The following is a 264757-nucleotide window of genomic DNA, read 5'->3' on the forward strand; positions in this document are numbered from 1 at the left end:
ATTGGAGAGAGTCCAGAGGAGGTTTGCAGGAAAGATTCCACGAATGAAGGGACTAACATATGAGGTCCGTTTGGCAGCTTTGGGCATGTACTCCGTGGAACGTAGAAGAATACAGGGGGATGTCATTGAAACCTATTGAATGTTGATAGGAATACATAGGGTGGATGTGGAGAGGATGTTTCCTATAGAGGAGCTATCCAGAACTAGAGGACACAGCCTCAAAACTGAGGGGCAACCCTTTAGAACAGAGGTATGGAGGAATCTTTTTTAGCCAGAAAGTAGTAAATCTATGAAATGCTCTGTCACTGACTGTGGTGGAGGCCAAGTCCAAGCAGAAGTTGATAGTTTCCTGATCGGCCAGGGCATCAAAAGATACGGCGAAAAAGCAGGTGTACAGGGTTGAATGGGATCCAGAATCAGCCATGATGGAATGGTAGAGGAGACTTGATGGGCTGAATGGCCTAGTTCTGCTCCTATGTCATATGGTCTTTTTGTCTTATGGTCTTACTTTGTCCAGGATAGAGCAGATTTTGCCAACCTTTGAGTGAAGTTAACTCAGCCCAGAGGAATCAGAAGTAATTCCAATAACACACTTTAGTGCTTCAAAAGATTCCATCAAAGGTTCTATACATGCATTGGCTTTGAATGTTTAGCATCAAGGAGAATTTGTTTCTGATTGTTTTGCCTGTCGGAAGCATTGGTTCTTTGAAGACACAAGAGACAGCAGATGACAGAACATGGGGCAACATACAACCTGCTGAATGAACTCAGAGTCTCAGCAGAATCTGTGGGAGCAAAGAAAGGAACTCCTGGCATTTTGGATTTAAAATCTGATTCAGGGTTTCAACATCAAAAGTGGCCAATTTCTTTCTGCCCAAGGATGCTGCTCGGCCGGCTGATTTCACCCTCCCTTCGAGCAGTTTCGTTGTGAGTCACTAACCTTGCTTTCACCTTCAGAAGGGACGGCCATGCAAGAATCGGCCAGGAAACTCGAGAGCGGGCAGCCGGGCAAGATGGTGCAGCAAAAAATCCCAGCACGGTTCTTGGACAAGACTGTTGTCCACAATCCCGACTGGCCGAGTGGATGTGGATAGCTCCAGAGGACAGAGGAGTTCGGAAAGAGAGCACGCAGGCAAAGGCACCAGCAGTGGGAGAGTGCAACACTGCATTGGTGACACAGGGGAAGGAAACTGAGAGGGTGAACAACGGTGAAAAGTTGGCAACTATGGTGCGTATGGGTGAGGAAATGAACTGGACATGGGCAATCCACAACGTTACAGATGGGAATAGATAGCACTCACTGGCACATACATCAATGTCGACAGGGTATAGTATCTGGTTACACTCCCTCAGTACCGAGGACACAGTGACTGTGTACAGGAACACTCCCTCAGTACCGAGGACACAGTAACTGTGTACAGGAACACTCCCTCAGTACTGGGGACACAGTGACCGTGTACAGGGACACTCCCTCAGTACCGAGGACACAGTGACCGTGTACAGGAACACTCCCTCAGTACCAAGGACACAGTGACCGTGTACAGGGACACTCCCTCAGTACCGAGGACACAGTGACCGTGTACAGGAACACTCCCTCAGTACCGAGGACACAGTGACCGTGTACAGGGACACTCCCTCAGTACCGAGGACACAGTGACCGTGTACAGGAACACTCCCTCAGTACCGGGGACACAGTGACCGTGTACAGGGACACTCCCTCAGTACCGAGGACACAGTGACCGTGTACAGGAACACTCCCTCAGTACCGAGGACACAGTGACCGTGTACAGAGACACTCCCTCAGTACTGAGGACACAGTGACCGTGTACAGGAACACTCCCTCAGTACCGGGGACACAGTGACCGTGTACAGGGACACTCCCTCAGTACCGAGGACACAGTGACTGTGTACAGGAACACTCCCTCAGTACCAAGGACACAGTGACCGTGTACAGGAACACTCCCTCAGTACCGAGGACACAGTGACCGTGTACAGAGACACTCCCTCAATACCGAGGACCCAGTGACCGTGTACAGGAACACTCCCTCAGTACCGAGGACACAGTGACCGTGTACAGGAACACTCCCTCAGTACCGAGGACACAGTGACCGTGTACAGGAACACTCCCTCAGTACCGAGGACACAGTGACCGTGTACAGAGACACTCCCTCAGTACCGAGGACACAGTGACCTTGTACAGGGACACTCTCTCAATACCGAGGACACAGTGAATGTGTACAGGAACACTCCCTCAATACCGAGGACACAGTGACTGTGTACAGGAACACTCCCTCAGTACCGAGGACACAGTGACCTTGTACAGGGACACTCCCTCAATACCGAGGACCCAGTGACCGTGTACAGGAACACTCCCTCAGTACCGAGGACACAGTGACTGTGTACAGGAACAGTCCCTCAGTACCGAGGACACAGTGACTGTGTACAGGAACACCCCCTCAGTACTGAGACACAGTGACTGTGTACAGGAACACTCCCTCAGTACCAAGGACACAGTGACTGTGTACAGGAAAACTCCCTCAATACCGAGGACACAGTGACCGTGTACATGAACACTCCCTCAGTACCGAGGACACAGTGACCGTGTACAGGGACACTCCCTCAGTACCGAGGACTCAGTGACCGTGTACAGAGACACTCTCTCAGTACCGAGGACACAGTGACCGTGTACACGAACACTCCCTCAGTACTGAGGACACAGCGACCATGTATATGAACACTCCCTCAGTACCGAGGACACAGTGACCGTGTACAGGGACACTCCCTCAGTACCGAGGACACAGTGACCGCGTACAGAGACACTCCCTCAGTACCGAGGACACAGTGACCGTATACAGGGACACTCCCTCAGTACCGAGGACACAGTGACTGTGTACAGAGACACTCCCTCAGTACCAAGGACACGGTGACTGTGTACAGGAACACTCCCTCAATACCAAGGACACAGTGACCGTGTACAGAGACACTCCCTCAGTACCGAGGACACAGTGACCGTGTACAGGGACACTCCCTCAGTACCGAGGACACAGTGACCTTGTACAGGGACACTCCCTCAATACCGAGGACACAGTGAATGTGTACAGGAACACTCCCTCAATACCGAGGACACAGTGACTGTGTACAGGAACACTCCCTCAGTACCGAGGACACAGTGACCTTGTACAGGGACACTCCCTCAATACCGAGGACCCAGTGACCGTGTACAGGGACACTCCCTCAGTACCGAGGACACAGTGACCGCGTACAGAGACACTCCCTCAGTACCGAGGACACAGTGACCGTATACAGGGACACTCCCTCAGTACCGAGGACACAGTGACTGTGTACAGAGACACTCCCTCAGTACCAAGGACACGGTGACTGTGTACAGGAACACTCCCTCAATACCAAGGACACAGTGACCGTGTACAGAGACACTCCCTCATTACCGAGGACACAGTGACCGTGTACAGGGACACTCCCTCAGTACCGAGGACACAGTGACTGTGTACAGGGACACTCCCTCAATACCGAGGACACAGTGACCGTGTACAGAGACACTCCCTCAGTACCGAGGACACAGTGACCGTGTACAGGGACACTCCCTCAGTAGCGAGGACACAGTGACTGTGTACAGGGACACTCCCTCAATACCGAGGACACAGTGACCGTGTACATGAACACTCCCTCAGTACCGAGGACACAGTGACCGTGTACAGAGACACTCCCTCAATACCGAGGACACAGTGACTGTGTACAGAGACACTCCCTCAGTACCAAGGACACGGTGACTGTGTACAGGAACACTCCCTCAATACCAAGGACACAGTGACCGTGTACAGAGACACTCCCTCATTACCGAGGACACAGTGACCGTGTACAGGGACACTCCCTCAGTACCGAGGACACAGTGACTGTGTACAGGGACACTCCCTCAATACCGAGGACACAGTGACCGTGTACAGAGACACTCCCTCAGTACCGAGGACACAGTGACCGTGTACAGGGACACTCCCTCAGTAGCGAGGACACAGTGACTGTGTACAGGGACACTCCCTCAATACCGAGGACACAGTGACCGTGTACATGAACACTCCCTCAGTACCGAGGACACAGTGACCGTGTACAGAGACACTCCCTCAATACCGAGGACACAGTGACTGTGTACAGGGACACTCCCTCAGTACCGAGGACACAGTGACTGTGTACAGAGACACTCCCTCAGTACCAAGGACACGGTGACTGTGTACAGGAACACTCCCTCAATACCAAGGACACAGTGACCGTGTACAGAGACACTCCCTCATTACCGAGGACACAGTGACCGTGTACAGGGACACTCCCTCAGTACCGAGGACACAGTGACTGTGTACAGGGACACTCCCTCAATACCGAGGACACAGTGACCGTGTACAGAGACACTCCCTCAGTACCGAGGACACAGTGACCGTGTACAGGGACACTCCCTCAGTAGCGAGGACACAGTGACTGTGTACAGGGACACTCCCTCAATACCGAGGACACAGTGACCGTGTACATGAACACTCCCTCAGTACCGAGGACACAGTGACCGTGTACAGAGACACTCCCTCAATACCGAGGACACAGTGACTGTGTACAGAGACACTCCCTCAGTACCAAGGACACGGTGACTGTGTACAGGAACACTCCCTCAATACCAAGGACACAGTGACCGTGTACAGAGACACTCCCTCATTACCGAGGACACAGTGACCGTGTACAGGGACACTCCCTCAGTACCGAGGACACAGTGACTGTGTACAGGGACACTCCCTCAATACCGAGGACACAGTGACCGTGTACAGAGACACTCCCTCAGTACCGAGGACACAGTGACCGTGTACAGGGACACTCCCTCAGTAGCGAGGACACAGTGACTGTGTACAGGGACACTCCCTCAATACCGAGGACACAGTGACCGTGTACATGAACACTCCCTCAGTACCGAGGACACAGTGACCGTGTACAGAGACACTCCCTCAATACCGAGGACACAGTGACTGTGTACAGGGACACTCCCTCAGTACTGTAGACTCAACGATTGGGTCTCAGTGGAACTGCTCCAGAATCCGAGGTGTGTCGTTCCCAGGATTTTCTCAGCTCCAACTCCTAATGCAGTCGTCATAATATAAGACAGTATCCATGCTCTTGCCTGTTTATCTACATGGCAGAACAGCTGTCTGTGCTCAAGCAGTGTATCAATACAAAATAAATCAGATTCATAAGAGGCCAAGGTGGCAAGCAGCCAGGGAGTGGATACCCTGGCAGTTAATTAGCAACTCATTAAACACACTGCTATAGCCAATATTAATTAAGTTTATTGGGAGTCACAAGATGGTAACAAAGTTGAAAACTGTATCATTTTCACTGCTTTTAATTAAACAAAACCAGGCAAGTAATTAGCCCTTAATTAGTCAGAGAAAAATTGGGATGGATTTATGGGGAAGTCTCTGTTTTCCTGGTTGTATTGGTTATAATTTTGTATCAGAACTTCCCTGCACCATCTCCCTCACCATACAGTGTGTGGTGACCCCCTTCGCTGCCTGAACCTCTCCGACACCCCCCCCCTTCAATTTGCCCCTTCTTCTTGGCATGATCCACCACTCCTGCTTGCATCTAGGGGGCACGGCCAATTGTCTGGTGCCCGTTGGAGGGCTCTGTGGGAGGCAAAAGTTAGATCGATCTTGAGGTAGGTTAAAAGTATCAGGATCAAATTCCAGTTTATTGTCCTCTGACTGTACATTTTTACAACCGTAGGGAAGATCGTTCCTCTGGAGTACTGTGCACCACCGGAAATGTATCACAAGCAGCACATAAGCCAAAAGACTACCATAAATAAGTTAATGAAATAGAATTCAAAATGCAGGTACTGCATAGCACAGGTAAACAGTAACCAGCTCCCTGTCCAAGTGATGAGACCTTGCGAGGTGCTGGGTGTCTCCTCCCAGGCTCCCCGCCCCCCCGCCGACCTCCTAGTGAAAGTCAAGTGAGAGTGGATGGGAGGCTTTGGGAGTTTAAGCTGGGACTTTCCCATCCCCTTTGTCAATTCTGTAGTTACTGGTCATAGGATATGGAACGTTGCACATCCTTCAGCCCACATCGTTCGTCAAGATGATTAAGCTCATGATACCTCATCTCCTCTGCTTGCATGTGGTCCACATGTCTCCATTCTCTGCACATTTATGGTGATACGTCCAGGCAGTGCATTCCAGGCACCCACCACTCGCTATGTAAAAATCTTCACTCTCATAGTCCTTTGACCTTTCCCCCCTCACTTTAAATGCATTGCTTCTAGTATTCGTCATTTTGACCCCTGGTGAAAGATGAAAAGCAATGGAGGAACTGTGGAGACATTGGAAAGGGTGCAGAAGTGCTTTACCCGAGTGCTAAACAAACACGAGATGCTGGAAATCCAAAGCAACATCACTCAGAATTGTTTCTTTGCTCTTGAAATAGCCCTTCACAACTCATACCTGGTTTTCTTGCACAGACCTGAGTCATCATATATAGCCCTCAGCAGATGATGAGCTCCTGGTTCATTCATGGCTTTTGGTTTGGGAATGTATAGCAAGTTTCTGTAGGGACACATCCATACAGACAGGCTTTAATGAAGTAAATAGCCACTGAGGCATACCTATCCTCACTACTGGTATTGCAGTCTTCAGTCTTTGCCTATACTCCGGGACTTCTCTGTGGATCGTTACCCTGTCGTGGTGGAGAAGCTTGTGTGGTCCCGTGATCTCCAGAGCAATGCCGTCTGGAGCTATGCTCCTGGTAGGGTCACCCATGGCGGTAAGGTCGAGGGTGAGGTCCCTGACAAAGAACAATCCAACCAAGACCTCAACGGTGGGACAGGTGGAGGAAGTTACTTCGAACTCAACGGCTGTGAAGGCGGATGAAGGCTGCAACAAATCGATCAGCTCCAATCATCGTGGTTTCCATGCGATTGGAATCAGTGGTTGATTTGTGAAGTATCGTGTGCTTCTTGGAGTGCAACATCAGGTACACGTTAAACAAATACACGCACAGGCGTCTTCGCTCTGTGGGCCACTTCTTCAGATCGAAGACCATCATCCTCGACCTCGAGGGACAGCCACGACGATACTCAGGGAGTAGAAATACAGCTAGGTGATCAGATTTTCTGAAGTGTGGGTGTGGAATGACATGGTAAGCATTCTTGACCGTGGTGTAACTGTGATCCAATGTGTTGCTTCCTCTGGTACTACAACTGATTTATCGATGATAGTTATTCAGTGACTTTTTCAAGCTGGCCTGGTTAAAATACCCCAAAGTAACAGTGGAGGTGTCAGAGTGTGCTGTTTTGTACATGTTGATCACATTGCTCAGATCATCTAGAGCCTGTTTGACATTGGCCTGAGGTGGTATGTACAGTGCTACCAAAATAATTGCAGAAATCTCCCGTGGCAGGTAAAATGGACAGCACTTAATTGTGAGATATTCCAGGTCTGGTGAGCAGAAATGAGACATCCCTGATACATTTGTACACCCAGAGGAGTTGATCATGAGGCATACATCCCCACCTCTGCTTTTTAGAGACTTGACAGTCCTAACCTAATGGTACAGTATAGTGAACCTACATAGGAACATAAGAAATAAGTTTTTAAAGATTTTTACGCAGAGAGTGGTGAGTGCGCGGAATGGGCTGCCGGCGACGGTGGTGGAGGCGGATACGATAGGGTCTTTTAAGAGACTCCTGGATATGTACATAGAGCTTAGGAAAATAGAGGGCTATGGATAACACTAGGTAATTTCTAAGGTAAGGACATGTTCGGCACAGCTTTGTGGGCCGAAGGGCCTGTATTGTGCTGTAAGTTTTCTATGTTTCTATGTGTCTGAATAGGAACAGGAGTAGACCATTCGGCCCGTCGAGCCCACTCTGTCATTCAATAAGATCATGGCTGATCTGACCATGGTTTCAGTTCCACCTACCTGTCTTTTCCCCATAACCCTTAATTCCACTACTACGCAAAAATCTATCCCACCTTGTCTAAAATATATTTACTGAGGTAGCCTCCACTGCTTCATTGGGCAGAGAATTCCACAGATTCACCACTCTCTGGGTAAAGCAGCTCCTCCTCATTTCCATCCTAAATCTACTCTCCCGAATCTTGAACCTCTGTCCCCTGGTTCTAAGCAACTTTCCGCCTCTATCTTATCTACCCCTTTCATAATTTTATATGTTTCTATAAGATCTCTTCTCATCCTTCTGAATTCCGGTGAGTACAGTCCCAGGCAACTCAATCTCTCCTCATAGTCTAACCCCCTCGTCTCTGGAATCAACCTGGTGAACCTCCTCTGCACCTCCTCCAAAGCCAGTACATCCCTCCTCAAACAACAGGAATTCTGCAGATGCTGGAAATTCAAGCAACACACATCAAAGTTGCTGGTGAACGCAGCACGCCGGGCAGCATCTGTAGGAAGAGGTACAGTCGACGTTTCAGGCCGAGACCCTTCGTCAGGACATCCCTCCTCAAGTAAGGAGACCAGAACTGCACGCAGTACTCCAGATGCAGCCTCATCAGTACCCTGTACAGTTGCGGTATAACCTCCCTGCTCTTGAATTCAATCCCTCTAGCAATGAAGGTCTACATTCCATTCGCTTCTGGATAGCCTGCTGCATCTGCAAACCAACCTTTTGTGATTCATGCACAAGCACTCCCAAGTCCCTCTGCACAGCAGCATGCTGTAATTTTTTATCATTTAAATAATAATTGCTTGGTGAAGCTTAGGAGACAATGGCGCCTAACGGTGACTACATAGCTTGCATCTTTGGAAACAACTCTATTTCTATCTTTAATATCTCCACTTTTCCCTTTCAGGGTTCTTTTGAAGACCCTGACCTGGAGTTACACGCTGACTTCTGTTCTTTGCGGGAATGGAACCCGCTCTCGAGGTCTCACAACTGGCCACTATTTGATATACCGAGGATACGGCCTAGAAGACTAGCGCACCTTCAGAGTTTCGGGATTTCATGGCTCTGGAGGCAGGAGGACCCGAGGTCGGTGCCTCTGCAGGAAATTGGTGTGTCGTGGGAGTACACGGAAGATCGAAAGCAGCGAGCTGGCTGCTGGCTGTGTGTCCAGAGATGGGAGTTCTTTGGGCACAGAGCTTGGAAAAAGTGACGCAAGGACAGCTAACATTGTAAATCAGTGAGATGTTTGTTATGTCTCCCCTCTCACTGTGAAAACAGAGACACCTCTTTTTCCCTTATTAAGGAGAGAGAGCATGTGGTTACCGGGTGAACGAGTAGTCTTTGGGGTACTGCAAGTCTGTGCCTTTGTTGATGCTTTGCTGCATGCTTGAGTGCTCAGTGGGGGGTGCAGATGCTTTTCTTGCTGGCGGGGGATGGGGGTCATTGCCTTGCTGCTGCTTATGCGTGGATGGGGGGAGCTGGGGGGGATTTGGGGTTCTCACATTTTAACTGTCATTCATTCTTTGGGGCACTCCTCTGTTTTTGTGGATGGTTGCAAAGATAAAGAATTTCAGGATGTATATTGTATACATTTTTCTGACATTAAATGTACCTTTGAAACCTTTGAATAAGCTGATCTTCCTTTTTCCCTTCCAAAGTGGATGACCTCGCATTTACAAACATTGCACTCCCTCTGCCATACCTTTGCCCACTCACTTAACCTATCTATATCTCTCTGTAGACCTGAATATCTTCTGCACAATTTGCTTTTCCACTCAATTTAGTGCCATCAGCAAACCTAGATACACTACACTTTGTCCCCTGTTCCAGATCATTAATGTATATCATGAAGAGTTGTGGACCCAGCACCAACCCCTGTGGCACACCGTTCACCACTGATTGCCAGTCAGAGAAACACCCATGTATCCCAATTCTCTGCTTTCTATTGGTTAACCAATCCTCTGTCCGTACTAATACATCACCCCCAACTCATGCGTCCTCATCTTGTGGATAAATCTTTACGTGGCACCTTATCAAATCCTACAGGCAATCCAAGAAAATAACGCCCATGTGTTCCCCTCTATCTACTGCACTCAAAGAACTCCAGTGAGCCTGTCAAAGAAGACCTGTCTTTGCTGAATCCACGCCTGATGGATCCATTTCTTTCCAGATGCTCACTGTTTCTCCAATCATAGCTTCAAGCATTTTCCCAAGGACAAATGTTAAACTAACCGGCCTATAGTTACCTGCCTTTTGCCTGCATTCTTTTTTGAACAGAGGCATGACATTGACTTTCTTTCAATCCGCCAGGACCTGTCCAAAGTCCAGAGAATTTTGGTAAGTTATAAGCAAACTGTCTGCTATAACCTCTGCCATTTCTTTCAGTACCCTGGGATGCATTCCATCAGGACCGGTGGACTTGTCCATCTTTAGGCCCACAAGTTTGCTCAGCACTACCTCTTTAGTGATAGATATTGTATCCAGGTCCTCACCTCCCATTGCATCCATAACATCTCTCTTTGCCATGTTAGATGTGTCCTCCACCGTGGAAACCAACGCAAAAAAGTCATTCAAAGCCTCTGCCATTTCCTAATTACCCAATATCAATTCCCCCTTCTTGCCATCCAAGGAACATACATTCACTTTAGCCACCCTTTTCCACTTTATATAATTGTAAAAACTTTTACCATCCATTTTTATATTTTGTGCTAGTTTATTTTCATAATCTATCTTCCCTTTCTTTATTGCTTGCTTAGTGGTGCTTTGTTGCTTTTTAGTTTTCCCAGTCTTCCAGTTTCCCACCACTCTCAGCGACTTTTAGTTTGTATGAGCTTTTAGTCTGATGCCTTCTTTTATTTCCTTAGTTATCCAAGGCTGGCTCTCTCCACCCTTATTGTCTTTGCTTTTAACTGGAATATACTTTTGTTGAGCACCATGAAAAGTATATTTGAAAGTCTTTCACTGTTCCTCAGCTGTCCCACCATATAGCCTATGTTCCCAGTCTACACTAGTCAAATGCTCCTTCATCTCATCGTAGTCTCCATTGTTTAGGCATAATACATGGGTTTTAGATCAAACTTGCACTGTCCATTTGTATGAGAAACCCAATCATACCGTGATCACTCTTTCCAAGAGGATCCCTAACTACAAGATCACTAATTTTACCTGTCTTGTTGTACAGAACCAGATCTATGATAGCACATTCCCTTGTAGGTTCAGTAACATGCTGTTCAAGAAAGCCATCACGGATGCATTCTATGAAGTTCTCCTCAAGATTGCCTCGACCAACTTGATTCACTCAATCTATGTGCGAGTCTCCCATGATAACTGCTGTTCCATTCTTACATGCCTCAGATATTTCTCAGTTTATTGCCTGTGCCACCATAATGTTACTATTCGGTGGTCGAGAGACAACTCCCACCAGCAAATTTCTTTCCTCTTACTATTCCTAATCTCTTCCCAGATGGATTCAACATTCTGCTCCTTAGATCATATATTGCCTGTCACTATCACCCCGATCTCATCCTTAACTAAGGGTGCTACCCCACCTCCCTTACCTTCCTGCCTATCCTTCCATATTACTGATACCCTTGGATATTTAATTCCCACTCTTCTCCACCCTGCAACCGCGTTTCTGTAATGGCCACTAAATCATACCCCTTAATACTGATTTGTGCCAGAATTTCACTGACCTTGTTTGAAATACTACAGGCATTCAGATAAAGTGCCTTCACACTCATTGTGCTTTTAAAATATGGTGATCTTTGTCTCTTTTGCACTTGACTTTTCTGCACCCACCATTACTTTTCTCTATTTTATCTTTTGCTTATACTTTGTCTTTATCCACACCTGCCTTTACCCATAGCTTTCTTGAACCTGTCAGTCTGAACTGCTGCATCTGGTACAGAAGAGGTTAACCAGGATTCTGTGAAGCAAAGGACACAACCGGTCCTAATGTCTCTCTGATACAGTACCCTGGCTCTGAGATCATCAGTTTTGTTTACTAGAGACTGTACATTGGCCAGGAATAGAACTGGAATTGAGAGCTGAAAACCCTGTTTCTTTAAATGTATTTGTTGCCCCGAGCGACAGTGAAAAGTTCAACCAAAAGTACGGCCACAATCGACATAATTTCCATTGGTTTTAAGCAGCAATAGATTGTTCAACATCTTTATTAACTGTGCAGACCTTGGATGCAGTTGTGGTCTCAGCTGTATCAGGCTGAAATAGAAAGAGTTAATTCTATCCATTGAGCTGCCTCAGAACGAGCTCGTGCAAGCATCCTGGAAGTAGCCTATGTTTGTTATTTCAATTCATAACTCAAGCCAGAATAACTGATGCCAGGATTAAGGAAGGCATTTTGTTGGTCCACAAATCAAACAGGCAATTCAAGGAACTTCTAGTGGGACTGGAAAAAATTGCATGGAATGGTTTCAAAATTTTCTTGGCAAACACAAAACATCAAACTCTGTGCTGCTGGTTGACAACATGCTTCAAGCATACAAAACCATGAAGTGCAATATGTCACTAAAGATTAATTTTCTGCATTCCTATTTAGACTTCTTCCTGTAAATCTTGGCACTGTCAGTGATGAGCAGGCTGAAAGGTTTCACCAGGACATTGCGGTCGTGGAGAAATGGTACTAGGACAACTGGAATCTATCAATTCTGGCTGTTGGACACATAAGTAAGAAGACTCAGACACTAAGTACAAATGAAAATCAGTAGCAGAACATTTTTAGCTTAGTTAAACTATTGCAAAGCCTCAGAATTGTTATGCAATTAAACACAATCAATTCAATGGAAGTTAATTTCTTGTTTCTCCAAATTCCTATGTGATACAAATAGTCTAAAATTATATTTGTGTTCAGCTTTCAGCGGTCTATCATAAACAAAAAAACAATTCAGAGGAAGCAACACTTGCGAAAACATTGGTTGTCCTGTGTTGCACGTCACAAGCCCATTATGCCTGGGTGAAGAAGGTTGGGAGCCAAGCGAAGGGCGAAAGTCAGTGTCTCGGGACAGACAGAGCTGTGGTCAGGGAGGTGGGAGGGGAACAGGACATTTAAAATGCAGAGCAGGTCCCAGGGATGGAGGAGGAAAATTAGGGAAGGAAACTTCACCGAGAGAGGTACGGATGTCTCCGCATTAGGGGAACAGGCGGGGGAGTGAGGGGGCGGATGTTCTGGAGGAGAGGGGATGAACTGCAGCTTGACTCAGAGCTGACATTGACAGGGCTGGCTGCTGTACGGAGGGGTAAGGAGGAGGGGCGATGGCGTGGCAGGGTTGAAGTAGGAAGCAGGGGTGGAAATGGCTCCTGTCCGGAGCACATGGTCAGCTCTCCCATGGAGCCTGCAGAGGAGAGGAAGAAACTGGGATGGTGGAGGGTGGGGATTTGAGAGGAGAGGGAGATGGGGAAGGGACATTTGGAAGGAAAGGGGAAGAGAGTCAAGTTATTGAGTTTATGGTCATGTACACAAGTACAGTGAGGTACAGGTACAATGAAGACTTACTGTAGCATCAGAAACACATAGATACAGACAACACACAGAGCATAAATTATACATGTATAATTTAGGCGTATGGAGGGATATGGTCCAGGTGCAGGTCAGTGGGACTAGGCAGAAAAATAGTTCGGCACAGCCATGAAGGGTCAAAAGGCCTGTTTCTGTGCTGTAATATTCTATGGTTCTATGGTTCTATACAAGACAATGAAGAATAAGACTGTATCAAACAAGGAAGTACAGCAAAAACAAAACACACACATACACAACTACATACTATGTCAGTGTATGTAACCCTGTAAGTGTTTTGATTGTGTGTGTGTGTGTGTGTGTGTGTGTGTTTACTGTGTGCATTGTGTGTGTTTGAGTGTGACGCATGTTATTATGAGAGTGCTTGTGAGTGTATGTGAATGAGTCTCAGGGTGAGTGTGTCTGTATACATGCTTGTATCTGTATGTGATTGTACTTGTGTAATCGCGTGTGTGAGATGTGTCAGTGTCTGTGGGAGAGAGAGAGAGCGCTTGTGTGAGTGTCTGAGTGTGTGTGTGGTTGTGAGTGCAGCCCTGCTGCCACCTAGCGGCCGCTCTTTCTGAATGTTTCTGTCATGACATCACCCTGCACCAATGAGGCAGAGCGAGAAGAGACAATGTGAGCCGGACTCCCCACGTTCCCTCGCCAACATCCCCCTACCAGCCACACACACACACACACACACACACACACACACACACACACACACACACACACACACACACACACTCACACACACACCACACTCTTGCCCAGCCACCTGATATATTCTCCTCTCCCCCTCCCTTGTTCCCCTGTTTCCACTCTATTCCTCACTCTCGTAAATCAGCGAGTTTATTTCTCTCAGAGAGCCCATCTCGCTCTCTGCCCCTCCCCCCCCCACTTCCCCAGCTCCCCACCCAAACCCCACAGACAGAGAGGGCTACAAGTTACAGGGAGGACCCGAACAATTTGCAGACAGATAGCGATAGGACTGGGAAGTGGCAAAAGGCTGGCAAATGGCATATAACGAGGGAAAACGTGAAAGTGTTAATTTTTGAAGAACGAACAGAAGAGTATTATTTAAATGGAGAAAAGGTCAGAGAAAGTTGCAGCACAGAGGTCAGGAAGCCAACGTACACCGGTATCAAGTCAGGGGGAAGCCCAGAAGGATGCTGGCCTCATTTCAAGGGACTTGCAGTATATTTGTTGTCAGGTCTTTTTTGTGTTTCAAAAATATGCATTATTCATGAAAATATAGATCGGAAATTTTAAAAATGGCAATCGGCATGCCTGTTTCCCAACAAATACGTCCTCTTTCCACGCATCAAGGTCGTTCATATTCGCTCCTCCAACAATCATTTGTGCAGTATTTAAGAGACAGGTACACAGCCCCAGAGACACAGAGATTCAGCAGATACTGGAAATCTGGAACTTCACACACTGGAAAACTCAGCAAGTTAGGCAGTATCTACAAAGGGGAATAAACAGTTGAAGTTTTGGGCAAGCACACACACACACACACACACACGCACACACACACACACACACACACACGCACACACACACACACACACACACACACACACACACACACACACACTGTCCTGGGAAAATGTACATGAAGGTCCACTGCACAGGATTGGAAAATCTGCAAAGGGATTTAAACTCAGAGTAACAATCATAAAATAATGGAGGACACAGACATTGAGTACAGGAATACAATGCCTTGGTACAGGAATATTGTGCTCAGGTATAGGGACACAGTGCCTGGGTATAGGAGCAGTACCCAGGTACAGGAACACAGTGCCCAGGTAGAGAGACACTGTGGCTGTGTACAGGAATGTGGTGCCTGGGTACAGGGACACAGTGCCCAGGTAGAGGGACACTGTGACTGTGTACAGGAACACGGTGCCCAGGTACAGGAACACAGTACCCAGGTACAGGGACACAGTGCCTGGGAACAGGAACACAGTGAATGGGTACAGGGACACAGTGCTGGGGACAGGAACACCGTGATTGTGTACAGGAATGCAGTGCCTAGATACAGGAACACAATGTTCAGGTACTGGAACGCAGTGTCCAGGTATGGGAACACAGTGGCTAGGTACAGTAATGCAGTGTCCAGGTACAGGAACACAGTGCTCAGCAATAGGAACCCAGTAACTGGGCCTAGAGAAAGGTAAGGCATCATTTAAGACCTTACGCTTTTCCTTGTGTCAGACCTGCTCTCCTGCTCATCATGAAATGCTGTGTCCTCATGCATAGCCTTGACTCTGAGAGGATCACTGGGGTCTCTCCCCACTATTTGTGACATTTACTGGGAGCACAGTATACAAAGGATCCAAAGTATTGTTGTAGACCCTACCACCCATCCCACAATCTCTTTGACCCTCTACCATCAGGAAGGAGGTACAGTAGCATCTGGACCAGGACTGCCAGGGTGGGTAACAGCTTCTTCTCCCAGGCCGTGAGACTAATGATAAACCTGAGACCACTGTGGTCTCATTACTACAACAGTGAGCTGTTTACTGTATACTGTACTGTACTGCATACTAAATGCATTTTTGAATTATATTTTATTGACATAAACATATTAACATACATAAACATATATATTAACATATAGTAACATATATATTCACGTAGACATGCTCAATGGTGGAGGGCTTTACTGGTGATGGACTGGGCCATAGTCACTACTTTTTTTGTATGATTTTCCGTTGAAGGGCATTGGTGTAATGTTGAAAGGCGTGGACAGAGTGGATGTAGCAAAATTGTTTCCCATGATGGGGGAGTCTAGTATGAGACGGCATGATTTAAGGATTGAAGGGCGCCCTTTCAGAACAGAGATGCGAAGAAATCTTTTTAGCCAGAGGGTGGTGAATCTGTGGAATTTGTTGCCACGGGCGGTAGTGGAGGCCAAGTCACTGAGTGTATTTAAGGCAGAGATTGATAGGTATCTGAGTAGCCAGGGCATCAAAGGTTACGGTGAGAAGGCGGGGGAGTGGGACTAAATGGGAGAATGGATCAGCTCATGATAAAATGGCGGAGCAGACTCGATGGGCCGAATGGCCGACTTCTGCTCCTTTGGCTTATGGTCTTATGGTGTTTCCATACCAGGCTGTGATGTAGCCAGTCAATATACTCTCCACTACACATCTGTAGAAGTTTGTCAATTTTTTAGATGTCGTGTGGAATCTTTGCAAGCTCCTAAGCAAGCAGAGACACAACTGGTGCTTCCTTCATAACTGCAGTTACGTGCTGGGCCCAGGACTGGTCCTCCAAAATAATAACACTGAAGAATTTGAAGTGGCTGACCCTCTCCACCTCTGATCCTCTGATGAGGACTGGTTCATCGACCTCTGGTTTCCTTTTCCTGAAGTCAATAATCAGCTCCTTGGTCTTGCTAACATTGAGTAAGAGATTATTTGCATGGCATCACTCAGTCAGATTTCCAATCTCCCTTCTATATGCTGATATATCACCACCTTTGATTCAACCAACGACATTCGTGTCTTCAGCAAACCTGGATATGGCACTAGGGCTGTGCTTAGCCTCACAGTGATAAGTGTAAAGTGAGCAGAGCAGGGGGCTAAGCACACAGCCTTCTGGCGCACCTGTGTTGATGGAGATTGTGGTGTTGTTGCCAATCTGAACTGAATGGGGTCTACAAGTGAGAAAATTGAAGATCCAATTGCAAGGTCAAGGTCTTGGAGCTTATTGAGGGGATGATGGTATTGAATGCTGAGCTGTAGGTGATAAGGTGCATTCTGATGTATGTATCTTTGCTGTCCAGACGTTCCAGGGCTGACTGAGGATTCAATGAGATGGCATCTGCTGTGGACCTGTTGCTCCTGTAGGCAAATTGGAGCAGATCTTTGTCTCTTCTCAGGCAGGAGCTGATAATGTTTCACCACCAACCTCTCGAAATACTTCATCACAGTGAGTGTAAGTGCAACTGGATGATAGTCATTGAAGCAGGTTACTACGTTCTTCTTAGGCACCGGTATATTTCAAGCCTGCATGAAACAGGTGGGTACCTCAGACTGCCAAAGTGAGAAGTAAAAGATCTCAGTGAACACTCCAGCCAGTTGATCAGCGCGGGATTTAATACTCGGCCAGGTTCCTCATCTGGGCCGGGTGTTTTTCGTGGGTTCACCTTCCTGAGGCTGTTCGCACGTCAGCCTCAGAGACTGAAATCATAGGGTTGTCAGGGACTGTGGGAGATCTTGATGGCTCCTCCATGTTTTACCGGTCAAAGCAAGCAAAGAAAAGCATTGAGCTCGTCTGGAAACGAAGTCCTGCTGTCACCTATGTCGCTTGATTTTACTTTAAAAGAGGCGATAGCATTCAAGCCCCGCATCAACTGTCAGGCATCCTTCGGTAATGCAAGTTTATTCTGGAATTGCCACCTCGCCTGCGAGAAGGCTTTCTGGATATCATGCCTGGTTCACTAGACTGGTGATCAGAGGCTGTGTCACCATGCCTCGGATCAGGCTCTCAGCAGACTGCAGAACTCATCCAGAGCTTGTGACTGGGGAAGATTCTGAATGATTTTAAGGGGACACGCTCGTCTACAGATGTTTCAACAAAGTCCGTTACAAACGTGGTATGCACATTCAGAGCCTTTGGGTGAGTCCCTGAACACGGACCCGTCCACTGAGTCGAAGCCGCTCCTCTGCCTCACGTGACCCCTCTTTGCTGTTTTAATCTTTGGAGCTTTGCTCTTTAACCTCTGCCTGTATGCAGGCCGGAGAAGGATAGCCAAGTGATCTGATTTGCAGAAATGCGGTCTTGCACTTTAAAACTTGAATGTTAAAAGCGCCGTTGACAGGTCTCATATTGGTAGGAGGATGTGCGGGGGAAGAGCAGGGAGGGAGCCCCTAAGTTCGGAGCTCTGGTAGCCAGTGCCGAGGCTCACAAATGGACATCGGCAGACCCGACGGGCCGAAGGGCTTGCTTTACAACCCTGTGAGTTACGAATCCCCCCCGCCACGTCCCAGCCCCCTCATCAACTCTCCATGTCCCGTTGAAGCCCTCCTCAACCCCGCTTGTCTCTGCCGCACGGGACGATTGCGGGGCTGGAACAGGAGAGGCGGGGACAAGGGTCCAGATGAGAGAATCAGAATCAGGTTTATTATCACCGGCATGTGACGTGAAATTTATTAACTTAGCAGCAGCAGTTCAATGAAATACATAATCTAGCGAGAGAAAAAAATAATAATAAATAAACAAGTAAATCAATTACGTATATTGAATCGATTAAGAACATACAAAAACAGAAATACTGTATATTAAAAGAAAGTGAGGTAGTGTCCAAAGCTTCAATGTCCATTTAGGAATCGGAAGGCAGAGGGGAAGAAATTGTTCCTGAATCATTGAGTGTGTGCCTTCAGGCTTCTGTATCTCCTACCTGATGGTAACAGTGAGAAAAAGGCATGCCCTGGGTGCTGGAGGTCCTTAATAACGGACGCTGCCTTTCTGAGACACCGCTCCCTGAAGATGTCCTGGGTACTTTGTAGGCTGGTACCAAGATGGAGCTGATAAGATTTATAACCTTTTGCAGCGTTTTTCGGCCCCTCCATACCAGATAGTGATGCAGCCTGTCAGAATGCTCTCCATGGCACAACTATAGAAGTTTTTGAGTGCATTTGTTGGTTCTGATCAGAGCCGCACACCCCGCCGCTCATGCCACAACAGGCCATTCTAGCACCAACCCCCTGCCCTCCAGTTTACCAACAATCCCTCTGCGATTTGAAGGAATCGTCGGAAAAACTCAGAGCCCTTTAGAGGTGAACGGCCTGCTGCGAGGCGAAGTGTCTTGTTGTTTTTAACGAAGTCGGGGACTTCGAAGGCAGGAAAACCACAACGCTCAAAGGCCCCACTCACATCCCGCCCGCAGCCTATCAGCTCCCGGGAGATCGAAGCTCCGTCGGCTGCTAGCGGCAGCGCACAGCTTCAACACCTTCCGTCACGGGACGATGTGGGATGAATGAGGGGAAGGGGTGGGGAGTGGCGGTGAGGAGGAGGTGGGCGGTGAGAGAGAGGAGAGGGCGAGCGAGCGAGCAAGTGGATGAGAGATGAGATCGATCCATATATTGGCGAGACCCGACGCAGACTGGGAGATCGTTTTGCTGAACACCTATGCTCTGTCCGCCAGAGAAAGCAGGATCTCCCAGTGGACACAGCCTGAATAAATACATGAGTGAAAGGGAAAGAGAAAGGAGCTGGGGTGATGGAGGAGGGAAGAGGAAGTGGTATGGAAGGAGGTAGAGCCGAGATCGCTATCGCTCTCGGGCTGCAAATACTTCACACTCTCACACCTCTCGGGCTTTGAAGTAACTTAACTGGCGCCGCTCGGAAAGTCCGCTGTTTGTGCCTAGGAAGCAAACGGCTGGGGATTCTGTCGGGGACACAAGTGCTGGGCAAAGTTCAGCGACACTGGGGTGGAACAGTGATCCCTACTCGTCCCCGATGTCGGGGCAGTACCCTCCGCCATCCAGGCAGTAACCAGTCCGACAGTCCGGCGCTCAATTGAAGAGGTGGGGGGGGGGGAGGAAGAGAGGGAAGCGAAAGTGATGGGGGAGGAGGTTGTGTGAGGTTGAGTGAGGGAGCGAGAGGGGGGTATGGGTGAGAGAAAAGGGGTGGAATGGAGAGAAAGAAGGAAGGAGGGAGAGATGAGATGGGAGAGAGAAGAGATAAAGTGCAGAGGAGAAAGTGAAAAAATGGGGAAAAGAGAAAGTGGAAGGGGGAGAGGACAAAGAGAAAGGGGAAGAGAGAGAGAAGGAAGGAGAGACAAGTGAGAAATTTGGGATGAGGAAGGAGACAAATAGAAGGAAGAAAGTTTGGGGGAGAGGAAGGAAAGACGAGGGAAGAGAGGGAGATGGGGAGAGAGGACAGTCAAGGGCAGAGAGGGTGACAAGGATGAAGGTAACGAGTGAGAGGAGCAGAGAGAGAGAGAGAGAGAGGGGAAGGGGAGAGAAAAATAATATAAAAATCGTATAACACTGAATTTCTGCAGGGTATGAGTTGGGAAGGAAACCCTCAGGGATGGTCCCAAAGGTGACTCTGAGACCCAGAGAGGAGACGGTGTCGAGGTGGGGGGTGTCAGTGAGGGGTGAGGATTGTTACTGAAGTGGGGGGAAGTAAGGGGAGGTCTGTGAGGGGAGTCAGTGAAGGGGGAAGGGGTTGGTCCATTGTATAAGAATGGTAGCAAGGGCAGGCTAGGGATCAGAGTCCAATGAGTATGAGTTCTGTTGTAGGGAAGCTACTGAAGGGAATTATGATGGACAAGGTCTACCATCACTTAGATAGTCAAGGCTTGATCAGGAATAGTCAGCATGGTTTTGTGCATGAGTGGTCATCCAACAAATCTTTTGGAGTTTTACAAAGAGGTAACTAAGGGGAAGGATGAAGGCAGTGCAGATAATGCTTTCTGCATGGTCCTTAGTAAGGCCCTTGACAAGGTCTCACATGGTAGCATGATCTGGAAAGTTAGGTTGCATGAGATCTGAGACAGCTAGAGAGGTGGATTCAAAATGGACTCAATGATAAGAAGCAGAGGGTGCTGGTTGAAGTCAATTGTCTAATAAGAAGCCTATGACTAATGGGTGTCCCAGGGGTCGGTATTGGGACCCCTGTTACTCGATATGTCTGTTAATGATTTGGATATGAACGTACATGGAACAATTAACAAGGTTGCTCATGATACTAACGATACTCATTAAAGTAATTTGGAAGGGGGATGGGAACTGGAGTGATAGTGCTGAGGATGAGGGAGTTGATTTACAAACAGTGGCAATGTGTACATAGAACATAGAATAGTACAGCACAGTACAGGCCCTTTGGCCCACAATGTTGTGCCGACCCTCAAACCCTACCTCCCATATAAGCCCCCATCTTAAATTCCTCCATATACCTGTCTAGTAGTCTCTTAAACTTCACTAGTGTATCTGCCTCCACCACTGACTCAGGCAGTGCATTCCACACATAAACCACTCTCTGAGTAAAAAACCTTCCTCTAATATCCCCCTTGAACTTCCCACCCATTACATTAAAGCCATGTCCTCTTGTGTTCAGCAATGGTGCCCTGGGGAAGAGGCGCTGGCTATCCACGCTATCTATTCCTCATAATATCTTGTACACCTCTATCATGTCTCCTCTCATCCTCCTTCTCTCCAAAGAGTAAAGCCCTAGCTCCCTTAATCTCAGATCATAATGCATACTTTCTAAACCAGGCAGCATCCTGGCAAATCTCCGCTGTACCCTTTCCACATCCTTCCTATAGTGAGGCAACCAGAACTGGACACAGTACTCCAAGTGTGGCCTAACCAGAGTTTTATAGAGCTGCATCATTACATCATGACTCTTAAACTCTATCCCTCGACTTATGAAAGCTAACACCCCATAAGCTTTCTTAACTACCCTATCTACCCGTGAGGCAACTTTCAGGGATCTGTGGACATGTGCCCGGAGATCTCTCTGCTCCTCCACACTACCAAGTATCCTGCTATTTACTTTGTACTCAGCCTTGGAGTTTGTAGTGAGTCTCCAAGCAAGGAGAGGCCGATGCTTGGGCAAAATTGCAGTCAACAGGATGAGCTGCAATGTAAAAGGTGGACAAAATCAAAAAGAATGAATACAGGATGAAAGGTGTTATATTTCAAAGTGTGCAGTATATAGAAACATAGAAACATAGAAAATAGGTGCAGGAGTAGGCCATTCGGCCCTTCGAGCCTGCACCGCCATTTATTATGATCATGGCTGATCATCCAACTCAGAACCCAGCCTTCCCTCCATACCCCCTGACCCCTGTAGCCACAAGGGCCATATCTAACTTCCTTTTAAACATAGCTAATGAACTGGCCTCAACAGTTTGCTGTGGCAGAGAATTCCACAGATTCACCACTCTCTGTGTGAAGAAGTTTTTCCTAACCTCGGTCCTAAAAGGCTTCCCCTCTATCCTCAAACTGTGACCCCTCGTTCTAGACCTCCCCAACATCGGGAACAATCTTCCCGCATCTAGCCTGTCCAATCCCTTTAGGATCTTATACGTTTCAATCAGATCCCCCCTCAATCTTCTAAATTCCAACGAGTACAAGCCCAGTTCATCCAGTCTTTCTTCATATGAAAGACCTGCCATCCCAGGAATCAATCTGGTGAACCTTCTTTGTACTCCCTCTATGGCAAAGATGTCTTTCCTCAGATTAGGGGACCAAAACTGCACACAATACTCCAGGTGTGGTCTCACCAAGGCCTTGTACAACTGCAGTAGTACCTCCCTGCTCCTGTACTCGAATCCTCTCGCTATAAATGCCAGCATACCGTTCGCCTTTTTCACCGCCTGCTGTACCTGCATGCCCACTTTCAATGACTGGTGTATAATGACACCCAGGTCTCGTTGCACCTCCCCTTTTCCTAATCGGCCACCATTCAGATAATAATCTGTTTTCCTATTTTTGCCACCAAAGTGGATAACTTCACATTTATCCACATTAAATTGCATCTGCCATGAGTTTGCCCACTCACCCAACCTATCCAAGTCACCCTGCATCCTCTTAGCATCCTCCTCACTGCTAACACTGCCACCCAGCTTCGTGTCATCCGCAAACTTGGAGATGTTGCATTTAATTCCCTCATCCAAGTCATTAATATATATTGTAAACAACTGGGGTCCCAGCACTGAGCCTTGCGGTACCCCACTAGTCACTGCCTGCCATTCTGAAAAGGTCCCGTTTATTCCCACTCTTTGCTTCCTGTCTGCTAACCAATTCTCCACCCACACCAATACCTTACCCCCAATACCGTGTGCTTTAAGTTTGCACACTAATCTCCTGTGTGGGACCTTGTCAAAAGCCTTTTGAAAATCCAAATATACCACATCCACTGGTTCTCCCCTATCCACTCTACTAGTTACATCCTCAAAAAATTCTATGAGATTCGTCAGACATGATTTTCCTTTCACAAATCCATGCTGACTTTGTCCGATCATTTCACCGCTTTCCAAATGTGCTGTTATCACATCCTTGATAACTGACTCCAGCAGTTTCCCCACCACCGACGTTAGGCTAACCGGCCTATAATTCCCCGGTTTCTCTCTCCCTCCTTTTTTAAAAAGTGGGGTTACATTAGCCACCCTCCAATCCTCAGGAACTAGTCCAGAATCTAACGAGTTTTGAAAAATTATCACTAATGCATCCACTATTTCTTGGGCCACTTCCTTAAGCACTCTGGGATGCAGACCATCTGGCCCTGGGGATTTATCTGCCTTCAATCCCTTCAATTTACCTAACACCACTTCCCTACTAACATGTATTTCGCTCAGTTCCTCCATCTCACTGGACCCTCTGTCCCTTACTATTTCTGGAAGATTATTTATGTCCTCCTTAGTGAAGACAGAACCAAAGTAATTATTCAATTGGTCTGCCATGTCCTTGCTCCCCATAATCAATATAGAACAAGGCCGTTGAACTTGCAGCACAGTTACAGATTGGTAAGTATGATGTTGCAGGCATCACTGAATCATGGCCGAAAGAAGATTATAGCTGGGAGCTTAACGTCCAAAGATACACATTGATTCAAAGGGACAGGCAGGAAGGCAAAGGGGTGGCATTGTTCTGTTAGTAAAAAATGAAATCAAATCATTAGAAAGAGGTGACATAGGGTTGGAAGGTGTTTAATCATTGTAAATAGAGCTAAGGAACTGCAAGGGCAAAAATACCCTTATGGGAATTGCATATGGCCCCCAAACAGTAGTAAGACTGTGGCTTACAAATTACAATGGGAGATCGAAAATGCATGCCCAAAAGACAGTGTTAAACTAGTCATGGGGATTTCAATAAGCAGGTAGATTGGGAAAATCAGGTTAGCGCTGGATACAAGAGGAGGAGTTTCTAGAATGCCAACACAATGGCTTTTTAGAGAAGCTCATGGTTGAGTGCACTAGGGGTCAACAATTCTGGATTGGGTGTCGTGCAATCAACTGGAATTGATTAGAGATCTTAAGGTAAAAGAGCCCTCAGGGGAAAGTGATCATAATATGAATGAATTCACCCTGCAATTTGAGAAGGAGAAGCTAAAGTCACATGTATCGGTATTACAGTGGAGTGAAGGGAATTACAAAGGCATGAGAGAGGAGTTGGCCAGAAATGATTGGAAGAGACCGCTGGCAGGGATAAGAGCAGAGCAAGCAATTTCTGGAAGCAATTCAGAAGGAACAGGATAGATACATCCCAAAGAGGAAGAAGTATTCTAAAGGCAAGCTGACACAGCTGTGGCTAACAAGAAGTCAAAGCTAAGATAAAACCAAAAGAGAGGACATACAATAGAGAAAAAAAAAACAGAGAGAAGTCAGGGGATTGGGAAGCTTTTAAATAACAACAAAAGGCAATTACAAAGTCATTAAGAAGTTAAAGATGGAATATGAAAGTATGCTGGCCAACAGTATTAAAGAGGATACCAAAAGTTTCTTCAGATACACAAAGTGTAAAAGAGAGGCAAGAGTGAATATTGGACCATTGGAAGATAATGCTGGAGAGGTAGTAATGGGGGAAAAGGAAATAACAGATGAACAGACTAAGTATTTTGCATCAGTCTCCACTGTGGAAGACACTAGCAGTACAGTGGAAGTTCTAGGTGTCAGGAGTCACGAAGCGTGTGAAGTTACCATACTAGGGAGAGGGTTCTTGGGAAACTGAATGGTTTGAAGGTGGATAGGTCACCTGGACCAGATAGTGTACACCCCAGGGTTCTGAAAGAGGTGGGTGAAGAGATTGCGGAGGTATTAGTAATGAACTTTCAAGAATCACTAGATTCTGAAATGGTACTCGAAGACTGGAAAATTGCAAATGAAAATTGCAAAAAATGCACTCTTCAAGAAGGGAGAGAAGCAGAAGAAGGGAAATTATAGGCCAGTTACAGTAGTCTGATCTTAGTGGTTAGGAAGATGTTGAAGTCAATTGTTAAGGGTGTGGTTTTTGAGTATTTGGAAGCACATGATCAAATAGGCCACAATCAACATGTTCCTCAATGGAAAATCTTGCCTGACAAATCTGTTGGAATTCTTTGAAGAATTAACAAGCAGGATAGACAAAGGAGAGTTGGCTGATGGTGTGTACTTGGATTTTCAGAATGCTTTTGTCGAGGTGCCACACATGGTGTTGGTTAACAAGTTAAGAGCCCATGGTATTAGAGGAAAGATTCTAAAATGGATAAAGTAGTTGATGATTGGCAGGAGGCAAAGAGTGGGAACAAAGGGAGCCTTTTCTGTTTGGCTGCCGGTGACTAGTGGTGTTCCACAGGGGGTGTCTGTGTTGGGACCGATTCTTTTTACATTATTCAGTATGCAATGATCTGGATAACAGATTTGATGGCTTTGTTGCAAAAATTGCAGACAATATGAAGATAAGTGGAGAAGCATTTAGTTTTGAAGAGGTAGAGAGGCTATAGAAGGACATGCATATTAAAAAAGAGGGCAAAGAAGTGGCAGATAGAATACAGTATCAAGATGTGTATGGTCTTGCACTTTGGTAGAGTAAGTGAAAGGGGTGACTACTTTCTAAATGGAGAGAAAATGCAAAAACTGTGGCACAAAGGGATTTGAGAATCTTGTGCAGGATTCCCTGAGGATTAATTTGCAGGTTGAGTCTGTGGTGAGGAAGGCAACTGAGAAGTCAGAATTCATTTCATGAGGACTAGAATATAAAAGCAAAGATGTAATGTTGAGACTTTATGAAGTGCTGGTGAGACCTCACTTGGTACTGTGAGCACTTTTGGGCCCTTTATCTTAGAAAGGATGTGCAGAAACTGGAGAGGGTTCAAAAGAGGTTCAGGAAAATTATAACAAACAGGACAAAATCTGTAGATGCTAAAAATCTGGGCAACACACACAAAATGCTGGAGGAACTCAGCAGGCCAGGCAGTATCAATGGAAAAGAGTACAGTTGACGATTTGTGTATGTCGCTGATGAAAATGATTCCACTTTTTAACGTCATATGAAGAGTGTTAGATGTCTCTGGGTCTGTATTCACTAGAATGTACCGTCTGTAAACCTATCCACAACAAGGTAAAAGGCCTTGATAGATTGGATGTGGAGATGTTTCTATGGTGGGAGAGTCAAAGACCAGAGGACACAGGCTCAGAATAGAGAGGTGCCTTTTAGAATGGAGACAAAGAGGAATTTCTTTAGCCAGAGAGTGGTGAATCTATGGAATTATTTGTACAGGCAGCTGTGGGATCCAAGTTTTTGTGTGTATTTAAGACAGAGCTCAATAAATTCTTGTTTGTTTGGGGCATGAAGGGATAAGGCAGGAGAAGGTAGGACACTGGGGCTGAGAGGAAAAATGGATCAGCCATGGTGAAATGGCAGAGCAGTCTCAATGGGCCCAATGGTCTAGTTCTGCTCCTGTATCTTATGGTTTTATGATACTAAGTTGGGGAGTCTTATTGATAGTGAAGCAGGTTACAATGAACTGCAAAGAGATCTTGATCAGCTACAGAGATGGGCTGAGGAGTGGCAAATGCATTGCAACTTAGATAAGTGTGAGGTGATACATTTTGGACATTCAAATCAGGGTAGGACTTATACAGTGAATGGCGCAGCACCGGACGAGTGTAGTGGAACTGAGGCAACAGGTAGTGGTGAAAGTGGCCATGCAACTGGACAGCATGGTGAAGAAGGCGTGCTGGCCTTCATCAGTCAGGGCACAGAGTTTCAGAGAAGAAACATTATGTTGCAGTTATGCAAGTCTCTGGTGATGTCATGGTCCGGTCCGTGAAGCCCGTATTCCAGTTCACGGTCCGGTCCATAGCTCCTTATTCCAGGGTTTCTGGTTTTCCTCAGTTTCTGTTGTAGGCACATGATTCTCATATTGGGGCTGAGATATAAATACCTCTGCAAACCAGGGATTCCCTGCTAGACTGACTGTTCCCCACCTTGTCTTTTCCCCCCTCGCCTGACTCTCTGCCTGGACACCTCGCCTGCACCACTGTCTAGTTCAATCGCCAGTGCAGAGATGGAACTGTCTGTTGTTCTTCACTGTTTGTTTCTTCTTGTCCTTGCCTCTGTGGGGTAAGTCAGGCCGTTCTGCCGTTGCCCTGCGGGGGGATCTGTCTTGCCTTGTCCTTGCCTCTGTGGGGTAAGTCAGGCTGTTCTGCTGTTGCCCTGCAGGGGGATCTGTCTTGTCCTCGCCTCCGTGGGGAAAGTCAGGCCATTCTGCCGTTGCCCTGCGGGGAGACCTGTCTTGTTTGTCCTCGCCTCCATGGGGTAAGTCAGGCCATTCTACCATTGCCCTGCAGGGGAACCTGGCTTGTCTTGTCTTGTCCTTGCCTCTGTTGGGTAAGTCCGGCCGTTCTGCTGTTACCTGACGGATGTTCCTGTCCCACCTTGGTGTGGAGATGAAGTTGAGTCCCGGCTTGTCTAAGTATAAGTCCTGGCTCTATGTCTATGTACTGCCCAGTCTCATGTTGGTGTCGTGTTAAAGATGAGTCCCAGCTTTTTGAAGGAAAAGTCCCGGCTCCATGTTGATGTACAGTTCCCAGTCTGTCTCCGAGCTCCAGCCTCCCAGTTATCAGCCTCCGCATTCCAAGACCCAAGACCCCAGCCTGCAGCCTCAAGACCCAAGACCCCAAGCCCATCTCCAAGCCTCATGCCTCAAGACCCCAAGCCAGTCTCCAAGCCTCAAGCCTCAAGACCCCAAGCCAGTCTCCAAGCCTCAAGCCTCAAGACCCTAGCCTCCAGTCCTGCAGTCATGTCATGTCCTTGCCTGGTTCTGGGGCTCGAGCCCGAGGCAAGACCCAGGTTCTGGGTCCTTGTCCAGTCTCTGGCTCGGTGTCCAAGCCCAAGTCTGTGCTCTTGTCCCTGCTCCTTGTCTGTATCCTGTCACATCCCTACTCTAGTCAAGTCCTGTTCCTTGTTCAGTGTCTGTGTCTTGTATTTGGGTCCGCCATCAACGCCCCCCACTGTGACAGGTGAGGCTGCACTTGGAGTATTATGTGCAGCTTTGGTCACCCTGTTAAAGGAAAGACACGGTCAAGCTGGAGAGGGTGCAGAAGAAATTTACAAGGAGGCTGCCTGGACTAGAGATCCTGAATTATACATAAAGGGAGACCACACTGGATCTTTATTCTCTGGAGGGTGGGAGAATAAAGGGTGACCTCATAAAAGATTATAAAAGCATGAGGTGTGTGTGGTTAAAGTAGAAAGTGATAGACTTTTCCCCAGGGTTGGGGAGCCCAAAACTAAAGGGTGCAGACTCAAGTGAAGAGGAAAGAGATTTAAAAGAGATCTGAGAGGTACCTGCCAGAGGAAGTGGTTGAAGCAGGTACAATTACACCATTTAAGAGGCACTTGGATTGGTACGTGAGGCGAAGGGGTTTGGAGGGTCACAGGATGAACGCAGGCAACTGGGACTTGTAAGGTGGACGCTGTGGTCGGCATAAACTAGATGGGATGAAGGGCCTGTTTCTGCACTGTATGACTCTGTGACTCAGGATTGAGCGGTTGCCTTGGCTCCTGCTATAGTGTGCCCACCTGCCAGTCTTCCTCCCCCCTCCCCCCGGCCTCTGTCTCCTCAACATCCCCCCACTGCCCACAACCTGCGCTCCTCCCACCCCAGCCCTGTGACGCAGCCCCGAGGCCCTGACAGGAGGCGGAAGTGGCTACTCCGTTCCTTCCTGCAGTCAGAGAGCGGCTCGACAGATAGAGGGGGAGGGAGGGAGACGGCGAAAGGGAGCGAGCAAGGCGGCTGCAGGAAGGGAGCGAGCAAGGCGGCTGGCTCGCCCCGTCAACACCCCCTACCCCCCACCCGGCGCAATCCCCTCCCCTGCCCTTGCTCACGGGCACAGGTGGGCTGGAACCCGGATCGGAGCCATGAGACGCCCAACTCTACCGGAGGACCCCTCGCTCCCAAACTGAGGTGAGTACTTTCCCTACAGGAGCTTCCCTCCTCCCTGACCTTGCAATGGGACCATGGAGGACCCTGAGGAGAAGCCTGACCAGAATTTGGGAGGGGAATGCAGAAAGAGAATCAGGGTTAAGAGGAGGGAATTGGATTTGATTGACATAGAGAGACAGTTGTAGGGTGTGTGGGAGCAGAGCAAGATCTCTGCAAGCTGGGGCAAAGAGCTAGGATCAGCCAGAGGGGCTGAATGTACTGCCTCACTGGGAGAGCTTTGAACATAGCTGCCCTTTGCCTCGCCACAACAGTCCTTGTGTCTCCTCCCCTCCTCTCGCGAAATGGCGTTTGCCTCCATTTTGTAGGTTGCAGTGTTTGTGGCCTGGTGCTGCGGAGAAGGGTGGGTGGGGCCACTGGGTCAGGTGAGCGGGAGGAGGATATGCAGGAGAGGGGAGGAACGGGGTTAGCAGGATAGTCGGGATTGGGGGAGGACTGTAGGGACCCCTTGCCTCTCCCCTGGAGACGCCGGCAGATCTCCCCGCCATGTTCGCGGTCTGTGCCTCAGTCACCCACCATTCCCTGCACTCCACCGTCGCTAACCTCCCCCACCCCCTGTCTTTACTTTTCCCACCCCTCTGCTGACTGTACAGGCCCTCACCACTTCCTCTCCTGGGTCACTGAGTCACTAGCCATCACCACCCATCCCACATTGAAAGACTCTCTTTCAATTCCCCGTATATCTCTCTGTCTGTCTCTTTGGCTCTTTGTTTATCTGTCTCTCTCTCCCGCTGTCTCTCTCTGTCCCTCTGTTTCTCTTTCCTCATCTCTATCTGTCACACACTCCCCCCACCCCTCTGTCTCTCTCCTCCCTCCCTCTCTGTGTCACTGTTGCTTTCTTCCTGTGTGTCTCTCTCTGTATGACTGTCTCTCTCTTTTCTTCTTTCTCTCACTCTGTCAAGGGATATCCTGCACCTCCCCTGTCTGACCAACACTAAACCAGTGTCCCCCTGGCGATTCAGAGATGGTTTTTGAGTGGGAAGCTTTGCCAGGGGCTGGGTGGGGAAGGTGGGTGGGTGGTCTCACATAGAGGGTGTTCTCCCTCCGGCGGAGGCTGGGCAGAGGTCTTCTGTGGATCTCCATATCACCCCAGGCTGGCTGATTTGTCACTAGGCACCTTCCCATCAGCCCCTCTGTGCCTGACCTTTCCCCTCTAGGTACACCGACCCACTTGCGGTTTCAGGATGGAAGTCACTGGAAGTCACCCCGTTCCAACTCCACTTCCTAATGAGGAACCTTTTGTCAACCTTTCCTCTGTCACTTTTCACTCCCCTCACACCAACCGCACCCCTCCCCGCCCCCCCGTCCTGTCTTCCAGTGAGGAGCAACACTTCCTCTTTCACTTCATGGATCAAAGGCCTTCTAGAGGGACTAATTTCTATGCTTCCAATTCCTCCTCTGACATGCCCTCCACCTCCCTCGCCCACAAACCCACACACACGCGACTCAACAGCAGGAATGAAAGTTGGAAGTAATTTATTCAGCCCCCTCCCCCTCCCCCCCTCAAACCTGCCCCACCAGTCACCTGGATTGTGGCCGTGTTTCCTGCCTCGCTCCCCCTCCCATTTTCCATTCTCATTATCCCTGGATTCCCAGACCATCCAGCAGTCTGTCACTTTCTGCTTCCTGTGACAGACTAGTGGTGAATAGTTAAAAACAGGCTGTTGTTTGCCAAGCTTGGTTCCTGGAAAGGAGAAGCGGTATTGCTGGCTGAGACGGGGTTGGCATCTCAAACCCATAGGCTCTGCTGGGACCCTGTCCTCCAGGCGCCGGGAGAGTGGGGAGGGAGGAGATCTGACAGAGACCCCGGGCAGCGTGGAAGATGTCTCAAATGGATCAGGGGTTTGGAGCCTGGTATACGTGGAGCCTTTTTGGAATGAGATGGGAACGAACTCTTAACAACTCCTGTTCTCATTAGCATTTTTGATTTGAACTCTGTCTTCTTTTGCATATTGAGTGCTTGTCAGTCTCAGTCTGGTTTTACTGTATATAGTTTTTGTTTTGTAAGTTCAATTGCATTTCTTTTTCACTATGAATACCTGCATGAAAGTGAATCTCAAGGTAGTACATGGTAACTTTGATAATAAATTTACTTTGAACTTTGAAATTCTCCACTTTGAATTCTCTCTCCCAGTGTGCTGTTCGAGTGGGGCCAATTGTCAAAGTTTTGGATAATTAAGGGATGGAGGGGACTGTGGGGGAGCTCAGTTTAATGCAGGAGAGGTCAGGAAGATGTTGAGTGACGCATGCTCCCACACCCGTCAATAAACAGTAGTCCATATGAAGTTGTAGATATTGAGTCACACAGCATGTATGTGCCTTTCGGCCCATCGCTTCTGTGCTGACTCTTGAGCATCTATTCAAACCAATCTCATTTTATTCTCCTCATACCCCCACTAGATTCTACCCCCTCAATGCCATGCCCCAGAAGGAATTAACCTGCCATCCCACACATCTGCAGTGTGTGTGAGGAATCTGGAGCAAACGGGGAGGTGGGGGCACAGTGGGACGAGCGCAGGTGAATGGTGCCGAGGGGGAGGGAGAATCTGATGAACGATGAGATAGACCGGAAGTACAAAATGGCCTCCCCTACTCCTGCTTCTTATGTTGTTGATTTGAGGGTGGCAACTCAATTGCAGATGTGAGTGGTGACACTGAAATAACTTCTGGGATGAGGAAGTCACACCACTAGTTCCTTACCCGTTTGGGCCTGTACCCCTTTCTAGACCCTGGAGTGGGCCTGCAGGCAACTGGGCTCGTGGGCAGTTGGGGTTGGGCCATAGATGCTGGGCTCACTGCCTCCAGTTCCAGAGCTCTGGCGCTGGCTGTGTGTGGAAGCTGGTACGTTCTCCTTGTGACCGCGTGGGTTCCCCCCGGACACGCTGGTTTCCTGCGCATTCCAGTGATGCGCAGGACAGTGGGCTAGCTTTCCACTAGTGTGTCGGTGAAATCTGGGTGTGGGTGGGGTAGTTGACGAGGGCCTGGGGGTGGGGGGGGGTTGGAATAGGTTACAAGGAGGTAAGTGGGGGAAGAGGGTTGATGGGTTTGCCTTGAGAGCTGGCTCAAACTCAATGGTTTGAATGTTTTCTTATCGTGGGAGGAAGTGAGAGACTATGAACGCATTGCGACAGTCGTGTCCTGTGAGGGAAATAAACAACAGTGACCCGGTGATGGATCTATGAGTGTCATTCATTTAAACTAGTCCATTGAGTCCTTCTGCTGTGCTGCACTGGTTTATGTTGGACCTCAGGGATCGTGCAGCAGAGATCCGCTGGGTTTCTGGGTCATACGAATCACACAGTAGTAATCTACTGGCTCACTGGCATGTGGGGATCAGGCCACATAGCAACTGGATCATGCAGTGTTCACTGGGTCACTGAAATCATGCCACTTGTACAGCAGGTTAGGGGGATCATGCAGCAGGGATCCACTAGCTCCCTGGTTGATGGATGTCATACGGCAGAGATCTACGAGCTCCCAGGGATCCTCCAGTGGTGTTCCAGTGGTGAGAGAGCTTTCTTGGACCACTGGACAATTGGATCTGTCAGGTCACTGGAACCTGTCCAGGGCATTTAGTGTGGAATCCGCCAGGAAACCAGCTGGAGAACCACCGGCAGGAGTGATCACCTCCACTGGCCGTTGATGGAGCTTGCTCAGAAAGAACAGGACGGTCACTGCTGAGCAACGTGGGGGGCCAGTCCCTCGCTGGGCAGTCGGTGGCTTTTTGCTAATCACCCGATCCCAGGCGTGGACATGGTGGAGGGGGTGTGGATGGGGTTGAAGTGTCCTTCCACTTCTGATTGGACATAAGACCCAGGGGAGAGGACATTGCCCAACAATAATCCCCTTCAATTGGCAGCTGAGCATGTCCATCATTGCCAAACCTCAGCTGGTCTGGAGGCGGAAAGGAGATGCTGTGGGGGGAGATCACAGAGGATCACACAACCACCTGGAGGGTTGTCAGAGCACTGAACCTCACAGAGAGGGATGGGAATGCCATCTGGATAGAACATTGAACATAGAACGTAGAAATCTACAGCACTTTCCAGGCCCTTCGGCTCACAATGCTGTGTCGACCATGTAACCTACTCTAGAAACTGCCTAGAATTTCCCTAGCACATAGCCCTCTATTTTTCTAGGCCCCATGTATCTAAGAATCAGTTAAGAGACCCTATTGGATCCGCTTCCACCACCATCACTGGCAGTGCATTCCATGTACCCACCACCCTCTGTGTGAAAAATGTACCCCTGACATCCCCTCGGTATCTATTTCCAAGTACATTAAAACTATGTCCCCTTGTATTAGCCATTTTAGCCCTGGGAAAAAAAGCCTCTGGTTATCCATATGATCAATGACCCTCATCATCTTGTAAACATTTATCAGGTCACCTCTCACCCTCTGTTGCTCCAAGGAGAAAAGGCCAAGTTCACTCAACCTATTCTCGTAAGGTACGCCCTCCAATCCAGGCAACATCCTTGTAATTCTCCTCCATACTCCATAGTATCCACATCCTTCCTGTAGTGAGGTGACTAGAACTGAACACAGTACTCCAAGTGGGGTCTGACCAAGGTCTTATATAGCTGTAACATTACCTCATGGCTCTTGAACTCAGTCCCATAGTTGACGAAGGCCAACACACCATACACCTTCTTAACAACACTGTCAACCTGTGCGGCAGCTTTGAGTGTCCTATGGACACAGACCCCAAGATCTCTCAGATCCTTCACACTGCCAAGAGTCTTACCATTTATATTATATTCTGTCTTCAAATTTGACCTACCAAAATTTCACACTTATCTGGGTTGAACTCCATCTGCCACTTCTCAGACCAGTTCTGCATCCTATCAATGTCCCGTTGTAACCTCTGACAACCCTCCAGAATATCTACAGCACCCTCAACCTTTGTGTCATCAGCAAACTTACTAATCCACCCTTTTACTTCTTCATCCAGGTCATTTATAAAAATCACAAAGAGGAGGGGTCCCAGAACAGATTTTTGTGGAACACCACTGGTCCCTGACCTCCGTGCAGAATATAAACCGTCTACAACCACTCTTTGCCTTCTGTGGGCAAGCCAATTCTGGATCCACAAAGCAAAGTCTCCTTGGATCCCATGCTTCCTTACTTTCTGAAGGAGCCTTGCATGAGGAATCTTATCAAATGCCCTACTGAAATCTATATACGCTACACCCACTGCTCTATCTTCATCTATGTGTTTTGTTACTCCTCAAAGAATTCAGTCAGACTTGTAAGGCACGATCTGCCCCTGACAAAGCCATGCTGACTATCCCTAATCAGATTATGTCTCTCCAAATTCTCATAAATCCGGCCTCACAGGATCTTCTCCAACAACTTGCCCACCACTGAAGTCAGGCTCACTTGTTTATAATTTCCTGAGTTATCTCTACTCCCTTTCTTCAACAAGGGAACAATTTGCAACCTTCCAATTCTCTGGTACTTCTCCTGTCCCTATTGATGACACAAAGATCATTGCAAGCGGCTCAGAAATCTCCTCCCTCACTTCCCACGGTAGCCTGGGGTATACCTCATCTGATCCTGGTGACTTTTCTAACAATGCTTTTTAAAAGCTCCAGCACATCCTCTTTCTTAATGTATATATGCTCAAGTGTTTCAGTCCACTGTAAGTTATCCCCACAATTGCCAAGGTCTTTTTCCCCGGTGAACACAGAAGCAAAGTATTCATTAAGTACCTCCGCTACCTCCTCTGACTCCATGCACACATTTCCACTGTCACACCTGATTGGTCCCATTCTCACACGGCTCATCCTCTTGCTCTTCACATACTTGTAGAATGCTTTGGGGGTTTTCCTTAATCCTACTCACCGAAAACTTCTCATGGCCTCTTCTGGCTCTCCATTCTTAAGCTCCTTCCTAGCAACCTGGTAATTTTCTAGAGCTCTAACAGTACCTAGTTTCTTGAACCTTTCGGAAGCTTTTCTTTACTTCTCAAGTAGATTTTCTACATTTTTTGTACACCGTGGTTCTTTAACCCTATCATCCTTTCCCTGCCTCAGTGGAACATACCAGTGCAGAAATCCATGCAAATGTTCCTTGAACATTTGCCACATTTCTGCCATGCATTTCCCTGAGAACATCTGCTCCCAATTTATGCTGCCAAGTTCCTGCCTAATAGCATCATATTTCCCCCTACCCCAATTAAATGTTTTCCCAAATTGTCTGCTCCTATCCCTCTCCAGTGCTGTGGTAAAGGAGATAGAGTTGTGGTCACTACCTGCAAAATACTCTCCCACCGAGAGATCTGACACCTGACCAGGAGAATGGAAGTCTAGACGATGGGTACAAAGGGGTGGGGAGATATCCTGGGTGGGACCACAGCCGGAAGTCAGGGAACAGCTTGCAGGAGGCGAGGCTGGGATGTGAAGAGGCAGAGGCGAGGGTGCTGGGAGGGTTGAGGTGGCACATACTCTAATGTGGTCAGCATGGATTCGACAGGCTGCACATTCTCCCCGCACCCCCTCCCCAATCCTCCTCCTGCCTCCACCAGCTTCGCTTCCCCGCCATCGCAATGAGCAGGGTGCTCTCCCTCGGCAGGTAGTCAGATCTGCGTGCAACAGGGTGCCACAGAATGCCTTGCAGTGCATGGATTGAGTGCAGTGTGGTCCTGTCTGGAAGAAAATACCACTGGCAATGCACTCCTGCCACACTGCGCAGGTACTGGAGTGGTTGTGAGGCTGGGGTCCAGCTCACTGTGTGCGCTGATGACCTAGTGAGGAGTGTCACAGTGACTACACCCTCCCACTCCCCACCCGGTGCACTCCTATGCAGCCCAGCCAAGCACCCCCACCTCGGCTGAATGCAAACAGTTGCAACACAATCTACAATTCAACAGCCTGCCGGGACCAGGGCAGATGGAATCAGCACTGGTTTAGTATTCTCATATGTACTGAGATTCAGTGAAAAGCTTGTCTTGCATACGGTGCGTACAGATCAAGTCATTAGTTCAAAGTTCAAAGTAATTTTATTGTCAAAGTACATATATGTCACCATAAATAACGCTGAGATTCACTTTCTTATGGGCATACTCAATGTCAATAATAGAATAATAACTGTAGTAGAATCAGTGAAAGACCACACCAACTCGAGCATTCAACCATTGTGTAAAAGACAACAAACTGTGAATACAAACAGAAACAAATAATAATAATAAACAAATACGGAATAAATATTCAGAACATGAGATGAAGAGTCCTTGAAATTGAGTCCATAGGTTGTGGGGGCGTAAAGTTGAGTGAAGTTGTCCCCTTTGTTTCAAGAGCCTGGTGGTTGAGGGGAAATCACTGTTCCTGAATCTGGTGGTGTGAATCCTGAGGCTCCTGCACCTTCTTCCTGATGGCAGTCATGAGAAGAGAGCATGGCTTGGGTGGTGGGGGTCCCTGATGGTGGAAATCTACAGATACTGAAAATTCAGTGCAACACAAAAAATGTTGGAGGAACTCAGCCACTCAGGCAGCATCTATGGAAAATAGTAAACAATGATCTGTTGAAGGTTCTCGGCCCAAGATGTCAACTCTTTACTGTTTTCCATAAATGCTGCCTGGGTTGTTCAGATCCTCCAGCATTTTGTGTGTTGCCCTGATGATGGATGCTGACTTTCTGCAGCAATGGTTTGTGTGGATGTTCAATGCTGGGGAGGACGTTATCCATGATACATTACACAGTGCATTAAAGTAAGTGCAAGGTAAAACAATAAAAGAAGGCAGAATAATTGTAACAGCCACAGAGAAGGTGCGGTGCAGGTAGACAATAAGGCGCCAGATTATTACCAGGTAGATTCTGGGATTTTATCCTACGAGGGAAACATTCAACTGTCTTACTAGAAGGTAGGGGCTGTCTTTGGATCTGGTGGTACATGCTTACTTGATTTGACCAGTTAGCACGGCAATATACAAGTCAAAAAGTTTTCCAAGTGAACAAAATATCTAATTTCCCGATTTGCTGATGATACTAAACTAAGTTACTGTGAGTGCAGAGGAGTACAGTGCCTTGAAATAGTAGTCAGCCTCCACAACTATTTTCACATTTTACTGTCTCATTTTCTAAATTTAAAATATATTGAAATAGGATATTTTGAGCTAATCTGAAAAACATTGTGCATCATGTAAAATCAAATTAAAATACCAAAACCTGTCAACAATTTACCAAAAGTTAAAAACCAAAATTCTGAGGCTGAAGAAGTATTTATCCCGTCGGCAATTACAACACTAACTTTCCCCAAGAGCAATACTGTTATTACCTTACCTACTCACCCAATTTGTTGATGCAGAAAATTGGAGGATCACCTGAAAAAAATACCCTCTCTCTCGGTAAGGTCCAACAGCGTGGTAGATTTTCAACAGGCCATACCAAAATGAAGGCAAAAGAGCATTCACAGCAAGTCAAGGAAATGATACGAGAGAAGCACAAATCTCGGGAAGCGTACGAGCCCATCTCAAAGGCACCTCGGAGCTCAGTGCAGTCCATTGTGAAAAAGTGGAAAAAAATATATACCACAGCCACACTGCCCAGGTCTGGTTGCCCCTCTAAAACTAGTCGCTGGAGAGGAATGGCACCTGCAAGAGAGGCGACTGTGATGCCAACATTCACTCTGAGTGAGCTGCAGAAGTCAGTGGCTACAACTGCCATGAAGTTCATGGCTCCACAATCTCTAATGCCTTGCACAAAAGGGGTACTTGTGCAAGAGTGGCAAGGAAGAAGTCCTGGCTGTAAAGACTTTTGCAAAGCATCACTTTAAAGATACTGCAAAATGCTGTGGTCAGATAAGATGAAAGTGGAACTTTTTGGCCTCAACACTAGTAGGTGTAGATTAAATCTAATCCGTTAGGGTGATATCATCCCTAATGGAAAGTGTGATGAAGGTAGCATCATGCTAGGGGGATGCTATTCAGCAGCAGGAACTGAAAACCTAATCAGGATTGACGGGAAGACGAACGCTGCTAAATACAGAGAGATCCTGGATGAAAACATATCAGCCCATGGCCTCCTCTACTACCACGATGAGGTCACACTCAGGTTGGAGGAGCAACACGTTAGATTCTGTCTGGGTAGTCTTCAACCTGATGGCATGAACATTGATCTCTCGAACTTCTGGTAATGCACCCCCCTTGATTTTTCTTTACTATTCCCCACTCCATTTCCTTCCCTCACTTTATCCCCTTACCTGGCCATTACCTACTTCTAGTGCTCCTTCCTCCCCTTCCCTTTCTTCCGTGGCCTTCCTATCAGATTCCTCCTTCTCCAGCCCTTTATCTTTTGCCAACTAATTTCCCAGCTCTTTACTTCACCTCTCCCCCTCCCCGGGTCTCACCTATTACCTACCTTGTATTTCTTCCTCCCCTTCCCCCACCTTCTTACTCTGACTTCTCATCTCTTTTCTCCAGTCCTGATGAGGGGTCTTGGCCCAAAACGTCGAATGTTTACTCTCTTCCATAGATGCCTGCTGAGTTCTTTCAGCATTTTGTGTGTGTTGCCTGGAGAAAAAACCTGCCAGCCTCTGCCAGAAAATTTAAACTGGCGAGGAACTTCATTTTCTCATCAGGACAATGGTCCAAAGCACACTGCCAGAGCAACTGTGGAGTAGTTTCAGATGAAGAAAATTGATGTCCTTGAGTGGCCCTTTCAGGGTCCTGACCTTAACCTGAGCAAACATCTCTGGCAAGACCTTAGGATTGCTGTCCACTGCCATTCCCCAACTAACCTGACACAGCTTGAGCAATTTTGCAAGGGGGAATGGGCAAATCTTGCTCCATCATATTGTGCAAAGCTAATAGAGACTTATTCAAAACAAGTCTGTAATAACTGTGAGGCGTGGTTCATCTAAGTCCTGAGCAAATTGGGGAGGAATACTTCTGAACTGCTGACGTTTCAGTTTTTGAATTTTTTGTTTTTTATGCTTCACAATTTTCCCTGTGGTTTTTTTTTGGTCTCCACTGTGAAAAAAAGAGCATGTAATTCACAAATAAGAATTCTCAGTTAAATTGATAAAAATCCCTCATTTCACTACGAGTTAATGTGAACAAAGGGTTGGAGCTGAATACTTTGACAAGGCACTCTATATCAGGAGGCTTCAGTGGTGATAGAGAAGCTGAGTGAGAGGTAAATTGGTTTATTGGCGCTGAGGTACAGTGAAAAACTTGCCAAATCATTGAAGGAGCACAGTGTAAATCAATAACAGAATGCAGATTAAAGTGCTACAGTTACTGAGAAAGTGCAGTGCAGGTAAAAATTAAGGTGTAAAGTCATAACAGGGTAGATTGTGAGGTCAAGAGTCCATCTTATCAGACGAAGGAACCATTCAATAGCGTCCTAACAGTGTGGTCGAGCTCAGCCCTATGTGATTTCAGGGTTTTGTGTCTTCTGCCCAACGAGAGAGGGGAGAAGAGGGAATGTCTGGGGTGGGCGAAGCCTTTGATTACGTTGGCTACTTTACCGAGGCAGCAACAAGTATTGAGAATCCAAGGAGAGGAGGTTGGTTTCGTGATGCACTGAGCTGTGTCCACAACTTCCAGCAGCTTCTTGTGGTCACAGTTGCTTCACCAAGTAGTGATGTGCCCCAGATAGGCGGCTTTCCATGGTGCATCGACAAAAACAGGCCAAAGGTTGACGGGGACATGTCCAATTTCTTCAGGTTCCAGAGGCACAAGAGGGCTTTTCTGGCCACACTATCCATGTGGTTGAATGAAGACAAGTGACTGGTGATAGTTACTACCAGGAAGTTGAGGTACTGGTTCTATCAGCAGGAACAAGTGCACCACCCCACCAAATCCAGAGGCCAATGAATACCTCTTTTGTTTTGCTGACACCAAGGAAGAGTTTCCACCTGTCAGGTCAGCACTGCTGGCCGAGCAGAGCCCAGGTTCGCTGCTGGGCGAAGGGGGAGCGGCAGACGGAAGAGGACGTAAAGCTGAAGTGCGGGGGGGAGTGGCATGGCAAGAAACAGAAGCTGGCGCAGCAGCCCGTGGGTGACAGGGGCACGTCCTGCAGCTGCATGGGCGCTGGGCTGCACGGCTGGCGGCGGCAGCTGGCAGTCCAGCCCTGCAGTACTTGTGGAGAATGCACTGCGGTTGCATGGCTGCAGGAGCCTGCGAGCGGAAAAGCTCGTCAGGATGCAATCTGAGCTGCATGGTGCAGGCAGCATCACAACCCACATGTATTACAGCTCTAAAAATTTCCTGTTACCCACACCAAGAGCAAAGTCTTCAGCTCTGGTTGCCTCATTACGAGAAGAATGAGGCTACTGATCCCATACCCAGTCACTGTGTCCTCAGTACAGTGTTCCTGTACACAGTCACTGTGTCCTCGGTACTGAGGGTGTGTTCCTGTACACAGTCACTGCGTCCTCGGTATTGAGGGGGTGTCCCTGTACACAGTCACCGTGTCCTCGGTAATGAGGGAGTGTTCCTGTACACAGTCACCATGTCCTCGGTACTGAGGGAGTGTTCCTCTACACAGTCACTGTGTCCTCGGTACTGAGACGGTGTCCCTGTACATAGTCACCGTGTCCTCGGTACTGAGGGAGTGTTCCTGTACACAGTCACCATGTCCTCGGTACTGAGAGTTCCTGTGCACAGTCACTGTGTCCTCGGTACAGAGGGAGTGTCCCTAAACACAGTCACTGTGTCCTCGGTACTGAGGGACTGTTCCTGTACACAGTCACTGTGTCCTCGGTACTGAGGGGGTGTTCCTGTACACAGTCACCGTGTCCTCAGTACTGAGGGAGTGTTCCTGTACGCAGTCACCGTGTCCTCAGTACTGAGGAAGTGTTCCTGTACACGGTGACTGTGGCCTCGGTACTGAGGGAGTGTTCCTGAACATGGTCACCGTGTCCTCAGTACTGAGGGAGAGTTCCTGTACACAGTCACTGTGTCCTCGGTACTGAGGGAGTGTCCCTGCACGCGGTCACCATGTCCTCGGTACTGAGGGAGTGTTCCTGTACATGGTCACTGTGTCCTCGGTACTGAGGGAGTGTTCCTGTACACAGTCACCGTGTCCTCGGTACTGAGGGAGTGTTCCTGTACACAGTCACCGTGTCCTCGGTACTGAGGGGGTGTCGCTGTACACAGTCACTGTGTCCTCGGTACTGAGGGAGTGTCCCTGTACACAGTCACCGTGTCCTCAGTACTGAGGGAGTGTTCGTGTACACAATCACCGTGTCCTTGGTACTGAGGGAGTGTTCCTGTACATGGTCACTGTGTCCTCGGTACTGAGGGAGTGTTCCTGTACACAGTCACTGTGTCCTCGGTACTGAGGGAGTGTCCCTGTACACGGTCACCGTGTCCTCGGTACTGAGGGAGTGTTCCTGTACACAGTCACTGTGTCCTCAGTACTGAGGGAGTGTTCCTGTACACCGTCACCGTTTCCTCGGTACTGAGGGAGTGTTCCTGTACACAGTCACCGTGTCCTCGGTACTGAGGGAGTGTTCCTGTACACTGTCACTGTTGCCTCGGTACTGAGGGAGTGTTCCTGTACACCGTCACCGTGTCCTCGGTACTGAGGGAGTGTCCCTGTACACAGTCACCGTGTCCTCGGTACTGAGGGAGTGTCCCTGTACACAGTCACTGTGTCCTCGGTACTGAGGGAGTGTCCCTGTACACAGTCACCGTGTCCTCGGTACTGAGGGAGTGTCCCTGTACACAGTCACCGTGTCCTCGGTACTGAGGGAGTGTCCCTGTACACAGTCACCGTGTCCTCAGTACTGAGGGAGTGTTCCTGTACACAGTCACTGTGTCCTCGGTACTGAGGGAGTGTTCCTGTACGCGGTCACCGTGTCCTCGGTACTGAGGGAGTGTTCCTGTCCGCGGTCACAGCGTCCTCGGTACTGAGGGGGTGTTCCTGTACGCGGTCACCGTGTCCTCGGTACTGAGGGAGTGTCCCTGTACACGGTCACCGTGTCCTCGGTACTGAGAGTTCCTGTGCACAGTTAGTGTGTTCTCGGTACTGAGGGAGTGTCCCTGTACATGGTCACTGTGTCCTCGGTACTGAGGGAGTGTTCCTGTACACGGTCACTGTGTCCTCGGTACTGAGGGAGTGTTCCTGTAAACAGTCACCGTGTCCTCGGTACTGAGGGAGTGTCCCTGTACACGGTCACCGTGTCCTCGGTACTGAGGGAGTGTCCCTGTACACGGTCACCGTGTCCTCGGTACTGAGAGTTCCTGTGCACAGTCACTGTGTCCTCGTTACTGAGGGAGTGTTCGTGTACACAGTGACCGTGTCCTCAGTACTGAGGGAGTGTTCGTGTACACAGTGACCGTGTCCTCGGTACTGAGGGAGTGTTCCTGTACACAGTCACCGTGTCCTCAGTACTGAGGGAGTGTTCGTGTACACAGTCACCGTGTCCTCGGTACTGAGGGAGTGTTCCTGTACCCAGTCACCGTATACTCGGTACTGAGGGAGTGTCCCTGTACACAGTCACTGTGTCGTCGGTACTGAGGTAGTGTTCGTGTACACAGTCACTGTGTCCTCGGTACTGAGGGAGTGTGTCTCGGTACTGAGGGAGTGTTCCTGTACACAGTCACTGTGTCCTCGGTACTGAGGGAGTGTCCCTGTACACGGTCACCGTGTCCTTGGTACTGAGGGAGTGTTCCTGTACACAGTCACCGTGTCCTCGGTACTGAGGGAGTGTCCCTGTACACGGTCACTGTGTCCTCGGTACTGAGGGAGTGTTCCTGTACACAGTCACTGTGTCCTCGGTACTGAGGGAGTGTTCCTGTAAACAGTCACCGTGTCCTCGGTACTGAGGGAGTGTCCCTGTACACGGTCACCGTGTCCTCGGTACTGAGGGAGTGTCCCTGTACACGGTCACCGTGTCCTCGGTACTGAGAGTTCCTGTGCACAGTCACTGTGTCCTCGTTACTGAGGGAGTGTTCATGTACACAGTGACCGTGTCCTCAGTACTGAGGGAGTGTTCGTGTACACAGTGACCGTGTCCTCGGTACTGAGGGAGTGTTCCTGTACACAGTCACCGTGTCCTCAGTACTGAGGGAGTGTTCGTGTACACAATCACCGTGTCCTCGGTACTGAGGGAGTGTTCCTGTACCCAGTCACCGTATACTCGGTACTGAGGGAGTGTCCCTGTACACAGTCACTGTGTCCTCGGTACTGAGGGAGTGTTCGTGTACACAGTCACTGTGTCCTCGGTACTGAGGGAGTGTGTCTCGGTACTGAGGGGGTGTCGCTGTACACAGTCACTGTGTCCTCGGTACTGAGGGAGTGTCCCTGTACACGGTCACCGTGTCCTCGGTACTGAGGGAGTGTGTCATGGTACTGAGGGAGTGTTCCTGTACACAGTCACTGTGTCCTCGTTACTGAGGGAGTGTCCCTGTACACGGTCACCGTGTCCTTGGTACTGAGGGAGTGTTCCTGTACACAGTCACCGTGTCCTCGGTACTGAGGGAGTGTCCCTGTACACGGTCACTGTGTCCTCGGTACTGAGGGAGTGTTCCTGTACACAGTCACGGTGTCCTCAGTACTGAGGGAGTGTTCCTGTACACCGTCACCGTGTCCTCAGTACTGAGGGAGTGTTCCTGTACACGGTCACTGTGTCCTCGGTACTGAGAGTTCCTGTACACAGTCACTGTGTCCTCGGTACTGAGGGAGTGTTCGTGTACACAGTGACCGTGTCCTCGGTACTGAGGGAGTGTTCCTGTACACAGTCACTGTGTCTTCAGTACTGAGGGAGTGTTCGTGTACACAGTGACCGTGTCCTCGGTACTGAGGGAGTGTTCCTGTACACGGTAACCGTGTCCTCGGTACTGAGGGAGTGTTCCTGTACCCAGTCACCGTGTCCTTGGTACTGAGGGAGTGTCCCTGTACACAGTCACTGTGTCCGCGGTTCTGAGGGAGTGTCCCTGTACGCAGTCACTGCCTCCTCGGTATTGAGTGAGTGTCCCTGTACACGGTCACCGCGTCCTCGCTACTGATGGGGTGTTCCTGTACACAGTCACCGTGTCCTCGGTACTGAGGGAGTGTCCCTGTACACGGTCACTGTGTCCTCGGTACTGAGGGAGTGTTCCTGTACGCAGTTACCGTGTCCTCAGTACTGAGGGAGTGTTCCTGTACACGGTGACTGTGTCCTCGGTACTGAGGGAGTGTTCCTGAACACGGTCACCGTGTCCTCAGTACTGAGGGAGTGTTCCTGTACACGGTCACTGTGCCCTCGGTACTGAGGGAGTGTTCCTGTACACAGTCACTGTGTCCTCAGTACTGAGAGCTCCTGTGCACAGTCACTGTGTCCTCGGTACTGAGGGAATGGCCCTGTACGCGGTCACCGTGTCCTCAGTACTGAGGGAGTGTTCTTGTACACGGTCACTGTGTCCTCGGTACTGAGGGAGTGTTCCTGTAAACAGTCACTGTGTCCTCGGTACTGAGGGAGTGGCCCTGTACGCGGTCACCGTGTCCTCAGTACTGAGGGAGTGTTCCTGTACACGGTCACTGTGTCCTCGGTACTGAGGGAGTGTTCCTGTACACGGTCACTGTGTCCTCGGTACTGAGGGAGTGTTCCTGTACACAGTCACCGTGTCCTCGGTACTGAGGGAGTGTCCCTGTACATGGTCACCGTGTCCTTGGTACAGAGGGAGTGTCCCTGTACACGGTCACCGTGTCCTTGGTACTGAGGGAGTGTGTCTTGGTACTGAGGGAGTGTTCCTGGACACAGTCACTGTGTCCTCGTTACTGAGGGAGTGTCCCTGTACACAGTCACCGTGTCCTCGGTACTGAGGGAGTGTTCCTGTACACAGTCACTGTGTCCTCGGTACTGAGGGAGTGTTCCTGTACACCGTCACCGTTGCCTCGGTACTGAGGGAGTGTTCCTGTACACAGTCACCGTGTCCTCGGTACTGAGGGAGTGTTCCTGTACACTGTCACTGTTGCCTCGGTACTGAGGGGGTGTTCCTGTACACCGTCACCGTGTCCTCGGTACTGAGGGAGTGTCCCTGTACACAGACACCGTGTCCTCGGTACTGAGGGAGTGTCCCTGTACACAGTCACTGTGTCCTCGGTACTGAGGGGGTGTCACTGTACATGGTCACCGTGTCCTTGGTACAGAGGGAGTGTTCCTGTACACAGTCACCGTGTCCTCGGTACTGAGGGAGTGTCCCTGTACATGGTCACCGTGTCCTTGGTACAGAGGGAGTGTCCCTGTACACGGTCACCGTGTCCTCAGTACTGAGGGAGAGTCCCTGTACACAGTCACCTTGTCCTTGGTACTGAGGGAGTGTGTCTTGGTACTGAGGGAGTGTTCCTGGACACAGTCACTGTGTCCTCGTTACTGAGGGAGTGTCCCTGTACACGGTCACCGTGTCCTCGGTACTGAGGGAGTGTTCCTGTACACAGTCACTGTGTCCTCGGTACTGAGGGAGTGTTCCTGTACACCGTCACCGTTGCCTCGGTACTGAGGGAGTGTTCCTGTACACAGTCACCGTGTCCTCGGTACTAAGGGAGTGTTCCTGTACACTGTCACTGTTGCCTCGGTACTGAGGGGGTGTTCCTGTACACCGTCACCGTGTCCTCGGTACTGAGAGAGTGTCCCTGTACACAGACACCGTGTCCTCGGTACTGAGGGAGTGTCCCTGTACACAGTCACTGTGTCCTCGGTACTGTGGGGGTGTCACTGTACACAGACACCGTGTCCTCGGTACTGAGGGAGTGTTCCTGTACACCGTCACCGTTGCCTCGGTACTGAGGGAGTGTTCCTGTACACAGTCACCGTGTCCTCGGTACTAAGGGAGTGTTCCTGTACACTGTCACTGTTGCCTCGGTACTGAGGGGGTGTTCCTGTACACCGTCACCGTGTCCTCGGTACTGAGAGAGTGTCCCTGTACACAGAGACCGTGTCCTCGGTACTGAGGGAGTGTCCCTGTACACAGTCACTGTATCCTCGGTACTGAGGGGGTGTCACTGTACACAGACACCGTGTCCTCGGTACTGAGGGAGTGTCCCTGTACACAGACACCGTGTCCTCGGTACTGAGGGAGTGTCCCTGTACACAGACACCGTGTCCTCAGTACTGAGGGAGTGTTACTGTACACAGTCACTGTGTCCTCGGTACTGAGGGAGTGTTCCTGTACGCGGTCACCGCGTCCTCGGTACTGAGGGGGTGTTCCTGTCCGCGGTCACAGCGTCCTCGGTACTGAGGGGGTGTTCCTGTCCGCGGTCACAGCGTCCTCGGTACTGAGGGAGTGTCCCTGTACACGGTCACCGTGTCCTCGGTACTGAGAGTTCCTGTGCACAGTTAGTGTGTTCTCGGTACTGAGGGAGTGTCCCTGTACATGGTCACTGTGTCCTCGGTACTGAGGGAGTGTCCGTGTACACGGTCACCGTGTCCTCGGTACTGAGGGAGTGTTCCTGTACACGGTCACTGTGTCCTCGGTACTGAGGGAGTGTTCCTGTAAACAGTCACCGTGTCCTCGGTACTGAGGGAGTGTCCCTGTACACGGTCACCGTGTCCTCGGTACTGAGGGAGTGTCCCTGTACACGGTCACCGTGTCCTCGGTACTGAGAGTTCCTGTGCACAGTCACTGTGTCCTCGTTACTGAGGGAGTGTTCATGTACACAGTGACCGTGTCCTCAGTACTGAGGGAGTGTTCGTGTACACAGTGACCGTGTCCTCGGTACTGAGGGAGTGTTCCTGTACACAGTCACCGTGTCCTCAGTACTGAGGGAGTGTTCGTGTACACAATCACCGTGTCCTCGGTACTGAGGGAGTGTTCCTGTACCCAGTCACCGTATACTCGGTACTGAGGGAGTGTCCCTGTACACAGTCACTGTGTCCTCGGTACTGAGGGAGTGTTCGTGTACACAGTCACTGTGTCCTCGGTACTGAGGGAGTGTGTCTCGGTACTGACGGGGTGTCGCTGTACACAGTCACTGTGTCCTCGGTACTGAGTGAGTGTCCCTGTACACGGTCACCGTGTCCTCGGTACTGAGGGAGTGTGTCATGGTACTGAGGGAGTGTTCCTGTACACAGTCACTGTGTCCTCGTTACTGAGGGAGTGTCCCTGTACACGGTCACCGTGTCCTTGGTACTGAGGGAGTGTCCCTGTACACGGTCACTGTGTCCTCGGTACTGAGGGAGTGTTCCTGTACACAGTCACCGTGTCCTCGGTACTGAGGGAGTGTCCCTGTACACGGTCACTGTGTCCTCGGTACTGAGGGAGTGTTCCTGTACACAGTCACGGTGTCCTCAGTACTGAGGGAGTGTTCCTGTACACCGTCACCGTGTCCTCAGTACTGAGGGAGTGTTCCTGTACACGGTCACTGTGTCCTCGGTACTGAGAGTTCCTGTACACAGTCACTGTGTCCTCGGTACTGAGGGAGTGTTCGTGTACACAGTGACCGTGTCCTCGGTACTGAGGGAGTGTTCCTGTACACAGTCACTGTGTCTTCAGTACTGAGGGAGTGTTCGTGTACACAGTGACCGTGTCCTCGGTACTGAGGGAGTGTTCCTGTACACGGTAACCGTGTCCTCGGTACTGAGGGAGTGTTCCTGTACCCAGTCACCGTGTCCTTGGTACTGAGGGAGTGTCCCTGTACACAGTCACTGTGTCCGCGGTTCTGAGGGAGTGTCCCTGTACGCAGTCACTGCCTCCTCGGTATTGAGTGAGTGTCCCTGTACACGGTCACCGCGTCCTCGCTACTGATGGGGTGTTCCTGTACACAGTCACCGTGTCCTCGGTACTGAGGGAGTGTCCCTGTACACGGTCACTGTGTCCTCGGTACTGAGGGAGTGTTCCTGTACGCAGTTACCGTGTCCTCAGTACTGAGGGAGTGTTCCTGTACACGGTGACTGTGTCCTCGGTACTGAGGGAGTGTTCCTGAACACGGTCACCGTGTCCTCAGTACTGAGGGAGTGTTCCTGTACACGGTCACTGTGCCCTCGGTACTGAGGGAGTGTTCCTGTACACAGTCACTGTGTCATCAGTACTGAGAGCTCCTGTAAACAGTCACTGTGTCCTCGGTACTGAGGGAGTGGCCCTGTACGCGGTCACCGTGTCCTCAGTACTGAGGGAGTGTTCCTGTACACGGTCACTGTGTCCTCGGTACTGAGGGAGTGTTCCTGTACACGGTCACTGTGTCCTCGGTACTGAGGGAGTGTTCCTGTACACAGTCACCGTGTCCTCGGTACTGAGGGAGTGTCCCTGTACATGGTCACCGTGTCCTTGGTACAGAGGGAGTGTCCCTGTACACGGTCACCGTGTCCTCAGTACTGAGGGAGAGTCCCTGTAGACAGTCACCGTGTCCTTGGTACTGAGGGAGTGTGTCTTGGTACTGAGGGAGTGTTCCTGGACACAGTCACTGTGTCCTCGTTACTGAGGGAGTGTCCCTGTACACGGTCACCGTGTCCTCGGTACTGAGGGAGTGTTCCTGTACACAGTCACTGTGTCCTCGGTACTGAGGGAGTGTTCCTGTACACCGTCACCGTTGCCTCGGTACTGAGGGAGTGTTCCTGTACACAGTCACCGTGTCCTCGGTACTGAGGGAGTGTTCCTGTACACTGTCACTGTTGCCTCGGTACTGAGGGGGTGTTCCTGTACACCGTCACCGTGTCCTCGGTACTGAGAGAGTGTCCCTGTACACAGACACCGTGTCCTCGGTACTGAGGGAGTGTCCCTGTACACAGTCACTGTGTCCTCGGTACTGAGGGGGTGTCACTGTACACAGTCACTGTGTCCTCGGTCTGAGGGAGTGTCCCTGTACACAGTCACTGTGTCCTCGGTACTGAGGGAGTGTCCCTGTACACGGTCACCGTGTCCTCGTACTGAGGGTGTCGTACACAGCACGTGTCCTCGGTACTGAGGGAGTGTCCCTGTACACGGTCACTGTGTCCTCGGTACTGAGGGAGTGTTCCTTTACGCAGTTACCGTGTCCTCAGTACTGAGGGAGTGTTCCTGTACACGGTGACTGTGTCCTCGGTACTGAGGGAGTGTTCCTGAACACGGTCACCGTGTCCTCAGTACTGAGGGAGTGTTCCTGTACACGGTCACTGTGCCCTCGGTACTGAGGGAGTGTTCCTGTACACAGTCACTGTGTCCTCAGTACTGAGAGCTCCTGTAAACAGTCACTGTGTCCTCGGTACTGAGGGAGTGGCCCTGTACGCGGTCACCGTGTCCTCAGTACTGAGGGAGTGTTCCTGTACACGGTCACTGTGTCCTCGGTACTGAGGGAGTGTTCCTGTACACGGTCACTGTGTCCTCGGTACTGAGGGAGTGTTCCTGTACACAGTCACCGTGTCCTCGGTACTGAGGGAGTGTCCCTGTACATGGTCACCGTGTCCTTGGTACAGAGGGAGTGTCCCTGTACACGGTCACCGTGTCCTCAGTACTGAGGGAGAGTCCCTGTAGACAGTCACCGTGTCCTTGGTACTGAGGGAGTGTGTCTTGGTACTGAGGGAGTGTTCCTGGACACAGTCACTGTGTCCTCGTTACTGAGGGAGTGTCCCTGTACACGGTCACCGTGTCCTCGGTACTGAGGGAGTGTTCCTGTACACAGTCACTGTGTCCTCGGTACTGAGGGAGTGTTCCTGTACACCGTCACCGTTGCCTCGGTACTGAGGGAGTGTTCCTGTACACAGTCACCGTGTCCTCGGTACTGAGGGAGTGTTCCTGTACACTGTCACTGTTGCCTCGGTACTGAGGGGGTGTTCCTGTACACCGTCACCGTGTGCTCGGTACTGAGAGAGTGTCCCTGTACACAGACACCGTGTCCTCGGTACTGAGGGAGTGTCCCTGTACACAGTCACTGTGTCCTCGGTACTGAGGGGGTGTCACTGTACACAGACACCGTGTCCTCGGTACTGAGGGAGTGTTCCTGTACACGGTCACCGTGTCCTCGGTACTGAGGGAGTGTCCCTATACACAGTCACCGTGTCCTCGGTACTGAGAGTTCCTGTGCACAGTCACTGTGTCCTCGGTATTGAGGGAGTGTTCCTGTACACGGTCACTGTGCCCTCGGTACTGAGGGAGTGTTCCTGTACATGGTCACTGTGCCCTCGGTACTGAGGGAGTGTTCTTTTACACAATCACTGTTTCCTCAGTAATGATTCCTCGCCAACTTTCCAACCATCTGTACTAAATCTGATAAACTGCACCCTTTCCATTTGTGGGATCTTTTTGTGTGATCCTGAATGGCTGGGACTGCCCGGAATGCAGCAGGTGCTCCGAGGGTGAGCTGGATGAGGGGAGCCATGCGGTGTTGTCAGGGAGAGGTGTTGGTGTCGCTCTATCTCCATGCTGATGATTCCCTTTCTCTCTTGCAGTGCAGGAGCAGACAACGGCAGCAGTAACGGAGATGGAAGGGTCGCTGGACCCAGGAACCCTGCTCACGGCCGCTGACCTTCCCCGACCAGATCCCGCGGGGCCTGCCTCAGCACCCAGGGGAGACGGAGGAGTGGGTATGTCGGAACCCATCGCAGAAGGCAGCGCGGCGCAGAAGGGGTTCCAAGTCTCCACCTACTTGCAGGTGCTGGATCCGCCCAATCTCCCTCCCGGAGGGACGTCCACCCCAGCATCAGCGGGTGGCGAAACTCCGGGTGAGGACGTGCCCAACCAGACTTCACCTGTTCCCGAGACTTTGGAGCTGGATACGAGCGCAGACAGCGGCCTGGTGAGTGTTCTCCCCCACCGCCTCTCCCCCTGCTCCTCATTGCAGCTCCCTTCCCTCCACCCACTCTCTCTAAACACATCCAGAAAGACCAATGAAGAGGTGGCAAACTGCTATTGTACCCTAACCATGCGACCACGTTCAAGGTAAAGTTTTGTGTATGTTAGGGCGATCAAGGGATGGTGGGGGGGGGCGGGGCGGTGTGGCTATGAGGAGAGGCACTCTAAGGAAAAAGGTCACCCACACCTTGTTGGACAGAAGATCTTGATGGGCCAAACAGCCTCAGCCTAAGGATGGGGTTAAAGTCAATGGGAGAGGATGGAGACCAGACTTCAGTGGCGGGAGGCTGAAATTCAGGAGCTGGGCTGCACTGCCCTGCAGTGAATTGGCCCCCAGTGACCTGCATCTATATAGTAAGTCTCGCATTAAGCTGGGTGTGGCCTCTGTCCTGAATGACCCACTGAGGCATGCCTGGACAGGACTTGCAACGCCCCTGGGTCAGTCCCCCGACCCGCCAAGCCAGGAAATACTTGGTTGGGAGGTATAAGGAAAGGTAAACGCGTGAAGTTCTCAAGACCATGTCCATACTTTGGGCTTTCCGTCTGGTGGGGACTTACCACCAGACTTGCCCAGTTTGCCCAGCTTTCTGCCCAGACACCACCTCTTACCCAGCCAGGTCATTGTTACCAACATCAAGCCCAAACCTATGGGCTTCACCTCACTGACCCTGGGGGACTCCTTCGCACACATATGACAGGGACAGGGCTTAGTGGCATGCCCTACAGCTGACTAACTTGCTCCTTCCCCTCCCCACCCATGACACCTCCTGGGTAAGCAATGTGCGGCAAGAGGTTCAGCTAACGGGTCCTGACACCCACGGGTGACCTGGTTTTGTGTGAACTGTGAAGCTTTAACCTTCTCAGGCGGGGGCTGGCGTTGGTCGCTCTCTGGGGTCACGTTGGTGGGGGGAATCCCCAGCCCTGCCAAGGCTAAAGGTCGCCCGATCATCAGCCAACACCACTCACCCAGCACAGGGTGACCGACTGTGGCTGGGACAGAACAGGGTCCCAGTGGGGGAGGAGGGTGCTGAGTGGATGTTGATCCTCAGGGAAGGGGAGGGGGTAGTGGATCTCAGGGCAGGAAGGACCTTGGGCTCGGAGGGATTCTGAGAGAGTGTATAACCATATAACCATATAACAATTACAGCACGGAAACAGGCCATCTCGGCCCTTCTAGTCCGTGCCGAACTCTTACTCTCACCTAGTCCCACCGACCTGCGCTCAGCCCATAACCTTCCATTCCTTTCCTGTCCATATATCTATCCATTTTAACTTTAAATGACAACATCGATCCTGCCTCAACCACTTCTGCTGGAAGCTCGTTCCACACAGCTACCACTCTCTGAGTAAAGAAGTTCCCCCTCATGTTACCCCTAAACTTTTGCCCTTTCACTCTCAACTCATAGGCAGGGGGTCATCAGGGGTGGGAAGATTCTGGAGTTGGGGGTCTCTCAGTGATTCAGGGGTCTTCCGATGAGTTGGGAGGCAGGTATCTCGTGGTTGCGTGGACCGCAGGGACAGAGAATCCCATGTTGGAAGCTTCCCACTCAGCTGGGCCCTCCCACTGCATCAGTAGCGGTCTACCAGTAAGTCTGGGGTCCCGCGGCTGAGGGTCTCCCAGAGAGTCTGAGTCGGGTGGAGTGGTTCTCTTTGGGTTGGGCTCACCTAGTGTCTGAAGTCTCCGGAGTGAGTAGGGCCCTTCAAGTGTCGGGGATGTCCTGGTGAGTCTGGGTTGTCCTGGTGAATAAGGGGTCTCCAAGTGAATCTGTTGTCTCCCAATGCGTTGAGGGCCTCTCCAGGGGAAATGGGACAGATACATCAATCTGTTTGGTCTCTGTGGTTGGAAGGATCCTGTGTTCAGAGGTTTTCCTGTGCATCTGGGGTATCGTGGTGTCAGGGATTCCTGTAGCAGTGTCCAGAGGTAACCCGCGAATCTTCCTCACCACAGACCGGGGAGAGCGAGGAGGCGGAGGAGGAGGAGGAGGGCGTGGGGGACCCCCGCCCATCGGCACCTCCTGACCCCGTGCAGCCATGCCAGCCGAGCAGAAGCCCAGACAGGGGCGAGGACGGAACCGGCGTTGCGGCAAGGGGAAGCTGCCGCCTGCAGGGTGTTCGGCACCTCAGCCTGGAGCCGCTTCTCACGTTTACCAATCACGGACACACGGTAGGCGCCGCCGGCCTCTCCCAGCGGCAGGCAGGGCTACGGGTTTACTGTGGGGGCAGGGGTCATCCTGGCTTCCTGCCCCCGCCCACACTGGGACAGGGCAGTGCACTCACTGTGAATGGGAGCCCATTGCCAGTGCACACTGCACTTGCCTGGCTAAATAGCCGCTGGTTTAAAATGCACCAAGATACAGTGAAAAACCTTTGTTTCAGATTCAGAATCAGGATTACTGTCACTGACATAGGTCATGAAATTTTTTGTTCTGTGGCAGCAGTACCATGGAGGACAGAAGATGTGGGTGTGGGGGGCCCCGGTAGCATGGCGGTTAGTGCCACACTGTTACTGCTGGGGATGTTGGAGTTTGGAGTTCAATTCTGGTGCCACCTTCCCCTGAGTGTGTGGGTTTCCTCCGAGTGCTCCGGTTTCCTCCCACATTCCAAAAATACACGGCTAGCAGGTTAATTGGTAAATTGTCCTGTGATTAGGCTGGGGTTAGATAGGTGGGTTGGTGGGTGCTTCCACTCGTTGGGCTGGAAGAGCCTGTTTTGCACTGTACCTCGAAATAAACATACGATAAATCGCCATAAGAACTAGGGAGGAAATGTTCATGGGTTCGCAGTCTGTTCAGAAATCCAGTGGCAGAGGGGAAGAAGCTACTCATAAAATATTGAGTGTGTCATTTACTGAGAGCATGAGTTGTGGAGCTCCTGAAAGTGAGCCTGTAGGACGGTTGTGGAATCAGTTCAGAGTTGAGGTGAGTGAAATTATCCACGCTGGTTCAGGAGCCTGATGGTTGTAGGGTAGTAACTGCTCCTGGACTTGATGGTGTGGGACCTAAGGCTCCTGCACCTCCTTTCTAACGGCAGCAGTGAAAAGAGAGGATGGTCTGGATGGTGGTGGGAGGTCTCCCTGATGATGGATGCTGCTCTCTTGTGGCAGCACTCCTTGTGGGTGTTTTCAGTGCGGGGAGGGCTTTGTCTGTGATGGACCAAGCCATATCCAGGCTTTGTTGTTTATTACTGTAACTGACACGTTGTGAAATCTGTCCGAATTAGGTTTATTATCTTCACTGCAGGAAATGAGTCTAGTTCCCAACTAGACAACAGGGTGATAGAGTTGCTGCTTTAAAACATCAGGGTCCTGGGTCTGATCCCAACTTTGTGCACTGTCTGTGTGTGTGGAGTTTGCACCTTCTCCCTGTGACCACGTGGATTCCCTCTGTGTGCTGCGACACCCTCCCACCTCCCAGGTCTGCAGGTTAATTGGCAACTCTAAGTTGCCCCTGATGTGGGTGAATGGTAGGAGAGTCGACAGGGATGTGAGAGAGAAGATTGAGATAGAGAGGTTGAGGGGGTGGGGGAGAGAGAGAGGAGAGAGTCATTGAGAGAGAGAGAGAGAGTGATGAGAGAGAGAGAAAGAGATATTAAGAGAGAGGGAGAGACATCGAGAAAATGAAAGAGAGGGAGGAAGGGAGAGAGAGACATTGATAAAGTGTATGAGAGAGAGAGGAACAGATGGAGAGAGATTGAGAAAGAGCATGAAAGGGAGAGAGGTATTGAGAGAGGGAGAGGGAAGAGAAAACATGGAAAGAGATGGAGACAGAGTGATTGAGGGAGGGAGAGACGCATTGAGAGAGGGAGAGAGAGATTGAGAAAGAGGGAGAGAATCATTGAGAAAGTGAGAGAGAAGGAGAGAGAGACATTGTGGGAGGGAGAGAGCGAGAAAGAGAGGGGAGGGCAACATTGAGAGCGGGGGAGTTTAAGAGAGAATGAGGGAGAAAGATGGGGAGAAAATGAGTGAGAGATGGAGAGAGAGAAGGAAAGAGAGACATTGAGAAGGAATGTGAGAGAGGGGGGGAGAGAGAAAGAGGGGCATGGAGAATGATTTTGAGGGAGAGAGGAAGGGAGAGACAGGGAGAGAGAGAGTCATTGTGAGAGACAGAGATGGGGAAGAGACATTGAGAGAGAGGTTGAAAGAGAGAGGGATAGAGAGAGCGACATTCAGGGAGAGAGATATTGGAAGAAAGATGTTGAGGGAAAGAGACGCTGAGAGAGAGAGAGAGTTAAAAGGGAGGGAGAAAGACATTGAGAGAGATTGAGGAAGAGAGAGGGGGAGAGAATGGGTTACACGGAAGTGTGTAGGGAAATGGGACTGACAAGATTGCCCAAATGCTTTAAAAAACACAGATGTTAGAAATGTGCAATAAAAACAGAATGCTCAGAAGGTCAGGCAACTACCATGGAGACAAAACAAGCGACAATGAATGCTTCATTTCAAAGACCAGTCATCAGATGCTTTGTCCTAGCCATTACCACTCTGCAGGTGAGTGGGTAGACTCTGGTAGGCCAGAATTCCTCAGATCAACCCCTTTAAATTCTGCCTCCTCACCAGACACAAGAAACCTGCCCCACTATCTGTGACCCCCTCCATCGCCCCTCCCTACTCCCTTACTCCTTGGGGCGTGCTTGCTGAGGGTCTGGTCCTGGACCCTCAAACTCCGGCGTAAACTGGGGGCAGTGAATGGTCAGGAGGTGTGTGTCTGACCCCAGTCACTTGGTCCTGGTTTGGAAGCAATCACCAATGTAACTCATTCTGGATTAAACCATATCTGGAGCAGGCAGAGCTCAGTGCGACAGCAGCAGTCCGGTTCCGTACAATTGCCCAGCACAGGCGCATGCAATGCTTCCCTTGTCCACAGCTCCTCTTACCTGACAACAGGATTGTCAGGTAAGATTTCCCTTAGGGAAACCATACTGACTTTGGCATATTTTACCATGTGCCTCTAAGTACCCCAAAACCTCATTCTTAATAATGGACTCCAATATTTTCCCAATGACTGAAGTCAGGCTAACTGGCCTATAACTTAATTTCTTTTGCCTCCCTCCTTCCTTAAAGACTTAAGTAACATTTGCAATTTTCCAGTCCTCTGGATCCATTCCAGAATCTAATGATTCTTTAAAGCTGACTGCTAATGCCTCCTCAGTCTCTTCACCTACCTCTTTCAGAATTGGGGTGTTGTCCATCTGGTCTCTGTGACTTCAGACCTTTCCGCTTCCCAAGCACCTTCCCCTTAGTAATAGCAACTACACCCACTTCTGCCTCCCTGGCACCCCTTGAATTTCTGGCATACTGCTGCTGTCTTCCACAGTGAAGACTGATGAAAAATACTTATTAATCTCATTTGTTATTTCCCTGTCCCCCCATTACTCCCTCTCCAGCATTATTTCCCAGCGTCCAATACCCACTGTCACCTCTATTTTACTCTTTACATATCTGAAAAACTTTTGGTATCCTCTTTGATATTATTGGCTAGCTTACCTTCATATTTCTTCTCTCTCCTTATTGATTTTTCATTGCCTTCTGTTGGTTTTTAAAAGCTTACCAATCCTCTAAGTTCCCACTAATTTTTGCTGTGCTATTTTGCTCCTTTGCTTTTATGCTGCCTTTCACTTCCCTAGTCAGCCATGGTTGTGTCATCTTCCCTTTAGACTACTTCTTCATCTTTGGGGTGAATCTATCCTGCATCTTCCAGATTGCTCCCAAAAACTCCTGTCATCGCTGTTCTGCCATCATCCCTGACAACGTCCCTTGCAATCGACTTTGGCCAGCCCCTCTCTCGTGCCCCTGTAATTCCCTTTATTCCACTGTCATACTGATACATCTGATTTTAGCTTCTCCTTTTCAACTTGCAGGGTGAATTATATCATTGTATGATTATTGCCTCCTCAGGGTTCCTTTATTTTAAGTTCCCTAGTCAAATCTGCTTCATCACACAATATCCAATCCACAATTGCCTTTGTCCTAATGTGATCAACCACAAGCTGCTCAAAAAACCCATTTTGTAAGCATTCTACAAATTCCCTCTCATGCGATTCAGAACCGATCTGATTTTCCCAATGCACCTGCATATTGAAATCCCCCCTCACTATCATAACATTCCCCTTTTTACATGCCTTTCCTATCTCCTGTTCTAACTTACACCCCACATACTGACAGCTATTTGGAGGCCTGTATGTAATTCCCATCAGGGTCTTTTTACCCTTGTAATTTCTTAGCTCTACCCACAACGATACGACATCTTCCAATCCTATACCACCTCTTTCTCAGGATCTAATTTCAATTTTTACCGACAGAGCCACTTCACCCCTCTACCTACCTGCCCGTCCTTTCGATATAATGTGTATCCCAACTATGATTTTCTTACAGCTATTACTCATTGATGCCCATATCCTCATACCTGCAAATCTCTAAATGCGCTACAAGATCATCTGCCTTATTCTGCGTACTATGTGCATTCAAATACTATGTAATACCTTCAATCAGGATTTATCACGCTTTTTGATTTTGCCCCAATATTACACTTAAACTCATCTCACTGACTGCAATTTTACCCTATCATCTGCCTATCCTTCCTCAGTCTCACTACACGCTGCCTCTGCTTGTATACCAACTGTCCCACCTTCAGGTCCTACAACTCTGGTTCCCATGCCCCTGCCAAATTACAAACGTTTGTAGTTTAAACCATCCCCAACATCTCCAGTAAACCTGCCCCCGAGGAATAACCCGTACTTTGTGCACAGGTTGTACTTTCTCCAGAAGAAATCCCAATGATCCAGAAATCTGAAACCCTGTGCCCTGCATGAATTCCTCAGCCACACGTTCATCTGCCAAATCATCCTGTTAATCTCACTGGTACGTGGCACAGGCAGCAATATAGAGCTTACTTTCCTTGAGCTCCTGCTTTTCGGCTTTCTATGCAACTTGCTACATTACCAGTTCAGGACCTCATCCCTTTTCCTACCTATGTTATTTGTACCAATATCTAGCACGATTTACGACTATTCAACCTCTCTGAGACATCCCTGACCCTGGCACATAGACAATATACCATCCAAATATTTCTATCATATCCACAGAATTTTCTGTCTGCTCCTCTAACTGTGGAATCCCCTATCACTACTGCACTCCTCCTGTGCAGAACTGAATGGGTGAATGGCTGTTCTTGAACCTGGTGGTGGTGGGACTTCAGGCTTCTGTACCTCAGTGCCCAGTGATAGCTGTGAGAAGGTGGCATGATCGGATAGTAGTGAACTTTCATGATGGATGTTGAAGGTTTGAGGCAATGCCCCCTGTAGCTACTACCAATGGCAGCAAGGGATGTACACGTTTTCAGCTTCCTTCCAAGTCCTGACCGACTCATTCATGCCCCCTGCTGGCCACTTTGGGACTGTTCTTCTCCAGCTGGTTATTTCTTCCTCTCTGGTTCTTATTCCAAAAAATTTGAACACAGATCCCACAGATTTCTAATAGATAGGTAGCTAGAGAGTTAGTTTACTGATCCCAAAGGAAATTACAGTGTCACAGTAGAAATACAAGTGCACAGATATACAAGTATACAAATATTAGAAGAGAAGTAAGAACGAATAAAAAATAAGTTACCTCAAACAGTCTGACAGGAGGGAGGGTCATCACTTCCCCAGCTATAGGTTGGCTCATTATAGAGCCTAATGGCCAAGGCTAGTGTTGAAATTGCAGGGGCCCTGGCAGATATATTTAAAATGTCGGTGTCTGCGGGTGAGGTGCCGGAGGATTGGAGAGTGGCTCATGTTGTTCCGTTGTTTAAAAAAGGATCAAAAAGTAATCCGGGAAATTATAGGCTGGTAAATTTGACGTTGGTAGTGGGTAAGTTATTGGAGGGAGTACTAAGAGACAGAATCTACAAGCACTTGGATAGACAGGGACTTATTAGGGAGAGTCAACATGGCTTTGTGCGTGGTAGGTCATGTTTGACCAATCTATTGGAGTTTTTCGAGGAGGTTACCAGGAAAATTGATGAAGGGAAGGCAGTGGATGTTGTCTACATGGACTTCAGTAAGGCCTTTGACAAGGTCCCGCATGGGAGGTTAGTTAGGAAAATTCAATGGCTAGGTATACATGGAGAGGTGGTAAATTGGATTAGACATTGGCTCAATGGAAGAAGCCAAAGAGTGGTAGTAGAGAATTGCTTCTCAGAGTGGAGGCCTGTGACTAGTGGTGTGCTACAGGGATCACTGCTGGGTCCATTGTTATTTGTCATCTATAGCAATGATCTGGATGATAATATGGTAAATTGGATCAGCAAATTTGCTGATGATACAAAGATTGGAGGTGTAGTGGACAATGAGGAGGGTTTTCAGAGCCTGCAGAGGGACTTGGACCAGCTGGAAAAATGGGCTGAAAAATGGCAGATGGAGTTTAATACAGGCAAGTGTGAGGTATTGCACTTTGGAAGGACAAACCAAGGTAGAACATACAGGGTAAATGGTAAGGCACTGAGGAGTGCAGTAGAACAGAGGGATCTGGGAATACAGATACAAAATTCCCTAAAAATGGTGTCACAGGTAGATAGGGTCGTAAAGAGAGCTTTTGGTACATTGGCCTTTATTAATCAAAGTATTGAGTATAAGAGCTGGAATGTTATGATGAGGTTGTATAAGGCATTGGTGAGGTCGAATCTGGAGTATCATGTTCAGTTTTGGTCACCAAATTACAGGAAGGATATTAATAAGGTTGAAAGAGTGCAGAGAAGGTTTACAAGGATGTTGCCAGGACTTGAGAAACTCAGTTACAGAGAAAGGTTGAATAGGTTAGGACTTTATTCCCTGGAGCGTAGAAGAATGAGGGGAGATTTGATAGAGGTATATAAAATTATGATGGGTATAGATAGAGTGAATGCAAGCAGGCATTTTCCACTGAGGCAAGGGGAGAAAAAAACCAGAGGACATGGGTTAAGGCTGAGGGGGGAAAAGTTTAAAGGGAACATTAGGGGGTCTTCTTCACACAGAGAGTGGAAACATCCCCTCGGCATCCACTCTATCAAAGCCTTTCACCGTTCGATAGGTTCTAATGAGGACACCCCTCATTCTTCTGAATTCCAGCGAATACAGGCCCAGAGCCATCAAGCGCTCTTCACATGACAAGCAATGTCCAGAACACAGACGCCCCTGGGCAGCACAGGGCAGCAGCAGGTAAGGATGCTGCCTCCCAGCTCAGAGTCCCAGGTTCGAGTCTAGCCTCTGCTGCTGTTCATGATAAGAACTACATACAAAGGAACAAACAGTCCAAAGCATTAACCTTAACGTTCATGCCTGGTGCATTCGGTAGGGTAAGAGAAAGCAGAAACAAAAACACAACACCCATTTGGCAGCATGGTAGCGTATTGGTTAGCGTAAAGCATTTACAGCATCAGTCCCCCCACTGTTTGTGAGGGGTTCGTATGTTCACCCATTGACTGTGCGGGTTTCCTTCTACATTCCGCAGATATACGGGTTAGTTGGTTAATTGGTCATGTGTGTAATTGGGTGGGTACTGTGCTCGATATCTGAATAAAACCAATAAAAAGCAAACATAGCACCATCGCCCCTCACGTAGCTCCCTGACGCAATGTCCATTTTCTGTTCGAGGGTCTTCCCACGTAACTCAGCCCCTTTGTGTGTGGCAGTGGAAGGAGCCCAGACAGCGGCCATTCCCCCAAAGCATTAATTCTAGCTGCACCAGGTTTCAGTACGTCCCTCAGCGGGTACCCCCGCAGCTCGGAGCGTGCCAGTCGGCAGTGTTCCCTTATGGACATCTCGTTGTGCTAGGAGACCAACGCGTCTCGAGCAGACTGAAGGGTTGATGATCTTCCAGCGGCACTCAATGTCTGTCCCTGGGGACGGCAAGTAGAGCAGAGAGTTACACCTGCATCTGTCTCCACCCCCTCTTCAGCAAATCCACCATCTGTAAAGAGGTTTATTCCCCACTGCAGCCATCCCTGAGCAAAGTGATCCAAGCCATCTGGCAGGACATCTCCTCTCCAGTTCGGACCAACGAGCACCAAGACATCCCTTGGTGCAACCTCCTCTCTGCTCCCCTCCCACCCCCCACCATTAGAACTTCCCTCTACAGGTGACATGTCAGGGACCCCCCCCCCCGCCCCACACACTGTATGCTGTCTGTGTGGAGCTTGCACGTTCTCTCTGTGACCCCCTGTGAGTTCCTCTGAGTGCTCCCCACTGTTTCCACTCACATCCCATCCCATGTGAGGTACCTCGTCACAGCTGAGTATAGTTGGGAGAATCCAGGGTCTTCTAATGGGAATATGGGAGAGAAGCTAAGTGTGGAAAACTAAGTTTATTATTGTCATATACAGTAAAGAGCACTTTGTTCTGCATACCATTCATCAGTGCATTGAGGGAAAAACCAAAAAAAAAGCAGTAACGAAAAGGAGAATAAAGTGTAACACTATAGTGCAGTACAGACAGGCAATGAGGTGAATGATCATATCAAGGCAGATTGTGATGTCAAAAAGAGGGGCAGCCTTTCTTTGACAGCCATTCCTTTGAGTGTGCCAGTCTTTAGGGTGGCTTTGGCTCATCAGGCTTGGGTGAGGCAGATTGTCTTGTAAATTACTCACTCTCTCTCTCTGTTCTTATTTGTTCATTCCACATCTGTTAGTGCGTGGTCTGGTGAGAATGGCTCCAGGGTCAGTATTTGGTACTGTGTGTGGGATGTGGGAAGTCCAGATAAACACATCTGCACCGTGTGCGCGGAGTCGCAGCTCTTGAGCGAACATATTAAGGAGCTGGAGCTGCAGCTCGATAACCTTCAACTCATTTGGGAGAATGAGGAGCTGATAGACAGGAGCTGCAGGGAGTTAGCCACCCCTAGCTTGTAAGGGACAGGTAGCTGTGCGACTGTCAGGAGAAGGAGGGGAGATGCACAGCGAGTGCAGAGTACGCCTGTGGCCGTTCCCTTAATAATAAGTATACGGATTTAGATACTATTGAGAAGGATCATCTAACGGCGGGGGGTGGGGGGGGGGGGAGCCACAGTGACCAGGTCTCTCACGCTGTCTGGTGCTGTGGCTCAGAACAGCAGAGGGGTGAAGAGGACTGCAGTGTGGATAGGAGATTCCTTAGTCAGAGGAACAAATGCGAGGTTCTGTGGGCATGACAGAGACATCCGGATGGTATGTTGCCTCCCTGGTGCTACGATCAGGGATAATTCAGTTTGTTTCCCTGGCATTCTCAAGGGCGAGGGTGAGCGGCCAGGAGACATTACAATTTTTTGAGGAAATTACAAGTAGGCTAGACAAGGGAGATGCAGTGGATGTTGTATATTTGGATTTTCAGAAGGCCTTTGACAAGATGCCACACATGAGGCTACTTAACAAGATAAGAGCCCATGGAATTACGGGAAAGTTACATACGTGGATACAGCGTTGGCTGATTGGCAGGAAACAGAGAGTGGGAATAAAGGGATCCTATTCTGGTTGGCTGCCGGTTACCAGTGGTGTTCCACAGGGGTCCATGTTGGGGCCGCTTCTTTTTACATTGTACATCAACGATGTGGATTATGGAATAGATGGCTTTGTGGCTAAGTTTGCTGATGATACGAAGAGAGGTAGAGGGGCCAGTAGTGCTGAGGAAACGGAGAGTCTGCAGAGAGACTTGGATAGATTGGAAGAATGGGCAAAGAAGTGGCAAATGAAATACAATGTTGGAAAGTGTATGGTTATGCACTTTGGCAGAAGAAATAAACGGGTAGACTATTATTTATGAAGCTTTCAAATATCAATAGAGGGCAACTAAAAAAAGTAATTAAGAAGGTAAAGATGGAATACAAAAGTAAGCTAGCTAATAATATTAAAGAGGATACCAAAAGTTTCTTCAGATACATAACGTGTAAAAGAGAGGCAAGAGTGGATATCAGACCACTGGAAAACGATGCTGGAGAGGTAGTAATAGGGGACGAGGAAATGGTTGATGCACTGAATAAGTATTTTGCATCAGTCCTCAATGTGGAAGATGACTAGCAGTACGTTGGAGGTTCCAGGTGTCTGGGGGCATGAAGTCTGTGAAGTTACCATTTCTAGAGAGAAGGTTCTTGGAAAACTGAAAGGTCTGAAGTTAGATAAGTCACCTGGACCAGATGGTGTACATCCCTGCGTCCTGAAAGAGGTGGCTGAAGAGATTTTGTGGGCATTAGCAATGACCCTTCAAGAATCACTGGATTCTGGAAGACTGGAAAGTTGCAAATGTCACTCAGCTCTTCAAGAAGGGAGAGAGGCAGAAGAAAGGAAACTATAGGCCAGTTAGCCTAACCTCAGTGGCTGAGGAGATGTTGCAATTGATTGTTAAGGATGTGGTCTCGGGGTACTTAGTGGCACATGATAAAATAGACTGTGGTCAGTATGGTTTCCTCAAGAGAAAATCTTGCCTGACAAATCTGTTGAAATTCTCTGAAGAAATAACAAGCAGGATAAACAAAGGAGAACCAGTTGATGTTGTGTACTTGGATTTTCAGATGGCCTTTGTCAATGTGGAACACATGAGGTTGCTTAACAAGCAACAAGCCCCAGGGCAGATTCCAGCATGAATAAAGCAGTGGCTGATTGGCAAGATGAAAGAGTGGGAAAAAAGGAAACCTCTTCTGTTTGGCTTCTGATGACCAGTGGTGTTCCACAGGGGTCTGTGATGGGACCAATTCTTTTTATGTTAAATGTCAATGATTTGGAGATGGAATTGATGGCTTTGTTGCAAAGTTTGCGGACGATAAGAAGATAGGTGTTTTGAGGAAATAGGGAGGCTACAGGAGGACTTAGACGGATTAGGAGAATGGGCAAAGAACTGGCAGATGGAATACGGTGTCAGGAAGTGTATGGCCATGCATTTTGGTAGAAGAAATGAAAGGGCAGACTATTTACTAAATGGAGAGAAAATCCAAAAGACTGAGAAGCAAAGAGATGTGGAGTCCTTGTGCAGGATTCCCTAAAGGTTAGTTTTCAGGTTGTGTCTGTGGTGAGGAAGGCAAATGCAATGTTAGCATTCATTTCAAGAGGACTGGAATATTAAAGCAAGGATGTAATGTTGAGACTTTGTAAAGCACTGGTGAGGCCTCACTTGGAGTATTGTGAGCAGTTTTGGGCCCTTTATCTTAGAAAGGATGTGATGAAACTGGAGAAGGTTTAAAAGAGGTTCATGAAAGTAATTCCAGGATTGAGCGTTTGATGGCCCTGACCTGTATTCACTGGAATTTAGAGGAATGAGGGGTGACCTCATTGAAACCTATTGAATGGTGAAAGACCTTGATAGAATGGACGTGAAAAGGATGTTTCCAGAGTTGGGAGTCCAGAAGCCTCAAAATAGAGTGTCATCCTTTTAGAAAGGAGGTGAGAAGGTATTTCTTTAGCCAGAGAGTGGTGAAGCTATGGAATTCTTTGCCACAGGCAGCTGTGGAGGCCAAGTCTTTATGTTTATTTAAGGCAGAGGGTGATAGATTCTTCTTTGGTCAGGGCATAAAAGGAGATGAGGGAAGGCAGAGATTGAGGCTGAGGGAAAATGGATCAGCCATGAAGAAATGGCAGATCGATAGGCCAAATGGCCTGACTCTGCTGCTATATCTTATGATCTAAGAATCCACCTGATTCTACAAGCAGTCTGTGCGTAACCTTAACAACAGTGGGTCAGAAATTGGCCTTGAGCCTGCTTGTTCATGCTTTCACACTTTGGTATCTTCTGCCAGATGTTTGGAGTGGGGGCGCGGAGAAGAGAGATTTAAAATACAGTCTAACAAAAGGTCTACAGCCTGAGAGGTTGACTGTTTCTCTCTCCCGTGGAGGTCAATCGTCCAATTGATCCCGTGGGATCCAACTGAGCTCGAGGGTTACTCAAAGATGTACCTGCCCTCTCTCTCCCCCTGCAGGCCACCATCGTGACCCCGGACTGCGGGGAGCGCGAGGTGCTCTTCGACTTGGTGTACGAGGTTCAGAGCCGGCAATTCAACGATCAGCGGTACTCCATCCGCAAAGAGATCCGGGATCGGCGTGGCTGCCACTCACTCCCCACATCGCCGCTGGATAGGATGCAATGTAAGGGAGCAAAGACCACCCCCCCCAACCCCACCAACCTGGTCTGGCACTATTCCCGGGTTCTCATACTGGCAGCTGATGGGGTGAGACCACCTCTGTAAAACATGCTGATCCCAGTGCTCCCTATGAGGACTGTGCAGCTCAGCTGTGGTCAGCCCCTGTCCTGGGAGGGTGTGATGGGGTAGAGTGGAAGGAGATTCACTCTCTCTCTAACCTGGGAAGGGTGCGATGGGGTAGGGTGCAGAAAGCTTCACTGTGTCTGACTCTGGGAGTGTGTGATGGGACAGGGTGTAGAAAGCTTCACTCTGTGTCTGACTCTGGGAGTGTGTGATGGGACAGGGTGTAGAAAGCTTCACTCTGTGTCTGACTCTGTGAGTGTGTGATGGGACAGGGTGTAGAAAGCTTCACTCTGTGTCTGACTCTGGGAGTGTGTGATGGGACAGGGTGTAGAAAGCTTCACTCTGTGTCTGACTCTGGGAGTGTGTGATGGGACAGGGTGTAGAAAGCTTCACTCTGTGTCTGACTCTGGGAGTGTGTGATGGGACAGGGTGTAGAAAGCTTCACTCTGTGTCTGACTCTGGGAGTGTGTGATGGGACAGGGTGTAGAAAGCTTCACACTGTGCCTGACTCTGGGAGTATGTGATGGGATAGTGTGTAGAGAGCTCTACTCTGTGTCTCTGAGTGTGGGATGGGACAGGGTGTAGAGAGCTTCACTCTATGACTAACCCTTATGATGAGAGTATGATGGTACCCAATGTGGTGAGATTCCCTCTGTTCTGGGAGAGTGTGATGGGACAGTGTGGAGGAAACTTCACTCTGTTTCACATTATAAACTGCATTTATCCTGTTGTAACACTGTGTTTTTATCATGTTGCATCCTGCACGTTAATTACTTTTGCCCAGCTACGATTTGCACACTTCCAATTTTCACAATATTGTCATCTCTGTGTGTCTGTATACAGAGTTATTTGTAACAATACAGAGGTGTGTACAGTGTAAGTACACTTGTGTGTGTGTGTGTGTGTGTGTGTGTTCATGTGTACTTATGTAGAGAGTGTGCGTGCATGTGTGTATACATAGGATTGTGTACGTTCAGAGATATGCAGGGATGTGTGTGTGTGTGTGTGTGTGTGTGAGTGTGTATAGAGTTCTGACCCTTGTTCTTTTGAACAGATTTCTTCCGCTCCATGTCCAACCTCCAAGCCGAGGAGTTCTTCAACCTGATTGCCCGGTCCCAGAGCCGTCACCTTGATGACCAGCAGGCCGACTTTGAGGAGTCGTCCGCCGGGGACATGGGTCCAAAGATCTGCGAGGAATACATGGAATACCTGGATCTATTGGGGACAGAGGGAGCCCAGGTAGACGGGCAGCAAGAGACAACCCTGTTTACCTCAGACAGACCTCGTTCCCTGAAAGAGGAAGGCATGGAACCCGTAGAGAAGGAGACCCCAGCAAAGGAAGGTGAAGTTCCAGTAGAGAGAAAGGAATCCCCAGTAGAGAGTGAGCAGGTTCCATCAGAGAAAGAGGAAATCCCAACAAACCAAGAGATGATACCAAAAGAGGAAGAAGTTCCAGTCAAGGATGGGAACACTCCAGGAGAGAAAGAGGAGTCCCGAGCAGAGGATGTGGAGATCCCAGCAGGACAGGTGCAAACAGAGAAAGGGGAAGCCCCAGCAGAACCAGCAGAAGGAGGTGAGGCTCCAGCAGAACTGGGGACAGCCCCAGCAAGGAAAGAGCAGAACTCTGCACCGAGAAAATGGACTGGAGGTGGGAAGGACCCGGATGAGGAGCTGTATAACACCATACTGAAGCACCAGGTATGGAGAGACGCTGAGTGGATGGAGTACGGGTGAGGGGGGAGGATCTTGGTGATCGGGGTGGAGCCCAGAGGATTCGTCCACCTGCATTGACCCTGGCTGCATTGGGTGTTGGGTGTCAAGTCATATCTCAGGGGGTTCATAGACCCAGTTACCACCCCCTCAGTGATGGGGGGGGTGGGGTTGTTTGAAGGGTGAAACCCTTAGGCGACACCAGTAAGATGGCAGATGTGTTCACCAGTCACAGCCCCTCTTGGGATCCAAAACGGAAGGGCAGGGGGGCACTACCTCGGGTGGGGCCAAACCTCCTTGGGTTGGGGGAACACTCCCTGGGTGGGGCCACTCTCCCTGGGAGTGGTAAAACTGTTTTTGGTTGGTGTGGTGGGGGGTGGGGGGCAGTCAGGAGTCGAAGAGGGGAGGAAGGTGGGGGGAGATCTGTGAAGGCAGTACCCTGGGATAGGTCTCAGGGACTTGAACCCACCCAGGATCTGAGGGGTAGGAGAGTGTTGGGGGGGGGTGGGTGATCGACCCAAAAACCCTAGACACCTCAATAACCAAGGGCAGGGCTCGGAGAGGTGAACAGTCCCAGGACTGACAGGAGGGAAGGGTGTCCAGAGGGAAGATAGGCCCTCAGAACCCAGACACAGGGGTCTGAGGGTATGTTGTCTGAGGACCAACAGGAGAGGGAGTGGGAGGGGAGGAAAGACGCACCCTCAGCCTCTTCAGTAACAAGGGGCAGGATATCTTGGGCTGCCGGCCAGAAAAGACTGGGGTGAGTTGAGGTGGGGATAGGCCTGGTTAGGTGGGGCCAGAGGTTCAAACTGTGCTGGAACTCATGGGGTGGGGTTAGGAGACGACCCAACCCTAGACCACTCAGTAACCAGGGGCAGGAGGCTTGGAGGTACAACTGTTCCACGTCTGACTGGAGATGGGGGTGGGTGAGAGGTGGGAAATAGACACACACTGGAATCTCTCAGTGACCAGGGGCATGTACAGAGGTACTACCTGCCCCAGGACTAGCAGGAGAGGGAATGGGGTGGTATAGAGCTAATTCTAAACTTTTCGTTATCCAGAAACTGAGGTTTGGAGGTATGAGCTGTCTCATAATTGACAGGAGGTTGGAGGGGTGTATGACCCAACCCTAGACTTTTCAGTAACTAGGAGCAGAGTGTTATGGACTCTCTATCTTGGGACAGGCAGGGGAGGGAGTTGGGTGTGGGGAGATAGACACAACACTAGATCCCTCAGTGACTGGGGGCAATGTCCAGAGGAATGAAATGTCCCGAGACCTAACGGCGGATGGAGATATGGGTCGGGGTGGTGTGTGGTAACTGGATCCCACATGCCAGGATTTCGGTTCCTGGGGTTCAGATCGTGAGCCCAACCACAGTAACACCCTGCCTGTCTCCCCCACCCCCCACAGTCGGCCAGAGCCCGGATCGAGGACCAGCGAAGCAAGCCACCGGACCGCAGCCCGCGCGAGTTCTTTGATCTGCTGCAGCGGCTTCAGGAGCGGCGGATGGACGAGCAGCGGGCAGCCCTCCCTCCCAGCCTGGGCCCCGGTGCCAAGCGGGGGCTCAGCCCCCCGCCTGGGGACCGCCGGCCCTCTGTCTTCACCCCCCTGCTGAGGGGAGTGTCCCAGAAGAGGGCCAACTCCAGCTAGGCCCCAGTGTGCAGGGTGGGGTGGGCAGGCCTAGGCCCTCACCCAGGATCCCTACCCCACTCTCACACCCAGGGTGCTGTGGTGAGCTGGTATTCAGGGAGGTAGAAGTAAGATGGAGGGGGGTAACAAAAATTCTGTGGGAGTGTGAAGTAGACAGGAGTCAGATGAGGCCAAGCCATTGGCTTCCACCTCTGAACCCTGGCCCAATATAATGAAGTGGTTTCTCCCCAAACCTCTCCCCATCCTCATTTAAGCCTGGGCTGTCAGTGTCCCAGACATCCCCCAACATACCCTGCTCCCTCCGCTGCTTTAGGCAATGGTCCCCTATCTCCCTCACCACTGATATCCCACCATCGCAGAGAGCATCACCCCCCCCAGTTCTCACCATCCTATTTAACCCCTCACCCCATCTCCCCCACCACTGATTTCCTACCATCTTGAACAGCAGTCCCCACTCCCTCACCATTCTACTTAAACCCCAATCCACACCCCCAGCTACTGGCTCTCGCCTTTCGCCTCCATCCAGAGGCGTTGTAGGGAAGCACTCGGGGACGTTGCAGGGTACCTTTGCACATGCGAGTTTGCATCAGTTCCCTCCTTGCCAATGTTCCCTTCTGACAAGTAGTCCTGCCTTTTCTCGAGTGAGCCCATTCAGGAGGTGCTGTCGAGGTAGGCCACAACAAGCCAGGCAGAGATGATGCGCACCACAGCCACTGTGTGCCATTGGGAGGGCCTAACGTCACCTCTAGTGTATCCTGTTCGCCCCTAAGTGTTTCATTGTATTGAAAGCGTACTGTAAATCTTGTACAAGTGATCCCTGCAATGTGGCGTCTGGCTTCTTATTCAAAAGTAAAGGTTATTCATGAAGATACACACGAGAAGTGCAGTAGGCAACCAGCGCATGGCTTTCTTGACATTAAATATGTCGTTCAGTACATCATTCAGAATGAAAAACCCGCCACCTACCTATCACTTGCCAGCCTCAGCTAATCTCTGCCCTCCTGCTCTGCCACACCTTCTGGCCTGCGCACCTCCCCACTGCCCTTTCATTCCAGGTGGAAGGTGTTGGCCCTGACCTTGACTGTCCACCTCCCTTGCAGATGTTGCCGGACCCATTCCTTCCCCATTGTTCAGCAAGACCACGGCTGCTTTTGTACCTCAGAGCCCCCTTTTCTGCCCTGACTTCATGTCCATCCATTCCATTCCTATCAATGCTTATCTGTCTGGAGTTAAAATCGTGAACAAGGGTCAAGGTCCCAGCCAGGCAGGGGATTCCAGTGATGCACCAAACTCTCGGAGAAGGAATTTACACTCAACTCCAAAGATTCAGATTCAGGATCCAAGATTGTTTAATGTCATTTCCAGTGCACAAGTGTAAAGGAGAACAAATAATTGTTACTCCAGATCTGATACAGCACAAAAAAAACACAATCAGATAAAGAATACAATAATAATAAAAAACACAATAAATAAATAAAATAGCTAATATACATAGATTGATTTTATGTCCATAAAGCGACGCTAGGCACAGGAGTGTCTGTACATATGGTGACTGACAGGAAATGATAAAGTAGTGGTGATTGGGGGTATGGACGGGTGGTTAGGGGGTGGAGGTGTTGATCAGCCTTACTGTTTGGGGAAAGTAACGGTTTTTGAATCTGGTGGTCCTGGCGCAGTTGTTATGTAGCCTCCACCCTGATGGGAGTGTGTCAAACAGTCCATGAACAGGGTGGGTGGGATCCTTCATGATGCTAATGGCCATTTACCAGTGCCTTTCTGTATATATGTCCTTTTTGACGGGTAGGCTGGTGCCAGTGATGCATTGGGCAGTTTAAACAACCCGGTGTAGCATCTTCCTGTCCACCACAGTGCAGCTTCCGTAGCATGCAATGACTCAGTTTGTTCGGATGCGCTCCACTATGCACCTGTAGAGTGATGGGAGTATGGATGTGCATAGTCCAGCTCCCTTCATCCTCCTCAGAAAATAGAGGTGTTGGTGAGCTTTCCTGACTGTGTAGCATGTGTTCTGGGACCAAGAGAGGCTCTGTGCCCTATTTTTTTTTATCTGCTGTTGTTTTGTTGTTTGTTGTGTCCTGTGTTGGTTCTGCCGAGCATTGTGAGCATATGCTATGTCGATACCTGAACGTTCAAAGTAAAATTTATTATCAGAGTCCATACATGTCACCATGTACAACCCTGAGATTCTTTTTTTGTGGCATACTTAGCAAATCTATAGAACAGTAATTGTAAACAATGAACAACAAACTGTGCAAATGCAAATATAAATAAATATCAATAAATAACAAGATGAAAGAGTCCTTAAATGAGTGTAGTTATCCCCTTTTGTTCAAGAGCCTGCTGATTGTGGGGTAGTAACTGTTCTTAAACCTGGTGGTGCCAATCCTAAGGCACTTGTACCTTCTACCTGATGGCAGCAGCGAGAAAAGAGCACGGCCTGGGTGGTGAGGATCTTTGATGATGGATCAAAGCTTACAGCAATGTTTCATATAGTCATAGTCGTAGTCATAGTCATACTTTATCGATCCCGAGGGAAATTGGTCAATAAAGTATGACTATGACTATGCATGTGCTTAATGGCTGGGAGGGCTCTGCCATGATGCACTGGGTGGAATCCACTACCTTTTGTAGGATATTCCATTCAAAGTACTGGCGTTCCCGTACCAGGCCATAATGCAACCAGTAAGCACAATTTCCACCACACTTCCATAGAAGTTTGTCAAGGTTTTTAATGACATGCCAAATCTCCACAGACTCCTGAGGAAGTAGAGGCGTTGTCGAGCTTTCTTCACAACTATACTTACATGGTGGGTCCAAAAGAGATAGTCCTCGGGTGTGTTGGCCGTTAACGCAAATGACACATTTCGCTAAACGTTCTGATGTACACGTGATAACTAAATTTAAATCTTGACAATGAATTTCACTGAAATTTCCCCTCATTCTCCTAAACTTTGGAAAGCATGTCCATTTGCTCTCTCCTCATGCAGGAAACTTCATGCAGGGTTGGTAGGAGGCAGCTGGAATACAGGCTCCAATCAGATCACACCGGGACTATTGAATGTGGTGAAGAAGGCATTTGGCACATTAGCTTTCATCAGTAGAGGTGTTGGGATGTTACTTTACAGAAGTACAAGACAACTTTGAAGCCACACCCAGAGTATTGTGAACAGTTTTGATCGCTCTTTTATAGGACAGACATCACTTACCAGGAAAAAGCACAAAGAAAATCTATGAGACTGTTTACCAGCACTGAGTTACAGGGAGATGTTGGGCAGATTAGCACTTTATTCCCTGGAGCATAGCAGATGTTATACAGGTGTATAGAATCATAAGAGGGGTATAGATTGCATGGATGAACACAATCCTTTTCCTAGGAAAAGAGGAACAAGCAGCTATAGGTTTAAGGTGAGAGGGGAAAGAATTATTAGGAACCGGAGGGTCAACATTTTCCACGCATAGAGTGTTCGTTACAAGGAATCAGATGCCAGAGCAAGTGGTCAAGGAACAATAAATACATTAAAAACAAATGCTAACAGGTACATTGATGGACAGAACACACCGAAACTCTATAGAGCAGGGGTTTCCAATCTGGGGGTCCACTGACCCCTCAGTTAATAGTAGGCGTCCATGGCATGACAGAGACTGGGAAACCCCGCGGAAGAGGGACAGGCAGCATTTATGGACAATCAAAGCTTGGGGCCGAAACCCTTCAACGGGGCATAGCTAATACAGATTTAGAGGAATATGGGCCAAACCAGAGCAAATGAGACCAGCTTAGGTGGCGCCGATGAATATCGGTGGGCCAGGTGGTGGTGTGCGCCTTTAAGGGGCGCGGCTCCTCCCCACCGGGCGAGTCACTGGGCACAGGTTGCATGCATCCTCTGCCACCGCTCGCCTTTAAGGAGGAGGCGGGGCCGCAAGGGATTCGGCCGAGCCGCCTGCGCCGCCCCTTTAAGCAGCCGGTAGAGCTGACGCGGCGCTGACACGGGCAGAGCCACGTCACTCACTCCAGAGTCCCGGGCTCGGTGGCTTCTCCGCAAACATGATCCTGATGACCATGATCGCCCGGGTGGCCGATGGGCTGCCCCTGGCCGCCTCCATGCAGGAGAATGAGCAGGTAAGGCGGCAGACGGGACGCCCTCTTCCAACTTCCCCTCCTGTTCTCCCCATGGCTGTGTGTACCGTCGGACAAGGGGAAACAGGGTGTAAAGGGACAGGTATTGCGTTGCGTGCACACGAAGGGGTTAGGAAACCTCAGGAAACTCCGGGTTTGTTACAAGGAGGGAGAGGGAGGGGGTGGGGTGGTCTGCTGCATAAGGAGAAAGGGAAAGTGGGGTCTGCTGCACACGGAGAGAGGGTGGTCTGTTTAATGGGGGGGGGGTGTAGCGTAAGGTGGGAGGAGTTTCTGTCGCACGAGGAACGAATCCAGCTACAGTGACATCTTTCTGCAAGCCTCCGTAATCTCCAGCGCCGAAGGGGTTAATAGCCAGAGCTGATTCCTCGGCACTCTTCCTTGCAGCCCCGAGAGCCTTTGGCTAGGTTCTCTTCTTCCCCCCCCCCCCCCGGCACCTGAACTGTAGAGAGTTTCACTTCTGTGGTGCCTGTCCCAGCCACCACTTCTCACCTGTGCTTAACCTATCAGGGGGCAAATGTCCGTGTCCAATAGCACTCCCGCCTCTCTCTCTGCTCCCTCTGATGGCCGAGATGCGGACATATCTTCTTGGAGGGCGGTGTGCTTTTGGACCCCCCTCTCCCCGACCACCCGGGAGGCCAGTGGGAGCAGAGACCGGTCCTCGGTGTTGCGAGGGGTGGAAGGTCAATTTGACGTTACCGTCAGATCAGCCGAAATAAAAGCAGGATTGAGCCATTCGGCGCTTTGACTCTGCTTGGCAACCAAATTATGACTGATAGGGTAGGGGAGAAAGAATCGCCTCACACTCCAGCCTTGAAGATTGAGCTCCGGCCCACAGAAAGGAATGGACCATGTTGTTAAATGTGGCCCAAGTACAACACTTATGGAACAGATTTGTCTGATTATCCATTTCCAGCAAAAAAAAATTCCAAAGTCAAAGTAAATTTATTATCAAAGTCACCAAATACTATCTCAGAATCAGGTTTAATATCACCTAATACGTCGAAAATTTATAACTTTATGGTAGCAGTACAATGAAATAAATGATAAATACATAATAGTGAAAAAAATGGATTACAGTATGTGTGTATATATAGAGATAGACACAAAACTATTTATAAATGTCCATTAAATAGTTAAATTAAAATAGATAGTGCAAAGATATAGAAATAAGGAAAGCAGCGAGGCAGTGTTCATGGGTTAGAAATCGGATGACAGAGGGAAAGAAGCTGTTCCTGAATTACTGAGTGTGTGCCTTCCTGCTTTGGTACCTCCTCCTCAATATTAAGAAGAGGGCACGTCCTGGGTGGTGGGGGTCCTCAATGTTGGACATCGTCTTTCTAAGACACCGCTCCTTGAAACTATCTTGGATACTACAGAGGTCCGTACCCATGACTAATTTCACAAGGTTTTGCAACTTACTTCGATCTGGTGCAGTAGCAACCCCCCACCCCCACCATACCAGATCGTGACACTCTCCACGATACACTTGCTGAAGTTTTCAAGTGTTTTAGTTGGCAAACCAAATCTCCTCAAACTCTGAATGAAATTAGGATTTATTTCTTGTAGGAAAATAAAGATCTACGATAGAAATTATGAAAGCCTATGTATAAATACTGACAAACAATCAATGTGTAAAAGAAGGCAAATTGCACAAATTAGAAAAAAAAACTCCTGAGAACGTGAGATGTAGAGACCTTGAAAGTGAGACAGTAGGCTGTGGAAGCAGCTCAGAGTTGTGATGAGTGGCATTAGCCAAGCCTGATGGTTGAAGGATAATAACTGTTCCTCAACCTGGTAGTGTGGGACCTAAGGCTCATGTACCTCCTTCCAAATGGCAGCAGCGAGAAGAGCTCCTGGCCTGAATGGAGGGAGTCCTGAGTAGAAGTATTCCCTTCAGGATTAGTGGGTAAATTATAACCAGTATGTACTGCATAGAGAAAGGCCTTTGGATTATCCCTAAGGCCAGTTTTTGTACTCCACTGAAGCGTTCTTTCCTTTATCCCATCTGAAACTAATCGGAGTTGCTATGTATCCCCTTCTGCCTAATCAGTGTGTATGGAGGTGCACCACACCCCTGACGTGATGTGGTGATCCTGGCGCATGTGACACGGCGCGAGTGGTGGGGGAGGTTGAATGCCAAGGACTAGTCATCGAACTGCTGCTGCTGTGGTCAGTGTACACGGTTTACCACCCCCCCTCGTCAGTAATTGCCCCTCACTTGCCCCAAGTGATTGCTGTTAACTTTATAAATTGTTCTGTGGGATCTCACTGAAAACTACCCAATATCGAAAGGCCTAGATAGAGTTGACATGGGTGGGATGGTTCAAATGATGAGAGAGTCTAGGACTAGAGGCACAGCATCAGAATACAAGGACGTCCGTTTAGGACAGATGAGGAGGAATTTCTTCAGCTAGAGGGTGGTAAAACTGGAATTTATTGCCATAGATGTCTATGGAAACCACATCATTAGCTATATTTAAAGAAGGGATCGATTAAGTTCTTGATTAGTTAGGGTGTCAAAGCTTACTGGGAGAAGGCAGGAGAATGGAATTGAGAAGGATTTAAAAGAAGGACAAAAATCAGCCATGATGGAATGGCTGGACAGACTCAGTGGGCCAAAGTCGGGTGCACAAACACCGACCATCTCTGGGAGGGAAGTCTATCATGAAAGGGACCGGGATGGCAATGCTTGGTTGTTGGTATGTAGGGTTAACACCTGACTTTCAAGAGCACTTGTGAGTTATGTTCCAGCTGGACTTGGTCTTTAGGCTGCTGGAGAACAGTGCGGAAAGTACAGGTGCTGTTTTCTCCCGGTAGGGATTAGTTTTTAGTTCCAAGTGCTCCTGCCATGTTTTGTCACCCTGCAACCTTATCCTTCAATCTCTTTGAATTATGGAGGACAGCATGTGTATAATTGTCTCTCTCTAGCAGACCTCATCATCATTTCTACTATTCTTCAATGTTTCTTAATTGAACACATGATTTTTTTGTGTTCTATCACTGAGCAGTAGTGAACCATCTGATTGGCCTATCAGAGTTCTCTTTGAGAACTAGTTGACTTGATCAGCATTTCTGATCTGGCTATTGGTCATGATTGCACTTAATAAAAACAAAGGCCCAATTATCTCCTATATCTTATGGTCTTGCATCGCACAGGCACTTCCCATATTACACCATCCAAATTATAGACACCCCCCGTACATAGTATTCATACAATCAGCCGGATGGTTTTAGAATTGGAATCAATTTATTTTTGTCACATGCACCAAGATACGGTGAAAATCTTATCTTGCGTACTGCTCATACAGAGCAAATCATTACAATGTGCTTTGAGGTGGAACAGGATAAAACAATAAGGTATTGTAGAATAAAGTGTAACAGAGAAAGTGCAGGTAAACAATAATGTGTAAGATCATAATGATGTAGATTGTGAGGCTGAGTCCATCTTATCGTAGTAGGCAAATAATTCAATAGTCTTATTACAGTGGGGTAGAAACGGTTGCTCAGCCCAGTGGTTTAACTTTTATCTGCGATAGGCTGCAGGCATCTGAATTTAGAGATACAGCACAGGAACAGGCTCTTCCAGTCCAATGACATGCATGCAATCAACTTACTAGCAACACACATAAAAGTCGCTGGTGAACACAGCAGGCCAGGCAGCGTCTATAGGAAGAAGTACAGTCGACGTTTTGGGCCGAGACCCTTCGTTAGGACTAACTGAAAGAAAAGCTAGTAAGAGATCTCTGACTAACTCTTCCTTCAGTTAGTCCTGATGAAGGGTCTCGGCCTGAAACGTCGACTGCACCTCTTCCTAGAGATGCCGCCTGGCCTGCTGTGTTCACCAGCAACTTTTATGTGTGTTGCTTGAAATTCCAGCATCTGCAGAATTCCTCGTGTTTGCGTTTTTAAAATCAACTTACTAACCTGGATGTCTTTTCGGAATGTGTGGGGAAGGCAGAGAACCCAGAGGAAACCCACGCAGTCACGGAGAACATACAGACTCCTTACACAACTGCAGAATTGAACCGGGTTGCTGCCACTATAACAGTGTTACACTAACCGCTACACTACCGTGCTACGTTATCTGTTGGGTGGAAGTGGGATAGGGCATTTCTACGTACTTTCTCCCCCTTCTTTCTCCACCCCCCCCCTTCCCCTGCCCTAAGCTGAGCCTCAGCGATTGGGGTGGGTTAGTGGAGCACTGAGCAGACTCTCCCCTGCTGAGTCAGTGAGGCTGGCCGAATGGCAGGCAAGTCCCAATCCCACAAAGCAAGGCTACAAGGTGAGGGGAGAAAAGTTCCTGAAAACAAAATCCAGATCTGAAACTAAAATAAAATGGGAGAATCTTTTTTTTTATTAACAAAATATACTTTATTCAAAAATAATGTGCAATAAACTATTCAATGACTTTCCATCCTTTACAAACGTTTCCACTATATTCTGTACATTTCCACACTTTTAGCCACTCGTGGCACTCTGTTGTTTCGTCTTTACACACCGCTGATGAGGGGTATACTCCCCAACACCCGACCCCTCCTACTCTTGCGGGTGAAGAAACCTACACCGTGGTCCTTCCCCACCGGGCCCTTGCGGTGGCTGCACCGAGTTTCAGTGCGTCCCTCAGCATGGACTCCTGCAGCCGAGAATGTGCCAGTCGGCAGCATTCTCCTACAGACATCTCCATGTGCTGGTAGATCACCAAGTTTCGGGCCGACTGAAGAGCGTCTTTCACCGAGTTGATGATCTGCCAGCAGCACCGGATGTTGGTCTCCGTGTGCGTCCCTGGGAACAGCCAGTAGATCAGAGAGTCCTAGAATCTGCAGCTCAGAAAGCCTCTTCAGGGAGAGAAACAAGATTAACAATTCAGGTTGAAGAAATGGGTTGGGGTCAAAGACAAGTTACTTTTAATTAGCAGGAAGAGGGATGGTTAGGAGAAAGGAAGTACCTGTGATAGGGTGAGATCTGGTTTTATGGGGATGTAGAGGTCAGCTGGTTGGTATGGTAATAAGGGCAGTTGTGGGGGGTGGGTGGAGCCACCAAAAGCTGTGTAATGCTGGTTGTACTTGAGATATGTCCAGTGGAAATGGGTCTGTCAGTGGACGGAGAAAAGCTGAGTTAATATGCATGATATTATGTACATGAGGAGACATGATAGAAGTGTTCAAAATCATGAAGGGTATAGGTAAGGTAGCTGCCAGCTGGTGCTTCAAAATTAATCAGTCAACAAGGACATGGGGCTATAGGTGGAGATTGGTTGAAGGGAGATTTCAGACTAACACTGAGAGGTATATCTGTACACAGTGAGTTGTCGACACATGGAGCAAACTACCTAATTGTGTAATTGAGAGTGTGCCTTGGAGACTTTCAAATCTAAACTCGATAGTTATTTCAACACACGTTGTGAAAAGGAAGCTTTGTTGGCCCAAATGGCCTGTTCTTGTCAAAGACTTTCTAATGTTTGGATAACTTACAGCAGGACTGTCTGGCACAGAGAGAGAGAGAATGAGTTACTTAAAATTTATAAGGCTTAAGGTGTGCTGTTGTCCTTTAGATCCTGTTATACAGAGTCCTTTAAAATTTTGCAAATTGTACAAGTTGGAATATTTAAATTCAGATATAAAGTGGTGGGGGTCGGGTAGGGTATCAGCTAAGACCTTTTGTGCCTGACTCAGAGTTAAGTGTAATTCAAATGGAGTTCATAACCAGTTTATTCAGAGTTACAGTCCTGATGTCAAAAACAGCAGCAGTCATCACTGGGAAAGAAATAGATTTTAAAATGAAATCTTGAAAAGGTGATTGAAAATGCTGGAAGAATTCAGCAGGCCAGACTGTCCCTATGGATATGAATAAAGATGTCTCAGGCTGAGACCCTTTATCAGGACCCTTCTGACCTGCTGAATTCCTCCAGCATTGTGCTGGTGTTAGCGTTACTCCGGATTTCCAGCACCTGCAGAATCTCTTCTCTTAATGTATTAGTCTCGGTGTCTAAGAACCTGTCTTTTGATGAATCCTGACCTTTTATGAATTTGATGGGTTTTAAGTGCAAAAAAATCTCTCATCTCTTATTTCCATCAGACAGGAACAGCATGAATAATGGCTTAAAGGCAGGGGGATTAATATGATCATTTTTATTGTCAGTTTATGGTAAAGCCGAAAGTGTGAGAGAGGTCCAGATAAATGAAGTAGCGTTAGAAAATGTTAAATTAAATAAGTAGTGTGAAGAGAGGGGAGAAAAGAAAACGTAGTAAGGTAGTGTTCATGGGTTTGTTGTTCATTCAGAAATCTGATGGCAGAGTGGAAGAAGTTTTTCCTAAATTATTCAGTGTGTGTCTTTACCTCCTTCCTGATGGTAGCAACGAGAAGAGGGCATGACTTGGGTGATGGGGGTCTTTAATGACTGCTGCCACCTTGCTGAGGAATCATTCTTTGAAGATGTTCTGAATGGTGAGGAGTTGGGGGGGGGATTAGTACCCATGATGGAGCTGACTGAGTTCACAACTCTCTGCAGCTTATTTCAATCCTGTGCAGTGGCCCCCTCATATCAGACGGTGATGCAGCCAGTTAGAATGCTCTCCACGGTACATCTGTAGACGTTTGTGAGTGTCTTTATTGACAAACTCCTCATGAAATATGGCTGCCTTCGTTGTAACTGCATCGGTATGCTGGGCCCAGTATGGATCCTCGGAGATGCTGAAACCCAAGAGCTTGAAATTGCTCACCCTTTCCACTTGTGATCCCACAATGAGTCTGGTGTGTTCCCTAATCTGACCCTCCTTGAAGTCTACAATCAATTCTCTGGCCTTGCTGGATTTGATTGCAAGGTCGTTGTCATGACACCCCTCAACCAGCTGATCTATCTTGTCTCTGTATGCCTTCTCGTCAGCATCTGAAATTCTACAAATCATTGTGTAGCCAGCTAATTTTTAGATGCTGTGGACCTATTGTAGTGATAGGTAAATTGCAGTGGCTCCAGGTCCTTGCTCAGGAAGCGGTTGATTCTAGCCGTAAGCAACCTCTCAAAGCACATCATCACCATAGATGTGTGTGCTACTGGATGATGGTCATTAAGTCAGCTCACCCTGCTCTTCTTGGGCACTAGTATGATTGTTGCCCTTTTGGAGCAGGTGGGAACTTCTGACTGTAGCAAGGAGAGATTGAAAATGTCTTTGAACACACCTGCCAGTTGGTTGGCACAGATTTTCAGAGCCCTACTAGGTACACCATCTGATCCTGTTGCCTTGTGAGTATTTACCCTCTTGAAAGACATTCTGATGTTGGCCTCTGAGAAGGAATATCACACGGTCAGCAGATGCTGCATATGCAGATTGGTGGGTTAATTGGCCACTAAATTCTCCCCCCCCCCCCCCTGTGTTGCTGGCACTTTGTGGGATGGAATGTTTCAGGGGTATACAGAATTACAGAGGAATGGGATTGCTCTCTTGGGAGCTGGGATGGACCTGATGGGCAGAATGGCCCTTTTGTTATTATAAGTAATTAAGTCAATACCTGTAGTACTAATCTCAGAACACTACTTTGTCCTGGACTGTATTCATTTCTCAATCAACATTGAAAACAAAAAGCTGCTGGAAACACTCAGCAGGTCAGGCAGATTCCATGGTGAGAGACACAACATTGATGGTTCATGTCCATAAAACCAAGGAGCAGAATTAGGTCATTCTGCCCATCGAGTCTGCTCTGCTATTTAATCATAGCCGATTTATTTTCCATCTCATGCCTTTTCCTCGTAACCCCTGATACCATTATAGTCAAGAACCTATCAACCTCACTTTAAATCTACACAATGACTTGGCTTCCACAGTAGTCTGTGGCAATGAATTCCACAGATCTGCCACCCTATGGCTAGAGAAATTCCTTCTCATCTCAGTTCTAAAGGATTAGCCTGTTCTGAGACTATGCCCTCTGTCCTTGACTCTCCAACTATTGGAAACATCCTGTCAATGCCCACTCTGTCTAGGCCTTTCAATATTAAGTAGAGTTCAATGAGATTCCCCCTCCCCATTCTTCTAAACTCTGGTGTGTACAGGCCTAGAACCATCAATTTTTTTGTTCCTTAATCAAAAGGAACTTTATTTATAAATAAAAAGTAGTCGTCAAATGCTCCTCATCCGTTAACCCTGGTGTCATCCACGTAAACATCCTCTCCAATTCAGCACAACATTTCGTAGACAAGACATCGCTAACTCCTCGTCAGAGCTTTCAGGTTACTCCAAAAACAGCCAATCACATCCCAATTGCTGCTTCTGGGATCTTGCTGTGCACACAGCTGCTGCTGCGGTTCCCGAGTTACAACAGGGACCAGAATTCAAAGTTAACCTATTGGCCGTAAAGACCTTGGAGATCTCCCACTGTAGAGCCCTTCGAATGTTTGTGGTAATTTAGAGGAACTGCATGCTGGCGTAAGGAGGTTGTACTTCAGTTACAGTTGGTGTTGTTGAGACCACATAAAAGGTGCTGTGTACTGTACTGGTCTCCTTACTTAAGGAAGGAGATTAATACTTTAATATCAGAATCGGGTTCATTAGCACTGTCATAAAAGTTGTTTTGTGGCAGCAGTACAGTGCAGGGACATAAAAATGACTACAGCTTACAGTACAACAAGAAATAGTACAGTAAGAAATGGACTAGTAAGATAGTTTTCATGTGTTCATCAACCATTCAGAAACCTGATGGCAGAGGGAAGATTTCTAAAATTTTGACTGTAGGTCTTCAGGCTCCTGTACCACCTCCATGCGCAGTGAGAAATGGACACGTTCCGGATACTGGCGGTCGTTAATGATGGATACCGCCTTTTGAAGATGTCTTCGGTGGGGAGTGTGGTGTCTCTGTTGGAGCTCGCTGCATCTACAGCTCTGTGCGGCCTCATTCAAACCTGTGCAGGCAGCCCTGTGCTCTCCACCGTACATCTGTAGAAATTTGCTCGTCTTTGGTGCCGTACGCACCTTCTTAAACTAAGAGTCATGAGTGTAGAGAGTATGGCAGTGGGCTAAGCACAATTCCTTCAGATACATCTGCATTGCCACTGAGGGGATGTTGCTATGAATCCACACTGACTCTGGTCTACCCATGAGGACGACAAGAATCAAACCAGAGGAGGCTTACTGGACCAACCTAGGGAATGGGCAGGTTGTCCTAATAGGATGGTTGCAAGAGGTAGCTTCTATCCACAGGGATTTGATGGCGGACTTGGGACTAGATTGGAATGGTTAAGAACTGGAAAGATCCCAGCAGGGTGATCGTGTGGATGATGTTGTCTCTTGTGGGAGAACCTAGAATGGGTAACTGTCCAAAAAGTCTCCTCTTACAACAGAGGTGAGAACTGTTTTCTCTGAGGGTGGATAAATTGATCTCTCATCCTGGAAGGGTGATTGAGGCACAGTTTGAATATTTTTAGGGCAGAGATGGTGGAGGTAGAGGACACAAACTCAATATTTTAGCAACAGCTTTTACCCCTCTGCTATCAGATTTCTGACAGGTCCGTGAACACTACCTCACTATTTCTCTCTCACACTTTATTTATTGTAATTTATATTGTTTCATATTTTGCATTGTACTGCTGCCATAAAATGAAATTCATGATGATGACTGGGAGCGGGGGTGGGGTGTAAGGGATAAAGCTGTGAAATATTACTGAGGAGGTGATAAGTTAAGAAGTGTAAATGGGTGTGCAGAGTTGAAGTTGTAGTCAGATCAGCCTTGATGGATAACAGACTAGGTTTGGAGGGGCTGAGTGGCCTCCATGGACCAAAGCCCCTGTATCTGTTTTCCCCAGGATTTCTCTTCCGAAGATGCAGCACCCTCATTTCTCTCTGATGTTCTGATGAATCGGGCAATAGATTGTCCTCTTCCCTGCTCCACAGATACCCATCCTCTCCTTGCTTTTGCACTCAGGTTCAACCCTTCTCCACCAACCATGGGCAAAGGACCTTCTGTGCCTCCTTTCACCAGGAATGCCAGCCTCGATGACTGAGACCAACTGACTCAGTGTGTTTGATTAGAAAGACAGTAAACAACCTTTTTTTTTCATTCTTTCTGCCTGAACAACATGATAAAATATTAACCGTGCAGCAAACAGAGGAACAAAGATCTGAGCTGGAATTGTGTGACCTGCAGTAACAGCCTGGTACTTGGTGCACCAGATGAGATAGTGTGGTGATAATTACCCAGCAATGGTAATGCCTGCACAATACACCATTCCTACCCCAGGAGAGAGTAATGGATTGGTGTGGCAGGGACTTCGCTCTATATCCTCCTCGGTACCGTGCCACCTGGACACTGTGGAAGCATCACAGGATATTGGGAGGTTTATTGTGTCTAACCTGTCCTATCTTTGCTTCCGGAATAATGAGACAGGACTGTGTAGAGAGGGAACTTTATTTCAAAATGTGTGCAAGAAGATTTTAAAATGTATGAGGGCAGAATATCCTTGTAAATGTTTTCGGAGCATGGTATTGTTCCATAACTAACACTGCCACTTGTTAAACATTTACAAATTTAGAGTGAAATGTTCATGAGGATTTCATGCAAATTTCCAGGCAATAAACAGGAGGTTCATTTGTGGTCCAGTGGGGAAGGGCCAACTGGTTTCTTTTTAAAAATGATAGATTAATTTGCAAATTCACAATGCTTAAAGCAATTTTAGATTTAAACGGGGTCCTCACTTGCCAGGAAGTACCCCATTCACTGGTCCTAGAAAACCTCCAGAGAGTGAGTGGACACTGTGTGTGGTCTCTCCCTGTCTCTCTTGTGAGAGTGAGGGAGATATGTCCCATGTCGAAGCCCTTCTGTGCCTGTCCCAGCTTCACCTGTGTTTAGGCAATGCAAATTATGAAACAATTAATCCCTACTGTGCCTTATAAGACCATAAAACACTGGAGCAGAATTAGGCCTTTCAACCCATTGAGCCAGCTCTGCCATTTGATCATGACTGATCCATACCCTTCTCAATCCCAATCTCCTGCCTTCTACCTGTAACCTTTCACACCCTGATATCAAGTATCTATAAACATCTACCTTAAATACACCAAATAACCTCACCTCCACAGCTGCCTGTGCCAATGAATTCCACAGATTCACCAACCTCTGTCTAAAGAAATTCCTCCTCATCTCTGTTCTAAATGGACATCCCCCTAGTCTGAGGCTGTGTCCTCTGGTCCTAAACTCCCCCACCATAGGAAACATCCTCTCCACATCCACTGTGTCTAGGCCTTTCACTGTTTGATAGGTTTCAGTGAAATTTCCCCCCACCCCCACCCCCCCATTCCTCTAAATTACACCAGAGCGTTCAAACGCTCTTCAAGTGACAAGCTTTTCATTTCTGGAATCATTTTTGTGAACCTCCTTTGAACCCTCTCCAATGTCAGCACTTCCTCCCTAAGATGAGGGGCCCAAAACTGCTCACAATGCTTCAAGTGAGGCCTCAGCATCCACATCTTTCCTTTTACATTCAGGTCCTTTTGAAATGAATGCTAACATACCATTTGCCTTCCTCACCAATGACTCGATCTGCAAATTAACCTTCAGGGAATCCTGCTCAAGACTCCCAATTCACTTTGCACCTTGTATTTTTGAATTTTCTCCATTTAGAAAATAGACTACGCCCTTATTCTTTCTACCAGTGTATCACCACACCCTTCCTGACACTGATTTTCATCTGCTATTTCTTTGCCCATTCTCCTAATCTGTCTAAGTCCTTCTGCAGCCTCCCTACTTCCTCAAAACTACCTGCCCCTCTTCATATCTTCCGCAAACTTGGCTACAAAGCCATCAATTCCATCATCCAAATCATTGACATAATGTAAAAAGAAGCGGTTCCAGCACCTGCAGATCACCACTAGTCACCGACAGCCACCCAGAAAAGGCTCTCTTTATTCCCACTCTTTGCCTACTGCCAATCAGCCGACGCTGATATCCAGGAGAGTGTAACGGGACGGCGATGGGGCAGCTTCCCTCTATGTTTAATCTAGCTGTGCCTGTCTGGGACAATCCAGTATAATGGGACAGTATTGAAGGATCCCCTCGCCATGTTTAACCTCTGTAGCGCCTGCCCCAGTAGAGTGTGCTGGGACGCTGAGTTCCCTTTGGGCAGGATTTCTGAGGCCATGTTCTTCATTGCAGTCTGGGCGGAATCTGCAGGAGTATCAGAACCAGGCCAAGCAGCTGTTCCGGAAGCTGACGGAACATTCTCCGACGCGCTGCACCCTGGAGACCGGCTCCCTCATGTTCCAGTAAGTGCGGGGTCTGTGTCTGTGTCTGTGTCTGTGGGGAGAGGCAGCGTTCTGAATGCTTGCCTCAGGCACCCCCCCCCCCCACCACCACTTTGCTGAGGCTGTCGCAGGGCGGGGCCCAGCTGTCCCTGTGTGGGGATGGGCTCAGGGGAGGAGGTGTTGGGGGTTGAATGTGGTACACAGATTTAGGTGAGGGAGGCAGAGTCTAAATGGAGGCGCTGGGTAGGAGGGGAGGGTTCACCAGGCTGTCCCCTTACTGGAGTCCAGTGTTGACACTGGCTGCTCTGGTTACAGTGGACCTCGAGATCCTCTTCCCCACCCTCAACCCCTCTTAACTCCTATATCCCAGGACAGCTGGCATGTCCCAGGATGGTCTCCATGGCTGCTGAGAGGGATAGGGTGGGGAGGTGAAGGGTGAAGGTGCCAGGAGTGGATGAATCAAGATGTGGTGGGAAGGTCTCTTCCCACTGTGCGAGGTGCAGAGGAAGGAGGTGGTCGCCGGATGATACCTGGGCATTCATTCCCATTGGATGGTCCAGCCGTCTTCCTCTCCCATGGATGTACCTTTCCCCTTGCTGGTCCCACTGCTTCATTTCACCACTTTCCAAGGCCCCCAGCCCACGTGGTCAACTGCCAATCGTTCATGGCTTCTGGCAGGTCCCTTCCTTCCTGTGGGACTTCGCCATCACCATGACGATAACTGGGATTGGGCTTTCTCTTGCAGGCTGCGACTGGTCCCAATCCAAGTTCTCGTTTCCTCCCCCTGTTGCTTCAGCTTGCTTGTGGGAGCCCGGGATTAATGAGATCTTCCTGTGTGCCGACAGTTACCTCATTGACCGTGGTGTCTGCTACCTGGTGCTGTGCGAGGGCAACTACTCCAAGAAGATGGCCTACGCTTTCCTGGAGGACCTGCAGGCAGAGTTCAGCGAGCTGTACATTAAGAAGGTGGCCACTGTCTCCCGGCCCTATGTCTTCATTGAGTTTGGTGAGACTGACACCCAAGGGAAGGGGCCCTACGGGGTGGTGGTGGGCTTGCAGGAAGGGGCAGTAGAGTAGGGGCCGTTCTATGGCAGGCTGGTCTAGACAGGCCTGTCTGTGGTGGGTACTCTCACTGGTCTGCACGTAGTCTGGAGTGGTCGCTCGTTAGTGCATAAGACTAAAAGGCATTGGAGTCTGGAATCAGGCCATTCAGCCCATTGCATCTGCTCCATCATTTTCTCTCTCAACCCATTTCTCCTGGTTACACCTCATAATCTTTGATGCCTTTACTAATCTAGTACCTATAAAACTCCACTTTAAATATACTCGATGACTTGGCCTCCACAGTCATCTGTGGCAGTGAATTCTACAGGTTTACCTCATCTCTATTCTAAAGGGACGTCCTTCTATTCTGGGCGGTGCCCTTTGGTCTTAGGCTCTCCTACTATTTGTAAACATCCTCTCCACATCCACTCTATCGCAGCCTCTCAATATTTGGTAAGTTTCAATGAGATTCTGCCCCCGCAGTTCTTCTAAACTCCAGTGAGTACAGGCCCAGAGCCATTAAACGCTCCTCATGTGTCAACCCTTTCATTCCCGAGATCATTCTCGTGAACCTCCTCTGGACCTCCTCCAATGCCAGCACATCCTTTCCTAGATATGGGTCCAGAACCCCTTACAATACAGTTAGGGCAAGTGCCCCTCGTTGTCTCAAGAAGGGTCCCACAGTTCACTCCTTTGTACTGAGCTCGCAATTTACTCTACCCTTCATATGTTTTACCCCTTCCTCGCTTTCCCTACCCCTGGTGCATAACCAAGATGGGGAAGGGCAGCGTGTGCCAGCTGTGGTGGTTGAACATCCCGGTGGTATCCCCTCCCTTGGCTGTTGGGAGCAGTGAGTTCCCTGCGCTGGTCACTGAGCTGGAGGGAATATGAGGGATTCAGCCCGGAGTCCCCCTCCATCTCTCTCTGTTCAAGGCAGATAACGGTTGGATCTGTGGGGAGGCGTCTCCGGGGACTAAGGCAGGAAAACAGGGAACGAGGTTACCAGGGAGACGGTGTCTCCGGGGCTGTGGCTCAGCTGCCACCGTTGATCCCTTAATTAGCCCCTGGGCCCCCAGTTAATTAGCGCCTGGGACATCGGCTCTCTTGTTCCACCTTAAATGTTCCCTCCCTCCCTTCTCTCCACACCCAGGGAGCCACTTGTGAGACCTGGCCACCATGCAGTGATGACGCAGGGAGATCCCATAAACATTTGGAGATGGAATGCGAGTGGGAGGCACTTGCTGGAGCAGAAGCCGGTCTGGCCTGTTTGCAGTGGGCTGGTCTGGATGGGGCCTGTATGTATAAGAGTGATGATGAATGGGGCAGATAGGGTTTGAGGCAGTCATTTACAACCTGAGTAGAAGCTTGTGTGGGGCGGGGGGAGGTTGGAGAAGAAGAGAGATAGCAGGGAAACTGGCCTTTCAGTTCACTGATTCCGTGCTGACCAACAAGCCCCCATTTCTACTAATCCCATTTATGCTCCCCACATCCCATAGAAACCATAGAAACTACAGCACAGAAACAGGCCTTTTGGCCCTTCTTGGCTGTGCCGAACCATTTTCTGCCTAGTCCCCATCTCTGCTGTCTAATTTTTTTTTATATAGCTGCATGGACCAACCTTTGCTCTGAGCAGGATTTTTTTTTTAACACAGCCTGAATGTGTGGTACATCACAAAAGGAAAATCTAGCTGCGTGGCAACAAAGGCTATGTGCGCGGCAGCATTTCTGTTACTGTGAAGCTTGGTGAGAATGGTGATCACCATCAACTCTTTCTTTCTTCCAGGTATTGCCCCTCACCCACATACTAGGGGCAATTAACCCACCAACCCGCATGTCTCTGGGGTGTGGGAGGAAATTGGAGCATGCAGAGAAGCCTATGTGGTTGCAGGGAGAATATGCAAAGTCTACGACCAGAGAGTGCTGAGTCTGGCTCCTCAGGAGCTGCCTTTCTTGCTGTGTCCATTCATTGAACTTTAATCTACACTGCCCAGAAGGAAGGGGTGTATGCCCCCTCTTTGTTATGCCCAGTGTATTTTTGCACTCTGGTGGCTGGGGTGTGAGGGGGCTCCTCCACGCTCTTGGGCAAGTGTGGATTTAACCTGCAGGTTCACGCAAGTCGTGTGGGGGGTGATCTCCAGGAGGTGTCCGCTATGGTGGATTGGATGCTGAGGGTCTCCACATGGACAGTCCCAGGGGAAACCTCCAGTCTCCAGCTGGAGAGGGCTGGAAATGGGGGGCCAGCCGGAGCAGGGAGGGGCTGGGATGGGCAGTGTCATCTGCAGAGGAGCAGGAGGTAGGAGCAGAGAGCTACGCAGATGAATTTGACAGAGGAGAGGTGGCAGAAGGATCAGGTGGAACACAGTGCTAGCAGCAGATGGTTTTGGATGAATGGGTGATGAGGTGTGAACATCAGCTAGGTTATTAGGTGACTACCCCGAGGGAGGTGGTGTGTGAGCTGGTGGAGGTTGAGCTGGAGGAGCCTGGGTTTAAGGGTGTCTTTCTCAGTGCAATCCTGGGCTCAGATGAGGAGGGAGAGGGTGTCTGGGCAATAGGGCAAGGTCGAGCAGGTTGTCCAGGTGAGGCATGGGACATCGGGCATGTTTAATCCTTCATTCACCGCTGATCTCTTCTCCCGTGGAGCCTAAAGAAATTTGCCACGTCCCTGTCAACACTGATGGACTTTTATCGATTCACTATAGAAAACACCGGATCTTGATGCGTCCGGGATTGGTACGGCAGCTGACCGCAAGAAACTGCAGAGAGTAGTGGACACAGCTCAGCACATCACGGAAACCTCCCTTCCATGGACTCTGTCTACACCTCTCACTGTTTTGGTGAAGTAGTCAGCATAGTCCAAATTCATCCCCCCCCCCCCCACCCAGGACACCAGACATTTCCTCTTTTCCCTCTTCAGCAGAAGATACAAAACCCCACAAACATGTACCATCGGGCTCAAGGACAGCTTCTACTCTGCTGTTATACGTCTATTGAACAGTCCCCTGGTGCAAATTACACTCGACCTTACAATCTACCCTGTTATGATCCTGGATATTTTTGTCTACCTGCACTGTAGCTGTTACACTTTAGTCTGCATTCTGTTATTGTTTTACCTTGCCCTCGCTCCATGCTCTGTGCAATGATCTGAACTGTCTGAACAGTAGGCAAGGCAGGGATCTCGCCGCATCTGGGGATGCGTGCCGATAATAAACCATTTCTGATCCCACCTCCCCTGCCGCCCACAGACACCTACATACAGAAGCTGAAGAAGTCCTACAGTGACTCATGGTCTCGCCGGAAACTCGGCTCCATCAACACCGAGCTCCAGGACGTCCAGCGCATCATGGTGACCAACATTGAGGAAGTGCTGCAGCGGGGGGAGGCGCTGTCGGGTGAGCTCGTCCCCACATCTGGACAAAGGGGAGGTGTCCCATTGCGCAATGTCGTGAGGCACTAGCACAGATATGGGCCCATCTGCCCATCTGTTCTGTGCTGAACTGGTGTTCTGCCTACTCCCATGGACCCACACCTGGACCATAGCCCTCCATACCCCTCCCATCTATGTATTTATCCAAATTTCTTACGTGACTGGACAGTGCACTCAATTGGGTGGGAGTTCAGTGAAGTGGGGTAGGGTTTGTGGAGGGTTGGGACCCCACGTTCCACTACACACCGCAACCCTAACACACTGCTACTGCCTGCACTGGCCCCTCTGTTCTCTAAGCTTGCTGCTCTCCAATACGTTGAGTTCCTCAGCCTAATGTGAGGGATTAATGCCTAATCCCTCAGCCTGAGGGATTCCTCAGCACAGCACCTCTTTACTCCCATTTCCAAAGTGCTTTCAGATTCCCTGTGCATCCGTGCTCGGGATCCACTCTTCCCCTCTTCCTACATGTGCACAGTCTCTATTCCTACCCCCACCTGTTCTGGGATCCATTTCAGATCCTGGTTTCCATTCCCGCATGCATCTGCACCCTTCATCCCCTCTCCTGTCATTGCCAGTGTTTGGTGCCGGTCTCCCCCATCCCCTCCTCCGGGTCTGTCAATCTCAATCCCGGATGCTCCTGAGATCACTGCACCTCTCTTCCCACCTGTGTACCGGCTTCACTTCCACTGGCTTGGTGCCAGGATCCTCTCCCGCTCTCTTGTGTCCGACTGCACCCTTTATCCTGTCTCCCGTCAGGTCTCTGACTCCCCAATCCTGGTTGGTGTATCCTGATCCTGGATGCTCCTGAGAACTGCTCTCCTCCTCTTCCCACCGAAGGAAGGGCACCTCTCCCACCTCGCTTGGTGCTGGGATCCCTTCCTGTTTCACTATCCCCATTCCCTTGTGTGTGAACGTACCCTTCATCCTGTTTCCTGTCGCCATCTGGGGTTCTGTCCCGATCCTGACCCCCTCTTTGCAGACCCTGATCCCAAATTCCCACTCTTTCCACCTGTGCACACTCCCATTCCCAGGAGTCTCTTCCCAGTTGTGCATGGACTCTACTCCCAACTTGCCCACTGCTATGATCCTTCCCAGTTCCAGTCCCTCGTGTCTACCTGAAACCTTAGTCCCATCTCCCACTGCTGCCCTGGGTCCTGACTGTGACCTCAACTACTCCCCCTCCAGATCTGCGGGACCCAATGTGAGGTTCCCCTCACTGGGGGTGGGGGGAGTATTCGTTCCTCTCCCGTGCCAGGTGGGCACTTTGACTGGTTTACGGTGTGGTGGATGGGGATGGTGAGGTAGCAGTTGGAAGCAGGTCTGTACGCTACCCCTGTTCTGAACCCTTTTCTCCTCCCTTTTCCCCTCAGCCCTCAACACCAAAGCCAGCAACCTGTCCAGCCTCTCCAAGAAGTACCAGCTTGATGCCAAGGAACTGAACTCCAGGTCGCGTTTCACCAAGGTGGCGGCCACCGGTGTTTGCATCTTCATGGTGGTTCTGTACTTCTGGTGGTTGTGAGACCGCCTGCGAGGGAGCGCTGGGGACACGTGGCGAGGGCGGAGGACTGGGAGGTGCTGCTGGGCACCGAGCGCCGAGAATCGGCAACATAACAGTGTGACTGAGCATCGCGCCTTTCTGGTGCTGGTCGCTGTGGGGGCGGGGAAGGAGGAAGAGCTCTGCCGAGGCGGAGGGATGCTCTCTCTGCATAGTGTGAGTTGGGTACTGGGGGAGACTTCTAGTCTGTGTTGGAGGCAGGCTGCCGTTCAGTGGGTGTGGATGTGTTCTCTCACACATTGTTCGGTGGGTGCTCGGGGCCTCACGCACTACCACTACGGCAGTTTAGATGCACAGCCGCGCTAGTTTGCTGTGTGTTGGCTACGGAGTGACCCTCCTTCCATCCTGAACCATGGTGTGGATTCACTTTGAGTCACGCACCCTCAACACTATCTCACAGCGCTCTTTGGACACGGAGTAATCCTCTCACAGTGCCGACCCACAATGTAATTTGGATATTGGAGTTACCCTACCTTAACGCAGTCCCACATCCCGGGTTCGACTCGGAGTAACCGGTTGCCCATGAAGTACCCTTCCTTCGGCACAAAGTGAATTATATACGGGATAACTCTCTCCCGGCGCTGTCCCACTGCACGGGTTGTTTACCGGAAACCCTTCGCGGACAAAGGTGCTGGATTTCATTATCTCACGCCTGTGCTGTGTGTAGCCCGGGGATGGCGGATGTTCTCTGTAGAGATGATCTGCCTGCTGCCGAGGCCCCTTCTCTCCCCCCCCCCCCGCCCTGTGCTCAGGGAGTCCAGACTTTATCACTCGCCCGTCAGTGATGGATTTGTTCCTGGCGCTGGCGCCAGTTCTCGGGGCGATATCCAGGGACGTCGCACTCCCGCCCTTCCTCTTCCGACACCCCTCGCCCCTACTCCCAGTGTGTGACCGCTGCTGAATTTGGCGAAGGCCGGCCTCGAATATTCGGCCCAGAATGAAACAAACGGAGACCCCACGCGTTGTGATGCGATGATGTAAACTACCCCTCCCTACCTGTGCATCTCTCGAAACGTTCTTTGAAGAATTTTTTTGGGGGGGGTGGAGGATTGAAAGGTGTGGCGGACCAGCCCTTGGGAGGGGGTAGGGGCGATTTGAAGGGCTAACCTGTGGTGGAGTGGGAGCTGCCTCTTGGGATGGGATGGCACAGTTGCTGAGGTGTGTGTGTGTGTTTGAGCCCGGGAGAAAGGTCGAGCCCTCGGGTGTTGAGGGAAGGGGCCCGTAGCTTGCTCCCTGATCGCCCCATACGAGCCACGGATTGAGTCGGACGTGGCTGTCTTCGACAGGAAGGGTGCGAAGGTCGCCCATCGTGTTTGCTACTTCAGAGGTGCTGCTTCCTGTCTGGAAAGCCAAAGCTGATTCGGCATGACGGTGAGGAGAGGGTGAAAGGAAGCCGGCCCAAGTTACGGCGTCCTGGAGAGCGGGATGGAGATGGGGGTGAGGGTGGGTGACTTGATCGTCGATGCTTTTCAGCGGGTCTCTGCCCTGGCTGGTGTGTGTGGGATGTGGGGTGAGTGGGCTATAAGATACAGTGAAACGGGCGGGGTGAAGGACTGGATGCTCGAGGTTTGCCGAGGTGCGTGCGAGATCCTGCCGGGTTCGCACTATGCTTCGCCCTCGTCGCCGCGATTGGAAGATCTCGCAGGCCTGCCGTCCCTGGAAGGCTCGTCCGTTACCGATCCAGCGGGAACGAGCCTCCCTCTCCCGGAGCTTTGTCCTCCGCCAGGCGGGGAGCCTTCCTTGGGAGGAGCTGCGTACAGACTGGATACTGACGGGGTACAAGACCACCAAGGGAGGTGGTGTGCTTCGGAGCTTCCCGGGATGTTCTGGGGAGAAGCAATGAGACGTGGCTCCTGGGGGTGAGCTTGCTAAACGGAGAGATGCCCCTTTCCCACCTGAGGCCCAAGGTCCGCACTGTCCTGTGACGTTAATGCCCACTCTGCCCCGAGACGAAATCTAGTTACATCGGAGAGTAGAGGTCTCTAGTGCAAGGACTCTGGTCGGTCAGGGCCCCAAACATTACGAAACAAACAGCCTATCAGGCCACCCCGCCCTGTGAGTGCAGTGGCTCCTGATAGTGTAATCACCCCCCCCACTTAGTTAATGGATTGGTGGAGTAACACAGTACGGTACGCTTCGACACGTCTAAGCTATTCCCGTTTGCCAGCGTTTGGCGCATAACCTTTCCTGTGCATCTATCTGTCCAAGTGCCTTATAGATCGGAGGGACGAGTGTTTTCACTGTGAAAGCAAAACCCCTATTTTATAAAATATCAAAAATAGCCTCTTTAATAAAATGCTGCGTCAAAGTAACCGCAAGAGATTAAGTCAATATATAATAGAAATAAATATTAAAATACAAACACGCATAGAATGTGGCCGTTAGGCCCATCATACAATCTTAACCGCTCCCCAATTACTTGGGGGTGGGGGGCGGCATTACAATCGTCGACACCGCTCCCCTCCACTGTTTCTGGGAACGAAGTTGTGATATCGAAGTGAGTTCAGCATCTGAGGTAGAGGGAAAGACCCACCCTCCTCCCCAGAGCAATATACACAGGGCAGCCCAGGCTAGGGACGGTAAAGGCCCAGTCGCTGTCAGGGACGTAGCCCCTGGAATTGGTTATTCTCGCTCCGCGCCCCAACCAGATTTACTGGGACACGTCCCGCTGATGCCCTCGTTCCAATCCCCCTCCTTTCCGCCTCCAGTCAAGGGCTTCAGGGTAAATAGACAACAAAACACGTGGGAGCGAGGGGGTCATCCAGCTGTGTTCCTATGGAGGTGTGGAAGGAAATCATGGCCTCGGGGTTAGGTGAGGGGGCGGTGTGAGTGTCAAATTTTGGTAACAGCCTCTCCTGTGTTCTCAATGACCAAAGTTATTGGCCTCCATATTCACTGGATCCTATTGTGATACAGAAGGGGACCTTCAGCCCATCGAGTCAATGACAGATCTCCAATTCCAAATTGGATTCCCTGCTTCGAGCTCACCTGCCCGGCTACTTCCTCTGGATCCTCTCTGCCACGTTTCCCCTGTGAGGCTAATCGTCCTCCCAATACAGGAAGTCGCACGGCCGATTAGGTCTCTTCTAGCTCTCTGAGCAGAATTCGCACCTGTCCCTCCCCTCTGCGTCTGACTTTCTCTCACCAATGATTAACTTCACTTTCACAGTCTTCAGTCTGCAGCCTAAACTCCGGTTCCCTCCCCACAGATGCTGCCTAACCTGATGAGTATTTCCAGCATTTTGTTTTCCGTTCAAACTTCCCCTAAGTTCCTATTAGCATTGATCTACACCATAGCTTCCCAAACATTTTTTTAAATGCCATGGACCAGTACCATTAAGCAGGGAATCAGTGGACCCCATGGTGGAAACCCTTGATCTACATTGTGTATTTGGGGGTCAGCGCAGTCCCTGCCCTTCAATGTACAAACTCCGCCGAGGTAATGGCGGAGGTTGGGTTTGAACCCATTTGTCTGGAGTCCGAAACGACGCACCTCGCCACCCTGTGCTAGTTGCGTTCCTGCCCGTTTCGCGACCTTCTTCCTCCGGATCCAGCGCATTATCCTCCGCAACTTCCGCCACCTTCAATAGGACCCCACCACTAAACACATCTTTCCCTCTCCATCCCTCTCCGCTTTCCGCAGGGATCGGTCCCTCCGCGACCCCCATATCCACACGTCCCTCCCCACGGATGTCCCACCCGGCACTTATCCCTGTAAGCGTAAGTGCTACACCTGTCCGTACATCTCCTCTCCTGCCACATTCAGGGCCCCAAACAGTCCTTCCAGGTGAGGCAACACTTCACTTGTGAGTCTGTTGGGGTCATCTATTGCATCCAGTGCTCCCGGTGCGGCCGCCTCTACATCGGTGAAACCCGACGCAGATTGGAGTACCGCTTCGTCGAGCACCTCCGCTCCGTCCACCACAGCAGACAAGATCTCCCGGTTGCCACCAACTTCAACTCTGCTTCACACTCGCATTCGGATATGTCCATACATCGGCTCCTCTACCGCCATGATGAGGCTAAGCTCAGGTTGGAGGAGCAACACCTCATATATCGTCTAGGTAGTCTCCAGCCCCTTGGTATGAACATAGAATTCTCCAACTTTCGGTAATTCCCTCCCCTTCCCTTCCCCTATCCCTATGTCACTCTGCCCCTTCCCCGAGCTGCCTATCACCTCCCTCGTGGTTCCGCCTCCTTCTACTGCCCATTGTGTTTCCCCCTATTCTTTCTTCACCTTTCCTGCCTATCAACTCCCTGCTTCCCCTCCCCCACCCCTTTATCTTTCCCCTTACTGGTTTTTCACCTGGAACCTACCAGCCTTCTCCTTCCCACCCTCCCCCACCTTCTTTATAGGGCCTCTGCTCCTTCCCTCTTCAGTCCTGATGAAGGGTTCCGGCCCGAAACGTTGACTGATCATTTCCACGGATGCTGCCCGACCTGCTGAGCTCTCCTAGCGTGTTGTGAGTGTTGCTGTCACCCTGCCTGCTGGCTTCAGGGTTGCGACTTCTACTCCTCCTTTTGCCCCTGTCCTGTTCTTGCCTCGCGACAGTTCTCTGACCTTTTCCGTCCGAATCCCACCCTGAACCCCGGTCAGATCCATTTCAGACCACCTGTCCCTGTAGTTTTTTCTAACCCTCTGGAGGAGTTGGATTTAAGTTGCTCGGAAATGGGGGTATTACCGTGGAGGGGATTGCTGGGAGAGATTTGTTGGACTTCGCTGTCAAAGAGGTTTGCTTTTCATCTGTCCGATTATTTGCCCGAAGCCTCTCACTGATCGATTTTGGACTCCGCTCTCATGCAGCCTGCGCCCGCCCCACAGTCCAGTATCCCTCTCGGGGCAATGGCCCTGAGGACGCAGGTGTAAATACAGAGGGGCGAGGGTGCGGGGAGAAATTCAACTGTTGAGGCATCGGAGAGACGGACGCTTTCCACCGGGAACCGAAATTAGGTCCCCCTACCTGCGGAAAGAGAGCGGAGTAGGGTGAAAGGTGAGGGGGAGCTTCTTCACTCAAAGCGTTGGTGTGTGTCGAACGAGCTATCAACTGGATGTGCTTCAATTGCAACGTTTAAGAGATATAGGGATCTGGAGGATTATTGTCTGCGTGTGGGTAGATGGGACTAGGTAGAAAAAACGGTTCGGCAAGGACTAGACGGGCCGAAGAGTCTGTTTCATAATTGTGCTATAGTGCTCTAGTTTGGATGGTAGTTCGAAGAAGATCCCGTGGGTTAAGTCCTGGGATCAGAGGGTTGGCCGATCAAGACAGGTTGGGCAGTATTCTTTGGCGTTGTGAAGAATCAGGGGTGATTGCACTGAAGCAAGTAAAATGGTTTGACTGAGATAAATGCAATCGTGGGAGATACATGAACAGCAAAATAAGGGTCCGGTCATTGAAGCGTGTAGGAACAACTTCTGTCCGGGAGAAGTGAGTGTTTGGGACAGTCTGCCCCGGTGGGTCATCAGATATATTTACAATGGAGGTAGAAAAGATAGTGGAACGATCAAGGAGCTAAGGCTGATGGAGGAGTTGAGGCCAGCATGGATCAGTTGTGATAATACCGAATAGCGGACAGGCTTGAGGGGCTGACGCGTCTCATGTTTTCCTGAGTTCAGGATGATTGGAGGAGGTGATGGAGATAGGGAGAGGTCCGGCCATTGGGGGCGGGTTGTTTGTTGACGTGTGGAGGAGGGAGGGGCAGAAGGGGTGGAGGTATTAGGAGGGGGGGGAGGGAGAGGGAGAGAGGGAGAGAGGGAGAGAGGGAGAGAGAGAGAGAGAGAGAGAGAGAGAGAGAGAGAGAGAGAGAGAGAGAGAGAGAGAGAGAGAGAGAGAGACAGAGACAGAGACAGAGAAAACAGAGAGAGAAACAGCAGCCTAGCTCTGTCTTGCGGCGGCAAACTGTCCTCAGTGTGGCCCTGAGCCTCGCCGTTCCGGATCTCTCCGAAAGAAAGCGGGGATTCCCACAGTGTTGACCCTGGAGTAGCTGATGAGACCACCAGCCTTCATTTCCACCCCACCCCAAACCTATTCACTTCCACTCGGGGGGGGGGGGGGGCAAATGACGCACAAACAGATTCTCCTACTCTCATGCTCTACGAGGTGAGGGCTGATCACTCCATCCTCACACGCCTGTTCTGGGGAGGGGGTGGGTAGGGGCTGATGAGCAAACCCCCTCCCCAACTGTTCACCCTAAGAGGAGCAGCTGTAATGGCCACCCCCATCCACCCATCCCCATCCCCATTCTCTCGTCCTAGGAGGGGTATATGATGAGCCCCCGCCCTAGGAGGGGGGACTGATGAGCCCGTCAGACCAGTCGGAGCGACCGGAGTGGGGCGACGAGCTGGACCAAGGATCGGGAGACTCGGGCGAAGGAGTGAGGAAGGGGTGGTGGCCCTGCCGCCGGCTCGGGGCCTCAGTGCAGGGAGGCGAGATACAGCCGTGCTGGGAGGGGGGCGTTGGGTAAAGGCCGGGAGGCCGCCCGTCTCCCTCCCCATCAACGGGTGGCGGCTGCAGCGCCCACTCAGCCCGGCCCAGCCCGAAGCCTGGCGGCGCCCACGGGTGGGGCTGGAGGCGAGGGTCGGTTCGCAACCTCCGGGGGCAGACGACCCACGGGTGCCCAGAGACCCCGGGGTAGCCCGGGTGAGGAGTAGGGAGGGGTAGCGGGAAACCCGGCGGCGCGCAAGGTCGCGGGAGGTAGTGGGAGTGGTTAAGGTCGATGTGCGGGGGAGGGCGGGGTGTTTCGGGGCCGCTCCCGACCCCGGGCCTGGGCCCCGACCGCCTCCCCTTCCTGGGGGTCTTGAGGCGTGGGGAGAAGGCGGTCGATGGAGGTGGAGGGGGAGGAGGCTCCCGGACGGGACCGGGCTCCTCCAGCAGCCGCACGATGTCGTGGTGAGAGCGCTCGGTGGCCACGTCGTGGGGCGTCCGGCCCAGGTAGTTGGGGGTCTCCCGCTGTGCCTGGCTTTCCAACAGAATCCGGGCCGACTCGTGGCTGCCTTCCCTGGCAGCGATGAACAGCGGCGTCTCTTCCTGGAGGGTTGCGGGGGGGAGCAGGAAGAAGGAAACGAGGAGGGAGAGGTCAGCGGAGATACTGAAAGAGAGAACTGCACAAAGCCCTACAATGGCGAGTTGGGATGTGGGGGTTCCGAGCGCCGCAGAAGGCCTGGGGGAGCGATTTGGTAGGGTGAATGCCCTCACCCGCCCCCCCCCCAACACACACATCGTCCCAAAAAACAGGCTGCTGGGATCAGGCACACAATCCCCTCACACACTGCAGACTAACGTCACCCCACATCTCCCATTCATGCACACCTCCGCGCACAGACGCACAATAGCGACCCTACACGGTCCTATCACACACACACCCGGAATTAAACATGAAGTAATCCGTCCCCTCACACCATCCCACGATCAAGCACTGAATAAACTCGCCCTTCTTTGACTTAGCGAGTCAGAGAGCGGCATCGCTGCAAGGCGGGAGCCATTTGGAAAGAAGACGTCTCGTCAGGAGTGAGTTTTATTTGCGCCCATAAAAAGAAGGGAGGTGTAACCGGAGCGGCCAGTGTTGGAACTGGCCTGTGTTAGTGTGGACACGTTTTAGCTCAACAGGCTAGAGAAAGAGCAGAGAACGAAAGGGAGTGCGGAAGTCAGAGGTAAGAGCAGGTAAACGTTTTTAATTGTCTGTAGATGGAGCCGCGAGGTAAGGTAATGAGCTCTATAAGACCTTAGTTAGACCCCACTTGGAGCACTGTGTTCCGTTCAGGTCACCTCACTACAGGAAAGATGTGGATACTACAGAGAGCGTGCGAAGGAGACTTGATTTACAAGGATGTTGCCTGGATTGGAAAGCGTGTCTTATGAGAAAAGGTTGAGTGCGCTTGGTCGTTTCTCCTTGGAGGGATGGAGGGAGAGAGATTACCTGATAGAGGTGTATAAGATGATGAGAGGCATTGATCATGGGGATAGTCAGAGGCTTTTCGCCAGGGCTAAAATGGCTAACGTGAGGGGGCATAGTTTTAAGGAGCTTGGAAGTAGGTACAAGGGGGACGTCAGAGGTAAGTTTTTCACTCAGAGAGTGGTGACTGCGTGGAATGCACTGCCAGCGAAGGTGGATACAAAAGGGCCTTTTAAGAGAGTCTTAGATAGGTAGATGGAGTTAAGAAATAGAGGGCTACGGTAGGGAGATTCTAAACAGGTTCTAGAGTCGGCATAACATTGTGGGCCGAAGGGCCTGTAATGTCTTGTAGATTTCTATGATTCTATGTAAATCCCCAGTTCAGTGTAGGCAGCATGGGTAAGGCAGTGGACTGCTCCTCCAATGAGATGTGGGATTTCAGGGTACATAACGGTCTCCCTGATGATTACATCTGCAGGAAGTGCAACCAACTTCAGCTCCTGATTGACCAGGTCAAGGAGCTGGAGCTGGATGTACTTAGAACTATCCAGAAGTCTGAAAACCTCACAGGTGAAACCCTTACAGAGGTGGTCACAGCCAGAGTGCAGGTTTCAGGTAGTACATTGGTAACCACCTGGAGAAGTAAGGGGAGTCAGCAGTCAGTTCCAGGTTCCCCTCACCGACAAGTATATCCTTTTGGATACTGCGGAGTGGTGGGGGGAGGGTGTGGATAACCTATCAGGGCACAGCAGCAGCTAGGCCAGTGCCACTGTGGCCAACTCCGAGGCTCAGCAGGGCAGGAAAAAGTCAGGCAGAGCGATAGGAGACTTGACAGTTCAGAGAACGGACAAGAGTTTCAGTGGCCGAGAAAGAGACGCCAGGATGATGTGTTGCCTCCCAGGTGCTTGGGTCCAGAATGCGTCAGAGTGGCTGCAGAAGGTTCTCAAGACCGAAGGCGAGAGAGCAGCCAGGGGCATTATTAACCGAGGGAGAGTGGAAGAAGAGGTCCTGCGCAGTGAGTATAATGAGTTAAGGAAGAGGCCGAAGAACAGGACCTCCAAGGTAGATTCAGGAAATGTACAAAAACAATTGGGTTGTTGTCATGGGGGAGTCAATTTCCCTAATATTACCTGGGACTTTTTTTAGTGCAAGTGATTTAGTTGGGGCAAAATTTGTTAGGAGTACCCAGGGGTGTTTCTTAAATCAACATGTCGATAGTGTAAAAAGACGAGGGGCTGTACTAGATCTAGTGTTGGGTAATGAGCCTGTCCAGGTGACCGACCTTTCAGTAGATGAGTATCTTGGGAACAGTGACCACAACTTAAGTTTTAAGATAATGATAGATCTTTAACATCTGTCCGACGATGCTGAGGATGTTCTACGAGTCTGTGGTGGCCAGTGCTATCATGTTTGCTGTTGTGTGCTGGGGCAGCAGGCTGAGGGTGGCAGACACCAACAGAATCAACAAACTCATTCGTAAGGCCAGTGATGTTGTGGGGATGGAACTGGACTCTCTGACGGTGGTGTCTCAAAAGAGGATGCTGTCTAAGTTGCATGCCATCTTGGACAATGTCTCCCATCCACTACATAATGTACTGGTTGGGCACAGGAGTACATTCAGCCAGAGACTCATTCCACCGAGATGCAACACAGAGCGTCACAGGAAGTCATTCCTGCCTGTGGCCATCAAACTTTACAACTCCTTCCTTGGAGGGTCAGACACCCTGAGCCAATAGGCTGGTCCTGGACTTATTTTCTGGCATAATTTACATTTTACTATTTAATTATTTGGGGTATATGCGGTGTCAGGGAGGGGTAGCACCCCTGGTGGGGGAACACGTCGCGTCCTTTTCAGGGCGGTTAGTCCACCTTTGGTCCCCACCTGGCACTCAGCTCTCACCTGTGGCTCCCCGTAGCTGTTTGCATGCGACAGCGGCCACACCCCGGGCAACGGCTTCGACAAGCCGGCTAAACCAGGTGAGGGTAGCCGACGGGTCTCAAACCCTCGGTGAGATAGGGAGTTGTCTATCCCAGCATGTGAAGACAGACTCCGGCGGATTGAGCGGACGAGACCAATGGAAGGTCCAACGGTCAAGAAGGCGGTCTCTGCAAGCGTCATGGAACGCGTAGAGCAGGACAAGACACAGAAGACGTCCTGGTCATCCACTGCGCCTAGTCCCATCTCCAGCCGTCTCGACTCTGTCTTGCCACTGGATCCAGATGGGAATTGGTAAGAGAGAGTGAGGCTGACGCTGCGCAACTCTCCCTCACTTAAATCCAAATCACGCGCGAGTCTCGACACCATCATTATAGTGTCGAGGTCCTCATCGACGTCAACGATGGACGAACAACAACAATTTAATTATTTATGGTTTTATTACTATTTAATTATTTATGGTGCAACTGTAACGAAAACCAATTTCCCCCGGGATCAATAAAGTATGACTATGACTATGAGTATGACTAGATGACCCTGTGAGAGATTATTAAACGGGAGTAAACAGAACTTGGAGAGCATTAGGCAGGAACTCGGGAGACTTAATTGGGAGTAGCCTTTTTTTGGACAAATCAATATATCTGACATGTGGAGGGTGTTTAAAGCACAACTGCACAGAGTACAGGGCAAGTATGTTCTAGTCAGGAGGAAGGACAAGGCCAGCAAGATAAGAGAACCTTGGATATCGAGGGAGATGATGGATTTATTCAGGAAGAAAATGAAAATGTATGTAATGCTTAGGAAGCTAAAATCAAACAGAGCCTGGCGGATTATAACGAAGCCAGAAGCAAATTCAGAACGAGGATTCGGAAAGGAAGGAGGCACCATGAAAAGTCCTTGGCAAGCATGATTAAAGAGAATCCCAAGGTGTTCTCTGCATACATCAAGAGCGAAAGGATAACCAGGGAGAGGCTGGGACCTCTCAAGGATAAAGGGCAGAGGGAACATTAGCTCACATGTCACGGATGTGGCTGAGGGCTTCACATCAGTATTTACCAAGGAGAAGGACGTGGAGGGTAGGGAGAACAGTGCTAGGGCATTTCAAAGCAAAGGAGGTCTCTTAAAGAGAATTGGGGCGGATAAATGCCCACCCCAGGGCCTGATGGGATATACCCCAGGTTATTGAGAGAGGCAAATGAAGAGACAGTATCTTTTCCCCAGGGTTGAAATATCCAATACTCGAGGGCATGTATTTAAGGTGAGAGGAGGAAATTTCAAAGGGGATGTGAGAGGTAAGTTTTTTTTTGCACAGTTAGTGGTCGGTTCATTGAATACGCTGCACGGCGTAGTGACAGGGGCAGATTCATTAGGGACTTTAAACAGGCACATGAATGTGAGACAAATGAAGAGATGCCGACTTTGTCTAGGCATAAGGGGCTATTTTATTTGGTCATTTGATTACAAATTTATTTTGTCCTTCTCAACATTGTGGGCTGAAGGGCCTGGCCTGTGCTGTTCTGTCGTATGTTCTATGTACACCTTCATTCACACACTGCAGGGTCAGACTGACTAACCCCTCACACATTCCCACAGTTGGACACCGAGTGAAGAACACAATTCAATCACACATGTCTGGACTCAGACACCGGGGAAAACGCCCACTACACTGTCCCACTCATCTATGCTTGGAGTCAGAGACAGCGTGAAGCTCCCACCCTTTCCACCCCTGACAGTTGACCATCATGAATAGTTTGGGGCTAGTGGGATGGCGATGCGAATGTGGGAGCGGCCGTCTCGCCTGGACGGCCCAGCTCAGTAAGATCCCACCGCCGACTCCAAACACAGTTCCATCACCTCTCTCTCAGCTCTCCCCACCCTCGTGGACCCAATCCCCACTCTCACCTTGCTGTCCTGCATGTCCTTGTCCGCTCCGTTCCTCAGCAGCACTACCAGAGCCTCCACGTTGTTGACGGCAGTAGCCCAGTGCAGGGCAGATTTACCTGAAGGTCAAAGGCAAGGCAAAGGGTCAGAGGCAACGCCAGAGGTTGGTGGGGTGAGGGTGCGTCGCAGGGAGGGGGCGCGATGAGAGGTATCGGCGGGGGGGGGGGGGGAATACAGAGGTCCGGCCGACGCTAGAGGTCGTGAAAGTACCGATGTATTTCGCCGACGCCACAAAGAAAATGCCGGATGAATTCAGCAAGGGGCGACAGCGCCCGCCATTCCTTTCGCTGTCAGTAATGGGTTGTCTGTGAGGAATTTGGTGTGGTTTCCCTCTGGTGTCCGGGTTTTCTCCCACATTTCAGATGTTCGCTTAGGCGTAGCAGGTCGAGGGTATGTGGTGTTGGAGCCGGAAGCATGGAGAAACTTGGGGGCTGCCGCAAGCACATTCTCTGAGAGTTTTGGTCGTCGACGCAAACACGACGCCTTTCACTGTACTGTATGTTTCGTTCTGACAAATAAGACTAACCTTTAGTCTTCAAGTCAGCCAGAATCTCTGGAAGGGAAACTAAACTGTCGACGTTCCGGGTCGAGACCCTTCATCAGGAGTGCCTGTCTGTGTATTTACTACTGACATTTGCCTTCTGAGTGGCCGGGGGCAGGCGGGGATGGGCGGGGAGGACCGGAACACGTTTGGGCCCCGAGCAGGTGAAATCGATGTACAGGGATTATTATCACTGGCCTATGTCATGAAATTTGTTGGTTTTTGTGTGGAGGTAATGCAGTGCAAGACATTAAAAATACTATAAGTATTTATAGTATAAATACTAAAAATAGATGGCACAGGACAGAAACAGCGAGGTAGTCATGGGGTGTTCAGACATCTGATTGCAAGGGGAATCAGTCAATCCTAAAACGTTGAGGGTGGGCCTGCAGGTTTCTGTACCTCCTCTCCGATGGTGGCAATGAAGGGGGGTGGGGCATGATGTCTCGGTGGCGGAGTTAGATGGATTAAGGGCGGTAAAATGCTCGAGAAGGCACGAAGCGGAGGTGGCCAAGCGGCTGGCTTTACTGTGCAGCGGGAAGAGCCGTCGCAGAAACGTTACCGTGAGACTCGGGTGCGGAAGGAGCGACTAGTCAAATGGTGGTTCCATTCCCCTCCCGTACACCAGCGCACATCCCGACCTCCTTCCACTGCTGGTCTCTCCGTTAACCTCCCCCCCCCCCGACCCACCGTTCTCCCGTAACCCCCTGCGCAGGTGCATGGGGTTGTACGGTTCTGGTCCGTCCGCAAGTCGGCAAGAGTAGTTCTGGGTGGGCATTTCCATGGAAATCCATCTGCCCGGCTTGCGACCCCACCAGTCTACGGACTCTCGAACAGACCAGATAAGATCCGTCACATGCCACCCCTGCTCCTTGCCACTCCCCCACCAGTTGGGACTGTGGCTGGTGTTCCTCCCTCCCGCCGCCAGTCTCCCAAGATTGCAGGCGATCTGAGGCGGTTGGCGGGACCCCGCGGCCGCACGAACCTACCGTGGGCGTCTGTGGCGTTGAGGTCTGCTCCGCAGTTGATGAGCTCCTCCACCACGTTGTCGATGGCCAGGCGCACAGCCAAGATCAGCGGCGTGGTCCCGTCGTGAGTCCGCGCGTCCAAGTCCGTCGACCGGTTGCGCACGAGGATCTGCGGGGCGAGCGGAGTAGTGTGGTATGAAACCCAGCTGTGCTTGTCTCCTACCCACCCCCCACACCCTCGGAATTCCCCAGTTCCCACCCCGTGACGCCACCTCCTGTCGTTCATACCTCTCCGTGGTTTTCACTGGGATTCCCTATGTAAACTTACTGAGTCACGCTGCAGGTGAGCACAATGAACCCTCCCGCCACCTCCTGTATTTTGTCCAGCGGGGGCTCAGCCCCAGTGACGGCGGAGAAAATGACGAGATCATCCCCAGTTTGGATGGCGTGTGGCTCGGAGGGGGAAAACTTGCAGGCAGCCGTGCTTCCCTGCACCTGCAGCCCTCGCCCTCCCGGGCGGGCAAGGTAGTGAGTTTGGGATGAGTAACCGCGATGCATTCTCCGGATGGAGCACATTGCAGCCATCTGCAGTGGAGAGTGGGAGTTGGAAGAGCAGCCGAATCCAACCTGCATTTTGAGCCCCACTCACCCAGAAGAGTGAGGGTGTCCCCTCGCACCCCTGCCCCCCCGATATACAACGGCATTCACCCACGGGGGGGGGGGGACGTCGACTCAGACCATGAGAGGCCTGCGTCGGGCATTTTTCATGCCTTACAGGGCGCAGCTTGGGAGTCTGTGTGGGACGCCACTCCTCGCATAGACACTAGAGCAATGTGTGGTTAAGTGCCTTGCTCAAGGGCACAAACACGCTGCCACAGCTGAGGCTCGAACTAGGGACCTTGAGATCACTAGACGAACGCCTTAACCACTTGGCCACGTGCCCACACTTGACCATTAACCCACAGTAAAGCTAAAATAAGCCGGTCGTTACACGGAGGAGCTCACGCAAAACTTCCTCCCTGGAATTTAGGTATCAGTTTGTTGAAGACAGTAGCCGTTATCTCACAGCTCCAGAGACAGGGCCTCGACCCCGACATCCGACGTTGTCTGTGTGTAGAGTTTGCGCGTTCTCCCTGTGACCGTGAACACCCAACATCACCCCCACCATCACCATCATGTGCTCCAGTGTCCTCCCACATCCTAAAACATGGGGACCAACGATACACAGCACGGTATCAGACCCTTTGGTCCATCAAGTCCGGGCTGACCATTAACCGATTCTTTTCTCCCCATATCTCCAACAATTTCCCGCATTAAATGGACGGAAATGTGGAAAGAATAAATAACGGGGAAGTAAATCGGAAATGAGATAGCACAGTGAGCTGTCGTAGACTTGCTGGACGGAATGGGTTCCTTTTCTACACCTGTGGAAATACGATGAATTTCAAGGGGCGGGGCAATTAAATTATTCCCCTGGTAAATCTGTTGGTTGGATTCCATTCCCGGGATACTGCCTATCTGGATAGCCCCCTTCCCCCCCCAAAAAAAAATCAAGTCCTACAATAGTGCAACAAAAACAACTGACACGAGTTAAACTGTTAAATTAAAACGCTCCCAGGCTAATCCAGGATGCAATTTTCCCTTGCGGTACCCAACAGTCCCGGAGCGCCTCCATAGTGACTGTGGACACCGCGTGTTCTCTATTCCGGGTTACCTGGCGCGGACACAACCCCAGAATATTGCCCGCCGCCACCGGCCTCAAAAGGCTGTTTACCAAGACATCCTCCTCCCGTCCTGAATCTTCACCCTCCTCCACTCCTGTACTGACAACATTTGAAGAGGGTGGAACTAAAATGCAACCAGAAGGCGAGGCGCAGTCCCGTTAGAAATGCGAACAGCCTCGCACACTCCTTGTACTTGTGGTGCATGGTCTCGTCCAGGCCGCAAAACCGATAGCACCAGAGAGATCTTAGTGCAAGTTTAGGCAAAGCGTCGCTCCACCTAGTAATTCCATCTCATATCCCCAATGTACAGCCTTCATAAAGGGATCCCACCTCACACGCAGGTGAAAAACCCGACCGGCACGGCGTATACGGACAGTAAATGAAGGATAGGAAGTGGAGGATGTGGAACGGTAACGTATATTCTACAAAGAAGTGGAGGAACTCAGCAAGTTAAGCAGCATCTGTAAAGGGGATTAAACAGTCAATGATTCGGACCCAGACCCTTCATCAGGATCGGAAAATGTCTTGGCCCGAAACGACGACTGTTTACTCCCCTCCAGAGATGTTCCCTGACTTTCCGAGTTCCGTCAGTATCCTATGTGTGTTGGTCAAGATCTCCAGCATCTGCAGAATCTCTTGTGTGTCTAACCCACAGCCTAGATGCATCTCTGAATGTATTGTGGGTGTTAATGAGAGACGGCTCAAATCGCTCGGGACGGGTACTCAGTAAAACTTAAGGGACTGGATCCGTCCAGCAATCCTGGCTGAGTAGAGGTGAGCCTCAGGATTCCGCTTACCTGGAAGACCCCCTGAGCATCAGCAGCTACGGCTGTGTGCAGCGGAGTGCGCCCCGCCCGGTCCTGAACATTGGTGTCCGCGCCCATGTCCAGCATGCACTTGGCGGCGTCCGCCCGGGAGAAGCGGGCGGCCAGGTGAAGGGCACTCTCACCCGTCACCTCGGTCTGGGGCTGCAGGCTAGCCCCCTGCCCCATCAGCTCCAGAATAGCCTCTTGGGCGCCGGGCTCGCCAGGGTCAGGGCCTCCAACCGCGCTGGCAGCCAGCATGAGTGGCGTCACTCCATCTGCCAACGAGAGAGTGCGGTCAGCAGAGCGGGACACCGACGAAGAGGGCTGCAAGGATAGGGAGTTCGGAGGAGAGAGACGGCGATAACGGGCAGTGAGCACGGAAGGAAGCCGCCTGAGAAGACTGTACAGATGTGAAACGATGGAGAGGAGGGCAGGGACGTACGTGTGTGCTTGTGTGCGTGTGTGTGTGTCTGTCTCTGTGGGGTGGGGCTGCAAGAGAGAGAGAGGTGAGACCAGCGGAAAGGACCGCAGAGACGGGGAGGGTTAAAGACGTGGACACAGGCAGTGGGACGGGGACTAGGGAGGGTGGGTGGGGGGGGGGGAACTGGGGACAATGAGGGTTAAATAGGAGAGGCAAGGAAGGGAGAGGATTGGAGCGACAGAGTGGGGTGGGGAGACGGAGGATGAGGGGTTAGTTAGAACGTGAGAGGGAGACAGGTTGTGATGACGAATAGAAAGAGAAAGGGTTGGAGGGACAAAGGGAGGGAGAGTGAGGAGGGTAGAGGAAAGGGAGGCGAGAAGTTTGAAGGGACAAGTGTCTGGGCGATGCAGAGGAACAGAAAAGAGAGGGAGACGGCCACAGATTGTTTGGGATAGTGAGAGGGAGAGAGTGGAGAGACAAAGGAGTGAGAGGAAGGGTGGGATATGGAGGGAAATAGAAAGGAGGGGAGGTGGAAAGTATGCGAGGGATCGAGGTAGGAAGGGGAGGGGATAAAAAGAAAGACCGGGGTGGGACAGAAAAGGGGAGGGACAAGAGGGAGGGCTATAAAAGTGCAGGGGGTGGGGAGGGTGTGCAGAGTGGGGAGAGATGGAGAACTGAGGGAGGGTAAAAGGGAGAAAGAGGAAGAATAGGCAGTGAGCAGTGTGAGCGTTAGAGATACGGGGAGAGAGAGAGGGGGATGAAAGGGCGAAGGACAGGCAGAATTGGTATAGAGCCACTGAGAGGGGAGGGAGAGAAAGCAGTGGAAATGGAAACGGTCCTGACCATGGCTCTTCATTGAGAAGATGTTTGAAAGCTGGTTAGCCTTTGGTTACCAGCGTGAGGGTAGGCCTTCATTGTGTAGCCGAGCACCTTAGCCACATTCTGCATCAGGAATAGACCAGGTTGTCATGTAGATCATGTTGTCTTGGAGACTTTGCGAGTAGGCCAGATAATCAAGTCTGAGGGGAAGTTATTGTTACTGGAGGACCTGGAGTGCACCGAGTTAACAGGGAGCAGTGGGAGTATGTCACATCATCACTGAGCCAAGGCAGAGCCCACATTTCCATGGAAACGAGGGATCAGGCCATTTCATCACAGAGCTCGGAGATCTGGCCCTGTTATGGCGGATCCTGGAGAGTAGTCATGTTGTAACGGAGCCTGGGGACAAGGCCCAATAGTCATGGGGCTTTGGGAGAAGGCCCCTTTGTCATGGATCCTGGTTGCTGTCAGTTTGTTAAACCTTTGTGCTGTAAACATCAGTTTAAAACAGTAAAGCAGTGGTATCTGCGTAAGGTGAGGAGAGGGTGGACGTACGGTGTACCATTCTGGAGATGAAAGGGTCAGGCAGGGTGGTGGTGGTGGTGGTGGGGGGGGCAGGAGTGGGAGAAGTAAGATAGGAGGTGAGGGGGAGGGGGAGCATTGGGGGATTAGGCGAACACGGGGGTAGTACAGGGACGTATAGGAAGAGGGTTCAACTGTGATGGAGAGGTGAGGACGGTGGGGGTGGGGGTTAAGATGGAGTTGGAAGGATGGGGAGGAGTATGGGGAGATGTGAAAGGAGGATGGGAAGGATGGGGAGGAGATGAACAGAGGCACAGATGAAACAGGGTCGGGGACTCGGCAGACACAGCTATTGTTTAATGGGCCGAGCGGTCTTCTTTAGCTCTGTGAGAACAGGAAGGGAGAGGCTCGGATAGTTCGGAGCTGTATGGTCCCGACGGCAGCCTCAGGTTGTCTCAGGAGGTCCAACAAGAAAGGTAATGAGCCCGTGGGCCCAGTCTTCTGTCCCATCTGCTTCCTGCACTGACTCCCTCCACTCACTGCCACCCTCTGCTTCATCCCCTCACCCAATGCCCCTCTATCCCAGTCACTCCCTCTCCGCTCCTTCACATCTCACTCGCCCGTCTGCCTCCAGCGCCTCCTGACCCCTCGCCCTGTCCCCATTGCATCACTCCCTCTTGCCCTCTCCATTCCCTTACCACCCTGCTTCCCAATCCTCCCTCTCCCCCTCTGCTGCCTTCCCCTCTGCTTCCTGCCTCCTCTCACCCCTCCACTCCCTGCCTAACCACTCTGCTCATGCCTCCCTCCTCATTCCCTGCTCCCTCCCCCCAACACATTCTCAAACTGTGTCCACCTGTACACTGCGGGTCCCAACCTTTCAGCCGTGAGAGGCCGAGGGTGAGATATATACTCCCCACCGGAAGCAGCTGGGTCTGTACTGTGTGCTCTCTCACCCGTCACTCTACAACCACATGGTACACCTACCTGGGCCCCTCACATCCACGTCGACGCTCTCGGGACTGTCCTGCGGAGGGGTCATGTTGGGAGGCTGCGGGACCGACCCCACCGCTCGGATGTGCTTTTGGGTCCATTTCCTCTGGTCGGGCAGCACCGGGGCGGTCTCTACCTGTGGGCATTAGGCGGGGGTGGGGGGAGTGGTGAGAGATAGATGGAGAGAGATAGAGAGAGAGGGATGGAGAGATAGCGAGAGAGATAGAGATAGAGAGATCGAGATAGAAATAGAGATAGAGAGAGAGATCGAGAGAGAGATAGAGATACAGAGAGAGAGAGACAGACAGAGAGTGGGGGGAAGGAGATAGAAAGAGGGGAATAGAGGGAGAGAGAAAAAAGGAGGTAGAGTGAGAGAAGAGATATATAGCGAGACAGAGAGAAAGAGAGAGGGTGAGAAGTGGGATAGAGAGTAGAAAGAATTTGGCGTGCGGGGGGAGAGAGAAAGAGATAGAGAGAGTGGAGGGCGGAATGAGAAGGTGGAGAAGATAGGAACGGGGAGGGAGAGAGGGTAGAGCGAAGGTGGACAAGAGAGGAGATCAAGGAGAGCCAAGCACCTGCCATTCCCTTCTCTTTCACCTTTCCTGTAACATCTCCTCGGCATTCTCCCCTTCTTTTTCGTCTCTCTAGTGCACTCCACTCCCTTTTCCCACTCCATTACCTGCACTTCCATGCCTCCCCTATCACTCGAATTCCTCCCCTCCACGCAACCCTTCCACCCCTCCACCCTTCTAAACATCCCTCACCTCTCCAATCCTCACTGCCCACCCTATAACTCCCTACTCCTCGTCTCTGCCCACCCACGTCCCTGCCGTGCACTCACACACTGCTGGACAGCGCCCCTACACACAGCAATACACCAGGAACAAAACAAATCTGGCTCACTCCACTTGACCTTTCCCACCAGCGGTACCCTGTCTCCCTCCCTCAGTCCCCATGGGGCTGGTGTGGGTGTATGCGGGGGGGGGGGGGGTTAAACTGTCAGCATCTCCCCCAAAAGACAAAATATTGAACCAGATGTGTTATTCTGTGGCTTTTTCCAGGTGTTTTGTTCATTCTGTAGGATAAAGACCAAATTCCAGGTATCACCGGAATCATGGACCCAATCCTAAATGAGCTCATTGGGCCAAGGATCGTGCCATAGTCTTGGGATTAAGGCTGGACTCTATGAATCGTGCAGAGATGGTATCAGATCCCTTTGATACGGCTGGGGTTCTTGGAATTTCTCCCACCAGGATCTCCCTACCAATATTCAGCACCAGTTAAGGTATCTCTTTAACCCGTCTGCCCTCGGTACCTTTTGTCTCTTGCTGGCTGGCGGCCCCTTCACCGTGGAGTTCTCATTGTCCTCTTCCTCCTCACAGTCTGTCTCCTGGTTCAGGATCCTGGAGTTAGAGATGGAACATTACATTGTTAGTCTACCTTCTTCAGATTACTTCCCAAACCCACCTAAGGCCCAGGTGCCACGTCTCTGCCAGCTCTCGGCCCTCCGGCAGGAGGTTGGTCTTACTGTGCCCTCTCTCACACTTGTCCATACTCCCCAGCACAGGGAGATCGTCCTGTAACAGGTCATGGATAACCAGAGCGAAAACAGATCATGGGGTGGCGGGGGGTGAGAGGAGGTGCATAGAGGTTTCCAAAACTACACTCAAAGGTCGTATATCGACTGATATACGGATGTAGAATTCGCCCACTAGATTGGCTAGTCCTAAGCCTCCACTCGCCGGTACGACACTCCTTCCTGTCTCTACTTCCTAGCTATCTCACCAGTAGCCTGGACAAAATGCCTAATATTATCTCGCTGCTGCCTGCAGCCAGCGTGTCCTCAGCTTAGCCTAACTATGGCGGGGGGGGGGGGGGGAGAGGGGCGGAATCAGAGAGCAAATGGAACAGGAACAAGGGTACGGGCTGCTCTGTGCATTGCCCTGTGGCGAGTTTGTGTGTGTGCCGGATGACGGTCCCAGGAGAACTTGGCGTGGGGAGCTGAGAATAAGTGGAGAGTTTGAGAAGGCGGGAGTTAGAAATTTGAGGACGAGGCTTTATTTGGGGGGTTGGTAGAGGGGAGGGGGCTTACCGCCAGAGTTAATAAGGTGGCAGAGTTAACTCTGGCAGCACCGTGGCACAGAAGGTAGAGACGCCACCATTTCATAATGCCAGAGACCCAGGTTCCTGACAATGTGGAGTTCGCACACTCTACCGATTCTCGGCCTCCTGCCACGCCCCAAAAAAACTGCGGAGGCTGGAAATTGCTCCTAGCGTGCAGCTGAGGGGTGGAATCTTGGAGGCAAGGGTGTTTGATGGGAATGTCTGAGGGGGAGAATGGGTTACAGGGAAAGAAGATCAGACGGAAATACTACAAGTACTTGCATTGACCCAATGGGCCGAATGATCTCCTACATTACAAATTAAATATTAGATCAAAAATTGGATTGGCCACTGCTGGAGATGGGTGTGGGGAAGGCCTGGGAATACCAGAGAGAGAGAGGGGGGAATAGGAGGACAGGAATGGTCTGAGAAGGGATGGCAGGTGAAGTGGCTTCTGCATGCGGCTTGTCAAAAACGGCAAAAACCCGAGATGGGGGCTGCAGGCTGCAGTGTATGCACCTTCCCATTGGGCATAGACAGGCACCGACCCAAGCCTCTGGCGCCTCGCAGCTGGAGTCCAGCCGATCACCTGACCCCTTGCCTTCTGACGTCTCCACACAGTTTGGTTTGAAGGTCGAGGAAGAAGTCACGCCACAGCACGCCTCCATCGGCGTGACGCCCCGATAATCCCAAACGAAAACTCAGGCCTCTTGACAGTAGAGCAACGGGGCAAACTGACAGGCAGCTTCCCGAGGATACCGAGAGGGGGAGAAGGGCTTCGGGGCGCCCTCTGATGGGGACGATGATATGAGGTTTGGCTGAGAGTTTTGAGGTGCTGGGGGAGGTGGGAGGGAGTACGCCTAGGACAGCCGGAATCCGGAAATCAGGAAAGCGCGCCGCATTCCTGACGGGACTCACCCCGATACCCCGGACCCTCACCCTGGGTATTCCCACTGCGCGGCCACAAATCACCCCGCTTCCCTCCACTCCCCTCCTCTCCCCTCACCTCCCTTCCCACTCCCCCTCCGTCCCTACCCCTCGCCTTCCCCCATCAACCCCCCCGCTCCCCTGTCACCACCCCTCCCCAGCACTCCTCTCTGCGATCATCACAAACCCACTCCTCACCCCTACTCACTTCATGCCAATGGCGTCCTCGCCCACGGGCTCCCTCCTCCGATGCTTACGGTTCTCGTGGATGGGGTCAAAGCCCGGGGGCAGCCAGAGTGGGCCTCGCTGGCGCTTAGGTTGCCTGGCCACACGAACTCCGACCAGGATCCCCGCTACGACGGCCAAGAGGACGGCGAGAGAGGCTCCTGCCAGCTCCCACGGGAAGGACGACGGTTCTGTGATTATAAGAGAGGGTTTAGGGTGGGGAGGGACGGGGCGTAAAAACGCAGTAGTGGGGCCCATTTGCCTTCCCCCAGCAACCTGTCCTGCAGAGAGGAGGGGCGGTCAGACATTTCACCACCCCTTCCCCCCAGAACTCCTCCTATGGCAGGTAATTAAACCCGAAACAAGTCTCCACCCACTCTATCCGACTGGAAAATTAAACCCGTTCTACTGGGGAGACGGTTGGCAAGCCAAATCTGTTTTAATCGGGAGACGGTCAGGAAGTATAACCAAATCTGATTCGGAGATGGCAGCAAGCCAAACCCGCTCCTTTAGAGAGACGGGTCTGACTCCAGCCCCAGCTCATCATCTGAAGCAGTTAAATGAAGTTGGAGCTTTATTGTCATTGCTGAGGACATGAAGATTGCAGTGCTACTCCACTCAATGCAAACAGCACACTGGCGATTCAATTACTAAAACACAATGACTAAATTAAAAAACACCGTCTTAGTTATTTAGAATGCTATCGGTTAAAAATGAAATAAAAACAGCGAATAATCAGACATACGAAGCCTGAGAAGACGTTGCTCACTCGGGTTCACCGAGTACATAAGACAGCGACTCACGGCAGTTTGGTGCTCTGAGCAACGGGCAATTTGCAATCTGGTTTGATTGGCGAGAACAAATTAATAAGCTCGGGGCAAGCAGAGCAGCCATTGTTGAAGTGGACAGTGTTAGAGTGGGGATTTCGAGGCTTTACTTCTTCGAGGCGTGAGCGAAGAGAGGCTTGACTAAGAGAAAGCAAAAAGCTGTAGGTAGATTTTCCCCCTAGTTTAGTTGTTGTTTTTTCTTTCTTTATATTTGCTCAGTTAGAACAATAGGGATGCCAGCCAGGATAGATAAATGATCCTCTTGGGGGATGTGAGAAGGCAGGGCAAACTCCAGTTTCCCTAACGACTACACCTGCCAAAAGTGCATCCAGCTGCAGCTTCCACCATCTGCGTTAAAGAGTTGGCACTGGAAATGGATGGACGCCGGATCATTCGGGAGGATGAGGGGGCGATAGATAGGATATACAGAGAGGTAGTTACACCCAGGTTGCAGGAAACAGGACACTAGGTGACAGTCAGGAAGGGGAAAGTGGTTAAACAGCCAGTGCAGATTACGCCTGTGACCAACCTCCTCAACAACATGCACATTACGTTGGATGTTGTTGTGTTGAGGGGATGGATGACCGAGTAGAAGGAAGTCACAGCAGTCATGTCTCTGGCTTTGTGACTCAGAAGGGAAGGGAGCAGAAAAGGCGAGCTGTGCTGAAAGGGGAACAGAAAGAAGGCTCTGTGCACGAGAAGGAGATTCCCGGATGGCATGTTGCCTCTCGGGTGCCAGGGTCCGGGGCATCTCCGAATGAGTCCTCGGCATTCATAAATGAGAGGCTGAAGGGCCAGAGGTCGTGGTCCATGTTGGTACCAATGATATGGGTAGGAAAAGTGGTGAGATCCTGCACAGTGAGTTCAGCGAGTTAGGCGCTAAGTTAAAGGGCAAGACCTTCAGGCTTGTGACCTTAGGATTGCCACCCGTGCCACGTGCTAGCCAGGCCAGAAGTTCAAAGGTTATACAGTTTAATATGTGGCTAAAGAGTTGGCGTAGGAGGGAAGGCGTCAGAGTTTTTGGATCATTGGGCTCTTTTCTAGGGAAGGTGGGCGTTTAAACTAGTGTTGCAGGGGGATGGGAACCAGAGTGCCACAACAGATTGTGCCGAGGTTGTGGAGACAGATGTTGCTAAACCTTCAGACAAAGTCAGGACTGGAAAGGCAGAATGTGATGTCCCGAGTTGCGTATATCTCAATGGAAGAGGTATAACAGGAAAGCTTTTGGTCTTCATCAATCAGTGTATTGAGTACAGGAGATGAGTTGTTATGTTGAAGTTGTAGAGACGTTGGTGACGTTTGTGTGCAGTTTTGATCACCTACCTGCAGGAAAGATGTAAATAAGAGGAACGAGTACAGAGAAAATTTCCAGGACCTGAGTTATAAGGAAAGATTAAATAGGATAGGACTTTATTCCTTGGAATGTAGAAGATTGAGGGGAGATTTGATAAAGGTATACAAAATTATGAGGGATATAGATAGGGTAAATGCAAGCAGACCTTTTTCCACCGAGGTCGGGTTAAGGGTGAATGGAGAAACGTTTAAGGGGAACATGTGGGAAAGCTTCATTCCCCCAAAGGGTCGTGAGAGTGTGGAAAGAGCTGCCAGCGCAAATTGTACATGCAAGCTCGATTTCACCGTTTAAGAGGATTTGGATAGGTACTTGGATGGTAGGTGTATGGAGGGCTAATGCCCGGTGCACGTCGACGGGAGTAAGCAGTTTGAATGGTTCTGCACACACTAGATAGGCCGAAGGGCATCCTCTGTGTTGTGCTTTTCTTTGACTCTATAACTCTTTTACATACAACTCTAAAATTAAAAGAAACTGGGGGTATCCCATTCAAGTATTGCACGTTATAAAAAAAAGCTTAAAAATGTTATAAAATACAATGATTAAATATAACATTACATCAATAATTAAAGCTGAGTTTAAAGAAAAACTCTGAAATCAAAGGAAAGTAACTGTCCTAAATATTGCACGTGCCCATGTATTGCACAGAGAGTGGGAGGATGGGGGGTGGGGAGGCAGTCATTTGCACGACAGCTGTTTTTCACTCTGGATGTCCTTGCGGAGGCGTTTCTGTATCTCACGCCGGATGGCAGGAGATTGAACAAGTGATTACGGGGCTGGGATGCGTCCATCACGTTGCTGCGAGCCCGCTGTAGACATCGTCAGTTGCAGTTAGTTTCCGTACCTAGTCGTTGTGTCCCATTGAGGTTCTGTGCAGTCCTGATCACTCGCCGAAGTGCTTTTTGGTCTATCATACTGTACCACACTGTGATGCAGTGAGCGAGTATGTCCTCAAATGCGCATTGATAAAGCTTTACCGGCAGTGGTTGGCCCAGATTTGCTCTCGTTAAACTCGTAAGATCGTATAGTTACTGCTAAGCCTTCCCTACTATCAAGGAGAGAGCTCCTCTGTGATGTTCACTACCCAGAACATAAAGCTGGAGACTCTTTCCTCTGCTTCACCGTTTATGACTAGTGGAGTTTGTTCACACCTTCTAGGTGTCCTGAAATCGATGATTATATCTTTAGTTTTTGTGATGTTGAGTGAGAGGTTATGGTTATTGCACCATTCCGGTATGTTGGCACCTCCTCTGTGGAAGCTGTTTCGTGGTAAGTTGTAATTAGGGTGGTGGTGTCATTGTTATCATTGCGGTATTGTCTGCAAATTTGATGACGGAGTTGCCGGCCCAGACAGGGCCACAGTCATGGAGTCATGGTTGGAAAGAATTGCCATGATGTCTCCCACCCGGAGGCTGTACAGTGATCACCCGACAGCGGTATCTCCGTTGTCGTTCGGTGTGCTGTATGCTGCGGGTGACGTCTCCTGACGTCATCCGCAGTTATCTCAGACCCCACCCTGCGTCACAGCGCGCCGTGGACTGCCTCGCGAACACATTACACACCGCCCCGTGACCGCAGCCTTTCTGTGTACTCCCGTCCTGTTACTGCGACCCTCCCGTGTGCACAACCACCCTCTGATCTCGACCCTCCCGGATACGCATTGTACCCCGAACTGAGCAGCCCTGCCGGGCAGGTTTTGGACGTCCACTGCACTGACCTTCCTCGGGCATCACACCGACGGCCCGCAGGGGAATGGTGAACTCCTGGCCATTGCGGGTGGAGGCGAGAACCACCACGAACTCGGCCGCCTGCAGGGCGGAGGAAAAGCAGCTGCTGTAGGTCTCCAAGCAGGGCTGCTGGTTCATCTCCACCAACACGATGGAGCTGCCGGAGGCAAAAGTCAGAGGCTGATACCGCACCCCAAATTTCACCCGTTCCACACCCAACACCCTGACCCGACCTTCAGCTCTTCTCCCACCAATAACCACCCCCCCCGCCGCGCCCAACCACTCAACCACGCCCTGGACCCTCACCGCTTCCACCCTCTCAATCCCGCCCCTCGACAATTCCATCCCTTCAGCCTCCCTTTGACCTTCGACATTTCCCCTCCCTCAGCCCTGTCCTAGACTCTCGACATTCCCAACCTCTCAATTCTCCTCGACACCTTCCAACCTTTCAACTTGCCCTCAAGCCTCTCATCCCTCAACTAGACCTCTCAAACCTCACCCTTTCCATTTCCCTCAATCTGCCCCCTCTCTCTGGCTATCCATCCCATAGGATGATGGTGGTTCCTTTCAAGGAACAGCGTGTGCGTGACTGGATTTTAGGTGAGGAGGGGGTTGCACAGGTCCAGACCCATCCTCTCGACATCCCCTCCCGGATCCAGCAGCATGGTGGGGTCCAGGACGGCTGGGGGAAGATCTGTTGCAGTGAATGGCCAGACCAAGCTTCGATGCAAGGGATGCCCTTTCCGCGCTTCACGGCACATGTTTGCTAGATGGCCGTTGACCCTATGAGAGGGTTCACCCGCCCTTTGACAGGTCTTGTTTTTCGTCCTGCAGGATGTCTCGCCAGGCAAGCCTGCTGGGGGAGCCGATTTAGTCGCCAACCACCCGACCATGCGACAGGCAGCACTGGGTTACATGGTACCGGTAGCACTCAGAAGAGTGACCCGACTGTCTCCCTCACAACACCCCTGCTGCCTCTCAAATCCTCCCCCTCTCATCCCATCCTCATTCACACCCCATTCTGGGGGCTAAACATGCTGTACCAAACCACAGACCCCAGCTCCTACCCCTCTTTCCCCCTCCACGTCCCTTCCCACAGTCCCGCTACCATCCACACTTGCGCAAGAACCGGATCCCGTGGCTGGATTCTGGTGTTTCATCCCCGCCGCCAGCTTCCCCTCACCCATCCCCTCTCGATTCATCCTACTCACCCGAGGACGGTGTCCTGTGCTGGGGGTGTGGTGTCCACCACCAGACTCCTCGTCCTCCGGCCATGGCCCGGGCCGCTGACGTTGTAGACCAGGGCGGTGAGTCTGTCCAGGTCCCTCCAGCCGCGGTAGGGGTAGACCATGTCCTCACCGGCTGCCCCCTTCCGGATCCGCACCGGGCAGCGCAGGGCCAGGCCCAGCGCCCACAGGAAGGCAGAGAGGCGGGGACGCAGACTGGCTGGGCTCAGGGAGGCCACGAGCACCAGGGTTCCGCCCGCCAGGTCCTCCGGCCGGGGGTGGGAGCAGTCCACACCGTCCCATCCGCAGTCGGCCGCGCTGCAGCCCCGGTCGCAGTGACCGTCGTTGTAGTGGTGCCGGCAGTAGGTGTGGTGGCGCGGGCTGAAGGGGGAAGGCAGAGATTAATGCAGGCGAGGAACCGAGAGGAGGGGGTGAAGGGGGAGAACTGAGGGAAGGGAATCGGCGGTGGGGAATAACACGGTGGAGCGGAAGAAAAACGAGAACCGAGTGAAGGGGGGGGGGGAAGAATTGAGGGGAGAGGGAGGGAGAAAGAGGGGGAAGGAGGGAAGAACTGAATGAGGGAGGGAGGCGAGGGAAGGAGAGCATGAGGGCGAGAGAGAAAGGAGGGGGAAGTGAGGGATAGACGGAGGGAGGAGAGGACATGGAGAGACAACGAGTGCAACAGAGAAGTTGTAAACTGAGAAAGCGGGGAGGAACGGAATGTGTAAGAATTCAAGAGAGAGAGAGAGAGAGAGTGAGCCAGGAAGAAAGAGGGTGCGGAGGCTGGTCCGAGGTAGGGTGGGCATTGGTGGGGTTGGGGGGAGTGCGGGGTAGGATGTGGTGTGGGTCGGTGGTTTTGTGTGAATTGGGAGTTGGGGTAGTGTTGGTGAGGGTGGGCGCGGCTGGAACGTCAGAAGGCGCGGAATCAATTACACAGCTTTGTCGGTACAGAAAGGAGCGCGCCGCTTTCGGGATGGCGCGCACTTACAGACCGACCTGTGGGTAGCGCGTTAGGAGATAGTAGGTGCGGGATAGGCGGCAGGGTGGGGCCGTTTTGGGTGGCTGGCGAGGGGCCCGACGCGTTCCGAGGATCGCGCTATTGCGCGCACTCATTGGCAGACGGCCTCGTGTGTGGGGGGAGAGAGGGAACATGTATTGTTGGTGGAGGGGACTGTGGTGGGGGTGCGTGAAGAAGGTGCGTGACGTAGGTGTGGGGGTGTAATGTGTGGGTAGAGTATGGGAAAGCACAGGAGGTATGGTGGGTGTCGATCGGTGCCTGAGAGTTCCGTGGGGTGGGGGCGGGAGTGTGATGGGGGGGGGGCGAGCCACTTTACGAAGATCGTGTTGCGGAGTACGCGAGCATTTGGGATGGGAGAGCGGTGGTGGGCTGTGATAGGTAGAGTGATTTGGATGGGGGACGGGACGGGACATGTTTTGGGGAGAGCGGTGGTGGGATGTGATATGTATAGTGGTTTGGATGGGGGACGGGTCGGGACATGTTATGGGGAGAGCGGTGGTGGGATGTGATACGTAGAGTGATTTGGATGGCGGACGGGACGGGACATGTTATGGGGGTCGCGTTGTCACTCACTCACTTGCAGACGGCCCCAGGTTGCTGACAGTCGAAGCCGTCGAACTGGCAGTCCGGGTTGTCGCAGTCCGGGTCGCAGGTGTCGTCCTTGAAGCTGGTGCGGCAGACATCCGCCAGCGGGCACCTCCACCACGGGTCGGCCGCGCAGCCTCGGCCCTCGCAGCCCTCTCCCTCCCCCGGCCCCAGCCCCGGCCCGGAACCTGTCTCCGGCCGCTGGCAGCGCAGGCCCCCGAAGGCGGGTGGGCAGAGGCAGAGGAAGTAGGGGGGCCGGGACCGCTCGGAACAGGTGCCCCCGTTGAGGCAGGTGCCGGGCGAGCAGCGGCCGGTGCTGCGAATAGAGCAGTCGGGGCCGCGGAAACCCGGTGGGCAGGCGCATCGCCCCGCTACGCACAGCCCGCCGTTACGGCAGCGTCGGCAGGAGGAGGGGAGCTGGCAGCGCCCGCCGTGGTGCGTCTGCGGGGTTAGAGAGGGTGTTGGTAAGGAGCAGCGCGGTACCTCTCTCCGTCACTCTATTTCCTACCTCCATCCCTCACGCACTTCCTCACACCACCCTCTCACATCCTTCCCATATCCCTCCCTCCCTTCTCGGCCGTCTTCATCCTTCCCACCCGTCATCATTCCGTCCCTCACTCTCCCCGGTCCGTCCATCCCTCCCACGTCCGTCGCTATTTCCCATCCGTCCTCAATCTCTTCCATCCCTCCCTCTTTTCTCCCCTCCCCTCCCCCTCCCACCTTCTCTCTTATCTCTTCTCTTCCTCTCCCCCCCCGCCACTCTCAACTTCCCCCAACTTCACCTCACCGCTCTCCACACCCGCCTCGCCCCTTCCCATTCCTGGCATCTTGCCGTTAGGACGGGACGGCGAGGGTAGAGTCACCTTCCCCTGCCCACATCCCCCATCACGCACACCCGCACCCCGAGGTACCAACTCACAGGCGGGCATTTGCATAGGAACCCGAACGGGGTGTTGAGGGCGAGGACGCATGTGCCACCGTTCTGGCAGGGCGCCGACGTACAGTGGTCGATCACCGAGTCACAGTGCTGGCCTGTGGAGACACCGGGGCTCAGTAACCACTCAGGCCAACGGCCCACTCACCCTTCCCCCGCTCCCCCGGTACTCGGCCTCCCGGTTCCCCGGCCCTCCTCCTCCGACTTCGACACCCCGCTCCATCACAAGCCCTCACCTTCCTCACCTCTCCACTGACCTCCCACAGCTGCGCGGATCTGCCCAACTCCCCCCTCTCGCCAGAACTCCCAACCTCTCTCCTCTCCGCGGACCCCCACATTCCCCCTCCCCCGCCTCTCCCCGGACTTCTCGACCTGCCAACAACACGGCTCTCACATTCGACCCCCCGACCCCAAACATCTCTCCACACCATCAGCCCTCCCCAGCGATCCTTCCTCACCCCCCGACACCAGTCTTCCCCCTCCCTCCTCGGCACTCCCCCATCTCTACATATCCTCCTATATCCCCAGCTCTACAGATCCTCCTATATCCCCGTCCCTACAGATCCTCCTATATCCCCGTCCCTACAGATCCTCCTATATCCCCGTCTCTACAGATCCTCCTATATTCCCGTATCTACAGATCCTCCTATATCCCCGTCTCTACAGATCCTCCTATATCCATATCTCTACATATCCTCCTATATTCACATCTCTACAGATCCTCCCCCATCTCTACAGATCCTTACTATATTCCCATCTCTACAGATTCTCCTATATCCCCGTCCCTACAGATCACCTTATATCCCCTTCTCTACAGATCCTCCTATACCCCTGTCTCTACAGAACCTCCTATATCCCCGTCCCTACAGATCCTCCTATATCCCCGTCTCTACAGATCCTCCTATATCCCCGTCTCTACAGATCCTCCTATACCCCCGTCTCTACAGATCCTCTTATATCCCCGTCCCTACAGATCCTCCTATATCCCCATCTCTACAGATCCTCCTATATCCCCGTCCCTACAGATCCTCCTATATCCCCGTCCCTACAGATCCTCCTATATCCCCGTATCTACAGATCCTCCTATATCCCCGTCTCTACAGAACCTCCTATATCCATATCTCTACATATCCTCCTACATTCACCAATCTACAGATCCTCCCCCACCTCTACAGATCCTCCTATATCCCCAGCTCTACAGATCCTCCTATATCCCCGTCCCTACAGATCCTCCTATATCCCCAGCTCTATAGATCCTCCTATATCCCCAGCTCTACAGATCCTACTATATTCCTATCTCTACTGACCTTCCCCCTCTCTCGCGCCTGTCCACTTGCTGGCCTCGGTGACAGGCCCTAATATCCCGATGGAATATTCTGCAGCTCTCCGAAGAAGGAACATTTTGCTCTCCGAACCTGGTTCTGTCTACTGATGGAATATTTCTCCTGGTTAAGCCTGGCACTGTGTAATGAATCGCAACTGTATGAACAGTGTACGAGTCAAGGTTTTCCCTAGTATTGATACACGTGACACCATTAAACCAATTTCGACATCACCGCCCCCTTTTCCTGAACTTTGCCCTTTTTCACCTTCCACCCTGGGGAGCCCTGACCGATCTTCCGATCGCTGGCGCTGTAAAGCGTTACGCTAATCTGTGCCACCCCTCCCCCTCCCCTTCAACGCTCTAACCTCTTTCACCCCACCGTTTTGCTTTTCTGCGCCGGAACCTGCCGCCTCTATCGCTGATTCCCCTGTCCCCCCTTCCCTGCTCCGCCCCGTCCGCCGGCGCGGGGTTATCACTGACCTGTGTAGCCTGGCCGGCAGTGACAGAGGTAGCTGTTGACCAGCTGAGTGCACCCGAGGCTCCCGCTGCCCTGGCAGGGGCCGGACAGGCACTCGTCCACGTCGCCCTCGCAGCGCTCGCCCACGAAGCCGGGCGGGCACTCGCAGCTGTAGACCCCCAGCCCGTCCACACACCGGCCCCCGTGGTAGCACCGGGGCTCCAGGCCGGGGGGTAAGGCGCAGTCGTCCACGTCGTGCTCACAGTGCAGCCCTGGGGTGGGGTGGGGTGGGAAGCAGAGAGAGGTACCGTCACTGCCCGATATCCCCGACTCCCATCCTCGGTACACCCACCCTTATATTTCCAAACACAAGAGATTCTGCAGATGAGGGAAATCTTGCGTAACACATACAAAATGCTGGAGGAACTCAGCAGATCACACAGGATCTACGGAGGTGAATAAACCGTCGAAATTTCGGGCAAAGACCCCTCCTCATACCCCTCATTCACGATATTCGCGAACGCCTGTCTCTGTACGTAACCGCGTCTCTCGTGCCTCAGTAATACCATCCCCTCCACCGCACCCTGTTCCATTCCCTTTCCTGAAGATCCCACCGCTTTCCTGCCAGGTCTTCCCACTGGTACAGTCCCATGAAATTCCCAGCTTTCCAACCCTAAACTCCTTTTCATCCTGCCCTTCAGACCACCGGCTCTGGAAGATGGCAGGAATTTAATGGGATTGCAAAACAGGAGATCGATTCCCAACACCCCAGGGCATCTGGCGTCCGACTGTAATGATAGTCTGGAGACAGTCCTGCAGACGCGCGATCAGAACCGGGTAGGGCTCGCCGGGAGCTGGAGGAGGGGAAGGGCAGTGATGGGAGAGTCCATGTTAGGTAACCTGTTCGATTCTGCGGGAAGGGCGGGGGACGGGAGCTGCACAGGAGGAGGGCTGTCCAGTCTCACAGTGTGGGGAAGGGCTGTCCCAGAGTCACCCGAGGAGGTCCCTGGGTGTTCCGTGGAGCGGGGGTGGTGGCTGCTCCAGGGTGTAACCTATAGCTGGCTTTCCCCACCTTGGGATATGCCCCTTCGCAATCTGTACCCCCGGTCCTTCTGCAGTATGTAGCTGGGACAAGCATCCAGTTGTGGTCTGCACTCCCCGCTGCTGCACACTCTCCCTACCCAGCATCTGCACACATCTCACCTCAGAGCTGTGCACTCACTCCCCCTCCTCAGGCTCTGCGCACTGACTCCCCTCCCCCCCCCCTCCCGTTGCGCACTCTATTTCCCCTTCACTGATTCATCCACCTTCCTGCTGCGCACCGCCACCTTCACAACCCACGCTGCACACTTCCTCTCCGCTCCCGCAGTGTGCTCACCCTCCTTCCCACTGTGTCCTCACTCACTCCTCCATCACTGGCCCCTCTAAGCTGCGTGGGTGCACAGACAGGTGGTAACTGAAATGCTCCCACACACATTGCCGCGATGTGCAATTTTCTTTTATATAACGTTAATATAATTTTGAAATCTATGTTAATATAACTATGAAAAAATCTGCAATTAATTGTGTTAATGAATATAACCCATAAACTTCCTAAATAATTAATGTACCACAACCTTTACTTTGAGACGTTTTCGAGCTTCAATGTAATTACATTGTCAGTGTTTCAATTTACAACACTGTTACAAATTGTAACAATAAACACAGAATGGAAATCGATAGCTCTTTGTTAATAAACCACCCGGCAGCTGAACGCCGATGCTATCCAGTAAAAACTTGTTTCTTTTTTTGCTATTGTGCCTGTCAGTTGTTTTAACTGACATCATTTACTTGTTTTAGGTGTTATACTCATTGTTTGTTCAAAAAGTATGTGATTTTCCAATTTTCATTCTAAATATTCATTGTCTGTATATTACACACACACAAAAAAATTAAAGTAGCGCAGTTCCGTGTAAAACAAAATCCTGATCAGTGCAGTGGTTGGTCTGCACAGCTGTAGAAAAAAGAGGGATCATTGCCATCGGCTGTGCATTTACCCATCTCCTCCCACTGCACACAGCCCGCCCCTTCTACTGTGCATTGCGGCCTCCAGCTGTGGGCGGAATCATTTCCAGCTGCAATAGGCACCGTCCTGGTCTCCACGGCACCTTGACCAGATGTTTACGACCCTCCTTCCAGTTGCTCAGACACCTCCAGTTGTGTGTGACCCCTCCAGCAGTTCACAACATCTCACCCAGCTCTACACCCTACCCTATCCGGGACTGTGCACAACCCTCCCCACCCCTCCTTCACCTCCAGCTGTGTTCAAACCACCTCCATCCGGGCTGTGCACAACGTTCCTCCCTCCAGTTGTGCGCAACGTGCCACCTCCTCCCCCACCCCCACGACAGTGCGCAACCCACCACCCTTCCGCTGTGCATAGCCCCCACCCTCCGGCTGTGCCTCTTTACCCTCAGTGCCGTGCAGACAGGAACATCGGTATCCGTCCAACTGGTCAACGCAGGTACCTCCGTTCTGACAAGGCTGGGAACGGCACTCATTGACCTCCTCCGAACAGTTCGGGCCTTGGTACCCGGGGAGACACTGCACACAGGGACAAAGCGACATCAGGATATGGGACGGAAGACCGACCCCTCGCGATTTCAATCCCAATACCGCTAATCTTTCCAACTCGATGCAATTCTCCCGCATGAACCACGGCATCAACTCCCTAAAATCTACACAGGGAATCTTATCGTTTCATCCGCTCTGGGAAGACCCTGGAACGCGTTGGAAGACAGACGCGTACATGGAGAGAATGGAGGGAAAGGCAGATCAGATTAGGTAAAATGGGATCACGATAATCTCAGATACTGTAGGACGAAGGGCCCGTTCACGTACTGTACCGTTCTCTGTGTTGTTCTTAACATGGCGCCGGTTCTGGGCTGGAGAGTGGGTAATGTAGCTTTCCCAAGGAGTATCCCAGTACTCCTCAGCACCTGGGCTCCGGGCTGGAGCAGGGGCTGGCACGGAGGGTCCAGCTCCAGAGAAAGGATGTGAGAGAGTGTGTCAGAGAAAGCGAGCGTGGGAGCGAGCTCCAGACACCGCTGCACAAGGTAGGAACAGGAAAAAAAATCACTCAGCTCCTCGAGTCTGTTCAACTGGGCACGGCTGATCTGACTGTAACATAGTCCACGTTCTCACCTTACCTGGTGACCTTTCATTCCTTCGCTTATCAAGAATCTATGCATCTCCGCCGTAGCAACATAAGAAAGCTTCTGCTTCCAGTTGTCTTTTCTAAATCTCACCTCCCTCAGGAGGAAAACAAAAATTACCCTCGTCTTAAGTGGATGGTCCCTTATTCGCAAGCAGCGATTCCCTGTCAAAAGCACTCAGCCGTTTTTTAAAAATATATTTTAAGCAATGCATTCTAATTCCTCAACTTACTCTGAATGGCTTCACTTGTTTTATTTTTCTCCCACCCCAGGTAACTCCTGCAAACAAGAGAAAATCTGCAGATGCTGGAAATCCGAGCAACGTGCACAGAATGCTAGAGGAACTCAGCAGGGCAAGCAGCATCTGTGGAAAAGAGTAGAGTCAACGTTTCGGCCCGAGACCCTTCGGCAGGATTGGAGAGAAAAAGCTGAGGAGCAGATTTTAAAAGCGGGCGGAGGGGAGAAAGAAACGCCAGGCGATGGGTGAAACTTGGAGGGCGGGGGGAGATGAAGCAAAGAGCTCGGAATTTGATTGGTGAAAGAGACAGGAGGCCATGGAAGAAAGAAAAGGGAAGGGGGAGGGAAGAGGAGCACCAGAGGGAGGCGATGAGACCCGTCGTAGATTGGGAGACCACCAGAACAAGCGGGATCTCCCAGTGGCCACCCATTTTAATTCCCATTCCGATATGTCCATCCATGTCCTCCCCGACTGTCGGGATAAGGCCACACTTAGGTTGGAGGAACAACACCTTATATTCCATTTGGGTAGCCTCCAACCTAGTGGCATGAACATCAATTTCTCAAACTTCCAGTAATACCTCCCCCTCTTTCAGCATTTCCCCTCCTTTTGTCCCTTTCTCATATTAAGTTCTTCCCCACCCACCGTCTCCCTCTGGTGCTCCTCCCCCTTTTTCCTTTCCTCCATGGCCTTCTGTCTCTTTCACCAATCGACTTCCCAGCTCTTTGCTCCATCCCTCCCCCTCCAGGTTTCACCTATCGCCTGGCGTTTCTCTCTCCCCTCCCCCCACCTTTAAAATCTACTCCTCAGCTTTGTTTCTCCAGTCCTGCCGAAGGGTTCCCGCCCGAAACGTTGATTGTACTTTTTTTCCATAGATGCCGCCTGACCTGCTAAGGTCCTCCAGTATTTTGTGTGTGCTGCTGAGAGTTTTTGCAGTTGATTTGGAAAGTTATATGCTTTTTTTTCGTCTACCAGCAGGTGGCGGTGTTGTCCACCTTTTGGTTAGCAGCCGGTATTTAAGCGGCGTCTTTACGGTGCTGGTGTCCCAGTGCGTCAAGCAAAGAGAGATCCCATGAAGTCATTATTATATATTAGTATATACTGTGGTGTGGTCTCCAAGAGGACCACAACCACGTCATGATTTGGAGGAAAACACATAAAAGTTGTTGATGAACGCAGCAGGCCAGGCAGCATCTCTAGAAAAAGGTACAGACGACGTTTCGGGCCGAGACCCTTCGTCAGGACTGACTGAAAGAACCCCTAGTAAGAGATTTGACACATTTTTATTCCACGTCCCATTCCCATACTGCTATGTCTATCCACGGCCTCCTCTACTGTAAAGATGAAGCCACACTCAGGGTGGAGGAGCAACACCTTTTCTTCCGTCTGGGTAGCCTCCAACCTCTCAAACTTCCGCTAATGCCCCACCTGCCCCTCGTATCCCATCCGTAATTTATTTATATACACACATTCTTATTTTCTCTCTCTCCTTTTTCTCCCTCTGTCCATCTGATTATACCCTTTGCCCATCCTCTGGGTTCCCCCCCCCCTTGTCTTTCTCCCCGGACCTCCTGTCCCATGACCCTCTCGTATCCCCTTTGCCTATCACCTGTCCAGCTCTTGGCTCCATCCCTCCCCCTCCTGTCTTCTCCTATCATTTTGGATCTCCCCCTCCCCCTCCAACTTTTAAATATCTTACTAACTCTTCCTTCAATTAGTCCTGACGTAGTGTCTCGGCCCGAAACGTCGACTGTCCCTCTTCCTAGAGATGCTGCCTGGCCTGCTGCGTTCACCAGCAACTTTGATGTGTGTTGCTTGAAATTCCAGCATCTGTAGATTTCCTCGTGCTCAAGATTTGGAGGCTTGCGTGCCTCAGTGACCCAGACAGCTTGGCTGGCTGGACTCGGGGGTTTTATGCTTTAGCTCCTAATACGGTCATCCACGCCAGACTAAGTGGTCCACTGGTCCTCCAGGTTCGGGGGTCCAGTTCAGGGCCAACAACCCTGACCGGTGAAGCAAACCTTACGCAAAATCAATGAAGAACCCTTCTACATCTGTCTGCAACGATATTCTTGAGTTTGCGCCCGGGAATTGCATGACTGACAGGTGTGAAAACCGAGAGGCAACTACTGGCACGATGAAGGAAGCTCTGAACTCTGCCAGAGATGGAGGAACTTCATTGCTGCCCTAAACGCCAGTGGCGTGACGGGCGGTAAGGAACTAAATGTCACGGCCAAGCAGCGGGTTGTGCCGCTGTCTCACAGCTCCAAGTATCCCTCGTGCTGTAAGACCAGAAACGGAAGGAACAAGATTACACCATTCAGCAAATCGAGCCTGCTCCACCGTTTCATCATGGTAGTTTATCATCCCTCTCAACCCCATTCTCCGTCATTCTCCTTGTAACCTCTGACATTCTTACTAATCAAAAACCGATCCACCTCCGCTTTAGTTATTCCCAATGATTTCGCCTCCACAGCCGTCTGTGGTAATGAATTCCACAGATTCACCACCCTCCGGCTAAAGAAATTCTTCCTCATCTCTGTTCTAAAGGGACCTCCTATTATCCTGAGGCTGAGTCTTCAGGCCCGTAATTCCCACATGAGAGAAACATCCTCTCCGCGTCCATTCTATGCAGGCTTTCAATATTCGATAATCATACTGTCTGTGTTGAGTCTCCCTGGGACTGTGTGCTCTGGTCTTCTCGCCCATCCCAAAGAGGGGTTGCTAGCGTAATTAGTTATCTCCGAGCAGAATCGGCGGCTGTTGGGAACGTGGGAGAGAGCAGGCTGCAGGGAGATGAGTGGAGTGGGGGTTGGAATTGCAGTGATGAAAGCTGGTATGGACTCGTGGGCTAAACGACATCTCCTGTGATGGAGCACCGGAACGACAGGACACGGAGCCTTTAAGGAAGGAAATTTGAAGGAGGGGACTCGGGAGGACTGAGACGCTGACAACGTAGATACTACAGCACAGAGGCAGACAGAGAGAGAGAGGCCAGAGCACACGGCTTGTCAGGTTGTCCAGCTGGAGAGGGTACAGAAGGAGGGAGCGAGAGAGAGGGGGGAGGGAGTGGGGAGGGAGGGGGAGGGAGAGATGGAGGGGGAGGGACAGACGGAGGGAGGGAGAGAGGGAGAGAAAGAAGGAGTGTGTGTGTGTGTGTCTGTGTGTGTGTGTGTGTGTGTGTGTGTGTGTGTGTGAGAGAGAGAGAGAGAGGGAGAGAGAGAGAGACAGAGAGAGAGAGTGAGAGAGTGAGAGAGAGATTGATTCATTGACAAAACCATCAATAAAAGAGTTCACGTTTTCGGGATCTGCTAACAAATCATGGGACGAGAGATTTAGCATTGCTTCTCTCTGCATGGACGCTGCCTACTCTGTAATGTGTTTCCGGGGTGGATACACCAGCCAGTTCACTTTCCAGGATGGTCACTTTCAGAGCTCTAACCCTGCGCTGTCCGCAGCCCTGGCAAGGAAGATCAGCCCAGGAACGCGAGGAAGCCTCTACCTGGCAGGAATACTTGGCGACCAAGTCGAGGCAGGTGGCTCCGTTCTGGCAAGGGTTGTCCTGGCACTCGTCCACCTCAGTCTCGCAGTAGGTGCCCATGAATCCCGCCGGACACTGGCAGTAGTGGGTGCTCCCAGCGTCGATGCAGCGCCCGCCGTTCCGGCAGAGCTCCTCGACGCTCACTCCTGCAGGAGAAAGAGAGGAATATCGGACTCTACAAGAGGAAACGTCCCCGGCGCCGTTCCGCAAAGTACGTCCTTCTCGGTGGGGATGATTCAGATGGATGAAACCGGGAGGCTAGCAGTGAGTTACCAGTCGCTAGCAGTTGGAGTGTGCTTAAGGACTGCACTTACATCAAGTCTCGTACAATCCCAGCATGACCCATTGACGTGTTGTCCCGGAGGAGATGTGACTGCGGAAACATGCACAGCAAGATTCCACCACGAATACTTTGCTGGTTTTTTCGCTCACTCGCCAGGCCCCGTCTCAGCCGAGCAGGGGGGCGTTAGCCAGTCTGAGTTTGTGTTTGATCTCTTACCATCCCGCCACTTATTTCCCTGGAATCCAATCGTTGCCACCGTGTCCATTAACAATCCAACCCCCACCCACCCCTTTTTAAACCTAGGCAGCTTTTATTGCGTGACAGCGCGTAACAGAAATAACGAAACTCTCATCTCTCCTCGCTCACTCCCCAATGGCGCGGCAGATGTCTCGTAGGGTGGAAGGGGCGGGAGCGTCAGAGGGCAGAAGCCGGCTGCTCGGTAGGCAGGATATTGAAACGTTTCTTCAGTGGCACCCTGTGCCTTGAGTGTTTGCCGTCCTGGGAGAACCGAGCTGGGTGGGCTGTTGTGGTCACTCGACCCTGGGTGTCCAGCTTCTTCAGGGTGTATGCCCGCTCCCCGTCACTGTTCAGGTAGTCCTGCCGGAACATGGTCGCGATTCCCATGAGGGAATCAGTTCCCCCGGCCCCTGTTCTCTTCGCACCCACCTGCTCCAGACCCACGTTACAGCGGCCAGTCAACTCACTGGCCATCGCGTCTCTGGGGTGTGAGAGGAAACGGAAGCACCCCGGGGTGGGATGGGGGTGGACGGAACCCACGAGGCTACAGGGAGACCATGCAGACTCCACTCACAGAGTAGAGTTCGAAGACGGATCTCTGCAGCTGGGATGCGGCAAGGCGCAGAATTCATCGCATGTGCTGGTAGTCCAGAGCAACATGCTGGAGGAATGTCCAGAATTTAGTGGGTGTCGCAGAGAATTTATCATCCTCACCGCTTGCCTTTATGCTCGTGGATCACTCCAAGGTCTAGGAGATCCGTACGGGCCCAACTAGGTAAGAACTGGGACAACTAGCGAGACCAACTTTCTCTGTAACTATCCCTCTCGTTCACCTGACCCCGCTGATACCAGCACACCACCACCCCCAGACTCTCAGGGAAGTTATCACTCTCCCTCCCCTCCCAGCCAGCCTTGAGGACAACATATCCATCTTCCCGGGATCTTGACCAGGACTGTATCTATAATCCGTCAGTAACTGCCCCTTGAACAGATGGAGCTGAGCTACTTCCTCGAGCCGCAGCCGTCTTTCTGGTGAAGATGCCCTCAATGTGCTGTTGCCCATTTGGCGCCCATATTTACAAAAGATAGGATGGTATATTTAGTTGCTCCGATGATAAAGATGTTGGTCCCTTGGGGAAAGTAATAAATCATTATACTAAATTTATTTTGAATCCCATGGAGCATGTGGAAACTTTCCAATATCCAGGCAGTTTTTCTTTCTTCTTCTTTTTTTCTTTTTTTTCAGGTTGGGGTATATATCGGGGCGGAAGGGTTAAGGGGAGGGGGAGGGTAGATATTATCATTCTATGAAATCATTTCGAAAACTCAATAAAAATTATATTAAAAAAATGTGCTGTTGCCTCTCCCTTCCCAACAGCGGGGGTGGCAGGGGTAGGGTCGGGATTTGGAGCCCGTGACATTGAAGGAAAGGCGGCAGTTTTCCCCGTTCGGATGGTCCATGGCTTGGAGCGGAACACGCAGGCGGCGCTGTTCCGCGGCATCCGCTGCCTGCTCCTCCTTGGAGTCGGGAGATGCTGTGGGATTAGCCTGGGTGTGCAACTGTGGTGCAGTGTGAAGATGGTGCACGCTGCAGCCCCTGTGACCCTGTGGTGGGAGGGAGCGGGTGTTCAGGGTGGGAGAGGCCCAGTGGGACGGGCTGATGTTTTGTCCTGGGTGGTGCGGAGCTCCACAGGAGCTGTCACAGCGCAGTGTCTCCTTACAGTTCCGAGTCATGACTTGTTCGCGATGGACAAGAATTCTGGGGCCTAGAAGGGACTCTGACCACTGTCTGTGAGAAGTTTGTACGTTCTCCTCGTGAACGCGTGGGTTTCCTCCTGGTGCTCCGGTTTCCTCCCACATTCCAGAAAAACGTATGGGTTAGGGTCGGTAAGTCGGCATGCTATGTTGGCGCCGGAAGCATGTCGATATTTGTTGACTGCCCCCAGTGTTGATCGGACTATGATGAACGTTGACGCAAACGACGCATTTCACTGTATGATGTAGATGTGACAATAAATCCAATCCAACCTATCCGGCCCTTGGCATGCAGACTCCATGCTCTTCTGCAACCCCGTCTATTTTCTACTCTCCTGATTCCTCTACCGTATCGCACGCCCACACCCCACCCAGGAGCAGAAAAGAAACACTTACCCTTCAGGCCGGCCTCCAGGTCACACGAGTCCTTGGGAACGTCGCAGTAGGGTCCGCCCCAGCCCGCTCCGCAGCGGCATCGGAAGCCGGTCCCGGTGGGCTCACACCTCCCCTCGTTCTTACACACGGGCTCCGCGCACCAGTCGATCGGCGTCTGCGTTCAGAGGTGGAGTGGGGTGGGGTGGGGTTTGGTGAGAGAGATGAGCGGCCTGAACTGTAGCGCGGAGCGTCGGCAGTTACTGACTACCGCTCCCCTGAGCCCCCGGTAGGTACGTGGTGGGGATGCTATTTTGGCACTGGAAACGTGGTGACACTTGCCGGCGGCCCCCAGCCCAGGCTCGGACTTTATTGGTAATTGATGCAAACGATCTTTAATCAATTAATGGTCACAGGAGATTGAATCCCGGTGGTAAGGTTCATGCAGAGGGAACCAGCGCTGAGACGTCAGGGAGACTCCGGGAAACCACTGCCTCTCCCTGATTGGTGATCCTCAGATCAGCCTCTCCCCACCGTGTGGATCCAATCCCAGCGTCCCATTGCCTGATCAGTGAAGGCCGCTACATCAAGGCAATCGCACGGGCTCTCGAGATAGGTGGTTCTCCAAGATGGGACTTGACTAGAAGGGTTTAAAATGGGAGGGGGAGAGGGAGTGGGTTTTAATAATGGTGGGGTCGGGATTGCCGGGGGAAGCCCAAAATAGTTCCGTCAAACAGCGTGAACAATCGTCATTGGTGACCAGTAACTTCGCCGTTGAAGCCTTGCAACGCTGAGCGACCTTGTTTTGAAGCAACCCCAGAATGGGACGCACACGGGAGAGCTGATGGGCCGAATGGATCGCTGGACTTGGCTGTGACGGGGAAATGGAAGACGGAGGGAGAAACTACTCGGAGCCCCGCAGGAGAGCGCGGGGAGTAGTGACGGTGGTTGGGTAAGGGGCGGGCAGGTGTGCAGGATGGGGGCGATCGTTTCTGGAATAGAGGACGCTCCTTGGGACTGAGATAAGGAGACCCCTCTTCACCCCCAGGGCTCCCTCTGACTGCCCTATGCCCCGGGGAGCCTCCATCACCGACAGGGCTGATCGGGGGAGCTGGTACGAAAGGGGTCAGAGGGTTAGCCCTGATCTCAGGTGGGCCACATCCTCCGATACAAGCGGCACCGGCCCGTGGGACTGAACGGCATCCCTTGCAAATACTTTCCATGTAATAATGGGCCGGGCTCGAGTTAATGAATTCTATCGCAGATTTCCCGCATTAGGATCGGCTCTTGCTCTAGTTTGAGGTAAATTGGAAAAGCCTGGAGGGGCTGAATGGCCTTTTGTTATAATATTGTCTGAAGTTACAGAATAGGCGGGAAGGGCTGAATGGCTTTCTGTAATTTTAATGTGAAGTTATGGGATAGTTCAAGGGACGGAATGGCCGGCTCTTACTATGTTGATGTAATAGTGGGCTGGTATCGAGAGGCTGGGTGATCTCCCCCTGTTCCAACACCCGGAACCCACTGCAGGCGATGGTAACAGCCCCCCACCTCACTCGACACGACAGCTGGCCGGCGGCAACACACAAGCGCGCAACCCGCCCACATGGACAGCCCCGCGGCCGGCAGGCCCTACATTCCCGCGCTGGTCCCGGCCGGTTACCTGGCAAGTGGTCCCGGTGTAGCCCTGCGCGCAGGAACAACTGAAGGCGCCGTAGCCATCTCGGCAGGTCCCCCCGTTCAGGCACGGCTGTGACTCGCACTCGTCGACCTCCTCCTGGCAGCGCCAGCCCGTGAACCCGGCCGGACAGAGGCAGGAGAAGTTGGCCACTCGGTCGACGCAGGTTCCCCCATTCAGGCACGAGCTGCGGGACGAAGGAGCACCGTGGGTCGGTGAAGACCAGCTGACCTCAGTGATTCACGGAATTTCACAGAGGGCATTGCGCAGAACTTACACGTCTGAACCTCGGGCATCAGACCCAACTGCTGATGCTGCGTTATTCCGGCAGTGAATAGGAATCTCTACTGTTCGCGAAGTCTGGAATCTTCATCCTAGACTTTAAAACAATCACAAACCCCTCGCAACCCCCTCTGTCCTGCCTCTCCGGTCCATCCCGGTGTCGCGGGTAGAACGGCTTTAGGGACCCGGGTTCGATTCCGATTTATGGTGTTACCTTTCCGACCCCCACTCCCTACATCCCACATCCCAAAGACGTGCAGGTCGGTGGTTAATTCTCTGTTGTAAACTAACCCCTGGCATGTCAGAATCAGTTTTAATATCACCGGCATATGTCGCGTGAAAGTTGTTAACTTGCCAATAGTACAAAGCAATCCATGATTATACAGAAAAAAATCAGTTACATTAAGTATATGTATGCGTATTCAATAGTTAAAAACAATGCCAAAACGGAAATAATATAAAAAAGTGAGGTAGCGTTCATAGGATCAACGTCCATTTAGAAATCTGATGGCAGAGGGGAAGAAACTGTTCCCGAAACGCTGAGTGTGTGGCTTCAGGCGTCTGTACCTCCTTCCTGAAGGTAACAGTGAGAAAAGGACGTGACGAATCTGCGGCAGGGGAGGTTCCCCGTGGAAGCCCCTTTACGCAGGGCTGCTTCCCCTGTGCATTGGGGACCCGGAATGGAAGATGTTGCATCGGGCAGTACCGTGCAACAGGATTTTTGACAGGTTCACTGACACCAGGCCCGCCTGTCCATTCTGTGGGCGGGAAGCGTCAGTGTAACAAGCTTACATGGAAGGTCAGAGGTTGCGGCCCCTCTTTGAGTTTCTGAAAGGGTTGCTGCTGAGTTCTGGCTGTACTTCAGTCCCACACTGAAGGACAGCCAGTTCCGAAGGGGTCGGGTCGTGAGAAGGATCTCCTAGCGGGCTTGCTCCTGGGTCTGGCCAAGGTGGCTGTTCACGGGTCTAGGCGGCGAAAAGTGGAGGGCACTGCCCGAGCCGACTACCTGTCCTTTTCCGTGGATACGTTCGTGCCCGGCTGTCCGTGGAGAGGGAGCAGGCGGTCGCAATGGGTACAGTCGGCGATTTCCGGGAGCGGTGTCTCTCCCCCTCCCCCCGCCCCCCGTATTGACTGTTTTATAGACGGCAGTAACCATATTTTAATCTGTTTACTTACTGCCTTGTAAATACTGAATGTCTGTACCTTGTGTATTTGTGATGGAAATAAACTTTTGTAGTTTTGTAAAAAAAAAAGGGCATGACCTGGGTGAAGGGGGTCCTCCATGATTGTCGCCTCCTTTCTGAGGCACCCTCCTTGAAGATGTCTTGGATACTGAGGTGGCTGGTACACAGGAAGGAGCTGACTAACGCTACAAATTTCTGAGCTTCTGTCGATCCTGTGCAGTCCCCACCTCAACCCCATCCCAGACAGTGATGCAGCCGGCCAGAATGCTCTCCACCATACATCAGTGGGTGACGGGTGGAAACTTGGGGAGGAATTAAATTGGTAAATTGTTTATTATTCTCAAATGTACCGAGGTACATTGAAAAACTGGTTTATATGTCACCCATACAGATAATTACATTTTGACGTCCCTGTCATATGAAAATTTTAACTATTTACCTCTCCATACCTCTCATAATCTTATATTATTGCGGCTGGTCACTCCTTACTCCAGAGAAAACACGCGCTGTCTATCGAATCTCTCCTCACATCTACACCTCCAGTCTGGGTAACAACCTGGTGGATCTCCTATGCACTCGCCCTGATGGATCCTTATCGTTCCTGTGCTGTGGTGACCAGAACCCCGCTGCTGTGGTAACTTTCTCACCGCCTCGGTACAGCAGACAACATAATCTCGGAATATTGTGTTCAGTTATGGTCGCCACATTCTGGGAAGGATGTGGAAGCGTTAGAGAGGGTGTAGAGGATATGTAGCAGGACGCTGCCTGGTTCGGAGGACACGTCTCACGAGGAAACACGAGCCAGCTGGGGTTCTTCTCTGCCGAGCGATGGAGGATGAGACTTTGACTTAATAGTGGAGTAACTATCGGATGATTAGAGGCGCAGACTGGACAACCAGAGACAGTTTCTCAGGATGGTAATGGCTAATACGAGAGGACATACTTTTAAAGTGATTGGAAGAAAATTTTGGGTGAGATATCAGACATAGTTTGTTTTTTTTTTGCACAGAGTGGTAAGTGCCGGGGTGGTGGGAGAGGCAGATACTTTAGGGATATTTACACACATGGAGGAAATAAAAATGGAGCACTGTATGAGAGGGAAGGATTAGGTTGATCTTGGAGTAGGTTGGATATGATGGGCTGAAGAACCTGTATTGTGCTGTATAGTCCTATACGTATAATTGACTACACCCTCTTCCTGCGCTGGGCCGCGACCTCTATCCCCAGGGATCTGTTATTCGTACCTCGGAGTGCAGTCCGGACTGTCAGCCTGGCACTGCGTGCCCTCGTACCCTGGCGGGCAGACGCAGGTGTACATCCCCTCGAGATCGCGGCACTGCGCCCCGTTCTGGCAGGGGCCGCTGGCGCACTCGTCCACGTCCTGCTCGCACCGCTGGCCGGCGAACCCAGGTGGGCAGGAGCAGGAAAAGGAGTCGAGCCCGTCCTTGCAAGAGCCGCCGTTGAGGCAGGGTTCTGCGGGAGAGTGGGGCTAGGAGTGAGCTCTCGGCATGCTGACACCGTCTCTGGTACCCACACCGAAACCTACCCTCATATTCATCGGATGTTCATCGGCACCCCCGAATTTGAGACCCACCCAATAACCCAGCAGGCCAGGTAGCATCTACGAAACAAAGCAGAGTCGACTTTTGGGGCAGAGACGTTCCGGAGCGTCCTGCCGAAGGGTCTCGGCCCGAAACGTCGACTGTACTTCTTTCCATAGACGCTGCCTGGCCTGCCGGAGTTCCTCCAGCATTTTGTGTGCGTTGCCTGGATTTCCAGCATCTGCAGATTTTCTCTTGTTTATCACCCAGTAATCCCACCCAGCCTCAACATCACCCCGCCTACCCTGCCTGATGTCTACGCCCGACCAAACACCCAACCACTCCGTCTCACTCACCCTGTCCGACATACAGCCCCTCCCTCAGCCCCACCCCTCACGGGACCCACCCACCCTCACACCACGCTGTCCAGTGACCACGCCCAGCTCCAACCAACCATTCAACCTCACCTGCAGCCCCACCCCTCCCTGCATCTTCAACACACTCTGTACGGTCTCCGCTCCCAACCAAGCCACCCCAAAACTCAGCAACACTCACCCACCCCCACCCTCAGCCAACCTCAATCCCTCTCTTCACCCAACGCCCGCACTCCGTGCAACAACCTCCACCTCCACCCAACCTCACTCTTACTTCCAAATCCTGCCTCGCCCTGAAACGGAAGGAGAGTAGCGATGATTGGGGCGGGGAGTACTTGGGGTGGGGGGGGGAAGGGATGGGTGTTGAGTATGTAGGAGGAGGACAGATATAGGCGAGAGGGATGGAAATGGAGGCAGTGAGAGTATTGATGAGGAAGCGGATGCACCAGGTGGAGGAGAGGGGTAGGGGAAGGGGGTGGATGGAGAGGAGCCGAGAAAGGAGAGAAAAATGCGGAGAAGGGGAGGAGGAAACGGTTGTGGAAAAGGGGAAGGGGAGGAAGGTATTGGGAGGGGAATTGGGTGAGCCGTTTGTGAGGGTGGATGGCGAAGGAAGGGGGAACGGGTGGAGGGTGTGAGGAAGCGTTGGAGGAAGAGGGGGACGGAGAAGGTGAGGGGAATTGCAGGAAGAGGAGGAAAGGGAAGGGGAGAAGTGGAAGGTGAGAAAGGAGGAGGGGAAGGACAAGAGGGTGGAGGGGAAAGGGGAGGGGGAGGAGGGGAAGGGGAGGAGGGAGGAGGGGAAAGGGGAGGGGGAGGAGGGGAAGGACAGGAGGGTGGAGGGGAAAGGGGAGGGGGAGGAGGGGAAGGACAGGAGGGTGGAGGGGAAAGGGGAGGGCGAGGAGGGGAAGTGGAGGAGGGTGGAGGGGAAGTGGAGGAGGGTGGAGGGGAAAGGGGAGGGGGAGGAGGGGAAATGGAGGAGGGTGGAGGGGAAATGGGAGGGGAGGAGGGGAAGGGCAGGAGGGAGGAGGGGAAGGGGATGGCGAGGAGGGGAAGGGGAAGAGGGAGGAGGGGAAAGGGGAGGGGGAGGAGGGGAAGGGGAGGAGGAGGAGGGGAAGAGGAGGAGGGTGGAGGGGGAAGGGGAGGAGGGTGGAGGGGGAAGGGGAGGAGGGTGGAGGGGAAAGGGGAGGGGGAGAAGGGGAAAGGGGAGGGGGAGGAGGGCAAGTGGAGGAGGGTGGAGGGGAAATGGGAGGGGAGGAGGGGAAGGGGAGGAGGGAGGAGGGGAAAGGGGATGGCGAGGAGGGGAAGGGGAGGGGGAGGAGGGGAAAGGGGAGGGGGAGGGAAAGGGGAGGAGGAGGAGGGGAAGGGGAGGAGGGTGGAGGGGAAAGTGGAGGGGGAGGAGGGGAAAGGGGAGGGGGAGGAGGGCAAGTGGAGGAGGGTGGAGGGGAAATGGGAGGGGAGGAGGGGGAGGGGAGGAGGGGAAGGGGAGGAGGGAGGAGGGGAAAGGGGATGGCGAGGAGGGGAAGGGGAGGGGGAGGAGGGGAAAGGGGAGGGGGAGGGAAAGGGGAGGAGGAGGAGGGGAAGGGGAGGAGGAGGAGGGGAAGGGGAGGAGGGTGGAGGGGAAAGTGGAGGGGGAGGAGGGGAAAGGGGAGGGGGAGGAGGGGAAAGGGGAGGATGAGGAGGGCAAGTGGAGGAGGGTGGAGGAGAAATGGGAGGGGAGGAGGGGATGGCGAGGAGGGGGAGGGGAGGAGGATGAGGAAGAAAGGAAGGAGAAAGGGAAGGAGAGGGGAACGTGGAGGGGCAGAGGGGTGCAGTGACTGGGGAAAGGGGGAGAAGGGGTTGTGGAAGGGATGGTGCGGGGTAGAGGGGCAGGGAAAAGAGGATGGAACTGGCATGTACTCACCGGGAGAACAGTCGTCGACATCCACCTCACACGTCGGCCCAGTGTAACCCGCTGAGCAGAGGCAGCTGTGTCCCCCTGGTAGGTTGCGGCATTCTCCTTGGTGGGAGCAAGGGTCAGAGGTACACTCGTCCACGTCCTCCTCGCAGAGCCGTCCTGCGACGGGAGGGAAAAGTTATTCGAGCTGAGCCTTCCCGTCCCACTCTGTGGGGTCCTGTGCCCAATTCCCCAACAGCCCGCACCGAGGCCACAGTCAAACACCCCGTCACACCAGGAGGCCGGATCACACCCGGAATAAGTGCTGTCTGGGGTGGGAAATGGTGTGTAGGCTCAGCGTCAAAACACTGTGCTGGATTCACACCATAATTTGTCAGGGCTAACAGAGACGCCTCGCACTGAGCCTTCAAGTGGCGTCAGTCACAGCAGCTCTGTCTGTGATAGACCTTAATCGTCCTGAACCATCCTCCGTTCTTCCTCCCAAGACCTTCTGATCTCACCACCCTGAGTTACCGGACCCCAATTCAACCGCCCCCCTGTCAATTGACACGGACTACTCCCCCATCCACAGTCCCGTGAATCACTGAGTTCGACTCTCCCCACCATCTTCATTTGTCACCTGACGCCTACTCCCCCTCCCCACCCTCTGTTACCAAAACCCTTTCTCCCCCTCCACCCCACTAAAACCTGACACGTCACCTCCTCTAACATCCCTGGGTCAAAAGACCTTGCCTTTTACCCGCCCGGGCTTCCTGCACTCCGACGCCACCATTGCTTTCAGTGGGGCCCAAGACCCTGACCCTCCAACTCCGGGCCTGCCCCTGGAGGGCTCTCAGTGACCTGACTTCTTCTGCCAGCCTCAGTGACCTGATCCCCAGGCTCAGAGACAGGGAGAGGACGAGCACGCTGTGTGGTCACTGATGATGTGGACCAGGGACTATGGTCAGGGGAAGCTGTGCTCCGAGGCCAGGTATCACCGAGCAGGGTGCGGAGTTGGCACCTCGGGAACAGAACCGCCGAGCTGCTGACCTGTCCAGCCGCTCGGGCAGTCGCAGGAGAAGGTCAGGTGGTCCTCTGACTCTCTGCACCTTCCGCCATTCGCACAAGGGTCCTGAGCACAAGGGGAGAGGAGGGTCTCGCACTGGGAACCTGAAGGAAAGAGGAAAAAAACAGGCTGAGCTACCGGCGCAGGGGTTTGGAGGGGATGGGATGGGTTGTTGGGAATTTCAACACTTTCTGACTCTGCTGCCCAGCTACCCCATATTAAGCACCAACCCAAGTTCCCTCAGACACGGGGTCTGTCCATTCAGAGTGGCACCCACCCCCAACTATCCAACCCCACCCACAGTTCACCCAATGCAATCAACACTACAAACCAGCCAACTCAACCTCACCCACCCTCACCCACAGTCCATCCAATCACCTACAGTCCACCCAACTTTATCGCATCCACCCTCACCCAGAGTCCAACCAACCACCCAGAGTCTACCCCATCCAACCCCACCAATCCTCACTCACAGTCCAACCAACCACCCAGAGTCTATCCCATCCAACCCCACCCATCCTCACTCACAGTCCAACCAACCACCCAGAGTCTACCCTATTCAACCCCACCCATCCTCACTCACAGTCAGTCCAACCAACCACCCAGAGTCTACCCCATCCAACCCCACCCATCCTCACTCACAGTCAGTCCAACCAACCACCCAGAGTCTATCCCATCCAACCCCACCCATCCTCACTCACAGTCCAACCAACCACCCAGAGTCTACCCTATCCAACCCCACCCATCCTCACTCACAGTCCAACCAACCACCCAGAGTCTACCCTATCCAACCCCACCCATCCTCACTCACAGTCAGTCCAACCAACCACCCAGAGTCTACCCCATCCAACCCCACCCATCCTCACTCACAGTCAGTCCAACCAACCACCCAGAGTCTACCCCATCCAACCCCACCCATCCTTACTCACAGTCCAACCAACCACCCAGAGTCTATCCCATCCAACCCCACCCATCCTCACTCACAGTCCAACCAACCACCCAGAGTCTATCCCATCCAACCCCACCCATCCTCACTCACAGTCCAACCAACCACCCAGTCTACCCCATGTAACCCCACCCATTCTCACCCATAGTCCATCCAACTCAACTGCACCAAGACACACCCACGATCGACCCAACCATCCAGTCAACCAAACTCAACTGTACCCAGCGACACCCACAGCCCATCCAACCGCCCAGTCCACCCCATCCAACCGCACCCACCCTCACCCACCGTCCATCCAACCACCAACAGTCCACCCCATCCAATCCCACCCATCCTCACCCACAGTCCATCCAACCAATCTAATCTTCACCCACAGTCTACCCAACTCAACCACTCTCACCCCGCTGTACTCCATCCAACCAAACCCCATTCATAGTCCATCCAACCCAGCCTCACCCAGAGTCCACCGCTCCCCACCCAACACACACTCACACACTCCACCAACAGTCCATCCTGCCCCACCCACAGTTCACTAAACCTACCATCATACCATCCAGCCTCACCCACTGTTCTCTGAAGCCCCTACCTAGTCCCTATCTAACCTCAAGAAACCGTCTCCAATCAGAATCGCCGGGAACCTCTCTCTCCACGACGTGTCGAGAGCCTGGAGCTGCGGCCCGACGCACCGATGCCTGCTGTTGCCCCTCAGCCGTCCCGGTACACAGGAGATCCTCCCTTCCCCCTCTCACCTCCAAAACCCCCACTATTCTCCAACACGCTCCCACTACACGCTCCATTCCCATCACACTCTCCTCACTTCCCCACACTCCCAACAGTCCCATTCAACATTCCCATCAACACCACAGTCCCACGCTCTCCATCTCCACCACCCTCCCACCCCTATTTCCATCTCCACCTACGCACAGCCCCCAGTAAAACTCCGCTGCCCCACCTGCCCACTCCCCACATCCGGCCCGTCCGACTGGTGTACCTGTGTACGGAAGTTGGCACTGGCACTGGTAGCCATCTTCATCGGCAGTGCATTGACCCCCGTTCCGGCAGGGAGAGGACAGGCAGTGACTCAGGTTTACCTGGCAGTTCTGGCCTGTCAGGAGAGGCGCATAGCAGAGGGGTTAGCCGAGGAGCGTTAGTCTGCCAGGAAGCTGACGGTTCCACCTGCTAGGATCAGGGGAGTCCGGTATTCTACAGACACTAGTTCCCCGGCATGAAAACCCACACTCTAATCACAGCCCTCACCACAGGATCTTTGAGAGGTAGGGTCGGGCTGTGGTGTGAACTAAAAGACGAAGTATCACCAAACCCTCATCTACTGCCGGGTGTTCAGTTTGGAGAACCCTGCTCCCCTCAAACTGCAGCGAGGAAAGGCTCCCTTTGCGCAATACCGAACACAGTGCAGGAGGGTCAAAGTTCCATGGTTCAACTTCTCTCCTCTCTTCTCCTTTCTCCTTCACCTTCTCCCCACCTTTCCCTCAACTCTTCACCCTCCCTATTCCATCCTTCTTTTGTACTTTCTCCGATCCATTTTCATCATTCCCTCCATTCGCTAATCCCTCCACTACTCCTCTGTTTCCTCTTGAATTACTCGTCCCCTCCCCCTTTACCCGTCATTACTCTCCATCCCGTCCCTCTGCTACCCTACATTCCTCCATATCCTATCCCCTATTACCATAGCACTCCTCCCTATCCTATCCTCCTGTCCCCTCACCCCTCCCTATCAATCCACCTGTTCCCCTCATTCTCCCTAACCAATCCCTCTGTCCCCCCAACCCTCCCTATCAATCCACCTGTTCCCCACATTCTCCCTAACCCATCCCGCTGTTCCCAAACACTCCTCCCTTTCCCATCCCTCTGTCCCCCTCACTCATTCCTATCCATCACCCTGCTCCCCCAACTCCTCCCTTTCCCATCCCTCTTGCTCCCCTACACTCCTCCCTATCCCATTCCTCTGTCCCTTCTCACCCCTCTCTATCCCATCCCTCTGTTCCCCTACCGTCCTCCCTATCCATAAATCTCTTATTATCCCATTCCTCCAGTACATTACACCTCTCCTTATTCTATCCCTCTGTAATACCATCGCCCCCATCACATCGCTGCGTTACCCTACGTCCCTCTTCTTTACAGCCCTTCGCTACCCTGCATCCCACCCTATCCCACCTCATTACCCATGTATTTCCTTATTCCAGCAGTCCCGATCCCACCTCTCCGTTATTCCATCCCATCTCTCTGTTACCCAACGTCCCTCCTCTTTCCATCCCTCCATTACCCTATGACCCTCCGTATCCCATCACACTGTTATCAGGCATTTCTGTTACCCTATGCCCCTTTCCGTCCCTTCCTATCCCATCCCAGCCCACCCCCCGATCCCATCCCTCCGGCTGGCGGCGTCCCCTCTCCCGTCCTGCCCTGCTGTGATTATCCAGCCCCTCACCTTCGAATCCCGCTGGACATGCGCAGCTGTAGCCGTTGACCTGGTCGCTGCAGGAGCCCCCGTGCAGGCAGGGCCGCGACGCGCATTCCTCCACATCCTCCTGGCACCGGGAGCCGGTCCACCCCGGCTGGCACTCACAGTCGAAGCTGCAGGAGAGAAACACAACCCCCGCCACAGGGCCGGTGAGCAACGGCGCCTTCTCCCGCTGGGTACGTATCCCGCCGCTCGAAATCAAGATCGTAACTGGATTCCCTAACCTTAGTAATTTAAGACCAACTAATTAAGCAATCCGGAACAATCGCAGGCCCAGAACTGTGGCAGCACAGAGACTGAGTGCGTAGTGCCGCTGCCTCTCAGCTCCTGTGTCTCAAGTTCGTTCCCGACGTCCGTCGGTATCTCCGTATGTAATCTGCGTTCTCCCATGTCCCAACAACGAGTGGACTGGTGGGTCTCCTGCCTTTTCTATACTTCTTTTGTACACTCTGTAGAACGTACCTCCTGGCCGCGAACCTCTTGATACCATAGGAATTAAAACCATCTTCCCTCAAAGTTCAGAAGATTCAAAATAAATTGTTTATCAACGTACGTATATGTCACCAAATACCGTACAACGCTGAGAATGGTTTTCTTGTGGGCATACTCGGTAAATCGAAGAAGCATAATAGAATCAACGAAAGACTGCACCCAGCAGAGGGACAAACAAACAAACAATATGCACAAGACAACAAAATGTGCAAATACAAAAGAGGAAAAAAAATAATAATAATAAATAAATTATAATAAATAAATAAGCAATAGACATCGAGAACATGAGATGAAGAGTCCTTGAAAGCGAGACAATAGGTTGTGGGAACGGTTCAGAAATGGGGCAAGTGGAACTGTGTGGTTATTGCCAGGGGTTGAGGAGCCGGGTGGTTGAGGGGTAAATTACTGTCCTGAACTTGATGGTGTTAGTCCTGAGGTTCCTGTACTTTCTTTCTGATGGCAGCAGCGAGAAGAAATCATGACTAAGGTGCTGTGTGTCTCTGATGATGGATGTTGCTTTCCTGCAACAGTGCTCCATGTAAATGTGCTCACCCACGGTGGGGAGGGTTTACTCGTGATGGACTGGGCCGTATCCACTCCATTTTGTAGGATTTTCTGTTCAAATGCATTGTTGTTTTTATGCCAGGCTGTGATAGAACCATTCAATATACTCTTCCACCACACAGCTATAGAAGTTCGTCAAAGTTTTAAATGTCCTACCGAACCTTCGTAAACTTCTGAGGAAGTATAGTACCGACTCTTCCATGCTTTCTTTGTAATGGCATTTATGTGTCTGGCCCAGAACAGATCCTCTGAAAACATAGCACCGAGGAACTTAAAGCTGTTAACCCTCTCCGCCTATGTTCCCCCAATGAGGACTGGCTCATGGACCTCCGGCTTCCTCCTCTAGAAGTCAATTTTCAGCTCCTTGATCTTGCTGACATTGAGTGAGAGGTTGTGGCTCTGGCACCACTCAGCCAGATTTTCACATCTTCCTCATATACTGTATATGCTCATTCGTCACCACCTTTGAATTGGCTAAAGACAGCGGTAACGTCAGAAAACGCAAATGTGGCATTAGACCTGTGTCGGCCTGCAGTCATAGGTGTAAAAGTGAGCTGAGCAGCTGTGGTACACCTGTGCTGGTGGAGATCGTAGAGGAGAAGTTGTTGGTAATCAGAATTGACTGGGTTCTGCAGGAGAGGATATCAAAGATCCAATTGCATAGGGAGGCATTGAAGCTAAGGTCTTGAAGATTATTGAATAGATTTGAGTTCCTAATTTTGAAGCCTTGTTTCTTCTTCTAAATTTGTAACACCTTTTTATTTTTGGCTCCAGAATCTCTCCTTGGAGAGAAAAAAAAAAACATCTGTTTCCATTAAAAGCTGATTAGGAATCTGCTATCCCCACTAAAACTATTAAAACTACCACTGTCTAAAACAACTAAACCAGGGCCATTAAAATCATTATCAAGACCATTACTTAAACGAGAATATCCTCAGCATTGTTTCATTATATTTCTTAATAATACCCTCAATATAATCATCAGGAGCGACCACTAACTCATTACATATAAAATGCTGGAGGAACTCAGCAGGCCGGCAGCATCTAGAAAAAGAGTACAGTAGACATTTTGGGCCGAAACTCTTCAGCAGGACTGGAGACAAAAGTTGAGGAATAGATTTAAAAGATGGGGGAGCGAAGAGGTGATAGGTGAAATCTGGAGGAGGCCTCCCCCTACCTTTTAAATCTATTCTTCAACTTTTTTCTCCGGTCCTGCCGAAGGGTTTCGGCCCGAAAAATCGATTGTACTCTTTTCCTAGACGCTGCCTGGCCTGTTGAGCTCTTCCAGCATTTTGTGTGTGTTGCTCGGATTGCCAGAGTTTGCAGATTTTCTCTTGTTTATTCTTTACATATTGCCTCTTTTTCGATTTACGGATTTCCATCAACCACTAGCGGTAAGTCACCCTTGGTGGGTGGGGGTGTTAATGGGAATTAGGGTCAATAGGTTACGGGATCAAGAAGAGGCATTGCTCTGTGAACCAGCCAGGAAGATTGGTTGAATGGCCTTCTATGCTGTAAGGAAAGATGGAATATGGAAAAATGCTGGCAACATTGACCGCAATTAATCAGTTTCTTAGACAAAATACTAATGTCCTTTCCCCGTCCCTAGCTGATCACCACGAGACTGTAGACAGTGAACAGTGACACACGGAAATAGGTATCTCTCCACCATTCTATAAGATCACAGCTAATCTTTCACCTCAGTTGCATTTTCTTCCACTAACCAGGGCTTTACTCTTCGGAGTGAAGGACGATGAGGGGCAATTTGATAGAGCTGCCAGAGTGGGCAACAGTTTCTTCCCTCAGGCTGTGAGACTAGTCAATACCCTGCCAGCACTGAGGTCTTGTCACTGGGACAACGAGCATTTCAGTTTACTGTACTGTTTACTGGTTACCTATGCTGCACACGACATGCATTTTGAATTATATTTCGTCAATATTTTGTTTCATGTAGTGTGTGTGATATATGTTTCGTGGATGCACCGTGGTCCAGAGGAATGTTGTTTCATTTGGTTGTATATATCTACAGACAGATGACAATAAACTTGACATTGACATTGAGTGTACGATGATAGTTGAAGAGGTAGAATGGACAGCCAGAGCGTTTTTCTCACTGAAATACAAAGGCTGCTACCAAGACGACATTCTTTTCATGGGGGTTCCCTGCAGGAACCCCCATGTCCCGTTGAATGTTTAAAATAAGTTAGGCAGCACAAAAGCAAAACAGCAAAACCCTGCAGATAATCAGCAACCTGAAACAAAATCAGGCCAGCTGGTTAGACAGCATCAAGGAGAGGAATAAGGTTGACCACCGCCGGCTGACTGCCATATTTTCTGGCTTCGTGCCACCAAACGCAGATTATCTTTTCTTTTACCCACTTGCTGCTTTGTGGGATCTTGCTGTACACACTCGAGCTACTCCGATTCCCAGATCCCAGCAGTTCTGAGGTGCACAGCTGTTGAGAACATGCGTTGGGGAGTCAGGAGATGGCGAGGAAAATTGCTGTGAACCTTCCCCTTTGCATTTCCCAAACAAGATATTACTTTATGCTGCATTAATCCGGTATGTATACCTCTCCCGTTAACTTGCTTAAATTTAATTCTTTGCCAAGGACCCTTAGTCTTCCGAATGAAGCGGCAAAGAATCGGACCCGTCAGTCTACTGAAACCACGCCAAACATCAGGCAAGTGTTTCTACCAATCTCATATTATTCTCCCTACATTCTCTTCTCTTCCTCCTCCAGTCGCGCAGAAATATAAACGGCTGAAAGCATGAACCATCGGGCTCAAGGACAGCTTCTATCCTACTGTTGTAAGATTATTGAACGGTCACCTTGTATAATAGATAGACTCAAAATCGACCTCGTTATGGCCTTGCACCTCATTGCTTACCTGTAGTATGCGTTCTCTGTAAACACAACACTATATTCTCCATTCTCTTTTTCCCCTTGTTCTACCTCGATATAATGACGCAGGCAAAACAACGCTTTTCACTGTACCTCGGTATATGTGACAATAGTAAACAGACCGACCCGAATTTCCCAATTTACAATCCCGCCAACTCACCCTCTCTCCCTCCTCCCAGATTCCACCCTCACAGTTTACAGCAGCCGATGATCCCCAGCCCCCTATCCTTTGGGATGTGGGGGGAAACCGGAGCACCGGGTTGGGTTGGGTTGGGTGGGGGGTAGTGTGGCTCTAGGGAGGGCACAGCCAGCACCACGGAGCCAGCGCTGGAGGCCGGGACTTGTGTTTCAGGAACCGTTACGCAGCGGCTCTGCCCGCTGGACCACTATGCCTTCTTGTTAGACTTTCTCCGCGCTCTCTCCAGTTCCAACAACCCGCCTCCCCCCCCCCAACCCCGATCCTTACTTGGTGCTGAAGTGGTTAACTGATCCAGGAGCTCTGGAGGGTGAACGGAGTGAGGTGCGTGACTTCCAGGAGCATGTGTATCTCTAACCGAGTGCGCACACCGGTAATCCATTTCCAGATTATCAGCCCGGAAGCATCTGGTTCCTGCTGTGTTTTGTTTCCTGGAAGTGTGGCCGGGGATAAACTGGGGCCAGGGCTGGATGATAACGGACTGCGGAGGTTCGAAAGGGGTGGGGGCCGGCTGGATGATAACAGGGTGTGAAGGCTCGAGAGGGGTGGAGAGAGGTCGTACTGGATGATAACAGACCGGAGGCTCTGGAGTGGGTTTAGGGATGGGATGGGCTATATCAAAGTCAAAGGCAAAGTAAATTTACCATCAAAGTGCTTATGTTACCATATTCTACACTGAGATTTATTTATTTCTAGATAATTACAAGAGCGTGGGGTGGGGAAAACACAATAGAATTTACAACAGAAGATAAAATAGAATGATAACGGACAGCGGATTGTGGGGAGATCTGTACCGGTTGCCTGCAGGGTACAGAGCTGACTGCTCAATGGAAAGGACCTCAGACCCAGTGAGGTCAGTGGATCGGGGTCCGCGACCCTGACGATGGTGTGGCGGCAATGCCCGGGGGATGGGGAGCGGTGTGGTTAGTATTGAACTGACATTAGATGATGGCCAGCAATGAGATACCTAGTAAGTGTGGCCTCGGGTACTGAGCAACGAGATATCTCATACTGGCCAGGAGCTTGGTCATAACTTGGGCTAATACAGTACCAGCACTTCCTAAACCAGCAAGGGATCCTTATACTTACACTCCCCCTCCCCTCCCCCAGAGCACCTGGTCCTGTTACCAAACGGAAAGGATCATCACCCGGGCCCAAGGTGTGGGTCGGTCGGGAGAATCCCCTAGCTGGTTTGCACCTAGTCTTGGCCGAGGTGACCATTCGCGGGTAAGGCTGACTGGCTGTGTAGTGTACTGTCCCCGCCAACTTCCTGCGCCTCTTCCAGGTGTCCCTGGACAAGGAGCACATGGGTACAGTTGGAGGTTTCTGGGACTGGTGGGTGTCTCGAGGCTCCAATGTGTTCCGGATAGAGTTGGTCGGCTCATAAGTTGGAACTGTGGAGACGGCGTACCACAAAGTATTAAAACGTAGTACACAGAATAAACCACTTTGGAAAAGGAGGATAAAAGAGAGTTTAAGGAGGAAGGGCACCTTCAGGGACAAGAAAGCGTGTCAGAGAAGAAGCGTTGGCTTTGCCCATCCTCTGAATTTCCCAGAGAAGCACCACCAAACCTGACCAGAAAGGCAAAATAGGCGCCACAGTGGCATTTCAGCTCCAGACACCCGGGTTCGATGCTGACTGCCGGTGCTATCTGTGCCGGGATCTTGCTCCACCCTCCCCACCCCGTCTGCGTGGGTTTCTCTCGGTAGCTCCGATTTCCTCCCACATCCCACACCGTGCGGGTCGGTGGGTTAACTGGTCTGCTCTGAGCTGCCCCGGATGTGTGGGCGAAGGGTAGACTCTAGGGGGCGAGGGGAGAGAGTTGATGGGAATGTGGGGAGAGTAAACTGTAGGATTGGTGTTAATGGGTGACTGGTGGTCCGCACGGACCCCAATGGGCAGTAGATCCTGTTGCAGGGCTGTTTGACTCTACGTCGGGAAAATCGCCTCTGCGTCCAGCTCAACCACCTTTCGCAGTATGTTATCCTGGGGCTTTACGAGTCGGAGGCCAGATAATGTACCATGCATTCACAGAACACAAATCAGTGAAGCACAGGGTTAGACTCTTCTACCCAAAATAAAAAAATACCAAACTAATTACTAATCAAATGCACTTCCTCCCTGCATGGACTCTGTCTATACTTCTTGTTGCCTCAATAAAGCAGCCAGCATAATCAGTCCCCACCCACACCAGGCATTCTCTCTTCCTCCCTTTCCCATCGGACAGAATATACAGAAGCCCAAACTCACGTACCACCAGGCTCACGGACAGACTATTAAATATTTACCAAGTATGATACAATCAATGCCGTTATGGTCTTGCATCTTATTGTTTACCTGTACTCTATAGCTGTTACCCTTCATTCTGCATCGTTATTGTTTCACCTCGATGCAGTGTGTAATGAATGAACTGTTTACCGTTCCCACCACCACACCGGGCAGTACATTTCAGGCATCCACCACTCTGTGTAAAAAAAAAAACACGCCCCACAAATCGCCTTTGAACGCACCCCCTCTGACCATAAATGAATATCCTCTGGTATTAGACATTTCAATCCTGGGAAAAAGACACCAGATGCTCATCTATGCCTCTCATAATCTTATAAATGCCTATCATGTTTCCCCTCGCCTGCGCCAATCCAGAGAAAAGAAGCAAACCTCTCCAAGGCTTCGATACCCTTGCTGTAGTGGGGTGACCAGAACTGTATGCGATACTCCAGATGCAGCCGAACTAGTCTTCCGCTATACATAACACCCTCAGTCTTCATATCGTCTGTAAACTTACTAACACATCCATCCACACTGGGGCGGGACGGCAGCGCAGTGGTTCGCACAACGCTTTACAGACCAGCTGACCTGGTTCGTTCCTGCCGTTGCTCGTAAGGAGTTTATGCATTCTCCCTGTGGGTTTCCTCTGGGTGCTCCAGTTTCTTGCTATAGTCCAAAGCCATACCGGTTGGCAGGTTAATTGGTCAATGCAAATTGTCCCGTTATTAGACTCGGATGAAATTGGGGGATTGCTGGGCGGCGTGGCTCTAAGGGCCGGAAGGGCCTATTATGGGCTGTATCTCAATAAATAAAATATATTTTAATCCAGGTAATTTATATACATCCTTCGGAACAAGCATGATGACACCGCCCCTGCCTTTAAGATCCCAGCGTCTTTTACCCTCTGGCCCCGAATCCTTACCCATTGCTGTGGTTGAGGCAGGTACCGTGGACGCAGGGCTGGTTCTCGCACTCGTCCACTCTCGACAGACACTGGGGTCCGAGGTACCCGCTGGGACAGACGCAGTCGAAGCGGTTCAGGCCGTCACTGCAGTTCCCGCCGTTGTAGCAGGGGCTGGAGGCGCACTCGTCCACGTCGACGTCACACAGGGAGCCTGCAACCAAAGCTGGCGCTAGTCAGGAAACGGGACGAGAGAGCCCGGCCCCGCACTGGTTTTTGTTGGGGCTGAGCGGGTAGAGGCTTCAGTGACCTGCGTTTGATCCCGACCTCTGACTCTGTCTGGATGTGGGAAGGTACACCTTCTACCCATGTCTGCCTGGATTTCCCAGCCACCCAGCAGTACCGTGCAAAACATAACAATTATTATTAAGGACAGATAGGTCGATAGATAGATAGAAGAGAAAGATAGATCGATAAAGATAGATAGAGAGAGAGATAGATAGATAGAATAGAAAGATAGATAGAGAGAGACAGATAGTTAGAGATAGATAGAAGAGATGTGTTGACATTGGAAAGAGTTCAGAGGAAGTTCACATGCATGATTCCAGGCTTAACGTATGAGGGGGATTTGATGGCTCTGAGCCTGTACACGCTGGAGTTTGGAAGAACGGGAGAAGATCTCATTGGAATTAATTGAACGTTGAAAGGCTTTGATAGTGAGCATGTGGAGAGGATGTGGCCCAGCCGATAGAACGGAGATGAGAGGCAGCTTCTTTAGCCAGAGGGTGGCAAAACTGTAGAATTCATTGCCATAGAGGAGACCAAGTCGTTGGGCATATCTAAAGCAGAGGCTGATAGGTTCTTGATTAGCCAGGGCATCAAAGGTTTTGTGGAGAAGGCAGGAGAATGGTTTTCAGAGGGATAAATAGCCATGATGGAATGGTGGAGCAGACACAATGGGCCTAATTATGCTCCTATTTCTTATAAATATTTGTCAATTCAGGAAACTGAGAGCCCTGGGGAACCAGCAGAGAAGGGCAGTGCAGCAGGTAGAGTTGTTGTCTCCGAGCTCTAAAGACCCAGGTTCGATGTCCTGGTTTTCTCTGACATCCCAAGCAATGTTAATTTACCACCTTGTGGAGTAAACTGGGTGGGGTGGGGTGGGGTGGGGACCAGAAACTCGATGGAGAGATTACAATGGTTAGGGTACGATCGGTGTAAACAAGGGTGCTTGACAGTCAGGACAGGCTCAATGGGCTGAAGGGCCACTTCCAAGCTGTACCTTGCTATGGCATCGTAGGGGTAGGTCACACATGATGACATCTAATGGCAGGAGAGGCTAGTGGGGGCGAGTAGCCTTCTCCTGTCCTGATTACCTCAAGTTCTAAATAGCTGACTCTTCTCCTAAGTCACTCCCCTATCCCTGATACAGTTCCGAACACTCCACTGGCCTCCTTGTCCACCTGCATACAGAATCCTACATGTGTAAGTGAAATCGTCCCTCATCATTCGAGGCTCCCATGGGTCACTCCATGCTGGTCTCTGTTTGGTGGGTAGTCCCAGTGAACGTGGGGGAGCTGTGGGTCACCGGTCTCTCCCGAGACAGGCCGCAACGCTCCGCACACGGCCAGGCAAACAGGCGGCCTGGCGCTCAGAACGCAGAGGCAGGAGACACAAAATCCCCGTCTCCCCAGGTGGCAGGGTTGGTTGGCAGGCGAGGATGGGTGCAGGATGGTGAGGATTCAGGGAGAGGAGGAGGGCTGAATTTACCTGTGAAGCCGGGGTCACACTCGCAGGTGTAGTGGTTGATGTGGTCCTTGCAGCGTCCAGAGTGACAGCGGTTGCCCACGCACTCGTCGATGTCAATCTCGCAGTGCGGCCCTTAGGAGAGGGACGGTTCGAGGGGGGGGTGTTGACAGGGAGTTGAAGGAGCGGTGCAGGAGGGAGGGAAGGGAATGAGGAGGGGAGGAGGAGAGAACAGAGAAGAGGGGAGGTAGGAGGAGGAAGTGGAGGAGGAGAGGGGAACCGGGAGGGTGGAGGGGGAGGGAATAGGGGGAAGGGAGTGACAGGGGGTGAGAGGGGAGGGGGATTAGCCAGCGGGTGAGTAGGGGACAAGGGGGGTAGGGAGAGGGATGGGAGAGAGAAGGCAAGTTGGTGGTGGTGGGCGAAGGAGGGAAGGAAAGAGTGTGAGCCGTGGCTGGAGTAGTGAGACAGCACAGCCGGGTGCAACTCTCTCCTGAGTTAACCCTGGGAGAGGCACTTGTCTCTCTCTCTCTCTCTCTCTCTCTCTCTCTCTCTCTCTCTCTCTCTCTCTCTCTCTCTCTCTCTCTCTCTCTCTCTCTCGCTCTCTCTCTCTCTCTCTCTCTCTCTCGCTCTCTCTCCGGTGACACCACCTTTCATATAGTCTTCAATCCCCTCCCACCACGCCCAGCACCCCACCGCTCTTTGACATTTGACTCCACTGACCTTCCCACATGAGCCACCTCCCCAGGGTTCCCGATGCTGACTGCGCGTGCCACCTGTTGCCTGTCACCCTGCCTAATCTTCTTTAGTCCGTTGGAACACTGACCCCGACCCCCGACAGTCTGCCCTCCCACTGCAAATAGGGCTGCAAACAAGCTCAACACTCAGTGGTGAAAATCAGACAGGAAAAACAAAATAACTACAGGAGTCCTAAAACAGAAAAACTCTGGAAATATTCAGCAAATTGGATGGTTTTAAATCAAAGGACTGAATAGTATTAAAAAGACTCTTTTCAGAGTCATAGAACAGTACAGCACAGAATCAACCCAGTTGGCCCATCTATACCGTTCCAAAGGGATGGTGATGGAGGGAGACTGTTTGGGGATATCCACACCATTATTATTATTGGTCTATTATTGTCACATGCACTGAGATGTTCCCATCGAAAAGCTTGTCCTGAATGCTGTTCTTATGGATCCAATTACACAGAACACTGGGGTAAAACAACAACAGAATGCAGAATAAAGTGTAACAGCTGCAGAGGACATGCTATGCAGGTAAACAATAAGGTACGAGATCATTACGAGATAGAAAATGAGTTCATCTTATTGTACCACAGATCGGTTCCAGAGTCTTACAACAGTGGGATAGACTCTGTCCTTGAGCTTGATGGGACATGTCTTCAGGCTCTTGTGTTTTCTGCCCTACGAAAGAGGGGAGAAGAGACAGCAAGTCTGGGTGGAGGAGGTATTTGATTATGCTGGCAGCTTTACCGAGGTGGTAAGAATGCGGTCAGACACTCTCCATTGTCCTCCTGGCCACACCTGCGACAGGATGGATTCTTGACACCACAAACTATGTCATCACAGTCTTGTATCTTATTGTTTACCTGCACTGCACTTTCTCTGCAGCCATTACACTTACTATTAATGTTCTTCCTCAATGCACTGTGTAATGATTTGTATGAACAGTATGCAAGACAAGCTTTTCACTATAGCTCAGTACGTGACAATAATACACTAAGTCCAAATCATCTCCACAACTCTGACACCACCTTCCCCACACTGAACCTTGCTCCTAATTTGCCTCTTGATCTCACAATATATCATGTGATGATCTTGCATCTTATTGTTTCCACTTTCTTCATTCCATATTCTGTTATTGTTTTCCTTTGTTCTACCTCAAAACTCTGCGTAATGAATTGATCTGTATAAACATTGACCAAGACAGCCCTATTCTGCACCGGTCCTGCAGTGGGAGACAGGGCAGGCCGTACCACACACAATGGCCCCAGTTACCTGTGGTCCCGGACAGGCAGATGCAGACGTAACCGTTGACCAGATCGGTGCATCGGCCCCCATTCTGGCAGGGGCTGCTTTGACACTCGTCCAGCTCAACACTGCAGTCTGGCCTCGTATAGCCAGGGGTGCAGACGCACGAGTACGCAGCCACCCCGTCCAAGCATGACCCATTGTGGCACGGGCTTCCTGCACAGTCATCGGTGTCTGTCTGGCAGAGGGCCCCCTCAAAACCTGCCGAGGGGAGAAGGATAGGGAGAGGGGATAAGGAGAGGGGAAAAGAGGGAGAAAGAGTGGGGGAGGTGCGGAGAGAGGGGAAGGGCGGTGGCAGTGAGGGAAGAGAGGGGCATGTGGCGAGGGGAGAGGGGGAGGGGAGGAGGAGCAGGAGGGGTGAGTGGGGAGAGAGGGGAGGGGAGAAGAGAAAGGGGAGAGAAGAGAGCGGAGAGGAATGGGGGAGAGTGGGAGATGACGCTGTTAGAACATTGAGGGAGGAAGTGTCACTGAGATGAATGAGATATGGGCACTGGGTACCAAGGCCAGCATTCATCACCCACCGGTTACTGTCCCCAAGAAGGTGGGGTAGAACTGCTGCAGTCCTTTGGGTGAAGATGCCCCCATGGTGTTGTCAGGGACAGAGTTCCAGTTTTGGGATCCAGTGATCTTTGACGATGAATGATCAGCAGCAATTTTCCAAGTCAGGATCCAAGCGGTGGTTCTCCCCTGCTCCTGCTGCTTCCTCTTTCCCAAAGGTCAAAGGAAAGGCTTTGGCAGGTTCAGGTTCAGTGGTCTGTGAGATTAGCTGAGTGCACCTTGTACACAGTGTACATGGCCGCCGTCCCTGTACAACAGGGTGCGGTTGCAATGCCTAGGGTGGGAGACTACACACACTGCCTGGGCAGCAGGGGAGAGTACAACCTCAAGGCGGTTCCTGGAGCCACAGACTCTCCCACTGCCCACTGGAAACTGGGCACAGCTCACTGAGCACTGGCAACCAGAACTGGTGCTGCCCACTGTCCAATAGTGTCTTAACTGCCCACTGGATGCTTCCCCAACCATGCCCACTTGGCAGAACCCAAAGCCACAAGAGCAAGACTCACCCTCTGGACAGTCACAGTGGAATCGGTCAGGACCATCGATGCACGTTCCCCCATTGAAGCACGGAGCACTGGAACACTCATCGATGTTCACCTCACACCACTGCCCTGTAAACCCTGAGCACGGAGAGGGGAGAGGGTGTTAATGGTCATTTGTGGGAAAGGTCACCATGAGCTCATTGAATTGCAAGGCAGATTCAAGGGACTGAGTGTTCTGCTCCTGCTCCTTCCACATCTGCATGCAAGGATCAAGGATCTCGGACTATGGATTGGAAGGATGGGGCCAGAGGGAATCTACCCTCCGTCTCCAGGATCCACAGTGTGGATGAGCTGTAGTTGGCCAATCAGCCCCTCGAATTTGCTCCAATGTCTAATGAAAGCATAGCTGATTTGAGTTTCTCTTTGGCACCAAATTTCTGCCCCCCCACCACCTTTCGCCCACTCGCTTATCAAGAATCAATCCACCTCTGCATTCAAAATATCCAAAGACCTGCTTCCACCAAAGAAAAAAATTCCAGAGAATTGCCGGCCTGAAAGGGGAAGGAAAAGTTTCACCCCATCTCATCCATCAAAGTGCCAGTGGAAAGTTTTAAACAGTGAGCTCTCATTCTAGATGTTCAATACCTGCACCACGAAAGCCCGTCAGGATTTTCACCTTAATGGGAACAATACCATACAGAACATGTATGTCTCATGTCAATATATTTCAGTAGATGGTGGAAAAATCTATTAACAGACAGTGTAAGGAGAAGGAAAGCGGTCAGAAGTGGAAGGGAGAGAGAGAGAGAGTGAGGGAAAGACAGAGACAGAGAAGGTGAGAAAGGGAAAGACATCAAGGCAGAGGGAGTAATAGCGGAAGTGAGAGGCCGAAATAGACAGAGTAGGAGTGTTTGAGTGAGAGTAAGAGGAGTGTATATGTGAGAGGAGAGTGCGTGAGAGAGTGAGAAAGAAGACGTGAAAGTGATTGATGTGTATGAGAGAATGTGAGAAAGTTTGAGTGAGTGAGAGTGAGAGAGAGAGAGAGAGAGGGAGAGAGAGAGTTAGACTGATGGGTGGACCTTGAAGAAGGGGAAGCAGTCTGAGAAGAGAGAGAGGGAGATTGAGATAGAGACCAAGATACAATCCCAGGAAGAGACAGATACACAAGCCCCCCACTTTGGTCCCAGTGTTGAGTGCTGCGGCCTTACCTGGGTTACACCAGCAGTGCACCTCATTCACCCGGTCCTCACACTCGGCATCATTCAAGCATGGGTTACTCAGGCACTCGTCACGGTTGATCTCACAGTAGAGGCCCTCATAGCCTGAGGACACAGCACACACCCAGAGTTAGAATGGGATCATCTTCCACCACCCTTCTCCCTCGGGCTGGGTGCACCAAGTCCCACCCTGTGCTTGAGTGAGGTAGATCTCCACTGCTGCTTACCCCACTCCAAGCTCTGCCGCTGCTCTACCTCCAGGGTGCACAGCCAATATGGAGGGACTGCACCCTCCACTGTCACACCTGACTGGGTATTTCTTACCTGTCAGCCAATCTCCTGCACTTTATTAAAACTAATCAATGAAAATTTCAAAAAAAGTAAAATGACATTTTATTTTAAATTCCTGAGTTTGTTTTTTTCTCACTCTCTGCAACTTGCTGACAATCAGGCCATTTTCAGAGATACCAGGATAATCATAAAAATTAGAATCAGAATCAGGTTTAATATCACTGGCAAATGTTATGAAATTTGTTTTCCTGTACCCCTTCTTTGATGGTACCATTGAGAAGAGAGCATGTCCGAGGTGATGGAGGTCCCTAATGATGAATGCCACCATTTTGTGGCATCACCTTTTGAAGATGCCATTGATGTTGGAGAGGCTCGTGCCCAATATGGAGCTGACAGAGTTCATAACTTTCTGCAGCTTCTTCTAATCTTGTTCCGTGGTCCCTCCATACCAGACAGCCATGCATCCAGTTAGAATGCTGTCCACAGCACATCTGTAGAAATCTGCAAGTGTCTTTGGTGATATACCAATTTGCCACATACTCTATTCCTAATGAAGTATAGCCGCTGTTGTGTAATTGCCAACATCAAAAATGTTGGCTCCAGGACAGATCCTTGGAGATGTTGGCACCCAGGAACTTGATGTTGCTCACCCTTTCCACGTTTGATCCTGCGTTGAGTACTGGTGTATATTCCCTCAGCATCCCCTTGCTGAAGCCCACAATCAATTTCTTGGCCTTACTAATGTTGACTGCAAGCTTGCTGATGCAACACCACTCAACCAGTCGATCTGTCTCACTCCTGTGCATCTCCTCGTCACCATCTGAAATTCTGCCAATAGTTGGCCATCAGTAAATTTATAGATGGTGTTTGAGCTGTGCCTCACCACAGAATCCAGGGCATAAAGCAGCAGGATAAGCACACATCCTTGAGGTGTGCCAGTTGATTGTCAGTGAGGAGGAGATGTTATTTCTGATCTGCACCTACTATGGTCTCCCAGTGAGGAAGTCAAGGAGCCATTAGCAGAGGGAAGTACAGAGGCCCAGACTTTGGAGCTTTTTGATTAGAACTGAGTGTTGATTGTGCTGAACGCTGAGCTCTAATCAATAAAGAGCAGCCTGACATAGGTACTATTAATGTCCAGATGATCCAAAGACAAGTGGAGATTGCATCCACTGTAGATTTATTGTGGATAGGCAAATTGCAGTAGGTTCAGGTGCTTGCTTAGTCCAGAGTGGATGCTAGCCATGAACAACATCCCAAAGCACTTCAAGGCTCCTCTGCCTCCCTTGACCATACCTTCTTGGTCCTTACCACTGGTGCTGTGGTCTTTAAGCTCTGCCTATACTCCGAGATTAGAAGTACAACTAGGCGATTGGAGTTTCCAAAATGTGGGTGTGGCAACTGTTCTTGATGGTGATATAACAGTGGTCAAGCCTGTTGGTTCCTCCAGTTCAGCAAGTGATATGTTGGTGGAAGTTGTTCGGAGACTTCTTCAAGCTGGCCTGGTTGAAATCTCCCACAATGATAGGGATGGCATCAGGGTGTGCAGTTTCGTGGCTGCTGATAACATTGCTCAGCTTCTCCAGTTCCTGCTGGATGATGGCCTGAGGTAGGATGTACATCACTGTCAGGATGATGGTGGAAAACTCCCTTGGCAGATAGAATGGGCATTTGACTGCTAGATATTCCAGGTTGGGTGAGCAGGACTGAGACAGAATGGCTTCAGTTGTGCATCACCATGAGTTAATCATAAAGCAAATTCCAACCCCTCTGCCTTTGAAAGACTCAGCTGTCCTGGTTTTGCAGGGAATCATGAAGCCATCAGGCTGCAGTGCTATGTCTGAAATTGTAGTTTGAGCCATGTTCCTGTAAAATAAGTATACAGCAGTCTCTGATGTTCCTCTGGCACAGCGCAATCTTTCTCTGAGGTCTTCAGTACTATTTTCCAGAGACGGTACATTCACCAGCTGGATCATTGGAAGTTTAAGTCTAAATCCTCTGCATTTCAATTCAACCTGTAGACCAGCGCAGCATCCCCACCTCCATCTTCTTAAAGGTGAACTCCACTTGCAATCTGAGTCTGCCATCCGAGGTTGGACAATTTTGAGTATCAGTCAATTTTGTAAATGTCTTAAGACAGTGCTGCTTACCTACACATGGCTGTGACTATGGACTTCAGCGGATTAGTCCTAAACAGGAATATTTGATAACTCCCATCAGAACTGCACACAAAAAGTTGTCACTTAATGCACCTTCTTACCAGACCATAGGAGCAGAATCTGCTGCCATTCCATCATAGCTAATTTATTATCCCTCTCAACCCCATTCTCCAGCTTTCTGCCTGTAACTTTTGATGCCCTTACTAATCAATAACTTATCAAAATCCACTTTAAATATACCCAATGACTTGGCCTCCTTAACTATCTGTGGCAATAAAGTCGACAGATACACCACCTGCTGGCTAAAGAAGTTCCTCCTCTGTTCTAAGGGGATGTCCTTCTATACTGAGGCTGTGCCCTCTAGTCCTAGACTCCCCACTAAAGGAAGCATCCTCTCCATGTCCACTCAATCTAGACCTTTCAATATTCAATAGTTTTTAATCAGATCCCCTACTTTATTCAAAACTCCAGTGAGATACCCCCAGCTTATTCTAAACTCCAGTGAGTTCAAGCTCAGAGCCATTAAACGCTCCTTCTATATTAACCCTGTCATTCCTGGGATCATTCTCATGAACCCCTCTGGACTCCCTCCAGTGCCAGCACATCCTTTTTTAGATAAGGAGTCCAAAACTGCTCACAGTACACCAAGTGGAATCTGACCAATGCCCTTTAACCAATCCTGGACAACCCAGTTGCCAAGTCAACTGATTGTTTTTATAACAAGAACACAGAAACATTCAAACACTGGAGCACACCGTGCTAAGTGCTATATCTCCTCCTTCAACACCATCCTTGTACCTAAAAAGTCCTTCTAGGTGAGCTGTCTATTCACCCGTGAGTCTGTTGGTGTTGCCCACTGCTTCAGGTGCTCCCAGTGCAGCCTCCGCTACATTGGTGAGACCTAACACAGATTGGGGGACCTCTTCATCAAGTAGCTTCGCTCCGTCCACCACAGCAGTTGGGATATCCCAATGGCCACCCGTTTCAGTTCCAATTTCAGCATGTCTGTCCATCACCTCTTCTATGTTGACAATGAGGCCACAATCAGCTTGGAGGACCAACACCTCATATTCCATGTTGGTAGTCTCCAAGCTTACAGTATGAACATTAATATCCCCAGCTTTGGGTAACCACTCCCCTCTGTTTCCCCCATCCCTCAACTGACCCTTTCTTTTCCCCCACACTCATGGCCTTCTGAACCCTTCTCTTCTCCCCCACACTCATGGCCTTCCCAACGTGTTCTTCTGGTTCCCTACCTCCTTCTCTTTATTCCATGATCCATTGCCCTCTCCTCAGATTCCCACTTCTTCAGCCCTTTCCCTCTTCCACTTATCACCTCCCAGTTTTCTCACGTCATCCTCCTTACACTACCCACCAACCTTCCTCTTCACTAATCTTCACCTATCACCTGCCAGCTGGTGCTTCCACACCCAGCCCCACCTTCACCTTCTTATTCTGGCTTCTACTCCCTTCCTTTCCTGTCCCGGTGAAGGGTCTTGGTCCAAAGCATTGACTGTTCTGTAGCTTGCTTTCTTTTTGCTCCAGTTTATTAGTCCTCTGTTTCTACAACTGCAGCAGGGCATCCTAGATATTCCCTCTTCTCTCCTTTCCCATCAGTCTGAAATTGCAAAAACCTGGAAGCATGCAACACCAGGCTTAAGGACAATTTCTACCCTATTGTTATAAAACTACTGAATGGCTCCCTAGTACAATAAGATGGACTTCTGTCCTCACAATATACCTCACTGTGACCCTACACATTATTGTCTGCCTGCACTGCACTTTCTCTGTAACTGTAAATACTTTATTGTGCAATCTCTTATTATTTTTCCTTGCACTACCTTAATGCACTATGATTATGTTATGGATGGCATGCAAAACAAAGCTTTTCACTGTACCTCAGGACACGTGGTGATATTAAACCAATTTACGAATTATTGTAGACATTTAGTGGTAAACATCCGTGGAAGAGATTAAAAGCCTCACCACGTATCTACGAATCGTATGTTATGCACTTAGTTAGAAGAGATATGATGAACTTGGGCGCTGCATCGTGTGCCTGGACCTGCCCAAGGCCTCCGCCTAAGGAAGGGCCGAGCTTGAAGAAGCGGCTGCGGCTGGAGGCCAACACGGCCTCGGGCTCAAGTTCGGCGGGGGCGGCGGCGGGCGGTGCCAAGGCGGCCAGCGAGAACAAACTAGAGGAGAGGCTGTCACAAGATCGAAGAAGATGGAGGTGCATAGCCACCAACTCTGGATTCGGGACGGCATGCACTGACTGACTGAGTGGTAAACACTAATTGCTTGTGGGTGTCAGCATGCTGAACTTCACTGAATTGTGTACAAGTACAGTTCAACTTGGTTCCTCTGAATACCAGTGCCACCCAGCCCCTCACCAGGTATTGAATCCTCTGCTCTGAGCACTGGAATGAGTATCTCCACTTTATATCCCACCTGCCACCCACATAGCCGGCCTGCTGCACCTACCTGGCATGCAGATGCACTTGAACTCTCCAATCTGGTCGAGGCAGGTGGCCTCGTGTCGGCAGGGGTTGGACAGGCATTCGTTGATGTCCTGCTCGCAGCGGGCACCGGTGTACCCTGCCAGGCAGCGGCACTCAAAGGAGCCCATGTTGTTCTCGCAGCGGCTGTTCAGCTCACACGGGTTGGGACCTAGTAGAGAAGATTCCGGAAAACGGAACTGTTTCGGTTGGTCTCTCAAAGGCAATGGTTGATTGGTGAGTACAAGGTAAAGTTAAAGATTGAAGGTACAAGCATCTCCCCCATTTCACAGGCAGCGTTTCCATAAAGACTTCCCATACATATTCATTACTGAAGATTTGGGCATCGTTGCCAGGGCCAGTGTTTATTGCCCATCCCTACCCGCCCTTCAGGAGGTAGGGGTGAGTCACCTCATGGAACTGCTGCAGCTCTTCTGGTGTTGGGGCACCCACAGTGCTGTCAGGGTGAGACCTCGTGGAGTAGACCCAGTGACGAACTGGGCTGCTGATCATCAAAATCAAAGTCAAGTTTATTGTCACGTGCACAAGTACATGTGTACACAGGACCAATTATAAACTTCGCTGCAATAGCATCAGAGGCATGTAAGCCACATTTGCAAGAGAAGACATAAAATATACACATGTTGTACAAGGAGGAACACAATTTGAACAGAAAGATGCCCCTTTCAGTACAAAATCGTCAATGTGATCATGAGTGTTGTAAGTTGCAGTGATTAGGGCTGTGCCAGGAATTCAGGATGTCAGGCAGAATCTGTGGAGGGGAATAACAGCCTATGTTTTTGTCTAAGTCCTGATAAAGAGACTGGAAAGGAAGGGTGTGGACACCAAGATAAGATGGGGTCATGAAGTACAACACTGGGAATGATAGGTGGAAGACGTAACATGCTTCACCTCCACCCTCCCCCACATGCACCTATCTCCCCCCTCACCTATCACCTGCCATCTTGTACTCTGTCCCCTACCCCCACCTTCTCATTCTGACTTCTGCCTTCTTTCTTTCCAGTCCTGGTGAATGGCTTTAGCCTGAAATGTCGACTGTTTACTCCCCTCTATGGATGCTGCGTACCTCCAGCATTTAGTGCCTGTTGTTTCCCTAACAGCACAACAGCGATTAGGTCCAGAAAGTAGTTGCTCAGCCTGGTGGGACATAAACACAATAGGCTTTGCTGGTGCTGGAAATCTTGAGCATTGCACACAAGATCCTGGAGGAACTTAGCAGGTCAGGTAACATCTATGGTGGGGAATAAACAGTCAAAGTTTTGAGACAAGTACTGATCAACAGTGACAATGCTGATTTGGGATAGACATCCTTTCCTGAAGACTGCCGGTCTCCCTTGTGTCTGGTCATCAAAATCTGGGTCCTTGAACCAAACCCTATGAAGAATTAATGAGTTGCTTGCTGATGTACAGTATCTTGCTGTGGAGATGCTGCCCAACTGTTTGGGCAGGAGGAGCTTGGCTTGTGGTCAGTGCCACCCCTCCATTCTTTAAACCTGACCCACAAAAAAAAAGATACATAACGATGTTCTTTCCTCCAAGAGGACCACAACCTTGTCCTGGTTGGGAGGCTTGCGTGCCTCAACGACCCAGAGAACTATGTTGGCTGGAGGCAGGGCTTTGTGCTTTGGCTCTTGGTAGGTCCGCTAATGTCAAACAGGCCAAAGGGCAGAGGCCAGACTGAGATTGGTCCACTGGCTCTCCAGGTTCTGGGTTTCAGCTTAAGGCTAACGATCCTGACTGGTAAAACAAAATTGTTACGGAAACGGCGATGAAGACTCCTTCTTCATCTGAATGTGATGGTATTCCTGAATCTCCACCTGGGACTTGCATGACTGACAGTAGTGAAAACCCAGAGGAAGTTATTGATACAACAAAGGAGGCGCTGAACATTGCCAGAGATGGAGGACCTTCATTGCTGCCCGAAACACCAGTATATGTGGAAATAAGCTCCAGGATCTATCCTTAAAAAGTCCATAAACATTCTTACTAATTCATTAATCAATGATAATCTCTGCTCAAAGTTACAGTGGCAACAAGATGTATATATTTTTTCAGAGATTATCTTCAATTTGGGCACATGCTCCCAGAATGCTTTGCCACCTCTGCACTTGGATTCGTCTTGCTGAATGGCCCATCTCAGCAGTTAAGGGGTTAATATGCCCGAGGAACTTGTGAGGGTCCCCGGGGAGGAAAATGAGGAGAACAGCAGCACGCCGCACACTCACCCATTGAACACTCATCGACGTCCTGCTTACACGACGGCCCGGTGAAGCCCGGGGGACACTGGCACATGGCCTGTCCCGTCAGCGGGTTCATCTCGCACACAGCACTCTCGTGACAAGGATTGTTCACGCACGGGTCATCCAGGTGACACGTCAGTCCTGGGAAGGAGATAGGGCTCAGGTTAACAAGGGGCAGCAGACAGCCGTGGGTGTGTGTGGTGGAGGATGAAGGTGGGAGGGAGAGATGTGAGGGGAGGAGGGAGAGAAGGGAGGAGGGAGAGAGGGGAGGAGGGAGAGAAGGGAGGAGGGAGAGAGGGGAGGAGGGAGAGAGGGGAGGAGGGAGAGAGGGGAGGAGGGAGAGAGGGGAGGAGAGGAAGAGGGGAGGAGGGAGAGAGGGGTGGTACTGCTGTTGAAAGCAACAAATTTCATGACATACATATGTCAGTGATAATAAACCTGATTCTAATTCTGAAACCATCACCCATTCATGGGAAATCTACGAGGGGTGATTGATAAGTTCATGGCCTAAGGTAGAAGGAGTCAATTTTAGAAAACCTAGCACATTTATTTTTCAACATCGTTCCCTCCTACATTTTACACACTTAGTCCAGCGGTCCTGGAGCATACAGATCTCTTCTTTGTAGAAATTGGTGTCTTGGACCTCTAGAAAGTGGTCCACAGCAGGGGTGATTGATAAGTTCGTGGCCTTAGGTAGGAGATGAGTTATACAGCTCTTGTTACATGCAGTTCAACTCTTTGAGTGATTGTGCAGAAAGCTTGAAGTTTATAACTCATCTCCTTCTACCTTAGGCCACAAACTTATCAATCACCCCTCGTACACCCTCTGAGCTCCTGAATGTCTTTGGTCCCACCGTTATCCCTTGGACATGACCCCAGCATGACCTTACCCCACCCGACCAGTGACACCACTGAGTCCTGACCCCAGCGTGTCCTCACCCCACCATGATCTCATCCCACCAACCCCCGGGCACTACCATCAACTGGACGCCTGGGGCTTCTGACTCACCTTTCTTCCCCGGGGGACACTCACATACGAAGTTGGCCACCTTGTCGTGGCAGGTGGCTCCCTGGGAGCAGGCGGTCTCGGTGCAGTCGTTGTCATTCTCGCTGCAGTCGGCACCCGACCAGCCGTTGACGCAGATGCAGCTGAAGCCGCCGTCCTGGTTAGAGCAGGTGCCCCCGTTCTGGCAGGGGTTGGGCTGCAGTTGGCACTCGTCCACGTCCTCCGTGCAGTGCGGGCCTGCGGGGGTGGGGGGACGCAGGGTTGACAGCTGGCACTCACCACCTGGCGCTCACATTGGCACCCCATCCTGCTGTCCGAACTCAGTCTCGCTAACCCTCCACCTCACCGTCAGAGCGCGGCAACACTCCCATGATTCCAGTGGTGCCTGACCCTACCCCACTGATCCCTGACCCTGTGACCTTACTGGCAAACCCTGACCTTATGACATTACCTCACCGAGCTGACCCTGTGTCCTTACCCTACTGACCCCTGATCCCTCCGTAACCACACCCATTGACCCCTGACACCATGACCTTACCCACTGATCCCTAACCCTGTGACCTTACCTCCCTGAGCCCTGACCCCACAAGCTTGACCTGGTGACCATATCCCTCCGACCGATGTCCCTGTAATCTTACCCCATGAACCCAACCTAGTGATTTTACCACACTGACCCCTGATCCCATGAAACTTACTGTACTGACTCAACACTTTTACCTCACTAACCATTGATCCTGTGACCTTAGCACACAGACCCAAACATATGACTTTATTCCACTGACCCCTAACCCCATGACCTTACCCCACCAATCCAAATACATCACCTTATCCCACTAACCCTTGACTCCGTGACTTACACCATCAACTCCTCAGCCCATCATGAGTTTTATCCATCTAACACCTGACCCCATCACGACTCTATTCCCGCCAAACCCTAACCCTAACTCTAACCCTAACCCTAACCTTCACCCCAGACTTTAACCCTTGAATTCTTGATTCTGCTAATCCTCAACCTGATTATTATTCCGCTATCCCCGGAGCGAAGTTACCCTACCAACTCTTGATCCCTTACCCTGCCAACCCCAGAATATATTCCAACCTTCACCACCTTCTCTTGAATCCAGGGTGAACTTAACCCCCTAATCCTTAAACCTATGGCGCAACCATCCCTCTAACCCTTGAACTGTCAGAGAACTCATCCCGCTAGCACTTGAGCCCTCAAAGAAATTGTTCCTCTGACCGTTGGACCCATGGTGAACTCGTCCTCCTCACCCTTGAACTCAGGGTGACTTATTCCCCCCCCCCCAATACACAGTCACCCCTTGTTGTCTGTCCTCCTGCTACTGCAGCTGGGCGCTCTGTTGGAATGGGTCAGGTGCTGCTGGGGCAGCGGCAGGTCCTTACCGGTCCACGACGAGGGGCACTTGCACTCGTAGGTGCCGATCCCGTCCACACAGGTCCCTCCCTTCTGACACCGGTGAACGCTGCAGTCGTCGATGTTCACCTCACAGAACCGGCCGGTGAAGCCTGCAGCGAAACAGGTGTCAAATTGAAGGGAGAGTTGACATCCCGCACCCTTCCCAAAGTGTTCTCCTGGTTGGTCCACCACCTTTGCTGGGGCTCTCTAAATATAGAGGGAGCACTGCACCACTGGCAGCCTTTGAGTACAATGTGACCACTCCCCCTCAAGGACCCATCGGTTCTTTCAGATTGAGATGGACCCAACAACTCTCCCCAGGAGTAACAGTCGACGTAAGTCCCTCTGAGCCTCCCACAATAGTCATCATTTCGTTGATATTTGTGGGATCCTGCTATGCACAGAAACTGGCTACAGTTTCCTCTAGGGACAGCATTTCAAAAGCATTTTGCTGGTTATAGGAACTTCGAGTTGTCTCTCTAAGCCTGTGAAACCAGCCTGTTCTTCCAATTCCAAAGCTTAGGACCTCTATGAAGGTGGGGAAGTTGTACTGGGGTTACAGTTCTTTTTCCTCAGGATGTTACAAGAGCTGAGACTCTTTGTTCAACCCTCTGGATCCCTAGGGAGGTGACACGGGGAACTGCACAGCTCTGGTCTCTGCCTTAGGAACAAGATACTCATAATTGTGGGAGAATGGTGAAGGTCCACTCCACTGATTCTTGAGACTGAGTTTACTCTGTGAGAACAGATTAAGGAGGCTGGACATGTACTCCATCGAGTTTACACATTTACCTTGAGTTTACAAGAAGAGGAACCAATCTCACTGAAAACTGAGGAATTCTTATAGAGCATCTGAGGGTTTCCCAGCTGAAGTGTCCACAACAGATATGGTTAGATGTTCAGGACAGGTATGAGAAATAGGTGTATCTTTAAAATTTTCTATCCAGGATGGCTGTGGAGGATCACCCACTGGGTATATTCAAGACAGAAATCGATTTTTTTTAAATTTCAGAATATATTGTCGGAATATGGCAATGAGATAGATTAGCAGTGATGGAGCAAGTACTAGTGACTTCATACGTGCTCTTGTCACTTTCCGGGGCTCCCTGCTGTTCCCCGGTGAAGATACAGTGCCCAACACACACACACACACACACACACACACACACACACACACACAGGGAGCCCCAGCCTTCCTGTTACTGTGAAAGATGGCTGTGGATCAGCACCAGCTCCCCATAAGCAAAAACACTGGGGATCAGAAATGAAAATAGATGATGCAGGAATCACTCAGATAGCTCCACCATGGGGTCCATGCTCCCTGGCATTATGGACATCTTCAAAAGGTGGCATCTCAAGAAGGTGGCATCCATCACCAAGGAGTCTCACCACCCAGGACATGCCCTCTTCAAGCTCCCACCATCAGGGAGGAGATATGGCAGCCTGAAGCCCAGACTCAACAATACAGAAACACTTCTTCCCCTCTACCACTGGATATCTGAACAGTTTATGGGCACCAACTCATTATCCTATTTTGCAAAATATATTTATTTCTGTCATTTACAGTAATTTCTGCATGTTGCAATGTACTGCTGCCACAAAACAATGAATTCCATGACGTACGTCAATGAAAAGATCCTGATTGAGAACCTAGATCTTGCCCTGTCCCAGAGGTAAATATCAGTGGTAGTAAAACAAAAAGTTGCAATGAATTACTGTACTTTAGTGGCAATAAACCTGATTCTGACAAGGAGCTTGGAAGAACCTCATTGAAGTCAATCAAAAGTTAAACATCCCAGACAAGTAGATGTGGAGAGAACTTTTTAATAGTACAAGAGTCTAGTACAGTACCAGAGGGCACAACCTCAGAATAGAAGAATGACCCTTTAGAACAGAAATGAGGAGCAATTTCTTTAGCTAGTGGGAGATGAATCTGTGGAATTCGTTGTGGAGGCCAAGCCACTGGATATATTTAAAGCAGAGGTTGATAGGTTCTTGATTGGTATGGGTGGCAAAGGTTACGGGGAGAAGGTGGTATAACAGGATTGAGAGGGAAATTATGAAGAAATTATAAATTTATAAAGGTAAATTATAATTATTTCTTAGGAGTTTGCAACATGAGTCTAAAACTTTGACAATCTTCTATAGATGTGTGGTGGAGAGTATACTGACTGGCTGCATCACAGCCTGGTATGGAAACACCAATGCCCTTGAATGCAAAATCCTACAAAAAGAAGCCCGGTCCTTCACGGGTAATGCTTTGCAACACACACAAAATGCTGAAGGAACTTAGCAGGCCAGGAGGCATCTATGGAAAAGAGTAAACAGCCGCCTTTCAGACCGAGACCCTTCATCTGCTCGATGTTCCATGATCTGAAACTTGCTTGGAACTATTGCTGCAGAACAACAAATTTCATGAAGATAAAACTGATTCTGATAAGCGGGTCAGAGTCTTACCTGGCAGGCAAGCACAGTGGTCAGTGGCGCCAACCCCGGGCATGCAGCTGCCCCCATGGCGGCAGGAGAAGAGGACGCAGGAGGAGCTGGGCACCTCGCAGCTGGCACCGGTGTAGGCGGGCGGGCAGAGGCAGCGGTAGGACCCACGCAGATTTAGACAGGTGGCCCCGTTGTGGCAGGGCCCGGGGCCCCCAGCGGCACACTCGTCCACATCCAGCTCGCACACCTGGCCCCGGAAGCCGCGGCTACACAGGCAGGTGAAGTGGTCCCGGGTGCTGAGGCAGTGGCCACCGTTGGTGCAGGGGTTGGCGGCGCACAGGTCGGCCTGCTCGCACCTCTGTCCTGTGGGGGCAGAGACAGAGTCAGTGGTACGTAACCACATCCCCACCTTTACTAACCATCCCCGCCACCCTGGCACCATAAGTGGTATGTAGACCCTCCAAACTTGCTAACCTTCACCCTCCCCTCCATCCCCTCTCCACAAATGGCATTGTAGGGGCAGAGACACCAATGTGGTACATAACCCCCACCCAACCTTCACTAACATTCCCCTACACACACTCCTCCTCTCCACAGCTGGCACCATTGTCCTGTAGGGCAGAGATACCCCTCTGGTACATAACTCCCACCCCAACCTTACCAATACTCCCCCTCTCTGCAGCTGGCACCATTGTCCTGTAAGGGCAGAGATACCAGTGTGGTAAATTACCCCCACCCAACCTTCTCTAACGCTCCCTTACACACACTCCCCCTAGCCATAGTTGGCACTGCAGTCCTGTAGATTCTGAGAGACTGTCAGTCATATGTAGCCACTAACTTGTCCTCACCCCCACCCCCACCCCGTCCCCTATCCACGGCCAGCAGCACAATCCTATTGGATCACGGATCGATGCTTTCTCCGTGGTCAACTGCCTTCTCAGGTCCGGAAAAATTAGGGTTGGGTAATAAATTTCATCAGTGCCAGTGATGTCCACACCCAGTAAACCCCTTAAGGGTGACTGGAACACCACCTCCCCTGCTTTTCCCACCCTCCCAATTTAAGTCATTATCGGAGATCTGCTGCCTTACGACAGCAGACCAGCCCACCTACTATGGCATCACCATCTTCTGGGTTTTCAGCAACAACCCCTCTCCCCCCAAGCTTGCTGCCTGACTCAGAATTTTATTGGCACCTGGTTAGATGCAGTCAATCAGCCTTGTCCATTGGCATCATCCGCTCCCTATGTAGGGAGGGGCCCAGCAATGTAGAGGGGGGGAGTGCAGGTGACATTCTCTGCCAGTCAAGTCCATCACCTGCCTTGTTGGCTTCGCTCAGAGTGGCAGGGGCACCGGTTGCCTGGCCGGAAGTCCGATTTCTGACTCCCTACACCAGAGCCAGTGAACAAAGTGCGTAAGCGGTGGGGCGACTGGAGACACAGGGGATTCTGAAGACGCTGCGAATCTCGGGCAGCTCACACAGAATGCTGCAGGGACTCGGTAGGTCAGGCAGCCTCTGCGGAGGGAAATGAAAGGCTGACGTTTTGGGCCGACTGGAATGGGGTGGTGGGGATCAGACTGTGTTCAACCTGGAGGGTGGGAATCCGGAGGGACCCTGCCGCTGCCTGGGGACCACAGAGGCACAGCTGGTGGTTGGGGTCAAAGGAAGAGCTGGGAGAGAGGACACAGGGAGCTGGGGCTGAAGAAGACTATTCCCATTGAATGCGGAGAAGATCAATCCTTAGGTCGAGAGTGGGACTAACAGAGGAATTGTAACGCAGCCTCAAGCTGACAGACAGCCAACGTCACTTACACCTGACCATCAGAAACGGGAGGAGCGAAAGCCCATGGGCCGGGGTGGGGGGTGAGTGCGTGGTATCTCTCTTACCTCTCCAGCCGTGGAGACAGCTACATCTGTAGCCGACGCCGGGGGCTCGTTCGCACCTTCCTCCATTCAGGCAGGGGCTTGACAAGCACGGATCCCCCACGGGGGTCTCACACTGCCCACCCACGTACCCCGGTGGGCAGATGCAGAAGGCAGTGGCTGTGCCGTTCCGGATGGCGGGCTCACAGGTGGCGCCGTGCTGGCAGAGGACACTGAGGCAGGGGTCCAGGTACTGACACCGGGCACCCAGGTAGAGTGGCAGGCAGCTGCAAGAGAAACAAGAGCATCATTAGGGGAGGCCAAGGGAGCATTAGGTGAAGTGGAGGTGGGGGGGGGGTGGTGGTTGTCTCGACCCTGCAAGGAATACCGGTTGGCATTCTCCAGGACAGCATTCCCAGTGCAGTACCAAGGGAGCGCCACACTGTGCTCTGTCACAGGGAGCAGTTCCTATGCCTACTCAGTGACCCACTGACCCTGCAGCAGAGTTTCCAGCTGTCATTTCCCAGTGTCCTGCCATGTTTAGACTGTATCAACATAGGGCATTACAGGACATGAGCTATTACAAGTCTTAAGGTATTAAGACAGAATATATTACAAGACAGGGCATTGCAGGGCAGGGACGGAGACACAGAAGACATTATAGGTTAAGGAACAGAGACAGAAAGCAGTACAAAGCATGGTAGTGCAGACAGGGTATTGTAGGACAAGTTACATGCTGTAATTTGGAGGACAATTTACCGTCCTGAGAGGTATTGTGGGCAGGGTTTTCCTGGACAAGACACTAGCTGACATAAGGTATTTGAAGGATAGGGCACTAGAATGACAGGTAGCAGTACAGGACAAGGAACCAAGACACAGATAATACAGGATCACTGACATTGGCAGACAGTATTAAAGCGCAGAATATTGCTTAAGGAATCAGGCACTATTTGGCAGCGCCCTGTTCTCTACCCATAAATGCACAGTGACTAGTTGCATCACCACCTGGTATGGAAACACCAATACCCAAGGAACAGAAAGAGTAGTGGATGTAGCCCAGTCCATCAGAGGAAGAGCCACCCAGTCCATCACAGGAGAAGCTCTCCCAACTACTGAGCACATCCACAAGCAGCAACCATCATCCAGGACTCCCACCGTCCAAGCCATGATCTCTTCTCGCTGCTGTCATTGGAAAGGAGGTCAGGAGATTAGGTCCCACACCAACAGGCTCAGGAACTGACATGGATAACTTCACTCACTTCAGCACTGAACTAATTCCACAACCTATGGACTCAGTTTCAAGGATTCTACAATTCATCTTCTGAGTATTATTTATTTTATTTTTATTATTATTAGTTCTTTTTTTGCATTAGCACAGCATGTCTTCTTCTGAACACTAGATATTTGTCAGTCTGTGTGTAGTTTTTCATTGATTATATTGTATTTCTTTGTTCTACTGTGAATGCCTGCAAGAAAATGAATCTCAGGGTTGTATATGGTGAAACATTTGAGAATAAAATTGCTTTGAACTTTGAGGAAGTTACTGTAGGACAGGGCTTTGTGAGCATATCGCTAGATGATATCACAGAGCACCTAGAATAAAGGTCTCATAGGACAGGGCACAGAATGGCATTCAATAGAAAATATGGAACTGTGATTGAGACAACGTCTAACAGAACAACGTAGACTGGTAGAGAGCACTACAGGACACAGTACATTATAGGAAGTAGTACATATAGACATATAGGGTGAAAGGTGAAAAAGGTGAGCTGCCACGGAATATTGGAGGGCAGTTGATTAAAGCAGTAGGTATTACATATCAAAGGGCATCCCAATCAAATAATAATGTTACTTTCAGGGAACAATGGACTTGCAACCCATTTCTCACTGTTCACTCACATTCCTTAGTGCCCTGTACACATGTTGATATCCTACCTGACTTCGGAAAATGCATCACCTCCCACTTGCCCCAGACCCCAATCTTCAACTGCACCCCCTCACAGACCCTGATCTTTAGCCACCTCTCCCCCCGCCCCCCCACCACACACAGACTCTGATGTCCAGCTCTCCCTCTGCCACAGACCCAGATCTCCAGCCGCTCCCCCCATCCGGACCCCAATCTCCAGCCCACACCATCACCCTGATCTCCAGCCCCTATTTCAGACACACAGTTTTACATCCTCGCTTCCACACACGCGGATTCATGCCCTCTTTCTCACACACAAAGAGAAACTCACACACAAAGGAACATATACAATGCACTCACACCCACAGCACCCCCAAACACATACATACAATCAAATTCTGGTGTGACCCTGTCATATACATGTATCCATACACATACCTGCACCGACAAATTCTCTTTTTATCTCTCTGTTTAACACACACACACGCACACACACACACACACACACACACACACACACACACACACACAAATACCAAAGTGATGCTTTCTGAGACCAGCCCCGAGTTGCTTCAGCATGGTGTCACTTACAGGCAGCTCTCGGTTCCGTTATCATAGGACTTGCAGCTCCCACCGTTGAGACAGGAATCCAGAGGGTTTAGACAGTTAAATCCTAGAGATCAGGAAATCAGAAATAGGCTAGTGTCACAGATAAGAATGTATAAATAATTGTAGTTGTATACATATAAAAAAATGGAAAAGGTTATATGTGTGAAAAAAGTACATGATAATTGTGAACTCCTTATCCAAATAAAAATAAAATTAAAAAAAAAAGTACCAGCAAGTCACCATTGGATCTATATGCACTGAATAAAGCAAAGGAACAACCTGTGTGAAACAAATCGTAAACACAAGAGACTCTGCAGATGCTGGAAATTCAGAGTAATACACAATAAGCACTGGTGGAATTCAGCAAGTCAGGTTGCATCCATGGATAGGAATAGAGTCAATATTTTGGGCTGAGTGGTAATCTATGTATGGGGCTGAAAGAGATAGGGTAGATCTTGAATGGATTTTCTGCAGCTGAATTTACTTGGGGGTTGGACACAGAGTCGGTAGAAGGGAGAGAAAACAGCAGTGAGATCATAGACCCTATACAGATTACAGAGGAGGAGGTGTTTGCTGTCTTGAGGCAAACCAGGGTGGATAAATCCCCGGGACCTGACAAGGTGATTCTACGGACCCTGTGGGAGGCTGGTGGAAAAATTGCAGAGGCCCGAGCAGAGGTATTTAAAACATCCTTCGTCATGGGTGAGGTGCTGGAGGATTGGAGGATAGCTAATGTTGTTCAGTTGTTTAAGAAAAGCTTTAAGTACAGGCCAGGAAATTATAGTCCAGTGAGCCTGACATCAGTAGTGGGAAAGATATTGGAAGGTATTCTAAAGGACCAGATATATAAATAAGTATTTGGATAGATAGGGACTGATTAGGGATAGTCAACATGGCTGCGTGCATGGTAAGTCTTGTCAAACCCCTTATAGAGTTTTTCAAAGCAGTTATCAGGAAATATAACAAAGGCAAAACAGTGGGCATTGTCTACATGGTCTTTAGCAAGGTCCCAATTTGAGGTTAGTCAAGAAGGATCATGCAAGATGAGATAGTAAATTGGATTAGACATTGTCTTCATCGGAGAAGTCACAGAGTGGTAGTAGATGGTTGCTCTCTGATTGGAGGACTGTGACTAGTGGAGTGCTGCAGGGAGCAATGCTGGGTCAATGGTCAGCATGATAATGTGGTTAACTAGATCAGCGAATCTGTGGATGACACCGTGATTGAGGGTGTAGTGGACAGTGAGGAAGACTATCAAAGCTTGCATTGGGATCTGGACCAGCTGGGAAAAATAAATTGAAAAATACCAGACGGAACTTAATTCAGACAAGTGAGAGGACCAACCAGGGTAGGTTTTACACCATGAGTGGAAGGGCACTGAGCAGTATGGGAAAACGGAGGGATCAGGCTTGAGAGTGTAGGCACAGGTAGAGAGGGTCATTAAGAAAGCTTTTGGCACATTGGCCTTCATAATTCAAAGTATTGTGTACGGGAGTTGGGATGTTGAAATCGTGTGTTTGTGGGGCCTAGTTTGGAGTATTGTGTGTAGTTTTGGCCACTTACCTACATAAAAGATATAAACAAGGTTGAAAGGGTACAGAGAAAATTTACAAGGATATTTCCAGGACTTGAGGAACTGAGTTATAGGGAAAGGTGGAAAAGGTTAGGACTTTGTTCCATGTAGCATAAAGGATTGAAGGGAGATTTGATAGGAGGTATACAGAATTATGAAGGGTATAGCAGGTTTTTTTTCACTGGTGTTGGGTGACACTAGAACTTGAGGTCATGTGTTAAAGGTGAAAAGTAAAATGTTTAAGGGGAACATGAGGGAAAACCTTTTCAATCAGAGGGTGGCGAGCTGACAGCACAGGTGGTGAAAGGGGATCAGTTTCAACATTAAAGAGAAATTTGGATAGGTACATGGATGGGAAGGAATGGAGGGCTATGATCCCAGTGCAGGTCAATTATTGGTTTGGCAGATTAATGGTTTGGCATGTACTAGATGGGACAAAGGTCCTGTTTCTGTGCTGAAGTATTGTATGACTCTATAAAAGCCCTGTTTGCTGAATGAAATGCTCCATCCACTGATTGAAACTGTACATCCACTATCTGATCGAGTGAGTCCAGTAAATGAAACAGCCAGGCCGCTGAAAAGAAAACATTCCTTCAACTGATTGAAATACACTGTCAAGAAAAGAACTGCTCATGAATCCTGATGAAGGGTCCTGGCCCAATAGGTTGACTGTTCATTTTCCGCCAGAGATGTTACCTAACCTGCTGAGTTCCTCCAGCATTTTGTATGCGTTGCATTGAGAGAACTTCCTTGAATGATCAATGATTGAAATGGCCTGTCCATTGAATAAAACTGTCCTTGTACACACTGTCATACATAATCAAAAACTACACTTTAAATGAGATTTGAGTTTAGTCCGGTGGGCTGCTATGAATAGGGCACTCCATCCACCGAGGGAGCCAAATGAGACTTTACATTGACTGAACCAGAATCAGGTTTCTTATCACTATTTTATATGATTTGATATGGCAGAGTACCAATCAAAGATATAACATTGCTATAAATTACAACATAAATAGTGTACAGAAAATGAGGAATGATATGGTATCATCCGTCCAGGTGACCAAGTATAATGACTCGAAGTGGCGCAGTTACAAAGGAAATGATCAAATACCCCCATTTCAGACCGCTACAGCTGAGAACCTCAACTGCATCTAAGCTGTGTACAATCAGTAACAACGTTTTAGTGCAATGAAATCTATTGCAGCTTAAAACCGATGGAAATAGATCGGAATGTGGCCAGCAGACTGTCCCCTTAATACGGTGGCGGTAACGGGTCGATGTGATGGGCTAATTGTGTGTTTAAAAAACCAAAGTTTTTGACTCCCAATCTTGACTAACTTTTAACAAATTTCACAACATACACCGACGATAATAAACTTGATTCTGACTCTATAAATAGGTCCACAGACTGTTCAGAAAACTGATGGAAGAGGGGAATCAAAATAAGGTTTAATATCACTGACAGATAAATAGACATTTTATTGAACCCAAAGGAAATCATAGTGTCACAGTGCACAGGTGTACAGATATCAGGAGAAGTAAGAAAGAATAAAGTATAATCTACTTCAAACAGTCTACCAGGAGGGGGGGCCATCACTTCCCCTGCTATAGGTTGACTCATTATAGAACCTAATGGCTGAGGGTAAGAATGACCTCATATAGCACTCTTTGGATCAGCACAGTTGTCTTAGTCTATTACTGAAAGTGCTCCTCTGTTCAGCCAAGGTAGCATGCAGAGGGTTAGAAACATTGTCCAGAATTGCCAGGAGGGTTTCTGGAGGGTTCTTTGTTCTACCACAGTCTCCAGTATGTCCATTTTGACTTCTGTAACAGAGCCAGCCTTTCTAATCATTTTATTGAGCCTGTTGGCATCACCCATGTTAGTTCCACTGCCCCAGCACACCATCATATAAAATATTATACTGGTGACAACAGACAGGTAGAACATGTGTAGGAGAGGCCTGCATACTCCAAAGGTCCTCAGTCTTCTCAGGAAGTGGAGGCAACTCTGGCCCTTCTTGTACACAGCCTCTGTGTTGGTGCTCCACTCAAGTCTGTCATCCAGGTGCACCCCCAGGTACTTGTAGGTTCTCACCACATCCACGTCCTCACCATCAATAGTAATAAGGAGCTGAGCAGGCTTAGTCTTCCTAAAGTCCATCACCATCTCCTTTGTCTTACCAACACTGAGCTGCAGATGATTCAGCTTGCACCATTTGACAAAGTCCTCCACCAGAGCCTTGTATTCATCCTCCTGTCCTCCTTTTATACAACCAACTATTGACGAGTCCTCAGAGAATTTCTGTAGATGGCATGACTATAAAATATACAGGTATACAGAGTAAACAGGAAGGGAACGAATGGTGCCCTAGTGCTGCTCATAGCCATGTCTGACATAACACTGAAGCCGAACATGCTGTGGTCTGCCAGTCAGGTAGCCCATTATCCAGGATACAATGGAAGTGCCAACCTGCATGAAATGGAGCTTTTCCCTCAGCAATGAGGGCTGTACTGTATTGGAGGCACTTGAGAAATAAAAAAAACATGATCATCACGGTGCTGCCCTGCTTATCCAAATGGGAGTAGGCTCTGTTCAGCAGGTAGATGACAGCATCATCGACTCCAGTGTGTTCCTGGTAGGCAAACTGCAGTGGATCGAGGGCTGATCTGACCAGGGATCAGAGGCGAGCCAGGACCAGCCTCTGCAGAGCCTTCGTGATGTGTGAGGTCAGGGCCACTGGACGCTGTCATTCAAGCCTTTCAGTTGGTCCTTCTTAGGTACTGGGACCACACATAATGTTTTCAACACAGTCGGGACTCTTTCTAGGCTGAGAGTCAGATTGAAAATGCGCTTGGGAACAACAAACAGCTGCTCAGCACACTCCTTCAGGAATAAATATCACCAAATTTGTTGTCTCGCGGCAGCAGCTCAGTGCAACACACACAAAAGCTATAAATACAATTATATATGTGTGTGTGTGTGTGTGTGTGTGTGTGTGTGTGCGCGCGCGCTCGCGCGCGCGCGCTAAGTAAGGAGTGCAAAAAGAGTGAGGTAGTGTTCAAATTGTCCGGTCAGAAATCCCATGGCAGAATGGAAAAAACAGTTCCTAAAACATTGACTCTGCGTCTTCACGCTTATGTACCTCCTCCCGGATGGAAGCAATGAGAAGAGAGGTGACTGGGTTACTTAACGATGGATGCCGACTTTTTGAGGCATCGGGTTTTGAAGATGTCCTCGATGCAGGAGCTGGCTGAGTTCAGGAAGAAACTGTTTCTGAATCACTGAATGCAACAAGACGTCGATGATTAAAACATTAGGGCTGTCATGATCAATATTAATTAGTCAAATGATAAAAGGCATGAATGACGTCAGTCCATCAAATATATAAAACAAGACTCTGAGACGTAAGAGATTCTGCAGATGCTGGGTATCTTAAGTAACACTCACACACAAAAAAAAAAACCAGGTCAAGCTGCATCTGTGGAGGGAAATAAACAGCTATGTTTCCGAATGAGACACTTAGGACATGAAAATCTCCGTCCTCTCAGGGAATCGCTGTTTTAGAATGAACCGAACTTTATATCCACTATTTACAACAAAAATGATAGAATGAAATATTGTCTACCATAATATTCTGTTATGAATGAAACACTCTGTGAACTCAGAGAAACCTCGTGCCAAATTAATCGGTCCTTTCCATGAATGAAACATTGATTAAACGCTTCGTCCTCTGAATAAACGCGCTGTCCGCTGCAGGAAACAGTTTGTTCACCCTTTGAACACCACGAAATGCTGATGGGATAAAAGATTCCATCTGGCAAGAAAAAAACGCTATCCTCTGAAGGAAAGGCAAAAAACACTGAATTGTCGCATCTATGGAATGAATTGTTGTATCCTCCGAACGAATCGCTCTGACAGTTCAATGTATCGATAAATGTTCAATGAAACGTTCCCCTCCCCACGGTATGTATTGTTCCCTTACTGAATGAATCGCTCCGTCCTCTGAAAGAAACATCCCGTCCACCGATTACACACTCCATCCACTCAGTGAAACCCTCCATCCACCGATTACACACTCCATCCACTCAGTGAGACCCTCCATCCACCGATTACACACTCCATCCACTCAGTGAAACCCTCCATCCACCGATTACACACTCCATCCACTCAACGAGACCCTCCATCCACCGATTACACACTCCATCCACTCAGTGAAACCCTCCATCCACCGATTACGCACTCCATCCACTCAGCGAGACCCTCCATCCACTGATTACACACTCCATCCACTCAGTGAAACCCTCCATCCACCGATTACGCACTCCATCCACTCAGCGAGACCCTCCATCCACCGATTACGCACTCCATCCACTCAGCGAGACCCTCCATCCACCGATTACGCACTCCATCCACTCAGTGAAACCCTCCATCCACCGATTACACACTCCATCCACTCAGCGAGACCCTCCATCCACCGATTACACACTCCATCCACTCAGTGAAACCCTCCATCCACCGATTATACACTCCATCCACTCAGTGAAACCCTCCATCCACCGATTACACACTCCATCCACTCAGTGAAACCCTCCATCCACTGATTATACACTCCATCCACTCAGTGAAACCCTCCATCCACCGATTACACACTCCATCCACTCAGTGAAACCCTCCATCCACCGATTACACACTCCATCCACTCAGTGAAACCCTCCATCCACCGATTACACACTCCATCCACTCAGTGAAACCCCCCATCCACCGATTACACACTCCATCCACTCAGTGAAACCCTCCATCCACCGATTACACACTCCATCCACTCAGTGAAACCCTCCATCCACCGATTACACACTCCATCCACTCAGTGAAACCCTCCATCCACCGATTACACACTCCATCCACTCAGTGAAACCCTCCATCCACCGATTACACACTCCATCCACTCATTACACACTCCATCCACTCAGTGAAACCCTCCATCCACCGATTACACACTCCATCCACTCAGTGAAACCCTCCATCCACCGATTACACACTCCATCCACTCAGTGAAACCCTCCATCCACCGATTACACACTCCATCCACTCAGTGAAACCCTCCATCCACCGATTACACACTCCATCCACTCAGTGAAACCCTCCATCCACCGATTACACACTCCATCCACTCAGTGAAACCCTCCATCCACCGATTACACACTCCATCCACTCAGTGAAACCCTCCATCCACCGATTACACACTCCATCCACTCAGTGAAACCCTCCATCCACCGATTACACACTCCATCCACTCAGTGAAACCCTCCATCCACCGATTACACACTCCATCCACTCAGTGAAACCCTCCATCCACCGATTACACACTCCATCCACTCAGTGAAACCCTCCATCCGCCGATTACACACTCCATCCACTCAGTGAAACCCTCCATCCACTGATTACACACTCCATCCACTCAGTGAAACCCTCCATCCACCGATTACACGCTTGGTCCACTCAGTGAAACCCTCTGTTCACTGATTAAGAACTCTCCCCACGGAATGAAGTTTCCCTTCTATAACTTTCCCTGATTAAACCTACACCATTAGATTAAAAAAATCAAGTGCTGGATTGTGCAAGGACCATCTGTTTAAACAGACAACCATGTGATTAAACACACACACCCTCTGCACTGAACACACTCACTGGATTAAATAAACATGTATTACCTCTACAAGCTTACACACACATTGCTTTGAGCACACATAGAGTAGATGTGACAATTGCCTCTGACCTGAAAATAAATCTGTATTTCTTCCTGCATCTTTGATGACTAGCCTGTTGTTTCTAAAATTTCATTTCTACTTCAGGCTGCCTGCATCTGCAGTGTCCTATCTGGATGTATCACCGCTTGATTTGACTACTGCTCCGCCGATGACCACACAAAACGGCGGAGAGTTGTGGACACAGCTCAGCACATCACAAAAACTGGCCTCCCCTCCAGAGGGTCTGCCTATTGCTCAGTTTGCCCTAGTAATGCAGCCAGCATAATCAAAGACCCCACTCACTCCGGCCACTCCCACTCCAACCTCCCATTCGGTAAGATAGAAAAGCCCAAAGACACATGCCACCAGGCTCCAGAGCAACTTTTACCACAACACGATTGAAAGGACAGCTAATGAATTAATATCAATCCTTGACCTCATAGTATAACTTGTCACGACATTGAATCTTGTTGCCTGCCTTCACTGCACTTTCTCTTCAGCTGAAACACTTCATTCTGCATTCTGTTATTTCTGTCCTTGTACTTCCTCTACATACTCTTGAAATGAAATGACCCGTATTGATGACATGCTGTACAACGAGGTTCACTGCAGCTTGGTACATGTGAAAATAATATGTCACTTCACCAATTTATATCTACATTAAAAACAAATAAACTGGATAAAACTCAGGCCCACAGGATATAATGGCCATAACTCCAATAATTGCTGATTCTAGCGATTGGATTCTTACAGCCAACCCCTCTCCCCACTCTTTCTGACACCCAGCTCATGTACCTTGCCACCCACAAACCCTGGCACTAAGTATCAGCAAGGCCAAATAACTAATTGTAACTTCAGGAATGGGAAGTCAGCAGGGCATACACAGTCCTCCTTGAGGGGCCAATGGTCAGCAGGTTCAAGTTCCTTGGCATTAACATCTCAGAGGAGCTATCATATCGCATGACATATTGACGCAATCATGAAAAACGTTGCCAATGGCTATACTGCTGTAGGAGTTTAAGGAGATTTGGTATGTCGCCAAAGACTCTTGCAAATATCAGCAGATGCATTGTGGAGAGCATTCTAACTGGTTAGATTACAGCCTGATTCGGAAGTATCAATGGACAGGATTGTAAGAGGATAGGTAGATAGATAGATAGATAGATAGACATACTTTATTGATCCCGAGGGAAATTGGGTTTCGTTACATTTGCACCAACCAAGAATAGAATATAAATATAGCAATATAAAACCATAAATAATTAAATAATAATATGTAAATTATGTCAGATGGAAATAAGTCCAGGACCAGCCTATTGGCTCAGAATGTCTGACCCTCCAAGAGAGGAGTTATAAAGTTTGATGGCCACAGGCAGGAATGACTTCCTATGATGCTCAGTGTTGCATCTCGGTGGAATGAATCTCTGGCTGAATGTACTCCTGTGCCCAACCAGTACATTATGTAATGGATGGGAGACACTGTCCAAGATGGCATGCAACTTGGACAGCATCCTCTTTTCAGAACCACCGTCAGAGAGTCCAGTTCCATCCCCACAACACTACTGGCCTTACGAATGAGTTTGTTGATTCTGTTGGTGTCTGCTACCCTCAGCCTGCTGCCCCAGCACACAACAGCAAACATGATCGCACTGGCCACCACAGACTTGTAGAACATCCTCAGCATCGTCCGGCAGATGTTAAAGGACCTCAGTCTCCTCAGGAAATAGAGACGGCTCTGACCCTTCTTGTAGACAGCCTCAGTGTTCTTTGACCAGTCCAGTTTATTGTCAATTCGTATCCCCAGGTATTTGTAATCCTCCACCACGTCCACACTGACCCCCTGGATGGAAACAGAGGTCACCGGTACCTTAGCTCTCCTCAGGTCTACCACTAGCTCCTCAGTCTTTTTCACATTAAGCTGCAGATAATTCTACTCACACCATGTGACAAAGTTTCCCACCGTAGCCCTGTACTCAGCCTTATCTTCCCTGCTGATGCATCCAACCATGGCAGAGTCATCAGAAAACTGATGCAGAGGGCTGTAGACTTAGTGAGCTCCATCATGGACACATACCTCCGCACCACTGAGGAGATCTTCAAAGGGTATTGCTTGCAGGCACCATTCCATCTGAAGGTCGGCACAACTCGTGGGCCAAAGGGCCTATACTGTGGTGTACTGTTCTATGTCCTATGTCATTTGCTGGTTGATGAGACCATTCTGGAAAGCACTGATGGGACAGGCGGCTGGGTTGTCTGTGAGCTGGCCCTACCCTTCCACTGCTGACATGGGTCTCCACATCTCCCAGTGTCTGAGCCCCGAATGCTGCTTCTCCACTTTGACAGCTCGTGAGCCAGAGGTGCCCAGGACTCAGCGGGACAGCTGTGCTTCTGCCAGGAGACCTTGAGGTGTGGAGGAAAGTAGGCAGCAGGGTGGGGCCGAGATCAAGATCAGATTGATCACGAGTTTATTGACTGGTGAAGCACTCTCCTTCTGCTGCTTAAGAAGGACTCTGTGTTTCTGATGTACATAATCAGAATCAGGTTTATCATCACTCCCTTACATGTTGTGAGATTTGTTGTTTTGTGGCAACAGTACAGTGCAAGGACACAAAATTACCATCAATTACTAAATAAATAGAGCATCAAAAGGAATAATGAGTAGTTCAACGGGAGGGGGGCAAAAGAGGTGGGGGAGTGGCATTGCTAATCAGGGATAGTATCACAGCTGCAGAAAAGGAGGAAGTCATGGAGGGATTGTCTACTGAGTCACTGTGAGTGGAAGTCAGAAACAGGAAAGGGGCAATAAACCTACTGGGTGTCTTTATAGACCTCTCCCCCCAATAGTAACAGAGACATTGAGGAGAAGATAAGGAGACAGATTCAGGAATGGTGCCATAATAATAGGGTTATAGTGATGGGTGATTTTAACTTTCCTAATATTGATTGGCATCTCTTTAGAGCAAGGGGTTTAGATGGGGTAGAGTTTGTTAGGTGTGTTCAGGAAGGTTTCCTGACACAATATGTAGATAAGTCAACAAAAGGAGAGGCTGTTCTTGATCTGGTATTGGGAAATTAACCTGGTCAGGTGTCAGATCTTTCGGTGGGAGAGCAATAATTGGAGGTAGTGATCACAACTCTGTCTCCTTTGCCGTGGCACTGAAGAGGAATAGGAGCAGGCAATTTGGGAAAACATTTAATTTGGGTAGGGGGAAATATGATGCTATTAGGAAGGAACTTGGGAAAATAAATTGGGAGCAGACATACCATACCCAGGAGCAGCCTGGAATTGGGCACGTCTGAGGAAGTCTCTTAAGTCAGCAAGTCCAGAGGTCAGACCCCTGATGTTTGAGAACCTGTGAGTCAGGAGCTCGGGCCAATGACTGGAGGTCGAAGGCCCAGACATGGCCTGTACTGGTGCAGGAGGCCCAACTACTTATGTGTGTGTGAGAGAGGAAGGGACTTGTTTTGCTGTTGTTGTTTCATTTCCTGCTTTTGTTGCTTATTGCATGTTGACTGTATGTTGCTCCGTCGTGTTGGCACTGGAAAGTGCGGTGAACCTTGTAGGCTGCCCCCAGCACATAGAGTTATAGAGCCACAGAGTTATAGAGAAACACGGCCTTTGGTCTATCCAGTCCATGTCAACACCATTTAAACTGCCTACTCCCATTGACCTGCAATGGGACCAGAGCCCTCCATATCCCTACTATCCATGTACCTATCCAAACTTCTCTTAAACGTTGAAATTGAGCTTGCATGCATCACTTGTACTGGCAACTCATTCCACACTCTGAGTGAAGAAGCTTCCCCTCATGTTCCTCTTCTCATCTTTCACCCTTATCCCATGAGTTCTGGTTGTAGTCCCACCAACCTCTGTGGAAAAACCTTGTTTGCATTTACCCTTTCTATACTCCCCCATACTTTTGTATACCTCTATCAAATCTCCTCTCAATCTTCTATGGTCTAAAGGATACAGTTCTAACATAGTCAATCTTTCATTATAATGCAGATCCTCCAGAACCAGCAACATCCTTGTAAATTTTCTCTGTACTCTTTCAACTTCTTTTGTACCTTGCCTGTAGGTAGGTGAACAAAACTGTACACAATACTCCAAATTAGGCCTCACCAACATCTTATACAACTTCAACATAATATCCAATCTTCTGTACTCAATACGTTGATTTATGAAGGTCAATGTGCCAAAAGCTTTCTTTACAACCCTATCTACCCATGACACAACATTCAATGAATTATGGGCCTGTATTCCCAGATCCCTTTGTTCTACCACACTCCTCTGTGCTCTACTATTCTCTGTGTAAGACCTACCCTGGCTGGTCCTACCAAAGTGCAAAACCTCACACTTGTCTGCATTAAATTCCATCTGCCATTTTCAGCAAAATTTTCCAGTTAATGCAGATCCCTCTGCAAGCCATGATAGCCTTCCTCACTGACCACTACACCCCCAATATTGGTGTCATCCACAAATTTGCTGATCCATTAACCACATTATCATCCATAACATTGATGTAGATGGACCCAGCACCGATCCCTGTGGCACATCACAAATCACGGGCCTCCAGTCAAACAGGCAACCCTCTACTGCCCCTGTCTTCTTCCACAAAGCCAAAATCTAATCGAATTTACTACTTCATCCTGAATGTTGAGTGTTCGAACCTTCTTGATCAGTCTCTCATGTGGGACCTTGCCAAATGCCTTCCTAAAGTACATGTAGACATTCTCTGCCTTGCCTTCATCCACTTTCCTGGTAACTTTCTTGAAAAACTCCATAAGATTGGTTAGATATCACCTACCATGCACAAAGCCATGCTGCCTATCCTTAATCAGTCCATGTCCACTTATATATCTGGTCCCTTAGAATACCTCCAATAAATTTCCCACAACTGATGTCAGACTCACCTGCCTATAATTTTTTGGTTTCTGTTTAGAGCCTTTTTTAAACAGTGGTACAACATTGGCTATGCTCCAGTTCTCTGGTACCTCTCCTGTCACTAAGGATGTTTAAAATATCTCTGCTAGAGCCCCAGCAATTTCTGCACTTGCCTCCGTAGGGTTTGAGGGAAAATTTTGTTCGGCCCTGGGGATTTAGCCACTCTGATTTGTCTCAGGGTAGTAAACACCTCATCCTCTGTAATCTGTATAGGGTCTATGAAGTTGATGCTGCTTTGCTTCACTTCTATAGACTCTCTATCTGTATCTCTGAATACAGATGCAAAGAATGCATTTACGATCTCCTTGATTTGTTTTGGCTCCACAAATGGATTACCACTCTGGCCTTAAGAGGACCAACTTTGTCCTTTGCAATCCTTTTACTTTTAACATATCTGCAGGATCCCTCAGGATTCTCCTTCACCTTGTCTGCTAGAGCACCTTCATGCCTTTTTTTGCCTTCCTGATTTTTTTCTTTAAGTGCTCTCTTGCATGTTTTGGTCTCCACAAGCACCTCATTTTTTCCTACTTGCCTGTTACTGCCATGCATCTCCTTTTCTCTCTTAACTAGGGCCTCAATACATCTTGAACACCAAAATCCAAGATTCCTTATTCTCGATATCTTTACCTTTTACTCTGACAAGCACAGACAAGCTTTGTACTCTCAAAATTACATTTTTGAAGGCCTCCCACCTATCTTTTTGCATATTTACTTTGAAATTAATGGCATTGTGGCCACTGGGTGCAAAATGTTCCCCTACACAAACTTCTGGAACCTGTCTTGTCTCATTCCCTAATAGCAGATCCAGTATTATATGCTCTTTCATTGGGACTTCTACGTTCTGATGAAGGAAATGTTCCTCAACACATTTGACAAACTATCCCATCTAGTCCTTTTACAGTATGGGATTCCCAGTCAATACGTGAAAATTTAAATAACCTACTATAACAACCTTATGTTTCTTGCAAAAGTCTACAATCTCTTTACAACTTTGCTCCTCTAAATCCCTCGGACTGTTGGGCTGTCAATAAAGTAGCCCCATAAACGTGGTTATACATTTCTTATTTCTCATTTCCACCCATAACGCCTCACTAGTCCAATTCTCTGGTCTGTCCTGATGGAGAACTGCTGTGACGTTTCCCCTGACTAGTTACGCCACCCCTCCCTCTTTACTCCCTCCCACTCTGTCACATCTAAAACAATGGAACCCTGGAATATTGAGCTGCCAGTCCAGCCCCTCCTGCAACCAAGTCTCACTAATGGTTACAGTGTCATAATTCCAGGTGTTGATCTATGCCCTTGAGATATGTACAGCTCAGGACATTAGCCGCACCATGCTCAACCTTTTGGTTCCTAACTTTGTCTGAGATTTCACTAACTTCTGCCTCCACAATCTCTTCACTATCTGTTCTGGCACTCTGGTTCCCATCCTTAGTTTAAACCCTGCAGTGCAACCTTAGAATAAACCCCATAGTGCAACACTAACAAACCTTCCCACCAGGATATTAGTCCCCCTCCAGTTCAGGTGCAAACCATCCCTTCTGTACAGGTCCTACCTTTCCTGAAAGGGAGTCGAATGATCAAAAAATCTTATGCCCTCCCTCCTACACAAACTCCTTCAAAATGTATTAAACTATATAATCTTCCTAGTTCTGGCCTCACTTGCATGTGGCACAAGTAGCAATCCTGAGATCACAACCCTGGAGGTCCTGCCCTTTAACTTGGCACCTAACTCCCTGTGCAGAACCTCATCACTCATCCTACCTATGTCATTAGTACCCACAGGGACCATGACCTCTGGCTGTTCATTCCCACTTAAGAATGCGGAGGACTTGATCCGAGATGTCCTGGACCCTGGCACCCGAGAAGCCACATGCCATCTGGGAATGTTGTTTTAACCCACAGAACCTCTTTTCCTTTCCCTTCACTAATGAAGCCCCTATCCCCATAGCACGCCTCCTCTCACCATTTCCTTTTTGAGTCACAGTGCCAGACTCAACTACTGTGACTTTTCTCTGTTAGGTCATCCCCCCTTATCAGTATCTAAAGTGGTGTACCTGTTGTTGAGAGAGATGGTCACAGGGGTACTCTGCACTGGCTGTTTAACCCCTTTCCCCTTCCTGACCGTCACCCAATTTCCTGTGTCCTGCGCCTTGGGTATAACTACTCCTCTATACGTCCTATCTATCACACCCTCAACCTTACAAATGATCTGGAGTTCATCCAGTTCCAGGTCCATCTCCTTAACATGGATTGTTAGAAACTGTAGCCGGATGCACTTCTCACACGTGTGGTCATCAGGGACACTGGAGGTCTCCCTGCCTTCCTACATCCTGCAAGAGGACCCTTACCTTGTGTTGGTTATTAACGCAAACAATGCATTTCACTGTCTATTTTGATGTACATGCGATAATTAATTTAATGGAATCTCACTTTATTTAATTTAATCTAATCTAATCTCTACTACCCAGCTCACTCATACGTCTAATCTTGGGGCACATAGTGGGGTTTGGGCGGGGTGTGGCTGCTTTGAAGGAGAATGTTTGGGCTGAAAAGCTTGCTTCTGTACTGTAAACTCAACACAACACCCTGAGGAACAGGACTGGTCCCTCACCTCATCTTTCTCCTCGTATATTCACTCTTTCCCTTATTTTTCTGTCTCCCTCCTTTCCTCTCTCTCCTCTCCATCGAACCACCACATCATCCCTCACTCCAAAGCTTTCCTGGTTTCCCTGCTGCCCTGAGCTTTAAATTATCAGCTATTGATGAGACAATTCTTCCCCCGTGGATTACACATCACTGAGACGGTGGCCACCATTGACCACCTAGTTACCTTTGTCCCACCTTGTCCTCTCCACAGTCACATTCATTTCTAGGAGTGAAAATCACCAATGGTTTCTCCTGGTCCAACCTTGTAGATGCAATGGCCAAGTAACCTCACTCCCTCAGGAGGCTAAATAAACTTGGCACAGCCCTGTTGGTCCTCACCAATTTTTATTGATGCATCATGGAAATCATCCAGAACAGATGCATCTTGATTTGATATGGCAACTGCCCTGCCCAGGACTTCAAGTAATTGAAGAATTATGAACACAGATCAGCAAATCACGAAAACCAGCCTCCTCTCCACGGACACTGTCCATACTTCTCACTGCCTCAGCAGAGCATCCAGCACAATCAAGCACCCCCCCCCCCCCGCCCCCTGGTCATTCTCTCTTCCATTGGGAAGAAACAAAAGTTGAAAGCGGGCTAAAGAACAGCTTGTATCCCTCTGTTGAACAGTTGAACAGTCCCCTAGAATGATAAGATGCACTCGACCTCACAATCTATCTTGTTATGATCTTATACTTCATTGTTTCCATGCGCTGCACTTTCTCTGTAGCTGTTACACTTCATTCTGCATTCTGTTATTGTTTTACCTTGTTCTACCTTGATGCACTGTGTGATGATTCGATCTGTATGAACAGCATGCAGGACAAGCCTTTCAATGAACCTCAGTACGTGTGACAATAATAAAGCAATTCCTATTCCAGTTCCCATTAACCTCTCCATATGGGAGCAAGATGAAAACACATTGTTCTCTTACCCTCTGTGAGTTGCATTCTTTGTTCATTCTGCATCAGACCTCACAGAAACTGGGCCTTCGGCCCACCAATCTATGCTGGTCATCTTGCACCCACTTACACTAACCCCATTGCATTTCCCCTCCATCCACACCACCTTCTCCCCATCCAAGTTTCCACCATTCACCCACTGCAATTGGAATGAACCTATCAATGGTGTGCACTTCCTCATGGGGACCACCATCACCCAGACCAATTGCTCTAATTCGCAGAGCAGGGGAATCCCACCAATCCACCACTCCAACAGTCATCTATAATAAAAACAGGACATGCTGGAGACACAGGGGTGGTCAGGCAGCATCTACAGAGGGAGGAATAGGGTCAGCATTTCAGGAGGGAGACCTTCCCCAGAACTGTTCAGGACAGAAGTACTTGAGGGAAACCTGAGGGCGAGCTTCTTCACTCTGATGGTGATGTGAGTGTGGAACGAGATGCCAGCGGAAGTGGTGGATGAAGGTTCAATTTCAACACCTAAGAGAAGTTTGAATAGGTACATGGATGTGAGGGGTAGGAAGGGCTAAGGTCTGGCTGTGAGTTAATGGAACTGGGTAGAATAACAGTTCAACACAGAACTTTTTCTTTGTTGTAGCACTCTAAGAGAAACAGTGGGAGTGGGACAAACAGTACTCAAGCAGGGTGGGTCCTTCCTGATGTTACTGGCCCTTTTCCAGCAGCTTTCTGTCTGTCCTTGATGGTGGGTAGGCTGGGGCCATTGAAGCACGGGGCAGTTTTGACTACCCATTGTGGAGCCTTCATGTCCGTCTGATAAGGTGGCAGAAAAGAAATGATTGTGGAAGTTAGACGCACAGGAGCACAGTACACAGGAGGACAGGGTGACAGATTGCACTTCTCAGACTGTGTTACATATTGCTGACAACAGGGCTCTGTAACTTGCCCAGGAGGCCAGACTGCAGAAAGGAGTGAGGCCAGTAACATGATCAGGCAGTATCTGCCCATCTATTCACCTGCCTGCCCCGGAGCCCTTCCCCTCTTCCCAACTTCCCTTTCTCCATCCAACTCTCCAACTGCTTATATTTTTGCCACCTTCTCAATCGTGTGCCTGCCTCCAAACCTGTCTGCCCACCCAATAACAACATCTACTGTACAAAGGGAAACACCCATAATACAACAGCATGTCGCAAGATGACTGTTAGCAATCAAAATTAACGCAGTGGATTCCTTTGGGGTGACACAGTAGCATGCTGGTTAGCATAACGCTACAGTAGCGCCGGTGACCCGGCTTCAATTCCTTCTGCTGTCTGTAGGAAGGTTGCACGTTCTCCCGATGTCCATATGGGTTCCCTGCGGTTGCTCCAGTTTCCTCCCACATCCAAGGACGTACGGGTTAGTAGACTCATTGACCCCACGGTCACAAATTGAAAGGAGTTAAGGAGCCAGTGCAGAGTGCCCTTGTGGCCATCCCTCTCAACAACAGGTATATTATTTTGGACACTGCTGGGGACGGGGTGTGGGAAGATGACCTATCAGAGGAAAGTCACAGTGGTCAAGTCTGCCAGAGTCTGCCTCTTTGATTCAGAAAGTTACAGAGGAGAAGAGGAACACTGTGGTGGTAGGGGATTCATCAGCTGCGGGAATGGACACGAGGTCCTGTGGGCAAGAACGAGATTCCTGGATGGTATGTTGCTTCCTGAATGTCAGGCTCCGGGATATCTCGGATCGAGTCCTCAGCATTCTTCAGAGGGAGGGTGAATAGCCAGAAATCAGGTCCATGTAGGTATTAATAACATGGGTAGGACAAGTGAGGAGGTTCTACTTAGGGAGTTCATGGAATTAAGTGCTAAGTTAAAGGGCAAGACCTCTATGGTTACCATCTCAGGACTGCTACCTTTGCCACGTGCTAGTGAGGCTAGAACTAGGAAGATTATGCAGTTTAATATATGACTAAGCAAGCTGGTGCAGGAGGGAGGTCATAAGATTTTTGGATCATTGGGCTCTCTTTCAAGGAAGTTGGGACCTGTACAGAAGAGACAGTTTGCACTTGAATTGGAGGGGGACTAATATCCTGGCAGAAATGTTTGTTAATGCTGCACGGTGGGGTTTAAACTAAAGTTGCAGGGGAATGGGAACCAGACTGCCAGAACAGATAGTGGAGAGATTGTCAGGGCAGATGTTGGTAAGATCTTAGACAAAGTTAGGAATCAGAAGTTTGAGCATGGTGCGACTAGTGTCCTGAGCTGCTTATATTTCAATGTAGAAGTATCGTAGGAAAGGTAGATGATAGTGGTGAAGATGATGTGGTTGGTTTCCAAACAGAGGCAATGTGTAGTGAGTTGTTGATAGGGCAAAATTGCAGTCAAAAGGATGACTAGCAATGCAAAAGTGGACAAAATCAAAAGGGTGAATACAGGACTGAAGATGTTGCATCTGAACGTGTGCGGTATATGGAATAATAAGGTAGATGAACTTGTGCATTTGTAGATTGGCAGGTACTGTGTGATTTTGTAGGCATCACTGAATCATAGCTGAATGATTATATCTGGGACCTTAATATCCAAGGATACACACTGTATCAAAAGGATAGGCAGGAAGGCAAAGAGGGTGGCGTTGTTCTGTTGGTAAAAAATGAAATCAAATCATTAGAAAGAGGTGACACAGGGTCAGAAGGTGTTGAATCATCACATATAGAGTTAAGGAAATGCAGGGGTTAAAAGGCCCTGATAGGAGTTGTATACAGACCCCCAAACAGTAGTAAGAATGTGGCCTACAAATTACAACAGCAGATAGAGAATGCATGCCAAAAGGGCAATGTTACAATCATCATGGGGTCGTCAATATGCAGGTTGATTGGAAAAATCAGGTCGGTGCTGAATTACAAGGGGGGGAATTCCTAGAGTGCCTATGAGATGGCATTTTAGAGCAGCTTGTGGTTGAGTCCACCAGAGGATCACCCATTCTGGATTGGGTGTTGTGCAATGAACCAGAATTTATTGGAGAACCTGAGGTAACAGAGGGGCAAGTAATCATAATATGATCGAATTCACCCTGAAATTTGAGAAGGAGAAACTAAAGTCAGATGCATTAGTATTACAATGGAGTAAAGAGAGTTACAGAGGCATGAGAGAGGATTTGGCCAGAATTAATGGGGGAAAAAAAAACACTCTCAAAGATGACAGCAGAGCAGCAATGGTTGGAATTTCTGGAAGCAATTCGGAAGGCACAGGTTATATACATCCCAAAGAGGAAGAGGTATTCCAAAGGAAAGATGACACAACTGTGGCTAACAAGAGAAGTCAAAGTCAATATAAAAGCCAAAGGAAGTGTATATAGTAGAGTAAAAATTAATGGGAAGTTAGAGGATTGGGTAGCTTTTAAAAACCAACAGAAGGCAACTTTCATTAAGAAGAAAAAGATGGAATATGAAAGTAAGCTATCCAATCATATTAAAGAGGATACCAAACTTTTCTTCAGATACATAAGGTGTAAAAGAGAGGGGACAGTGGATAGCAGATCGCTGAAAAATGATGCTGATGGGGGACAAGGAAACAGAGTAAGTTCACTGTGGAAGACACTAGCTATATGATGGAAGTTCCAGGTGTCAGGTGGCATGAAGTGTGTGAAGTTACCATGACTAGAGAGAAGGTTCTTGAGAAACTGAGATGTCTGAAGGTGAATAAGTCACCTGGACCAGATAGTATTCACCACAGAGTTTGGAATGAGGTGGGTGAAGAGATCGTGGAAGCATTAGTAATGATCTTTCAAATATCATTAGATTCTGGAATGGTTCTGGAAGACTAGCAAATTGCAAATGTCACTCCACTCTTCAACAAGGGAGAGAGGCAGGAGAGAGACAGAGGAAAGGAAACTATAGGCCAGTTAGTCTGACCTCAGTGGGTGGAAAGATGTTGGAGTCAATGACTAAGGATGAGATCTTAGGGTACTTGGCGGCGCATGATAAAATAGACCACAGTCTGCTTAGTTTTTTCAAGGGAAATCTTGCCTGACAAATCTGATGAAATTCTTTGAAGATATAACAAGCAGGATAGACAAAGGAGAATCAGCTGATGTTGTGTACTTGGATTTTCAGAAGGCCTTTGTCAAGGCATCACACATGAGGCTGCTTAATAAGTTACGAGCCCATGGTATTACAGGGAAGGTTCTAGCATGGATACAGCAGTGGTTGATAGGCAGGATGCATAGAGTGGGAGCCTATTCTGACTGGTTGCCAGTGACTAGTGGTGTTCCACTGGGGTCTGTGTTGGGATTGATTCTTTTTACATTATAGGTCAATGATTTGGATGTTGGAATTGATGGCTTTGTTGTCAAGTTTGCAGATGATATGAAGATAGGTGGAGGGACAAATGGTTTTGAGGAAGTAGAAAGGCTACAGAAGGATTTAAACAGATTAGGAGAATGGGCAAAGAAGTGGCAGATGGAATACAGTGTTGGGAAGTGTATGGTCATGCACTTTGGAAGAAGAAATGAAAGGGTTGTCTGTTTTCTGAATAAAGAGAAAAGGCAAAAAACTGAGATGCAAAAGGGACTTGGAAGTCCTTGTGCAGGATTAACCAAAGGTTAATTTACAGGTTGAGTGTGTGGTGGAGGCAAATGTGATGTCAGCATTCATTTCAAGAGGTCTAGAATATAAGCAAGAATGTAATGTTGAGACTTCATAAAGCACTGGCGAGGCCTCACTTGGAGTATCGTGAGCAGTTTTGGACCCCTTATCTTAGAAATTAGAAAGGGTTCAAAGGAGGTTCACAAAAGTGATTCCAGGATTGGAATGGCTTGTCATATGAAGAGCATTTGATGGCTCTGGGCCTCTATTCAATAGAGAAGAATGAGGGCTGATTTCATTGAAACGTATCGAATGGTGAAAGGCCTTTATAGAGTAAATGTGGAGAGGATGTTTCCTATGGTGGGATATTGTAAGACCAGAGGACACAGCCTCAGAATAGAGGGCCATCCTGTTAGAACTTTAATGAGAAGGAATTTCTTTCACTGGAACGTGGTGAAATTGTGGAATGCATTGCCACAGGCAACTGTGGAGACCAAACATTTGTGTGTACTTAAGGCAGAGATTGATAGAATCTTGATTGACCAGAGCATGAAGGGATATGGGGAGAAGGCAGGAGATTGGTGCTGAGAGGTAAATTAGAGCAGCCATGATGAAATGGTGGAGCAGACTCATTCGGCCAAATGGCCTAATTCTGCTCCTGTATCTTATAGTCCTTTGGTCATGGATGAGCTGTGCTGTATGACAGTATGACATTGCCTATGTTTTGCGGGGCCTTCAACTTGAAACCTTAATTCTGTTTCCCTTACTGTCCCACAGGTGTGACCTCTCCCGCTGATGGTCTCTGGCATTTTCGATTTTTATTTTAGATCTTGATTTATTTTTATTTTCATATTGCCCTTAACCAGATAAGATCTCGCACCCAGAACTCTTCAGCTCAGATAGGTCTGAACGAAGTGAGCTGGACTTTACAGCAGCATCTGCATCTCTTCCATACACTGATCAGAAACCTCAGCAATCAATGGCCATTGATACTTTGACAGAGTCAAAATGCAGGAGGAACTCAGGGGGTCAGGCAGCATCAGTGGAGGGAAATAAACAGTCAACAGTTCAGATCAAGTCCCTGCATCCAGACTGGAAAGGAAGTAGGCAGAAGCCAGATAAGTCATAGTCATAGTCATACTTTATTGATCCTGGGGAAAATTGGTTTTCGTTACAGTTGCACCATAAATAATAAATAGTACTAGAACCATAAATAGTTAAATAGTAGTATGTAAATTATGCCAGTAAATTATGAAATAAGAAGGGCTCAGAGGTTTCACAAGCTGGCAAGTGATACCAGGTGAGGGGGACGGAGATGTGTTGAAGTGAGTAGCTGTCACCTATCGCCTGCCAGCCTGTATTTGGCCCCCTTCTCCCCAATCTCTTTCTCTGTCTTCTTCCCCTTCCTTTCCAGCCCTGATGAAGGGTCTCAGCCTGAAACACCAGCTGTTCATTTCCCTCCATAGATGTGGCCTGACCTGCTGAGTTCCTCCGCACTTCATGTGCTGCTCAAGATTTCCAGCATCTGCAGAATCTCTTCCGAACATTGATCCATCACTTTCTATTCACAACCGATTGCTGGTATCTCTGCGTATATCATCACCTGAATTGAATTGTCATCTGCGTTCAAGTTTATTGTCATCTGACTACAAATATACAATCAAACGAAACAACGTTCTCCCAGATCCCGGTGCACCCACAAAACATATAACACATGCAGCTCATAAAACAAACTATTACCATAAATAAGTTAATAAAATATCACTGAAAATACATGCAGCACAGGTAAACAGTTCACAGTACTGAATACAGCAAATAGCTCCCTGACCTGGTGATGAGACCCGAGTGGTAGCAGGGTATTCATTGGTCTCACAGCCTGAGGGAAGAAGCCGTTACCCAGTCTGGCAGTCCTAGTCCTGATGCTTCTGTATCTCCTTCCTGATGGTAGTGGGTCAAAGAGATTGTGGGATGGGTAGTAGAGATCCTCAACAATGCTTTGGGACCTTCATCTACAACTATAACACCATAAGATATAGGAGTAGAATTAGGCCATTTGGCTCATCGAGTCTACTCCACAATTTCATCATGGCTGAGCCAATTCTCCCTCTCAGCCCCAAGCTCCTGCCTTCTCCCCGTATCTCTACATGCCCTAACCTCAAAAATCTATCAACCTCTGCCTTAAATATACATGAAGATGTGGCCTCCACAGATTCACCACTAAAGAAATTCATTTACATCTCCATTCTAAAAGGATGCTCTTCTACTCTGGGGCTGTGTCATTTGGTCTTAGACTTTCCTACCATAGGAAACATCTGCTCCACATCCACTCTTCTGAGGCTATTCAGCATTCCATATGTTTCAACTAGGTCACCCTTCATTCTTCTGAATTCCGGTGATTACAGGTCCACATCACACACTCTTCACATGACAAGCTGCTCAATCCTGGAATCATTTTTGTGAACCTCCTTTGAACCCTCTCCAGTGGCAGCACATCCTTTCTAAGGGAAGGAGCCCAAAGCCATTCATAATTGTCAAAGTGAGGCCTTGTCCTGTGCATTATAAAGCCTCAACATTACATCCTTGCTTTTATATTCTAGTCCTCTTGAAATGAATGCTAACAGCACATTTACCTTCCTCCCACCGACCAGACCTGCAAATTAACCTTTAGTGAATTCTGCACAAGGACTCCCAAGTCCCTTTGCACCTCACATTTTTGAATTTTGAATTGTAAAATTTAAAATAGTCTACACTTTTATTTCTTCTAACAAAGTACATGAGCATACACTTCCCAACACTGTATTCAATCTACCACTTCTTTGCCATTCTCCTAATCTGTCTAAATCCTGTAGTCTTTCTATTTCCTCAAAACCATCTGCCCCTCCACCTATCTTTGTATCATCCGCAAACTTTGCAACAAAGCCATCAATTCCATTTTAACATAAAAAGAAGCAGCCCCACAACACAGACCCCTGTGGAACACCTCTAATCACTGGTAGCCAGCCAGAAAAGGCTCCCTTTATTCCCATTCTTGGCCTCTTGCCAATAAGCCACTGCTTTATCCATGCTAGTATCCATGGATATTGAACTTTTTACTGTTGGACTTCGGCCACATTCCACCGTGATACAACACTTGGCGGCACGGGAGGTCGTTCCTGCCTGTGGCCATCGAATGTGCAGCTCCTCCCGTGGAGGGTCAGACACCCTGAGCCAAATAGACTGGTCCTGGACTTATTTTCCATCTGGCATAGTTTGCATTTTGTTGTTTGATTGTTGGGGGTTTTTTGTATTGCTATATTTACACTCTATTCTTGGTTGGTGCGGCTGTAACGAAACCAAATTTCCCTCGGGATAAATAAAATCTATCTATCCATCTATCTAGTATCTTTCCTGTAATACCATGTGTACTTAACTTGCTAAACAGTTTCATGTGTAGCACCTTGTCAAAGGCCTTCTGAAAATGCAAGTGCACAACATCAGTCAATTGCACTTGTTGTTTCTTCAAAGAATTCCAACAGATTTGTCAGGAAAGATTTTCCCTAGAGGAAACCATGCTGACTAGGGCCTATTTTATCATGTGCCTCCAAGTACCCCAAAACCACGTCCTTAATAATTGACTCCAACATCTTTCCAACCATTGAGTTCAGGCTAACTGGCCTATAATTTCCTTTCTTCTGCCTCTCTCCTGGTATATGTCACAATAATTGGGGATTGAAACCCCAATGATCATCTCAGTGGTTTTAACTGTTCTCTGTTGAGTCATGTGGCCCTGATGCCTTGCAGCCTCTGTACCACAAATAGCACATTCTCAACGTTGCTCCTGTAGAAAGTTGTTGGAATGAGGGTGGGGAGCCTTGCATGCCTCAATTTCCTCAGAAAGTGTAGGCACTGCTGTGCCTTCTTGACTAGTGAGGAGGTGTTGTGGGTCCAGGTTAGATCATCCATCATGTACACACTAAGGAACTTTGTGCTCTTCACTCTCTCCACAGTAGAGTCACTGATGTACAAAGGAGAATGGTCAACCTGTGCCTTCCCAAAGTCCACACTCATCTCTTTTGTCTTGCTCACTTTGAGAACCAGGTTGTTATTCTCTTACCTTATCTATAATATTAAACGTTTATTTATTTACATATTCATTTCTTTTACAAACTTCTGCACTTCTCCATTGCAACAGAAACTCTTTGGAGCCTTTGATACCAGAAAAGACTGCGGGCATTTAAAACAATAGTGCAGGTTATGTAGGGAGCCTGGATCGGTCAAAGGCAAGAGTTTTAAGGGAGAGGGTGAAGGAAGAAAGGTGAATGGAAGGGGGTCCAGAGGCTGGGACCAGGAGGCTGAATGTCCAAGCTCATCGGGTGGAGCACAAGGAGTGGCTGGATGGTCCTTATTGTTCTCGCCTCTTCCAATCCGTGTCAGACTTCCTGTGCATGCAACCCGTGCTCAGGCATCTCTTGAGTCTTTGCTTTCATTTGCTCTTTCTCAGAGTTGGTGGCCTCCAAACGTCATTGGTAAGATTCTCCGCAGGCCAGCCCCACACAAAAGAATTCCCCATTAATTGAAACACTTCCTGATTAGATTCCCAGAACAAACACTACCCTGGCTGTTTTTCTTTCAGGTTTAGGCTGCTGGAGGATGTGTGACTGAATTTGCTGAGCAAAATAAGAACAAGGGGAGGAAGTGAGTAGAGGCCGCAGCCCATCCTGCGAGCCTTATCCCAGACAAACATTCACGGATCGCTAGAGAATGCCCATTATGTTGTGGCAGCAGCTGTAATCCCAGCCTGTCAGAGAATAGTAAATACCAGGAGCTTTAATGCTTAGATCACAGTCATTTCTCCCTACTCACGCTGGGAGGAGGCTCAGGCTCCATCACAGTGTAGGAATTAGCAGGAGGCCACTCAGCCCCTCCAGCCTGTCCTGTGATTCGTAATGGCTGATCTTAATTTCCAACCCCATTGTCCTGGTCTATCCCCCTGATTCGTTTAATAAGCTTTGAACTCAGTGACAGTGTCTCCACACTCTGCTGGCTGCCTGTCTCAATTCTAAATCCCCAACTCTGAGAGGGTGACCCTTGGTTCCAGCCTCCTCAACCAGGGGAAAATGCCAGGCCTGCCTGCCCTGCTGCTCTCCCATTTATCATTTCGCGTGTACATGGTTGATCCTGCTCATGAACCCCGGCCAGCTATTTAACTGAGGTCTTCACCAGAACTTACTGTTAAGGCATTTGGATGATAGGCCACCTACCTCCTCCACAGCACCATCTACAAGATCCACCTATGTACTCTAGACTGGTGTTAGCTGGCTCGTGCATGCATTCTGCAATACGTGAGTCAGGTATTTGGAGTCTAACGTGACTGCACCTCTTCCTTACTCTTATTTCCTCATCTCTCTGTTCTCTTTCCTGATGACCATCCTTAATCTCCTCGAAGGCATCCAGACCACCATCCTTCCCTGCACGACAGTGGGTCAGAGGATCCCGTCATCTTCCATAACAGAGCACTCCACCTTCCTTTTGACACCCCCCCCGATCTGATAAAAAGTTGCAGACTCTAAAGTAAAAAATCAAAGTCTATCTATAGAAGATTGTCAAAGATTGTCCTAGTCTTCGAAGTTGCACTGCATTCTCCGTCTGCAAAACAGCACTAAGTTCAGGCGGGGAAGGAGTTCAGCTCCATTACAGTTTGCTGTGTTCATTCCTTGGGGTACTGCCATCCTCCAGCCAAAGACAGAGCTCCGCTTAACCGTTCCATGGTTGAAAATAACACAAACAGAGCACCTTTCCGTCTGTACAGGGAGTCCCAGTCAGCCGGTAGGATCAGCTGTCTGATCTCCTCGTGCTTTACCTTTGAAACCAGCTTGAAGAGGTGGTGCCTCAGGAAGGCAGCGTCCATCACTGAGGAGGATCACTATCCAGTTCATGCCCTCTCCTCCATCAGGGTGGAGGTACAGGAGCCCGGAGACCCTCACCTAATGATTCAAGGGCAGCTTCTTCGTCTCTGCTGCCAAGATTCTGAAGTGCCGATGGATCCACGGACACGACCTCACTCTTCCTCTTGTGCCCTGTTTCTTTATTGTAACATAGTAATTTTTACATTTCGCTCTGCACAGCTGCCACAGAGCAGCAAGTTTAGTGACATACAGTACATCGATGATGATAAATCTGATTCGCTTTCTGATTTCAGTGGAGATCATTCTGACTGGTTGCATTACAGCCTGTTATGGAAGTTCCATTGCACTGAACCACATTATGAACACAACCATTGCCAAGGACTCTCACCATGCGGGACGTACTCACTTCTCCTTACTACCATCAGGGAAGAGATCCAGCAGCCTGAAAACCCACACTCGGGGATTCAAGAACAATTTCCTCCCCTCTTTCATCAGATTTCTGAACGTTCCATGAACTCATGAAAGCTACCCTGATGTTTCTTTTTTTGTACTACTTACTTATTTTGCAATTTATAGTAAATTTATGCGTTTGAACAGTACAAATTTCCTGTCACACATGTCAATGACAATAGATTTGATTCTGATTCTGAGCTGTACTCAAATAAGACACACTGGCCTCTGAGGTGAAAGGCCGAGAAGAGAGGAGGGGGGTTTGTGATTGGGAGGGTGTTGTGCGATCGGGGGAAGGCCAAATTGATTCTAGAATTGCAAGGACCAAAATCTTGGCTGAGGCACGCTGCAGAACTGGGGAGAATGGGGTTCAGAGCTGAGCGATAATGTTCCAGTCTAAAACAATTGTAGATAAGAGGGAGGCCCAGTTGTTAGTGAGGGGTCCTGGTATGCTTTGAGAAGAAAAATTAAGGCATGGCCCTGCTCGGGGTTTATCACCCTTTCGACGTCACAAACAAATCACCGTCTCATGTCTGCACTATTTCTTGTGGAATCTTGCAGCCACTATTCCCAGCTGACAACACTCAGGTTTAGATTCATTAATTTATCATACGCACATCAAATCTTACAGTGAAATGCATCATTTACATTGACACCTGATGCACCAAGGGGTATGCTGAGGGCAGCCCGCACGAGTCACCACACAGTACGGCACCAAACTAAAATGGCCATAATGTTTGGCAGAACCACACAAGCAGCAACAACAAAACAAAGTAAGACAACAGCAGCAAAACAAGTCCCTTTGCCAACCTACCACTCACACACATAGAGATAGGCCCCCAGTCCTTGACCTTGGACAGGCTGCCTCTGGGCCTCCAGTCCTTAGCCTGGGACTCAGATTCATCGGTATCAGGCCTCCATCTTCACACTGAAATGGTGACAGTGTTTTTCCTTATCCCCTTACAAATTATGGACAGTGCTGACAAGGCCTGTATTTCTTGCCCACCATGAGTTTCCGCAAGCTTCCCATTCCAATGCACCACTAACAAAGAAATGTTAAGAGTCAAGGGAAAAAAAAACAACCTGCTAGAACACTGATTTCCAGCCTTTTTTATGCCATAGACCAATACAATTAAGTCAGGGGTCTGTTGACTTTGGGTTGGAAACCCCTGTGCCAGCCAGACTTATTAAGTCATACAGTAATGGTTGGCACCTCTCAGCCCTGACACCCCATGTTATCCCCAAACACTGGCTATCAGGTACTGCCTGATCTCGTCAAACTCATATTCAAGGTTTCGTGTCATTCAACCCTGCACACTGCCAAACGAAACAATGTTCTTCCGGACCACGCTGCACAACACAGTGTGTAGAACGGACACACAAAGCAGAGATATTACCACAAATGAATGAACAATTAGCAAAATATAGTCTGGATGATTAACATTTAGCACAAGGTTCATTTAGGTCACAAGTTAAAAAAATAAACAGTAAACACTACTGGCTCTTTGTCAAATTTACATGGTTGGTGTCAGGGAGTTCAGTAGTCTCACAGCCTGGGGGAAGAAACTGTTTCCCATCCTAACAGTCCTTGCCCTAATGCTACAATACCTCCTGCTTGATTTTAGGGGGTAAAAGAGATTATGGGATGGGTGTGTGTGTGTGTGGGGGGGGGGGTGGAATTCTTGACAATGCTAAGAGCCCTGCGAACATTTCTTGAATGGGTGGAAGAGGCCCGAGGATACTCTCAGCAGCCCTCACAACCCTTTGCAGGGAGTTGCGGTCAGGTGCCTTGCGATGTCCTGTACCAGACAGTGTTACAGCTGGTTCGGACACTCTCATGGGGTCTCCCATTTACGCTCAGTTCTAATTTAGGCTCTTTACCCAAGCCATTAACTATTAATATTAACCAGTGTCTACTGGTTACTTTACAGTCTAGTCGGAGAATAGTAACTGAAAGTTGACCCTGATCCCTTCTCCACAGGTGTTGGCTGAACTGCTGTGTATCCAGCATTTTCTGTTTTTATTTAAAACTCTCCTGTGAACTCACTTCTTCTCCTCTCATTCCCTAGCGGTCAATAATGTGGATAGCACCGGGTCAGTCTTGCTCTGTGAAACAGGGGCGCGCTTTCCTCGCCCTATTACCGCAGGCTCTCTGCCGCCTCTCGCTCTTCGGGTTCGAGCACCGGTTTGCTGCCAACTTCGCCGGCATGAGTCGTTACTGTCTGCCTGCGCTGCGCTCTCTCTGTAACGATAACCTCTGATTCCGCATTCTGTTATTGTTCTCCCCTGCTCTACTTCAATGCATTGACGTGCACGACACACGAAATCAAGTTGTTCACTGTTTCTCGGCACATGTGACAATAGTAAACCAATTTGCCATCTGTGAAAGCGTCAGATCTGATCCCGGTGGTATGCATTGCCAAACCCGTACGCAACGCCATTATATAGTTGACCACTGTGAAGTTTCCAAACCTTCCCGTGTGCGCGTCAGCCCGTTTCTTCTTGCCTTTATCTACCCGTGAGTTTGGATCCCTTTACGTTTGTGCGCGACAGGCATGTGAGTGTCTGTGCGGGTCTGTTTACCCACCTTCAGAACTTGGGAGAATCAGCAGCAATATCCCCAGCAGGTGCACCATCCCTCTCCCGCAGACCGCCAGCTGGTCGGAAACGCCCACACGAGGAAACCAAGAGAAAAATATATCGATCCCAGCTAAACAAATCCAAACGAATCTCTAAGACTAACGGCGGCCGGTTCTTAGATCACGACGCGGTTGGCTGGTTTCGCCTCCGGGCTTGTCCCGGGCGCCGTGTGTCTGAGAGTGGACTGCAAGACCAGAGGTCGAGTCTAAAGGCGTAGAGGAAACGATCACACACCAGTCGCTGGGACCCTGCCAAAGTCACGGCCAGTGGAGTGAGCGCGTTTCGCTGGGTGGGAACTCTCTGCTAGCAGGGAGGGGAGAACTCCGCCTTCATCGCTCGCAAGGGCCGCCAATGGTTCCCAGCGGCCGAGGGAAATCAGATCAAAATCCAGGAAAACCTCGGCGTATCAGGTGTCAGCGCTCTCCGACCTCCGAAACCGCGGCGGTGACCCTAAGGTTCCCGCTGCATTCCGACCTCACCTCGGGAACCGCCTGCCTGGTTACTGCTCTGTGGGAGCGGACCTCCAGCGGTTAAAAATATCCCAGAGCTCTGTGTGAAATGTTAATTTAAATAAACTAAATTAAAATTAGATTTTGATTTCGTTATTCAATTATTTTTATTAAAAGCACAATAATTGCTATCGTTATTTACTTTTAAGAAGCAATAGATAGATAGGTACTTTATTGATCCCGATGGAAATTACGGTGTCACAGTGGCAGTATAAGTGCATAGATATAAAAAAATTAGTTACCACAAAGAGTCTAACGGGAGGAGGTCATCACTTTCCCAGCTATAGGCTGACTTATTATAGAGCCTAATAGCCGAGGATAAGAATGACCTCATATAGCGCTCTTTGGAGCAGTGCAGTTGTCTTAGTCTATTACTAAAAATGTTCCTCTGTTTAGCCAAGGTGGCATGCAGAGGGTGAGAAACATTGTCCAGAATTGCCAGGATTTTCTGTCAGGTACATTGTTGTACAGTCTCCAGTGTGTCCAGTTTGACTTCTATAACAGAGCCAGCCTTTCTACTCAGTTTATTGAGCCTGTTGGCATCACCCATGTTGTTGCCATTGTCCCAGCATGCCATTGCATAGAAGACTGTACTGGTGACAACAGACTGGTAGAACATGTGAAGGAGAGGCCTGCATACTCCAAAGGACCTCAGTTTCCTCAGGAAGTAGAGGTGACCCAGCCCCTTCTTGTACACAGACTCTGGTTGGTGCTCCACTCATGTCTGTCGTCCAGATGTAGTCCCAAGAACTTGTAGATCCTCACCACATCCACATTCTCACCATCATTAGTAACAGGTGCAATGCAGACTTCATTCATTCAGGTGCCTTGCAGTTTGGTGTGGGCAATCATGTCTCTCCATCCATCACAGCCCCTACCTCTCTGCATTGTAGTTGTTACCTCCCCTGTTTCTAACCATGATGTTATTCTGTCTATCATTTTCATTCTCTGTCTGCCTCTGCTTCCTTTTCCTTCCAACTTTTCAGTTGTAACTAAATGTTCTAATGTCTCCCTTCGCATGATGTGTCCAAAGAATTTTGATTGCTGATTTCTGATATTCTAAAGTAATGTACATTTTGTTTTCGTTCTCTGTAGAACTTCTTCGTTGGTTATCCTCTCCGTATATGATATTGATAGCATTCTTCTGAGGAACCCCATCTCTGCTGCATTGTTCTTTTTTCCGTTGCATTTGTGATGGTCCATGACTCGCAGCCTTACATCAATATTGGAAGAATGTAACAGCTGAGGGTTCTAAGGCGGATGTCAATTGCTAATATCTTGATCGTTAGGATGTTTCTCATTTCTGTAAATGCTGTTCTTGCCATTGCTATTCTTGCTTTTATGCCTGTTTCACATTTGCCATCAGATGTTACCCATGATCCAAGGTACTTGAAGTTGTGAACTTGTTTCAGGATTTTATTTCCCAATACGATCCTACAGTTTGGGATATCAGGTTTCTTTGATACTACTATTACTTCAGTTTTCTTTTTGTTTAAGGTTAGGCCAAGTCTGTTCTGATGGTAGATACTAGTTTCTGTAAATTTACTTCACTGTTTGCTATCAGTACTGTTTCATCTGCATAGTGGAGGTTGTTGATATTGTATCCTCCTATACTTATTCCAGGTAGGTCTTGTTTGGTTCTCATGATGTTTTCACTGTACAGGGAGAACAGGTTTGGTGATAGAACACAACCCTGTCTGACTTCTCGCTTTATTGGCTGATATTCACCAATCTAGTTGTCTATCTGAATGGCTGTACTTTGTTGCCGGTAGAGATCCCTGATTATTCTTAGAGCTTTTCGTCGATATTAATATCTTTAAGCATTTTCATGATGACTTGGTGTTTCACTGTGTCAAAGGCTTTTGTGTAGTCAATGAAACAGAAGTATAGGTCTTGTTGTACTTCTATTGACCTTTTGATAATATTCCTGAGAATATAAGTGGTGTTTGATGTTCCCTTGCCTTCAACAAAGCCCCATTGTTCTTCACTGAATTTTTGTGATGTGGCTCATTAAACTAATTGTTCTGTGTTGTCCACACTGTGTTGCACCTGGTTTCTTTGGCAGTGCAATGAATACTGTCTTTAAAAGATCTTCTGGTACTTTGCCACTGTTGTATATTCTATTCAACGAGATTGTTAATTTCTCTACACCAAAATCTTATCTAGTCCTGATGATTTCCCCTTTCGCATTTTCTTCATAGCATGTTCCACTTCTTCTTTCAATACTGCTGGGCCCTCATTGTTGTTGCCAATATCAAAGTTGTCCTCTTGGTTTTTGTTGTCGTAAAGGTCTTTGAAATATTCTGACCATTTTTGCATTATTTATTTTTCCTTTTTCCATAATTGTAGAGCTGCCTTTTGCTTTTATACATCCTGTTGTTGGCCCGCTTTTCTTCCAATTTGTGACCTCTTTGATCTCGTCGTACATCCATTTGCTGTTGTTGGTCTTCTGCAATTGTTCTGTTAACTCACATTTGTCCTTAAGCCACTTTTCTTTCCTAAAGACTTAGTTTACCTAAAGTCCATCTCCATCTCCTTTGTCTGACAGATGTATAGGGTCCACCAGGGCCCTGTATTCATCCTCCCATCCTCACTTTAAACACCCAACTATTACTGAGTCACCAGAGAATTTCTGCAGATGACATGATTCGGTTTTGTATCTAATGTTCGAGGTATTTAGGATAAACAGGAAGGGAGCCAATCCAGTCCCCTGAGAGGCCCCAGTACTATTTATAGCCATGATAACAACTTTAAAAAATATTAGTTATCTAAAAATTATAGATTATTATTTATTTTGTTATTTTCTGTTATTTATTATTAAATTTTAATGGGAATTAATTACTGAATAGTAACTATACAATATATAATACATTTCATATTATAATTCTATTTAATAAATACTTAATATAAATATTATTTTTGAACAGATGATTATACACACATATAAGCAAGCATAAAGAAAGCTAAACTACAATAAAATTGACAATTTAGAGTCTAATTCAACAACATCTTCTCTGGTACAATCACTCTTCTGAATATAATATATAATACAATTATCTTATAATAATGAAATACTAAATATAAAACATAAATTAAAAGCAAATTTAGAGGTCTTTCTGTCAAGTCTTGTTTAAAAGCAATGGGCTAGGTGCTTTTTAATTTCAATTTAGTAATTTGGAGTGTGCTTTCATTTCTGATCACCATGTTATAGGAAGGATGAGTTACCTGAACAGATTTAAATAATAGTTGGTGGGATGAGGGCTGACAGTGAACAAGGACAGATTAGAGAGGATGGTTTTTCTCAGAGAAGAGGACTTAGAGTAGACAACAGGGTGGGGATCTGCACTGTGGGGGATAGGGACAGCTGTTCATGTTGATGGTAGGGTTCAGATTGTTGGATCCTGACACTTCTGTGATTCAAATGTTCTTTGGAACTTCCTTAGGAGTTTGCAAAGATAGAATATTGGCTGTCTGCATCACAGCCTGATCTGGAAGCACCAATGAACAGAAAATAAGGTATGTTTCTTGAAAGAAAAGAAACTGAGTGCAGATTTAATTAAAGAATATGAAATGATGATGCGTCTGGAGAAAGCAAATAGGAAAAATTCATTTCTCTAAGCAAACTGGGTAAAAATCAAGGGGCAGTCCATTAACCTGATTGTTAGAAAGATTAGTGGGGGGATATCAATGAAAAATATTTTGCCCTGAGGAAGTGTAGAACATAGCGTCCAAAAGGTTGGGGGAGACAAAATCCTCCATCACATTGAGATCACACTTGGAGAGTTGTACATGTCAGACAATGGACCTAATGGTGGCTGTTGGGGTTAGAGTAGGTAGCTCTTTTTCAGTTGCAGAAAAAATTGTGTAACTGCAAATATTATAAAACAGAAGTACATCTTTAGTAAATAAAACTCTTACCCAACTGGAAGAGAAAAGATGGTCCATATGGCTTCTTTCGCTGTTACCAAGTTTCACTGATTGTCAAGTGCTCTTTTTTTTTAACAACATGTTTACTAATAATTAAATTCTACAACACTACAACAAGCACACAGACAATAACTGTGACTAACACAAACACTAACATAAACTAAATAAAACTGTTCCCATACCTGTCAAGCATAGTATTGCCTAATGGTCCTGGAGCACCTCCATGGTACCTGCAGACACCAGGTATTCCCTCTCCATGGTTACCTTGATATGGACATCGGCAGGCCGTCCGTCCAAACAGAACCCTCTGCTGCCTGCTTCCCGGACGCACAGAGAGCCAGCTTTGGCAACCCCAGGATCAAGCACCCTGTAGGTATGTGATCTGGACCACAGCTCACTGGATTTGAACCGTGAAGCAGGTACTGAATCTAGACTAGGTATTTCGGTTTTGTTTACATTTTTGCAATTCCTTATCCCAGAGAGCCGTGAATCCTCAACTGTCAAATTCACCTGAGTATGTCATTGATAAGTCTTTGTGAAAATAGGACTCCGCACTGGGGGGATTGGATGTTGCCATGCGTGCAGTACCATGCTTTATTCTGAAGCAGGCAGAGAAATCTCACCAGCTGTCCTGGATTTACTGTCACCGCCTCCATGCATCCAGGAAATTGTTTCTTCAGGAACAATTTCTTCACTTTCAGCATCAAATGTCTTTTAGGAACACTTCTTTCCTCCAACATTGAATTTTTTAAGGAACAGCTTCTTCCCCCTCCACCGTCAGATTTCTGAACCCACAGACACCATCTCACTATGTTTGCTCTCTGTTTTGCACTACTTAGTAGCAGGCTGCCGTCAATCCCTGGGGATCATGGGTTTGCGCTACTGGTGGACCGTGTCCTCTTCAGGGCGGAAATCCTGGGTGGGAAGATTTGAAGAACCGGCTGTTACCCAAGCAGCGGGTTCCCCGTCTCCACGTCACTGATGTAGTCCAAGGGAAGGACAAGTGCCAATACAGCTTGGCACCAGTGTCGTCGCAGAGGTTGTCAAAGTGAAGTTGTAAACTGCCTTAGGGACCCCGGCTCCAGATTTCTTCCTCGGGGTTTACTTCTGAAGCCTTTCCCATGGGTGGGCATGGCCACAAGGCAGTGGGGGCTTAAAATCAGAGCTTTCCTTCTCCAAGGTGGTCTGCCGTCCAAGGCGGGCTGCCGTCCAAGGCTGAAGAGCCCCATTTGCCCGAAGCGACTGGTTTTGAGGCATCAGTGGTCTGCCTTTACTCCTTCTCTTGTCAGTACAGATGGTTCCACCGGGCCTAGTAGCTGAGCCACACGTGAAGGCCAAGAGATGGACTTGGTTGTCAGAGGCTGTTAGAGACACACACCATTTGGAACACTTTATAGGTAACGGGAGATTATCCCCACTACCACCCCTGGATATGACAACTTTAGGAACCAACTCTTGTGTATATACTGTATATATATTTATAAAACAACACATTTTACAGCATGTAATAGTCAACTTGATCCTGCTGTAGTATAAGGGAAGTGTTACCCCGTCTAATTGAATGCTCTCCCTGCCCTAGGTGTGTGCATTGGACCAGAAATAAGAAATCCCTGCTCTGTATCTATCCTGTGCTGTCCCTACCCAGGGAATATTCCCTCAGAATTGCTATGTCAACAGGGAGAGGAGAAACTCTCTTTGTGCCCATGGTTCCACTAGAATGAAGGGAACATTAAAGGTTGGTACAAAACACAAGAGTCAGCCTTGTCCTAACTGCAGCTCAGTGCACAGTATGCCCAGTTCCTGTACATTATGAAATAACTACTGTACACTGGATTAAGTACTGTGATAGGTTAATCACTGTGCAAAAGGTAAGTACCTCAAATAGGCTGTGGGTTAAATAATGGTCATTAAAAGCAGCCAAGAGGGTCGGTGTTCTCCATTGCACAACAGATCACTTCATATATACAGAAAATAGACCGATTTTCAAGATTCAAGGTATATTTATTATCAAAGAATGTATAAATTATACAACCTTGAGATTTGCTTGCTCACAGGTAGGCACAAAGCAAGAAACCCCAGAGAACCCAATTAAAGAGAAAAAAGAATAAAAATAAAAATAAATGACCAACAAGGGAAAGAAAAAAATACAAATCATGTCAACAATTGAAGTGAACAACAACCTTCCAAACCAAAAGTGAGCCCTCAGATCTGAACCCCGGCATAGCCTGGAGTAGGCCCAAAGCCTCACTTATTAGTTCATCATATCAGCGGGCATGGAGCACAGCCACCAGGGCATGGCCTCAGAACCATGGAGATGACCATCGCGGAGAATGGGCAAAAACTGCTCCCGTCCCGACTGACACACTGTCTTTTCAGTTTATATTCCCCAGAACAGGTACCAACATCTTGCGTATGGATTGTGTAGAGGTTATGACAGCACCTCTACTTTTGTAAAGGTCTGCATAGATTCCATAGATTGACAAACTTGTACAGATGCACCGTGGAGAGTATCCTAACTGGTTGCTTCATGACCCGGTATGGAAACACAAATGCCCAGGTATGGAGAAGGCTACAGAAAGTGGTGGCTACAGCCCACTCCATCACAGGCAAAGCCCTCCCCGCCACTGGGCACATTTATATGGAACACTAGCACAAGAAAGCAGCATCCATCATCAAGGACTCCCCTGCTCTCTCCTCACTATTACCATTGGGCGGGAGGTAGAGAAGCCACAGGTCCCACACCACCAGGTCCAGGAACAATTATTACCCAACAGTCATCATCATGCTCCTGAACTGCCGTGAATGCCTTCAATCACCATTACTGATCCTATGACCTAAAGACTCATTTTACAAGTCGTGTGCTCAGTATTATTTCTATTTTCACACTTTGTCTTTTTTTTTTGCTTATTGGTCATTAGTCTGTTTATGTGTAGTTTGTTTTCAAATTTTAATTTTGTATTTCTTTTTCGCCTGCAAGAAAATGAACCTCAATATAAGGGGTTTAGATGGGGCGGGGTTTGTTAGGTGTGTTCAGGAAGGTTTCTTGACACAATATGTAGATAAGCCTACAAGAGGAGAGGCTGTACTTGATTTGGTATTGGGAAATGAACCTGGTCAGGTGTCAGATTTCTCAGTGGGAGAGCATTTTGGAGATGGTGATCATAATTATATCTCCTTTACAAGAGCATTGGAAAGAGATAGGAACAAACAAGATAGAAAAGCATCTAATTGGAGTAAGGGGAATTATGAGACTATCAGGCAGGAAATTGGAAGCTTAAATTGGGAGCAGATGTTCTAAGGGAAAGGTACGTATGGAAGAAATGTGGCAAATGTTTAGGGGATATTTGTGTGGAGTTCTGCATAGGTACAATCCAATGAGACAGGGAAGTTATGGTAGGGTACAGGAACCGTGGTATACAAAGGCTGTAGTAAATGTAGTCAAGAAAAAAAGAAAAGCTTACAAGAGCTTCAGAGGGCTAGGTAATGTTAGAGATCTAGAAGAATATAAGGCTAACAGGAAGGAGCTTAAGAAGGAAATTAGGAGAGCCAGAAGGGGCCATGAGAAGGCCTTGGCGGGCAGGATTAAGGAAAATCCCAAGACGAGTATGTGAAGAACAAGAGGATAAGACGTGAATGAATAGAACGCTAAAAAGAGGGTGTTTAGAGATGGAAATAGGGAGGAGCTGAGGGCAATACAGAGGGACCTGAAAGCCAGGATCAGGGAGGCTAAAGACAGGTACAGGAGTAAGCTTGAGTGGAAACTCCACCAGAACAACATGAGAGAGGTCTGAAGGGGGATGAGGACCATCACTGGGTTCCAGCAAACTAGCAACAGAGGAGCGGAAGGCAGTGTGGACGGGGCCAATGAACTTAACCTGTTCTTTAACAGATTTGACATTGTGACCCCTGCCCATCCCCCACATGAGCCATCTGTTGTCGGCCACCAACCAACACATATTCCACTCTCCCCTCCTACCCCTCCTCACAGTCCCCCACCCTGCTCTCATGACCATACCCCTTCCCCACATGAAACTACCACGGTGGGCTTCACAGCTGAACAGGTGAGAAGACAGCTGAAATGTCTCAACCCAAGCAAGGCTGCAGGACCGGATGGTGTCAGTACCAGGGTGCTCAAAGCCCATGCCCCTCAGCTATGTGGAGTACTTCGCCATGTATTCAACCTGAGCCTGAGGCTCCGGAGGGTTCCTGTGCTGTGGAAGACGTCCTGCCTCGTCCCTGTGCCGAAGATGCCGCGCCCCAGCGGCCTCAATGACTACAGACCGGTGGCATTGACCTCCCACATCATGAAGTCCCTGGAGAGACTTGTTCTGGAGCTGCTCCGGCCTATGGTCAGGCCACACTTAGATCCCCTCCAGTTCACCTACCAGCCCTGACTAGGAGTTGAGGATGCCATTGTCTACCTGCTGAACCGTGTCTATGCCCACCTGGACAAGCCAGCGAGCATGGTGAGGGTCATGTTTTTTGACTTCTCCAGTGTGTTCAACACCATCCGCCCTGCTCTTCTGGGGGAAAACCTGACAGTGATGCAGGTGGATGCTTCCCTGGTATCATGGATTCTTGATTACCTGACTGGCAGACCACAGTACGTGTGCTTGCAACACTGTGTGTCCGACAGAGTGATCAGCAGCACTGGGGCTCCACAGGGGACTGTCTTGTCTCCCTTTCTCTTCACCATTTACACCTCAGACTTCAACTACTGCACAGAGTCTTGTCATCTTCAGAAGTTTTCAGATGACTCTGCCATAGTTGGATGTATCAGCAAGGGAGATGAGGCTGAGTACAGGGCTACGGTAGGTAATTTTGTCACATGGTGTGAGCAGAATTATCTGCAGCTTAATGTGAAAAAGACTAAGGAGCTGGTGGTAGACCTGAGGAGAGCTAAGGTACCGGTGACGACTGTTCCATCCAGGGGGTCAGTGTGGACATGGTGGAGGATTACAAATACCTGGGGATACGAATTGACAATAAACTGGACTGGTCTAAGAATGCTGAGGCTGTCTACAAGAAGGGTCAGTGCCATCTCTATTTCCTGAGGAGACTGAGGTCCTTTAACATCTGTCAGACGATGCTGAGGATGTTCTACGAGTCTGTGGTGGCCAGTGCTATCATGTTTGTTGTTGTGCGCTGCGGCAGCAGGCTGAGGGTGGCAGCAGACACCAACAGAATCAACAAACTCATTCGTAAGGCCAGTGATGTTGTGGGGATGGAACTGGACTCTCTCATGGTGGTGTCTGAAAGGAGGATGCTGTCTAAGTTGCATGCCATCTTGGACAATGTCTCCCATCCACTACATAATGTACTGGTTGGGCACAGGAGTACATTTAGCCAGAGACTCATTACACCGAGATGCAGCACAGAGCGTCATAGGAAGTCATTCCTGCCTGTGGCCATCAAACTTTACAACTCCTCCCTTGGAAGGTCAGACACCCTGAGCCAATAGGCTGGTCCTGGACTTATTTCATTATTTACTGGCATAATTTACATATTACTATTTAACTATTTATGGTTCTATTACTATTTATTATTTATGGTGCAACTGTAACGAAAACCAATTTCCCCTAGGATCAATAAATATGACTATGAGTTATCAAGTGTGACAGTGGGAAAGTGTGAATGGAACCAGAGGAAATAGCAGAAGTACTTAATGAATACTTTACTTCAGTATTCACTGTGGAAAAGGATCTTGGTGATTGTAGTTATGACTTGCAGCGGACTGAAAAGCTTGAGCATGTAGATATTAAGAAAAAGGATGTGCTGGAGCATTTGGAAAACATCAAGTTGGATAATTCATCGTGACCGGATGAAATGTACCCCAGGCTACTGTGGGACGTGAGGAAGGAGACTGCTGAGCCTCTGGTAATGATCTTTGCATCTGACGGGAGAGGTTCTGGTGGATTGGAGGGTTGCAGATGTTGATCCCTTATTCAAGAAAGGGAGTAGAGATCGCCCAGGAAATTATAGACCAGTGAGTCTTACTTCAGTCATTGGTAAATTGATGGAGAAGATCCTGAGAGGCAGGATTTATGAACATTTGGAGATGTATAATATGATTAGGAATAGTCCGCATGGCTTTGTTAAGGGCAGGTCGTGCGTTACAAGCCTGATTGAATTTTTTGAGCATGTGACTGAACACGTTGATGAAGGAAGAGCAGTAGATGTAGTGTACTGTATATGGATTTCAGTAAGGCATTTGATAAGGTACCCCATGCAAGGCTTATTGAGAAAGTAAGGAGACATGGGATCCAAGGGGACATTGCTTTGTGGATCCAGAACTGGCTTGCCCACAGAAGGCAAAGAGAGGTTGTAGACGGATCATATTCTGCATGGAGGTCAATAACTAGTGGTGTGCCTCAGTTTGCTGATGACACAAAGGTTGGGGGTATTGTGGTTAGTGTGGAGGGCTGTCAGAGGTTACAGCAGGACATTGATAGGATGCAAAACTGGGCTGAGAAGAGGCAGATAGAGTTCAACCCAAGTAAGTGTGAAGTGGTTCATTTTGGTAGGTCAAATATGATGGCAGAATATAGTACTAATGGTAAGACTCTTGGCAGTGTGGAGGATGAGAGGGATCTTGGGGCCCGAGTCCATAGGATGCTCAAAGCAGCTGTGCAGTTTGATTTTGTGGTTAAGAAGGCGTATGGTGTATTGGAATTCATCAATTGTGGAATTGAATTTAGGAGCTGAGAGGTAATGTTGCAACTATATTGGACCCTGGTCAGACCCCACTTGGAGTACTGTGCTCAGTTCTGGTCGCCTCACTACAGGAAGGATGTGGAAGCCATAGAAAGGGTGCAGAGGAGATTTACAAGGATGTTGTCTGGATTGGGGAGCATGCCTTATGAAGACAAGTTGAGTGAACTCGGCCTTTTCTACTTGGAGCGACGGAGGATGAGAGGTGAGCTGATAGAAGTGTATAAGATGATGAGAGGCATTGATCGTGTGGATAGTTAGAGGCTTTTTCCCCAGGGCTGAAATGGCTGCTACAAGAGGGCACAGGCTTAAGGTGCTTGGGAGTATGTACAGAGGAGATGTCGGGGGTAAGCCTTCTATGTAGAGATGGTGAGTGCGTGGAATGGGCTGCCAGCAACGGTGGTGGAGGCAGATACAATAGGGTCTTTTCAGAGACTTTTGGATAGGTACACGGAGCTTAGGAAAATAAAGGACTATAGGTAACCCTAGTAATTTCTAAGGTAGGGACATGTTTGGCACAACTTTGTGGGCCGAAGGGCTTGTATTGTGCTGTAGGTTTCCTATGTTTCTATGTTTCTATAATATATAGGAACATATACATAATTGATAATAAATTTACTTTGAACTTTGATGTACTGTAAAGGCCAGTGGAAGGTGAGGTACTGACAGCTGATCTTGACTTCATGTGCTGTCTTTGTACATTCTCTCTGTGACACTGCGAGCTCTACCATTCTATTCCTCTTTGGCAGCATTTATTGATTAATTTGATTATTGTCATTTATTATGTCTGGCTTTGTAGTTCTGCTACATCGACGGCAGTACTATTCATTCATTATGTGCCATGTCGTTTGATGTGTGCGATTATGGTCTATGTGACCATGATTGATCTTGGAAAATATTTCTACAGAGATGGTTTGCCATTGTCTTCTTCTGGGCAATGTGTCTTTACAAGTCGACGAGTGACCACAGCCACCATCAATACTCTTCGGAGGTTGTCTGCCTGGTGTCGGTGGTCGCAGAACCAGGACCTGTGATATGCACCGGTTGCACACACGATCATCCACCACCTCCTTGCACAGTTTCATCTGACCCTGATCAGGTGACCCTGCAGGCCAGCGGAGGGAAGGAGAGCCTTACACCTCCTTTGGTAGACATGTATCTCCGTCCCACCACCCAAGTAGTACTGTGCAACACATTAAGAAAATACTAAAAGTTGCATGGGAGGAATCAGATGTAACTAATAAGTTCTATGCCAGTGTCTGTGATAACAAACGTGATTCTAGTTCTCATGGATGTGCTGGGAGGTTCACAGGCTCTCAGCGTAGGTCAGTGGCAAAAAGAAAATCAAAGAAGGGGAGCTGATGAGCTAGTGAATGAAAGCATAATTTGCAGGGCTATAAGGAGATAGGGGAGAAGGAATAGAACTGATGGGATCATTCTTTGGAGATAGTATAGATGCAATGGGCTGAATATCCTCCTACATCATTAAATATTCATGTTATAAAGTAACAGTCAGAGCTAAATAACATAGGAATATTTGGGTCTCATCTGTCTTTAAGAATGGAGATACTGCAGTGATTAATAGAGTTTAATATGCACAGGGTTTGATATGCCTGGGTTTAATATGCACAGCTCAGTATTATCTGAAATAGGAAGCCTCTGCATTTTACATTATGACGGGTCAGTGGGGAGGGCAGATATACACATGGGACAGTGCAGTCATTTCATATTGGACTTTGGAAAAATGTTTTTCTCTTAAGTAAAAATAAATTTTGTTTTCAAGTTTTACTTGGAAAGGTTTCTGAAGTACATCAATTAATTTCTTTTCCCCAAACGATTTGGATAACAACTGGCTGGGAATGATCAGGGCGTGAGAATGTTCCCTCTGTTCTAGTGAAACCCTGGGCACAGACAGAGTGACTCCCTTCTTTGAAGACATGGTAACTCTGATAGAAAATTCATCAGCCAGGGAAGGACGACGTGGGGTAGATATGAGCAAAGATCTCTCAACACTGGCCCAATGCACACACCGAGGGCAGGTATGGCATGGAGAGAGACAGGCCAAAGTGTCCACTATACAGTCCTGTCACACACCCTGAAGACAGGGACAGGACCGTATAGTGGATGCTTTGGCCTGTCTCTTTCAACCATTAGAATAACATTGGATTAGATACAGAGAAACGTTTCCTTTATATGGTCCTATCATACACTCCCAGAGCAGAGGTAACACAGGTCAGATATAGAGTAAAACTTAATTTATATACTCCAATTGTACACTCCTAGGCAGGTTAGATACAGAAAAATGCTCCCTTAATACAGTCCAATCACATACTCTCATAGAAGAAGCATCGAGGCCCTCCTTCCATCGGGGTTGACCATAGATGTTGCGTCTCAGTTGTATATATGATACACAAGCCAAGGCAGTATGACATGGAGAGCAAGCTGATGCCCATGTAGCAAGCTCCCTCTCTCCGCACTGTTGATGAACCCAAAGGAACAGCAGAGACCAATACAGTTTGGCACCAGTGGCGTCGCAGGATTCACCAGTCAGCGTTGAACTCAACGTAAGGACTTAGGAACTCCTTAGGGCTCTGGGGTTTTCCTTGGGGTTTACTCCCAAAGCCTTCCCCATGAGTGGGTGTAGCTGCAAGGCAGCGGAGATTTGATATCAGTTTTCCCTCTCCTAGATGAGCTGCCAACCACGGCTGATGAGCCCCATCTGCCCAAAGTGACCGGTTTTAAGGTGCCAGTGAACTGTCTTTTGCCACTTCTCCTCAAATGGCTCCACCGGGCTTCGTAGCTAAGCCACAGGTGAAGGCCAGGAGCTGGACGTGCTTGTCGGAGGCTATTTGAGACACCACAACATTAGGAGAATATAATAGGCAGTGGATTGAATTGAATTGACTTTATTTCTTACATCCTTCACATACATGAGGAGTAAAAATCTTTACGTTACATCTCCATCTAAATGTGCAATCATAGTAATTTATAATAATTTATAATAAATACAGCAGTCAATATAACATAGAAATACACTCAAATTAAATCAGCGCGAGTTAATCAGTCTGATGGCCTGGTGGAAGAAGCTGTCCCAAAGTCTGTTGATCCTGGCTTTTATGCTGCAGTACAATTTCCCAGTTGGTAGCAGCTGGAACAGACCATAGTTGTGGTGACTCATCCCCAATGATCCTTCGGGCCCTTTTTTCACACCCGTCTTTGTAAATGTCCTGTATCATGGGAAGTTCATATCTACAAATGTGCTGGGCTGTCTGCACCACTCTCTGCAGAATCCTGTGATTAAGGGAGTTACAGTTCCTAGACCAGGCAGTGATACAGCCTGTCAGGATGCCCTCAATTGTGCCCCTGTAGAAAGTTCTTAGGATTTGAGGGCCCATACCAAATTTTCTCTACCAGCTGAGGTGAAAGAGGTGAGTGAGAGCTTATTCCCACTGCCATTCCTGGCTATAACAAACTTAGAAACAAGAAGAGGTAAATGCAAGTTAAATACAGAGTAAAGTTTCATAGATACTGTCTCATCACAGAGCAGGGACAACACAGGTTAGATACAGAGTAAAGCTATCTCTGCATTAATAAGAACATAGAACATAAGAAATAGGAGCAGGAGTAGGCCATCCGGTCCATTGAGCCTGCCCCGCCATTCAATAACCTCATGGCTGATCTGTCCGTAAACTCAGCTCCATCTTTTCCCCATAACCCTTAATTCCCTTATACTATGTAAAAACCTATCTAACTGTATCTTAAATATATTGAGTGAGGAAGCCTCAACTGCTTCCCTGGGCAGAGAATTCCACAGATTCACCACTGTCTGGGAAAAACAGTTTCTCCTCATCTCAGTCCTAAATCTTCTCCCCTGAATCTTGAAGCAATGTCCTCTAGTTCTAGTCTCATCTACCAATGGAAACAACTTTCCTACTTCTATCTTATCTATCCCTTTCAAAATTTTGTATGTTTCTATAAGATCCCCTCTCATTCTTCTGAACTCCAGACAGTTTCCAGGGCGCAGGCCTGGGCGAGGTTGTATGGAAGACCGGCAGTTGCCCATGCTGCAAGTCTCCCCTCTCCACGGCACCGATGTTGTCCAAGGGAGGGGCACTAGGGCCGATACAGCTTGGCACCGGTGTCGTCGCAGATCAATGTGTGGTTAAATGCCTTGCTCAAGGACACAACACACTGCCTCAGCTGAGGCTCGAACTGGCGAACTTCAGATCACTAGACCGACACCTTAACCACTTGGCCACATGCCAACACAACTGCTACTGCAGCTAATATTATTACTAGTACTATTAGATTGGGTACAGGCTGAATCGAGGCAGTGGGGTCCTGGCCCCAGAGCGGATCAGGGCAACTGATTCCGATGTATGGACAGAGATTTAGATGCCAGGCCCAATTGAAAGGTCAGGGTGTCGGTGCCTGTGGCAAGGGACCAGCCAGATCAGATCGCTGCTCCATGACATTTATTCGGTTCTGTGCTGAACTACGGACTCCCTCTGCAGCCTTTCATTCAGAATACTATTGGTTTGTGGTTATTGGTTTGCATTATTAGTTTTTTTCTCTGCACACTGACTGTTCAATGTTCTGTTTTTATGGGTTCTTTTCGGTTTCTTTGTTTCATGGCTTCCTGTTAGGAGACGAATCTCAGAGATGTATAGTATATGCATATATTGATAATAAATGTACTTTGAACTTTGAACCTTCTTCTACAGCTACTACATCTATTACTACTACTAGGAGTTTTACAGCTACTATTGTTAGTTTCACCTCAACCGAAATGTGTGCAACCCTCATGGACATCTATATTTAAGATGGCACTAGGCAGAAGACCAGGTAGGCACATACTGGATGGGATTAAGAGTCTGTTTTGGTGCTCAGTCGTAGTGTACTATGATTGGCAGTGAGAGGGGCCCTCCCAGTCAGATCCCTCCTGTACGCCCGGAACGTCGTCTCCGCACCCCACTGCCCACGGGAGGACTGCAGTGAGGAGGAGTCTGTGACCCACCTCTTTGCACACTGTCAGTTCGCAGAGAGGGTGTGGAGGAGGATGGATGGGCTAGTGTCACGTTTCATCCCCAGCAGCTGCATAACAGAGGACTCTCTGATCTACGGGCTGTTCCCGGGGATGCACACGGAGACCAACATCTGGTGCTGCTGGCAGATCATCAACTCGGTGAAAGACGCTCTTTGGTCGGCCCGAAACTTGGTGATCTACCAGCACATGGAGATGTCCGTGGGAGAATGCTGCCGACTGGCACATTCTCGGCTGCAGGAGTACGTGCTGAGGGACGCACTGAAACTCGGTGCAGCCACCGCAAGGGCCCGGTGGGGAAGGACCACGGTGTAGGGTTCTTCACCCGCGGGAGTGGGAGGGGTCGGGTGGCGGGGAGTATACCCTTCAACAATGGTGTGGTAAGGTGAACTACTGGAGTGCCACGTGGGTGGCCATAAATATGGATATGTACTGACTTTAATGGAAACGTATGTAAAGGATGGAAAGTTATTGAATGGTTTATTGCATTTATTTATTTTTGAATAAAGTATATTTTGAAATTTTAAAAATCATAGTGTACTATGATTGTCTATGTTCATGCAACTGAGCCTCGTCTCCAGTCTTGAACCTCCTTGCCAGAGGACCTTTCTCTGTCAGTTCTATGTGGTAGCTGGCTTGTAACAGCACCTCATATTCAGAGGAGTCACATAAAGACACGATCTGCTCCTCAATGAGAGCAAGACATGTTTGACCCCAAGGGACTGTTTAAGAAGGAGAAGGCATGAACTACCAAACTCAAAGACAGCTTCTACCCAGCTGTTATAAGACTATTGTCTGGTTCCCCAGTCTAAGAAGATAGATTCTTGACATCTTATTTTCTAGCTACAGTGAACCTTATTTTGCATTCTGTTATTGTTCTACCTCAATGCACTGTGCAATGAATTTATCTGTATGAAGAATATGTACGAGAAGTTTTTCACTGAACCTCTGTACATGTGCTAATAAACCAATTCCAATTCCCGGGATGACAACCCAGAAACTAGCAGCCTTATAATTAAAATACCATCCAGGTTATCACTGGAGAAGGGAAGCCCTGTCTCTCTTTAGCTGGCCTTGGCGTTGTGTGGCTCTAGACACAGCAGGTGCGGTGTGCTATACTGGGAATTGAAATTGGTTTATTATTGTCACATGTCCAGAGCTTCAGTCAATAGCTTCACTGCCCCATGAACTGGAACAGCCAGGCTCCCTCCACTTGGGACTGTGCTTGTGGGCTTTACGATGAGGGGCTGAAGGAGATTGGGTATGTCACCTAAGACTAGCAAATTTCTACAGATGCACCATGGAGAGCCTTCTGACTGGTTGCAACACTGCCTGAAACGGAGGTTTCAATGTGCAGGATCGAACGTTATTGCAGAAAGCTGTTGACTCAACCTACCTCATCATCAAGGACATCTTCAAATGGCGGTGACAGATGGACCTGTCGTTAAGTCCAGTTGGAAGGTGAGGTACTGACTTGGCTTCATGTGCTGTCTTTGCACATTCTCTGTGTGACTGTGTGAACTTCCAGTTTCCTCCCATCATTAAGGATACTCAGCATCTGGGAAATGCTCTCTTCTCATTTCTACCATCAGGGTGGAGGCACAGGAAGTTGAAGATCCACGTACAATGTTTTAGGAACAGCTTCTTCCCCTCTGCCACCAGATTTCTGAATGGTCGATAAGACCATAAGATATAGGAACAAAATGAGGCCATTTGGCCCATCAGGTCTGCTCCATCATTTCATCATGGCTGTTCATTTCCTTCTTAGTCCCAACCTCCTGCCTTCTCACTGTAACCCTACACGCCCTGACTAACCAAGAATCTATCAACCTCTGCCTCAAATATACCGAATGACTTGGCCTGTACAGTCACTTTTGGCAAAAAATTTCCACCACAGATTCAACACTCTCTGGCTAAAGAAATTGCTCCACATCTCCACTGTGAAAGGACGTTCATGAAAATTACTTATCTATTCCTTGTTTGCATTTTCTATTTATTTATTTTAACTTGTGATATACTTATTGTAATTTAGTTTTTTAAATACTCTGACCTGACTGGTGGCGTTGTGACATCAGTGCGGGACTTTGGGACGAAAGGTCTCGAGTTCGAATCCAGCCGGCTCCCCTGCACGCTTTCTATCTGTGCTGGGTTACGAGCTGGTGATCTCACCCATAAACTCACACGGCACAAGGTAATGGCAAACCACTGCTGTAACTTGCCTCGTACGCGGTTCCCCACTACGTCAGAGAGGCGTGGAGGGGAATTGTCCGCCAACCGGAGAAAGTCCGGATGCGACATATTACTCTGTACTGCAATACACTGCTGCAACATAACAACAAATTTCATGACATATGCCAGTGATATTAAAACAGATTCAGATTTTTATGTCTTGCACTGTACTGCTGCCACAAAACAATACATCTCCTGAGATAGGTCAATGATAATAAACCTTATTCTGATTTTATTCTGATTCTGACTGAACAGGCACTTCTCAAGGGGAAATCTACATTTTTAAAGTCAAATGTGATTAAAGTAAAGTAAGATGTCTGCTTCGCCCTATCATGTGATTTTGGATCTTGCTCAGACTTAAATTTGCTCCTCTTGCCTATGTTAAAAGGGGAAAAGGAAAGTAGGCATTCAGGAAGATCCCATAATTAATTATATGGTAAGAGACTCAAGAGATTCTGCAGATGCTGGAAACCTTTAGCAACGCTCACAAAGTGCTGGAGGAACTCAACAGATCGGGCAGCGGCTATGGAGTTGATGTTTCGGGCCGAGACCCTTCATCGGGACCCTGACTCAGGACCTCGGCCTGAAACGTCGTCTGTTTATTTTCCAAAAAAAATACTGTGATACTGCTTGATATGCCGAGTTCTTCTAACATTTTTCTGTGTTGCTAACCAGGTGATAAAGCGTGAAAGTAAAATATTGTCTGGGGTCCTACCCTGCTGTTTTGACACATAGCACCACGGGGTTGTTGGCCGCCATCTCACAGGTTCAGCGGAGCTGCCTGAAGGCGCCACCAGCAAGAGTCAGCACCCACTCGGGCTGGTTTCTGTCTCAGGCTCCAGCGATTGGTCTTGAACTCTCAGCCTTTCACCTGAGGAGGGAGCCCTTGTACCGAGCTAGAGGCAGATGCGAACGCATTTCCCAGCCCTGTGCAAGCGGTCTGGAATTCTAATAAGACTCGGGACAGCCAACTCCATACATGGAGATATGGATTTTCCCGTGAGACACTCCCGGAGTATACCGTGGGAAATCACGTCATCCCCGACCAGTCACCTTCGTGCTGCGTACTTTAATGTTTCAGTGACTGGTTACCCCTGGTGCACAGGGGAGCGAGTGCCCTGACCTCGCCAGGCTTTGAACTCTGTGGAGGCAGCGAGCGGCAGCGTCCTGTACTGTTTAAAAAGGCAGTTCCGCAGTTCCCCAGGGCCAGAAGAAATGTCCCCCACCCCCCCAATCCCCTCCCCCCTTCCCCGCAATCCATGGGAATCCAGAAGCTTTCAGCAAAGCCTCGAAGGCTCATAGCAACACGCGTATCCGGGAGCTGTGAGAGGGAGAAAAGTTACAGAGTTCATTTGAGAAGGAGGAAGAAGAGGGAGAGATGGAGGGGGAAGGAGATGGGGGGGCGGGTGAGAGAGGGGTGTGTGTGTGTGTGTGTGTGTGTGTGTGTGAGAGAGAGAGAGAGAGAGAGAGATTATAAACACGAAGCAACAGGACCCCTGCCCTCTGCTGCTACCCAGTTCTGTACTCCTGCGTTTGAAATGCCCCCTCCCTAGGTAAGGGAAGTTACAGTACTGTACATCCCCATCATATGTGAGTGATACTAAACCTGTTTCTGATTCTGAATTCAGTGACGCTAAACTGCCCTTGAATATCAATACGGGCGGAGGTAGATCCTTGACATGCAAATAGATCAAAGGTTGCCTGGAGTAGACGACAATGCAGAACTGAGGTTACCAGTCAGATCAGCCATGGTTCTATTGAACAGAGTTTACATGTTCACATGTTTGGCTCAAAATGGGAAAAGTCTTATATAAATGCAAGTTTTTTCCTCCCTCTGGTTTGTCTTCTCCTTTCCCTTTCCTCCGTGGTCCACTGTCTTCTATAAGATTCCGTCTTCTTTTGCCCCTTTCCTCTGCCATCTATCAGCTCCCAGCTTCTCCCTTCATCCTGTTTCCCCCTCACCCCTACCATTCCCCCTCACCTGCTCTCACCTATTACCTGCCAGCTTGAACTCTCCCCTCCCTACCCCTCCATGCTCCACCTTGCCTCTGTCACCTTCCTTCCTTTCCAATCCTGATACTTTATTGTCGCCAAACAATTGATACTAGAATGTACAATCATCATAGCGATATTTGATTCTGTGCTTCCCGCTCCCTGGATTACAAATCGATAGTAAATATTAAAAATTTAGATTAGATTATGAAGACACGTAGTCCTCTTTTATTGTCATTTAGTAATGCATGCATTAAGAAATGATACATTATTGAAATGATACATCATTTCCTCTGATGTGATATCACAAAACACAGGACAGACCAAGACTGAAAAAACTGACAAAACCACGTAATTATAACATATAGTTACAACAGTGCAACAATACCATAACTTGATGAAGAACAGTCCATGAGCTCAGTAAAAAGTTCAAAGTCTCTCAAATGTCCCACATCTCACGCAGACGGGAGAAGGAAGAAAAACTCTCCCTGCCACGCTGACCACAATCCGACTCTGAGTCATCCGAAAACTTCGAGCTCTGATCAGCTCTCCGACACTGAGTACTGAGCGCCACCTCCGTCTGAACGATTCAACCTCCTTCTCGGTCGCCAAAAGCAGGCAAGACTGGGGATTTTGAGGCCTACCCTCCGAAAGATTCCTGACCACAGAGTAACGACAGCAGCGAACGGGCGTTTCAGAAGTTTCTCCAGATGTTCCTCTGTGCTTAAATTTAAATTATAAATCATAAATAGAAAATAGAAAAATGGAAAGTAAGGTAGTGCAAAAAAACCTAGAAGCAGGTCCGGATATTTGGAGGGTATGGCCCAGATCCGGGTCATGATCCGTTCAGCAGTCTTAACACAGTTGATGAAAGACCTTGGTTTGAAATGTTGACTGTTTACCATTTTCCATAAATGTTGCCTGACCGGCTGAGTTCTTCCAGCACTCTGTGTGCGTTGTTTAAGTTTTTACCTGGGGACCTGGATCAGAATCAGGTTTAATATCACCAGCGTATGCTGTGAAATTTGTTAACCCTGTGGCAGCAATACCATGCACTATATGATAAAATAGAAAAAAATAATAAATTACAGTAAGTATATATATATATATACATATTAAATAGTTAAATTAAAATTAGTGTAAAAACAGAAATTTAAAAATTACTGTTCATGGATTCAACGTCTATTCAGAAATCAATGGCAGAGGGGAAGAAGCTGTTCCTGAATCACTGAGTTTGTGCCTTCAGGTTTCTGTACCTCCAGCCTGATGGTAACAGTGAGAAGAAGGCATGCCCTGGTGGAGCTGCTATCTCATAGCTCCAGCGATCTCATTTAAATGGTCCCCTTCACTGCTGCCTGTGTGGAATTTGCATGCTCCCTCTGTGTCTGCATAGTTTCCCCCCCCCCCCCCACATCCCATAGATGTGCAGATTGGTAGGTTATCTGAGCCCTGAAAATGATCCCTGGCCCCAGCTGAGTGGTAAAATTTTGCGGCAGTCAAGAGGAATGTGGAGAGAATAAGATGAGATTAAAGTGAGAAGTTTATAGGAGCCATTCAGTCCATTGAGTCTTCTCCACTATTCAATCATAGTTGATGAAATTTCTGTCTCAACTCTGCAGATTCTGGGAATCTTGAACAACACACAAAAAATGGTGGAGGTCCAATGGGAGGAGGAGAAGATGGCAGCGCGACGCAGCGCGCGCGGCTGTTCCGAATGAATATCATATGTGTTAACTAGGGAGCCGCGCACAATCTGGATTTGATGGGGGCAGCCGTGAGAAGCGCAGAGGAACATCTGGAGTAACTTCTGAAATGCCTGCTTCACTGCCGCTGCTACTGTGCGATTGAGAATCTCCGGAGGGGATGGGCCCCAAATCCTCGGCTTTGTCTATTGCCTGTTGCCGGGGCCGGGGTCGAAGCACTCGGCAGAGATGGTGTCAGAGCTGGTCGGAGGCTCGGAGTTTTCGGACGGACCCAAAGTCGGACTGTGGTCGGGTGCTTCCAGGATGCTGCATCAACAAGTTGGCGGCGCTGGAGGTTCACTGTCTGCGTGAGATGATGGGACTTTTGAGAGACTTTGAGACTTTTACCATGCCATGGTCTGTTCTTATCAAATTACGGTATTGCTTTGCACTGTTGTAACTATATGTTATAATTATGTGGTTTTTGGAGTTTTTAAGTCGGTTTGTCATGTGTTTCAGTGATATCATTCTGGAAAAACATTGTATCATTTCTTAATGCACGCATTACTAAATGACAATAAAAGAGGACTGCGTGTCCTCATGATCTAATCTAATCTAATGTTGGAAAATTTATTGATTTTGTGGCAGCAGTACAGTGCATTAAAAAAATTACCAGCAGTTACAAATGAAAAATAAAATAAATAAATAGCTTACGAGAGGAAGAGTGGGGTAGTGTTCACAGACCTTTCAGAAATCTGACGGTGGAAGGGAAGAAGCTGTTCCTAAAACATTGAGTGTGGGTCTTCAGGCTCCTGTAGCTCCTCCCCGATGGTAAGAATGAGAAGAGGGCATGTCCTGGATGGTGAGGGTATTTAACGACGGACGCTGTCTGCTTGAGGCACCTCATTTTGAAGGTGTCCTCAACGGTGGGGAGGGTTGTGCCGTGATGGAGCTGCTTGATTCTACAACTCTCTGAAGCCTCTTGTGATCTGTGCATTGGAGCCTCCACGTTAGATGGTGATGCAACCAACCAGAATGTTTTCCACTGTACATCGATGGAAATTTGCTGGAGTCTTTGGTGACACACCAACTCCTCTCAAGGCAATTGCACTTTAAATCTCCACACACTTTCTGATGGCCATTTATCAAGAGCCTGACGGGAACTTGGCCAGCTCCCCATACAAGTCCCTGCGGATGTGAGCGCCTGCTGTAAAATATCCTTTGTTTACCAGCAGTTGACGTTAACTCGGGTCACAATTGCCAAGAAGTTAATTATTTTGGGAAACCATAAATTTGGTGGGAGGGAGTTGGGAAGATCCTGCCTGGAGGGATGATGATAATCTTCTTGCCCTTGCAATCAGTGTGATTGCTGTTCAGTGAGACCTTCCCTCCTCGGACACACTGATTTATCCCAGGATACAGGCAGCTGTCCAAGAACTCCCTTTAGTCAAATGCAGATGGTAAAACTGTGGAACTAACCAGCTCAATGAAGCCATTTGGCCCATCTGTGCTAGTCACTTATCTGATGTTCCTCACTTTACTGCACTTTCAAAAGACAAAAAAATTAAAGATTAGCTTTCTTTGTCACAGGTACAGTGAAGTGCGTCATTTACGTCCAATCAAATCAGCTAGGATTGGGCTGGGGAAAAAACCCAGAGGATGGGCAAGGGGTATAGTGAGAGGGACAGAAGGAGAAAAAGGATAGAGAGAGAAAGAATGTGTCTATATAAATAAATAACGGATGGGTACGAGGGGGAGGTGGGGCATTAGCAGAAGTTTTAGAAGTCAATGTTCATGCCATCAGGTTGGAGGCTACCCAGATGGAACTGCTTGCCCATCCTCTGGGTTTCCCCCCCTCCCCCTTTTCTTTCTCCCTGGGTCTCCTGTCCCATGATCCTCTCATATCCCCTTTGCCAATCACCTGTCCATCCTTCCCCCTCCTGTCTTCTCCTATCATTTTGAATCTCCCCCTCCCCCTCCCACTTTCAAATCTCTTACTCACTCTTCCTTCAGTTAGTCCTGACGAAGGGTCTCGGCCTGAAACGTCGACTGTACCTCTTCCTAGAGATGCTGCCTGGCCTGCTGCGTTCACCAGCAACTTTGATGTGTGTTACATGAGTTTTAAAGTCTTCTTGAAGGTGAGTCTGTGGGTTGTAGAAATAGTTCAGAGTTGTGGAAGTCATCCAGACCGGTTCACCAGGATGATGGTTGTAGGGTAATAACTGTTCCTGAACCTGCTGTCGTGGGACCTAACTCACCTGAATCATGCACATTGCTTATCAAGTGTTCATTTTTTACTAAACTTGCATCCTCTGAACAAGCCGGTTGGTGCATTCCGGAATATAATAAATCACATTCCGCATTTCCTCTCTGTCTTCAATCATGGAACTGCTTTTTTAACAGTGACCCGACATCCGACACCCTTCAGTAATTGAGCTTCCAGACAGAAATACTTACATGGACATTTCTACGTTTAAGTGAAGGCAAAGAGAGGCACACGGTAAATATATATCTCCGAGCAATAGCAACATACTGTATGGCATAGGAATAGGCCACTCAGCCCATCATCCACACTGGCCAGTGGATACCCTTCTGTACTAATCCCTCCAGCACTCTTGAGTAGTGTTGCAATAACAACCTCGCTCTCAATGTCAGCAAGACCACAGAATGGATTGGGCACTTCACTCTCTGTACTGTTGATGCTGTCCTCACCCACATCTCTTCCATTTACCTGTATATCCATCTTCACCCCATCTTCCCACTGCCTTGAAGTGATAGAGTCCCTCTTGTCTTTACTTAACCACCCCATCAGCATCTGCATCCCACAATTTCCACAGTCTCCAAAAGGATCCTACCACTAAGCATATCTTTACCTCCCCTCCACTCCACCGTTTTCTATAGGGATTGCTCCCGTGATTTCCTTGACCATTCATCCCTCCCCACTAATCTCCCTCCAGGCACTTAGCCTTGCAAGAGGCCTAAGTGCTAAACCAGCCCATTCACCTCCTTCTTCTTCCATTTAGGGCCCCAAGCAGACCTTCCAGGTGAGGCAACACTTCACCCACGAATCTGCTGGGGTCGCCTATCGTGTCCCATGCTCCCAAAGGGGCCTCCACAACATTGGTGAGACCCATCGGAAATTTGGAGATCGCTTCATTGAGCACCTCCAAAGCGTCCACCACAAGTGGGCTTCCCAGTGGCCAAACATTTTATTCCCATTCCTGTTCTGATGCGTCATTCCACAGTTTCCTCTTGTGCCAAGATGAGGCCACCCTCAGGATGGAGGAGCAACACCATATATTCCTTCTGGGTACCCTGCAATCCGATGACATGAATATCAATTTCTCCTTCCAGTAAACAAATTCCACACACACCCCACCCTCGTCAGTTCCCCACTTTGACCTTTTACTTCTCATCTGCCTATTACTTTCTCCGGGTCCCCTCCTCCTTCCCCTTCTCCTATCATCCATTCTCCTCTTCTATCAGATTCCTTCATCTTCAGCCCTTGACCTTTCCCAGACACCGAGGTTACCTATCACCTTCCCGCCAGCCTCTTTCCCCTCTCCCTACCTTTTTGCTCTGGCATTTTGCCTCTTCCTTCTCAGTCCTGAAAAAGGGTCTCTGCCCAAAATGTCAACTGTTTATTCATTGCCATAGATGCTGCCTGACCTGCTGAGTTCCTCCAGCATTTTGTGTGTGTTGCTTTGGATTTCCAGGATCTGCAGACTTTCTCGTATTTATCATTCTGACGACTCTCGTCTGGACCCTCTCCAATGCTGGCACACCTTTTTATAAGTTTGGGGCCCAAAACTGCTCACAATGCTCCAACTGTGGTCTGACTTATAAGTGACTTATAAAGCCTCAGCATTACATCTTTGCTTTTGTATTCGAGTTCTCTCGAAATAAATGCTAACATTGCATTTGCCTTCCTTACCACCAACTAAACTGCAAGATAACCTTAGGGGATCCTGCATGAGGACTCCCAAGATCTTTTGCACCATGGATTTTTGAAATTTCTTCCCATTTAGAATGAAGGCTACACCTTCATTTCTTCATTTCACACAGTGCATGTCCAAACACTTCGATACGTTATATTTCATCCGTCACTTCTCCCAATGTGTTCAAGTCCATCTGCTGACTCCCTGCTTCCACAACACTACCTGCCCCTCCACCTATCTCTGTATCATCCAAAATCATGATCACAAAGCCATCAATTCCATCATTCAAATGTTTCAAAAAAATGTGGGCCCAACACTGACCCTTATGGACCACCACAAGTCACCATCAGCCAACCAGAAAAGGCCACCTTTATATCCACACTTTGCCTATTGCCTGTCAGCCAATCTTCTATCCATGCTAGTATCTTTCCATTAGTACCATGGGCTTTGGTTTTGTTAAGCAGCCTCATGTGCAGCACCTTGTCAAAGGCCTTCTGAAAATCCAAGTAAACATTCAGTAATTCTCCTTTGTCCATCCTGCCTGTTACTTGCTCAAAGAATTCCAACAGCTTTGTCAGGCAAGATTTCCCCTTAAGGAAACAATGCTCACTTTGGCCTATTTTATAATGTGCCTCAAAGTACCCTGAAACCTCATCCTTAATAATGGACTCTAATATTTACCTAACCACTGAAGTCAGGCTAACTGACCCATAATTTCCTTTCTTCTCCCTTCTCCCCTTCTTAAAGAGCGGAGTGGCGTTTGCAATTTTCCAGTCTTCCAGAACCATTACAGAATCTAGTGATTCTTGGAAGATCATTCCTAATGCCTCCACAGTTTCTTCAGCCACCTCATTCAGAACCCTGGGGTGTAGACCATCTGATCTAGGTGACTTCAGACCTTCCAGCTTTCCAAGCACCTTCTCCTCAGTAAGAGCAACTACATTTACTTCTTAACCCTGACACACTTGAATTACGGGCAGACTGCTAAGGGTCTTCAACAATGAAGAATAATGAAAATTACTGATTATTATTAATTTGCCATTTCCTTGTCCCGCATTACTACCTCGCCAGTGGGTGACATCCACTCTGAGCTCTCTTTTAATCTTTATATATCTGAATTTTTTTTTTGGTATCCTCTTTATATTATTGGCTGGTATTTCTGTCTGGAAGCTCAGTCACTGAAGCATACAGATGCCGTGTCATTCATAAAGAAGCAGTTCCATGATTGAGGACGGAGAGGAATGAGGACGACGATTCATTATTTTCTGGAATGCACTGGCTTGTTCGGAGGATGCAAATTTAGCAAAAAATAAACACCTGATAAAAAAAGCACATGACTTAGATCATATTTCATCTTTACTCTCCTCATGGCTTTTAATAGTTGCCTTCTATTGGTTTTGTAAAGTTCCACAATCCTCTAACATCCATCTAATTTTTGCTATATTATATGACCTCTCTTTTTCTTTTATGTTGTCTTTGACCTCCCTTGTCAGCCACAGTTGCCTTATCCTCCCCTTGGAATACTTCTTCGTCATTGAGATGTATTTTTCCCATCTCTTCTGCTTCTAGAAACTTCAACTGTCGCTGTCCTGCAGTTATCCCTGCTAGCGTCCACTTCTAATAAACTTTGGCTAGCTCCTCTCGTGTGCCTCTGTAATCCCCTTTACTTCACTGTAATTGTGATGCATCCGATTTTAGATTCTCTTTCTCAAACTGTAGGGTGAATTCTATTGTATTATGATCACTGTCTCCTAAGGGTTCTTTTACCTTAAGCTCCCAAATCAATTCGGGTCATTACATAGCATGCCGTCCAGAATTGCCATTCCCCTAGTTGGCTCAACCTCAAGCAGCTATAAAAAAAAGCCATCTCACAGGCATTCTACAAATTCCCTCTTTTGGGATCCAGCACGAACCTGATTTTCTAAATCTACCTGCACATTGAAATCCCCATTGACTATAGTTAACACTGCACTTTTTACATGCCTTTTCTATCTCCCATTGCAGTTTGTATCCCATAATCTTGGCCGGTATACCACTCTCATCAGGTTTAATATCCTTTGCAGTCACTTAACTGTACTCACAAGGATTCTACATCTTCTGATCCTATGTCGTCTCTTTCTGCGGATTTGATTTATTTTTTCCCAGCAGAGCAATCCCACTCCTTTTATCTACTTGCCTTTCCTTTTGATAGAAGGTGTATCCTTGGATGTTAACCTCCCAACCATGATCTTCTTTCAGCCACAACTTAGTGATGACCAAAACGTCATACATGTCTATATCTAAATGTGCAACAAGGCCATCTACCTTATTCCATATACTGTGTGCATTCAAATATAACACATTCAGTCTAGTTTTCATCAAGTTTATTCAATTGTTCCCCCAGGTCCATTTCAACTCATCCCATTAACTGCAATTTTGCCCTATCTTCTGTCTGCCATTTCTCATAGACTCAATACACACTGCCTCTGCTTGCAAACCACCTACCTCATCCTCATCTTCATCCCTATCACTCTGGTTCCTATCCCCCTTACATATTAGCTTAAATGCTCCCCAGCAGCTCTAGCAAGCCTGCCTGTAAGGATACTGGTCCCCCTTGGGCTCAGGTGTAACCCATCCCTTTTGTACAGGTCATGCCTTTCCCAGAAGAGATCACAATAATCTAGAACATGAAACCCTGCCCCCTGCACCATTTCCTCAGCCACGCATTCATCTGTCAAATCATCCTATTCTTACCTTCACTGGGGCATGGCGCAGGGAGCAATCCAGAGATAACTACTCTGGAGGTCCTGTTTTTCAGCATTCTACCCAACTCCCTGTATACTCTTTTCAGGACTCCTCCCTTTCCCTACCTGTGTCATTGGTGCCAATGTGTACAATACTGTGCAAAGATCTGAGGCACATATAGTATATACAGTGAGACTTTTGAACAGTACTTAGTAATTTAATGTTTTTCACTGTCACAAAAAAATTCCATGACATACGTGAGTGAAAATAAGCTTGATTCTAATATGTGCCTCTATTGTGGACAGAGTTGGAAGGGGGCAGGGAGATGGGAATCATGGTTGGGAAAGGGGGAAGGGAGCGGGAAACAACAGAAGGACATTCTGAAATGATTGATAAACCAGTTGTTTGGAATTAACTGACCTTGCCTAGTGTATCAGAGCTGGGTGTGTCTGTCACAAATCACTAGATTCTGGAATGGTTCCAGAAGCCTGGAAAATAGCAATTATCACTCCACTCTTCAAGAAGGGAGAGAGGCAGAAGAAAGAAAATTATAGACCAGGTAGTCTGACCTCAGTGGTTGGGAAGATGTTGGAGTCGATTGATAAGGATATGGTTTTGGGGTACTTGGAGGCACATGATAAAATAGGATGTAGTTAGCATGGTTTCCTTAAGGGAAAATGTTGTCTGACGGATCTGTTGGAACTCTTTGAAGAAACAACGAGCAGGATAGACAAAGGAGAATCAGCTGATATTGTGTACTTGTATTTTCAGAAGGCCTTTGACAAGGTGCCACACGTGAGGCTACTTAATAAGATACTAGCCCATGGTATTGCAGAAAAGAACTTAGCATGGATACAGCAGTGGCTGATTAGCAGGAGGCAAAGAGTGGGAATAAAGGGAACCTTTTCTAGTTGGCTGCTGGTGACTAGTGATGTTCCACAGGGGACTGTGTTGGGACTGAATTTTTTTACTTTATATGTCAATAATTTGATGATGGAATTGATGGCTTTGTTGCAATGTTTGCAGACGATACGAAGGAAGGTGGTGGGGCAAGTGTTTAGAGGAAATAGGGAAGTTATGGAAGGACTTAGACAGATTATGAGGAAGGGTGAAGAAATGGCAGATGGAATATAGTATTGGGAAGTGTATGGTCATGCGGTTTGGCAGAAGAAATGAAAATGTTGACTAATTTCTAAATGGAGAGAAAATCCAAAAAACTGAGGCACAAGGGGACTTGGGAGTCCTGGTGCAGTATTCCTTAAAGGTTAACTTGCAGGTTGAGCCTGTGGTGAGGAAGATAAATGAGAGGTTGGCATTCATTTCAAGAGGACTAGAATATAAAAACATTGTAGTAATGTTGCATCTTTAGAAAACACTGGTGAGGCTTCACAGAGGATTGTGAGCTGTTTTGGGCCCCTTATCTTAGAAAGATGTGATGAAACTGGAGAGGGCTCAAATGAGGTCTACGAAAATGATTCCAGGATTGAATGGTTTGTCATATGAAGAACGATTGATGGCTCTGGGCCTATATTCACAGGAATTCAGAAAAATGAGGGGTGGTCTCATTGAAACCTATCGAATGGTGAAAAGCCTTGATAGAGTGGATGTGGAGAGGGTGTTTCCTGCAGGGGTGATGTCTAAGACTAGATGACACAGCCTCAAAATAGAGGGGTGTCTTTTAGAATGGAGATAAGGAGCAATTTCCTTAGCCATTGAGTGGTGAATCTGTGGAATTCCTTGCCACAGGCAGCTGTGGAGGCCAAGTTTTTATGTGTATTTAAGGCAGAGGTTGATAGATTCTTGATTGGTCAGGGCAAGAAAGGATACCGGGAGAAGGCAGGAAATTGGGGCTGTGAGGAAAAAAGGATCAGCCATGATGAAATGGCAGAGCAGAGTCGATGGTCCAAATGGCCTACTTCTGCTCCAATATCTTATGGTCTTATGGTTTTATGTTCTCTATCTGACATTTGTCCCACACCCTTCCCATGGTGCCCCACCCTCGCAACTTCCAACATCTTAACTCTCCGTGCCACATTAGTAAATACAGTATTGTGTGTGAGGGGATCCAGGAGGGCCCCTTATTAACTGTTTGGAGAGAGACATTTATCATTGATGGTTTGTTTGGAAAGGAGAGAGAGACAGAGTTATTTACCACAGATGTGTTGCTTTTGAAAAGAGAGAGAGAGAGAGAGAGACAAAGATTAACAGTTGGACTGTCACTTTAAGGCATTGGAAGTAACTCTGGATTTTTACTGAGTTGGGAGTTAGAGACAGCACCGAGCAGCTTGTAGGTTGCTATGGTGACCGAAGGCCGTGTTAATTAATGGACACTCGATGTTATGATTTTCAGCTGGTTATTGATTTTACTTCCAAGGACAGGTTGCCTGCTTGTGCACTCCTTTACAGACAAAGGAAGGAGGGACTCTTGGAATGACAGGTGATGCTCAGCCTGCTAAAATAAATGGGAGGTCAGATGATACAGACCTCAGACACATGATCTGGACACTGAATGAGTATTGTTGTGCCCACAGAGAAAGTGGGTTTTGGAAGATCGATCAGGCGGATCGATCCAAATTCCTATTCCATCGGTGAAGAAGGGGTTGACTTGTGGGGAGCTGTCTATGTGTCCACCCTTGCTGGGGTGATAGCTCCACCACAGAAGACCGGTCCCCCTGGTTAAAGTCACAGTCGGTGACTTGTAAAGGATTTCGGAGGACGACGAGAAGATCAACGGCATCAGCTCACCTGAAGACTCAAATCTCTCTCTCTCTCTCTCCATCACTACTCAACTCAATACCACGAACTGAACTGAACTGAACTTTACCCAACATCGTAAGACTGTATCTTTTTACTACTAGACTTAAAGAAGCTTGGTTTTCATACATATATATTCCACACTTACTTTTATATATAATCATTGCTAACCTGTTTGATTTATCTACATTTATATTACTGTATTGTGTAGTTATTAATAAATATTATTAGTTGTTAGCAATACGAGGCTCCAAAGTGTTTTCCATCTCTGCTGGTTTCTTATCCTTCGTCACGGGGTACGTGACATGGGCAAAACCTTAGGTATAGACCATAAGGCAATAAGAGATGGGAGCAGAATTAGGCCATTTAGCCCATTGATTCTCCTCCACCACTCCATCATGGCTGATCCCTTTTTTTTCCCCTCACCTCAACTCCCCAGCTCTCTCACCATAACCTTTGACGCCATGTCCAATCAAGAACCTATCAATGTCTGCCTTAAGTACACAAACGACCTGGCCTCCACAGCTGCCTGTGGTAATAAATTCCACAAATTCGCCATCCTCTGGCTAAAGAAATTTCTCCACATGTTTGTTTTGAATGGACGCCACCTATCCTGAGTCTGTGTTCTCTTGTCCTAAACCCCCTCCATGGGAAGCATCCTTTCCACATCTACGCTGTCTAGACCTTTCAACATTCAAAATGTTTCAATGAGATCCCCCCCTCCCCACCTTATCCTTCTAAATTCCAGCGAGCATAGGCCCAGAGTCATCAAACATTCCTCGTATGATAACCCTTTCATTCCTGGAATCATCCTTGTGAACACTCTCCAATGCTAGCACATCTTTTCTTAGATAAGGAGCACAAAACTGCTCACAATACTCAAGGTGAGGCTTCACCAGTGCCTTATAACATCCCTGCTCTTACATTTCTAGACCTCTTGAAATGAATGCTAACTTTGCAATTGCCTTCCTCACCACCGACTCAACCTGCAAGTTAACCTTCAGGGTGTTCTGCACAAGGATTCCCAAATCCCTTTGCATCTCAGATTTTTGGATTTTCTCCCTGTTTAGAAAATAGTCTGCACATTTATTTCTACTACCAAAGGGCATGACCATGCGTTTTCCCACATTGTATTTCATTTGCCACTTTCTTGCTCATTCCCCTCATCAGTGTATGTCCTCATTAGCTTACCTGTTTCTGCAACTCTACCTGCCCCTCCACCAATCTTCATATCATCTGAAAACTTGGCAACAAAGTCATTTATTCCAGCATCTAAATCATTGACATACAGCCTAAAAAGAAGTGGTCACAACAATGATCCCTTTGAAACACCATTGTTCACTGGTAACCAACCAGACAAGGAACTTTTTATTCCCACTCACCGTCTCCTACCAATTAGCTAATGCTTTAACTATGCCAGTAACTTTCCTGTAACGCAATGGGCTCTTAACTTGGTAAGCAGCCTTATGTGTGACACCTTGTCAAAGGCCTTCTGAAAGTCCAAATATATAACATCCTCTGCATTCCCATTATCTATCCTATGTGTAATCTCCTCAAAGAATTCCAACGGGTTTGTCGGGCAAGATTATCCCGGAAGGAGGGCATGCTGATTTTGTCTTATCGTGTCTTGTATCACCAGGTATTCCATAACCTCATCTTAACAATTGACTCCAATGTCTTTCCAATCACTGAAGTCAGGCTACCTGGTCTATAATTTCCTTTCTGCCACCTTCCCCCTTTCGTAAAGAGTGGAGTGACATTTATAATTTTCCAGTTCAATGATTTTTGAAAGATCATTGCTAATGCCACCACAGTCTCTTCCAGTAACTCTTCCAGAACCCTATTGTGCAGGTCATTTGATCCGGGTGACTTTTGTACCTTTAGATCTTTCAGCTTTTTGAGCACTTCCTCCCCTGTAATAGTAACTGCACTCACTTCTCTTCTCTCACACCCTTCAACACCTTGCACACTGCTAGAGTCTTCCACAGAGACGAATGATGCAAATGCTCATTTAGTTCATCTGCCATCTCCTTGTCCCCCTTTATTATTTCTCCAGCTTCATTTTCTAATGGTTCTATAAAACACTCTGAACTCTCTTTTATTTTTATACACCTGAAAAAGCTTTTACTATCCAGCCTGGTATTGTTTGCTAGCTTGCTTTCATATTTCATCTCTTCCCTCCTAATGATTTGCTTTCCGTATGTTTTTAAAAGCTTCCCAGTCTCCTATCTTGCCACTAATTTTTGCTTTGTTGTATGCCCTCTTTTTTGCTTTTACTTCCCTTTTCAGTCACAATTGTATTATTTTGCCATTTAAATATTTCTTTGTTTTGGAATACATCTATCCTGCACCTTCCTTATTTTTCCCCAGAAACTCAAGCCATTGCTGCTCTGTTATCATCCAGCTTTACTTCCTCCCTATCAAATTTTCATTTGAATTCAATCATATTGTGATCACTCACTCCTTAGGGTTTCTTCACCTTAAGCTCCCTGATCACCTCCAGTTCATTACATAATACCCAATCCAGAATAACTGATCCCCTAGCAGGCTAAATGACAAACTGCTCTAAAAAGCCATCTCACAGACATTGAACAAATTCACTCTCTTGAGATCAATTACCAACCAATTTCCCCAATCTACATGCATGTTAAAATATCTTATGACCATCATAACATTGCATTTTTCACATGCTTTTTCTATTTCCCGTTGTAATCTGTAGTCCACTTACTGTTTGGAGGCCTGTATATAACTGCCACCGGGATTCTTTTACCCTTGCAGTTTCTTAATTCGGCCTACAAGGATTCAACATCTTCAGATCCTACGTCACATCTTTCTAATGAATTCATGCCATTCTTTACCAGCAGAGCCACGTTACCCCGTCTACCAAAGTTCCTATCCCTCCAATTACAATGTGTAATTTAAGGCTTAATATAGGCATCCGTTAGCCTCGTGAGACTTTGGAAGTTTTCCAGGGCGTAGGCCTGGGCTAGGTTGTATGGAAGACTGGCAGTTGCCCATGCTGCAAGTCTCCCCTCTCCATGCCACCGATGTTGTCCAAGGGAAGGGCAGTAGGGCTGATACAGCTAGGCACCAGTGCCATCGCAGAGCAATGTGTGGTTAAGTGCCTTGCTCAAGAACACAACACGCTGCCTCAGCTGAGGCTCGAACTAGCGACTGTCAGATCAGTAGACCAATGCCTTAACCACTTGGCCACGCGCCAACACAAGGCTAACTATATTCATGTCACATATGTGTGCCTAAGCCTTTTATAGGACATTATATGTCACTTTTGCACAGTACTGTATCATGACTTTGGCTGCTCATTCTTCCCCCGTCTGAATGTTGTGGACCCGACTGGGAGGCAACATACCATCCAGGTCTCTTTCACATCCACGGAATCTCCTGTTTGCTCCCGTAACTATGGAATCCGTAATCACTACTGAACTCTTCTCCCCCTTCCCTTCTGAGCCACAGATCCAGACTCAGTGCCAGAGACCCGGCGAGGGTCCTTAATAGTTGATCCCGCCTTCTTCAGGAACTGCCTATCGAAAATGATCTTGATGGAGGGGAGGGCTGTGCCCGTGATTGAACTGGCCTGAGCCCACAACCCTCTGCAATCTCTTTCGATCCTGTGTATTGGAGATTCCATCCATCTACAGAAATCTACAAGAGTCTTAACACCACTGATAATGCCAGTGACAAACTGCAAGGTTTTGCCAATGCCACACGCACACATTTCCGTATTGCTCACGCCGCCCCTTCCAGGCTCACAAATTAATCTCAGGTCCCCCAGATCCCGTCGTTCACTCCTCTTATGGGAACCATTTGCTAGAGAGTGGGAAGGATTAATGTGGAGCTGCACTGTCACCTGGTGTCTGTACAGAATATGACCACACCAACCCTGTCACAGTCAGCTCAAAATAATATCATGTCAAATTTATTGCATTTAACTATATACATGTATATATAAAGTACATAGTCATATAATATATAGGGGAAGGAGACATTTCTCCAAAACAGGGTGTAAAAGGACAGTAGAACACATAACGCACAATAACTACAGATGAATCACACATAAATAACAAACTAAAGTGCATAAATTAAGTACTGTCAGTTTCAGAACAAATTAATCAGTAACACTTTGAATGCAATGTGGCAGGGAATTCAAAAGCCTAATGGCCTGAAGGAAGAAGCTGTTTCCCATCCTGACTATTCTTGTTTTTATGCATTGGTGTCTCCTGCCTCATGGTAAAATGTCAAAGAGGATGCGGAATGGCCGAGGAATTCAGGAGAAACACCTTTACCCAGAGACAGGAGGCTGCTTTTACATGGGAGCAAACCCTCTGATACAATTATTGTGGAAGAAAAAGAAGTGTCGACCATTTGAGTTCAAAAGACAAGAGGTTATGTTGCAACTTTATAGAACTCAGGTTGATAGATAGACAGAGAGGATCTGTTTCTCAGAATTGAAATGTCTAACATCAGAGGGCATGCATTGAGGGTGAGAGGGGGTCGGTTCAAGGGGATGTGAGTGGTAAGTGTTTTTACTCAGAGAGTTGTGGACGCATGGAATGCACTCCCTGTTATGGTGGTAAAAGCAAATACATTAGAGACTTTTAAGAGACGTTTGAATAGGCACGTGGATATAAGGAGGATGGAGGGATATGGACAAGACGTAGGTTGGAGGGATTAGAGTTTGGGTGTGTTTGATTTGCTTTTTAGCTGGTTTGGCACAACACCGTGGGCAAAACGGCCCGCTCCTGTGCTGTACTCTTCAGTGTTCTATCTGGCCCCTCAGTCCTGGCTGCCATCTTTGCATCTTTGAAACAGTACCGCAGCATAAAAGCCGGGACCAACAGGCTCCGGGACAGCTTCTTCCACCAGGCCATCATACTGATTAACTCAGGCTGATTTGAGTGTACTGGATATTACATTGACTGTTTTATTTATTATAAATTACTATGATTGCACATTGCACATTTAGACAGAGATGTAATGCAAAGACTTTTACTCCTCATGTATGTGAAGGATGTAAGAAATAAAGTCAATTCAGTTCAATTCAAGTCAATTCAACGAATGTGTCAAGAATAAAGAAGCTAACCAGTAAATCATTACAGACACTGGCCATCATGCAAACTCCCTTCCAGAAAGTACCGTCGGGCTATTAAAACAAAACTATGCCATGTTAAAAGTTTCTCCCACTATACAGTTAACCTGCTCGGTCATTCTCATTAGCCTCCACACCTCATCTGTGTATTACCCCCGTCACTGCACTGCACTGTGAAGCCCCCAGGCACTTTTTATCATCCTGTTTACATTGTAAATACAAGCTGGCATTTATGTATTTACAAACATCTTATTTCATATTCGTATTTCACCTTTAGCTTTACTGTTTAGATAATTGATTATAGTTGTTGAATGCTGCTGGTTTTCTGTTACATGTCAAGTCCTGGTCAACACATCACAGCAAATTCCTAATACATGGAAATGTATCTGGTGAATAAATTTGTTCCTTGATCAACAAGATCATAGCTGATCAGCTCAACTCTGCAGTTTGACCTGATCATAGCAACCTTTTGCTTCCATCTTAAAATTGTTTCAAAGACGCCACTTCCATGACTTTTGAGAAAGAGAGTTCATGAGACCATTGACCTTTTGTGGGAGATCTCCACCTCCCCCTTCCTGCCTTTTTCAGATCACCCTAATTCCCTTGCTATGCAAACAACAGTCTAACTGTGTCTTAAATATTTATTTAATCAGGTCGTCCCCACTGCTTCCCTAGGCAAAGAATTCCATCACTTTCTGGGAAAAGCAGCTTATCCTCACTTCTGTAAACATGAGGAATTCTGCAGATGCTGGAAATTCAAGCCACACACATCAAAGTTGTTGGTGGACGCAGCAGGCCAGGCAGCATCTCTGTCCTGAATTTGCTGCTTGAGGCTATGTCTTCTAGTTCTACTCTCACCAACCAGTGGAAACAACTTTCAGTCCTTTGTCTTCCTTTTCATCCATTTATCTGCATCTATCTGCCAGCACATTGAGATACCATGAGGGATGCTGTCGACTGGCACATTCCAGGCCGCAGGAGTACGTGCTGAGGGACGCACTGACGCTTATTGCAGCCACCCCGAGGGTTCGGTGGGACAGGAACACGGTGTAGGGTTCTTCTCGTACCGGAGAGCGAGGGGCAGCGTGGGGCGAGGAAGCTTCTCAATTATCGTAGTAGTATACCATCCTGGAGAACCACAGGAGCGGCAGCAGGGCTGTGGGGGAGTGTGAATGCAAATCACATCATTCAATGCAAATCATATCATTCATGGACATCAGTTCAGAAAGCATTGACAGTAAATGTAACAAATGAAAGGTCACTGCAGGGTTTATTCTTGTAAAGATTTTTTACGGTTTATTTTGTTAAAATATGATTCTATAAAGAATAAAAAGGAAAAAAAAATGTGCTGCTATAAGATCTTCTCTCATTCTTCTGAATTTCAGCATGGTCTCGCGAACTCTTCGCTCTCATCGAGCACAATGTACGAAAGTCTGAAAGCATGTAATGTACCAGCAGCCTCTGTGCCAGTTATAAGATTATCAACGGGCTCGCAGGTATGATAAGATTCAAGATAGTTTACTGTTGTTTCCAGTACACAGATGTAAAGGGGAACAAAGGAATTGTTACTCTGCATCTGAGGTAGGGCTAAAAACAACAAGGTAAGGATTAAAAAAAAACCACAATAGGGGACTGACAGGAAATACAGTCGTAGAGTCATAGTGGTGAAATGATAAAGTAGTAGTGGCGGTGGTGGTGGTGGGGTGGGTTAGTGGGTGGAGGTGTTGATTAGTCTTACTGATTGGGGAAAGTAACTGTTTTTGAGTCTGGCGGTCCTGCCATGGATGCTACGTAGCCTCCTCCCTGATGGGAGTGGGACGAACAGCCCATGAACAGGGTGGGTGGAATCCTTCATGATGTTATTGGTATTTTTCGTGGCACCTTTCTGCATATGAGTTTTCTGCACCTTCCTTGATGGCGAGTAGGCTGTTGCTGATGGGTTGTTTTGACGAACCATTACGGTCTTCTGTCGGCCGCAGGGCTGTTTCCACACCATTCATTGATCACATGTTAGAACACTCTCTCCTGCGCATCTGCAGAAAGACGTGAGTACCGACCCTTGTTTCACGATCTACCTCGTTATTACCGTACATTTTATTGTTTACCTGTACTGCACTTTCTCTGTAGCTGTTACACTTTATTCTGCATTCTGTTATTGTTACACGGTGTAACGGTCTGATCTTTGTGAAGAGTCTGCAAGACCAGCTCGGTACTTGCGGCAAAATAACCCACGTCAGCAGCCTCTCAGAGGTCACATGCGGTCAGAAACAGGAAGTCGAACTCTCACTCAGACTTGAAACTGAAAGTTCCGAGTAGGGGAGAGAGGAGTAAGATGGCTTCTGCAAACTTCGTCCAGGATTTAACGTGTCCCGTCTGTCTGGAGGTGTTCACCGATCCGGTCTCTCTGGAGTGCGGACATAATTTTTGCGGAGCGTGCATTTCTCAGTCTTGGGAGAGGGTCTCGGGGAATGTCTCCTGCCCTCAGTGCCGGCAGGTGTTCGCCCAGAGGAACACCAGGCCCGCTTATACCCTGAGAAACATCGCGGAGAAGGTCAAGCAGCTGAGGGTGGGGGCGCCCGAGCAGAAGGAGGAGTTTGTCTGCCGGGAGCACGACGAGAAGCTGAAACTGTTCTGTCAGGAGGAACAGGAGATGATCTGCCTGGTGTGTGGCCAGTCTGCGCAGCACAAGATGCACAATGTCATCCCGATAAAGGAGGCAGCCCAGGGGCACAAGGTGCGAGATCGCCCGCCTGAACTCACCGCCGTGCGGTCGGGGAGAGGGGCGGGTGCGTAAGTGCTGAAAGTACAGGGAGACGGAGAAGGGAAACTTTGAGGGGTGGACAGCGCAGAGAGAGGGGAGGGGAAGGACGGGAAACGGTAAAGACAGAGCAGGAGATAAGGGAATGCCCGGTTTGGATACAGGGCGCAACCAGGGTTGGAAGGAGAAGGACTAACAACGCTCGAGGTGGATGAGGAGAAGGCAGGGGTAAGAGTGATGTTACAGAACGAAGAAAAGGACGTTTGAAAGCGGAGAAAATAAAGAGAATATGGCAGGAGAAAAGGGAAGAGAAGGTCAGAAGAGGAAGAAGGGAAGAAGGAATGGGGAGAGAAGGGGAACTGAGTAGAGGAGGGTAGATGGGGGAACGACTGACAGGTGAGAGATTGCAAGGGAGGGGAGATGGGCTATCCATCATCCAGGCCATGCTGTCTCTCCCTGCTGCCATTGGGAAGGAGGTAGAAGGTCACGTGTCACCAGGTAGGAAACAGTATAATCCTTCAATCAGGCTCCTGAACCAGTGTGGATAACTTCACTCACCTCAACACTGAACTGATCCCACATCCAATGGACCCACCTTCAAGGGCACGACATCTCATGTTCTCAACATTTCTATTTACTGTTTTATTATTTGCATGATTTGTCTCCTTTACAAGTTGGTTGTTTGTCAGAATTTGTTATTTTATAGTTTCTCATAAATTGTCTTTATATTCTTGCATTTGCTTGGAAGAAAATCAATCTCCAGGTAACATATGACCACGTACAAATACTTCGATAATAAGTTTACTTTGAACTTTATCGGGTAGAATTGGGAGGTGTGGAGGGGAGAGGTCGAGTTGAGGCAGTGGACGATGGAGATGGTTGTGGTAGATGAAGGCAAATACAATATGTTAGGGATGATAGAATGGGCGGGAGGTTGGAGAAGGAGGAAAAGGCAGGATAATGAGGGCAGGGGAAAAGTAGCGTAAGGACAATATTGAGGAAGGGAATAAGTGAGAGACTGGAAGATGAAGGGAGAAGGGGAGATGAACATGAGAGGTGAGAAGGCAAGAGAGAATGATTCTATTCCCCCTACAGTTTCAGGGATTATCCCCCCAGTCCTCTGCCCCCCACTTCAAGATCAATAAATGCCAGCAACCTGGGAAGGATCCTTTCTCAGATCTTCTTCTGTGTCTTCTGAATTCCAGGAAAAGTTGGAAGAGTCCCTGAAGCTTCTGCAAGAGCAAATGACTCAGAGTGTTTGGAGTAAGCAGGAAGGGGAGGCTGCGATCCGGCAGCTGAAGGTAAGGAATCATTCGGTGTTCGTGGATGGTTCCCTGGGTTACCTGTCTAGTTTTCTCCCACACGCCAGACATTTCAGTTGGTAGGTTATTTGGTCATTGTAAATTGCCTGGTGATCAGGCTAGGGATAAGCATCATGGCTTGAAGGATTTTTCTACGTTGTATTTCAATCAGACAATAAAGAGACTGAAAGGGACAGGTCCTTTCCAGTTGTACAATGCTTGTCCCACAGCAATCTGTAAGCAGCTGACTGTAAAATATTCCTACAATGAAAAGAAGGTGTAAACTGTTTTCATCACCTGACCTTATCATTTGACATGCTAAGTTAGGGACTGGGTTCTATATGTTGTAAGATGTCCCATGTCACTTGGTTCCTGCTTCCATCCAAACATTCATATGCATCTTACATAAAATGCTGGTGGACAGCCAAAGTTGTCTCGGCCAGAAATGTCAACTGTACATTTTTCCATTGATGTTGCCTGGCCTGCTGAGTTCCTCCAGCATTTTGTTTGCGTTGCTTGGATTTCCAGCATCTGCAGATTCTCTCTCTGTGATTTGATACATACACACCTGACTGCTCACCCCCCCCCCCCCCCGGTATCCTTTGGAGATGCAGAATACATGACCACTCCAAGCAGCACCAAATGTGTTATTTAGAAAATAAATCATTCAGTTTGATGAATTATGTTTGGCCGGTGACTCTCTGCTACCCTCACTCTAACTCAGGACCAGGTTGATGGACAGAGCTGTGAGATCAGGGCTGAATTTGAGAAGATGCACCAGTTCCTGCGTGAGAGGCAACAGCAGATGTTAGCAGAGCTGCAGAGAGAAGCAGACAAAATCCTAACACAACTGGAAAACAACTTAAAGAGAACAGTCGACAAAATAACTTCTCTTGAAGGAGTGATACAAGATGTAAAAGTGACATTGGAAATTCAAGATCCCCAAGGGCTCCTCAAGGTACAGGATGTGTCACTTTCTTATCTGGGGATCTAAACAATCTGATAAATATTTGGGAGTGAAATTAAATTGGTTGGAAAATAGGGTTAAAGCTGCTTTTCCGAGTGCAGTCAGTTCAATAGAAACTCAGAAACATTCAGAGACTAGTCAACGGTGGGTTCACACCCTGCCCTTGCCTTTCTGGCCGTGGGTTTGACCCCTGTGTGATTGCTGGAATGGAGATCATTCTCTGAGTGTGGAAATCCCAGAGCAATTGCTTGAATCATCATCATGGCGCCGTCAGCACCATGTGAGTGAGGATTGATTGAGCCCAAATAAATACCATGGGGGTGAGGATTGATTTAGTCCAGATAAACACCATGGGGGTGAGGATTGATTTCGGCCAAACAAATACCATGGCGGGGTGGGGGAAGGGAATTGGGGGGTGGGCAGTGGCATGGTAACGTAGAGGTGAGAGTGATGCGATTACACCTCAGGGTGTCAGAGTTCAGAGTTGAATGCCAGGGTCCTCTGTAAGAAAGTTTGTCATCCCATGAGCATGTGGGTTTCCTCTGAGAATCCGAAGACATACCAGTTCATAGGCTGGTCGTTCATTGTAAATCGTGCTGTGCTTAGGCTGGGTTGAAATTGTTGGGTTGCCGGGTGGGATGGCTCATCGGGCTGGAACATCCTGTTCCACACTGTATGTCTATGAGGGGTGATTGATAAGTTCGTGGCCTAAGGTAGAAGAAGATGAGTTATTCAGTTGTCGTTACATGCACATGCAGTTCAACCCTTTCAGTGATTATGCAGAAAGTTTGAAGTTAATAACTCATCAGGGGTGTCTGATAAGTTCGTGGCCTAAGGTAGAAGAACATGAGTTATTAGCTTCAAACTTTCTGCTGGAACCCATGCAAGTGCCCATGGGGACACCTTTTGTTTGAAGGAAGTGGGAGGAGCAAAAGGAGAAATGATTAAGAGTGAGGAGAGACTGAGGAGAGTGGTGGTGAAGGGGAACTGGTTAGATCTGGTGTCCACAAAGAAATGGAGAGCTTTGAGGCCTTCCTGGTGGGGGATGGAGGTGTGTAGGTCCATGGTGAAAATAAGATGATGGGGGCCAGCGAACTTGAAATCTTTGAGAAGGTCCAGAGCATGTGAAGTGTCACAGATGTAGGTAGGAAGGGACTGAACTTGGGGTGTCGGGGGGAGGGTTAAGACAACTGAGGTATGGAGATATGAATTCAGTCGGGCTGGAGGTGGAAATAGGAGGTACGGTGTGTGGGAATATGAGATTGGTAGCAGTGAATGGGAGATCCCCAGAGTTAATAAGGTCAGTGATGGGGATAATGGTCTGGTGTTCCTTAGAGCAGGGGTCCCCAATTTTTTTTGCACCGTGGACCGGTTTGATATTGACAATATTCGTGCAGACTGGCTGACCGATGGGGGGGTTGGTGTTAATCACGACTGGAATATAGGTGATAAGTCAACTAAGTCACTTATAAGTGGCTAATGCACTCAAATTCGTTTCTAAAAGGGTTTATCTAACAAATTTAATATTAAACACACAGTGCATATTTTCCCCGTATGAACATGTAAATTCATTGTAACACACCAATATCGCTGAATCAGTGGGAGCCCTGGGTTTGTTTCCCTGCAACAAGACGGTCCCATTGAAGGGTGATGGGAGACAGCGGTACTCGAAGAGGATTCCTTGTGTCCAGTCTATTCTGCAATTTAGTTTTCGTTGCATTCATTGCAGAAAAGCCTGCTTCACGGAGATATGATGTTGGAAATGGAAGCAACATTTTCAGTGCTTTCGTGGCTATCTCAGGATATTCAGCCTTAACTTTGATCCAGAATGCCGGCAGAGATGTTATGTCAAACATACTTTTCAGCCCACCGTCATTTGCAAGCTTAAGGAGTTGATCTTCTTCCTGCACTGACATGGATGACGGGTGGGTCATGACCTCGCTTGCGTTCAAGTTCCAACAGTGGGCGTGACAGGGAATGAAGAAAGGTGCAGCTGACTCATATCGTTTCATATCGCCAAATCATATTGTTTTCTCGTGGCCCGGTAGCACACGTTTTGTGGCCCGGTACCGGTGGTTGGGGACCACTGCCTTAGTGGGATCCTGATTGAGGGGTAAGTAAGAGGAGGTGTCTGAAAGTTGTTGCTGGGCCTCGGCAAGGTAGAGGTCAGTCCATCTGACTATTACAGCACCCCTCTTATCTGCGGGTTTGAGGGTGAGGTTAGGATTGGTGCGGAGGGAGTGGAGAGCTGAGCGTTTTGTAAGGAGTGAGGTTAGAATAGGAGAGAGAAGTGTTCAAGTCTCCTCACTCTCCTGTTGGCAGTTGGAAATGAAAAGGTCCGGAGCAGGCAGAAGACCAGGGTGGGGTGTCCAGGAAGAGGAGGAGGGTTGAAGACAGGAGAAGGGGTCATTGGTGTGGGATGGGGAGCCCTTGCCAATGGAGACGGAGGTGTGGAAGAAACTCACTGAGGTGTGGGTGCAGGGGGACAAAGGCGAGGCCCTTACTGAGGACAAAACGTTCTGCTTCAGAGAGGGAAAGATCAGAAGGAATAGTGAAGACCCGGTATGGATGAGAGCTGGGATCGGAGGGGGGAAAGGGTTTGGTAGTGTCTGAGGAGAAGAGAGATTTGGGGTGTTCAGGGATGGTGGGCTGAGAGGAAGGTGCAGCCTCTGAGGACCCAAGAGCTGGTAGTGGGACCTGAGAGAGACGGGATTGCAGAGAAGCAGTGGGAGAAGGGGAGACAGGGGTTCCAGCGGCAGCGTGTGAACACCCGGCCTGGAGGTCATCACTGGAGTTGGAGATGGAGGCTGTGCAATCGGCATTTGGGAGGTGTCTGAGGTCATTGGAACTGCCATTGATGGCGGTGGAGTACAGGTTTTGGATCTGCTCTGGTTCGTTAGAGCCATTGAGGTCAGCAGCTGGGATCACGGTCTGGAGACCTCCAGGCCTGACGGTGTTGGAGTGCACAGGTTCTGTGGTCTGTAGACGGGCGATCTTCCGATCCTTCCAGGACATGAGAAAGCTGAAGAACCGGTGATTGAAAGTGTGGATCTGGCGGAAGATAAAGTAGTGGACAGGTCCATTACAGGGGTTGGAGAAAGAATCCCAGATTTGGGGAAGTGACTGGGGTAGGAACACCGGGTACCTCCTCATGGCGGAAAGTGGTGTGCGTAGGATGCAGTGGGAGAAACAGTCAATTGACTATGAGTACCTGGGGTCCTCAGAGGGTCCAAATCGAGAAGCTTGAAAAGAAATCTGAAAACTGTCTGGTACAGCGGGTAGCCAAGACATGTTCCCAGGAAGGATACATGGCTGTAGTAGCAGGTCAGGGTAAGCACGTTGTCAGAGTCAGTGATCTGAAATCAGCATGAGAGATCATCTGATGGTGATGCAATGCAAGTTTTGAAAATAGCTTGGAAACTTTCAGGTTCTTTTTGGTGGGCAACAATGAGACGGAGCCAACAGAAAGCAAAGAGGTGTGAGTGGAGCAGCTGATGTGTGAGTGGGTCATTGCTAGAGTGGTCCTGAGCTGGCTCACAGGCTTGGGCGAGAATGGGCTTGGGCAAGCACTGATTGAGGTTCTAGGTAAGTACGAATATCTCCAGTACGTTTTTCCTGTTAGTACACAGCTAGTATGCTGAAAATGGATCTGAAGGTATCTGTATGTTCCTTGTGTGAAATTTGTGAGACCTTCAGCCTCCCTGATAATGACACCTGCATGAAGTGCACTGATCTGTACCTCCTTAGAGAGGGTGTTAAGCGACTGGAGCTGCAGTTCGATGACCTTTGGCTCAAATGGGAAAATGAAGAGGTGATGGATAGGATCTGTAGGGAGGTACTCACCTCTGTGTGGCAGCAGGCAGGTACCTGGGTAACTGTCAAGAGAAATAAAGCCAATAGGCAGATAGTGCTGAGTACCCCTGTGGCTGTTCCCCTCGATAACAAGTATAACTGCTTTGGATACTGTTTGTGGGGAGAGTGACCATGAGTGGGTAGCTGCAGTGACCAAGTCTCTAGCACTGAGTCTGTCTCTGTGGCTCAGAAGGGAAGTGGGGAGAAGAGGAATGAAGTAGGGGATTCAATGATTAGAGGAGCAGAAAACAGAATCTGTGGACATGAGAGAGACTCCCAGATGGTATGTTGCCTCCCAGGTGCTCAGATGAGGGATGTGTCAAATCGGTTCCACAATATCCTAAAGGGGGAGGGTGACAGCTGGAGGTCGTGGTGTTTATTGGTGCACAGGTAGGAAAAGAGAGGAGGTCCTGAAGAGAGAATACAGAGAATATAAAGAGTTCGGCAGAAAGCTGAAAAGCTCCAGGGTAGTAATCTCTGAACCGCTGCCTGCACCACTTAGCATGCCCTGGGTGAGACGTTCCTTAAAAATGGATGCTGTCTGCTTGATACATTGTCTTTGAAGATGTCCTCAGTGCTGGGGAGATGAGTACACGTGATAGAGCTGCCTGGGTCTGCAACCTTCTGCAGCTTTTTTCTGATCCTAGAAAGTGGCCCCTCCTCACAACATAATTTAAATGTAAATTATACACAACTTTTATTCGGAAGAATATAATTAAAGCGAAGTCCATTTTAGTGCAAGAGATCAAAGTGGCGACGGTGATGCTAAACTGATTTGGGTTTTGCTGATTGTTTCAGGAACTGAATGGTTGAAGGGAAGTAGCTGTTCAAACAGTTCAGTTCTTGAGGAGAAGAGAAGAGAGGTTTGGAAAATTTAGAGAAGTAACCTCAGAGTGAAGGGTCTGGCTATGGAACAGTATTTAAAATCAGTCCGCAAAAGCTAATTCAGGAAAAGATGGAACGTGGAAAACAATCAAATGTTTCTGACCCTTTACTCTGGTTGAATGTTTAGCCTTTGTACTCCAGCCCTGACCATGAATCCTTCCAGAGATTTTCAGTGACTGTGTCTCTCAATTCTATTCTCTCTCTTTCCCCTCAGGATATTCAAGCCCTTTTGAAGAGGTGAGTAAATTTTAGCTGAAATTCTGAGACCAGGTTACTGTTGTGCATCTAATGTATATTGGCAATTGATTTAATATTGTTACATTAAGCTTTGTTTTACATGTCTTCCATACAGATTATTTCCTTACAACAGAGTATTGAGATACAGTACTGTGCAAAAGTCTTAAGCAGCCTAGCTATACATACATATGTGCCTGTGACTTTTACATACTGCTGTATTTGTAAAACTGGAGTGGAGAGCGAGTTTGCAAATCTGGTGGGAGCAAAGGATGTTGGGAATGGAGAGGGTGGAGCACTGTGGGAAGGGTGTGGGACAGGGGGCAGAGAAAGAGTGCCAGGGTGAGAATTGGCACGGGTGCAGACACACCCAGCCCTGAGACACCAGGCAAGGTCATTTGATTCCAAACAAGTGGCTGACTGATCATTACAGAATGTCTCTCTGGTGCTTCCCGCTCCCTCCCCTCTCCCTTCCCCTGTTCCCAACCAGGATCCTCCTCTCCCTGCCCTCTTCCCGTCGCAGTCCACAATAGAAGCCCATATAAGATTCATGTTTGTCACCACTCACTTAGATCATGAAATGTGTTTTTTCTTTAGCGGCAGCAGTACAATGCAATACATAAAATTACTACAGTACTGTGTAAATGTCTGAGGCATTCCAGCTATAAAAATGTGCCTGAAACATTTGCAGAGTACTGTATTACAATGGAAAACAACAACAGAATGCAGAATGAAGTGTTACAGTTACAGAGAGAGTGCAGTGCAGACAGAAAATAAGCTGCAAGGCCACGACGTGGTAGATGGACGGAGAGGTCTTCAGTCCATTATATCATACAAGCGACTGTTCAATAGTCTTACAACAGCAGGATAGAAACTCTCCCTGAGCCTGGTGGTGAGCTTTGATGATTTTGTACCTTCTCTCTGATGGGAGGGGTGGGGAGAAGAGAGAGTGTACAGGGTGGGTGGGGTTTTTGACGATGTTGGGTGCTTTACTGAGGCAGTGAGAAGTGCAGACAGAGTCTTTGGTAATGTGTGTCACTAATTCCTGTCCCTGACTTTGTAGGTGTGAGTTGCCGGTTTCCAGTCCTGGAGTGGTGTCTGTCGATCTTCCTGAGGATGTGGCTGAAGGAAGGTTGAGGTATCTCAAAGTGTGGAAGGAAATGAGAGCCGTGGTTTCACCAGGTACCTTTCTCTTTCTCTGTAATTACCCTTCTCCCCACTGCCCCGCCGCCTTCTCCCCTGTAATACCTGATACTCCAAGGCTCCAGATCCACACTCTGCATTTATCAGTTACCATCCCTCATCAGGCATTTGTTCAGAGTGTGCAACATTTCTGCTTCAAACACACACAACCTGACAAAACAATGCTCTGGAATGCTTCTGGAATCTCCACAACAGCCCCCACCTCCTGCCCCTTGTTGTCATAGAGTCCTTCTGTACAGCTGGCCCTTCAGCTCACTCTGGCCATCTACTGTACACTATCCCCACGTCCCACATTCAGCTCATATCCCTCTGTGCCTGGCCTATTCACATGTCTGTCTAAATGTCTCTTAAACCTGGCAATTGTATCTGATCCCACCACTTCCTCTGGGAGAATGTTCCAGATAGCAAGCACTCTCTGTGTAAAGCACTTACTCCACAGATCACCTTTAAATCTCCTTCCTCTCCCCTTAAACCTCCACCCTCTTGTTTTTGATCGCTCTACCATGGGAAATGCTGCCTGTACTGATATATTTCTGTTTTGGGTTCACATCTCCAGCATCTGCAGTTTAAATAATAAATGTCCACTCGGCCCTGGCCCCTCACGGGCTGCTGTGTCACTGGGAATGGAGCTGTCATGGCTTGTCCCGTTTAGCTTTTAAAAAGAGAACTGCAACCACATAAAACATCATAGAATACAGTCAGCTGGGCAGAGGAAGGGGATTGAACTGCCCTGTAACAAATAAATCGCTCTGACGTTGTACGGTGTTAAATATATGGAGCAGTGGGGATTGAAATCTCCGCCAGGGGCTCCACACTTCCTGGGCTGAGGGAGGAGACGATGGTCATCACTGTCAGCTCAGACCCTGTCAGTTCCACCTGCTTTTCTTATCGTAACTGTTGTCTTTCAGTGCCAGAGCGGCTGACGCTGGACCCAGATACAGCTCAGAATAATCTCGTCCTCTCTCAGGATCTGATGAGTGTGAAGTTTGTGACCGTCAAACAAAATTGTCAGGATCACCCGAAAAGATTTGTATTAAAATTAAATGTTTTGAGTTCACAGGGTTTTACATGTGGGAAGCACTACTGCGAGGTGTATGTTGGATATAAGACTGAGTGGGTTGTGGGTGTCTGCAGAGAGTCTGTAAACAGGGATAGAGGGCACACCTGCACACCAGCAGAGGGATACTGGGTCATTTATGTATTTTCCAATTCAGTGAAGATACCAGATGTCATCTCCCATCTGGAAATGAAACTCCGAAAACTGGGGGTTTACCTGGATTACGAGCGGGGCCAAGTGTCATTTTACAATGCTGACAACATGTGTCACATCCACACTTACACAGACAGTTTCACTGAGAAACTTCATCTCATCTTAAATCCATGCGATTACGAAACAGATGCCAACTCTGAACCACTCACACTGCTCACCACTTAACACAGTGGGACACGTTCTCCGAGGTCTCAGACTTCTCTGGACCCACTGAGCAGATCTCACTGCACCGATTCTCTGAAATACAACCAGAAAAAGCCAGAGCACTCAGCAGTGGGGGAAACATAGTTAATGTTTCAGGTACAGACCAGCATGTGAGAACTGATTCTCTGCCATTGCTACTGACAGGTGAGGCTGTTTATATTGACGTCTAATCTATAAATTAGACTCGGTGTCTCCTTCCCAGCTCTCTCTCACTCTCTCCTACTGCCTGCAGTCCAGGCGCACGTGCTGTTGGAACAAAATGAAGTGGACTGTTCTCTAGAATTGTGATATCTGCATCTAATAATCAGTGTAAAAATGTGCAGATATTCTCTATGTAATAAACATTTTTTAGATTCTTTTTGGATTATAAGAATACTCAGTCCTCTTTTATTGTCATTTAGAAATGCATACATGCATTAAGAAATAATACAATGTTTCTCTGGAGTGATATCACAGAAAACAGGACAGACCAAAGACTAACACTGACAGAACCACATAATTATAACATATAGTTACAGCAGTGCAAAACAATACCATAATTTGATAAAGAACAGACCATAGGCACGGTAAAAAAAAGTCTCAAAGTCCCGAGTCGATGGACTCCCGACTCCCCGATAGCAGGCGGCAAAAGGGAGAAACTCCCTGCCATAAACCTCCAGGCACCGTCAACTTGCCGATACCTTGGAAGCAGCCGACCACAGCCGACCCTGAGTCCATCCGTCTGAAAACTCTGAGCCTCTGACCAGCCTCTCCGATACAGCCTCCCGAGCGCCGTCCTCTGCCGAGCACCTTCGACCTCTCCCCGGCCGCTGAAACACGCAAAGCTGAGGATCTCAGGGCCTTCAGCTCCAGAGATTCTGGTTACCACACAGTAGCAGTGGCAGTCAAGCAGGCATTTTGGAAGTTTTCCAGGTGTTCCGCTATGCTCTCACGTCTGTCTCCATCAAATCAGAATTGTGCACGGTCCCCTACTTGACAGATAACAGACATCACCACCGAAGTGGCCGTTGTCGCGCCGCCATCTTCTCCCCCTCCCGGGGAGAAAGCTGCAGAGTGAACTGACAGTGTGTCTGAGCTGGTTACGTTGGGGAAACTGTGAACGGAATGGGAACAAAATGGGAGGCGGAGGTTCGGGTTCAGCTCTGCAGGGAGGACAGGGAACTGTTGCCTCTCAGCTTTTTGGAGATTGCAGCCCAGGTTTGGGCAAGGACATCTCTGCGTGGTTTCTGTGAAAGGCAGACAGATTGATCCAATTAAAGAGTGCTCTTTAAAGCCCAGAGAAGCCAAGGTGTGTCAGGTCAGTTGATTGGGGTTTGATGATAGACGTTGCCTACTTGAGGCAGTACCTCACGTAAATACTACCAGTGTCGGGGAGGGGAGTGTTAGTGATGCATTGGGCAGAGTCCACTACTCTGCAGCTTCTTACATTCCTGAATGTTTGAATAGCTGTGTCAGACCATAATGCAACCACAGGATACTGTCAACAGGATATTTGTAGATGTTTGTTAAAATGTTTGGCGACAGTCTGACCCTCCTAATAAAGTAAAGTCACTGACTCACCTTCCTTGTGATTGCATTCATGTGCTGAGCCTAGGATCAGTCACCTCATATATTACTCGAGGAATTTGAAGTTGCTGACCCTCTCCACTTCAGTGTTCTGACTTGCTGTCTATTTCCCCGGGATACCTTTCCATTATCACTTCTATTGGATCATTTCCTCATTCTCAGTTGAATTATTCACCCCAGCCCTGCACTGTTGTACCCAAACTTTCACCAATAACTGTTTTGCAGTCTGTGTTTCTAATGCCCTCAACAGGCTGACTTACCCCTCCACAGTACAGGTATCTTTCCCAATGTTGTGTGTTAGAGCTGAGGATGCGGAGTATTCACTGTGTACAAATTTGCTGATGATACAAAGATTGGAGGTGTAGTAGACAGTGAGGAAGGTTTTCAGAGCCTGCAGAGGGACTTGGACCAGCTGGAAAAATGGCAGATGGAGTTTAATACAGACAAGTGTGAGGTATTGCATGTTGGAAGGACAAACCAAGGTAGAACATACAGGGTTAATGGTAAGGCACTGAGGAGTGCAGTAGAACAGAGGGATCTGGGAATACAGATAAAAAATTCCCTAAAAGTGGCGTCACAAGTAGATAGGGTCGTAAAGAGAGCTTCTGGTACATTGGCCTTTATTAATCAAAGTATTGAGTATAAGAGCTGGAATGTTATGATGAAGTTGTATAAGGCATTGGTTAGGCCGAATCTGGAATATTGTGTTCAGTTTTGGTCACCAAATTACAGGAAGGATATAAATAAGGTTGAAAGAGTGCAGAGAAGGTTTACAAGGATGTTGCCAGGACTTGAGAAACTCAGTTACAGAGAAAGGTTGAATAGGTTAGGACTTTATTCCCTGGAGCGTAGAAGAATGAGGGGAGATTTGATAGAGGTATATAAAATTATGATGGGTATAGATAGAGTGAATGCAAGCAGGCTTTTTCCACTGAGGCAAGGGGAGAAAAAAACCAGAGGACATGGGTTAAGGGTGGGGGGCGGGGGGGAAGTTTAACCGGAACATTAGTGGGGGCTTCTTCACACAGAGAGTGGTGGGAGTATGGAATGAGCTGCCAGACGAGGTGGTAAATGCGGGTTCTTTTTTAACATTTAAGAATAAATTGGACAGATACATGGATGGGAGGTGAATGGAGCGATATGGTCCGTGTGCAGGTCAGTGGGACTAGGCAGAAAATGGTTCGGCACAGCCAAGAAGGGCCAAAAGGCCTGTTTCTGTGCTGTAGTTTCTATGGTTTCTATCTCCTTGAGTTATGTAACAGGAGATACTCCCCAATTCCCATAATCAAAGGTCCCCTGATATTCAATCAGGACATAATCGATTGTCCTCTGATATTCCAGGCACCCGCTGAGAAACAGACATCTGCGATCCGCTCACCATAATCAAATGTCCTCTGATATCAGTCATTGCTGCCCCTGGGAAATAGGACTGGGATTTGCCGTGCAGAAGACGGGCAGCGTCTGGGCAGACAGACCCTACAGAACACAGTGTGGGTATGACCAGGTCTGACAGTGGTAGTGAGTAACTGTCAGCCAGGACACCGGGGTCAATGTCGGAATTTCCTACAACATGGAGTTCAGTACTTGGTACCCACTCACAGTTCAGGTTAATGAATCAGAAGTTTCCAGGTGCTAAGTCTATAAGTCACAATCTACTGTACCTCGTTAGTACCTTGCACCTTATCATTTAACCGCACTGCAGTTTCTCCGTAAATGTTAACTCTATAACTTTAATCTGTATTCTGTTATTGTTCTACCTCTATACACGGTGTAATATTTGATGTGTCTGAACAATATACATGGCAACCTTTTCTGTGTCTCGGTACATGTGACAATATCAATTCCACGTGTGCAGCCTTCTCAGAATCAACAGTAGGTACAATACTGCCACCTGGTGACTGTATGGAATATGACCAACCAAGCCCTCGGCAGCACACACACAAAATGCTGGAGGAACTCAGCGGGCCAGACAGCATCTATGGAAAAGAGCAAAGAGACGACGTTTCTACCCGTGGCCTTCCATGACTACACAAAGCCTGTCACCGCAGGCTCAAAATAATAAATCAGCCGAGGAATTCAAGAGAAATGGCATTACCCAGAGACCGGAGGGTGTCTTTACATGGAGGGTGCAAGCCAAACTTACTATTTTTGTGGATTAAGCACAAGTGTAGACCATTTGGCCTCTCAGTCCTGTATTCCCGTATTTGCATGTGTTGAGAATAAAAAAGCAGGCAGGAAAAAAAAATCATTGTAGACGCCGCCCACCATGCAAACACCGTTCACACCATGTCAAAAAGTTCCTCCCCCACTACAGTTAATCTGATCAACCATTCTAAGTGAGCCACCACGCCTCCTCTGTGTATTACCCCCGTCACTGCACTGTAAAAACTTTCAAGCACTTTTTATCATCCTGCTTATATTGTAAATACCAACTGCTATTTATGTATTAACGCACATTTTATTTCTTATACGTATTTAACTTCTAACTTTACTGTTTACATAATTCTATATTATTGCAGAATGTTGCTGTTTTTCTGTTGCATGTCACATCCTGACCAACACGCCACAGCAAATCCCTAATACATGTAAATGTATCTGGTGAATAAAGTTGTTTCCTTGATCAACAGAGTCGTAGCTGATCAGCTGAATTTTCTCGCTACGCAAACATTAGTCTGGCTGTCTTAAATATGTATTTAATGATGTAGCCCCTGCTGCTTCCATGGGCAGAGAATTCCACCGACTCAACAACCTCTGGGTTTATAAGACACTGGTGAGGCCTCACCTTGAGTATTGTGGACAGTTTTGGGCCCCTCATCTTAGAAAAGGTGTGCTGGCATTGGAGAGGGTCCAGAGGAGATTCACAAGGATGATCGCCGGAATGAAAGGACTATCATGCGAGATCAAGGGCCAGAAAGCAGATTCTGTGGACATAAAAGAGACACCCAGATGGAATGTTGCCTCCGGTGTGCTCAGGTCAGTGACGTCTCGGATTGATTCCACAGAATTCTGAAGAGGGAGAGTGACAGCCGGAAGTCATGGTGCTTATTGGTACAAGCCAGAAAGGTAGGAAATGAGGGGAGGTCCTGAAGAGAGAATATAGACAGTTAGGTAGAAAGCTGACAAAGCAGGACCTCCAGGGCAGTAATCTCTGCATTGCTACCTGTGCCACATAGCATGTCCAGGCTAAGAGGTTCCTTACTAAAGGAGGCCATCTTTTTGATGCGTTGCCTTTTGAAGACGTCCTCAGTGCTGGGGAGGATAGTGCCCGTGATAGAATTGCCCAAGTCAGCAATCCTCTGCAGCTTTTTCTGACAAACAAAAGAAAATCTGCAAATGCAGGAAATCCAAGCAACACACACAAAATTCGGGAGGAAATCAGCAGGCCAGGCAACATTTATGGAAGAAAAGTACAGTCGCCTTTTCAGGCTGAGACCCTTCGGCAGGAGTTGCAGCTGTTTCTGATCCTAGAAAGTGGCTCCTCCATAAACACAATTTAAAAATAAAAATATTCACTACTTTTATAAGGAAGAATATAATTACAACAAAGTCCATTTTAGTTCAAGAGATCAAAGTGGTGACGGTGATGCTAAACTGATTAGGGTTTTGCTGATTGCTTCAGGAATTGAATGGTTGAAGGGAAGTAGCTGTTCAAACAGTTCAGTTCTTGAGGAGAAGAGAATTTTGGAAGATTTTGAGAAGTAACCTCAGAGTGAAGGGTCTGGCCGTGGAATAGTATTTAAATTCAGTCCTCGAACGCTAACTCAGGAAGGGATGGAACATGGAAAGCAATCAAATGTTTCTGAGTCTTGCCTCTGGTTGAGAGTTTAGCCTTCATACGCCAGCCCTCACTGTGATTCCTTCCAGAAATTTTCGGCTACAGTTTTACTCAATTCTCTTTCCCCTCAGGATATTCAAGCCCTTTTGAAGAGGTGAGTAAATTTTAGCTGAAATTCTGAGACCAGGTTGCTGTTGTGTCTCTAATGTATATTGGCAATTGATTTATTATTGTTACATTAAACTTCGTTTTGCATATCTTCTATACAGATTATTTCCATACAACAGTTTTTTATTGATTATTGTCTCCACAACTTACTGATCATGTACCGTGAGCTCTAGATATAATAATTTTTACGCAGGGTTTCCCTGAGACCTGAAAATTATTTCAAGGGTTCCTCCAGGGCAAAAAGGTTGGAAAAGGCTGCTCTAACATATATTGGCAATTGATTTATTGTTACATGAAACTTTGTTCTGCATGTCTTCCATACAGATTATATCCTTACAACAGAGTACTGAGATACAGTACCGTGCAAAAGTCGTGAAATGTGTTTTTTCTTTTGCGACAGTGGTACAATGCAATACATAAAATTACTACAGTATTGTGCAGAAATCAGAGGCACTCTAGCTATATTAATGCGCCAAACACTTTTGCACAGTGTTGTTTTACAATGGAAACCAACAATAGAGTGGGAAATAAAGTGTTACAGTTACAGAGAGAGTGCAGTGCAGACAGACAATAAGCTGCAAGGCCATGACGAGGTAGGTGGACGGAGAGGTCTTCAGTCCATTATATCATACAAGCGACTGTTCAATAGTCTTACAACAGCAGGATAGAAACTCTCCCTGAGCCTGGTGGTGAGCTTTGATGATTTTGTACCTTCTCTCTGATGGGAGGGGTGAGGAGAAGAGAGAGTGTACAGGGTGGGTGGGGTTTTTGACGATGTTGGCTGCTTTACTGAGGCAGTGAGAAGTGCAGACAGAGTCTTTGGTAATGTGTGTCACTAATTCCTGTCCCTGACTTTGTAAGTGTGAGTTGCCGGTTTCCAGTCCTGGAGTGGTGTCTGTCGATCTTCCTGAGGATGTGGCTGAAGAAAGGTTGAGGTATCTCAAAGTGTGGAAGGAAATGAGAGCTGTGATCTCCCCAGGTACCTTTGTCTTTCTCTGTAATTCCCCTTATCAGGCATGTGTTTAGTTTGTGCCACATTTCTGCTTCCAATACCCATGATCTGACATAAACAATGTCCTGAAGCTCCCCAACAGCCCCGCCCCACCTCCTGCCCCCAGATGGACACACTGTGTAGAGGTTGCTTCCCTTTCTCCATCACTGATCCAGGGACTCAACACTCAGCTTAGAGATACCTCACCTTTGGCAAGATATATTGCTCAAACTTTTGCCTCCAAAGAGGCAGCTTACAGCTGAACCCATTGCATCTGCCAAGCAATGTTTCCTCAGACAATCCACTGGTTGTCCTGGTTAAACAGCCCAGTGGAAGCCTTCAAGACATTTGAAGCCCAATTCAGCACAATGATCTACATTTATGAGCAAATTTAGGAGCATACGAGCATCATTGGTGATCCACACACACAATCATAGATGATCCTCAGACTCAGTGTCTTGTTCCTGCTCTCTCCTAATGGATGATAGGACATAGGTGCCAAATAAGGCCACTCGGCCCATCAGGTCTGTTCCACCATCCCTCATGTCTCACAATACCCTGGGGTGATTTCACATCCAGAGATTGATCTACCTACATCCTTCATAAATTCAGTGACTTCATCTCTGTAACCATCTGCGGAAGAGAATTCCTGAGGTTCACCACTCTGAGGGAAAAAAAATTCTCCTCCTCTCAATTCCAAAGTCCTTGCCTCATATTCTGACACTGTGATCAGTAGCTCCAAGTGAAGATACCATCTGATGTCTGGAGCTGAATTTGCTCCATTTCAAATTCTAAGTTCCTCACGGGCTGCTGTGTCACTAGGAATGTAGCTGTCATGGCTTGTCCTGTTTAGTTTTTAAATAGAATACAGTCAGCTGGGCAGAGGAAGGGGATTGAACTACCCTGTAACAAGTAAATCGCTGTGACGTTGTATGGTGTTAAATAGGACGGAGGGAGCAGTGGGGATTGAAATTTCCACCAGACCCTCCACACTTCCTGGGCTGAGGGAGGAGATGATGGTCATCACTGTCAGCTCAGATCCTGGCAGTTCCACCTGGTTTTCTGATCGTAACTGTTTTGTTTCAGTGCCAGAGCGGCTGACACTGAACCCAGATACAGCTCACAATCAGCTCGTCCTCTCTCAGGATCTGATGAGTGTGCAGTACACAAGCACCAGACAAGATCTTCAGGGTCATCCAAGAAGATTTGTAAAAACAATTAAATGTTTTGAGTTCACAGGGTTCTACACATGGGAGACACTACTGGGAGGGGTATGTTGGATATAAGACTAGCTGGGTTGTGGGTGTCTGCAGAGAGTCTGTAAACAGGGATGGAGACATCTACACACCGGCAGAGGGGTTCTGGATAATTGGAGTCATTTTTAATTCAGTGAGGATACCAAATGTCATCTCCCATCTGGAAATAAAATCATGAAAACTAAGGGTTTTCCTAGATTACGAGCGGGACCAAGGGTCAACTTACAATGCTGACAATATGTGTCACATCTACACTTACACAGACAGTTTCATTGAGAAACTTTATCTCATCTTAAATCCATGTATTGACAAACCAGACAACTCTGAACCACTCACACTGCTCACAACTTAACACAGCAGGTCCTGTTCTCTGAGTTCTCAGACTTCTCTGGACCCACTGAGCAGATCTCACTGCACTGATTCTCTGAAATACAACCAGAAAAAGCCAGAGCACTCAGCAGTGGGGGAAATATAGTTCATATTTCAAGTCTCTCCTACTGACTGCAGACTAAGTGCACGTAGTGTTGGAATGTAGTGAAGTGGACTGTTCTCTGGAATTGTGATATCTGCATCTCGCAAACAGTGTGAATATGTGCAGATATTCTCTGTGTTATAAACATTTAACCTGCAGAGTGAACTTCCGGTGTGTCTGAGCTGGTTATGTTGGGGAAACAGTGAACGGAATGGAAACAGAATGGGAGATGGAGGTTCGGGTTCTGCACTGGAAGAAGGACCGGGAAGTTGCTGCCTCTTAGCTTTTGGGGAGATTGTAGCCTAGTTCTGTCAGAGACGTGCGCTCAATCATGTACTTCTCTCTGTAGTGTCTCTGAGAGGCAGAGGAGCTTGTCCAATTAAACAGAACACTCTTTAATGCCCTGAGAAGCCAAAGTGGATCTCATAGAGTCAGTTAAATGGGGTTTGAACACGTCCATAATGATTATTGGTTACCTCAGCACTATTCAGGGTGTTCTATACTTCCAGTAGGCAGTGCGTGAAGAAATGTACTGGAAATGCAATCCCGGGATGAGGTCTACTTTTGTCAAAGTCAAAGTCAAGGTAGTTTATTGTCACATGGACAAGTACATGTCTGCACAGGTGCAATGAAAAGCCTGCAGCCTCAACACAGGCACCCGCAATCATAGAAACAGCTTTCAGAAGGGAAACAAATCAAGCATAAATTGGGTGCAATATTAACAGGAAAGAACACAATACGAAGATAAAAAGAACAAAGTCCAATTTTGTGCAAGTTGATCAAAGGGGTCATGTTTTGCTAATCTGGAGTGATTCATTCTTTGCAAGTTGGTTTAACAACTGATTGCTGAAGGGAGGCAGCTGTTCTTGTCCCTGCTGGTGTGGGATTTCAGACCGCTGTAGCTCCTGTCTGATGGTGACTGTGAGAAGATGACTGGGCCTGGACGATACGGATCATTGACGATAGATGTTGCCTTCTTGAGGCAGTGCCTCATGTAAATACTACCAAAGGTGGAGAGTGATGTGTCCTTGACGCATTGGACAGAGTCACTACTCTGCAGCTTCATACATTCCTGCATGTTCGAATACCTGTATCAGACCATAATGCAACCACAGGATACTGTCAACAGGACATTTGTAGAAGTTTGTCAAATTGTTTCATGACAATCTGACCCTCCTGATAAGGTAATGTCACTGACTCACCTTCACTGTGATCGTATTTAACGTGCTGAGCCTAGAATAAGTCATCTCCTACGTTAACACACAGGAATTTAAAGTTGCTGACCCTCTCCACCCAGAGGGATTTCTCCCTTGTTCTGGATTCCCCCCTCCCCCAATGAAGACACTTTTCCAGTAACACTTTTCCAGATAATGTTCTCTTTCACATTTCAATTATTCACCACTACCCCCTCCCCTGCCTCATTGCACCCAAAGATTTCCCAATGTGCAGTCGTGCAGTCTGTGTTTCTAATACCCTCACCAGGCTGACTTACCCCTCCACAGTACAGGTATCTTTCCCAATGTACCTGTCGTGTTAGAGCTGAGGGTGAGGAGTGTTCACTGTGTACAGATCAGGAGGTGGGCAATTGGACATTGGATATTGAGAATATACTTCCCAGCTTCCAGTATCTCCAGAATTCCAAATCCCAATATGAAATATCTCCAGATGTCAGTGGATGCATGGAGAAGATAATGAGCTGATGAACATTGCATTGTATAGATAATACAGCTAATGGTGTGGAACCTGTAGAACAGGTGTGGTGGGAGTCTGAAGATTTCTATAGGTGAGTCTAAAACTACAGAGATCAATGCCTTCTTACCCCAACCCCCACCATCTACTCAGAGACACCACCAGGCTCCAGAGTTACGGGATGACCATCTCCACAACAACAGTGTTGTCATCTTCACTCTCACCAAGATACATTGCCTCCTAGATTGGAAGTGTTCATCAACCTCTTGTTTTCAACATCACTCCTTCACTATTTTGTAATCTCCTCTAGTCCAACAACTCGCTGATATCTTCAGACACTTGCACTCTAAGCTCTGGGTTTCCTTCCCACCATCTCTATGCTTCCCAACATCCCATTCCTCCAACAAGAGGAGAACCTCAATGCCAGTCCCCAACTCCATGCAGGTCTGCGAGCACCGATCTCTGGGCACCACCAACAACCACCTACCCACAGACTTCTCTCCACGCCAGTGACAATCCTGTCTGCGTGGCCTGGGACTCACTTAGAATTCCTTTGGTTGTTCCACATAGCACTAACTGCAGAGAGAGGCACCAGCATCTGACGGTGGGGCTGGGATAAGGTGTGGAGCTTGCTTTGTGACAGTTAGTCCACGCCTGAGACAGTTGTCATGATCTTGTACCTCACTGTCTACCTGCATTGGATTTTCATTGTAGTTCTTGCTGTTTTACCTTATTCTACCTCGATGCACTCTGTAATGATTTAATCTGTATGAACAGTATGCAGGTCACACTTTTCATTGCACCTCAATACATGTGAGAAAAATAAGCCAATTCCAACCCAATCACTCACCTCTCCCTCTTCTACACTAAAAACTAGATGCACAAGATAAATGGAAACAACCTGTCAAGCTGAGCAGACTGTTTCCCTCTCCACAGATGCTGCCTGACCTGATGAGTGTTTCCTGCATTTTCCGCTATAATTTCAGTTCTCCAGGAAATCAAAGTCAAACTCTGTCAGGAGCTTTGTGGCTTTGTGTGCTTATGCTGGTTTCTGTGGCATGAAGCAACTGAGAGTATGAAACTTCCCCACCCCCCACCCCCCGGATAGGACGCCAGCATTTGCCGGTACCCCTTTTTCAGCTGGGTGGACTGGAGCAGTGTGGGGTTAAGTGCGTTGCTCAAAGACACAACATACTGCCCTGGCTGAGACTTGAACCCATGACCTTCAGATTGTGAGCCCAGTTGGCTCACAATCTGAACCACTTGGCCACGCGCCACACTCTCCAGGAAATGCAGTTGCTTTTTTTTTGATTTCCCAATCCTCCAGCACACTTTGTCCTGAGACAACCCACTTCATCCTGGTATCAGTCCAGTAGATTATCGGGATGCTGGACAGAAAGGTATAGGAGACAGGGAGAAACAGTTGACTAACCTTTGCAGGGAGAATCTTTTTAGTTCCTAGTGTTTCAAGTCCAGTTTTCTCCCATTTTCAGAAATGCTGTGAAATCTCCCCCATTCTTCCAGTGAGTTTCACAGGGCTCCTCCCTCCCATGGGACCAAAGATTCAAAAGCCTGAAAGATTCAAAAACCTACCACCAAGGACAGGCTGAAGGACAGCTTCTGTACCATGGTTATAAGACAAGTAACTGGTTCACTGCTTAGGTAGCATAGACTCTTGACCTCACAATCAACCTCGTTATGAACTTGCCACTTATTGTTTCTCTGTAACTGTTGAACTTTGATCTACAAACCCCGTTTCCAGAAAAGTTGGGATATTTTCCAAAAAGCAATAAAAACAAAAATCTGTGTTATTTTAATTCCTGTGAATCTTTATTTAACTGACAAAAGTACAAAGAAAGATTTTCAATGGTTTTACTGACCAACTTAATTATATTTTGTAAATATACACAAATTTAGAACTTGATAGCTGCAACATACTCAACAAAAGTTGGGACAGAGGCGTGTTTACCATTGTGTTACATCACCTTTCCTTTTAATAACACTTTTTAATTGTTTTGGAACTGAGAATACTAATTGTAGTAGATTTGCAATTGGAAATTTTGTCCATTCTTGCTTGATATAAGACTTCAGCTGCTCAACAGTCCGTGGTCTCCGTTGTCTGATTCTCCTCTTCATGGTGTGCCATACATTTTCAATAGGAGATAGATCTGGACTGGCAGCAGGCCAGTTAAGCATACGCACTCTGTTTCTACAAAGCCACGCTGTTGTAGCCCGTGCAGAATGTGGTCTGGCATTGCTCTGCTGAAATAAGCATGCATGTCCCGGGAAGAGACGTCGCCTTGATGGCAACGTATGTCTCTCTAAAATCCTAATATACGCCTCAGAGTCAATGGTACCTTCACGTACATGCAACTCACCCGTGCCGTGGGCACTGATGCACCCCCATACCATCACAGATGCTGGCTTTTGCACCTTTCACTGATAACAATCTGGATGATCATTTTCATCTTTGGCACGGAGAACTCGACGCCCGTTTTTTCCGAAAACTAGCTGAAATGTGGACTCATCTGACCATAGCACACGGTTCCACAGACTTTCGGTCCATCTGAGATGAGCTCGGGCCCAGAGAACTCGCCGGCATTTCTGCATAGAGTTGATGTATGGCTTCCTCCTTGCATAATACAGTTTCAAGTTGCATTTCTGGATGCAGCGACGGACTGTGTTGAGTGACAATGGTTTTCCGAAGTACTCCCGAGCCAAGGTGGCTATAATTGGCACAGTAGCATGATGGTTTCTTAGGCAGTGCCGCCTGAGGGCTCGAAGATCACGCGCATTCAACAGTGGTTTCCGACCTTGCCTTTTACGCACTGAGAGGTCTCTGAATCTTTTCACAATATTATGTACTATAGATGTTGAAAAACCTAAATTCTCTGCTTAATGTGGAGTCTTCCAAACCGGTGTTACTTGAATATTCTGTGCACTTTTCAATCTTATTTTAACTCTGTCCCAACTTTTGTTGAGTGTGTTGCAGCCATC

At 48.7% G+C, this 264757-nt stretch overlaps 5 protein-coding genes across 5 annotated transcripts; 3 read left to right on the forward strand and 2 right to left on the reverse strand.

Moving 5' to 3' along the window:
* Positions 1-29150: 29150 nt before the first annotated feature.
* Positions 29151-70958, forward strand: LOC134346665 (uncharacterized). Its single transcript, XM_063048159.1, has 6 exons — positions 29151-29381; positions 50708-51054; positions 53059-53274; positions 64999-65164; positions 66338-66981; positions 68405-70958. Exons 2-6 carry the CDS (start codon positions 50740-50742, stop codon positions 68642-68644), a joined length of 1581 nt encoding a protein of 526 aa, XP_062904229.1. The 5' UTR covers positions 29151-29381; positions 50708-50739; the 3' UTR covers positions 68645-70958.
* Positions 70959-72640: 1682 nt separating this feature from the next.
* On the forward strand, positions 72641-92476 carry LOC134346672 (vesicle-trafficking protein SEC22b-like). Its single transcript, XM_063048167.1, has 5 exons — positions 72641-72779; positions 84933-85042; positions 85867-86027; positions 89308-89454; positions 90860-92476. The coding sequence occupies exons 1-5, from the start codon at positions 72705-72707 to the stop codon at positions 91006-91008; spliced, it is 642 nt and encodes a 213-aa protein (XP_062904237.1). The 5' UTR covers positions 72641-72704; the 3' UTR covers positions 91009-92476.
* Positions 92477-96909: 4433 nt separating this feature from the next.
* On the reverse strand, positions 96910-202770 carry LOC134346662 (neurogenic locus notch homolog protein 1-like). The gene is made up of 34 exons (XM_063048158.1): positions 202500-202770; positions 173152-173233; positions 170679-170941; positions 168815-169156; positions 166345-166467; positions 164944-165177; positions 163920-164075; positions 161660-161845; positions 156717-156830; positions 155533-155646; positions 154436-154669; positions 152445-152555; positions 150696-150888; positions 143314-143459; positions 141856-141969; positions 139903-140022; positions 138880-139032; positions 136312-136540; positions 133587-133788; positions 131951-132104; positions 129241-129425; positions 124757-124889; positions 122330-122578; positions 120511-120623; positions 119584-120032; positions 117974-118369; positions 116753-116919; positions 112841-113048; positions 110918-111005; positions 109597-109738; positions 106842-107125; positions 104342-104489; positions 102773-102870; positions 96910-98069 (listed from the first exon to the last, which is right to left on the reverse strand). The coding sequence occupies exons 1-34, from the start codon at positions 202546-202548 to the stop codon at positions 97323-97325; spliced, it is 6726 nt and encodes a 2241-aa protein (XP_062904228.1). The 5' UTR covers positions 202549-202770; the 3' UTR covers positions 96910-97322.
* LOC134346674 (H/ACA ribonucleoprotein complex subunit 3-like) lies at positions 129977-130171 on the reverse strand. Its single transcript, XM_063048170.1, has one exon. It carries the CDS (start codon positions 130169-130171, stop codon positions 129977-129979), a length of 195 nt encoding a protein of 64 aa, XP_062904240.1.
* Positions 202771-240655: 37885 nt separating the features above from the next.
* On the forward strand, positions 240656-253668 carry LOC134346668 (zinc-binding protein A33-like). Its single transcript, XM_063048163.1, has 6 exons — positions 240656-241903; positions 243133-243228; positions 243953-244186; positions 249147-249169; positions 250230-250348; positions 251278-253668. The coding sequence occupies exons 1-6, from the start codon at positions 241502-241504 to the stop codon at positions 251802-251804; spliced, it is 1401 nt and encodes a 466-aa protein (XP_062904233.1). The 5' UTR covers positions 240656-241501; the 3' UTR covers positions 251805-253668.
* The last annotated feature ends 11089 nt before the right edge of the window (positions 253669-264757 follow it).

This window comes from Mobula hypostoma, chromosome 5, assembly GCF_963921235.1.
Source record: "Mobula hypostoma chromosome 5, sMobHyp1.1, whole genome shotgun sequence".
In the NCBI taxonomy this organism is placed as follows: Eukaryota; Metazoa; Chordata; class Chondrichthyes; order Myliobatiformes; family Myliobatidae; genus Mobula; species Mobula hypostoma.

Coding starts and splice junctions, on each gene's coding strand:
- LOC134346672 (XM_063048167.1), top strand. CDS start 72,705: ATGATCCTGATGACCATGATCGCCCGGGTGGCCGATGGGCTGCCCCTG. Junction 72,780..84,932: donor CCATGCAGGAGAATGAGCAG/GTAAGGCGGCAG, acceptor TCTTCATTGCAG/TCTGGGCGGAATCTGCAGGA. Junction 85,043..85,866: donor ACCGGCTCCCTCATGTTCCA/GTAAGTGCGGGG, acceptor GTGTGCCGACAG/TTACCTCATTGACCGTGGTG.
- LOC134346662 (XM_063048158.1), bottom strand. CDS start 202,548: ATGGTGCACCTGCTGGGGATATTGCTGCTGATTCTCCCAAGTTCTGAA. Junction 140,023..141,855: donor GTGCCAACTTCCGTACACAG/GTACACCAGTCG, acceptor TCTTTCCTTCAG/GTTCCCAGTGCGAGACCCTC. Junction 120,033..120,510: donor TCCTATGCAAATGCCCGCCT/GTGAGTTGGTAC, acceptor CTAACCCCGCAG/ACGCACCACGGCGGGCGCTG.
- LOC134346674 (XM_063048170.1), bottom strand. CDS start 130,171: ATGTTCCGGCAGGACTACCTGAACAGTGACGGGGAGCGGGCATACACC.
- LOC134346668 (XM_063048163.1), top strand. CDS start 241,502: ATGGCTTCTGCAAACTTCGTCCAGGATTTAACGTGTCCCGTCTGTCTG. Junction 241,904..243,132: donor AGGCAGCCCAGGGGCACAAG/GTGCGAGATCGC, acceptor TCTGAATTCCAG/GAAAAGTTGGAAGAGTCCCT. Junction 243,229..243,952: donor CTGCGATCCGGCAGCTGAAG/GTAAGGAATCAT, acceptor ACTCTAACTCAG/GACCAGGTTGATGGACAGAG.
- LOC134346665 (XM_063048159.1), top strand. CDS start 50,740: ATGGAAGGGTCGCTGGACCCAGGAACCCTGCTCACGGCCGCTGACCTT. Junction 51,055..53,058: donor CGAGCGCAGACAGCGGCCTG/GTGAGTGTTCTC, acceptor TCCTCACCACAG/ACCGGGGAGAGCGAGGAGGC. Junction 53,275..64,998: donor TTACCAATCACGGACACACG/GTAGGCGCCGCC, acceptor CTCCCCCTGCAG/GCCACCATCGTGACCCCGGA.